This window comes from Xenopus tropicalis, chromosome 3, assembly GCF_000004195.4.
Source record: "Xenopus tropicalis strain Nigerian chromosome 3, UCB_Xtro_10.0, whole genome shotgun sequence".
Taxonomy (NCBI): Eukaryota; Metazoa; Chordata; class Amphibia; order Anura; family Pipidae; genus Xenopus; species Xenopus tropicalis.
Window position 1 is genome coordinate 74,787,452 of NC_030679.2, and position 288,358 is coordinate 75,075,809.

At 38.0% G+C, this 288,358-nt stretch overlaps 1 protein-coding gene across 1 annotated transcript; it reads right to left on the bottom strand.

Annotated features, from left to right (window-relative positions):
• Nucleotides 1-28,337: 28,337 nt before the first annotated feature.
• Nucleotides 28,338-217,840, bottom strand: cpne8 (copine VIII). Its single transcript, XM_002932194.5, has 20 exons — nt 217,389-217,840; nt 146,912-146,952; nt 107,584-107,630; nt 102,550-102,653; nt 87,785-87,824; nt 86,484-86,560; nt 75,384-75,447; nt 71,985-72,088; nt 69,512-69,616; nt 67,015-67,056; nt 66,252-66,327; nt 64,066-64,119; nt 58,260-58,321; nt 48,485-48,531; nt 47,446-47,627; nt 43,790-43,917; nt 40,154-40,256; nt 34,468-34,525; nt 32,558-32,631; nt 28,338-30,078 (listed from the first exon to the last, which is right to left on the bottom strand). Exons 1-20 carry the CDS (start codon nt 217,682-217,684, stop codon nt 29,890-29,892), a joined length of 1,893 nt encoding a protein of 630 aa, XP_002932240.2. The 5' UTR covers nt 217,685-217,840; the 3' UTR covers nt 28,338-29,889.
• Between the last annotated feature and the right edge of the window lie 70,518 nt (nt 217,841-288,358).

A 288,358-nucleotide genomic window follows, 5' to 3' on the forward strand; every position in this document is an offset into this window, starting at 1 on the left:
ACATAGCAGTATTAAGGGACTTCATTGCATGCTACAGTCAGCGATGTCTTGCAGTGATGCAATCAAAGATATCAAACAGCGCAAACAAAAGAATGCACAGCCTGCCTAAGGCTACTGAATAATAACCTTTAATTTATTAAATCTTTTTAAATGGTTTTTCATTTTCTTAAAGTTACATATTTTAATGTTACATGAACAGTCCTACTTAATGTTACCAAACAACTATAAGAAGGAAAACCAAAGACAAACAGTCTTGAACAGTGAGGAGAGCAAAAAGGGGAACGTAAAGAAAATCTGTACCCCCTTAATGAATACTTAACCAACAGATAGATTACATCATATTAGTGGCCTATTAAAGAAGCTTACCAAACTGGAATATATATCTGTAAATATTTCCCTTTTACCTCGAGCCACCATTTTGTGACGGACTGTGTGCTCCCTCAGAGATCACCTCTGCAGCTCTAACTGTAACAGGAAGAAGTGTGGAAGCAAAAGGCAGACCTATGCCTATTAATTGGCTTATTTGATTGAACATGTATGTGTTCCCTTGGAGTGTTTGTGTGCACCATGAATTGCATGATCCCAGTGGGTGACTTTTAACCCTTTGCCTGCCAATCACGTAGCTCCTACGTGCTGGCATAAAAAGGTGTTGAACGCCCAGCACGTAGGAGCTACGTTTTCTTTACCTTGCGCTCGTTCTCTGCGCTCGCTGCTTAATCCGAGTGCAGAGAATGAGCGCAAGGTAAAGAACCCCCTAGACAACGAGCAGAGGGGGGGTTACTAGTGGCCCCTGGGGCGCAATCACCCAGGGGCCCCATAGAAAAAGTCGGGCACGTAGATTCTACATGCCAGACTTTTTCTCCTCTCTGCCTTCCTTCCTCCGCCCCCCCGCTTCCTGTAATGCTACTCACCGTTCCAGCTGCTGTGCCTGCATCTTGTGTCTCCCTCCTACGATCTTCAGCTCCATGGACCCCAGGTATGTGCTACTTACACACACAAACACACATACACACACATATTACACCAATCCACACTTATACTCGCACTTACACACACATACATTTTGGGGGGGGTTGGGGGGTTTCACACATTCACAGCACTCACACTTACTTGCACACACACACATGCACACAAAACACATTTTGCCATGTGTACACACTCACTCACACACTTATGTAATTTTGTAAAAAAAAAATTTTTTATCGCATCGTTTTTATTCTTGCCTGAAAAAATGTTTTATTGCCATTGCGGATAGCGTATTCGCTAACCGCACTGCGCAATACCTTTTGTGTATTATTTTGGTGTTTTTATTACATTTTCTGTGATTTTGGTGCATTTTTAGTCATTTTATTCATTTTTACCCATTTTATTGCATTTTCAGTTATGCATAGTTGTTGCTTGCTTGACTTTGTCTGTAAAACTAATTTGCCCAAGCCAGAATACTCAAACTGTGATTCTAACTGCAGATATCACTAGGAAAAAAAAAAACATTGATTTTAGTTTTTGGGGGGGGGGGGAATTTAGCGATTTTACTGCATTTCATATTGTTCTTTGTTACTTGTCTAGCACATGGACATTTTGTCTGCTGTATTTCAATTTGGCTTCCTCTGTGCCCCACTTAGTTTGGTAAATCTATGCATATTAGGCATCAAACTGTTCAGTAGACCCCTGGCGTTCATATTTAGGGTGCTTTAGGTTGGTACGTTATGAAATGTGAGGTACATAATGGGGCAAAATGCAAGCTTTGTGACGATTTTCAGAAATGTCATAAAAACCGTTCTGATTAGCATAGCTTTGTAGTTTGGTAGCTTGCAGTAGAAAGATGTATTTACCCATTTTTGTTTTGTCAGAATGTGTACTTGCAGAAAATGTATGGTTTTCTAGGGTCTCCATACTGTTAGGGGGTCTTATGGCACATAATACACATACCGGGTGCAAAAACTGCACGAGCCAGAGCGTCATTCGTGAAAACTCATATGCACTATTTTCATTTGGGTTCCCCTATACTCCGCATAGTTTGTTAAATCTATGCATATAGGGCATCAAACTGTTCAGTAGACCCCTAGCATTCATATTTAGAGTGTTTTATGTTTATATGTTACAAATTGAGGGGGTACATAATGAGGTAAAATGCAAGCTTTGTAACGATTTTCAGAAATGTCATAAAAACTGTTCTGTTTAGCATAGCTTTGTAGTTTGGTAGTTTGCAGTAGAAAGATGTATTTATCCAGTTTTGTTTTGTCAGAATGTGTACTTTTGGAAAATATATGGTTTTCTAGGGTCTCCGTACTGTTAGGGGGTCTTATGGCACATAATACACATACCGGGTGCAAAAACTGCACGAGCCGGAGCATCATTCGTGAAAATTAATATGCACTATTTTTATTTGGGTGCCCCTGTACTCCGCATAGTTTGGTAAATCTATGCATTTAGGGCATCAAACTGTTCAGTAGACCTTAGGTGTTCCTATTTGGGGTGATTTTCCTTTGTATGCAAGAAATTGTGTGAGATAAATGCGGCAAATTGCAACATTTTTAGGCGATTTTCTAAAATGTCATAGAAACCACTAGCTTTACGAAAGCTTTGCAGATTGGTACTTTGGTGTAGAAAGGACTCTTTACCCATGTTGGATTTGTCTGAACGTGTACTTTCCAAAAATATATGGTTTTTAGGGGTTACCCTACATTTCTGCAGTTTCTATCCCACATAAAACTGCCATGTGTTTATGAATAAAGGTAAGCCATAAAGGTATAAAGGTAAGCCATGAAATTAGTGTGCACAAGGTATATTTTGGGGTCTCTAAGTGCCATGTGCTTTGATAAACCTATGTACAGTGGGCATCAAACTGTTCAGTAGACCTCTGGGGTTCATATTTAGGGTGTTTTATCTTGGTACCTAATCACCTATAGAAAATAAGATGCTGCATATTGGAAGTTTTGAGGTGATTTTTGGAAATGTCATAAAATCGGCAAACTTAGGAAACCTTTGCGGCTTGGTACTTTGGAGTAGAAAGACATGGGTACCCATTTTAGAGTTCAGGGAATGTGTACTTTCCAAAACTATAACTTTCTGGGGTGAGTGTACTTTTTACTAACTTTATCCCAAATAAAATGATATAAATGTGTTGATTTTGCAGAAGCTGAAATGACAGAAATGACGGATCATATGGGGTATGTTCACATTGGGGCCCCCCTATATGCCACATACTTAGGTAAACCTATACATATTGGGCATCAAACTGTTCAGTGGATCCCTGGCGTTCAAATTTATGGTGTTTTACTTTGGTACCTAATGCTATGTGGGAGATAAGATGCTGCAAAGTGAAAGCTTTGAGGGGATTTTTGGAATTGTCATCAAAACTTTAGAAATGCTTTGCAGCTTGGTACTTTGAAGTAGAAAGACACAGGTACCGATTTTAGATTCGGAGGAATGAGCGTACTTTTTTGTAGCGTTATCCCACACAAAATGATGTAAATGTGTTGATTTTGCAGAAGCTGAAATTACAGATCATATGGGGGTATGTTCATATTGGGGCCCCTACATGCCACATACTTAGGTAAACCTAAACATATTGGGCATCATACTGTTCAGTGGACCCCTGGTGTTCAAGTTCAGGGTGTTTTATCTTTACCTAATGACACATGGGAGATAAGATGCTGCAAACTGGAAGCGTTGAGAGGATTTTTGGAAATATTATCAAAATTGCCAACTTTAGGAAAGCTTTGCGACTTGGTACTTTGAAGTAGAAAGACATGGGTACCCATTTTAGATTCGAGGGAATGTGTACTTTCCAAAAATATATGGCTTTCTGGGGTGAGTGTACTTTTTGTAGCTTTATCCTACATAAAAGATGTAAATGTGTTGATTTTGCAGAAGCTGGAATGACAGAAATGACAGATCATATGGGTGTATGTTCCCATTGGGGCCCCTACATGCCACATACTTAGGTAAACCTATACATATTGGGTATCAAACTGTTCAGGGGACCCCTGGCGTTCATATTTAGGGTGTTTTATCCGGTTACTTTATGACCTGTAGGAGATAAGATACTATAGACTGGAAGCTTTGAAGCGATTTTTAAGAAATTTCACAAATTTTGATAAAAACCAATAACTTTAGGAAAGCATTGCAACTTAGTAATTTTGAGTAGATAGTAAATAAGGTTTCAGAAAGGGAATCTACTAGTTATATCCCACTGATAGGTCCTGAATCATTATAAGAATAAACAGCAAAAATTTCAGTGGAATAATAACAACAACATTTATTGGCTCAAATTAACAAAACAAAACTAACATATAAAGCATACTATACCAAACAATGGCTAGGTGCATCCCAGTCTCCTAACGCGTTTCGCACCATGTGGTGCTTCATCAGAGGAAGCAGAGGAGTAGACAGGCAGTTCTACCTATTCTGGATTCCACAGAATCTGTTCTTTCTAAAAATGTATAATTTTCTGGGATAAACTTTCTGTTAGTGGAATTTTTTACCTTGAAATCTAAAGTATGCAGCTTTCTGGAGCAGTGCTTTGGAAATTTGGTAGTGTACTGCTGGGAGTTTTTGACCTATACAAGTGAGAAATCTCCATAAAACTATATATATTTGGTATTGGCACATTCAGGAGACATGGGACTTTCCAAATCAGGTGTATTTTCGTGCATAAAATAATTTTTGTTTCTGGTGTATGTGTTTATATTATGGAAATTTTTTTATTTTTTAGACATTTAGAAGCCTATATCTTGTTACAGAATTGGAATTACACAAAAAATACACCATATTTTGAAAGCTTAGGATGTCCTGAAAAAAACGATATATAGTTTTCCTGGGTAAACTAAAAGTCCCCCAGAGGAAAAGCCCCTAAAGTCAAACAGTGCAAAATGTTCAAAAACTGTCTGGCAGTAGAAGTTCCACTTTGTTCAAAATGGCTGGCAGTGAAAGGGTTAAAATGCCAATTTTCTATTTAGGATTACTCACTATCTGAAACATCTACTTCAGTACCAAAATAAAATGACTATAACAGAACCTGTTTAAGGGATGCATTGATTAAGTAATTGGTTATGCACATACTAAAAACAGAAAACTCTGTGACAGTTAACTATTATATAAGTTCCACATAGAACTATAGCCAATAAGGTATGATTCCCTAAAATGTTTGAATGTTAGATTTTTTTTCCCACACACAAAGCCTCTGTTTTGAAAAAGTTTATTTTCAGCAGCTTGGCTCCTATAAATGAATATGACTTCATACCACGCTTCCTAATCAATTGCTACTATAAAACACAACATTTTTATTTTGATGGAACATTTATTAAAGACAACTTAGGTCTGGCATGTTGTTGTCTTAGAAACCAGAGAAGAAGTTTGAGGAATTTCTATATTTGTTTGCATAATCAGCCTGAGAGGTAGGCATTAAGCTCTTCTGTGCTCCCTGTTGTTCTGTTGTCGTGGAAACCAAACTCTCCGACAAGCTTTGGATGCAGTAGTGAGAAGAGACCTAAAGGAAATATACACATTTATACCTGCTAAAACACTGAACAGGCGCATTAATTATAATGACAATGAAAATATTTATTATGCCCCTGAAAGTTATATTCTCATATATTTTGGGTAGAACACTACATTTACATTTTAGGGTATAAAATACCAAATAAATCCAAAGGAAATTAACTGGCAAATGGTGCTGCAAGAATTGCCCTGAGTGGCCCTGAACAATCTGCTTTCCACCCTCTAAAAAATACATTTTACAGAATTCCAGAAAAGCCATGAATATCCTGTAAATGATATACTTGTAAATGATGCTTAGTGATGTTATCAGTTACAGTCCTTGTTTAGTGATGTTGTCAGTTATATCTGTGCTTAGTGTAATGTCTATCACATGACTGGAAATTAGAAGACACGCTCAGGAACCATCACATCCACAAGGACGTCAACAGGTACCTTGCATACCTTGGTATTTTGTTGCATTTGGAACAGAATACAACAAACCTCCTCTCATTTATGAGAAAGTCAATGACTACTTTTTGGTCACAAAACCTCAGCCCCCCCCCATACTATTTGACAATTTAAGATTTTAGCATTAGGTACAACTTAACACAGCAAAACATGGGGGTTTCAATCCGCCATCCTTTTAGTCTAAAATGAGCTGCCTCCTATTTGACCAATCAGATTACACCATTTCATAATACAGCAGCACTGCTCAGTAGAGCATTGTGAGAAAGGACAAATTATGTACCCAGTGGTTTTAAAAGGTGCTGCGCTTCAATCTGTCATCTATTTACCCCCAAATCACATAGTTGTCCTTTAGACCAATCAGATTCTATCACTCCATAATATCAGAGAAATACTAAGCAGCACACTGAGGCAAAGTACAAATGATGCAAATAGGGAATCTAAAAGGTGCTGAGCTTCAATCTTTTTTTTTATCCCTCAATGACACGCCTGCTCATCTGACAATGCTATTCAGAAAAGTCAAAGGACAAACATCTCAAACAAGTTGAGCTTCCATCTACAATCTGTTTACAATCTATTTACTCACAAATCATGTCTCCTATCTGACTAATCATTCCATATTATACACTACTTATATATAATATTGAAGAACTACTGAGCAGCATAGTGTAACAAAGAAGAAACCATTCATCTAGGGGGTTTACTTTAAAATCACAGTTTTGAAGGAATATGCAGCAGCTTGGCAAAAGACAAAACATGTACCCCAAAATGACATGCCTCCTATTAGACCAATAAGGTCATAGTATTATAGGACTAATCAACAGTGCATTTTGGCAAAGGAAAAAACATTTACCTGAGGGTTTCAAAGGTGCTGCCCTTCACTCTACCACCCATTTACCCACAAAACACACGCCTCCCATATGTTCAACAGACTTCACCATTCCACAGTAACTCCAAAGCATTACTTTTGGGTTTTCAAAGGCCCTGTGCTTCAATCTGCTGTTCTTAGAGGTTTGATTTAGGGGTTTTTAAGGGTGATGACCTTGGTTATTTGCCTGTTTAATTGATCAGATTACCAGCCCTTAGTTCACAACATGTTGATCTGAGCTTTTCACATTAAGTAATGTATGGAGCAAACACATACCCCCCAACTGTCCCGCTTTTCGCGGGACAGTCCCGCTTTTTATGGCGCGTCCCGCTGTCCCGGATAGTTCCATGAATGTCCCGCATTGCGGGACATTCATGGAACTATCCAGCACAGCGGGATCCGCAGGCTGGAGATGTTCCTTCTTAGTCGGCTCCTTCATTATGCCTCTCCTTGCGCTGCGCGACAGGCCCTTTTATAAGGTTGCGCCTGTGGGTGTGACGTCATTACGCACGGGGCGCAACCTTATAAAAGGGCCTGTCCCGCAGCGCTAGGAGAGCCATAACGAAGCAGCAGAGGAAGCGCCTATGGGAGGTGGGAGGTACAGGGTGCAGTGGGTAGGGGGCACTATGTATTGGGGGCACTGTATTGTGGGCTACTGTGTATTGGGGGCACTGTGTATTGGGGGCACTGTATTGGGGGCTACTGTGTATTGGGGGCAATGTGTATTGGGGACTCCTGTGTATTGGGGCTACTGTGTATTGGGGGCTACTGTGTATTGGGGGCTACTGTGTATTGGGGGGTTACTGTGTATTGGGGGCTACTGTGTATGGGAGGCTACTGTGTATGGGAGGCTACTGTGTATGGGAGGCTACTGTGTATGGGAGGCTACTGTGTATTGGGGGCTACTGTGTATTGGGGGCTACTGTGTATGGGGGGGCTACTGTGTATGGGGGGGCTACTGTGTATTGGGGGCTAATGTGTATTGGGGGCTAATGTGTATTGGGGGCTACTGTGTATGGGAGGCTACTGTGTATTGGGGCACTGTGTATGGGGGGGCAAAACTGGTACTTAGTTAAAACTCACTTATAACTGACTGCCTTCTCTCTATATTTGTATTTTAATGTAGGAGTTGCTATATTGTTTTCCTTAGGTCGTTCAGTATGAGGGTATAGCACATTTTCGTCTGCACCCGCCATTTGATCTATATAAAAGGTGTAATTTTTAAAAAAATGGGGTGTGGTAATTGGGGCGTGGCCACAAAAGGGGGCGTGGTCAAAAAATTTTGCCGCGCTGCGCGCGCCAAATCTTTTTGTCCCTCTTTTCATTTTTCAAATGTTGGGAGGTATGGCAAACACATGGTTTAACTACCAAAAAAACACTTTAATATTGATGATTGGCTTTTTCTGACACTGGTTATATAATTAACATTCATTTGCCTATAAAAAGTGTATAAAATCTCTATAACCATTCAAACATCCATATATTTAACAAAATGACAAAACCAAAAATAAGCATTTTCTTACACCTTTATGTGTTATATTTTTCATTCAAGAGAAATCAAAAAGCCTAGCCTATATTATATACTATTATTATTTCCCATTTTATATTACTTTATTTAGTTTGCAATATGTCTGCCTAATAACTTTCCAATATTGTTTACTGCATATGCACTGTATATGAAAGACTACTTTTTGGGCCTTCATAATGCTATCAGTAATAAAACTAATAGAGAAGAGCATTTTTTTGTCTAAATTAATTAACCACATTTGATGGAATAATTTCATGCAAAAGATGTGAATAGAAATGTTCAGTCTATAACAAAAGCTTGTGCCCTTCTAGCCCTCTCCGTATAATTCATTAAGAAAACCATGACTTTTTTTCTTCAGTTCTTCCAGAATGATTCATTCCAGAAATGCTGGTAATGTAGAAAATCTTTAACTCACAAATGTTTAACTCACTCGGTATAACACAGGTAACTCACTCGGTATAACCATGAGCTGTTAAGGCTGTAAAGCATGGGGGGCACCAGATCTAAAAACGTAGTAATTTTGTAAAATGTCTGCTTATTAAGTATTTATGGACGGGATTGTTTGTTAATCCAAGAATGCCTCAAGTTTATTACCATTTTAGCATTGCCTTGGAAACCATTCTCAGTTCTATTTTTCTTCTCACACTGTCAGTTTGTGACACATATTTATATTCACAGAAGGGACTTACCGAGATAAGAGCTTTTATAGAAATTACCCCAGCAGCATTTTGACAGTGATAGCTACAGTCAAAGCAGAGGCCATGTAAGAGAGCTAAGCTTAACAATAAAAGGCCTGCCTGTCAGATTTGACCAAAGATGACAAAAACTTTTCTTCCTTTTATGAGAAACAAATTATCAGAGGGGGCTGTTATGTTGATGAAATGCTTAGAGAAAGCAAATCCCATTACACTGATTTAAAATAAAAACATGATATATTGCCCTTTTTAGAGTTTGTTTTCCAGAATAAGAAGGGTCATATTCAAACATCGCCAATTTATACTGAACATGAAAGAATAGAAAGCAATACAGACACATTTATTGTACTAACAGGCTAACGTCTAAAATGGAAATACTCTGCCAGCTGAGCTAATTACCACAGATTTCGGAATCAACCACAAACATTTATACATTAATGGGCATATTTATTATGCTGTGTAAAACTAATTCACCGAAAAAACAGAGTAAAAAGCTGTGTAAATCAGGGTCAGCCTCTCAGGGAATGGTGTGGGACGCCTCCAAGGCAGCTGCCCGGGGCTCCCTGATGACCTCAGTGGCCCAGGCCAGAACTGCAGCAAAAGAAGCAGTTGCCACAGCCGAAAACACACTAACACAAGCACAACAACAGCACTATAACAACCCATCAGTAAACACCTATGAAGAGGTGAGACGAGCAGAAACAGCCCTAGCCAGAGAATCCACTGCTATAGCTAAAAAAGCCCTGTTATACACCTCCCAACGAATCTTTGATAAAGGGGACAAAAACAGCAAAACATTAGCCTTCCTAGCCAAGCAGCAGCAACCCTGTACAGCTGTGCCACGTATTCAATCTCAGGAGGGCCGAATGATACATGAACCTCACCTAATAGCTGAAACCTTTGCCAAGTACTATGAAAACCTCTATAAATCTACCACCTCACATACAATACACCAGCTGAACAGATACCTTGACTCCTCAGCAATACCCACAATATCCCCGACAGAGAGAGCCTGGCTTGACCTACCTATAACTGTTCAAGAGATTGTAAGCGCCATACAATCCCTTCCATCCAACAAAACACCTGGATTGGATGGGCTACCCCCAGACTGGTACAAGTCACTAAATAAAACAATAGCCCCCCGACTTCTAGAGACCTTCCAGGCAGCCTGGGACTCTCAGTCTCTACCACCATCATTCTATGAAGCTCTCATAGTGGTCATCCCAAAACCAGGCCGCGACCCAACCCTTTGTAGTTCATATCGCCCAATATCACTCATAAACACTGACGCCAAAATACTGGCAAAAATCCTAGCTACCAGACTTACCCGGGTCATACAAGATCTAATACATCCAGATCAATCAGGCTTCATGCCAGGTAGGGCGACGGACTACAACCTCCGTCGACTCTTTACTAACCTTCAACTCTCACATACCAACAAAGGATCCAGAGTGGTGGCCTCACTCGACTCCGAGAAAGCTTTCGACTCGGTGGAGTGGAACTACCTCTGGGAAGTGCTCCACAGATTTGGCCTGGGCACCAAATTTATCCAATGGGTTAAACTGCTCTACAAATCCCCAGTTGCTAAGGTTAGGGTTAATAATTTCATCTCCCCCCCTTTCCAACTCCGCAGGGGAACCAGACAAGGGTGCCCCCTATCACCAATCCTCTTTGCACTAGCGATAGAACCCTTAGCTATTACAATAAGGGAGTGTGCTTCCATTAAAGGGCTCCAGTTTGCCAACATAACGGAGAAAGTGTCCCTCTTTGCGGACGATATTTTAATATACTTAGCAGACCCCTTAGAATCCCTCTCCACCATGCTAACTGTTGTCCAAGAATTTGGCAAATACTCGGGACTTCGTGTTAACTGGGATAAATCACAACTATTTAGCATTGACCCTACCCCCCATATCCCTCCTCCCCAGCAGACACAATTGAAATGGGTCACATCCTTTAAATACCTGGGGATATGGATAAACCCAGACCCCCAACTCTTTCTACAACTCAATCTAGACCCTATAATGGACTCCCTGTCACAAGTTCTTAAGACCTGGGCCAAACTACCACTTACACTTTGGGGAAGAGTGAATATCATCAAGATGATATATTTGCCTAAATTCCTGTATATATTCCACAACACCCCATTTACAATCCCTCGATCCTTTTTCAAAAAACTAAACAGAACTATAACTTCATTTATTTGGGCCAATGGTACCCCCCGTATTTCCTGGGAGAGGCTAACAGCAACTGTCGAAAATGGAGGCCTAGCCTTGCCACACTTCTACTTCTACTACTTAGCCTCCCAAATCTACTACATACACTGGTGCCTTGCTCCCAATCCATATAATCCCAATACACAACTTCAAGCGTCCATCCTCCACTCAATAGAAGGCCTAAGCACCTATCCTTATAGACACCACACAGACATGACCAACCTACCACATACGCTACTGACTCCACATAAAGCATGGACCACAGCCTTGAAAAATATGCACCATCCTTGGCCACTCCTCTCACCCCAACTTCCACTCTGGGCCAACTCGCTCCTACCCGACCTACAGGAACTACAGGACTACACCTATTGGCCACGACTGGGTTTTAAGAAACTTGGAGACCTAACACTTGGTCCTCAGTTTCCCACATACCAAGACCTACAAGACAGAGCTCTGGGAAAGCAGATACAATTTTATAGATACCTCCAACTTAGGCACGCCTTTCACGCACAATTCCACACCCTTCCTCCCACAATAACCACAGTAACCCTAGAGGACATCCTGCTCTCTCCATCTCCAGCCAAACTACTATCTAGGCTATACAAAGAGATTATGACAACAATTAAGCCACCCTTTGATCGAGCCTACCGTCTTTGGACGCAAGACATCCCAGAACTAGCACAAGACCAATGGGAGGAAGCCACAGAAAATGCCTATGATTTCCTAATCCCAATAAAGGATAGGCTCATACAGTACAAATTTCTGCACCAAACCTACATAACACCCCTCAAACTGATGAGATTTGGGAGAAGACAGGATGACCTCTGCCCAAGATGTAAATCCCCCGGGGCCAATTTCTTCCACATGATTTGGTCCTGTCCCCCCATACACGAATTCTGGTCCAAAATAATGGAAACACTAGCAAGTGAACTGGGTACACCGCAGATAGTAGACCCAATAACTTGCCTATTAGGAGTCATAGATGGAATAATATGCACTAACGTGGCCAGAGTCAGACTGCGTACGCTCATGTTCTACGCCAAAAAAAACAATAATTATGCACTGGATGGGAGACACCCTCCCCTCCCAAACATTCTGGAGAAGGCTGGTGGATGGAGCTCTCCCCCTTATCAAATTAACCTATGAAACAAGGGGTGCTTATGACAAGTTTGACAAGATCTGGGAAAATTGGTATAATCAAGACAATCTGGACACATAACCTACCCCTTCACACTAAATGTGACTGATCTGACAGAACTAAACACACTCACCTACACTGTGATAACTACAACGCCTAGTAATAGCACCCTTGACTGTATTGGCCTAAACCTGACTCGACACCATTTCAATCTTAATGTCAATATATTATACACTGTTTTGTATTTTTGTTTTGTGATGTTGTAAAACCAATAAAAAATTTACCTATAAAAAAAAAAGCTGTGTAAAATAAATGGAAAAGATCGCCGTCTGAACACCGGATATTACGCCGTTATTTTCCATAAGTCCCGGTGGAAGAAAAAATACGTAAAAAATTACGCCGTTTTTACGCCATTTTTACACAGCAAAACCTGGCGATGTGTGCCGAATTTTCTCGCCGTTTTTTACACAGCATAATAAATATGCCCCTAAGTCACTTTGAACCCTTGCTACAATATTACTCATTTTTATTACTCATTTATATAAATGAAGGCACTAAACCTAGTGGATGCAAGGAGTTGTGAGGTCAACAAGGATTTCTCTGACCTTAAGACATGTCAACCCCAAAAATATATTTTTACCTAATAAAAGAAAACATAATTCCAAGCAACTTTCCAGTGTGAGTTTATTTAAACTTTTTAGCACTTCAAAAGTAATGTGTAAATGTAATTGCTATTGAAAGCAGCATTTGCTAACTTCCTGATTAATACTTTTTAAACAATGTTTCAAAAGCCAGTCAAAAACCGTTGCAAATTTGTAATGAATGTATATTGCAGAGTTGCTGAGAATTATGTTTTCTTTTATTAGGCAAAAAAAACAAATATAAATTGGGTTGACTTGTCCTTTAAAAATGCAAGAGGCCTAAATCAAAGTACCAGACTGATGCAATATCAATACCAATAAACAATATCACTGTAGTATATTTAAGAAACCTAGGTATATTGTGGGGATGTGATCAGAATGGTATTGGTAGAGGCAGGAGGCAGGGTTGCCAATTTGCAGTTTAGACAGGTTTTTTTCTGCTCTTTATTATCCACAAAGCAACATTCAAACCAACAGTGTAACCAACAAAAGAATCTTCTTCAAAGTCACTAATGTAACAGAGAAATGACCCTATACAGGTATGGGATCTGTTATCCGGAAACCCGATATCCAGAAATCTCCAAATTACAGAAAGCCCCTCTCACATAGACTTAATTTTAATCAAATAATTCAGATTTTTAAAATGGATTTCCTTTTTCTCTGTAAAAATAAAACAGTGCTTTGTAGTTGATCCCAACTAAGTTATAATGAATCCTTACTAGATTAAAAACAATCCTATTGGGTTTAATTAATGTTTTATTGATTTTTTAGTAGACTTAAGGTATGAAAAACCAAATTACAGAAAGACCTCATATCCGGAATTCCCTTGGTCCCGAGCATTCTGGATAACGGGTCTTATACCTGTATAACATTTTCCTCCACTCCAAACAAGGAAAGTAACTGTACCTTATAGCTTTGGCTCCTTTCACTCTGCAGCAGCTCTTCAGGAAGACAACTACTCCCTATCCATCTATACACAGACTGAGAAACCAAACTTACCCCACCATTAACCAGCTGAGGAGAATTATAATTAGTATGGCAGCCCCTCACCATGTATAAGTGAGAAACGTATGAGCCTTATTTGCCTCATATACCTCATTCACAACTTTTCCAGGCTATGCTGGGGGAAGGGGCACTTTTGCCCATCATACAGTATCACCAGGTTTAAAGTTTTAGGCTGATGCCACATGTGGTGTTTTTACGCTGCGTATTTTCTAATTCTCTCAGCGGCTGAAAAACGCCTGATATCATCATCCATAGAAATAACTTGAAAAGACTCGAAGCAAACCACACAATGCGGAAATACGCTAGAAAACGCCTTAGCACGGATTTTTCAAGCGTTGGCTGAAATACGCCAGTATTTGCAAAGCAAGCTATTCCTATGTATACACAAAGGCAGCTGCCAGACCTAGCGGAAATACGCTGTGTTTTTTACTATTTCGCACTATTAGCACCATGGAAACGGGATTTGCTACGTCACCAGTTCTAGGCTGAAAAACGCCATAGTCAGGGGCTGTGTGGCTTGTGCGGCGTTTTTAGGCTGAGAAAAAACGCAGCGTAAAAACGCCATGTGTGGCATCAGCCTTGGAAGACCTATTATAAACTCTGGCTTGCACTTTTTGTGGTACCCTACATATTATGTTGAGTTGAAAAACCCAACATACTGTTCTTCGACTTTTTATTTTTCTGCTTCTTCTTCTTAGCGCCCCCCATTTTCTAAACGCTACTCCTCCTCCTACAGTTTTAGGGGTACAACACCCAAACTCTTCTTCGCCCTATAGCGGAGCAGGTTGCTTGTGCTTTTCTAAGCGATCCTGCCCCCCCGTCTTTTTGTGGCGCCGCTCCGAACACCCCAATTTTCCCATTGACTTTGACAGGGAAGATTTTAAAACTGCAGCCACACTTACAGCTTTGAAGCTACACTCCCCCAACTTGAATAACGTAATCATGGGGTCATCCTGAATGAAACGGCAACATTTGTTGGATGACCCAAAGTGGGAGGGGCCAATCAAATTGCACCCATTGACTTTTATGGGGAAATTGAAACTGCTGCTAATCTTACAACTTACAGCCGCATTCCCCAAACTTGAATCACACAGTCATGGGGTCAGCCTGAATGAAAATATGATGATTGTTGGATGCCCAAAAGTGGGCGGAGCTGTGAACAGCCAATCAGATTTTACCTACTGACTTCTCACAGTAATAACGCCGGGGTCCCCAAACTTTGCAGAGTTAGGCACCAGATAACTGCGGTTCAAGGTTAGAAAAAGTGGGCTGAGCCACCAACAGCCAATCAGATTTTACCTCTTGACTTTCAATGGGGAAATCCAACCTGCTACCATTGTCACAGAATTAACCCCAGGGTCCCCAAACTTTTCAAAGTTGGTCACTAGGGGACTGCAGTTCTAGGTTTTAAAAAGTGGGTGGAGCCACCAACAGGCAATCAGACTTCATTGGATTTTTTTGGTTTAAATTTAAAATGCTGCCTTTTTCCCACTATTTATATTGGGGTTCCCAAACTTTGCAGAGTTAGTCACTGGCTGACTATGTATTCAGGGTTAGAAAAAGTGGGCAGAGCCACCAACAGCCAATCCATTTCAATGGTTTATATTTAAACTGATGATCATTTAAGTATTAATTTCAGGGTTGTTAAACTTTCCAAATTTAGTCACTGGATGACTTCAACTCAAGGTTAGAAAAAGTCAGAACAATCACCAATCACAATTTACCTATTGACTTTTCTTGGTTTAAATTTAAACTGCTGGCGTTCTTTAACTATTAATCCTAGGGTCCCTAAACTTTACAGAGTTAGTCACTGGGTAACTGCAGTTTCAGGTTTGAAAAAGTGGGCGGAGTCACAAACCACCAATCAGATGTCACTTGTTGACTTTCAGTAGGGAAATTTAAATTGCTGCCATTCAGACACTATTAAAACCAGGGTCCCCAAACTTTGCACAGTGGTTTTTATTATATAACTGTGGTCCAAGGTTAGAAAAAGTGGGCAGAGCCAACAACAGATCAGATTTCATTCAGTGTCTTCAAATTTTTCAAACCAACATGAAGTTTGTTCTCAAACTTCCCTTTCTAGTTACCTTTACTATTTTCCAAACCTTACTTAAATTGCGACTGCTTGACTTGGTACTCCCAATGTTTTCATTGGAAACTGGCCACTTGATATTAGGGCTACTGCACTGGTTATCTTCAGGAACCAGCCCAATACAGATATTAAATAGATCAGATTTATATTTGCAGTTAAATACCTGCTTTTCACCTCAAATTTTGGAAAACAAAGGGAAATCATGCCCTATAATGACAATATGTATCAGATTTTTAACCAAATCCACTTCATGCTTCATAGTCCCATAAGGAGTCTCAACAGAAAAATATGCAGTGGGATATTCTTTGGTGTCCCTATGTATATGAATGACACCCATCTGCTTGGACTGAAGCTCCCCTAGTGGATACCTTCTTGACATAGAATTCTTGGAGGGACTCCCCTGTGGCTGTATATATCGCTCTGTAACCGACAACAGTTTATCCAGCTCTTCAGGGTCAGACTGACAAATGCAGTGTTGCAATTTAACCAGCAGGGTTCTGAAAAAATGATCCAACCATTAAACAATCTGAGCTGATAGGAAAACCTTTGGCTGTAACCATTAGCCAGTAAGATGGAAGAGATAATACAACTGTGACCATGCTGGCTTTTGAGAATCGTACACCCGGGTGTAGATACGTTGTGCTTGCACTGCCATATTTACTCCCATCCTGGCTAGGATTTGCCCTTTAAGTTTGGCATACACCTTTGAATCCTGCACCTTTAAGTCATGGTAAGTATTTTAGGGCTTACATATTAGGAATGAAGCTAACACAACTGCCCATTGGTCTTTCAGCAGTCTTTCCTGCTCCACAACTTTTTTCAAATATACCTAAATAGGTTTTAACATCTACAGTCAGCTTTTGCAATGCAGACCTCACCTGCTGCCAAAAAGTGGAAAGTGGCCGCTGTCATGGTTTTAATATGCGGGTGCAGAGGCTTAACTGCTGTTGTTCCCTTAACATGGCCATGTGTGCCTCAGACACCTGCTGTTACTGTTCAGCTGTTTGGCAATTGGTCTCTGACTGCAATAGTTTAGCCATCTATAATGGTGCCAGTCACTTCACTGACATTCTACACCACTTTACTCCATTAATTGTACAAAAGAGGTAATGGAATAAAAGACATTCAGTAGAATAAATACTAGTAAAATAAACTACATAAAATAGGAAGGAGATACAAACACACATGCATTATATTGAACACAATAATTGACCATTGACAATTCTGCTACTTGCACCTGCCTTTTTGATTTTCCTATTTAAAAGGTTTTCTACCTACACAAATATATAACCAACATTTTAGTTTACACAAGACACCAGCTAAAAAAATATAAAGTAAAAAATATTTTTGAGGAGCAATGGTTTAAAACATGCATGGCTAGAGAAAACACTTCACATTGTGCTACACACATGGAGACTACAAACACACACTGTATGCCTGGCACTATGTTCCAACTAGACCAAATAAAATGTTTACAAACTTTGCTAGAGAAAATATGGCAGCAGAGCAAATATGAGGCAGAAATGGCGCTTGTATCCATTGATAAGTACTTTTTGGTATTCATTATTTTGAGTGATCTCTAAAATCACTAAACTAACATACAAACAATTCCGCACTTGCCTTATTTAACACGGATATTGAAGATACTGTATTATATGACAAAATACAGAAATATCTTGAATTTTTCTAGTTTACGAGAATATGAATTGAGTTTGTCTACGACAACTCCCATTGACTTCTATAGACAACTTATTTAAATTTTTACATGGCTTTTACATTCAAGTTTTGCACTTAATAGGGTTGATACACTAAGGTGCGATAACGCTTATCGCATGCTTTTTTGCGTTAAAATTGATGAGAGAAAAAAACCGTGAGATTCGCTAAAGTATTATCACATGCGTTAAGTCGCATATTGCGTGCGTTAAATAGTGCGCAACCGCATGCATTAATTTTACCACATTGCGTTAATTAGCGCGCAGAAATAATACTAACGCATGATTCACAAACACTCAGACGAGCTAAATATCGCATTAGTCTATGTGAAAATTAACACCTACTTGGGCCAGGCGGTAATTATAGAAAAGTACAGTTCATGAGCTTTTGGCAACACAATATGTACTTTGCAGTGTTATTTATTCAAGTATGTGTTGGCCCTAGAGTGATGCAGCCTCCAGTTTGCAGGGAAATGGTCATTTTCATAAAAGTAGTTTTATAAACGTAATGGTGCGTATGGTTAATATGGCGTGTGCGCGATAAGTAGCACATGTGCGACAAGAAGCGTGCTGCTTTAATTAGCGCACGTTGTGTTAAATACCGCATGAAAATAGTCTCCGTGACTTAAATAATGCAAACAGCATCGCGTCTAAATTAACGCAAATATACTTTTAGTGAATCATGCGTTAAGATGCAAAAAATAAGACGCAATAAAATTTTTAACGCATGCTATAAATAGCGCTCGTTTTATCGCACTTTAGTGAATCAACCCTAATCCTAACCCTAAAAAAAGACATTCAAGTTTTTCAACCATAACTAGATTTCAAGTTTTTTAAGCACAAAAACACTTGAATCGAGAAAAAAAAATCAAACTCGGCTGTTGATAAATTATCTTTCACTGTGCAATACACAAGTTTGTTTGGGAGATTTCCTTTAAAAATTAGTGCTGCTACCCAAAGAGAATATAATTATACAAATATAAACACACACCATTTTAAAGAGTAGCTATCAGGGAGAGGTGGGGAGGTGGTACAGCTGTCTGGGGCTCCATGATTGCTGGCGGTGGCCTTAAAACCATCTTTTGTATGGTTCAGTATAGCACAAGAGGCCTCACATGTTACTGTAATTGTACCTTAGTGGATACTTTGGAGCCCAGTTATTGAAATCTCATTATGTTTTTACCCTTTAACTGTATTTCTCCTTATGTCACTGTGAAAATTCAGTTATTTACACATTATTAGGCCTTGAAAAAATTTGCCCCAAATCAGATAGGGCTCACTTTTCAAGAGACACCAACATATATATACATATATGTATTTATTATATTTATTTATTATATCACTTGTCCTCCCTGTGTGTAATTTTGTATTCTGTAAGACTGTACAGCGCTGCGTACCCTTGTGGCGCTTTATAAATAAAGTTATACATACATACATTGCCATGGAAATAAACCTCATTACATGCTTAATGAACACTCCCTAGGATATACTTATTAGACACATTTAATTTGCACAAAAGGGTTGAACTTGATGGACGTATGTGTATTTTGTAACCTAAATTGTTACTATGTGGGAAGCCAACAAACATGTATCCAAGCTCACTGTGGGAGAGTTGTAACATTTCCTTAAGCCATGATTGACAAAGCTGACAGGTATGGGTTGACAGCCCCAAATTTCATGCTGAGATGCTTAAAGAATAAGATTCCTTTTAGTTATACACTATAACAAAGTGCAGTCTGCTCCGGTGCAAGAGAGCCCCATACTTTCCTCTTTGGACCTCCTACATTGGTTAACAAGACTTGCAGTGGACATTGATGAGAGCAATTGCACTGACTAGAATATTGCATTGTGGTTAAAATAAACCACAGTTTTTGCTATTTTTTTCAGTTTCCAAATCCATTGTAAGTAAGCGTTATAATGTTTAATAAGTAAAAAATTGTTTTTTTTTTATTAGTAAAAAAAAAATAGTCACATTTTCTCACTGTACCTTTTGACTCTTGTACATTTAGCAAATGGCCAGTCAAAACTGTACAGATACAGTATGTTACTATACATGCTTATGTGAGTATATCTACAGTATTTTGCCTAAACCTTATTAAATCATTATAGTTTTGCTTATACTGCTTTCTTATAAATGTCTCCAGCATTTCCATAACATGGCCATGGCTATAACGATGCTATGTGAACAAAATGAGTCCCAACAAAAATCTAATTTCTGGGTCAACCTCCACCAGACATGAACCTAGTCCAACCGGTTTATTTATCATGCTGTGTAAAAAGTGGAATGAAGCATTATCGGTGATGTTGCCCAGGGCAACCAATCAGCTATTAGTTTTGAACAGTTGGAAAACCAAAGCAAAGCATCTGATTGGCTTCTATGAGCAACATCACTGGTAATGCTTCACTCCACTTTTTACACAGCATGATAAATATATCCCTAGTCTTCCCCATAACTCCCTTTTCTCTTGGAGAAGTCTGCTCAATCTACTTGCCAGTGTGCCAGTACTCTCCAGCATGTTGGGAGTTGGGATATTTTCTAGTAAAGCAAGGCCAATGGTGCTCAGATGTGTTACAAACAATGCTTTTGTCCATCAAGCAAGTTAGCCAAACACATATAAGAAAGCATCAAACCATTTTATATATAACTTAATTTCCTAAAATGGCAGTAATATTGTCTCAGGAATCTATTATCTCTTTCATTGTCTATTCACAACTCTAAATTAATTTATCAATTTAAGCACAGCATGACCTTACTGACAGGTCTTTCTATTCAAGAGGGTGATGGCTATGGCACAGAAGTTCCAACTGTCTTGGACATCTGTTGTGATCCATTGTAGAGAGAATCTGACATTTAGAACTTATGTCAATGATTTGTTGTGATTAAACCTTTTTTTAGGAAACAACTCACAAAAAGGTTGTATAATTATATATTCAGTACAGAATGAGGAAGGCAAAGATGTGTCTAACTAGGGGGAATTGTCATGTAATCACATGCAGATTATGCACAAACAGTGATACACAGACTATTATCATGTCGCAGGGTGACATGATATAAAAAGGCCTTTTGAAGAACTTACTGTGGATACAAACCTACTTCTTGTAAAAAGCAAAACCCCCATTATTCTGTAGGTTTACACAGGGCACATGCCATGTACACTATGGGGCACATTTACTAATCCACGAACGTCCGAAAAGCGTCCGAATGTGTTTTTTTTGTAATGATCGGTATTTTGAGACTTTTTCGCGAATTGTCGCAAATTTTTCGAGCGCTCAATACGAAAAAGTCGCAACAATTCGCGAAAGTTGTAATGGCTATGCAAAAGTCGCGACAATTCACAAAAGTCATAATGGCTATGCAAAAGTCGCAACTATTCACGAAAGTCATAATGGCTATGAAAAAGTCGCAACGGTGACGAAAAAAATCACAAAAAAATACGAAAAAGTCGCAAAATGTTCGTTTCCAATCCGATTTTTTCCCATTCGGGATTCAGATTTGTGGATTAGTACATCAGCCCCTATGTATGTGCATGTCTAAATGTTATTCAATTAAGTGTTCTGGGGGTTTCCAATTTACATTTCAAGAGAAATATAATACCAGGGGCATTTAACAGACGCCTGCACAAAGTGGGGCAAGAAATAAAAGAAAAAGTTACAGATACAGAAAAAATACAAATTATGTCTATATAATCACTTGAGCTCATTTACAACTGCAACAGCAGTTGTGATTATTCCAAAATAGACAAGTCATTGGGTACTTTAACACCATTTATTAGAGGTATTTGCACCCAAAGATACTCTTTGCACTTCCCATTGGGGTTCCCAATGGTGCTGCCTCACTAGGTGCAGCAGACTTGTAATTAATGAATCACATGCAAATGGAATTTCAACATTAATAACTGAAAATTTAGACTCCAAAATATTTCTGCAGATTTTGACTAAATGGCAAATTGCAACCAAAATTGCACTTGTGGTTGTAAATGAACACGTTTGTCTAACAGTAAAAGATTCATTAAATGTTCATCTTTACTTCCATAAGCACTTAAGGTTAAATTCCATCCTGGACAGACATTTCTGTGCTTCTTTGTGCATTAATAATGATGATTTTCAATCACACATCCTGGAACTAAAGCCTTTAATATCATGAAAAATACAATCCACACAAATGGACACATTTCATTTCAGAAAGGATTTAAAGCTGTGGAGAAAGTCAGAAACACACTGATAGTAAACCCTTTATGGTCACATATTTTATAAACAAGACACAATTCCCTAAAAGAAGTAACCTGTGTGATAATCAATCAGACTTTCAGTTCCTTCATTTTGCCAGCCACAAATAAGCAAATAAATTCCCATTGTGAAATTTAAAAGACTGATCTTTCAAATAGTATTAATGAAAATAAACCAGACTTAAGAATTTACTGCTCATAACTTATGAAGTGCTAAAATGCACAATATTCCCAATTTTGTTTATCCCTTCACTTCAGGGGAAGTTTCCCAAGTGCCGTATCCAAACAATTTTCTACCCTTTTAATTGCGTGAAGCCTGTGGATTACAGTAAATATTCTTTTGCGATGGTACAGAATACTAATGGTGAATTTATTGTTGTGTACAAACTGTCGAATGTGACTATTGTTGTACAACCTATGTTTAAATAATTTGTCATTATTCATCTTACATGTTTATTGCAAAACTTCAATAAAATGTTTTAAAAGTGAAAAAAAAATTAAAAAAAATGATTGTTGTGTTTGAAGAAGTCCTTGATTGGTTTAAAGAGCCAGAATTATCCCCTAATTCTGTCTCTTTAAACCCTAATAAAACCCCCAATACACATGAAACCTGGGCCCTTGGTGTTTACCAAAAACAGGTGCAGAGACTGAAAGACATGAAATGGAAAGCAAATCTAGAAGTTGTTATGGTAGAGTAGGCGAATAACACAAGTTATCAGGGCTCCCACATACAACATTCATATGCAGTATAAACCTTTTCGTCCTCAGGCCATAGCAACTGTAACCAAACCAATGATTTACAAGTAAGAGGGATCATCCATGAGGGCAAGTGAATTATGCAATTTCAGTGCAACAGACAATTTTTTGTATATGCAGAATGTCCTTCCAGAATTCCAGCATCATTGCAGTCACCAGAGGGTGCCTTACATAATTGTGGCCAATGAGTTAAAATTGATGCAGTTGCACTTGCCCTTCTATCTCAAACTTTGAGAAAGGCTGGTGCTACAATAGTTAATGTAATTTAACTCATTTTGTGACTAATTTATGGTAAAAAAAAATCCCCATTTGTATAAAAATTAAAATAAACTCAAGTACACAATCTAGCTAGCTGTGCCAAGTGGCACAAAATAAAAGGAGTTACACATCTATTCTATTTGTTGCTATGATGAGAGATTATTTTGGTTTCCTTTTGTATTTAAAATATTGCTGTGTATGCAATATATAATGTGTTGTGCAAATGAATTTGCCAGGTGTAATAGATCGAATTAAGTGATAAGAATGGAAAATAATAAGCCAACTGTAAGCCAAACAAAAAGAGCTGTAACAGCTCCACAGGATGAGACAATATGCGAGGCAACTGTGTGAAAAAGGAGAGGAAATGATGAGAGTTCCAGGCAATTCAAGTGTTCTTAGATTTTCATGCTCTATAAACTGAGTTCTCTTACCGAGTGCAGAAATATGTACTGGGCGAACCAATACAGTGGCTATGCTTGTGCTAAGGAATGGAAGGGAGATTATTCAGTGTAAGCATTTTAAACTTCTCACTGTGGAGCATTATGAATATGTTTAAATATAATATCTTAATTAACAGTACAGTAGATTGTAGCAACATAGGAGACAGAGTCTGGCCCTCTATATTCAGCTGAAGTAACACCTGTCTGAGAGCACCGGTATATGCCAGGAGGTGGCAGTTCCAAGGCCAGTGGCCACTGATTGTGGCTTTTCTCGAGTTAGACACATATGCCATTATTAATGCCAGTTTGCAAAAGTAACAAATGCAGTGTTAAATAATATTTACCACTGCATTTGTTACTTTTGCCAACTGGCATTAATAATGTATCCTGGAATTTGCATGTGATTTATCAGAATGTAAAATTATTTGCATGCAAACTGTAATAGACACAAGTTATCATCCACATGCTGCCTTGTTGGTAGAAAACAGGATCATTTGCATCCAACTTTGCACTTTGCATAGTGCACTGCATTCAGTGTAGTAATACTCAGTCCAAATGAATAAGCCTATTATCATATGAAGCTGGCACCAAATGTATCTAAACAAAACTACCTGTATTACTATAATAGCAAAATCAGTGTGCTGGCCAAGAAATACAAAAGCAGCATCCCTACACTGGGACATTGGACACTTGTCTGACACCACAATGTCAAAACCCTTTAAACAAATGACATTAGCAGAATTACATTTTATACAGGATTGAATCTAGTATGATGTATTTGATATGGTTAATCTAAATGCACTCTCTAATTCCACAGATGACACACCTATTCTCTTCATGGCTCTAAATGCTATTATGTTGTAACCATGTAGATCCTCTTCACCCAAAGTGGTAACCTGAACTGATGCATAGTACAGTACACCTGGGATTTGGGATAAGCTTCATTGTTTATTAGGCCTCGCTGTTTACATATATATTCAATAATTTATCTTTCTTTGTAAAATGTATTTTTTGGAATGTTATTTCCCTGCAGATTAGATTGTAACACAGACCCAGGATAGGGTTACCAATGCTGTAGTCTGACACCTTCAGAAAAAAACAGAAAGCTCCAGAAGTGCCGGGTTCAGTGATGCAGCAGGATTTCTGAGGTGAATTCTTTAGTGACACCTTTAGAGATTCAACCCAATTCAGCCAATCATACAGGGACATAGAACAAAGAGACCAGATGCAAAAACAGGGCAGACACAATGGGGCTGATTTACTAACCCACGAATCCGAATGGGAAAAATTCCGATTGGAAAATGAACATTTTGCAACTTTTTCGTTTTTTTTGCAATTTTTTCGTCACCGTTACGACTTTTCGTAAATTGTCGTAACCATTACAACTTGCACGAATTGTCGTGACTTTTTCGTAGCCGTTACGATTTGCTCGTATCTTGTCACGACTTTTTCGTATTGAGCGCTCGTAAACTGCGGGCAAAACTTTCAGGCATGATTTTGGAAGCCTCCCATAGGACTCAATGGCACTCTGCAGCTCCAACCTGGCCCAAGAAAAGTCACAATACTGAAGCTTGAATGAATCCGAAACTTTCGTACTCGGCGCGAAAGCTACGAAAAAGTTGCGACAATTCGTGCAAGTCGTAACGCTACAAAAAAGTCACGACATTTTGCGAACCAGTCGTAATGGCTACAAAAAAGTTGCGACAATTTACAAAAAAAATCGCAAAATACCGATCATTACAAAAAAAACGCATTCGGACGCCTTCGGACCGTTCGTGGATTAGTAAATCAGCCCCAAAGAGTCATAATTGCATAAAACAAGGACAGTATATTAAATGGAATTGACAAAAAGGGGCTTAGGCACTTGCTTTCCCCAACAGAGCAGAAAGCAAGTTCAAATAATAAATTTGGCAACAAACCTCCTCAGGTATACCACGCCCAAAGCAAGGAACTAAGTAGTCCCGAAAGCTTGCATTTTTTAATATACTTAGCCAATAAAAGGTATTACCTATACTTTCAGATTCTCCTCAGTGTGCACAGGCCATAGAGACACTGTTGTGCTCCAACAAAGAAAAATCTAAAAGAGAACTTGAAGTCTGAGCTTTCCCAGGGGCACAGAACTTGGAATCTCAGACAGATTTACTTTTAAAGGAGACCAAACACAGAATTTACAGCATCGTTACAGTCTCAAATACAAACATATAGACTCAGCTGCTTCCTGTTACTCGACCACTGCCTTATATTAATGGGACACTGTACTAACTGGAAATAATATGTTTTTGTTTGGTTGTTTGAATAAAAAGCAAAGGCAATTCTATATCCAAGAGGTTTTCAGTAAACACAATATCCTAGACACTTTGACACAGAAAGAGAACTGTTTTATTAAAAACCGTGATGTTACCCTCTACTTATATAAATGTATGTACGTATGCAGAGTAATATGGCTCTTTATGCAGAAAAAATCATCTGCATTCCTACACATCCTATTAAAAAATTTGAGTGTTCTCTTTAAAGCACTCAAGTAAAGGTATGGGACTCCAAATTACAGGAAGGCCATCTCCCATAGACTCCATTACAATCAAATAATTAACAATTTTTAAAATAATTACCATTTTCTCTATAATAATAAAATAGTACTTTCTGCTTAATTCCAGCTAAGATAAAATAAATCCATATTTAAGGCAAAACAATCCTACTGGGTTTAAAGGAGAAAGAAAGGTAAAAACTCAGTAAACTTTATGAGAAAGGTATATGTAAATACAGCCATAAGCACAGAAATGCTGCACTGACTTCTCTGTGAAAAGATTTCTTGTGTCTGTAATTCCTGTGCAGAGACAGGAATTACAGCTTTCTCCCCTCTCCTGCTCCCCCCTCCTTCAAGAATGCTAAGAACTCACCCCCCCCCCCCCCTTAGGAATGTGGATCTGAGCCAATCAGCAGGAAGATGACTCTTAGGGGGGAATTCACAAAAGTGGAGATAGATCTTTTTTGGAGTAAAAGTGGTGGAAAAACTGGTGGAAAACACTTTCTCCAGATTCACAAACAGAAATCCGCCTAAATTCCGACTCAACCGCCACTTTTCTGTTTTTGGTGAAAGAAAGACAGTTTACAGACACTTTTGTGAATTTGTCATTTAAACGACATTTATACGACGTTTTAGCGACATTTTTTCCCGACATTTTCAAAATGGAGTAAAGCTCAGTGTAACTCAAATTCTAAGCTCTTCTGTTTTGTTTTGTTTCCCCCAGTCTCCATTTCACACCTAAGGTAGGGGCCCCATTAGGGGATCGTTAACATATTAATGGGGATTAGCAGACTATTGTTAGGGGACAAGTTTCTGTCTAACCCTAGGTGCAAAAAGCCTCATTAACATTTTATAAACAAGTAAAACACTGATTAAAAAAAGTTCAATTTATATCTTATATTTAAAAAGTTTTTACCTCACATTTGCATGATTATGCTAGTTTTAGCTTAATCAATGAGGCAATAATAACATTTTGTGTGAATATATTGTAAACATTTTTATTAAAAGGAAAAGTAAAGCCTCCCAGGCAAATTTTTAGTTTTAGCAGCAGTGCCCCCTCTTTAACCACTTCACTGACATTTGCCCCAACTTATCTGTGCCCCCATAGCATGTCCTGAACTACAGAGCTGCTTGACAGCATTGGCCCACACCTGTTCCCAGCAGCCATCTTGGTGGCACATACACACTGGCACCCAAACTGGGATATTGGGGTACAGGGTTGGACTGACCCCAACAGGGCACTAAATACAAACCCGCTGGGCCCTAGTCCTGTTGGACCTCTATTCACCGGGCATGTTGGTGTGGGGGCCGGATTGCTGCTGCCCAGTAATGAGTAGGGGCTAGAGAAGAAGGTATTTAGACACTTTAATCTTGTTACAGGAGTGGAATTACACAGAAATATAGAAAACATTAGAAAGCCCAGATTGTCCTGAAAAAATGATGTATAGTTTCCCTGGGCAAACTAAAATTACCCCTCAGGAAATGCCTCAAAGTGAAATGACAAATGGCATATGAAATGCAAAATCCTGCTGGTAAAATCCGTATCCCAAGGCTCCTGTAGCTGTGGGACTGGGTTTGATGGCACCGAAAGATTTACTAACAGCTAAAGGCAAATTCACAAAAAAAAATGTCGGGAAAATGACAAAATCTGAAAACTGTCTGTTAAAAAGACAAATTCACAAAAGTGGAGATAGATGTTTGTGAATTAGGTGAAAAATCCGACAAATCTATCTCCACTTTTATTGTGTCGGAATATCACCACTTTTGTGAATTCCCCCCATAGTCTTACAAACTCAGCATGTTCACTTGGTCTAGGTGCAGGAGCGAGGCATTATGGGAACTTTCTTTACACAGCTCAGCGTTTTTTCTTCCTGTTTGGCTTCTGATCATCTGAACAGGAGAAATATGGGAGACTTAAGGGCACTATTGAGAGAACTGAAGGTATGCCTGCATCTTGAGATGAACTCTTTATTAGCCTTTCCTTCTCCTTTAAAGGCTTAAAAATGTTTAGTAGACAAAGTATGGTGATCCAAATTAAATAAAGACCCCTTATCTGGAAAGCCCCAGGTCCTAAGCATTCTGGATAACAGGTCCCATACCTGTATAAGCAGCTAAAATAGAAATAAATTCATTTGGTAATGGTAGTGCAGCTTACTAAGAAATGTTGCTCTGCTGCAGCCTGCCTTTTACTCTTTAGAGACTTGAGACTTGTAATGTAATGAAAGAAGCATTTAGGAGGGTCAGGATTAATCACTCACACTCTCCCCAAGCTATAAGCAGCAAGTTCTACCAAACATGTTTTTAATTGTTTTAATATGATTAAAAAAGTAAGATATTGCATTACATAAGTAAATATTATCTAAAACTGCAGATATCATTTATAGTTACTCAGTAAAATATCTAATAAACCATGCTAACTAAAAGAACTCGTTGGCTAAATTTCATAATAACAGTACTTCATAGAAATAGACAAAATATTTATGCATATATTATGCAAATAAAAATTACATTACAAAGCTGTTACAAGGTTGACACAAAAGATAGAATAGATTCCATCATTGAAAGGCAATTCACAATCATTTTGAGGAACTGGGTGTGTGTTTAAGGCCATTAGTTCTAGATTAATGTATTGTATCAGACAAAAAGTTACACAATACTGTGTACTATGTTGTAAAAACCTGTACATGCAAAACATTGTTTTATTATATATGAACAAGCATATATACTTATTTGGGACGTTTAGTAAACATTGTTTTTGTGTACAGAGATACATGGACGTGCATTATCATAATATTTCTTTACAAACCCCTGTTTTGACAACTTTGATTTGCTCACACTGAGCAATAACGTACAGGTTTTAATTCACTCCCTACATAACTGTGTTTTCCCTGCTCAATCTGTATGGCAGTAATATGTTAAGGTCCAACAATAAACCCCAATACTGAGCGATAATCCCTTTGACAGCCCTATCTAGACATGCATCACTTTCTAAACTGTACAAAAATTAAGACAATTACTATAATACAGTAAAAAAAAAAAAAACAAAGAAAAATTGGTGGCATGAAATCTATGCAGCCATTTGTTTTTTTACTTAACAAAATACATGTTTTTCCTTTACAATTACTGCTCATTTGTAATGCAGTGTTCAGCCCAAATGCGTGTTAATAAGCAGGGATAAATTATTCAGGGTAAAAAGTGTCCCTTTATTCTCACTTGATGGTTTGCTTGTGCAAGCATGTAAACTGTTTTGCATTTGTTATATTACAAAGTGAACACACCACTGTTTTATTTGACTTTTTTCAAAAAAGTATGTGAATCTATCCTAATCCAACACTTTCTCACAGTCTAGGACATTCTATAAAGGGATATTGCTCTTATTGTGGCTACAACAATTGTTAGATAGAAGACACTGGATTTTATAGAATTTTTCAGTCTTTTTAAGAATAGTTACAAAAGTATTGAACTTGAAAAATTAGTAACATGTAAACATTGACACAAAGGAATTGCATTCCTATAGAAAGAAGTAGATCTCAGTTGGGAGAACGATACAGTTTGGATTAAAAGTAAAATTTGTGCTTTCCCCCAACAATTCCAATAAAAAGTAACTCACAAAAATAAGACTCAGAGAGGATATTTTCCTGCCGAGTATTTAAAATCTCTCGCATATATATCCATATTTACAGTTTTGGTCTGTAAACAGAATCATTTCGATCCCAAGAAACCCATAAGTGTTCCGTACAGAGGAGCAGTCCTTTTCAGTTCAATTTAGTGCACCTTAAATAAAAGCTGAACTGGCAGCTTGTAAGATTTCGCATGAGGATGGAAGTACTGTATATTAGATGTGTCAGATCTGAGTCTGTAACAGGTGGCCTGTTGGTGTATATGGTGGTGGCGCAGGAAATGGCTTGAATCCTCTGGATCTCATGTACAACAGAAACTGGTCAGGGATCTCAGCTAAGACATCTTTTGCAAGCCGTGCCATGCTAAGAACATGGTTTCCACTTCTGTCGATGTAGTCCCGGAACGGAACAAACTATAATAAGAAAAACAATGCATATACGGTAAAGTCTGAGTGGCCCCAAAGATAACACAGAGAATAAAAATGACATTTGTTCATTTGACTTCCTAGTGATTATCCCCAAACACCAAGAAGATTTAGTCAGGTTAACAGGGTTTGGTTCTCCAGCCAGAATATCAGTCTAATTTCTACACTTCTCACCAAAGTATATGTCTATTGAGTCATCAGCTGGGTTAAAATAAATTGCTGTATGTGACCTGTTCTTACCATGGCTACATTAGTTTAGGATCCTAACTTCAGCTATATTGTGGTTGCCTGCTGCAGTGAATCAGTGAACTAATGGTTTCAATGGCATAGTTATGTATGCTGTTTCCAAGTAGCCTGTCCTGTCTCCGAACATCATCTTACTAATGAACCCCCAGCCTCCTTTCCCTACTATTCACTAATGTGCATGCACTAAGAAATCCCTCCCCTTGACCATAGCTGCACATCATTGTATTTTAAGTTTTCAAGTTTCAAGAAGATTTTTTTGAGCATGTGCAATTTAGGAAAGTCAGGGAATGTGCATCAAGACTGCCTGGGGCAGTGGGGTGAAAACTAATAGAGATATTGGTGATGTCAGCCAATTCCTGGACTCACTGGTATTCATTTATAAACACATTACACCTGGGTAGTAACCCATAGCAACCAATTAACTATAAGTTTCTTCTAGTCAGCTGCAGGTAGAACATTGAAAGCGAAGACTGAATTGGTTGCCGTGGGTTACTGCCCATGTGCAAATTTGCCCATTGTTTATAAGTGACCCCCGCTTTCTGTTACCAGCAAATTTCCTACTGAATGCCACAATGAACACTGGAATCAGTCAGCGGTGTAAGTCATACCAATGGATGCCTTTATATTAAAAGATATTTTTATAAGGTTTTGTTGTCTTTGTAGGGTTCCATCCACTACTCCGATAAGATACCAACAGCTGTTATACAATTAAAGATGTTTTTCTCCTGTTGGATAAGTGTCTGTAATTCCTTACAGGATGGAATTCAATACATAGAAAAAGAATTCTGTTGCAAAACGCAAAAGCTTTATGTAATTAACAAAGATTTTTAATGAATATGGTTTTCATTATATTCGTTTGTTACCATTTACTCCGAACACAAAATAAAGCAGAATAACAGCAGTCAAAAGCTGTGAAATATTTAAGCCTACATTGTTTAAAAAATTTGTATTTATTATGGTTATTAAAGTATAACTTTATTGGACTTTCAGTGGCCTCTGTATTTTTTAATATTTGATTAATATTGATCTTTTGCATTACAAAAAATGAATACACTCTAAACTGTAAAACAGCTACAGTTATCTTATGCCTTTTTCTGTGAATATGCCTAGATGTTTAAATCTGCAAATTTATTAGAAACCACTAAAACAGATGTACCCTGAGTAACTTTACATCAGTTCATTTATTGGAATTCAGATCCCCTTTAATATGCTGAATAATTTAAATTCCAACAGACATTATTTTAAAAGCATGCCTTTGCTAGTATGCTACACATATATGGCATGTATATATGGCATGTACTTGCTTGGCCCCTAATAAATAAGCCTGGGGCTCTTGTCAGACCATGTTTCTTCTTTTTGGTTTGATGCTTTTACTAGAGCTTCTCTGCGGACTTGGGTCTGCAGAGAACAGTGAACAGTCTCTAACCAGGTCAATTACCATTCCAGCTTTTATTATCCCACAGGGAGACCTGTGTAATTTCAAATACCTCTGAATTTTAAATGATTAAAGGGGTTATTCGCCTTCAAATTAAATTTTAGTATGATATAGATAGCTTTTTGTTGAGCAGCTATCAGTTTGAAATTTCAGCAGCTGGTTGTTAGGGTATTGTTTACCTTAGCAACCAGGCATTGGTTTGAATGAGAGACTGGAATATAAATAGGATGGGGCCTGAATAGAAAGATACAGCATAAAAAGTAACAATAATAATAACATTGTAATCTTACAGAACAATAGTTGTTTTGCTGCCAGGGTCAGTGACCCCCATTTGGAAGCTGGAAAGATGTATATTTCAAAAACTATAAAAATAATGAAGACCAATTGCAAAGTTGTTAGGAATAGCACATTCTATAAAATATTTAAAGTTAAGACCAAATTAACCTCACTGATAGAATGCAATGAAAGATGAAAAAACAAAACAGGCAAATTAGCGTTTATCTAAGGCTAATGCCACACCATGCGCATGGCATATATTTTCGGCAAGCCGAAAACTGCTTGCCGAATATATGTGCCATACGCTCCTACCTGTGCCTGCACCCGAATGAATGGAGTACGCTCAGGTGCAGGCACTTGTAGCCGATATCACATAAAAATGCGAGAGAATGCAAACTTGCCGAAAATATACGCCATACACATGGTGTGGCATTAGACTAGACATATCCTATGCACCAGATGAAGCTGTAATTCTAAATGAATCAAATAGGTGTGACAAATATCTCTTACCTGTACAATGTCACGTTCTGCATACCGTCCTCTTGAAGAAAGTCTGACTTCATCCCCATCTAGTTCTATCATGGCTTAAGAAAGTAAAAAAAAAAGCCTTAACCTTCATGGTTCAGCAATCTAGGTTAGCAATTCCTTTCCCAAGATATACAGAGTAAATAATGATAAAACATTTTGCTTTTCCATAAAAAAGCAAGTAGATTTCTCAGATATGTACATATACATATATATATATATATATATATATTTTTTTTTTTTTTTCATATTAATGTCTACAAAAGATCTGTTTTATAAGCACAAATCAAGGTGCTAATAGGATAAAATCAATTTCATGATGTGCATATGATCCACCTATATCTGGACTGATGGCTTTATAATTTGTGTGCAAATTGCAGTAAATATACTGGTACCTCTCAAATGTTATACTATAGCAGTGTAAAAAAAAAATCCAATCAACTTCACAGGAATTATTTAGCATGTATAAATGTGTATCTGATCATCTAGCACCTACAAATAAAATATTCCTCAGTAACACATATTCTGTTTCATACAAGAGTTTTCATTCTGTAGTCCTGTACAGAGCCATGGATGGCATCTGATCACTCTTTATCTTTCTGTATAAGAACTAAACTGTTGTATTCTACAGAGATCATATGCTTTCTCCTGTGTATACCTGTGCCTCTTTGCCCTATTCAGCTGGAATGGCTGCCCCCATCGCTAAACAACAACTCATTTATATGAACTATAGTAGTGTTTCTCAAGCAAACACATTTGTTACCACTACAGGATTACAGCACATTATAATTAAATGCATATACAACATTTTCATTTTTAGTTGTTACTGTTCCTTTAAAGGGTATTTATGTTGCTAGTTATTCTCTTTCATCAGTTTGTGTGGTTCTGTTCAAATACATGCTATAGCATCTACGCCAATAAATGTAAGCTGTGTTGACGTTAACAGAATTATTTCATTATAAATTTCTTATTATTGCAGACTTTTAAAAAATAAAGCTGCATTAGTAAGAATGCATTTCAGGCTACAGATGACACAGCTGAAAAAACCCATTGAACATATGCTTTATATACAGGTCTCATTGTGTGACTAACATGCCTGTTGTGCCTAGAATCTGAAAAGTACATTTACATTGATTGGACAGGTTGTAGGACAGATTGTAACAATAGCTGAACAAGACAGTCTGACTATAGAAAACTTGATTTATGATCCTCTCTAGTCAAGCACATCACAATGTACAAGAAATTACATCTCTAACAATATGTAATGAATAGCAGTGACCTTTTAACGTCTTGCTGCAAATTCATTTTTATAGTGCAAAATGCATAATTTCTCTGTAGAGTCGTCACACTTTACCCAAATGTAAATTACTCACAGAAGGGGTCATTTACCAATACAAGTGCAGTAGGCTAAATGCAATTTCAAGCACAATCGCCATATTTTTTTATCCACAATGAAGAGTTTTTTTCCCATTATACCAGTGCAACTGTGGTCGTCAGTTGTAGATGTGCTTGATGCAATTTCAGCCAATGCATCAAAACTTATGCAGTTTGCATTTGCCCTTCAACATGAACCAGACACAATCGTGCTGAAGTCTGGCTGGTGCCATTTCTGGGGTTTAGCACGAAAGTGACATCTTGTGCCCTAGTTTTTGGTGTCAACTGCACTGTGGTGATTGGCGCAGGCCACTGTGAAAATCCTGGAGTAGCTTCAGGGAACCCCTGTGTCAATAAGCATAGAGTATGAAGAACTCTACAAATCCAAATGTTTAAAACTCATCTACTTTCATAATTTCATTTATAATTTTACAGATTATGTAAAATGAAATTCATAGTCCAAACATTTATTAGAATGCAGAATGTTTCTTCCATATTTTTTAGGAAAATATAATACTTACCATCAAATTCTGCTGGTCCCACACCTACGATAATAATTGACATTGGCAGTTTTGAAGCCTTAAACACAAAATAATATCTGTTAAACACAGCAAGTATAAAGGATAGGAATATAAAAAATCAACTTTGTTTGTATTAATACAGCAGGTGAAGTTGTTTTCCCATTAATCCCTCTAGAGCAAGACATCGGCAAAAATACAATGTAACCATATACTGAAACAGATTATTCAGAGCATTACTCACAAGGAAAAAAACATTCCCAACATTACCAGCTCATTTTCACATAAAGCTGCTAAAATTGGGCCCCTAGGTACTGTGGGTTGGGGGCAACTGTCTGGATAGCCCTTATGGTCATTTACCACTGCAACATTCACACTAAATCATTTTTATACTAAATACAAATTATCCCGGGTTGTTTGCTCAGCTTGTTCTTTCACTAAAATTCAAAGCTTTAGGCCAAGATGTACAGAGTGTGCATATATATATATATATATATTTAAAAATGTCTAATAGTATTGTTTCACCTGCTACATGGCTTGGCAGTCATGAGAGTGAACTTGAGTGAGAGAGTGAGAGAACTAAAATGGCAATTTTAAGCATCTTATCATGTACATTTGAGTGACGTATTTAAAGAACACTATGCTTGTCTAATCTGGCACTAAAGGTTGGCATACAGCATAGCAGAATAACAAGCACAGTTGTTCTGATTAAGCTTTTACACTTTTGCTAAAAAGAGGGAGAGTGAAAATGAATATTTCAGAAATGGTACAACATTTTAAATTGAATTTATTTAAAAAGTTTCCATGAGGTGTACTTTATAATAAATGTTATCTTCTGTGATAGTTTTCCTTTAATCTTATCTTACAGTATTCTTAAAATACATTGCATTGTGTACACACATACAAACTGCAAAAGATACCAACCAAGTAAGTCTGCCCAACTGCTAGTTGATCCAGAGAAAGGCAAAATACCCCATCTGAAGCCTCTCTAATTTGCCTAAGAAGGTAAAACAATTCCTTCCAAGATGACAACTCAAACTAGTCCCCTGCATCCACTTTGTACTATTTGTACTAATATATTGAAATAACCGTGTACTTTTTTACTTTCTAAAAGGCATTTAACCCTTTCTTTCTTGAATCTAATGTATCTACCAGTACGAGAGATACAACTTCCGCAACTTCAAAGCTCACTATAAAAAACCCAATTAAATCTTAAAATGGAACCTCCTTTTTCTAAACTCAATGGATGCCATTATGTCTGCTGGAAAGATCTACTGTTAAGTAAAGTTATCAGCAAATGTATTATATGGTCCACTTGAATATATACACAGTTGTCATATCTCCCCTTAAAGGAGAAGTAAAGACATTTAGCATTGTATTGCAAATATATTAGAATGCTATATGTATTGTTTAGAATGCTTTAGCATACCAGAGTAAACAGCCCTAGAAGCTCCCTTCATTTGTTTAAGTTAGCAGCTGCCATTTTAGCTTGGTCTTAACAGATTCCATGCTGCAGATCTGGCTGCTGGTAGCTCAGATTACACAGCACATTTGGGAGGGGGAGACAGTGGAGATGGGAAGGTAAGGAGAAGATGGGAGGGGGAGAGAGAAGCAAACTGAGCAGACTTGTGCCATGCCCTGAATGAAATCCAGTGCTTCTTTTGATAGATGACTCAGTGCAGCTTTTCTGTGAGTGTGTATGGCTTTATTTAACTTTTCTTCTCCTTTAAGTGCCACTTCTCCAGCCAGTGTAAACAATCCCAGTCTGGCTAGTCATACTTTATTATTGAAACTTGCCATACCCTTTATTAATTAGTTGCTCTTCTGTTTACTTTCTCTGTTTAATTAAGATCCTTTATAAGCACTGAAGACAAAAACTTATAAGGCCCAATCAGTAATTTGCAAAGAAGAAGAACTACCCTCTCCTCCTGTAACTTCCTGCTACTAACTGCATAGCAAATGTAATATCCACAGGCAACCCTAAATCTTTCTTGCATCAAAGATCCTTTAGCCAGTTTCCTATTTATTTACAAACATATTCCCAAGACCAAAAGATCTTAGCTAAATAGCAAACATTTATGTGGCACTGTAACAAAATCTTGACCCCCCCCCCACTGTCCAGCTGCTACTTATTTCATCATAAAAAAACAATGCAATATGTTTGACAACAATTCAATATGTTTGACATCTGTCCCTAATAAAACCATACTGATTATTTCTCCAGCACCAAAGGAGCAACACTTTAAACACAATATTTTTGGAATTAGACTTTGCACATAAAGCGATCAGTTCCTCATTAAAGTGGACCTGTCACCCAGACATGAAAATCTGTATAATAAAAGTCCTGTTCAAATTAAACATGAAACCCAAATTCATTTTTATATTAACACATCCAAACCCATTATAAAGGCATTTCAAAATCACAGCTGTCAATCATATATTGCTTGCCCCACCTCTATGCCTTAGGCATAGAGGCGGGGCAGACAATAACTTTAGCTTTCCGTTCAGCACTTCCTAGATGTCACTGCACATCTCACTTCTCCCCTCCCTCCTCCTCATCTAACTGTGTAGCCAGTGCATGGGCCTGGGGATCAGGTCCCCCAGTAAGTCACATAAACAAGATTTTGGCATAATACAAAGCTTGCCTTAATAACAGTGTTCACAAAATGGTGCCTGCCTGCTTGCTTTGATTGAGTAATTCCAAGACGGAAGGAAACAAGATTTATATTATTTATATAGAGTAAGTAAAGTTTATTTTGCTGAAGTAACAATATAGAAAATAATTTGGACTTATTTCTTAGGGTGACAGGTCCGCTTTAACTATTTTTGCCTTTTTTATTGCTGCTTTGCAACACTAGTAGTGTTTATAGTTCATGAAAGAAGCATCTGTCCCCTCAGACCTGTAATTTTGAAATGCTTTCCTTTTATAATATATGCAAAACCCTAATATTTCATTACAATAAATTAAAAGCATAATAGCATTTAAAATAACAGTGTTCAAATATGGGCATACATCAATGCAGTTGCCATGTGGTGCTGTTATCCAATTATACCTTCCACACAAAGGCTTAATAAAAGTTTAAATCACCAGTATATCCATATTTTAAAATACTGGCTAAAGAATTAAGGAACTATGTTATAAGAAAAGTTCACCATTTAAAATTTAGGGCCCGATTCATTAAAACACGAGTTTGAATGCCGAATGGGAAAAATTCGGATTGGATACGATAATTTCTGAAGAACGCAAATATCATGAAAATGCTTACGAAAAAATTGTATTAGTCACGATAATATCGTATTGGTGATCTGAAAGTCACAAAATTTTCGTAGCGAACAATTGTAAACAGCTGCAGAACCTTCCCGAATTTTTCACACAAGCGTACGAAAAAGTCACACAAGAGTACAAAAAATTTGCGCGGGCGTACGAAAAAGTTGCACAAGCAAGAAAAAAAACAGCGAAAATATGCTCGGAGCGTTCCAATGAACGCTACGAGCATTTGTGTCTTAATAAATCTCCCCCTTAGTATGTTAGAAATAAATGCATTTATAGCAATTTCATATGGTTCACTAATTATTTGCCTTCAAATCTGCCACTGTCAGTACTGCAATTGAAAATACTATCTGGATATTTATCGCTGACCCTGCCAATAAAGAATGGATCATACTTAAGGTTAATTTTAAGGTGAACTATCCCCTTTAGGCAAAGACCTAATTTTTAAAGTTTTATGCACGTCTTTGATCTTAAAGGCTACTCTTGTACAACAAGAATACTTCGGAATCATTTAGAACGCCTGATCAGTTCAGCACTAAATGCGAAAATGACCCAAAATCATACTGGGGGTAAACTGTGCACTGCATTTTGGGACTTTGCACTTCTTCACTTTGCTACTAAGGTTAACCAGCAAACCAAAATCATAAAATAATCTAAAAATGTAAATTCATCTTTGCCCATAAACAAATAGCAAAAACAACAAATGTAGGGCTAAATAATAGTAAATATATCCTTAAGGGAAGATAGTGACCTCAGAAAAATAATTCTGAGTTTCCTGGAATTCCACAATGGCAGACTCCAGCCTCTGTTTGAGAGTCAGTTAGTTACACAAATTACAGGCTTGAGCTCTGTACAATTTCCTAGTTACAATTGATTTTATTTAAAAGCGTATATCTTCTAGCTTACTAATTTGATTACATTCATTGGCTGTAGTCCATAAAATAATGACCACAGTAATTGTTAAGGCAAATGTCTATCAGAGCAGTGCAATGTTACAATAAGTATAGTATTGCATCCCTGTGTGCACGTATTTCCCATAGCTAGCTGTAAGGCCTCTGGCCATCACAAGTACAGCAAGCATTTTACATAAAAGATCCAGTGCTATGAGAATATTTATAACCACACAAAGCCCAAAATACTGAAGTATCATTTTGCTAGCAGCAAGTGCATAACATCTGCTAGTTCAGAAAATAATTTAGATAGCTGCCTGAAGCAAAGCAATGACCGAGAAATACACATATCAAGAAAATGTCAAGACAGACAGTTGTTACATTGGGAGATAAATATATGCCCTTATGCCTCTTCATAACCAGCAGGGGCTACAGGGAAAAATGCTTAAGGTAAATAAAAGTACAGGTATGGGATTCGTTATCCGGAAACCCATTATCCAGAATGTTTCGATTTACGGGAATGCCATCTCCCATAGACTCAATTATAAGCAAATAATTCTAACTTTTAAAAAATGATTTCCTTTTTCTCTGTAATATTAAAATAGTAACTCATACTTGATCCCAAGTAAGATATAATGAATCCTTAATGGCAAAAACAATTCTATTGGGTTTATTTAATGTTTAAATTATATTTCAGTCGACCTAAGGCATGGAGTTCCAAATTACTGAAAGATATCTTATGCGGAAAAGTCCACAGCATTCTGGATAACAGGTTCCATACCTACAGTATATATTGTTTGCAGTGTTACAGAAATATACATTGTCTGTGTGGGTACAAAGAACAATTTTACAAGGCAGATAAATAGCTAAATAAATAGGGGCCAGCGAATAATAAATGAATAAAAAACATCATAGCTTTTAAATAGAATAACCACATTGTTTTAGTTTTAATGCATGCAAATCACTTTACAATGATGTAATAAAATGCACAGTGAAACACAGAAGATCTTTTTTTTTTATATTATCAACATAGGTAAATTGATAATATTTGTAAAAAAATTGAGAAAAAGCAGTAAAAGACCCATGACAGGTTGTTATCACATGGGAATGCTAACAACATAAACGCATGTAAAAACTTTCCAACTGGAGAATATACGTGAATACATAGCGGCTGATATCTTTCTAGAAAGGATAGGTAGGCCTCCCTAATTTTTCTTTAAATGAAAGTGCACCAGCCAACTACTTTTTAAAATTAAATGGGGGTGGTTTTGTGTGTTTCATCCTCCTTTGAGGGAGCCACAAAACACTAGAAATATCCCTGTGTGTTATTATCGTAAGATGTATAGCCTTCATCTTTTATTCTGTGAACCTGTAACCATCCTGAGCTATACGAAAATGTCACCAGAAATGCAAGGTATTGTGTACTTTATATATAAAATTACTTTGAGTACTTTCTCTTGCGGAGAATGTGACAATAGTTATAATTTAGACAAGTGCGAAGACACCAGGAACAAAGCAGCTTACTTACATTGACTATAGCTTCCTTTGTCTGAGCCATGTCAGAGATAACGCCATCTGTAATAATCAGCAGAACAAAGTACTGGGAACTATCCTTTACTGATGCAGCATAGCTACAGGAAAGAAAAAGAAGCATTTATTCCAAATAAAAAGAGAAAATAATTATTATTAATTGTAAGATGTCAGAATTTATATATCTGCTGCATTTTATTGTGTCGAATATCACATATTTAGGGGCTGATTTATTTATTTTCAGGATTGTCTTTTGTTGTGAAATGTGTTAATCACAATTTTTTCTCGATCGTGTTTTTATCACCTGCAATTTCTAAAAGCTTCATCTTGGCGGGTTTTAGGAGGCGAGATTTTTCCATGATTTCCTTTTGAGAAAGAGAACGTCATAGAAAAATAAGCAAATATTTTTGCTACAATTTATGCCAATAGTGGCAAAACGCATCCCATAAACAAAAATTAGTGTGAGAGTCATGCCTTTTTCACTCTGATACTGGGAGGGGCAGGAAATCACACAGTTTCAATGCCTTTGCTTGCCCTATAACCTGTAGAAGGACCTGGAAACTTATTCAGCTGCATTTACCAATACTGGGCACAGTTGCAACTCAGCAGAAACTCATAGCCACCAATGACTGTATATATTTACATACCTCCCAACATTTGATGATGATGATGCACATAGCGCAGCGAAAATGTATTGGTCATACCCATTTTTGTGACCACACCCCCTAAATACCACTACCATTTTACAAAATTTGGCAGGTTATGTAAAGTTTGAACGGAAGTTTGAACTGGGGGTTTTGGGGTCTTTTTACTTCTGGGCTCTACTTATCTAATTAAGTTTGAGAAACTTTGTTTCTTGGCGTCCAGTGCAGGAGATCAAAGGGAAATGAGGGACTTTTCAATAAGAATCCAGGACTGTGAGCTGAGCTGTTAAAATCAGGACTTACTGAAAAGTCCCTCATTTCCCTTTGATCTCCTGCACTGAATGCTAAAAAAGATGCAGACTTAATTAAAAAGTAGCTTTTGGCAGAGAGCCCAGAAATCTTAACAAGCTACACCTGCACTTAGATACATTGTTTCTCAGAATTAATTAAATAAGTGGACTTTTGGCAGAGAGCCCAGAATATTAAACAAACAGTAACACCAAAAAATGAAAGAGCTTTAAAGTAATAAAAATATAATGCACTGTTGCCCTGCACTGGTAAAACTGGTGTGTTTGCTACAGTAACACTACTATAATTTATATAATAAGCTGCTGTGTAGCCACGGGGGCAGCCATTCAAGCTGGAAAAAAGGAGAAAAGGCACAGGTTACATAGCAGATAACAGATAAGTTCTGTAGAATACAATAGTGTTTTATCTGTTATCTGCTATGTGCCTGTGCCTTTTCTCCTTTGAATGGCTGCCTCCATGGCTACATAGCAGCTTATTTATATAAATTATAGTAGACTTTCTGAAGTAAACACGCAACTTTTACCAGTGCAGGGCAGCAGCACATTATATTTTAGTTACTTTTATACACTTTCATTTTTTGGTGTTACTTTCACCTGCACTTAGATACAATTGTAATTAATAAGCTAAACAGGTCTCTTGGGGAAACTGAGACTTGTAGCTTAAAGGGCAAATTCACCTTTATTAGCAAACCTGTAATAATACATAATGACCCAAGAAATGTGTTCAAACTTTAAATAACCTGCCAAATTTAGTAAAATGGGAGTGGTATTTGGGGGATGTGGTCGTAAAAAAGGGACATGGTCAAAATGTTCTTTTTTCATTTCTTTTTGTCCCTTTTTCCATTTTTCAAATGTTGGACGGTGTGCCAATATAGGCTAGAAACACTGCTACTGTTGCCCACAATGTGTCAATAAATGCAGATTATCTTTAATGGAGTGCTGCCCTACCTATGCCCGAACAGATCACAAAATTGGGAAGAATTTTAAGGGATGTGCACGTAAAGGAGAACTATACCCTTGGGCTATAAAAGCCCCCTTAACTAGCACTGCCTTGACCCCCCTCACCTCTCCCTTATTGCATAGTTTTTAAGCTTAACAACTGTCCCTATCACTAACCCCCTAGCTAAATCATCAGAGTAGCACAGCAGCGTACATGGCTGACATCTTCTTACCAACTGAAGACACTGCGGGTCTCCTTGCCAACACGGACCCTGCTTGCACGTGCGCAATTGGAGGTAGCAGGAAATCTGCTTAAACTGCGCATGCACAAGCAGGGTCCATGTTGGCTGTGAGACCCGAAGTGTCTTCAGTTGGTAAGAAGATGTCAGCCAGGTACGCTGCTGCGCTACTCTTCTATTTTAGCTAGGGGTTGGCGATAGGGACAGTTAAGGGGCCTTTTAGCACCTGGGGGTATAGTTCTCCTTTAAGAATGAACTGTGCAAAATAAATATCTATTTTCTCAAACCACTGGTGCTTCCCATACACACTCTGTCTTTTGATGGTCTCATCCATTAATTTGACCTTAAATATTGTCTGTATGCTACAGGCATCCAAATGTATCAACCTCTTCACTAACCTGTGAAATTCACACTTTAGCCCCTATTATTATTTCAGCATAAAGGACTATTTTTAACAGCTAAAAATAATAATTCAAAAACACAATTAAACTGTTGAATAGCAGGAAATCATATGTGCCTTCTTTTCAAGAACATGCAAATAATACCTTTTCTCTTTTTATGCAACTGCCGTGACTTTAATGCTTGTCAGCAATAATTACCATATAAAAATACTCTTTCTCTCTAAGCACTTTGAGCCCTGAACAGTATATCATTTCTTACTATACTGAATTAGTCAAGCATTCATCCAGCAGCTAAGTCCGATACTCAATGAATCTTAATAAAGTGATAGTTATCTTCCGGAATCTTTCCTACTGGCACACACCCCCTAGTTACTAAAATCAGACACCATACATTTGCTAATTGTTAGTAAGGATGTTAGGTGTTGTAATAGCCATACAAAGCCAAAAATATCTATATTACACTACCCTTAGTGAGATACTGACACCTACACTCAAACTGGTTTTAAATATATTATAACATTAAGGCTCAAAAGATCTTTTTGCACTGTCACACAAATGACAGCATCCAAAAACCCTGAAAGTCTTTAAAACCACAAAGCAAAGAAAGATCTTCCAGTTGAAAAAAGACATTTGCCATTACTTCTACATGACCTCAATAGGTTGTAGATGGCATATTTTTGCTTTTGGATTTTTCCACAACAAAATTGTATTTTGGCACAAAAAAGTGTTATAATTTTGCCATGAAAGTACTTCCTGATGCTTCTACATTCACTATCTGATCCCCCATGTTTCTCTATGAGGGGGCGGCCATATTTGTGCAGCAGGAGTCGGTTAGCATTAGAAGTTATAACTGACAGGCTGAGATGGGACAGTCAGGTTGGCAAAACAGTCAGAATTATGAACTTTAAGTAACAATTACTTACAAAAGTGGTCAAATTATAAACATAATCTATAGGTAACTTTTTACATACATTAATATTTTGTTATTTGTATTTTTTCAGTCAGTATCACTTTAAACTAATACAGCAAAGAAGACATGGATATGAAGCAAATGCCACAGTCTGAACACTGATTCATATTTAAAAAAGTAAAATGTCAAATACCGTGCTACATGATTTATCACTGGAGCAAAATTTGTTGGTCCATAGAGCTGTACACTTTTTAAGCTTCTGTAATACGCTTCCATCACACCATCTATTCCATTACAGTAGGGGTTTTGAGGATTTCCATTCTGCATAAAAGTAAAATACAAGGCAGACTCAGGTAAGGAAAATATAACAAGATGTTAGCTCTTTCTACAGATCAATAAGATATTATTACTTAGAACTTGTGGTATACACCTAACTACCAACTAAAACTTTTCTCATCAACCAATTAGAGATGTACTAGCTTATGAAAATCACAGAAAAACTATGAGTTCCATAAGAGGTTAACCTTGATGTGCCTATGTATTGGCTTGCATCTACCTGACTGGTAAACATTGGACCTGTGCTTCCCAAAGTAGACGTGAGAACCATGTCACTACCCAGGTCTGACATCCATGAGAGTGAATACACCATATTAACAAAATTGGGACACCACAAGAAAAGAAAAAAACATTTCCACTAAATATATCAAATCTTTATTAGAAAGATCTCCTTTAAATATTTATTCAAATAGAAAGGGTTACATTAAAAAAGAGCAAAAGACAAGAAATTAGAAATATTCAGTTGATTAAAATGAGAGGGTATTTGAGTCAGTCAAAGTTACAGCGGATGAAAGATTTGATGATGGGATCTGCCTAGGTGAGCTTACAACCCCCGTTAGTAGATTTGTGCTTAGGACTGGGTATTGGTAAAGTTGCAGGTATATATGAATTGCATAACCCCCCCCCCCCCCCCCAAAAAAAATAAAAATAGCTGTTTCCCTCATTTTCTGGTGGTTCCAAAATTAATATGTTTCACTGCTGGTGATTCATACTGGCACCAATTCTAATTTGTTGCTGCAGGTAGCACAGATTTCTCATAGGTGACAAGACTCCTTGTCTGCCATATCCAGCCAGAAAGCATGCTTTGTATCAATAAAACCTTCAAAGATGTTAAGAGAAAAAATCAAAGGGAAAGTAATTAAGCCTATTTATCTCACAGATGGTAGTAAACAAAGTTAAAAGTTAAAGAACTTGATTTACTGAGCTGAAGGTTATTCTTTGCCAGAACAAGGGGTAAGCAGCAAAGGCAAAGTCTGGTGGCACAGGTGGAGAGAGTGCACAATAAAGTGGGGGCAGTCAGCGGAGGGAAGGTCAAGCAGAGAGTGGCAGGGGCCACAGAAGGAGTGCGCAGTTGTTTCTATGTGGGGGTTTTGCCTGTGCAAAGTCTTTCTATCCTATTACAGATGATGGCATGAAACGTCATAAAAAATATAGATTTTACTTGCTTGAATGTTGAAGATACACTTCACATTGAATTCTGTGGCATCTCAACATATTTTAGGCAATAAGTTTTTATTTATTTAACATATTTAATTGTGCAAAATAACAAAAAAAATCGCAACTACTTATAAATCTCCCTTTACCCAAGTTATAATCAATGTTTACATTAACCTCTTAACAACGTTTTCTTGTTAATACCATTTTTTATTTAGCTACACTACACTGTAATGTGTGTATATCAATGACAATTTCTTTACCCTCCTTTACAAATATGTCCCTTAGATATAATTAACATTGTACCATCTTATTTTCAATGCAAAAAAACACCACATGCATTCTATATTTAATTATAAACACAAGATTGATGTAATAGCTATACTCTGGAATTTGACAGTAACACAATGACAAATCAGTGTGTTCACCCGCATTTCCTCCTTATCAGCTTGTACTCCTGTCTTGTAAACAAAATCATTTGTATGTGTTGGTTGCCGAATAATATATGTAGAAAAGCACCCAATGACTTTGAAACACATTCAGAATTATAAATGTGTTGACTAATAAACTAGAATTTTACTCCATGCTATTAAAGAGCAATAGGGCCACATATCAACAGATGTTTTAGGTCTTACATTTACCAAATAATGCTGTATAAAATATTTGCTTTTCCCAAACTATCATTTTGTTTCAAAATCTTATTTGCTCTGCAATTAAATCCTGAAAAAAGAAAAATTAAGTTCCCTCTGTACTCAGTGGTTTATTATACAATGGTATTCAAATTAATTTTAAAATGTAGGATGGACTATGTGTCCATACATAATAAGTGTATTCTTTTGAAAAGAATATCAAATATAAAAGTAATTAAACTATATAAAATGTAAAATTATAATATGAAAGTAATTAAAACATAGCTCCCAAAGAGAAGCACTTTAACATCCACAAATTGAAAGGTTTTATGCATGTTACCCCTTATGTAACAAAATTTTGCCCATGCTTTCTAACAGGTGCCCAATAAATGATGTCTGTGCATTGGCTGCTTAGGTGACTGAACCAGTAGCAAATCTTTCACCTTTTATTATATTTCCTCTTAAAGGTCTTGCTTCTATTTTATGCTTTTGTCTTTGGGACTACAAACCTTTGGTGGTCATTGAGACATGTGTACTAGTAAGACTCATGTTTTAGGTAGTTCTGTTTCTTTGCAGAAATGACTTATATGAAAAAATATTATCAATACAAATATAGCATGTGGTGGCATTTTATCCCCAACAAATACAAGGGGACATTTATGACCACAAGTGTAGATGTAGTCATGCAAATTTCCCTGCTGTTGTTGCGTGAAAAAATACCATTCATTAAAGTTGCTTGAATCAAAAGACGATTCTTGAACTTCTGTAGAGCTGCACTCAGAGTTTCTCAGTGCACCTATTGACACAGGGAACCATGGAGCTATTGCCACCTCCAGGGTTCCCACAGCAGTCTGTGTTAATCTCCGCAGTGCACTTGCGCCTAAGGCATTGGAAACAAATTCCATATAAAAGCTGAATGTCAGAAATGCCACCAACTGAACATTTTCAGTACAACTGTGTCCAATTCACACTGAAATATAAGGGCTGTTGAATGTGTTTAAACACATTAGCCACATCACCCCATCATGACCACAATTACACTGGAATTATGGGGGAAAACCCTGCATTGGGGTAAAACACACACACAATGCAGACAACTGAATATCTATTGTTTTGCTACAGATATAAAAGTGGTTTGTTCTTCAAGTTAGAGTCTTAGTTATTTCATCATTAAAACTGTCAGATTGCAAAATATCACACTCATACAGCTCAGTCCTGAGTTCAGAATATTCTGCTTAAAGACCATACATGGGAAAAAATCTAAAAGAATGGTAACTAGAAACGGTTAACTTCTCATCTGCATCTTTTTAACAAAGTGTGACATAGAGTGTAGGTTGGGTGCTAGCACACTTGTTACTTATTATTTATATATACATATACAGTATTACTCATTACTAATCCCTATAAAATTAAGAAGTGCTTGTTTAAATATGATTCAATTAATATTATTTTCGAATTCCAGCAGCCGGCCATAAACTGAATCACTTTAGCATTCATTATTTATCATTCTTGTGCTTAAGATATTAGAAGAGGGCATCAGGGGCACTGTATTCTATAACAGCTATATGCTAGGAGTAGTAGCATTCTAAATATATGTTCATTTAGATAATTACAAATTACTAAAGCAGTACTATGCCCCCACCAGACAGACAGACAGACGATCTCTGGAAAATAATATAAAACAGGCAGATCATTTTCTATTAAAAATAATAAGAGACAGACGTCTTACCAAAGCAAATTCATGACATACTCTTCCATCTGGTGGCAACTTTGCTCCAAATCCCAGTGCTGGAAACATTTTATCACTGTCATAATCCTGAATGATTTCTCCTACTGCTTTCAGTGCCATGCCATATGCATTTAGTTGATAAGGATTCATGTAATGTAATGAGGTGGGCTGTGCTGGGTTACCTGGAAAATTTATAGAAGCATTTTGACTACATTAGTATTAATACATAATTTATGGGTTAATAAATCTTTTTTTAGTTATCAACCTCAAGAGGCAGATTTGTTAAATGTCAGAAGGGAAATATTTTTCTATTGCTTTTTTTTCATTATATAGTGAAAATATGAAAAACAATAGTGGATGTAGGGAAATGATATGAATCCAGCTAGAACAATAAAATGTATTTGGCTGTAGTCAAATGTTGTTAAAAGTTTTCTTAAATACAAACCACATTGAACTTGTGGGTTCTCTTGGAGTATGCTGAAACCAGCTTTTTCAGTTCTGACCATGGTAACAATGCCATGGCTTTTTATAATAAATAATAATCAACTCTAAGGTACCAACAAGATGTCCCTTTATGAGCTTGCACACCATTCCATGGTGGATTTGTGTGCCTTCAGACAGTGCTGCATAGACTCAATCTCAAATTTTAACTTCTGCGCATGTGCCCAGGCAAATCATTACAGAAAATAAATCTGCCTACTGGTTGGCCTCCACCACTATATAGTAAAGCTTTCACTTTTCAACAGGTTTCTTAGCTTATGTATTGAGTGATGAAGGCATCCAGTTGGCAAAGTTGTTATAGATGATATAACATGTGTATTGTATACATTCCATGGTTTTAACTGGTCCTGTTCCTGGAGACATCCATTACCCAACGTTTTCAAACACAGTTATCTGCTCCTATACTTGGAAAGGGATCAATGCAACACTACAGAAGAGCTTTGGAAGGAATTGATGAGACTGGTTAAATTACAAAAGAGCTACGAAAGGTGCATCTATGAAGTAGCAAGTCAACAGCAGTTAAAATGTTTGTACTCACCATTTGATGCCGTGAAATCTATAGCAACTGTGAAGTTGATTTGGGTTCTGGAGAAAAATGAATACATTAGAGTATTGTAAATTTAACCTGATCTTTTCCATGTGACAAATATATCTTGAGGTAAGGTAACATAACACTGTATCATAAGCACCTGATTTACAGTTTAGAAATATGTCTACTTTGTCTGTAAAACATTTGCCAGAAATCATACATGGTGACACTAAAAGTCTTTTAAAAATCTCTAAACAACAATTTAAATTACATCTGCAACAGAAATATTAAGGAATCAACACAAAGTAACATGCATTAGATGTTCTGTTATTAGCAACCATATACAGATATTGGCAGAAACTTTTATTCATCTATGGTGATGAGACAAAACTACAATGTAGGATGTCACCCCATCCCTACAATGCAAATGCCATAAGAAAAAAGTGCTAGGGAAATATTTTGTGAAGTTTAGATTATTACTGCAATTAAAATATACAAATATATATAATTACAAAATTTCCATTGCCGTTTTGTGGTAGAAGAACATGGGTTCTTACAAAGAAAGATGGGGATATAGGAAAAAATTTGCAATTCATTCCATTTACAACTAAATAAGAAATGTGTAGTGATGTAGTGATGTGAGCGAATCTGTCCCGTTTCACTTTCCCGAAAAATTTGTGAAACAACAGGACAATTTGTGAAACCGCAAAAAATCTACGAAACGCATTTATCGCCCAACTTTTTTGTCACCCGCATCTTTTTTTGATGTGAAAACGCATTTATCGCCCAACTTTTTTGTCACCCGCATCTTTTCTTGATGTGAAACAAATTTTTGCAATTTGATGCGAACGCAACTTTTTTTGATGCACAACAAATTTGTGAATTTTCACTGAAGTTTCACAAAACAATTCGCCACTCATACTTCTGCTGCTCAGGAATTGCCAGTGTTAAGTGTGCTCTTACCCAACTGGCATAGATCTAGACTTAAGACTCTCTGAAATTTTCTCGTTATAGATTTCTTATTACAGATTATTATGTGTTTCTAGGCATCTTTTGACATTGAAATTCTAAAAAAACTGCTGCATCCGAACCAGTCTGCATAAACATAATGAAAAGTTAGAACTTTGGAAAAGTATGATTTGAAGTACTGGTGTCTCAATATAAGTGATAGCAAATGGAGTAACAGCTGAGGTAGCTCTCATTTTAAAATTTTACCAAACAGAGATTGTGACATAGATAGTCGCTCAATTTTCTCAATAGTTATGCTCAAATTAATTGTTTGATCTCTCACGTTTAAGACAAGAAGCATCTCTTCTGAAGCTTTTTTGAACTATAAAAACTATCACTATATTTTAATTGCTTTGGTTACTGGATTTATTCCAACATGCTGCGTTTGTACTGTCCTGGGGGGGGGGAGATGTGTAATTATCTTTGTTTGGTTTTGGAGTAAGTTCTATACCCCAAACAGCAATCACAAGATATGTGGTGGTCTCACCAATCAAAGCATGCGAGAAATTGAAGTTTATTAATGATTGGTGAAATAATTAACTTGCGAGCTTTGATTGGTGAAGCCACCTTTAAATATCTTGTGATTGCTGTTACATCTTTGCCTATGATTGTCTGTGAACATGAAACGCGTAAGGCAGTACTCTAAAAGAGCTACTTTTTAATCAAGAATTCTGCCTGAAGATTTGCTCTTCAACAAAATTATGACACAGGAAGGGTTAAACAGACCCATTCCTAACTATGAGCTATTACGTGCATTTAAATTGCTTTAAGGTCACCCATTCAGCTACAGCACTGAAACAAATGAGGGCATGCATTTGAATGCATGTCAGTTTAAACTGGCTTTTTGCACAGTAAAATTCTTGATAAATAAAAACATTATCGTTGCTATTCATCTTGCAATAACATTTCAGGCCTAACACAATACAGCATGCGAGTGATGATGATGATTATTTTTTTGGTTGAATATATTATATATATTCGGGAAAATCCTATTGCTGCTATGAACCCATGTGCTATCTCTGAAGGTCACAGCACATTTTTAAAATCTGATCACGAACAAATCCTGCTAAATAACAAAGTGCTTTTTTTTAAACAAGTTGTAAGGCTGGAATGTTGATGGAAGACAATTACGCATTATTAATATACAGAAATCAGGTATTTTTTTTATAGACAGCTAAAAGAGCCATGCCAGTATTACACACATGCATGCAGGAGGCCTCATGTTCAACAATACTATGCAACCATACTGCACTTTTAATGAAAAGAAAAAAATATATACTGATTAAAAAATGTCACCACACCCATTCTATTATTTAAGATAAATTTCAAAAGCTACTTTACAATATATGTAAAAAGCAATATCTGTATCCTCTTTAAAGTGTCAGCATCAGTTTAAGCAAAAACCTTATCTTACAATATAAAGGGCACTCCAACACATCAGTTATGACAAACACACATACTCTTTTGTAAATGACAAGACAGCCCCTTCAGACCCTTCACTCCTAATATTATTACAATAATATTGACTCACACTCATGATAAATTTGCAAGGGGGTATTTGATCCCCTTGTTGTTCTTTGGTTACATTTTATGGCTGTATCAGCACTAAAAAGTCTGTCAAGAAATGTCAAGCTTTCATGTAATACAGAATGCAACCTAAAACAGCACATGGCACATTTGGATACTCATATACAAACGGTTCTTGCTTAGGTGACAAGTGGTTAAAAAGATTTAAAAAAAAAAAAAAAAGATTATAGGAATGATTGTATCCTTTTAATCAGAATTTAGTTATTAAGTGAAAATGCCATTATTCTTAAGGGCAAATTTGCTAAAATAGGTACCCAGAAGAGCACCCAGACATATTGTAGCCTGGATTGCTACTGGACACTGCAAGGTTGCAACCTTTTCTATGAAAAATTACCAGTGGTTCTCTAAGAGTCTTCAAGGGCTAATTAGTTGTAGGGGGGATTCTGGCCATGACCTGGCAGAACGGAGAAAGGTCGCTGTGACGGGGATGGCAATAAGTAATCAGCCTGTAAGTGAATGTTTTCGAGCAGATGAAACACTGTATGTGTGGCAACCCTGTTCAGCATGATTAAGCATGGTACCACATTTAAAACTTACTGACACTATATAGACCAGGGGGCTCAAACTCAATTTACCTGGGGGCCGCAGGAGGCAAAGTCAGGATGAGGCTGGGCCGCATAAGGGATTTCACAAAAAATTGGCATTCAAGGGATAATGCAAGGCACGGCGGGCGGGAGCTGCTGATTGTGGAAATGACGTTATGCCATCATAACAGTTATTATGGGAAGACGTTCTGTGTGCACAATTAGCTCCTAAGCAGCTAATTGTGCACACAGAACGTCTTCCCATAATAACTGTTATGATGGCATAACGTCATTTCCGCAATCAGCAGCTCCCGCCCGCCGTGCCTTGCATTATCCCTTGAATCGCAATAAAAATCGCGATCCATTCATTGCTTTTGAGAAGGCGTTGGTGCGGGCCACAAAATATTGTACCGAGGGCCGCAAATGGCCCGCGGGCCGCGAGTTTGAGACCCCTGATATAGACTATATAGTAGGGTGTAATAATTGCTAAAGAATAAATTCTGTGTGTGCAGATTCACCCACAGGCCCTTCTAACTGATGGATTCTGTTCTCAAGCTAGCCTTAGTTATGTCAGCTATGGCCTTGAAGACAGAACCACCTATTTGGCAAAGACCTTGTTTTTTGTACTGTGAACAGATATTTCTATCTACGCACACTGGTAAATTGTAAACGCCTATGCTCATACATTTCTTATGACATATGCTACTATGTCACAAAGTCTATATAAACCCTGTGCTGTCTTTGTTCTGTAATTTAGACTCTTGGCTTTTTTCAGAACCCACATACGTGGCACATAAATCTTACCTATTTACCGCAATTGACTTTCAGTATCTGAATTTTCCATAACATCATTCTTTGTGTTAAAGGAACAGTAACATCAAAAAATTAAAGTGTTTTAAAGTATTTAAAATATAATGTGCTGTTGCTCTGCAAAAAACTGGTGTTTTTGCTACAGAAAAGCTACTATATAAATAAGCTGCTGAGTAGCCATGGGGGCAGCCATTCAAGCTGGAAAAAAGGAGAAAAGGCACAGGTTACATAGCAGATAACTAGTAGATAAGCCCCATATAATGGGGGTTTATCAGTTATCTGCTAAGTAACCTGTGCCTTTTCTCCTTTGAATGGCTGCCCCCATGGCTACTCAGCAGCTTACTTATATAAACTATAGTAGTCTTTCTGAGGCAAACAAACAAGTTGTAGCAATGCAGGGCAACAGTACATTATATTGTAATTACTTTTATACACTTTCATTTTTTGGTGTTACTGTTCCTTTAAAGGTTAAAAAGTTTTCTTTGTGTTAAAAGTATTTGTTTCAAAGGTTTACCTAAAGTAAATACCACATTGAATTTCTTTTAGATTGCCCCATATAACACAAATATGAAACTCACAAAAATGCTAGTGGGGAAAAACTAAAATATTTTGATCTTCAGATGTTAATAACTAGCATAATATATTTCAGGATATTATACTTTAAATATATGCTGTTTGCAAACAAACATTTAATGAATCCCTATTATAAAAACTGTGTTTTATCTGGGTATCAGAAAGCTTTAAACTTCAATTTAAGAGCTGCAGTTAATATTACCTTGGGTCAGTCCTCTATTTTGTTCATCAAATATGTTCTTATGCACTTTATACAGAAAACTGCAGCCAAGGGACTTTAGCAGCTGGCAGTTTAATTGCAATTCACTCTTACATACTATTTGTCCTCCTCTCACAGTTAGATCTCTGCTGGGTATGTTAGCTTGGCATGTAGGTCATAACAGAGATGGTGATGTTCATTATAGCTGAATGATAAAGGCATCTGTAATTAATATTTTATGAAAATACCTACTTTATTTTTGGGATGGGAATTAAAGCAGACGAGAGAGAAAACTGATGATCACATAAACACTAATAGCTATGAAGTGTTAGTAGTTGTAGTTTGAAGCTATTTTGATGGGAACATTTGTATTTCTTTCTAGAGGCAATCAAAAAAAGACAAATTCCAACAAAATTGCATTATATTTATTACAGTCCAGATTATTATTCCCAATGTGATTTAGTCTTGGTTTCCCTTCATGTCAAATGATAATGAGCAAATAAATGTCTTTTTATGTGGAAGGTTATATGAATCTTACTCTACAGTGACACAGAAGAAGGAAAGACTATTGATGCTTTCCATTGGCAAATACCTAACTTTTACTCATTCTGATGAAACAACTTAAGTTAATATAAACACCACCTAGGTATGAATCTCTTGTGATGTCACTACAACAGTTCTTATGGCAACATGACCTTACAATATATTTATTTCACAAACAGTTTATTCTCAATGAGATAGTTACATAGTTACATAGTTGCATAGTTACATAGGGTTGAAAAAAGACCAGTGTCCATCAAGTTCAACCCATCCAAGTAAACCCAGCACACTTAACCCACACCTACCAATCTATACACTCACATACATACACTATATATAGAACCACTAGTACTAACTGTAGATATTAGTATCACAATAGCCTTGGATATTCTGATTGATCAAGAACTCATCCAGGCCCCTCTTAAAGGCATTAACAGAATCTGCCATTACCACATCACTAGGAAGGGCATTCCATAACCTCACTGCCCTCACCGTGAAAAACCACCTACGCTGCTTCAAATGGAAGCTCCTTTCCTCTAATCTAAATGGGTGACCTCTGGTGCGCTGATTGTTTTTATGGGAAAAAAGAACATCCCCCAACTGCCTATAATCCCCTCTAATGTACTTGTACAGAGTAATCATGTCCCCTCGCAAGCGCCTCTTTTCCAGAGAGAACAACCCCAACCTCGACAGTCTCATCTCATAGTTTAAATCTTCCATCCCCTTAACCAATTTAGTTGCACGTCTCTGCACTTTCTCCAGCTCATTAATATCCTTCTTAAGGACTGGAGCCCAGAACTGCACTGCATACTCAAGGTGAGGCCTTACCAGGGACCTATAAAGGGGTAAAATTATGTTCTCATCCCTTGAGTCAATGCCCTTTTTTATACAAGACAGCACTTTATTTGCTTTAGTAGCCACAGAATGACACTGCCTGGCATTAGACAACTTGTTATCAACAAAAACCCCTAGATCCTTCTCCATTAAGGAAACCCCCAACACACTCCCATTCAGTAGATAGTTTGCGTTTATATTATTCCTACCAAAGTGCATAACTTTGCACTTATCAACATTGAACCTCATTTTCCAGTTTGCTGCCCAGTTATCTAATTTTGTCAAATCGCTTTGCAAAGCGGCAGCATCCTGCATGGAACTTATAGTTTTGCACAATTTAGTGTCATCAGCAAAAATAGAAACAGTACTGTCTATGCCCACCTCCAGGTCATTAATAAACAAGTTAAAAAGCAAAGGCCCCAGGACTGACCCCTGCGGTACTCCACTAACCACATTGGTCCAATTAGAAAATGTTCCATTTACAACCACTCTTTGTACTCTATCCTTCAGCCAGTTCTCTATCCAATTACAAATATTATGTTCTAGGCCAATATTCCTTAATTTGATCATTAACCTTCTGTGAGGTACTGTATCAAACGCTTTAGCAAAGTCCAAGTAGATGACATCAACTGCCATTCCAGCATCAAGGTTCCTGCTCACCTCCTCATAAAAGGCGACTAAATTAGTCTGGCAAGATCTGTTACGCATAAAACCATGCTGGCACAAACTAATAGTATTGTGAACTGCAATGTATTCAAGTACCCTATCCCTTATTACCCCTTCCAAAAGTTTTCCTACTACTGATGTCAGACTAACAGGCCTATAGTTTTCAGGCTGAGAACGGGATCCCTTTTTAAATAACGGCACCACATTAGCAATCCGCCAGTCTCTTGGCACCATGCCAGACCTCAATGAATCCTGAAAAATTAAGTGAAGAGGTTTGGCAATCACAGCGCTCAGCTCATTTAATACCCTGGGATGAATCCCATCCGGCCCTGGACCTTTGTTTACCTTTACATGTTCAAGTCTCTTTTGAATTTCCTCCCGAGTGACCCATGTGCCAGTAGCTAAATTACTAGAACTGGGCATATTACAAGGGAAGCCTTCATTATCTGGCTCCTCAGATGTATAGACAGATGAAAAATAAGAGTTCAAAATTTCAGCTTTTTCCCCGTTCTCATCAACCAACTTACCCCCCCATGATAATAAAGTTCCCACCCCTTCTTGCTTCATTTTTTTACTATTCACATAATTAAAAAATAATTTAGGATTCTTTTTACTCCTAGCTGCAATATCCCTTTCCATTTCTATTTTAGCTTGCTTGATAGCTTTTTTGCATGCTTTATTTGCTTCCTTGTACCTGATGAAAGTTTCTGCTGTCCCAGCTAACTTGAATGCCCTAAAAGCACGTTTTTTCTTACCAACCTCGACCCTAACACTTTTATTCAGCCATAAAGGTTTTGCTTTGCGCTGCCTCTCCTTGCTTACAAGGGGGATATACTGTTGTGTATACCTACAAAGCAATGTTTTAAAGATGTTCCATTTTCCTTCTGTGTCTAACCCCATGAAAAGGCTTTCCCAGTTGACACATTGCAGAGATGCCCTTATACTGGCAAAGTCTGCACGTCTAAAATTGAGCGTATTAGTTACTCCCTTATAGAGCTGTCTCTGCAGCATTATCTCAAAGGAGACCATGTTGTGATCACTGTTCCCCAAATGCTCACCCACACAAATGTTAGAGATGAGTTCATTATTATTAGATATTACCAGGTCCAAAATAGCGTCATTCCTAGTGGGTTCTTGAACTGCCTGAAATAAAAAGTTGTCATTTAGCATATTTACAAACCTACTAGCTTTTTCTGACTTAGCCACCCCATTACTCCAGTCAATGTCCGGATAATTAAAGTCCCCCATAACAACAACTTGACCTAGTTTTGAAGCCTCCTCCATTTGCAACAATAGTTGGGCCTCATCCCCTTCATCTATACGGGGTGGTTTATAGCATACACCAATGATCATTTTCTTTGTGACCTTCAGCCCTACAGAAATTTCTACCCAAAGAGATTCGACGTTTTCATTGGTAATGTCTTTATTACATGGCTTTAAGTCTGACTTTACGTAAAGACAAACCCCTCCACCCTTTTTAATCTCTCTGTCCCTCCTAAAAAGTGTATAACCATTTAAATTCGCAGCCCAGTCGCATTTATCATCCCACCAGGTCTCAGTGATACCTATTAAATCATAATTTTCAATACATGCAATAGCTTGCAGCTCCCCTAATTTACCCGACAAGCTACGCGCATTAGCCAGCATGCAGCGGAGATTTTTACTTCTCCCTCTGATGTTTACATTAGCTAAGGGAGAATTAGAGCTAAGGCAATTATGAGACTGCTTTCCTTGTAACGGAAGCTCCTTATTTGATAAACTATATGCCCCCCTCACTCCTCCCCCACAACCCTTTGCTAGTCCCCCTACCCCGTCTACACTAATTTTCCCATGGAATTCTAGCTCACCCCCCCCCCCCTTGTCTAGTTTAAACACTCCTCCAACCTCTTAACCATTCTCTCCCCTAGCACAGCAGACCCCCTTCCATTGAGGTGCAATCCGTCAGGGCTGTATAGATTGTACCCCAAGGAAAAGTCAGCCCAGTGCTCTAGGATAAGTGTGTATCAATAATAATAATGTGTTAATACAGAGGTGCCCTATATTGTCCCACTGTGCTACACACAGCACAGCTATAGTGCATGGGCATCAAGGCCAACTATGTCCTAAACAACATATATGGTGTCTGCCATATTTATAAAGATTGTGCCAGCAATAAAGTTAATAAAAAATATATTTCAACCAAGTACCCAATTGCACTCTCCCATTCCCTAGCTATCTCAAATGCTGTGGTGAGGGTGATAAATTGCTGCCAATCTCTGCCAAAAGTTGTTCTTCATAGACACATCTGCAGTCACAGCATATGCACAACCATCATATAAAACAAGATTATGTAACCATTGGTTATAGGAATGTCAAAATTTGCCCAGTACAGTGGCAAATAAAAAAAAATCACATCAGACAGAGTCCTGCCTGACTCATGTTTTGCTTTTTTTTTTAAAAAAAAAAAAGCTCTCTCAAAGGTGCGTCAGGTGCTTCTGTGGCTAAGCTCTGAAAATTAAAAACAGTGTACTACACATGATATTTTAAATGTCTTAATTTGTTCTTTGATCTCAGATGTAACTGTTCCAAAATGTCTATTTTTTTCAAATAATTCTGACAAGCAGTATGCTTGCTGTGAGATTAGTATGGGCTTAAAATTGCATTTCTACTGGAAAACAAAAGGGTGTATGATGCACAGTAGTGGTGTACATTGAAAGTATGCTATCCAATTAACAACCTTAAATCTTACTGTTATGTTCCTCCTACAGGATTCTATAGCTGAATATACTATAATCCATTCTCTCTGGTTGCAAAAACTTGTAAATTATTATTTTTACTTTTTAATACAGGCATAAGATTCCTAATCCAGAAAACCATAATTTAAAAAGCTCCAGATTATGAAATTCCCCCTCCCATAGAGTCCATGTTAAGTAAATAATTAAAATCTTTTCAAATTATTTCTCTGTAAAGAAAAAACATTGGAAATAATAGTATCCAATAAATAGCTAGCTTTTGCTTTGTCTGAGCACAGAAAGTAATCTAGCAAATCAGGACTATTACTTACCCTCCTTTGATATAGTCTAGGAATGATACTTCTGTCTCAACTAAAAAGGAAAGTAAGGTAACCTAAAAGCAAAGAAAAACACTGTAAGGCTTCTGCAGTAAAAAGCATTATTCTCTATATTACTGCACTCTGAATGCATAGAATTTCTATTCCAAGGATGCTTGGGTCACTCTTGTAGATAAAGTGACAAACAAGGAAGAGATTATTTGCCAAAGCATGGAACACAATTCTTATCCAGCGAAAAAAGACACACTAAACTGTTGCTCCGTCTATAGATGTAGTGCCATTATTTAATGCCGAGTACAGATTATATTCTGTTTAGTATGGCATAGATGAACTAAATCAAGCCATCAATTTATCCATTACTGCTTTGCAGAAAATGCAGCTGCTATAAACCTTATTATTATTAATGCTTAAAATGAGTTGTTAGAAAGTACAAGACCAAAGAATTACAGTCTAACTATATAAATAAATGCTGATTAAACTGTAGAATTCATTCCTTACACAAAGTATGTAGGACCAATACATTGGACCAATATATTGGCACAGTAACTGTGCTTTAAATATCCCCCTCTCTTATTAGCTGTCAGCACACAAGTGGAACAGAGGTAAATGACATCTTGCAATCTGTCATTTACTACATAACCTTGATTACTGGCATCCAATATCTTGAGACTTGTGGAATTAATTCTTGTTGTTAGTAGTCCTAGAAGAACATTTTGAAATGATATACAAAACAAATGGGAAATAGGAGTTTTCTCTGCACAATTTAAAGCTAGAATTGTATAAGTTTCTGATACTGTGTTAAATGATGATCCTCCCTAGTAAATCCTTTTACATTTCTTAATAAAACGTTAACATTAAAAAAAGAGCAATCTGATTTTCTTCTTTGTAAGAAAAACTGATTCATCTGAGACAATAATATGCAAACCACAAGAACATTTGAATTGGCTTATGGTATATACAGTACAGTATACAGTATATAAGTGACCAAAGCATGGGTTAAATTGGGTATTCCACTTGCTCAAAAGCAAATCTATATTGGTCTACAGATCCTTTGCAAACCCAGATTCAATTCTGGAGAGAGATTCATCTCATAGATACTAAAATGGCTAAAGAGGTAGGCAGGGCAGAATGCTGTTTTTTTTTTTTAAGCAAATTGATTTGTGCAAATTGCATTGCTATTTTGCTACAATGCCTTGTCACGTGCCAGTGATTTTGCTGATTAGACTGAATGTTGATGTAGCGCTCAACAGGTTTCTATATAAATAAAGGGTATTTAGAGTAAGCGCTACAAAAGTAATTTATTATTGATTTGTGGACTAGGTACTTAAACATATATGTGTTATTTTTCATTATGCTGCATTTGAATCTTCACAAATATGCAAGCGGTAAATTGGTGCATTTAACTAGTTAGTTAATTCATAAGCAAATACAATACTGTTAAACAAGGAAATTATAATTTAGTTAAACCACAAGAATTTTAATGTGTGTCTCAACATTGCTGTCATCCACTATACTGTATGTGCTCTGTACATTTGATCTTCAGTATAAATGTTTTTTACATGGTTTACAATGAAAATATAATTGGTTAAACTGCAGGAGACTTGCTAGCAACACTAATAAACGGATGTAAAAATGTTAAATTAAGGTCATGAAACAAAAAACTCCACTTTGTACATATCATTTTACACCAGACTTTCACACCAGAAATGACAAGTAAAACATCATCACCTGAATTTGTTCACTGACTTCAATAGACTATGCAGTGTCAAGGGTGGTGTAAAATAATGGCATAGTCTGGCAGCAAATACATTACTGATCTTTATAAATATGCCTGTTTGTTCTTTGGAATCAATAATTGCAGTAGTGCCATTAAATCACTTCTAAGAAGCACTACTTTATGATACACCAATTAATACTAGTATTTACAGTGCTTTTCTTACCATAAAATATTGTACGTGCCATTATAACATTGCTCTTCAATCAGCTCATTGCTTTTATTGCAGATGTAGGTTTTGAGCTGTGCATGGCAATTTACTAAAGCCTACCAATGCAATATTAAGGTTGTGTAGTCAGTAGTGTATTTCAGGGCACTAGTAATGGTGAGTGAAATAAAAATACAGCAGAAGAGAATTATAGAAATACAATTTCTCCAATGTAGTAGGACTATTTTTTATTTTTTGATCATTTGGAATATTCCACGCAGCTATAATTTAAGCTTTGGTCCCCTTGGCTTAGTACAAGGTTAAGTTCTCTTTTTAAAATGCCAAAAGGCATTGATTAATGTCTCATATCATTAGAACACTTACCTGACTGTCAGTAAAGTGTTACTAAATGTGACAAAATCCAAACTGCCCCTCATACAAATTCAATTACATATGCCCCTAATTTTTATATTTGTGCTATGTAATAAAAACAGACCCTTCAGATCTACAATAGATGGATGTCTTGCAGCCAGCCTCACTTGAAGAACTATTGTTTTCAATATATAGCTGATGTGTTCTCTCTCCGGTTTTACATTTATTAAAGGGAATGAAAAAGTCCACACAAGCACTGTATACTGCTAATCCCTTGACATGGCTAAACATGCTCCATAATTCCCTGTTGTCAAGGAAGCTGGATTTGCATTTCTTAGAGCGCTTACAGTTTTTCTTTCTTCTCTCAAAATGACTCTTTTGCTTAAAAACATTACCCTAAAACTGCAGCCAGAGGGAAATACTTTTAGATGGTTTAGCTTGTGGACTCTTTTCCACTAAAATACATAAAATTATCCAATTAGAAAGCCGAAAGTTACAGCCTGAGCAAGCATTAGCAAAGTAGTCCCTGCTGGAAAATACTGCTTGTGTTGTAAAACTGAGAGTTCCACTTCAGCAATATAACCATGCAATAGTTCTTACTGTGATGGCTCGGTATGTTCAGCTCATTGCAAGTAATTAGCTTGCTGTATGGTTTGCCATGCTTTCATACCTTATTCAGCAATTGGTGTCTAGTGTCCTAGCATTTTTCAAAAAACATTTTGTCAGATTTACCAAATCAAGTGTGGTTTGAAATATTATAAAAATGTGTTTATTCTTTCTGCCTCTAGACTTTTTTAACTGCTGGCACCAGTTACAAAAAAACAATAGGGTTCAAAGTGCAAAACATTGTTGCAAACCACTACATTATGCATGTTGTTTCAATTACTATTGCATCTTGCACTCCCATAAAGGAGCAAATGTGTTTAGCACCTTTGTGTATGTGTGGGCAGTTTTGAATATATCAGGCATGGAAGATGGCTTGCACACAGGCGGCCCCCCACTCTCCTAGTTCATGCAGAAAATCCAAAACTTTTAATGGGGCACACCTTAGGAACTCCCCCAGGTATGAATTGCAATATGTACAAAAAAAAGAACAGTTAAAGAAATGGGAAAACCATTCACTACTCAACCAAACTACATATAATAGCAATAAATGTGTAATACCACAAACTCATATTATTCCAATCACCTGCCATATTTCTATTGTAAAAGATGGATGAACAAATTAACCTATGCATTCTCTTGGAATGCATTCCCAAATTATAATTTCACTATAGGTAAACAGCCATAAAAACTTAATATGCATTCAGTATAGTTGAACCATATACACTATAACTTACAATAATAATCACCTTTTCATTTATATCCCCCTTTAAAATGTAGCATGTCACAATCATGGCATTGTGGCAAATTTTGTTCAGAACAAAGGTCTGCAGGTTCCAGCACAAGCTTAAACTCAGCCTAAAGAGCCAGGGCAGCACATGTAAAGGTATGGGACCCATTATCCAGAATGCTTGGGACCTGGGGTTTTCCAGATAAGGGGTCTTTCTGTAATTTGGATATCCTACCTAAAGTATGCTAAAAACATAATTTAAACAGTAATTAAACCCAATAGGATTGTTTTGTCTCCAATAAGGATTTATTAAATATTAGTTGGGATCAAGTACAAGGTACTGTTCTATTATTACAGAGAAAAAGGAAATCATTTTGAATGTGAATTATTTGATTAAAATGAAGTCTATGGCTGATGGCCTTTCCGTAATTCGGAACTTTCTGGAAATGGGTTTCCAGATAAGGGGTCCAATACCTGTATCTCAAAATGTTTTGGTGCTACACAACACAACTAGCAAGTTCTCTTTCAAGATTCATCAAAATATTCATCTGTTGCAATAACATAAGTAAAGGCTAGATTTGACAGTCTACAACATATATCAAGACACTAACAAACATTTCAGCTCACCCAGAATTTTTGGTAATCACCCTGATTTAGCCATCTCTCTGATCACCCACAGCAGCAGCCCTGTCACCCAATATTTGTACCTGAATCAATTGCTTGCCTCACCACAGAAATGCCTCACCCGGATCCCTGAACTGAGTTGGCGTGCCTAAGATTTCTTCAGAGCAGATTGCAATTGTGCTGTACGATTAGAAGATCAAAGTTTATATATATCTACATATGATCATTGTATGACCCAAAGAAAAAAGGCTTTCCCTTTTGTGTTAAATAAAATCACATCTCTGATTTCCATCTGCACATTTCCATCTGTGTTAATTATAGGTGTGGATTCATCAGCAATCTTTCTTTACAATTATTTCTTTTCACTTGAAAAATTCTTTTATCCTAGTCTACATCCAAGTTAATCTCTACATAATAAAGTCCTCAGAAGGATTTACTATAATACATATTCCTCATTATCTATTGTTTTTATGTGACTTGTTTTTTCCTGTAATTAGGATTTTATAACATTTTAGCATGTTTTGTATGTCCTGCATCAAAATGTTTACCAACATATAAAGCAAATTGAACATTTGGGGAAAGATAGTGTAACCCTTTCTTGGCACACTCACTTAATTTGGGCTGTATATAGGCTTTAGTACAGGAGATTTTGGTTCTCTTTGAATTATAAGATACTGGGAACTGGAATTTAATGGGCACAGTGCCTCCATTACTCTTGATAAAGGGAGCCCGCCTCTTGATTTTTGGCTCCAAACGTAAGCACACCTCTTCCCAGACGTGCACTGGGACATCCAGCCAATCAGGTTCCTCCACAGTCTGTAGCTAGGCGGGATGATGTCACAGACTGAGAAACAGGGGACAGAGTTCTCTGATCCCCTACAATAGCTTAAATCAGGGGTCCCTATCCTTTTTACCACGAGCCCCATTCAAATGTAAAAAGAGTTTGGGAGCAACAGAAGCATTAAAAAAGTTCCTGGGGTGCCAAATAAAGGCTGTGATTGGCTATTTGGTAGCCCCTATTTAGATATGCAGTAATTACTTAAAAAGAATGCCTTTAGACTTACTTTTAATTTATATTAACCTTTCATTGTCCTTTAAGACCGCTTTAGCAGCTTATCTGCCTGTGTATGGGGCCCTTCGACAGTTCTCCCTGACCGATATCTAGCCAAGAATTGGCCAGATGTCGATCAGACAAGCTTAATTTTTTGTCGAATCAGGGACCACATTGGCTCATGATGTGTTCCTCTCTTCAACTTTTTCTACCCCCAAGTTGGGCATATGGGGGGAAAGAATTGCTTGTTTAGCATCCTCGCCAAATGAGCAAATCTTACCGTGTAGGGCCACCTTAACTTCTGAGATGCCAATAATAAGTTGCCTTTTGCTTGCAGGGATGGGTTTTAAGAGTAAAAAAAAGAAGATGCTGAGTGGCATCAACTTCCCTTTTCACGTCCAGCACTGGGATATCATTGTCAATGGAGAATGATATTGGACATCCTACAAACTGCAAACTCAGAATAAAAAAAAGCATTATACACTTTTTATTACTTACAGTTCCAGAGTTTAAATATTTTTTCTTTTTTCCTTTCTTCTTTGGATTTATTACCTTTAAAGGAGAAGGAAAGGTAAAAACTAAGTAAGCTTTATCGAAAGGTCTATGTAAATACAACCATAAGCACTCACAGAAAAGCTGCACTAAGTCCTCTATCAAAAGAAATTGTCTTCTTTCCATATCAGGCTTCCTCTCTTAGAAAGATCCTTCATTCCTGGGGCCAGAGTCTGCGCTGCTCTCTCCTCTCTCCCTTCTCCTGCTCCCCCCTCCCATAAGAATAAGAATAAGATATCACTCCCCCTCCCATCAGAATGTGTGATCTAAGCTACCAGCAGCAAGAGCTGCAACAAAAAAGCTATGGAGACCAAGCTAAAATGGCAGCTTCTATCTTAAACAAATGGAGGGAGCTACTAGGGCTGTTTACTCAGGTATGGTAAAGCTTTCTGCAGAATAAATATAGTGTTCTGGCTTGCACTATTGTAGCAAATCTATTGGAAGTAAAATGCCAAAATGACTTTCCTTCTCCTTTAAGAAAAATGCATTAAATATCTTAGTCCACACAGAGCAACACTACAGTGATAGATGATGTGGGCTCATTTTATCAACACTGGGCAAATTTGCTCCTGGGCAGTAACCCATAGCAACCAATAAGTAATTAGCTTGTTTTAGCTATCTGCAAGTAGAACAATTAAAGTAAATTTTGATTGGTTGCTATGGGTTACTGCCCAGATGCAAATTTGCCCAGTTTTTATAAATGACCCCCAGTTATACCCAGCTCTCCCTAATCTAGGCATATGTCTGCTCTGTTTGTTGCTTAGAAATACTGTCAGTTGAACAGGTATATATACATATATCTATATTTACAAACAAGCACATGTGGGTGTATAGATATATAGCCATGTATACAGTATGTATATAAAGAAATTAGTAACTATTTTCAACTTAATGTGGTGCAGTAATTGCCTTGAGTATTGAATGCATTTACAGTATGCGTTGGTGTGCTTTATTGAAAGCATTTTAGTCCTTCTTCTAAATGTTGTGAGGGCAGTTCAGGATAGGAATTTGCATTCTAACACTTCCTACAAATCACCATTAGACACATAAAGCTAAATGCATAAACCCATTGTGTTAAAATACAGTATCAAAAGTGTCAGATGTTAATAAGATCATTCAGTAAAGAGCCTGCAATCCATATATATATATATATATATAAAGTACTGAAAAGAAACTCTACTGTAAGGAGTCAGCTACCTGAGTGCAAATAAAAGTAATATAAATAAAAAGTATTGCACTTACCAGGACTCGTGCAAAAATATAAAAAAAATATTTTATTTGAATTTCCAATGTTTCCCTTGAGAGAAGGAAATTTAAATAAAATTATTCTTGATCTTTTTGCACAAGTCCTGTTGAGTGCAATACTATATATATATATGTAGATAGATAGATAGGTAAATTAGCACATAACAGACACACTCCAGGACTTCATATTGCAATGAAAAATCAAACATTTTCACTGCAATATGAAGTCCTAAAGTGCATCTGTTATGTGCTAATTTACCAATAAAATGAACAAGGCTGCATCTGGGCATTTGCTACTTTTTCTATGAGAGCACTACAACACAGACTATTTAAATATACATATATATATATATATATATACATATATATATTTGGTTCACCATAAATAAAATAGTGCAGCTACTTTATGATTATATATATATATATATATATATATATATATATACATATAAAGAGAAAAAGATGGAGAGGCAGAGAGAGAAAGAGATTGCAAGTAGACTTATGTTATTAATTGAACATACAGGTATCAGACCCCTTATCCAGAAACCCATTATCCAGAAAGTTCTGAATTACGGAAAGGCCATCTCCCATACACTCCATTACGGTATAAGCAAATAATTCTAATTTTTCAACATGATTTCCTTTTTCTCTGTAATAATAAAACTGTACCTTGTACTTGATCCCAACTAAGATATAATTAATCTTTATTGGAGCCAAAAAAATCCTATTGGGTTTAATTGCTGTTTAAATATTTTTTTTAGTAGATTTAAGGTAGGGGATCCGAATTACGGAAGGACCCCTTATTCGGAAAACCCCAGGTCCCGAGCATCCTGGATAATGGGTCCCATACCTGTACAAGTACTGAGAGTTAGGAAAGCAGTACCTACCTCATACACATTGAATTGAGATTGTCCCCTTGACAACTCCCTGTAGCTTGTCGTGAATTCCCCAATAAAATCATGGCTAAGGAAAAATATACAAAGTTGTATAAAAATGCAACATGAACCTCTGATTAATTTAAACTGCTATTAGATTAACATTACATATCCCCCTTCATACCTCCTCTTCCTACATATATGCACAGAGAGTAATGGTCATGCCCTTGGCACTTTGTAATTGGCAGATATTAAATCAGAGACCAGAAATCTCTTACTCCTTAAAGCTCCTTAATTGCTACTTAGGTCAAACATGAGTATTATATCAGTGGTAAACACATGTGGCTATAGAAAAAAATTGTTGTACTTTTGTGACTTTAAACTTGCTTTATATCACTGGACTGGTCTGCCAGGGTTGCAAGGAAACTTCTGTTGGGCCTAAACTAATGGGCCCTTCTATAGCATAATTCTCACTAACTTTTTAAATGTTGGAAATGCCACCTGATCATATTTGCAAGTGACAGCTTTTTCTAGTTGTTATAATTCAAATATATTGCACCAAATATTATCTGGAAGGAAGCCTTCTGTTGTAGCATTGCAGATAACACAAACAGTCTGGTGTTTTCTGACATTTAAATAGAATGAGTAGGTTTTTGTGTTTGGGTTTCTTTTCTTTTTTTTCACTTTTAGAAAAGCTATGGCAACAAAACACCAAATAATTAATTTAGTATCATCGCTTTAATCTAGACAGCAATTACATTTATTGTTACTGTACCTTCCATCTCTATCCCAGTCATAGACTTCTACTTTAATTGTCCTGCCAAAACAAAATAAGGTTTATAGTATGAGCTAGATATCAGATATAAAAGACTATATTGTGTAAATACTGATAAGTGATTTTGCTTGTGATTTTTGCTGGCTATACATAAAAATATCCATTCATTTGTTGAAGTCTCCAAATGAGTGGATCGTTGCCAAATCTGGCAACCCTCAGTGTATTTAAACAAAACAAAAGTTTTCTGTACTGCCATCTTGCCTCTCTTACCTCTCTCTCTCTCTTTTAAGAATCCCTCTGTGCTTATTTCTATGCTTATTGAGATTGCTAAATGAGAGGATCTTTGCTCAATTAATCATAATTAGCATTTTTACAGGCCTATTAGGGAAGGACTGCATCAAAACCGAGATGCCATTTCTGCCAGATGGTATTTCCAGCCAGAGACCTGTTTAGCTTATTAGTTACAATTGTGTCTAAGTGCAGGTGTTGAGAATTTTGGACTTTCTGCCAAAAGCCTACTTATCTAATTAAGTTTGAGAAACTTTGTATCTTTTTGGTGTTCAGTACTGGAGATCAAAGGGACATGAGGGACTTTTCAATAAGAATAAGGGACTGTGGGCTGAGCTGTTAAAATTATGACTTTCCCACAAAAATCGGGACTATTGGGAGGTATGGCCATAGGCTTAATGCTTATTTCTCTAGTAAGAAGTCAGCTGTTTGGCTGTCAGAAAGAAAAATCAATAGGAGAAACACTTAAAGGAAGTTTTGGACAACACTTGATTTTTCTGATATTGTTTCTCAAAAAATTTGGAAATTTTCCCCTGAAAAATTCGAGTTGAAAAATAACTTCCCTAATTTGTGATTTGTTTTGTCTGATTTGTGAACTTTTTTTTGTAAAAAAAAAAAATTTGGCAGGTTTGATCTGTCGAGTACCATTGAGTCCTATAGAGGCTTAGAACAGTAGGGGAATAGTATAGTCAGTGACAGCCTGTCCTTGACACATTTTCAAAGAAAGTTATTCCCCTCATTGTTTTCTATTTCACCCAGTTTTAAGGAGAAATGAACCCCCTCCTTGGTTTCTGTTTCACCCAGTTTCAAGAGGAAGTTAATCCCCTCATTGTTTTCTGTTTCACCCAGTTTTAAGGAGAAATGAACCCCCTCCTTGGTTTCTGTTTCACCCAGTTTCAAGAGGAAGTTAATCTCCTCATTCTTTTCTATTTCATACATTTTCAAGGGAAAGTTAATCCCCCCCCATTGTTTTCTTTGTCACACATTTTCAAGTGAAACTTAAACAAATTATTGTTTTCCAAAAATGCGTGCCAATGCTCCTTAAATGGCTGCTGGAGCAATTCCTGTTTGGGAAAAATAATGAGGATTCATGGAAAATAACATCTGTTTTAATAAATTTTTTTTTTAATTTTAACAATAATTTCGGCTCAAAAAATTCTGGATTTTCAAATGTACAAACAATTAATTATTGTGGCATTTTATAAATACAACAACGATCGAGTTTAATTTGAATTTATACCATGTCAAGTTTATACGACTCTCAAGGCCAGAAAAATGAATTTTAGTAAATCAGCCCCCTAATCTCTCTATAAAGACAATTAATACAGCTATGGCACTACCATGGATCCCCATAAAAACAACATTGCCTTGTCTATTTATAATTTGCAATCACTTAACCCCACTTAAAAGAATCCTGTGCAACAAAACCTCTATCCTGTATAAAATGTTCACAATTTATTTGTGAGAAAGTCTCCACGTAAAGGACTGGCAAAACATCTGGCATTCTAACTAATAAATGTTCAACAAATCTATCCCTAGTGAAGTTAAGGTTTTGAGTAATGGTACCCTTTTCCTCTGTAAGTGAATAAAACAATTCCAACTAAATATCTGTGTTTCAGTGTGTGAAGTGGAGGGTCACACATTTTAGCTTTTATACTGTCAGTCACCCAGGTTCACCTGAGAAAGGGCCCTTAGTTATCCTTACAGAACAAATATTTGTAAATGTCCCTAATATTAATACAATCATTAATAAATTACTAACACATGTACTATAAAAATAACAAAAAGTGTGTCATATTAATATTTACAGAGGTAGACAATAAGTAAATAATTCAGATCTCAGGTAGACAATACATAAATATTATTATTGACTTTTAGTCAACGAGATCTAAATTATTTAATTATTGTCAAGTTTCAGTAATAAAAAATGAGGGTCAGCCAGATAAAGTTTTGTAACTTATGTTCTAGAATCACAACAAAAACATGCAATACTTTGACCTCAGTTACATGCTAGTAGAAGCTTTTTCACTGAATTCTTGTTCATCAGAATTTGTATTACAAATGCATTTTTGCATTACTCTTTATAAAGTTGCTTTTTCAAAAGAAGGCACTTTTTCTATTATCCACTTCCACTATAAACCTTTAACATCTGTGACTGCCAGTTAAAATGTACAAACTATGACAAACAGAAAAAGCTTTTTTTTTTTACCTGTCAAAGTCCCCATTGCACAGTGCTCTGACTGGGATCTTGAATGCCTGCCAAACAGGATTCAATGTGTTTTTAACAACTTCTGTCTTGTGGCAGATTATGAAGCTGAAAAACCGAGATATTTTTTAGGCCTTTAATAAATACTGGTGCAAATAACAAACTATTGTTATCCCAAAATATAAAAATAATGACAATAAATTATAATAACAAATATATATTTGGGTATTAGAAGGGTTTTATTTACATATCAACAATACTTTTAAACTTCCTTTTTTTGCTTAGCATGTCATTCTTAATAGCCCTCAATATTTGGATGTCATTAGTGCTTTTGTATGTACTTGATTATAGTTTCTACTAGAACTAACCTAAAAAATATATTATACAAAAACTGAGGAGATATTCAAGGTTTCCCGTACACTTTACTGTACAATACCGGACACAAAAAGGTATAATATTTTAGGGAAATTTACTTTCTGATGAGCTTTACAGCTTGCTATATTAAGTAGTTTAATAGCACTAAGGTGCCCTGCAGTGTCATCATGCCTGAGACTCATTGAATGACCATTCCATCTAATTAGTAGAATGGGCTATTTCAGTCACACTGATTACTGATTTAGGTATATAATTAAGCACTCAGCCATGTAATCTTTAGCAACAAACAATGATTACAGAATGGATCAATCTAAAAAGCTCATTGATTTAAAGTATGTCACTATCACAAAATGACACTTTTCCAACAAGTTAGTTCATTAAATGTCTTGCCTAGTATAGCTCCTTGGTTATCTGTACATAAAGTGCAAAATGGGGGCAAGAAGGGCACAAAAACAAGTTTGTAAAAATCTCAGGTTGTCAGTTGGAAAACAGCAAGTTCCAAATTATCTCTGGAACAACACCAGCACAAGACTTAAGTGTTACCATGCTTAATGCCATAATGCTGCAGACTTGTTGAGGTGGTCACTATCATTGGGCTTTGGAGCAGTGGAATGGCATTCTCTAGAATGATGAATTGTATTTCACTAGAGAGAATGTTACTCGCTTTAAATCATGCCAACTGTAATCAATGGGAAAGGGCAATAATGTCTGATGTTGTTTTTTAAGGTTTGTCTTAGGGCCCCTAATTCCAGTGAATGCAATTCCATGCTTTCTACTTAGTGGCAACATTTTGAGGGCAAAACTTTCCGATCTCAGCATGCTAATGACGCAGTACACAAAGTGAGTTCTATACAGGGCTGGTTTATTAAGATGGGAATGGAAGAATTTGACCGCCACAGAGCCCAGACCTCAACTAGAATGAGGTAGCAGACTGTGAGCCCAGCCTGGTTCCCAAAATGAGTTCCAACATCTCTAATACTAAACCCACCAACAAGGTTCTGGTAGAAAAACTTCCTAAATGAGTAAAAGATGTTATAGTAACAATGGGAGAACCAACTGCATACTAAAAGCCCAGAGTTCATAAAATGTTGAACAAACATGGTAAAAAGCATTACCTTTTTAATAACAGAGCTTTTTTGTATCTTACAGGGGGAAGATATAAAGGAGAGCGTTTTTCAAATACTTGTTACTAACTGCCTGCTGAGCAAAAGAATCTCTGAAAATAGCCTGATTGCTTTGGACTGTACCTTTTATAACAGAGCTCTTGTCTCTGCATTGATACAACTCAAAGGCACAAAAGAGATAAAAAATGCAGCATAGACTAGGCAGGTGAAGTGTGAGATTAATCTCTGTGTGACACCATGAGCAATGTCTACTCTACATTCTCTCAGGTCACAACAACTCCCTATTGAAACTGCAAACATAAAATCCTTATTGAACAAGAGGTTAAAACGTAAATGTAACCCAGGGTTATTTATGTTTAATCACTATCATGGTTACACAAATGATCAAGTAAACATGGACCTGTAATTCTTAAACAACTGAACTTAATTGCATCTCCAAATACACAGTTGATTGGCAGAAGCAAGATCAATTAGGTGTCATTCTTAATGTCCCCGGAACACCCTTTGGAGACTGGTCATATCAATGATAATTGCACTGCCTGAATGTCTATTGTGAACCTTTGCCTTGAATGTTAATAGTCTATAAAGATGCAACAGGATGCAGCTTCTATCCACATATTGACAGTTGTGGAAAATTTGCAGACAGTGTGGCTGTAAGTACAAATAGTGTAATATACCAACAGTTTCTATTAATCTGGTGTTTTTTTTTAGCCACAGTTTGGACCCACTAATAAAAAGGCATCAAAAGGCCCAAGAAAATATAAAATCTCCTATTGTTTGCATATATGTATAGCACTCTACCTGTACTGTACGCAGCAATGTACTTTACACAGGACTTAATATAGAACATTTGTAAAAAATACAGTGCACAATCCAAATTTTGACTTTTAACGAGAAGAGTGCACATGATCAGAGTCTAACAGATCTGCAATACAAAAGAAATGGCCAGAAAAAAATGGACTGGGCTTTATTCTTACCTGCCATCCTCATTGCTTCTATAAAAAACTAGAAAGGGGTCAGATTTTCCAAAAAAGTCTTTCTTATCAAGTTTGTTTGCACAAAACTGCATTAATACAGCATCCTGCAAAACAAAGAAGAAAACATTTGATATGGAAAATATATTTTATCCACTAAGCCACCCGGCTTTACACAGTGTTACACAAATACTATAAAGGTATGGGATCAGTTATTTGGAATGCTTGGGAGCTGGGGTTTTCCTCATAAAGGTTTTTTCCCAAACTTTGGATCTCTACACCATGTCTAAAAAAAACATTTAAACTTTACATAAACCCAATAGGATTGTTTTGCTAATGCAGCTTATTTACCATCAATTACATGTTACTGTTATATTATTATAGAGAAAAGGGAAATAAGTTTAAAAAAATCTAAATTATTTTTTAAAATGAAGTCTATGGGAGATGGCCTTCCAGTAATTCAGAGAATAGGTTTCCTAAAAAACCTACAAAGCGGGACTCAGTAATGTTTAGTTCCTTTACTCATACAAATTGTATTACTTGCCGACTCCAAGACTAAGAAAGTAATTTAATTAGACCTACGAGTTACACATGACAAATAGCAATAAATTATTAAATAATTTCATCAATATCAAACGTCAATTGCCAGATTTCTTTTCTGCATGCCTAAACCACAGCCTCAAAAGTTATGTCCTGTATAAAAGAAAATGAATATTGCATGATTGCTAACTGCTCAACTGCAAAGTTACGTTTTTTTGCTCCCATGTAAAGCTAATGTGCAATATGGATAATGGCAAGAGTGCATGTTGGCTGAGTGAGGATACTACAAAGCTCCTCTAATCCTGCGTGGGCTATTGCCAATAGATGAACTGATCCATTCTGTGGATGCAGGAAATGATTCTTATCATTTGGAAGGTTCTAATTCAAAGTAACAACTACCAAGTAGCTACACAACTACACAGCAGCTTCAGTGAATGAACTGATTGTTTTATATGGATGAACTATATGGGATTTATTTATAATTTATTTATAATTTAATAATTGCTATTTGATATCTGTAATTTATAAGTCTTAATGATGTTTTTCTTAACTTGCAGATAGCATTAAAATTTGTATGGATTAAAGAGCATACATTACTGAGTGCAATTTTGTAGATACAGCCCTGAACTTTTTTTCAAATGCCTTTTTACCTAACGCACCAACCTAAAATTGGTCTTGGGTAAAGTAATCACTGTCATATTGAATGGGAGCATTGGCCAATGTGTAAAAATCAAGTACACTAATGGTATTTTAACGAAAATTATTCTTTTATACACCAGCCTTTATATTTAGGCTACCCACTACTATAGAGTTACTGAAGATTGGCTTAATTTTATATATAAGCTATGACTTTAGGTACAGGAGGTATATAAAAAAAATAACGATTCACAGAACCAGAGAAGCTAGAAATTAAGCTGCAACTAGGTTTATGGCACACTTGGCTGGTCTTTGCCATGAGAACTCAATGGCAAAACAAGACTTCCAGCTACAGTAGTGATAATTGTAGAAGTAGCTTTAAACTGTTTAGTATTAATATAACTTAAAAATCAACTTTAATTATACAGGAATAATATTTAAATGATGATGATAATAACTTATTAAGGCAGAAGTTCATGTTATGTACTTTATTTTTATTTCATTTATTATGTTTTTTGCATTAATTTTGTTTTTTACATTAAGGTTTAAAGGAAGATCAGTGTCTACAGCAGTTATTTATAAACACCTGGTGTGACAATAACAGCCTAAGCTACTGGCAGTAATAGATGAGACAAACAACAAAATGTTTAGCACATGTGAAAAAAGCAACTGGCTCAGAGCACCCTATGCTTCTGGAAAACCTTTACCCAAAATCATTAACCAGTAATATAGTATCAATGTAATACAAACATTTGCATTTGGGATTACATTTAAAAATGAGGTTTGCTATTCAGTGCAAAAAAGTTTCTAGCCTATCCAATATTAAGCACAAGAATATGTTTTATTAGTAAGTTATATTCTTGTGCCAATACTATCTGGAAGTATAGACAAAATGTTATATGCCACATATATGTAAAACATTGATATTGCTTGCTCCTTGTGCTGCAGTTCCAGAAAAACACATAAATGTTAACACATAAATAATTGCTATGAACAATTTAGATTATACCAGGTTTCTTATTAGTATATTAAATTATTAGAAAATAGAACGTAAAAATGTCCTTTTTTTGCTGGCGGATACACAATCAGTGTTGACCATCTTGAACATTTATGAGAGTTATTAATTTCTACTGTATATCATAACTAGCTTTAGTAAATCTGTTAGAATGCCACACCTTACAATACATATAGTTTTGAACACATGCCACACAAGGGTAATATTAAAATATTTGGTCTGGCTGCAGAATCATTCAGATAAAAGCATGATCCTCTGAATAACTTCAAAGTAACCTCTTCTCAATATGTGAAATTTCATAGATATTCACTAAATAAATAATTCAATGTTAAAAAGTCCATGTCCATGTCACAAATAAACAGAATGACAAAATCCAGCACAGTGTACATCTGCAAAGCTGCGTATAAATAACCCAAGAGACTTTTGGGACAAACTCAATTTTGGCAATAGAAAATGATCACGTTTGATGGCCAAATAAAATTCCAGACCTTAATCCACTCTGATGAATGCAATAAAAAAACCTCTAAAGAAGAGATTACTAATCCTAAAACAACCTACATCAGTTAAAAGTAAAAATGGAATAACTGTCTTTGCTTTGCCCTTTTATACTAATATCCTACTGTTTCTACACTAGATTCCTCCTCCTCCTCCTCCATGTACTAATTTGATTTTCTATACAAAGCTTGCAAAGGAAAACCTCCTTTCTATGTTCATCTTGATTTTACAGTATATTGCAAACTGTTTCTTCCATTTATATAGTACTCTGTACACTACTTTCTAGTTATGTCTCAGTGCTCAAGTGCTTTGAATTGTTTTTCTTTTCATTTGAAACCTACACAGGAGTTAATCATATCATTAATTTTTCTGTCAGTAATCTTTTTAATAAAGGTAAGTAACATACAATCAATTATATTTTGCAGTATTCTTTATGGAATTATGCTTTCCCAGATATAGCACTTTTGAATAGACTGATAAAGTTCTGACATTTTTCACACAGTAACAAACTTGGGCATACAAAGAATATACAATCAGTGATCCACAGGTATGCTATACTGAACATTAGCTGTCACCCTAAATCTTAAATAATAAATATATTAGCAAAGCTTGTTCAATTGTATATATTAACAAAACAAAAACAGATCCAGCAATGTATTTATTATTCTTATTTTTTTGGAAATGCCACCACTCTACCCACAATATATGTGACTTACTCTGCAATTGCTCAGCTCTTCTGCTGTAACTATGATTATACCACAGTTCTTTCCTGGTATTCCCCTATAAAACAAAAAGAACATATTTTACCCTCAAATTGATACTAACATCCAGAGCAATTAAGAAGCAGTTGGCCATTTTGATCATCAAGAGGTGCTAATTTATATGTGTGATAATAACGTAGACTAGCCTGAAGTGATTTACTTGGTTATATGTTATAACTATTTTAAATAACCCAATTTATAAATGATAAAACAAAAAAGGCTTATTACAGTTACTTGTTTGTATAATGTCTTGTAATTTAAGCTATTTATGCTTTTTGGATTTATACTGTTAATGACAGAATTTACATTCTAAAGCAAAGGACACTAGAGAACTTAGGTAGAAGGTACACCTATAAGAGAATTATCAGAGAGAACCAGAAAATGAGCACCAGGTCCATGGATTTCATTGCATACAGAAGACTTGGCATAATGAGAAGCTGCCATAGACTGATTATATTTTAAGTGGTAAGCTCTACAGCTAGTGCACTGCTAGAGGCTAAGTATTAGCTACAGCATTTTAAAAAGATAAACAGCCTATTAAGATTAAGTAAGGGAAGTGCGAGATAGAGCTGAATGCTAAAATTTGTGTATGTGTAATAAATATATATATATATATATTTATGTATTTTTCAGACCGGCGCACCCTTTTAAAATAACTATATCTTTATTGTGAGCACATGGCACAAAAATCTCCTTTCTCCAAAGGTCCTAATAAGGACCAAAACGTTGGATTTTTGTGAGATGTGCTCACAATAAAGATTTTGTTATTTTAAAAGGGTGTGCCAGTCTGAAAAATACATTTTATATACAATTCATTTGACTGAGCACCCTGTTACGTGAGTTTTTTTGGCATTTGAGTGCAGACATCAGAGAGACTATATACAGGTCCTTTTCAAAAAATTAGCATATTGTGATAAAGTTCATTATTTTCTGTAATGTACTGATAAACATTAGACTTTCATATATTTTAGATTCATTACACACAACTGAAGTAGTTCAAGCCTTTTCTTGTTTTAATATTGATGATTGTGGCATACAGCTCATGAAAACCCAAAATTCCTATCTCAAAAAATTAGCATATTTCATCCGCCCAATAAAAAAAAAGTGTTTTTAATACAAAAAAAGTCAACCTTCAAATAATTATGTTCAGTTATGCACTCAATACTTGGTCGGGAATCCTTTTGCAGAAATGACTGCTTCAATGTGGCGTGGCATGGAGGCAATCAGCCTGTGGCACTGCTCAGGTGTTATGGAGGCCCAGGATGCTTCAATAGCGGCCTTAAGCTCATCCAGAGTGTTGGGTCTTGTGTCTCTCAACTTTCTCTTCACAATATCCCACAGATTCTCTATGGGGTTCAGGTCAGGAGAGTTGGCAGGCCAATTGAGCACAGTAATACCATGGTCAGTAAACCATTTACCAGTGGTTTTGGCACTGTGAGCAGGTGCCAGGTCGTGCTGAAAAATGAAATCTTCATCTCCATAAAGCTTTTCAGCAGATGGAAGCATGAAGTGCTCCAAAATCTCCTGATAGCTAGCTGCATTGACCCTGCCCTTGATAAAACACAGTGGACCAACACCAGCAGCTGACATGGCACCCCAGACCATCACTGACTGTGGGTACTTGACACTGGACTTCAGGCATTTTGGCATTTCCCTCTCCCCAGTCTTCCTCCAGACTCTGGCACCTTGATTTCCGAATGACATACTTTGGACCACTGAGCAACAGTCCAGTGCTGCTTCTCTGTAGCCCAGGTCAGGCGCTTCTGCCGCTGTTTCTGGTTCAAAAGTGGCTTGACCTGGGGAATGCAGCACCTGTAGCCCATTTCCTGCACGCGCCTGTACACGGTGGCTCTGGATGTTTCTACTCCAGACTCAGTCCACTGCTTCCGCAGGTCCCCCAAGGTCAGGAATCGGTCCTTCTCCACAATCTTCCTCAGGGCCCAGTCACCTCTTCTCGTTGTGCAGCGTTTTCTGCCACACTTTTTCCTTCCCACAGACTTCCCACTGAGGTGCCTTGATACAGCACTCTGGGAACAGCCTATTTGTTCAGAAATTTCTTTTTGTGTCTTACCCTCTTGCTTGAGGGTGTCAATGATGGCCTTCTGGACAGCAGTCAGGTCGGCAGTCTTACCCATGATTGCGGTTTTGAGTAATGAACCAGGCTGGGAGTTTTTAAAAGCCTCAGGAATCTTTTGCAGGTTTTTAGAGTTAATTTGTTGATTCAGATGATTAGGTTAATAGCTCATTTAGAGAACCTTTTCATGATATGCTAATTTTTTGAGATAGGAATTTTGGGTTTTCATGAGCTGTATGCCACAATCATCAATATTAAAACAAGAAAAGGCTTGAACTACTTCAGTTGTGTGTAATGAATCTAAAATATATGAAAGTCTAATGTTTATCAGTACATTACAGAAAATAATGAACTTTATCACAATATGCTAATTTTTTGAAAAGGACCTGTATATATACATATATCTATCTATCTATCTATCTATCTATCTATCTATCTATCTATCCAGTATGTATATAAACCCATGCAAACATAAACACAACAAAATCACAACGCAAATATATATATGCATCCATGCAAACACTAGCTCTGCTAACAAGAAACATTCAAAGCAGAAAACAAACAGCTTAAAAAGAGCTTACTGCTTTTCTCATTCTGTCAATAACCCCTTTATAGAGCAGCTAAGGTACACAGACAGATGTCTCTACAAAGCAATCAGTAAATACAAAAGCAAAAACCAAGAATGGGAGCACGTGCGTGCATTCATGGCAGCCTAATAGTACAAAAGAATATATATATATATCTGTTCAATGAGCTTTGTCTCAAACAAAAAGTATGATGAAGCTATTTCTACATTAGTTATCTTTCAGAAAACATACAGCCAGAAGCTAAAGGCACTGAAAATCAATAACTAATTTAGAAAATTGCTCTTTAACAAACTGTGTAAGAGCGTGTTTATCTGTTATGCTAAATTTTACAGGAGGGGTAGGAGGAGAGACATGATGTCCTTGCAAAATGTGTGACACGGGAGGTGTGGAATCTGGCAAAATGATGATGGAGGGAGAAATAATGTGTATGTGCGAGCAAGTGAGTTCCTGTATTCAGGGGAGTGCTTTATCAAATGGATAATGTTATGAGGGGAATTAGGTTACAGCAGTAAAACAGATTTCACATAACCCCTGCTAAACCTATTTCCTAATGCTATTACATGAATCTTTCCCTGCTGAAAAAAGGCACATAGCACTGATACAGTAAAAATCCTTTTAAGGATTGGCAACCTAAATCAAACTGCTGAGATGCCTTTGCATACTTGCTTTAATACACAGGCACCGATATGTTGGGACCTATTTACAATCTACATGTGTAAATGTACTGTAGCACAGCAGCTTAAGCAGCTTACTTACTATGTGCATATATAGAGCTGCTATTTTACTATGTATATATGTACTGTTGCAGGTAACCTTGGATTAAAACACAACTTTCTATTTAATTATAGATTTTTGGATACAGCTGACTGAAACTGACATGGGTGTTATATGCCCCCCTTAAAGGACATGTAAACCCCCACAACAAATGTAATCAGCTAATAGCCTCTTTGAAGTATTTAAATACCTGTCACGCCTGTTGTTCAAAAGTTAATAGTAAGGCTGCATCACCCCCTTAATAACTTAGCACTCCTCATCTAACTGCCTTCCTTAGCAATTTGCTTTGGTTCTTGGCTAACTAACCATGCTCTCTCATTATTATCTCAGGTTACTAAACATGTCCTCCAGTCTAGTAAACAATGAAGAGACAGCACTGCTAGTTTCCTCAGAAACTCTGGGTTAGCTGTGCACTCTATTGGAGAAACATGTTTTTTTTAGCCTCTATTAGCCTCCTGTCCTCTGCTCAACTTAAGCATTACAGGGCACAATTCAAGCAGGACTTTTTATCAAAGTAAGTTCTGCCTGTGTAAGCTTGCATTCTTCATTACAGGACACATATGCTGTTTGCAAATGTAAATGTCACTGATGATGTGTGAGATGGAAAATGGCCACTGGATGAAAGCTACCATTTGTTTTAGGAAAATGTGATGTTCTGGGGAGTGGAGGGGCTATATGCAATGTTTGGGTGGGGGAGATGTGCCCAACTTATATACATGGTAGGAAAATTAAGGGTTTACATTTCCTTTAATATGTTAAATTATATCTGAGATGCCTGAAAAGTATTGACATCTTCTATGTGATATCTGCTCCAAGTGCGTGTAAGACTGATACGTTTTCAGCATGTGACCAGTGTAGGCCTTTACTGTGAAACGCAAACATGATGACAATTAATGCGTCAAACCACAACAGACTTTATTGTAGGCTTCTTAAGTCAATTGACCAGGAACTTGCAGTTACACAAGCTAAATTTCACAGAGGATACTCTCTCGTTCCTCTCTTGTCTACCCTGAAGCCTCTAGGACCTGTCATGTATAAATGCAAAGGCAGAGTACCGTTAGCCATTAAAGGGGTGACCTCTTCTCCCAACAATCTGTCAGCATGTCTCTCTGCGGTGTCCAACATACCACAACACTCGAACTTTGCCTGAGCTCTCTTACTACAGTTCTGCTAGGCTGTTGCTACCATAACCCTACATGCTCACAATCCCTATCTGGCGCACAACTGTCCAGAGGCCCTACCCCAAACACTAACTCCTCATGGGAACTTAACCAATCCTTGCTAGCTATTCTACCTACCTCTCACTCCAAGAGCGAGCTGGTAACAATCCCCTACCCATTCCTCTAAAAGTGAGGATCGGGTACACACCTAGTGGGTCCAAAAAAGGAAGTGCTCAGCTAGTGTTCCTTAAATAGGCTCCTGAAGGGAAATCTCCCTCCAGGCCAACCTTAGTGGTTGGTGCTTCCTAGTGGCCAAACTAAATATACTCTAGATATATTGAAATAAATCTTATTTTCCTTCCTTCCATATGGGGCATTATATGGACCACAAGTTCACAAATTATGATTTGACAATTATCACATTATATATTTTTTATGTTATTTTTTTTTATTCTTTGGTACTAAGACTGAAGTGTCTGGGAAAGCTGCAGGTAATTATGAGAAAAATCCTCTCCTTACTTCATGCTACAATTCACCAACCTTTGTTAATTAGCTCATGCCTTTTAGACAGTTCCTGCAGAAGAGCAGGCAATTTAAAATTGATTTTGAATGCCACTAGTACAGCTGATTACACTCTCAGAGCTAAACTCCAAAGCTTTCTAAAAGCCATAGGGCACATAGAAGATGTTGAGAAAGGCATTCTACATTTAACATGCCTATATTAAGGTACCTAAGTCTAGAATTAGAGGTGGACATTAGAAAATGCATCTGCTACCAAGGTGTCAATACCTCAAAAACCATGAGCAAGCAGTGAAAAAGATTATTTTTCTTTGATTGCATACAACACTAGGCATTTCATTGATTTATGACTAAGAGTAGTTGTGTGGAAATACACTTTAGCAAAAAAATGTATGTATTGGGATTAGCGTAATTACCAAGATGCCAATGCGGCTTTAGCCACACATGTTCAGGATCTCTTTGAGCATCAATGGCCACTGTTTCACAAGTAATATATATCTATATAATGGTGCTTCATACTAACAACCATTTTGAATTTTCAGTATTTCTGGATAAGTGTGACCTAAAATGTGATCTGTTTTTCATAGCCCTCACAAGTTTTAAAGGACAAGGAAAGTTAAAAAATAAAAATAATACGTCTATTAAAAGGCATACCTGAACACTATCTAATAGTGCTCCTATTTCACTCCACTTCTAAGCCCTTTACTAGATCCAAAGCTATAGTTTTCACAAAAGTGCTTTGTATAGAAAAAAAATCCCACAATGCAACAAGACTGATCACATGCGCAGTAGATATAGTCTTCTGAAGAGGAGCATGCACAGATAATCCTAAATGTGTGCATGCTTTCTCCTATGCGAGCAGGATTGCTCACATATATTAACCTAGCTATTCCCATGTCTTTAAAAAGGGAACCAATCGGAACCACTTATAGCAGTTGCTATGGTTACCCATATGCCAAGCATGGACACCAAGTGGCAACAGAATAGTATTCATTCATGTTCTGTGCCAGCCTGTCTGTTCCATCATTTTGTCTGCCTTGCCGCAGATTACTAACCTGCAGCACCTATCAGCCATTCCCAGGTTAGAAACATACACAAAAAATCTACAAAACTGTTACGGGCAAGAGTTAGCAGGTGGGGAAATGTTGCACATATGCAGTTCATCAAAATCATCTAACTTGATGACCTTGGCTCTGTAAAGACTGTGGCTGCGATTGAAATAAGCGTAGGAAGATTCTTGAGTGAAGCAGCTAGTTTGATATGCGTTATTTCTTAATTTAAACCAAGTGATCTAGGAGAGGAAGTGGTGGCAAATCACACAAGTCTTTGAAAACATGGGTTTCCTTGTCCTTTAAAGCTAGATAATGAGATCCCAATTAAACAAATGTATTTATTGAGGAAAATGATCCAAAGTTACATATTTATGTGTGGAAAAAGTATAAAAACCTTTTTATTGATTGGGCAGTAATTTCAGTTTTGAAAGAATTTTATTCTATTTCTCTATACAGAACAGCTTCAGTTTAGGGATGAAGGTGGGCTTCTAGGTATGAACTGACCACTTCATGTCCATTCCCAAGATTCCTAAAGGACAAGGCAGTTCCAATATATTCATTTCTTCACATAATTAAACCATTCAACCACTCAAGTTGTGTGTTTAGGGATGATGTCTTGCTGCATGACTTACTTTCTCTTGAGCTTCAGTTCATAGATGAATACATTGACATTTGAATAGCTTGCTGGTACAATTTAAAATTAATCATGAGACAAACTGGGCCATTTCACTATCCCTAAAAATTCACAAAATCATGAAAAAAATCAGTGAAATGTCATAATGTTGCCAATATGCATTCGAATCAGTATGAGAAATTACATTACATTTTAGTTTTGCAATAGCATTCACCTTATTAGAGAAGCTAATTTCTACTATGTTACAATTGTCCTTCATAGATTAAAAAAAAAGGCTCCTCTGTTGCCAAATCCAAACTCAGCCCAGACAGCTCCTTAGATAAATTGAAGGAGTGCCAGGGAGCACACTAATCCCTTTGGTTTATGTGGAAGGCAAGGGGCACATAATGATAACACTGGAGTTTTTTTCTGCTTTTTTCCCCAGTAAAACAAAACACATGAAATTCTAGCATGGATTAGCATAAATTTTTGCAAATGATTAAACTACAAATTTCACCGCAAAACTGTACTGGAAAATTAAGTTGAGGAAGATGATGCAGAGTTACATATTTTTATGTAGAAAAAGTATGTGAACCTCAGGGATTTTTAGTTTATTTGATGGGGAAATTAAAAATTAAGTGTTTCAATCAAAAGCTGGTACTAGGGGTAGGCAGAAGAGGCACGTGCCTAGGGTGCCTATGGGGGGGTGCCAGGCACGTACCTCTTTGTCTACCCCTAGTTTGGAAACTTGTCCTCCTACTGCCCCCGTGTTGCCCTCACCACCTGCATTCCTCCCTTTCTCCTGTCTTCAGCGTGACTGTGCATACTCGTGTGCAGGGCGGCAGACAGTGGGCAGGATGGCTGGCTGGGTTGACTTGGCTGAGGACCGGCTAGGCCCTGTGCTGCATTATTGAGATTATAATAAGGTGTAAGTGTCAAAGGCCTTGTCTTGTTTAAAGTTTGTGGAATTGTGTCAATCATAAAACAAAGATGTCTGAGGACAGTTAATGAGGCTTATCAGGCTGGAAAAGGTTACAAGTTTTGACTCACCTGGATGAACTAACACAAAAGGAAAAACTATATATATTTTTTTTTTCTCACTTTTTAAGGTGTGGTAGGTAAAATTGAGTAATTTGATGTACATGTATAATTGTTAAAAGCGCGGACAAGGATATTTCACAAGTTTTGACTCTAAAAGTACACAGTCAGTCAGACTGTGTACAAATATAGGTAATTCAACCCCAATGTTACCTTTCCCAGAAGTGGTCAATCAACAAAAATCACATCAAGAGCAAGGTGTGTAATACATATCTTTTTTTGTACATTGTGTAATCAAGCAAAAATGTCTTTGAACACATTTTTAGTGTACAAAGTGTTTTAGCATAGGCAATTTTCAGTATCCCCTACAGCAGGGATCCCCAACCTTTCTTGCTTGTGAGCCACAGTCAAATGTAAAAAGACTTGGAGAGCAACACAAGAACCACAAAAGTTAATGGAGATGCCAAATAAGGGCTAAGATTGGCTATTAGGTAGCCTCTATGCACACTATCAGCTTACAGGAGGCTTTATTTGGTAGTAAATCTTGTTTTTATTCAACCAAAACTTGCCCCCAAGTCAGGAATTCAAAAATAACTACCTGGTTTGGGGGCACTGAGAGCAACATCCAAGGGGTTGGGGAGCAACATGTTGCCCCCGAGCCACTGGTTGGGGATCACTGCCCTACAGCAAGGTAATTTTTAGCATGTGTAGCCACAAGAGACAAAACACACTGCATTACTGCCCATGATGAACTGAAGAATTCTGAAAGCTTGCTGTTATGATCTTAGTTAGCCAATACAGTTTTTTACCACATTTGCTATGTTCCATATCAAGGTTTAATCTGTAATTTTGAGGACAGTAAGCAATCAGGTGAATAATGTGCAATGAAATAGCTGCATATCCTTCTAAGCCAGGAATCCCCAACCTTTTATACCCGTGAGCCACATTTAAATGGAAAAAGTGTTAGGGAGAAACACAAGCATGAAAATGGTTTCTGGGGGTGCCAATAAGAGTTATAATTTGGTAGACCCTATGTGGACTGGCAGCCTACAGAAGACTTTTTTTGGCATTAAACTTGGTTTTTAGACAACTAAAACTTGCCTCCTTACCAGAAATTTAAAAATAAGCACCTACTTTGAGGCCACAGGGAGCAACATCCAAGGGGGATGGTAAGCAACATGTTGCTCATGAGCCACTGGCATACTGCAGGATTCACAGCTGAAGGCTTGGGGGCAGGGGATCTGGTACAAATTTTGCACTGGGGCCCATAAGCTACTGTATCAAAGCACTGCTGCAAATAGCTCAAGTACATTACAAATGAACATCAAACAGTAGGAAAAAAAGAAATTCCTGGGGATTTTTTAAACTTTTTCCATTGTACGGGCTCCCGTTTATTAAGTGCCTTTTATTGGGCTTTGGGTGAATTAAACCTTACATTATAGTCTCAGCTTTTAAATATCAACAGATTTTGTAGGATCAGTTAGAAAGCATTTGAAAAGAATAGTTACTTTTGGGCTTAAGAGTATTTCCAGTAACACTTGCAGCTGTTTTACCTTCCTTTCCCAAAGCAGCCTACTTGTCATACACAGTGACTAAGATTTATTTTTAACATTGTCATTCTGTCACAGTGCTCACGGATCCTCCCTGAAGTCTGCTGTTTACATTACTACAGTATGTGGGGCCTTAACTGTTGTTTATTGAGACAAGCCAGGCAAATAAAAAACTGCAAAAATTGCCTTTTTTTAAAAAAAAAACATCATAATATTGCATGGAGTGTTGAAACATTGCTGGGAAACAGGGTTATTTACATTGCAGAATGCAGTAAGCAAAGTGCACAAAACCCGTGGCACTAGCGCTAGTACCGCTACCCGTGGCACTACCGCTTAAGCTGGTGGTAATTCCAGGGTCTGTGCAAACAGACATAATTTCAATGAAGAGCACCAGGAATGATGCAGCTCCCACTCCAAAAATTTTCAGTACAATTTCTGGCAGAGCCAATTGCAGCTGCATTACACTAGTGGGGAAAATGCTAAATCCAAGGAAAAAAACACAAAGAAATGCCATATAAACTATTTGCCATAAAAACACAAACAGAAACCAAAAAGTAACAAATTGTCTAAAAGGTTCCTGCAGCAGTTGAACACATGAAGAGATTTTGTATATATCTGTAACTTGTCTGAAGGGATTTGGGTGTGGTCTTAAAGAAATACTTGTAGATTGTAAGCTCTTTTGGGCAGGGCCCTCTTCACCTCTTGTATCGGTTACTGATTGCTTTATATGTTACTCTGTATGTCCAATGTATGTAACCCACATATTGTACAGCGCTGCGGAATATGTTGGCGCTTTATAAATAAATGTTAATGTAATGTAATGTAAAATAATAATGCTCCAAGTATGCTACTGCCTCAGTAATATGATAACTTGAACTGTACATTAGATCAGAGCAAGCCAGTTTATGAATTGATACCTTAAAGGGGACAAAAAAAGTAAATTCTACGTAATTTAAATTGTCCGCCAAGCAGAGGGCACTCAGGATACGTTTCTTGGCATTAGGGGGGAGATTTACAAATCCATGAAGGGACCGAAAGTGTCCGAATGCGTTTTTTCGTAATGATCGGTATTTTTGCGACTTTTTTGTCGCCGTCTTTTGTTTACATTGTCAAAATTAAATGTATTACTAATAATAAAGATAGGAAAAATGTCCCCTTCTCATCTACTACAACAAGCATAATACTGAACTAGGATTATCTAAAATAACAATGTAATACCAGATAATTTAAGATGCTTGTAATTTCAAGCAACATAAAGAAGGCTTATACCTGGCTATATTGAAGGAGTCACTGTATTCATTATTCTAACTGCAATATTGTGCTTGGTAACAGCATAAAAACACATGTGCACCTGCTGTTTTTAGGAGTTATTTACTTTAATTACCACTGACAAGTCATGAGAGGCAAGGCAAGGGACATTGTCTCACTGTTCATTTTTTAAACCAGATACTTTTTTGGCCAATAGTACTGAAGACTATGCTATCCAGATTTAATTAGCACAATTTGCTTAGCCAACACAAAGCCATCAATAAAAGCACATTGTGTGCTGGACAGAAATTTAGGGTTATAAACAAAGCAATGACTACAGTTGTCAGGGAAACACTATTAGGCTATGCAGCTTGGAATCATATTATTATTGCATTTTTATAGAATTTCATAAGTGGAAACTTTGGTCCAAGGATGCTTACGTTACAATCTTTTCAAGCCGACTTCCTTGGCTTCCAACAATTTCACCCAATGTGCAAAACATCTGACCCAAAAAATCCTGTGGAAAAATAAGTAAAGAAAAAAGTTTATAAATCATTAAAAAAAAACACAGATGGGGGAATATTTCAATATTCTTTCTCATGGTTGCCATGGGTTACTAAGAATGACATGGTATTTTTTGTAGTTTGGAATGTTTAGGATCTATTACCAGGAGCAATATAAGCACAACAATATTCATAATTCAAATGTCAACTTCCAAATCCAATATAGACAGAAACAAATAGCATTATGCACTTTTTTTTAATAAACTAAGGACATTTTTCAAAGGGAGTTCCCATTTTCCTTTACTACTAAACAATAGAAATGTATATTTACAGGTATGGGACCTGTTATCCGGAATGCTCAGGACTTGGGGTTTTCTGGAAAAGGGATCTTTATCTAGTTTGGATCTCCATACCTTAAGTCTACTAAACAAATAACGTAAACGTTACTTAAATCCAATAGGATTGTTTTGTCTGCAACAAGGATTAATAATATCTTAGTTAGGGGCAATTACAGGGTACTATTTTATTATTACAGGGAAAAATTAAGAAAATGTTAATAATTTGATTAAAATGGAGTCTATGGGAGATGGACTTCCCCTAATTCTGGATAATGGGCTAGCAGATAACGGATTCCATATCTGTACTGATTTGCAAAATTAAAAGCTATTTAATACTTAACCCATATTTGGCTTTTTGTTCTTCCTTTGTTCATACTACTGATTGATACTTACCTCTTGTATGTATGTTTATTTTAATGTTTAATCTTCACTAGGTGCAGCAGTTTTACTAAGGTAATACAAGATTTAGATGCACTTACTGACTGCATTTGTTTTTAGAAGAAAGCAGGCCTGGATTTGTGGCATTTGTAGCTCTGCCCATGATGATCTGTCCCTTAATAAAAATTAAATGCGAGATTTCCTCACAGGGAGAATAACACTGAAAAGTTATATCCTGTAATAATTGATGCACCCCTTTCTTTCAACAGGGAAACACATTTTACACAGTTGTACACTGCGAAAAACAGCTTGATGATTGATGTTAAAGCAACATTTGCTGTGACTGTTCCTAAGCAGTCACTTCAGCATGCATTAATATTATGTAAAAATTGCCTGATCTGAAAAGATTTTACTGGGCATAACCCAAGAAAATCAGTGTATCCCTGAATGCTTTTGTAAGTGTGGCAATTGGCCTACACCTGAAAGAAATTAAATGAAATGGACAGTTTCTTGGCAACTTACATGCTTTGCTAGGTTAGGACTCTTTGAATCAACATCATACCTAAAAAGAAAAAAGAAAACAAGTTTTACAAAAACTAATTCTAACATTTTAGTTAATCTTACAACTAAAATATACTAAGAACACTAAACCGAGAATATTTGAATTATTAATTTGCTACCCTCTATGTATTTATGTAAAAGGTGATTTTTCCGTTTTCTATTTGCATGGTGTTGTGGAACATAGTATACATAGACCTAGCCATATTGTGGCAGGTTTAGAAAAATTTCCAATTTTAAAAGATGCATCTCCAGTGAGAGATCCACTAGCTATAAGATCTATTATCCGGAATGCTTGAGAACTAGGGTTTTTCAGATATGGGGTCTTTCATTAATTTGGATCTACATACCTTAAGTCTGTTAAAAAACATATAGCCAATGAACCCAATAGGACTGTTTTGCCACCAGTATGGATAAATGGATGGATACATGAAGCTTAGTTAATTCAAGGTACTGTTGTACCCTTTTTTTTTTTTTACAAAAAAAGGACATTTTTAAAAATTAAAATAATTTGCTTAAAATAAAGTATGGGAGATGACCTTCCCATAATTCAAATCTTCCTGGATAATGGGTTTCTGGATAATTGATGCCATAATTATCCCTTTCCTTACCACAGTTGTTTTTTTTCCAAATGTAAGTAGAAATACAAAAAAATACTGTTCCATGTGCATTCATTCCAGTAATTACACATTACCAAAAAAAAATTCCTTAAAATTCCATGCTGTGCAACTTTGGGTCTAAACTGGACAAAGCTGTGTATATTCCCACATTCAGACTTATAACAGCAAGAGGAACCAGCGGAACCATGTAATGACTGCTTTAATATTCTTACACGACTTCCTTGGTATTCTAAAGGTGATAAAAGAATTAAAGGATATTTTTCCACATTAAATTAAAATGTATAAAGAACTGAATGTGTGAGCAGTCCAATTTAAAGTAACATTATTCTATTTTAATGGTTTATTAAACGACACTTGAATCACCAATAAGATCATTCTTGTGAAATGTCATGAATCCAAAAAACCTTAATGGCAACCCCCAGTTTTTGGAGGAAGACTAAGCTAAGATTTCTAACTCCATCATCCCCCAATGGAGCCTTTTCTTGAAGCGCACACACACAGATCAGGACTGTTAATACATACAGGTATATATGCTGATTATTGACTGTTGTTGGCAATAAAATTTTTGAAGCAGTTATTCTGCCTGTTGGTGCTCTTCTCTTTCTCTAAATTGTATCAAAAGGCAAGCGGTAAGCCTTGGAGGATTGATGCATTGGGTCTGACAGGCTGAGCGACGGAACACCGCTTGATTGATTTAAGAATTATTTATACTCTTATACAAGGAAACATTTAGTTTCTGTATAGATGGTACAAACAAAAACTAAAATGCATGTCATTTAAGGGAGAGAAATCCCTGAGGACTGGAGCAAACTGGTCACTTTTGATTGTAAGCAGCCCTACTTGTATTCTGTAACCCTTTCTTGTGAAATTGTTTAAGGACCCCTGCTAGTGCAGGGGTAAATAGGTGATGCTGATGATCTGTACATAAAACAATAACATTTCACTCAAGTCACAATATCATTTATAAACTCAGAAATATGGCAAAGACTTCTGTCCTATCCTGCTGCGGAACAACATTGTTTCCTGGATATTCATGGCACTAGAAAGAAAGCTGCTATCATGGGGAAACTGAACTTAGTTATATTGTTCAAGGATCACTTTCATTCTGAAGCAAAAGTTGTTGGAATTTCTTTTGAAGTTGCAGTCACAGCTCATTTCCCCGCTGTGCGAGCTGACAGAGATGCTCTATTTTAAGGCTTAATGCTAACACCTCTTTTATTTTATTTCTGCTGTCTGGAACTAAGAGCTAACAATGCATTCTTTTGGTATCCTCAAAGGATGTTTTGGGAAGAATTTCAAGACACTGGGCAATTTTAAGTTAGACATAATTTTTATTAGAATTTTCATCTAAAAAAAAAAAAAAGGAATAAGATTGTTTCTCCTGTGCCCTGGACAGATTCCAAGAGAAGTCCTTTAGAGAAGGAGCGACTTCAACTGAGCCATGTAACAGTATTTGTTCCTCATATGTATGTTAATAATGGCCCAGTTGTATGTATGTAGTATGTGCCTGCATTCCTGATTGAACACAAAATGTAATAACATGTACAGTTGTACCTATACAGTAGTTTACATACCCCTGGCAAAATGACAGCTTGCAGTCTTTTGTGATAGTTATGAATGAGGCCCTGCGATTTTGCAAGTTCTCCTACTTAGAAATCATGGAGGGGTCTGAAATTCACATTGTAGGTGCATTCCCACTGTGAGAGGCAGCATTTTAAAAAAAATTCAGGAAATCACATTGTATGATTTTTAAAGAATGTATTTGTATTGCACTGCTGCACATAAGTATTTGAACACCTGAGAAAATTAGTGTTAATATTTGGTACAGAAGCCTTTGTTTGCAATTACAGAGGTCAAACGTTTCCTGTAGTTCTTGACCAGGTTTGCACACTGCAACAGGGATTTTGGCCCACTCCTCCACACAGATCTCCTCTAGATCTCTCAGGTTTAGGGGCTGTCGCTGAGCAACACAGAGTGTCAGCTCCCTCCAAAGATTTTCTATTGGATTTAGGTCTGGAGACTGGCTAGGCCACTCCAGAACCTTTATATGCCTCTTACGGAGCCACTCCTTGGTTATTCTGGCTATGTGCTTCGGGTCATTGTCATGTTGGAATACCCAGCCACGACCCATCTTCAATGCTCTGACTGAGGGAAGGAGGTTGTTGCTCAAAATCTCAAAATACATGGCCCCATTCATCCTCTCCTTAATACAGTGCAGTCGTCCTGTCCCCTTCGCAGAAAAGCACACCCAAAGCATGATGTTTCCACCCCCATGCTTCACAGTAGGGATGGTGTTCTTGGGATGCAACTCATCCTTATTTTTCCTCCAAACATGGCGAGTGAAGTTTAGACCAAAAAGTTCTACTTTGGTCTCATCTGACCACATGACTTTCTCCCATGCCTCCTCTGGATCATCCAGATGGTCATTGGCAAACTTCAGACAGGCCTGGACATGTGATGACTTTTTGCAGGGGAACCTTCCGTGCAATGCATGATTTGAAACCATCACGGCGTAGTTTTTTACCGACAGTGACCTTTAAAACTGTGGTCCCAGCTCCTCCCTTGTTGTTCTGGGCTGGTTCCTCACCTTTCTCATTATCAGTGATACCCCACGAGGTGAGATCTTGCATGGAGCCCCAATCCTAGGGAGACTGACAGTCATCTTTAGCCTCTTCCATTGTCTAACGATTGCTCCAACAGTTGATCTATTTTCACCAAGCTGCTTGGCAATTGCCCTGTAGTCCTTTCTGGCCTTGTGGAGGTCCACAATTTTGTCTCTGGTGTCTTCTGACAGCTCTTTGGTCTTGCCCATGGTAGTAGTTGGAGTCTGACTGACTGTGGGGTGGTGTCTTTAAAGAGCTCAGACAGGTGCTACTAATTTAGATAAATGAGTCGAGTAGAGGTGGACTTTTTAAAGGCAGAGTAACAGGTCTTTGAGAGCCAGAATTCTTGCTGATTGCCAGGTGTTCAAATACTTATGTGCAGCAGTGCAATACAAATACATTTTTTAAAAATCATTCAATGTGATTTCCTGAATTTTTTTTTAAATGCTGCCTCTCACAGTGGTAATGCACCTACAATGTGAATTTCAGACCCCTCCATGATTTCTAAGTGGGAGAACTTGCAAAATCGCAGGGTGTTCAAATACTTATGTTTCTCACTGTATATATACAGGGTCGGACTGGGCCACCGGGAAAAAACCTAGTGGGCCCCGGCGACCCAGACCCAACCATTGCCAGTGATTGTAAATTTTAAAAACATGTTTTTCCCTACAGTCCCTATATAACCAGAATTTCTTGGTTGTCATATTTGATGTTATCCAATGTACCAATGAATAAAAAAGAGCACTTTGCAGGAAATTGTGCACAGATGCTCATTTTGTTGCAGCAACTCAGAACCCCATGATTACTTTTACTGAGCCATTTACAGTTTTACATAGGCTTGTACTTAGTCAATTTTGCTTTTAATTGGCACACAGACAGATAATATTGACAACTTCCAGCTTTAAAAGACACACTTAATGTATTCTACCAGAGATATCAACAATCAATTTTAGTTCAAATTCAAACACAGAACAGACTATTGATTTGCTGTTGATAAACTAATAATAAGAACAGTGGGTATTCTGTGTTGCTCCTTTCTGTGTTTTATAGTTCACTAGAACATTTGGAGCATTCAGTGGAATCACTGTACCAATAGTATTTGTATTTGATGGCTTTAAGCATGCCTTCTGCAATTTGAAATGTGGAATGTTAATTCTTATTTCTTCTACCTCGCTATCCTTTGAAGAGTAAGAGCATAACAAATTCAAAATCACACAGGACCAGAACTACCAGGGCCATGGTGTTTAAACTATTTAAAGGAAAGGTAAAAACTAAGTAAGCTTTATCAGAAAGGTCTATGGTCTAAATAGAGCAAAAAACACTCCAGGGCAGGGAGCGAGTGTGCTTGGTTTGCTCCTCTCTCCTGCTCCCTTCTCCTCCCCCCCCCACCTTATCTCTCTCCCTCTCCTAATTGTGCTGTTATCTGAGCTACCTGCAGCTAGAGCTGCAGCACGGAAGCTAGTGAGACCAAGTAAATGTAAATATTATAGGGCTTTTGAAGATTTTCATCTTAGGCTATGACATGAAAGAGCTAAAAAAGAAAAGGTAGATAAGACAAAAATGCTAGAGCCTTAGCAAATTAGGAATTGTTATAAAAGAAGCCAGGGTGTATAAAACACAAAACAGTGGATCTTCTCCTGATATGCTCACCTTAGGGTCAAACAATCGAATGACAATGACGGGTATAGGAGCCGTTGTTCCTCAAGAATGAGCTGATGCGGTCTCTGATCAGATGGGAAAATCAAACCTGCCGATTGAAAACTGGCTGATTTTCGGCCATATATCATATAGGGAGGCTTGTCTGGGGGCCCATACACAGGTAGAGAATCGGTCTAAAGGACTCAAATTGGCATCTTAAATCTGCAAATGTATGGCCACCTTTACACTGGAAACTGTTGTGCAGTCACTAACTACAAGGCTATGGGTGTTTCCTGCACCTGCAGATATTCTTATTTAGTTATAATAAATGACATGCAAATAAAGGACAAAGTGTATGTGGATGTCCATAAGTGTCCGCTTAAATGTGAGGCTTAGGGGCTGATTTACTAACCCACGAATCCGACCCGAATTGGAAAAGTTCCGACTTGAAAACGAATTTTTCGTTACCAATATGATTTTTGCATAAAAACGCGAGTTTTTCGTAGCCATTACGAAAGTTGCGTAAAATCGCCCGATTTTTTCGTAGCGTTAAAACTTACGCGAAAAGTTGCGCCTTTTTCGTAGCGTTAAAACTTAAAAGGTGCGAAGTTTCGCGTAAGTTTTAACGCTACGAAAAAAGCGCAACTTTTTGCGCAAGTTTTAACGCTACGAAAAATCGCCAGATTTTACGCAACTTTCGTAATGGCTACGAAAAACTCGCGTTTTTACGCAAAAATCGTATTGGTAACGAAAAATTCGTAAAGACGCCGAAAAAAAATCGCAAAAAATACGAAAAAATCGCAAAATACCGATCATTACGAAAAAATCGCAAAATACCGATCATTACGAAAAAAACGCAATCGGACTCATTTCGACCCGTTCGTGGGTTAGTAAATGTGCCCCTTAGTGAACACAATTTGCTTTCAGGTGAAATTATTTTGTCTTCCACCAAAGAGGCATAAAAACTTTGTATGAGAGAACAGTTTTTTTGTATGACAGTACATTAGCCCTGTTTTTTCCTTAAGAAGTTAGAAGTCAGTTAACAAATTCAAGAGCTTGAATTTTAAATCAATACAAATCATAGGGGCACATTTACTAACCCACGAACGGGCCGAATGCGTCCGATTGCGTTTTTTTCGTAATGATCGTTATTTTGCGATTTTTTCAGAAAATTATCGCAACTTTTTCGTTACCAATACGATTTGCGCGAAAAAACGCGAGTTTTTCGTAGCCATTCCGAAAGTTGCGCAAAATCTTGCGATTTTTCGTAGCGTTAAAACTTGCGCGAAAAGTCACGATTTTTTCGTAGTGTTAAAACATTGCGCCTTTTAAGTTTTAACGCTACGGAAAAGGCGCGACTTTTCGCGCAAGTTTTACCGCTACGAAAAATCGCAAGATTTTGCGCAACTTTCGGAATGGCTACGAAAAACTCGCGTTTTTTCGCGCAAATCGTATTGGTAACGAAAAAGTTGCGATAATTTCCGAAAAGTCGCCGAAAAAATCGCAAAAAATACGAAAAAGTCGCAAAATGTTCGTTTTCCAATCAGAATTTTTCCAATTCGGTTGGAATTCGTGTCTTAGTAAATCAGCCCCATAGTGTAATAATTGTTTTTCACTTACTTTGAGAATTTTAAAATTGGTTTTATAACTAAAATCTCTGGTAACCTTCTGAAATTTTCAAAAAATGTTCTTTGGCATTTCATTCTCAAAAATAAATAAAGTGACAAATGAAAAAAGCTGGGAAACATCTGGAAAAAATTAAGAAATACTTCCCATCTTTGATGTAAACACCATTTCTAGAAAACATGTTTTAATATGAAAATAGCTGTTTTTTTCGACGGCATCCTGGGGAGGTTCACGAAAATGTATTATCTAAGACTCCAGTAAACACAATAGAACTAGTAGGGCTTTGTATGGGCAACAAGAAGACAAAGGTTGAAAATGATTTAACATGTTTAGGATAGACATGAATTGTATATCAGGTGAAATTTTGAATTTTAGAGATATAGGTATGGTATGGCAGCACTCATTCATCTTAAGACACTGGTATACAAATCACACAATGCCCTTAACTTCCAGGTACTTCTTGCCATATTTGTTTGAAAACCATGCTGCCTCAGGCACACCGTAGCAAGTAAAAGTATGTAAGAGAACCATGAATTCTGTGTGTTTCAAAGATACTGTTAGTACTATATTAAAAGAGTGCTACACTCATTTTTGTATAGTGAAAAAAGATATAATTCTAAGGAACTTATTCGTAAAATTGCCCTGAGAAGTAGCTGCTACTAAGTAGCTATGTGTGTCTTTACCCTAAAAGCTGTATCAGTCGGTTTACAATCTCTGTATTCTCGACTGTAATGTTACAAGCCAGCTGAATAAAATACCTGAAGGAGATCTGACTTATATTTTTAAAATATTTTAAAAATAGGGCCAATAGAGACAAAAACAGATAAACAAATACTGTTTTCAATACTAATTACATTTGTAAATAACTAAAATAATTTTAAATAATTTAAAGAACATGAATTAAAAGGTTCCTTAGCATTACATTATAATTTGCCACTTTTATTTCTCATGCATTGCCAAATTGCATTTTTAGAAAACTGCATAAAATATTTTTTGGTGGTGGACCCCAAAAGGCTTTTTTTAGTTAAAAAAGTGTGTTACTCTAAAACCCAAGTGAAGCAAGAGTTCACAAACTCTCACATGGTTTCTTCATCCGAATAGCCTGATTTGTGCGAATCTGGTTTTTCTTTTTTCCGACTGAAAAATAAAAACCTTGGCACCTAAAACCTATCAAGCTTTTTATTTATTTATTTATTATAATTTATTAATTGCAAAATTAATTTTGGGGGCATATTTAAAATTCTAATAAACTCATTTACATGAATGTCTTACATTTACTAAGAAGTCTGAACTGAAAAAGTCAGCACAGGAAAAAGTTACGAAACGCCAAATGTATCAAATTTTCACACTTACAAGAGTGTAAACTAGAAAGGGAAGTTTGAGAACAAACTTCATGTTGGTTTGAAAAACGTGAAGTCACTGAATGAAATCTGATCAGTTGTTGGCTCGACTCACTTTTCTAACCTTGGAGCACAGTCATATAGTAAAACCACTATGTAAAGTTTGGGGACCCTGGTTTTAATAGTGTCTGAATGGCAGCAATTTAAATTTCCCTACTGAAAGTCGACAACATCTGATTGGCAGTTGGTGACTCCGCCCACTTTTTCTAACCTGGAACTGCAGTTACCCAGTGACTAAATCTGCAATATTTAGGGACCTTAGGATTAATAGTTAAAGAATCGCAGCAGTTTAAAGAGTCTAAGTCACCCAGTGACAAACAGTGGGCACCCTGGCATAAATAGTGTGAGGATGACAGCATTTTAAATTTAAACCAATGAAATTTAATGGATCAAATCTGATTGGCTATTTTTGAACTGCAGTCCCCTAATGACCAACTTTGCAAAGTTTGGGGCATAAAAATTGTGAGACTGGCACCATTTTTACATTTCACCAATTTTCCTAACTTTAAATCACAATTACCCAGTGAGTAACTTTGGGAAGTTTAACAACCCTGGAATTAATACTTAAATAATGGCATCAGTTTAAATATAAACCAATAAAATTTAATGGGTGGAAACGGATTGACTGTTGGTGGCTTCACCCAATTTTCCTAACCATTAACCTTAGTCCCCCAGTGGCAAACTGTGATGGCAACAGTTAAAATTTCCCCATTAAAATCAATGAAATAAATTTGATTGGCTGTCTGTAGCTCCACCCACTTTTTTCAAACCTTGAATTATTGTCACCCAGTGACTAACTTTGGGGACACTGGCATAAATAATATAAGAATGGCAGCATTTAAAATTTCAAGCAAAAAAAATTAATAGATGAAATCTGATGTTGGCTCCACCCACTTTTTCAAACCTCCTGTCCCCTGTGAAGAATTTGGGTACCCTGGTAATAATACTGTGAGAATGACAGCAGGTTGAATTCCCCCATTTAAAGTCAACAGGTAAAATCTGATTGGCTGTTGGTGGCACCGCCAACTTTTTCTAACCTTGAACCGCAGTTACCTGGTACCTAACTCTACAAAGGTGACTAACTCTGCAAAGTCTGGGACCTTAGTATTAATATTTAAAGAATGGCAGCAGTTTAAATTTAAATTTGGGAAAACTTGCATTAAACCAGTAAAATTCAATAGGTGAAATCTGATTGGCTGTTTGCTGCTCCCCCCACTTTTTAAAACCTAAAACTGCAGTCCCCTAGTGACCAACTGTGAAGAATTTGGGGCCCTGGTATTAATGCTGTGAGAATGGCAGCAGGTTGGATTTCCCCATTGAACGTCAACAGATAAAATCTGATTGGCTGTTGGTGGCTCCACCCAATTTTTCTAACCTTGAACCACAGTTACCTGGTGCCTAACTCTACAAGGTTTGGGGACCCTGGTGTTATTACTGTGAGAATGGCAGCAGGTTGAATTTCCTCCACTGAAAGTCAAAAGGTCAAAAATCGGAATTGTATATATATATACAAGTAGATAATAATGGAATAAATAGTTTTAAAGTTCTATAAACATGTCTGGTCAGCCTCTCTGGTAAATAACACACATTCATAAATAATATGGTAAAAAGTCCAAGGTCAATAAAGATAGCTATATATAAAAATTGTATTAGAGAGTCTATTAAGAAGCATGTCCTTATTTATAAAGGTAGCTAAATATACCACTGGATCTCTAAAGACAGCAAAGGTGAACTGTCCATTTTAATACGACATGGTAGCTAAATATATCCATAAGTCTCCTGAGCAGCAGAATAAGTGTTAGTATCTGAATATATCAGAAGTCTAGTGGGGTACAGACTGTTAAAATTATATTTCACAATGCCCCTGTTTATCTATTGCTCAGCATTTAAACAACCTTTACAGAGCTAGAGCAAAACATACACGTTGTCTAATTTTACACTCTGTATCTTATTCTGAATTAAACAAATATCTCAAATACTACAAATGTCATCAGCTATTAAGCAGAAGTGAGGAAGTGACCTTTAGTAAGCTGTTTTTTGCTTTGACAAAAACAGCCATTGCAAATTAATTTGGGATTAAACTGACAACTCAAAAAAATGAGGAAATAAAACTAAAATTCCCACATATTCAAATTTTAAGACCTTGACAGGTACAGTGGTGTGAAAAACTATTTGCCCCCTTCCTGATTTCTTATTCTTTTGCATGTTTGTCACACTTAAATGTTTCTGCTCATCAAAAACCGTTAACTATTAGTCAAAGATAACATAATTGAACACAAAATGCAGTTTTTAAATGAAGGTTCACGTTATTAAGGGAGAAAAGAAACTCCAAATCTACATGGCCCTATGTGAAAAAGTAATTGTTAAAAAATAACTTAACTGTGGTTTATCAATTTCAATTTTCAATTTCAATATCAATTTCTGTAGTCACCCCCAGGCCTGATTACTGCCACACCTGTTTCAATCAAGAAATCACTTAAATAGGAGCTACCTGACACAGAGAAGTAGCCCAAAAGCACCTCAAAAGCTAGACATCATGCCAAGATCCAAAGAAATTCAGGAACAAATGAGAACAAAAGTAATTGAGATCTATCAGTCTGGTAAAGGTTATAAAGCCATTTCTAAAGCTTTGGGACTCCAGCGAACCACAGTGAGAGCCATTATCCACAAATGGCAAAAACATGGAACAGTGGTGAACCTTCCCAGGAGTGGCCGGCCGACCAAAATTACCCCAAGAGCGCAGAGACAACTCATCCGAGAGGCCACAAAAGACCCCAGGACAACATCTAAAGAACTGCTGGCCTCACTTGCCTCAATTAAGGTCAGTGTTCACGACTCCACCATAAGAAAGAGACTGGGCAAAAACGGCCTGCATGGCAGATTTCCAAGGCGCAAACCACTTTTAAGCAAAAAGAACATTATGGCTCGTCTCAATTTTGCTAAAAAACATCTCAATGATTGCCAAGACTTTTGGGAAAATACCTTGTGGACCGACGAGACAAAAGTTGAACTTTTTGGAAGGTGCGTGTCCCGTTACATCTGGCGTAAAAGTAACACAGCATTTCAGAAAAAGAACATCATACCAACAGTAAAATATGGTGGTGGTAGTGTGATGGTCTGGGGTTGTTTTGCTGCTTCAGGACCTGGAAGGCTTGCTGTGATAGATGGAACCATGAATTCTACTGTCTACCAAAAAATCCTGAAGGAGAATGTCCGGCCATCTGTTCGTCAACTCAAGCTGAAGCGATCTTGGGTGCTGCAGCAGGACAATGACCCAAAACACACCAGCAAATCCACCTCTGAATGGCTGAAGAAAAACAAAATGAAGACTTTGGAGTGGCCTAGTCAAAGTCCTGACCTGAATCCTATTGAGATGTTGTGGCATGACCTTAAAAAGGCTAGAAAACCCTCGAATAAAGCTGAATTACAACAATTCTGCAAAGATGAGTGGGCCAAAATTCCTCCAGAGCGCTGTAAAAGACTCGTTGCAAGTTATCGCAAACGCTTGATTGCAGTTATTGCTGCTAAGGGTGGCCCAACCAGTTATTAGGTTCAGGGGGCAATTACTTTTTCACACAGGGCCATGTAGGTTTGGATTTTTTTTCTCCCTAAATAATAAAAACCCTCATTTAAAAACTGCATTTTGTGTTTACTTGTGTTATCTTTGACTAATAGTTAAATGTGTTTGATGATCAGAAACATTTAAGTGTGACAAACATGCAAAAGAATTAGAAATCAGGAAGGGGGCAAATAGTTTTTCACACCACTGTACATTCCAATGGCTGCTGTCCACACTGGAACTGAACTCATGACCTCAGGCTGCAAGGCAAAGAAATAACAAAGGAGTCACCCTCTGTTTTACAAGAAATCCCAGTTATGCTCTAAGAAAACCAACACCTTTGTGATATTGGGGATTAGAGACCCCTTGAATGAGTATGACAGGCTAGCGTTATATAGACAGGGCTAGGCTAGGAAGTGAAGTTCTTGCTTTGGCTAGGAGAAGTAGGGAAAATGACTAATTACTGTTTATTACAGAGAGGCCGCCACTGGACGGAATACATTTTGTATGTTAACCCTGTGGTGAGATTACTGCTTCACATTTCTATCAACTATGACTATTTGTGTATTAGCACAAGTGAAAATGCCTGTAATATGTGTACAGTTTGATCTAATTGCGTCATCATTATTGTACAAATGAAGTACTTTCTATTGTCTGAGGAAGTCTAGTCAATCAACCATTCCTGTTAAGGGGAGATTAGTCGCCGCGCAACAAATCTCCCTTGTCACGGGTGACTAATCTCCCAAAATGCCATCCCACCCGCTAAAATGTAAATCACCGGTGGTATGGAATATGAAGGGCGGCAATTTGCCGAAATCGCCAAAGTTGCCTCGGGAGTATGCCATAATACCGGCGATTTACATTTTAGCAGGTGGGATGGCATTTCGGGAGATTAGTTGCCCACGACAAGGGAGATTTGTCGCGTGCCGACCAATCTCCCCGTGTGCCACAGCCTTTAGGAAACACCGGCATCCAAGCTTCTTTGTGAAAGTTCTTCTTAAGCATCCCTTCCTATATTTTTTTTTGTGTGAGACCCAGCTGAGGGAGAGTCGCGTGCAGCAGTGCTCTATTCTAGCTATGCCTATAGAGCTCTAAGGACAAAAATACAGGTTTGAACAGAAGATAACACATACACTGTGTTGAATTTATAGGATTTTACACAGGTAGACCCATTCATGGCTCTATATGGATAATAGCACATAGTACTTTATTTTGCCTGTGCTTAATCTCGTACAGTACTGGCAACAAAACATCTGGAAAAAACCTCTTTGTTAGTGTCAGTGTGAAAAGCTACCAGTAAAATATTAACATCATGTAACCAGAAAATGCAAGAGAAGGCAATTTCTAATCTAATTTGTTTGTTACAGGAAAACACTTTCATACACTTAGTTTTTGGGGGATTACCCAAAGCCGCCTTAACCCCTTTAGGTAGCAAAAAGCTACACTGAAGTAGTACTGCAATGGCCCAGCCAGAGACCTGATCTCATTCAACCTGCAAATCTGTGGCACAATTGACAGTGCCGGATTTCTAAAATGGGCGCCCTTAGGCCGCCCTCAAGCAAGCCGCCCACATACCAGTCTAGCAACCCGTCCACCTTGTAACCCTACAAACCTATACTCCCTGCCCCTCCACACGCATGCACTCCCACTGTATACTGCGTTAGTTCTTGCAGCTGATGTGTCCAGTGCTTCTGACTGGTAAATGCGGCTGGCGGCATGCCGCCCCTAATTTTGTGCCACCCTAGGCCCAGGTCTTTGTGGCCTTACCATAAATCCAGGAATGACTATTGAAAAATCGAGGTGCAGAAAACTATGTGACTATCCTGAATCCTGTGAATCATATCTGCCTGGAAAAATGATGCTTAAACCCTTAAGCAGATAACAAAACTTGTACATACATACCCCAAAATAAACTATTATTGCTGCATGAAGAGTTAATGCATACAATGTTTCCTGACATTATGGCTCATTAAAACTGCATATCTGTCAAATCTCACTAATTTCCAGTATTACAAAGAAAACATTTTTAATGGCAGAGAAGTCTTTAAACACTTTTATTACCAAATGAATTAGACATAATCTCAGCAGTTTGGATAAATGTACATCCAAATGGAGACTGGGAAATTCAAGTCAACACAATCTGTCATCTTTTATTAGTATTTATGGAAATCTAAAGATATGTGTTAAAGGGGACCTGTCACCCTAAGAAATAATTCAAAATTCTTTTCTATTGTGTTTGTTTAGCAAAATAAACTTCACTTAAGTAATAAGTAATATAAATCTTGTTTCCTTCAGTCCTGGAATAACACAATCACATCAAATAGGCAGGTGCCATTTTGTGGACACTGTTATTACGGCAAGCTTTGTATCACCCCAAAATCTTGTGTATGTGCCAGAATGGGGGACCAGATGCCCAGGCCCATGCACCGGCTACACAATTAGATGGTTAGGAGAGAGCGGGAAAGTGAGAGCTGAATTGAAATTTAAAGTACTTGTCTACCCCGCCTCTATGCCTAAGGGGCAGATTTACTAATCCACGAACGGACCGAAAGTGTCCGAATGCGTTTTTTTCGTAATGATCGGTATTTCGCGATTTTTTTGTCGCCGTCGCGACTTTTTCACGAATTGTCACGACTGTTTCGTAGCTGTTACAACTTTTTCGCAAATTGTCGCGAATTTTTCGCCGCTGTCGCAAAAAATTCGTACTGCCGCGCCGAGTGCGAAAGCGCTCAATACAAAAAAGTCGCGACAATTCGCGAAAGTCGCAACGGCTACAAAAAAGTCGTGACAATTCGCGAAAGTCATAACGGCTAAGAAAAAGTCACGACAATTCGCGATGGCGACGAAAAAAATTGCAAAAAATACGAAAAAGTCGCAAAATGTTCGTTTCCAATCCGATTTTTTCCCATTCAGGATTCAGATTTGTGGATTAGTAAATCTGCTCCTAAGGCATAGAGGCGGGGCAGGCAATATATGATTGACAGCTGCGATATTTAAATGCCTTTATAATGGGTTTGGATGTGTTAATATAACAATGAATTTGGGTTTCTTGTTTCATTTGAAAAGGACTTTTATTATACAGCTCTTTATGTCTGGGTGACAGGTCCACTTTAAGTAAATCCCCTTATACCAGATCTGACAACCTATTCCTTAAACAGATTTCAGATTATCTGCACCCCTTTGTTAGAAACTTAACTTGAATCTTGCTTTTCTTTTCTGTACTACAAATAATGCTTACAACAAAAGGGGAAACTGAAAAAATAGCAACAGTTTCATTACTTACAAATCAAATCGCAGGTTCTGTCTTTCCTCAAAAAAGTAGTCCATTATAAATTTTTTAACAAAATCTGGGTTCAAGGTGTTGTCAATGACTTCTGTCCTCCCATACTGCCAAGAGGAAATAAATATATGAAAGATAGTAAACAAAACACTTCTTTTTTCCTTTAGCATAAATTCAGAGTTTATGCCTTCTGGAAAGCAAGGTAATCCCATTATGCATTTTACTGCACAACCTCCCGCCCCACATCAGACAGTTAATTAAAGTTACCATCCTCCATTACTGTATCATATTAAAGCAATTTTGAATTTTAGCATAATGATACTCCAGAGAAAATTATACATATAGAAAAAAGAGTGTGCAACATATCATGCATCATCATTTCATATATTCCCCAGGGAGCCTTAATTATTAGGGAGAATCAGCTCTGAATAAACACAGTCATCAAGAGATGCAAATTTCTGTTGCTTAAGTAACATTTATTTAGCTTGTAAAAAAGGTTAACAAAATGTGTAAAATGCAGAACAGCAGTTACCCAAATCTAAAAAATGTATAAAAGTACAAGATGGGGATGTGTTTCTTTTGTTGCCTCAACATATATCGTGATTATTTTACTTTTAGTCACAGCCAACACCGGGCCCTATACTTACTGCCTGCTAAGGACAAGGTTGGACTGCTCTGTGCAAGGTATGGTGAATTTTCAATCTGACCTTCCATGCAGAAAGCAACTACCCCAGGGGTGGGCAAAAGTTCTGTTAAAGGCACACTTTTGCTGGGGGTGCCTATTATTAGGTACCCCAACAATTGTAATTTCTAATCTGCAATGACCTAGTGTACTTCCTCCTCTGCGTCACACAGCCATATTTTCCCAGGGCCATCACGGGGTGAGCAGGCTCAGTACAGTCCTACACATGTGCCCGGCTACAAGTAAATAGACAGAGATAAAATATGTTTTGTTTGATACAGAAACCTGAATCCTTGAATCCTACTATTAAATAACAAATCCTTGAATCCTGTCTCAACCTGGCATGACTGGTACAGAGTGTATTTCTGTTGTGCTAATATATGCTGCTTTTTCATTTTGCTTTCTGCTTGAATTAGTCAAGTTATGGATACCATTACTGATGGAATAGTTTGTTTTCTTAAGGCTGAAACCTACATTTAAAAGCATTTTCGTGTTTGCCAGGAGCTGTCTATTATATATGGCTATTTTCTTACAACAAAAGTGACTTTAGCTGTAGACCTAAAGGATACTTAGTATACACAAATATAATTGCTAATGCCTCAAGAAGCTTGATGAAGACTAATGTTTGGAGAGATTTTGATCATTTTTTCCTTTGCTTTAAAGTACGTGTTCTAGAACAAGGCTAATTTTAAACGGGAACATAAACCATTCATCTTTTTCCAACAGTATCATTTCAACATCTAAGGGAAATCTGCTTCAAGGTATATAATTGCCACATCTATTATGTTAAATTACCAGAATTGCCAGTCTTGCATCCATTTTAGTAAAATGAGTGCTGCTCCTAAAGAACTCTATTATATGTCTGTGCTGTTATTTTGTTTCTTGGTAAGGAATATACAGAGCCACTATTGCTGATTGTTTAACTGATTATTTATATTCATGCTATATACTTACTTTTATTCTTTTTATATGTTTTAACCAAACCCACAACTGGGTTATGCATTTCTTTCATGGATAAATGTTATCCATTGTCCACATCTTTAGGATTTATGTAAAAATGTTATTTTTAGAGACCCTTAACAAAGGCGCAAGTGGCTGGCTAAGCCCACAAATCTATGTATGCAACACAGTAAACAGCTGAAAAAGCCCATAATTATTCAGATTTTAAAGCATTTATCTGTAATAATTTGCAGGGTGTTATTCATCATAAAACTTCAATATATTAACATCAATATCAAGAAAGGGTTTATTTCCATATCAAACTGGGATACACTACAGCAGCTGGGTATTAGGTAGGATTGCACAGGCCTAGGATGCATTTTATATATAGTTGGAAAGGAACTAAAATGAAGAAAACTGATGATTATTACACGCTGATGGCCTGTAAGCAGCCAGCGCAATTAAAATTCAGCAAAGTGCTTTGTACAGGTAAATGTAATTATTAGGAATATATGACCTCTATTTTAACCTTACTTCCTACTGCTTCTGCTGCTTTAAATTCTGTGCAAGGCGAACACATGGGAAAGCTTGCCACTTCCAGTTTCCAATCTGTGGTTAACTTTTTTTTGATTTTGTGTAGTCGGAGTAATAAAATAAAGCATATATATGATTTTTATGAATCAATGTAAAATGTAATTGAACTGTAATATAAGCAAAGTTTTATCTCGTCCAACAGCCTACAGCAAAATATCAGATGTCTTTTTAATACAACTTCCTTGGACATGTTTAGCTAATTATTGCACGTAGCTAAAGCAAACACTGCTGATATAACCGTACGGCCTCCAAGTTTAAATAAAAAAACTTGTATATCTATATTTTCATGTTATAGCACACTCTTTACTTTAAAAAAAAGTATTTTTTTAAGGGATAGCCCACTCATTTTAGCTGTGTCCAAGAAATTTTGAGTTTTCTACCTTTAAAGGAATAGTAACATTAAAAAAAGTACAACATTTTAAAGTAATTAAAATATAATGTACTGTTGCCTTGCTCTGGTAAAACAGGTATGTTTGCTTCAGGAACCCTACTATAGTGTATATAAATAAGGTGCCGTGTAGCCATGGGGGCAGCCATTCAAGCTGGAAAAAAGGCAGAGGTTACATAGCAGATAACAGATAAAACAGCACTATATTCTACAGAGTTTCTCTGTTATCTGCTATGTAACCTTTTCTGCTATGTGCCTTTTCTCCTTTTGAATGGATACCCCTGTGGTTATACAGCAGCTTATTTACATAAATTATAGGAGTCTTTTTGAAGCAAACACACAACTTTTACCAGCAAAGGGCAATAGTACATTATAGTTAAATTACTTTGATACATTAGGGTTGATTCACTAAAGTGCGATAAAACGAGCACTATTTCTAGCATTATTGAAGTTGCGATGAGCGTTTTTCTTGCATTATTTTCCGCGCGTGCTTTAATTCCCGCTGCGTGCAATGTATTTCGCCGCTTGCTATATTAGCGCACGATTTTACGCACGTAACCATTACGTTCGTAAAACTACTTTTCTGCAAATTATCATTTCCCTGAAAACTGGAGGATGCATCACTCTAGGGCCAAATCCCACTGCAAAGTCCATGTTGTGTTGCCAAAAGCTCACAAACCACAATTTTCTTTAAGTACCACCTGCCCCAAGTAGGTGTTAATTTTTGCACAGACTAATGTGATATTTAGCGCATCTAACGCTTCATAAGTGTTTGTGAATCATGTGTTAGTATTTTTTCTACACGAGAATTAACGCATGCGTTAAAATTAACACATTGCGGTAGCTATTTAACACATGCGACAATACTTTAGTGAATCGCGTGTTTTTTTCACGTCAATTTTAACGCAAAAAAGCATGCGATAAGCGTTATCGCACTTTAGTGAATCAACCCTATTTTCATTTTTTGGTGTTACTGTTCCTTTAATCTGGCCTTACTGACTTTCAGGCTGGACTCCTATAATCGTTGGTTTAGACACAACTGGTAGGCGACAGCCAAAAAATCTGGGAATCCCTTAAACCCATGCCTATACTATTGCTTGTAGTATAATGTTACTTTTATGCTTTAAAAAAAGAAAAATGTAGCTAAATTACATGATATGAGCATTTATAAACATTCATTAATATAAACTGAAATGTGTTTTGGCCTCTGTAGCTATTTTAAAATAAATATTTCACTGGAAACCTTATACTTTTAACTAGATGAGCTAATAGTGACATTTCGTACTTAGTTTATTGTTTAATCTGGAATAAAAGGATAAGCTTCCAATTATTCTTTTATGGAACATTCGTTTATCTTTCATTTGATAATATTATCCAAGCAAAATCCTCAACAATTTTTACATGGTACCCGGTGGCATAAGGGTGTGAAAAATACCCCTGAATCTGTTGTGGTGTGCATTAAAAAAAACACCAAACATCTTCAAAAAAAAATAAGGCCTATGCCACATGTCTGTTGGGTTTTCAGGGTGCTAAATTGAATGATAAATGCCTGAAAGCACCAGCACTGGAATTTTCCACTGATGCATTTTCAGGCTTCAGGCACCTACACAAATATGCTTTCAGGCATATCCCATTCAACCCAATGGGAGGCAGCAGTGGGTGATACCAGACTGAAAACCACCCTATGTGCCATAACCCAAAGTTACTAACTATTTAACATCCTTTACTGAATAAGGACCACATTTATTTAATTTCCCACCTAATGTATTTAATTTTCCACCCCCTGTTCAGCTTGGTCCTATTAGACTAACCTTGGCTTAAAGCCAGAAATGGGGATGTATGTGTACTCCCTTACGTTTACAGGGTAACCCTTTTGAAATAAAAAATAACAAAAGTGGTATAAAGGTGATACCTTTATTGGCTAACTAAGATAACCATAGCAAGCTTTCAGAACATTTTAGTTCCTTTTTCAAGCTGATGTACTCCCTTACTAAACAGTACACAAATTTGGCTGCCTAAGATTGTAAAATGCAAGTCAATAAGTTCAAGGCCCAAAACCCAAGCACTGGTACTAGTGATGGGCGTCAATTTTTTGACGCGTGCAACAATTTATTTTTTTTTTGCATTTTGCGAATCTTTTCGCAAATTTTTCGGCCAAGCTAAACGGGCCAGAATCACTCATTTCTAACTGATACCATTATCTCATAACTCAAAATCCCCTCTAAGAAAAGATTTCAAAAAATCACAGTAAAACTTTTGCTATGCTTCAATCAAATATTTCTAATGTTTTAGAAAATACTGTAATATTTATAAAATCTCCCATTGGCTCCTTTAGAACAGTTTCTCCCTGACCCTCAAGCTGTACACATTTTTAGCATCAGTGAGCAGATATCTAAGTCAAGATGATATCATACATCATCTACAGTAAGCTTACCTCTCTCCATTCCTTGTTTCCAATTCCTTGAGTATACAATACACAAACTGTAGAAAGATTAAATAGAAAATGTTTATTGTACAAAATTAACTTTTCCACATGCAGAAAAACATAGTAAAACAGACTGGGCTTATATTAGTACTTATATTGCAGTGTCACCAACTGTAACCTGTAGCACTTAATATCCTCCTATTTGTGCCTGTAAGTTACCTTCCCATTTAGATTGTAAGCTGTATGGGACAGGTACCTACATCCTCTTGTCTCTTTAACTGTTAACTTATAGCAACTGTACCTTGTATTTATTTGTATTTATTATCATACTTTCTATTTATCTATTATTTTATTAACCCTCTGTTGAATTCATTTATTGTTCTACTGGAAGCACTTTGGACAAAAGTAGCGCTTTATAAAAAAAAGATATGCATACATACTGGGTTGATCTACAAACTTAGGTGCTAAGTTGCTTTTACTAAGTTAGAAAATAGAAGTGAAGATCTGATTGGTTGCTATGGGCAACAGCACAGGTCTAGGTATTTAATCATCACCACTTTGTTTCCTTTGGCACTTTGTTCACGTGTTATTTTTGTCATTTTGCTTTTTGTATACAGCAATATAACAATAATCAGTTTTGCACAGAAAAATAACATTTCCTACTGAATCTGAAGAGTTAAAACAAAATATCTGTATAATTTACACACACAGCTAACATCAGGCAGTTTAATTACTCTGTAATATCTAGGAAATATATCTAGGATAGTTTCTACTTTATCTTATTCCATTTTGCCATCGTATCTGCCTTAATAAGTCCCTTTTTGCACCTCACGGTCTAGCGTTATGGGGCATGGCGGTCTATTTCTCATTTAACACCCAGTCATCAATAAAGGTGTAAAAATTGCTTGTGGCTAGCAACTGACACTGGAACTAATGGAGTCAGACTCCAAAGCAGATTTATCTATACAGAAAAATTGTATAGTTTTGTCTCATTTGTCCCATATTTATAATTTTTCACTTAAATTTTCTCTATTGTAAAAATACCTGAGAACATTTTTGACTTTAATGATTAAGAAAATCTAGAATTGATGACAACTGTATAGAATTGTTGCGTGCAGAAATGTACTCAGAAAGTAATGTAACAGAAAGATTTACATTACAGATAAGCAAACCTTTTCTTCTTGTATAGTGGTGACAGTGCCAGTGGACAATATTTTCAGAAATCTAGAATTTTACCATGGGTTTTGTTTCACCAAATAAACTATTTTTATTTCCAAAGAAAATAACACCAAATAACAGCCCAAAAATCTTCTATTGCTGAAAAAAAAATGTAAAAAAATGATTTGTCCATGCATTATGTTGGGAAAATCTCATACAAATTGAACACTCTGTGAAATTTTTGGCAAAGTGAAATGGGCCAGTTTTGCTTATCACCAATTTAAATTGGAAAATATGTAGATGCACCCATTGGTTTGAACACAATGCAGCAAATTTTTGTAGAGAAAAAGCTATCAGGAAAATGTGAGAAATATTTACAAGTATCTAAAACCTTGATCTGAAAGAAATGAGTCTTTTTTTTAAATTTTGAGCAATTTAAGCATTTCATCTCAACTTTTGATAAATTTGTCCCTTATTTTGTAAGCTCTACATGTAAGGCACCACTATCTTCCTGCAATGCTAGTTCCCCTTCTGTAATATATTAAAATTATTATTATTATTTTTATTTAACTATTTCTGCACCCCCCAACCCCCCCATAAGAAGTCACTTTTGCTAAATATGGGGTAACTACTAATTGCTAAAACACACCAACGAGACATTTTTTTACCAGCAATGCAGCATATTCACAGAAATTCAACATAATTGTGGTTTCACACTAAATAGTGTGCAACCATGGTGTGTGTGCATGATGTACCAATACACCAATTACCACTTAAATTAGACATAAGTTGCAATGCCTTTTTTCCAGTGAATCAAGTGCACACAGCACCAACAGAATAATGATCATTACCAACTAGACAATTTTTTAATAAATATGCAAAAATATATTGATATGACATTAGTTATCTACATATTTCTATTTTCATCACTAGCTAATGCTTTGTTGAGCTACAATTAAATATATGCCATAGAGTCCAAGGAAACTGTGTCTCCCATAACCATATTGTCATAAAAAATAGAAGACTGTTCATGTCCTTATAGAAAATGGTTAATATTTGAACAAAGAGTGTTTCAGAAATGGGAGCACCCATGAAAAGACATACACTGCTTTCATTGATTTAAAAATCTATAATCGGTCAATATAATGCCCCTTTAAAAAGCACTTGTATAAATGGTGAATAGACTGAACCATTTTTGTTAGAAAATAACAACAATGCTTCACCATTTTCCAGAATGATGAACACCAGGGAATGAGCAGTAACTACAAAACGCATTGATTTTTAGTGCTGAAAGGCTGAATATGCTGCAATACTGTAACACTGCACCACTCCAGAAACTGAACTTTGAAAGAGCAGATGAGCTTTATCTATGACCTAACATTCAGCTAATTGTTGTATATACAAAAATACTACTCAAGATTATAACTGTGCAAGCCACTGAAACCCTGTAATAGGTCTTAAGCATCTGAAGCATCACAAGAGGCCATGTACCCCAAACTTATAATAAGGGCTGAGACTGGAGCTGGAACTTCCACCACTTGATGATGCCTCCGTCTGGAGTTTAATGGCCCCTTTGATGCCCCTTAAAAGCAAGGAAAATAATTTTGGTTACTTTATCCCTAACATGTCCATGTCTGCTGAAGTACTGTAAGTACAGATTATTGAGCAAATTTAGATCGACTCCTGCTTTGCATTGTTGTACAACACACAAACATCCAGTGCACCCTAAATGCATAAAATGCTTTTGTGTAAGTACAGGTAGGCTTCCATCTTAACTTTTCAAACCAAATCTGACATGTTTTCTGTACAGGAACATTGATTTAAACACATCCCTGCATGAATTCTGTTTAATTGAATACTTCTTAATAGGCAATAATGGATGTGGCTTAACAGAAAGTGGGTATCTGATTTACTGAAAGGTAGATTAGGTTGAGCATAACTGGACTCATTTTGGCAGATTGGGGGCTTAGCCTAAACAATTCCTTGTTTTAAATCTATAATATAGGGAGGGATATAGTTTATGCCCCCATTTATAGGGATAAACTAGTCTGCTTTTTAATACTAATGGACATTCCCTTTTGAAAAAATACACTTGTAAAAAGCAGCAGTGCGCGTTACATTGAGCTTTCTGCAGTCCAAGAAGAGATGTTTTTGGTTATTTACAATCTTTGCAAAACATCTGATGATGGAATTAATGGATTTCAGCACAGCGCATTAATATTATTATTATTCTTACCAACACATATGTACAGTATAAACATATTTTACAACACTGTATAATAAATGGGTTGAATACATTGAGCATACAGATTACATACAAAAATACTCAGGTGTTTGAAATGCAGATCTGAGCATATTTATGTATATGACCTAAGTCAGTGCTGTCCAACTGATGACCCACCTTGTGTGCCCCCCCCCCCCCCATCTGTTTGGCTGCTGTGAGTGTTTACTTTTAAATGGTATCAGTACTAAGATTAACTAGCCCCTGCATGGTTTACACCTCAAATTCAGGCTGTAAGTAGCTGTATTATTCACACCTATAAGACCCTATATTGTTCACACCTTTAAGGCCCTGCATTGTTCACACCTGTAACACCTGCCCTGCTCTACACTGTGTGCCATACTCTGCCTGCCCTATGCTGCCTGTGTGTGCCAAGCTCTGTCTGTCCTATGTTGCCTCTGTGTGCCATACTCCACCTGCCCTATGCTGCCTGTGTGTGCCATGCTCTGCCAACCCTATGCTGCCCGTGTGTGCCATAATCTGCCTAACCTATGCTACCTGTGTGCCATACTTTGTCTGCCCTATGCTGCATGTGTGTGCCATACTCTGCCTGCTCTATGCTACCTGTGTGTGCCATACTTTGTCTACCCTATGCTGCCTGTGTGTACCATACTCTGTCTGCCCTACCCTGCCTGTGTGTGCCATACTTTGCCTGCCCTATGCTGCCTGTGGTAGTTGAACCTGGTGGGAAATTGTTGTGGGAGTTTGTTAGCATTTTGAAACAGATCTTACAGGGTCCCTAAGGTGTTTAATTATGTGCTTGGGGTTGCTGCACTACACACAGGGGAGGAGGAGCCATATGGATTTATGGGTATGTCTTAATATTACATAATAAACTTCTTTCACATATACAGATATCCCTGCAGTGAGCACCATTTTTTTGTGTGTACCACCATTAATGTGGGTATGGTTGTAAAAGTTCTTGTGATAACAAGGGTGTGGCTTGAAGTTGGTTTGGTCTTAAAAAGAGGGTGGTCAAAACTGGCTTCCATTATTGTCCCTCCAACACATGGGCCAGAAAAATTCCGCCTCAGTACCATAAAAGTTGTACAGCACTGACCTAAATGGTTCTACACTATTTAGCCTGTTTGGAGTGACAAGCTTTGCAATCTTTGTTTTAACAGCGTTGCACTCCTTTATTTAAAATGTAACATGATGGATTTTTATGGGTTTGATGCATGTTCAAAAAAACAGAGAAATTCATGTAGCATATATTTCTCTAAAAATAGCATAAAAACACAATATATGCATTCTGGCATGATTAGCATGCACTTTAATAGATAGCCTTAAGGGAAATTCCAACAAAATTAACATGCATCATTGATTATTAGTAATTAGTGAATAGTTAAGAAAGGAAACAGAGGAGCCATCTATATATACTATATTTATGTACTTAGGTATGAAAATAAGTATCACGTCTGGAAGACAGACTAAAATAGGTGTTTGGTTCTAAATAGATGGGTTGCAGGAAGACGGCACAACATGTTGTCCTTCCTTACAATTCAGATTAGTAATGGTTAAAAAATGCTCTATGTTTAGTGGAAATGCGCAGCTGATAATTGCACTATATATCCTTTTAGCGTAAGGCTGCTGTCAAAAAATGTTTCATTTACAAGGCAGTGCATGGATTCCTGTGGCATAGGCATCTTATACATATTGGCTAAAGGCAATTTCTTCTGTTGCTTCCCTTTACACAAAATCCTTAAATCCAGTGACTCACTGTCTAGCGTCACAATGTCCTAGAAAACAGAAATATGCTGTCCTTTGTAATTTTGCCTGATGTATGATTTAAAATAGTCAAAAAGGATTCTAAATTTAGGACATTAGGCAAATCGAAAAGGACACAGCAAAATATTTTTCTATTACTGAATTAATAGTTATACACAGGACTAGTAATGCAGTGTAAATACATGATAAAGTGTTTGTTTATACATTATACTGTATATTTAACACACATAATCTGACTAAAATGAAGCAGAAAAGCAAAGTGAAAATAAGGTAAATATAGTGCCTCCAAACCACCCACGATTTAATTCACTAAAGGGTTGATTCATTAAAGGTCGGTATGCGTTATCGCATGCTTTTTTCCGTTAAAATTGACGCAAAAAAAACGCGATTCTCTAAAGTATTATCGCATTCGTTAAGTCGCATATCGCGTGCGTTAAATAGCACACAACCGAATGCAGAAATAATACTAACGCATGATTCACAAACACTTAGGGGCACATTTACTAATCCACGAATTCGAATCAGGAATGGGAAAAAATTGTATTGGAAACGAAAATGTCGATAATATCGTATTGGCGATCCGAAAGTCACGAAATTTTCGTACCGAACAATTGTAAACAGCGGTAAAACCTTTCCGATTTTTTTCTGCAAACGTCCGAAAAAGTCGTGCGGCGGACAAAAAAGTTGTGCGCCGTACGAAAAAGTCGTGCGGACGCCCGAAAAAATCGTCGTAAATATGCTCGGAGCGTTCATGCTTTTGTAAATGTGCCCCTTAGACATGCTAAATATCACATTAGTCTGTGCAAAAATTAACACCTACTTGGGGCAGGCGGTAATTATAGAAAAGTACAGTTAATGAGCTTTTGGCACCACAATAAGGACTTTGCAGTGTGATTTTTTCAAGTCTGTGTTTGCCCTAGAGTAATGTAGCCTCCAGTTTGCAGGGAAATGGTAATTTTCAGAACAGTAGTTTTCCGAAAGTAATGGCGTGAATGGCTAATATGGCGTGCGTTTTTTCGCACGCGGTGACAATTTGTGCATGTTGCATCAAATACCGCACGAAAATAGTCTTCGCAACTTAAATAACACAAACAGCATTGTGTCTAAATTAACGCAAGTATCCTTTTAGTGAATCGTGTGTTAAGTCGTGAAAAATAAGACGCGATAAAATTTTTAGCGCATGCTATAAATAGCGCTTGTTTTAACGCACTTTAGTAAATCAACCCTTAAATGTTATAATACCAGTGTGTATAACTACAGTATATAACCAGTATATAGCATACCTCCCAACATTTTGAAAATGAAAAGAGGGACAAAAAAAATGGTGTGCAAAGCGTGGCATAAATGTTTTGACCACACCCCCTAAATACCACTTCCATTTGACTAAATTTGGCAGGTGATTTAAAGTTTGAACACATTTCTGGTGGTTTTGGGGTCTTGTTTTATGTGTTATTACAGTTTTGTTAAAAAAGCTGAAATCTAAGTGCAGGTGTGGCTTTTTAACTTTCTGGGCTCTCTGCCAAAAGCCCACTTATTTAATTAAATGTAAGAAACAATGTATCTAAGTGCAGGTGAAGCTCGTTAAGATTTCTGGGCTCTTTGCCAAAAGCTATTTTTAATTAAGTTTGAAAAACATTTGCATCTAAGGCTGATGCCACATGCGGCGTAGGGCTGATTTTTTCGGCAAGCGGAAAAACGCTTGCCGAAAATTCAGCCCTACGCCTGCTACTTGTGCCTGCACCCGAATGAATGGGATACGCTCGGGTGCAGGCACATGTAGCCGATATACGCACGAAAACGCGAGAGAATGCAAAGTCTCGCATTTTCATGCGTATATCGGCTACATGTGCCTGCACCCGAGCATATCCCATTCATTCCGGTGCAGGCACAAGTAGCAGGCCGAAAAAATCAGCCCTACGCCGCATGTGGCATCAGCCTAAATGCAGGTGAAGCTTGTTTAAATTTCTGGCCTCTCTGACAAAAGCTACTTTTTAATTAAGTTTAAAAAACATTTGTATCTAAATGCAGGTAAAGCTTGTTTAACTTTCTGGGTTCTCTACCAAAATCTTTTTTAGTGTTGAGTGCAAGATATCAACAGGAAATGAGGGACCTTTCAGTAAGAATCCGGGACTGCGGGTTGAGCTGTCCCGTGAAAATTGAGACAGTTGGGAGCTATGATATAATACTTAACCTATCACCACAAATGCTATTATTTTTAACTTCAACTCTAGAAAGTGTAAACAATAATCATGTAATCCACAAAGTTTAGCTGCCTTGTGACTGCTGCTTATATATTTAGGGTAAGGGACAGAAAAAATCACCTAAATAATCTATTAAATATGCAGGAAAGTCATGCATATGTAAACAAAACCTCAAATGTTGTTTAACAGAACTATTCCAGTCTTCTTGTTGTTATTTAAAATACAAAGATTATTGTACAAAGCTAGCCATACACATGAAGATACTCTAGGAAGTCAGTTTTTAACGGTGCGCATAAGGCCATCTAAACTTTGGTAATATTTTATTACACTCAAACATGGTGATGGAGGTCATACGTGCTTGGTGCTATGAAAACTGTGCTTCCCGCTTAAATTGCAGGAAGAACATGGAGCCAGGATTATACTGTGTCTCTTACCACATGGCACTTATTCCCTGTGTATTTATACGTATTTATTGTATTTATTATAACACTTGTCCTCCCTGTGTGTAATTCTACATATTGTAAGATTGTACAGCACTGCGTTCCCTTGTAGCGCTTTATAAATAAAGTTATACATACATACATACATTTGGCATTTTTAGGTATCTGCTGGCTCTGGAGAGCTGGGAAACAAACATATATATTCTTACATATATTCTATTAGTCTTCTCCATATATTCCACAAAGCACAGGTATAGAATCCATTACCCGGAAACCCATTACCTGTACAACATTAACATTTTGCTTTCTTCTTTTTCAAGCTTGTATGACTTAAGGCAAAGCAAGCAATATATGGGGCCTGTGATGTGACACAGCCTTGCACTCTCAATAACCTTTCTACACTCCAGGCATTAAGCGCCACACAACTGCTATTTCCACAGGGTTTCTGGATCCCTGTTAACCACACTCTACATGCATGGGATAGCGTTGTCTCCTGTCAAGTCTTTAGTTGGAATAGGCATTTTTAATAGCTCTTGTCACATTTCCGGACAGTATCTTTTTCTTCTAGTCAAAATATCACTTATAAAAGACTATGGAAGAAGCATGGGCTACTGCTTTGTAAAGGCTGAATATTTACCTGTTTGTTGAACCAGTTAAACATTGCAATTCTGATTCTGCAATTCACAATATCCTAGAATCTATATGTGCTCTGTGATTATCATGATTTGTTATCAAATTTTTTTGACAGAATCATGACAACACAACAATTACAGTATCTGTAGTACAAGGGTTCTTGTAGCTTGGATGGTTTGAAGAATCCTGTATGCTGGTGACCAAATAAAAAAGCATGAAAGGGGTAAAGAATCCCAAAGGAGACTATAGGAATTCTTTAGCTGAATAAAAACAAGTCCTGTTATTTTCTTTTCTTTTTCTTTTTTTCTTTTTTTAATATTACAGTTTATTTATAAAGCACAAACATATTTCCTGTTGGGTTTTTGGGGTAACACTAACAGTATATTTTACTCTATGGAAATTAGTGATTGTTTCAATATATAGTAGAACCTCCATTTTCCATTTCCCAGGGGGTGGCATCAAAGCAGCATAAATTCCAGTAAAAAGTAAAATCTGGGAGAAAAAAAATGCTTGCCTGTATGGGATCACAGAAAATTGGAGCCAGTTCTGGGAAAATGTAAAAAAGAGGGATGTAAAATGGAGGGGTTCTATGGTTTTTCAACATAGAGATTTTTGATCATGATTTTAATAATACTGATAGATAAAGCTGCTGTAATATAACAAATATCATGCATCATTTACATTTTGTTGTCGTGTGTGTAATTTAAATAAACAAAAAGTACACCCCTAAATTTATCACTAACTAGGTGCATCAGACCAGGCGCAACATCTTTGGAGAGGATCCTAAAGGAATCTGTATCATTTTAACATCAGTTAATTATTGGGAATGCATACTGAAATGAGGCTTTAGTTATATGATACTGGTATGGTATCACCATGCCTAAAATAAAAGAGAGCTCTCTGAGGCCTTCAGAAAGAAAATTATAGATGCCTATGAATGTGAGAAAGGATTTTAAAAGATCGGCAAATGTAGAGAAGGTTTTAAATAATTGCCAAGTTTCCAAGGCCAGGCTATTTCAGTAAATTCAGCCTGAAATCAGAACACAAGATGCTGCAAGTCTCAAAAGGAAATTTTATAACAAGCCTAAAGATAGTACCCAACACAATCAAGGTCAGAGTGCATGAGTATACCACAAGTAAAAGGTTGCACAAATTAGGCAGCTGTCCAGAAATAATATTTAATATAAGATTTAAGTTTGCTTATGAATACCTTGGCAAAGACAGGACTTTAGAAAAGTGCTCTGGAAGATGAGGGAAATTATAGAATTATTTGTCAACAGTATGGGAAGACATGTTTGGCAACAACCAAAAACAGCATTTCACCAAAGGAACCTTAACAGTGGTGAAAATGTTATGGTTTGGAGCTGCTTTGCTGAATCAAAGCCTGGGCAGCTCACTACCATAGAATTTACAACAAATTCTTAATTGTACCAGAAGGTGCTTGATGCTAATATGAGAGTATATGTTAAAAGATTGAAGCTCAACCAAAAGTGGACCTTGCAAAATTAACACAGCCCTAAACATTACAGTAAATCCTTTAATGAAAATGCTGAAAACAAAGAAATTGAAAGGTCTGGCATGGCCAAGTTAAAACATAAAGAAAAATCTTCAGCACACCACTTACATACATGTTCTCAGAGGGTACTTAACTTCCACGGCCGCTCCCAAGCCTTTTCTCCATGTAGCTTTGCAAAGGGAAAGAAGCACACCAGTTGTGTCGGCAATGCCTTTAAATCATTTATTTGCAGAAATGAGCAAAACAGCACAAGCTTTCGGGGGTGACCCCTTCTTCAGGTTTAAAATTTAGTGGTTGAGCACACCAAACTAATATGTCAGCTGCTATCTTAAAGATATAAGTTCTCTATAAAATAAGTTCAATGGCTGTTTGATCAGGTATGGTAAGAGCTATGGCCCATGAGGAGATTAGTGACCTGCTGTAAATCTCGGTTACCACAGGCAACTAATCTCCCCAAATGGCTTCCCACTGGCAATAACGTAAATTGCCAGTGAGAAGGCATATGTGTGGCATAATTTTTCCAAAGCTGCCCAAAGTTTTCTAGCAATCTAGATGCCCATAGATTACTACTAAGGACACCATATGTACTGTATCTCTTTTGAGAAGTAAGGTTGCACTATGCTGATATGGTCATACGTTAAATTAAATGCTTTGCTGGGGATATTTCACCTTTGTTATCATGTACACATTATACAAACCTACCTGTAATTTAGCTTACTGGTAAGGTAGAAATCAAAGGTCACTCTCATTGATATCATACGACAGCTTAAGTTAGGTTGCCATTTGATATAGAGGGTATTTTCATCATTCTACTTAAAGCATATAAGGCCCCAATCTAAAGTAAATCAAAGCCATAATTATTAAGGCAAAGTCACTACTGAATAGTCAAATAATTTTCCCTGCGAGTGATGACTTGTTAAAGGCCTGCAGTAAATAAAACCTTCCATAAGCTGCCTCCAATCAATATATTTTTACAGCTAGACACATCGAAATCCACAGTTTGCTTCACATGTGATGATAAACAAATCATAGGCCCAGATTCAACTCAATAAAAAAAAGTTTACCTCAACATACTGATTGAGATGGTGAGCCTACCTTGAGTAGCTATTTAAAGGAGTTTACAGAAGGAGATTAGCAAGTATGCAGAATGCATTTAGGACAATCAGAGGGGATTCCTGTAAATAAGAAAGCAAAGCAGAAGAGACAGAAGAGGCTATAGCATTTGTTAAAAATATAGATATATGATATGAATTAAGAGACAAATTATTTTATAGGCTATTAGAAACCAGCAGAGGGATTTAAGAAAGAGAGAAGAGGGAATTAATTCATTTGCTAAATCTTTGTTGTAAATTATTACAGTAAAAACAGAATACAGAGGAGAAAGAGTGAGTCACATATTACACTACTTGCCTTAGTACATTTATAATAATGGGATCAGTCTTTCTGGTTTCACTGGCATAACACTTTAAATTAAATTACCATCTTAAACTACAGTAAATGCCCTATTTATGTATTTAGGCATGGGTAAGCTGAAATGTTTAGCCTAGACATCTTATAATAATGAATCCAGAAATGAAACACAGTTTATATATCATTTATGGTCAGATAATCTGGATGTATGAAAATATCAGCATCTCGGCATGTATGATCAGTAAGTTATTTTAGGCTACTGACACATTGCCTGTTTAAATGGAAACAGACCCTCCACTCGCATCCACGCTCACCTGTGTCTGCACCCAGAGGTGCTATGTCGGCCTGAGTGCAGACACACAGTGGATTTCAGTGCTGAAGCTTGCGAGTATACATTTTCACCCCAAAAATCATTCTGTGTGTCTGCACCCAGGCCAACGCAGCGCCTCAGGGTGCAGATACTGGAGGGCACAGATGCAAGCAGAGGGAGCACTTTTACACAGGTTGAGAAACAGCCCAGTGGATGCCAAATGTACAATGGACTTTCAGATGGCTAGTGTAAGTTGTGTACACCAGCTTGGTATGCTATTCATCTCTACTTCAACAAGGTTTAGCATATATTGTGCATTTTTAAAATAGTGCTAGACTGTTTCCGTGAGGAAACAAATGAGGCTTGTTAGAAAGGACCTGGGCTCTGCTGGGAGAGTCCATGTGTATCAAAGCATGCATAAGGAAAGTTAAACTATGCCCCAAGGAAACGTGCATGCAAGCATTTTTGTACATGTAAAACACATGCTGAGCATGTGAATATATATGTGTATATATATATATATTGCATTTATATGCATTTTTCAAAAAGCAAAAATAAGTGGGTTTTGTGACTTCCAAATGCAACCCTCTATTTTATTGTCTTAAGAACGGGCATCAAATAAATGCACCATGTTGCATTTAAAAAACAAAGCCTTAATGAAACTTGGCTGCATTAAGACACAGTTCTGAATGCACAGAACAAACAGTCAAAAGATAATGGAATCAATTAGCTGACCTATTTAAGTGTGTACAAAAAGACTCCCATTAGTCCTAATACTATTTTGTCAAACCGATTAAAAAAAAACATTTTTGCGAAAAATAAAAAGCTTGCCAGGCGAGTAAAAACTTTCTTGTGTACAAAAAAAGATTTTCTTAAAAAAACAGGTTTAGAGAGAAAAAAAAAAAAGCCAACTGATTGTAGAAAGTGCAAATGAGTACAAGACATTACACGCATTCTCTGCAATTGTTTTGCCCAACCAGAAGCACCAAGAGATTTAACCCTTTAAGTGCCAGCCGAATTCGTCATTTCGGTTCCCCCCAGTGCCAGACGTTTTTTAAGCATTTTGTACTCATTCACTTTAACAATGTTTTTTGGTAGGAAAACCTCCACGAAACTAGGGAAATTATATATCGTTTTTTTCGTCACTAATTGGGCTTCGACATACATACCAAATTTTATAACTTTTCTGGAGATATGATGTGTATTTTGGGTGAAATATGTAAAAAAAAAATAAAATTATGAAAAATTTCTGTATATTTTGAGGTTTTTTTCCATAGAAAAGTTAATTTTACTCACTTTTTTTTATTGTTTGTAAAAGCCCTGATACTCCCAATTCCAACGATACCAAATATGTGGTGGTACCCCACAGTTCCTGTCCAGAAGTAACCCCCAAACTAAGGCAATACTTAGTACAATATCACACCAGAACAAAGCAGAAAAGCGCTTGTAACAGTTAATGCAGCATAACTTATATGTAAATCTAAAATATCCCCTCATGTTTGGTATCTTTAGAAACTACAGACCTTCAGGTTTCTAGGTGCAATGTAGTTTTCACTCAAAAGCCAAATACCTTTTGTCAGTGCATTGTGAAATTTGGAACTTTTTATGACATTTTTTTTTTTTTTCTAAAACGTAAACTTGGACGCATGATCAAATGTGGATTTGACAAAAAAAAATCTCATAAAAATTTTCTAGCAAAGGCATATTTGAAAGACAAACTTCTCCTGAATAAAATGATGCCCCATATGTATGGGTGCACATAAAGACATGGGCACCAAACACTCCAAAGCAGGGGCAATGCACAAGGGCAATTACAGCTAAAAATGTGGGGGCTGCGCTCTATGTGCACTTCCTGCAGTTTTTCAGTGTTAACCCCCCCTACCTGTGAAATAACCCCCACAAACTATATATTTCTGAAAAGTGCACACCTTCAGCTATTCAGAGACGCCACTCTCCTCTTTCTACATGGAAAATTGTGGCCGCAGTCCCTTGCAGAAGTTAGCGCTTTGGTCAGAAATCAAGGAAAAACCAGATACAAACCTAGATTTCTCCCCAAAATCTCCATGGCAACTACCAAAAACTTACTAACCATCAATCTGCAAGTTCCCCTGAATAAAACGATACCCCATATGTATGGGTGCACATAAAGACGTGGCCACCAAATGCCCCCAAACAGGGGCAATGCATAAGGGCAATTTCAGTTGAAATTTTGGGGGCTGCGCTCTATGTGCACTACCTGCAGTTTTTCAGTGTTAACCCCCCCTACCTGTGAAATAACCCCCACAAACTATATATTTCTGAAAAGTGCACACCTTCAGCTATTCAGAGACACCACTCTTCTCTTTCTACATGGAAAATTGTGGCCGCAGTCCCTTGCAGAAGTCAGCGCTTTGGTCAGAAATCAAGGAAAAACCAGATAAAAAACCTAGATTTCTCCCCAAAATCTCCATGGCAACTACCAAAAACTTACTAACCATCAATCTGCAAGTTCCCCTGAATAAAACGATACCCCATATGTATGGGTGCACATAAAGACGTGGCCACCAAATGCCCCAAAACAGGGGCAATGCATAAGGGCAATTTCAGTTGAAATTTTGGGGGCTGCGCTCTATGTGCACTACCTGCAGTTTTTCAGTGTTAACCCCCCCTACCTGTGAGATAACCCCCACAATCTATATATTTACGAAATGTGCACACCTTCAGCTATTCAGAGACACCACTCTTCTCTTTCTACATGGAAAATTGTGGCCGCAGTCCCTTGCAGAAGTTAGCGCTTTGGTCAGAAATCAAGGAAAAACTAGATACAAACCTAGATTTCTCCCCAAAATCTCCATGGCAACTACCAAAAACTTACTAACCATCAATCTGCAAGTTCCCCTGAATAAAACGATACCCCATATGTATGGGTGCACATAAAGACGTGGCCACCAAATGCCCCAAAACAGGGGCAATGCATAAGGGGAATTTCAGTTGAAATTTTGGGGGCTGCGCTCTATGTGCACTACCTGCAGTTTTTCAGTGATAACCCCCCCTACCTGTGAGATACCCCCACAATCTATATATTTACGAAAAGTGCACACCTTCAGCTATTCAGAGACACCACTCTTCTCTTTCTACATGGAAAATTGTGGCCGCAGTCCCTTGCAGAAGTCAGCGCTTTGGTCAGAAATCAAGGAAAAACCAGATACAACCCTAGATTTTGGTCAGAAATCAAGGAAAAACCAGATAAAAACCTAGATTTCTCCCCAAAATCTCCATGGCAACTACCAAAAACTTACTAAACCTCAATTTGCAAGTTCCCCTGAATAAAACGATACCCCATATGTATGGGTGCACATAAAGACGTGGCCACCAAATGCCCCAAAACAGGGGCAATGCATAAAAGCAATTTCAGTTGAAATTTTGGGGGCTGCGCTCTATGTGCACTACCTGCAGTTTTTCAGTGTTAACCCCCCCTACCTGTGAGATAACCCCCACAATCTATATATTTACGAAAAGTGCACACCTTCAGCTATTCAGAGACGCCACTCTTCTCTTTCTACATGGAAAATTGTGGCCGCAGTCCCTTGCAGAAGTTAGCGCTTTGGTCAGAAATCAAGGAAAAACTAGATACAAACCTAGATTTCTCCCCAAAATCTCCATGGCAACTACCAAAAACTTACTAACCATCAATCTGCAAGTTCCCCTGAATAAAACGATACCTCATATGTATGGGTGCACATAAAGACGTGGCCACCAAATGCCCCAAAACAGGGGCAATGCATAAGGGGAATTTCAGTTGAAATTTTGGGGGCTGCGCTCTATGTGCACTACCTGCAGTTTTTCAGTGATAACCCCCCCTACCTGTGAGATACCCCCACAATCTATATATTTACGAAAAGTGCACACCTTCAGCTATTCAGAGACACCACTCTTCTCTTTCTACATGGAAAATTGTGGCCGCAGTCCCTTGCAGAAGTCAGCGCTTTGGTCAGAAATCAAGGAAAAACCAGATACAACCCTAGATTTTGGTCAGAAATCAAGGAAAAACCAGATAAAAACCTAGATTTCTCCCCAAAATCTCCATGGCAACTACCAAAAACTTACTAAACCTCAATTTGCAAGTTCCCCTGAATAAAACGATACCCCATATGTATGGGTGCACATAAAGACGTGGCCACCAAATGCCCCCAAACAGGGGCAATGCATAAGGGGGGGCTGTGCTCTATCTGCAGTTATTTAGTCTAAACACCCCCATACCTGTGAAATAACCCCCGCAAACTATATATTTCTGAAAAGTGCACACCTTCAGCTATTCAGAGACGCCACTCTCCTCTTTCTACATGGAAAATTGTGGCCGCAGTCCCTTGCAGAAGTTAGCGCTTTGGTCAGAAATCAAGGAAAAACCAGATACAAACCTAGATTTCTCCCCAAAATCTCCATGGCAACTACCAAAAACTTACTAACCATCAATCTGCAAGTTCCCCTGAATAAAACGATACCCCATATGTATGGGTGCACATAAAGACGTGGCCACCAAATGCCCCCAAACAGGGGCAATGCATAAGGGCAATTTCAGTTGAAATTTTGGGGGCTGCGCTCTATGTGCACTACCTGCAGTTTTTCAGTGTTAACCCCCCCTACCTGTGAGATAACCCCCACAATCTATATATTTACGAAAAGTGCACACCTTCAGCTATTCAGAGACGCCACTCTTCTCTTTCTACATGGAAAATTGTGGCCGTAGTCCCTTGCAGAAGTCAGCGCTTTGGTCAGAAATCAAGGAAAAACCAGATACAAACCTAGATTTTGGTCAGAAATCAAGGAAAAACCAGATAAAAAACCTAGATTTCTCCCCAAAATCTCCATGGCAACTACCAAAAACTTACTAAACCTCAATTTGCAAGTTCCCCTGAATAAAACGATACCCCATATGTATGGGTGCACATAAAGACGTGGCCACCAAATGCCCCCAAACAGGGGCAATGCATAAGGGCAATTTCAGTTGAAATTTTGGGGGCTGCGCTCTATGTGCACTACCTGCAGTTTTTCAGTGTTAACCCCCCCTACCTGTGAGATAACCCCCACAATCTATATATTTACGAAAAGTGCACACCTTCAGCTATTCAGAGACGCCACTCTTCTCTTTCTACATGGAAAATTGTGGCCGCAGTCCCTTGCAGAAGTCAGCGCTTTGGTCAGAAATCAAGGAAAAACCAGATACAAACCTAGATTTCTCCCCAAAATCTCCATGGCAACTACCAAAAACTTACTAACCATCAATCTGCAAGTTCCCCTGAATAAAACGATACCCCATATGTATGGGTGCACATAAAGACGTGGCCACCAAATGCCCCCAAACAGGGGCAATGCATAAGGGCAATTTCAGTTGAAATTTTGGGGGCTGCGCTCTATGTGCACTACCTGCAGTTTTTCAGTGTTAACCCCCCCTACCTGTGAGATAACCCCCACAATCTATATATTTACGAAAAGTGCACACCTTCAGCTATTCAGAGACGCCACTCTTCTCTTTCTACATGGAAAATTGTGGCCGTAGTCCCTTGCAGAAGTCAGCGCTTTGGTCAGAAATCAAGGAAAAACCAGATACAAACCTAGATTTTGGTCAGAAATCAAGGAAAAACCAGATAAAAAACCTAGATTTCTCCCCAAAATCTCCATGGCAACTACCAAAAACTTACTAAACCTCAATTTGCAAGTTCCCCTGAATAAAACGATACCCCATATGTATGGGTGCACATAAAGACGTGGCCACCAAATGCCCCCAAACAGGGGCAATGCATAAGGGCAATTTCAGTTGAAATTTTGGGGGCTGCGCTCTATGTGCACTACCTGCAGTTTTTCAGTGTTAACCCCCCCTACCTGTGAGATAACCCCCACAATCTATATATTTACGAAAAGTGCACACCTTCAGCTATTCAGAGACGCCACTCTTCTCTTTCTACATGGAAAATTGTGGCCGCAGTCCCTTGCAGAAGTCAGCGCTTTGGTCAGAAATCAAGGAAAAACCAGATAAAAAAACCTAGATTTCTCCCCAAAATCTCCATGGCAACTACCAAAAACTTACTAACCATCAATCTGCAAGTTCCCCTGAATAAAACGATACCTATGTCTGGTTGCACATAAGTACATGGCCGCCAAACCTGAAAATGCATAATATTGGGGCTGCACTCTATGCACCCCTTTTTTTTTGCCTGCACCCGAATGAATGGGATACGCTCGGGTGCAGGCACATGTAGCCGATATACGCATGAAAACGCGTGAGAATGCAAAGTCTCGCGTTTTCATGCGTATATCGGCTACACGTGCCTGCACCCGAGCGTATCCCATTCATTCGGGTGCAGGAACAAGTAGCAGGCGTAGGGCTGAATTTTCGGCAAGCGTTTTTCCACTTGCTGAAAAAATCAGCCCTACGCCTCGTGTGGCATCAGCCTAACCCTTGGCAATAGAAACTACCAGAACAATCTTAGCACCTCTGGACCTTTCTAGAACAACTGAAATCAAATGGAATAAAACCACTAAAAGCAATCAAAGAACAATAGTTGCAATGAAATCGGTAAGAGCCCTGGATCCACCAATGTCACTGCAAAAGCAACCTTTTTGGGGGCACTAAACACACAATAAAGAACAATGCAAAGATAAAACACCGTAAAATCCAATAAAACCACCTAAACCAACAGAAGAACAATAATTGCAATGAAATCGGTGGTCAGAGCCCTGGATCCACCAACGTCACTGCAAATTCAGCACCAAATAGCAATAAAAAAAGTTACAGTGCAATAGAATAATTCAAAAACAGAAATCAATTATGAAAATGCCAAAAAAACACTAAAATGCAACCAAATAAATCAGATAATTATAGAGCAAGATCAGAAATAAAGTTTTAGTAAAAAAAAAGACTGCCAAAGAAAGCAAAGACAGAAAGAAAAGAAAAGAAAGAAAAAAAAAAAAAAAAAAAAAAAAAAGTGTAAGTGTAAGTGTGTGTGTAAGTGTCTGTGTGTGCTTGGGAAAGTTGTAAATAAGTGTGTATGTGTACAAAAGTGTAATAATGACAAAGATAGAAGAAAAAATGCAAAAAAAAAAAAAAAAAATTTTTTTAGACAGTTGAGATAGAAATAAGCAAAATAAACAGTGGTAGAGAGTTGTAGTTCAGCTTACCCAAGGCAGGCAGACGATCAGGGGCGATCAGGGGCGATCAATCCAGCAGGAAGGCAGCAGGGGAGCTCCATCTTGTCCCAAGTGCGCAGCAGGAGTGAGGGAGCCGACAGTAGGCGGCGCTATTTAAAGGGACAGCAGTGGACACGTCATCAACGCGTGTCCACTGCTGTCATTGGCTGGCGACGCGATCGGTGCGGCTGGGGGACCCGGATCGGTAAGTATGTCTTCATTGCTCGTTGCCTAGGGGGATCTGAGGGGTTTACAAGCGCTGCGCTGCTTTAAAAGCGAGCGCAGCGCTTGTAAACCCGACAGTGCCATTGGACGTAGATTCTACGTCCCATGGCACTTTGGTCCCTTGGTACCTGGGACGTAGAATCTACGTCCCTTGGCACTTAAAGGGTTAATACATACAGTCATTTATAGCAAGCAATTAGGTAGGTAGCATTTGCTGGTCTTCTTTGTGAAAGCAAATATCTGGTTTATTTCTGAAGGTCACTATACCTTGTAGGGTTGACATAAGTTACTGCTTAGTGATGCTCATTGCATAACGTTTTCATCAAGACACAATAAAAGAGGTGCTGAATAAATTCTGAGATCATTTTGATTCAGTATTTTTTGCAGTGTTTAGCAACTACCCTCCTAAGTGTCAGTCTGTCACTGTCAGGCAGGCTAGATGTACAATCACTGTTTTATTTGCTGATGCAGTTTGTCTGTTTGGCATATTTCAGAATAGTTTCCCTTGACACATTGAATTTCTATTTTTTTGTGCTGACTGTTAAATCTTTTTAGCTGACACATTCTGCTAATTGGCGATCAGCCTAATCTGGCTCACTAGTCTTGATAACAGTAATTATGATTGACAACATTGTATGTACTTCAAACTTATCTTTCTTTTTACTCTACATAAGGATGCTAAAAACAGCAATAGTTCTGAAAATCCCTTGTTCCTTAACTTGCAAATTTTTTTTTTGCATCATTCAAGATAAATTATATTATTATACAATTAGTGATGTCACATAGAATGCTGGGCCATTTATTGATTAGTTAAGAAATTCATGTTTCAGGTAATATCTAAGAATGCAATGTCACTGGATTTTATGAATGCCATTATTAAACAATTAATCAGCCAGCTAACGTTACCTCTGTTATAAAAGTGTCTCCAAGAAAACAAACCTTCTTTGAAAATATATAATAATGTATATCCACAACTTTTTGCATTGTATGAATACCAGAGGGTACTGGTAAAAGGACAAAAATTAGAACAACAGATTGCATTATTAATAATGGGAAATTGCAGATTATCTGTAACAGTGCATATCAGTGGCATCACTATGAAAAAGAGGAATAGATGGTTCATTAGTGTGCTTCCACATTTTATGTGGTATCATAATTGCTCCTGCACATATGTATTCATTTCTATAAAAAGAATCCGTTGTTTTGCTGAAACCATTAGAACTCCATTAGCTCCATTCTGAAAAACATCCTTGCAAGTTTTGCTATTCAGTTATATGTCTTCAAAAGTAATTCAATTAAATGTCTACAAAGTCACTGACCTTACTATTTTTGGTAGGTATTCTAAGTTATGGGACATTTCTTAAAAAGTTAAGGTTACTTAATGTTTACAATGCATACTTGTATATTAACTATTTGGGGCATTTAAAAAATATTCTCAAATATATTTGTGTTTGTTTTTCCTCGAAATACAAAAATACCATCTCAAATTCTTATAATTCTGCACCTATATATACTATAAACAGTAATAATCGAAGATAATTCTCAATTGGTCTTTATTGATCTTGACATCTTGTAGTTTTTAAGGGCAATTTGCCATTCTTCTGCCTTAAGGCTAATGACACACAAAGTGTATGGCGCATATTTTCGGCTAGCCGAAAAACGCTTGCCGAAAATACGCTCCTACCTGTGCCTGCACCCGAATGAGCTGAATACGCTTGGGTGCAGGCACATGTAGCCCATATCAGCATAAACATGTGAGAAAATGCAACGGCTCGTGTTTTTAGGCGGATATCGGCTACATGTGCCTGCACCCGAGCGTATTCAATTCATTCGGGTACAGGCACAGGTAGGAGAGTATTTTCGGCAAGCTTTTTTCGGCAAGCTTTTTTCGGCTTGCTGAAAATATGCACCACACGCTTTGTGTGGCATTAGCCTTATTTAGCCTCAAATATAATGTGCTCAGCACTTTTTCAAATCTGTCATTGCTCATGATAAGTGGTGCTTGATTCCCTGTATATTGTTTTAAGAAGATCTTTTATTAAACAAGTTTGACTGCCCCCATGTGATAATATGCAATTCTCTTATTTATAGCTAACGTCTAAACAGAAATCTAGTGAACCTGCAAAGCCCACAAATAACATTTACTGCAGAATACAAAAACAGGACAGCTGGAAACATTCTTCTTCCTATAATATGGAGTAAGGTAATAACCAAAACATTACTATAGATTGTAGAAGAATATTTTTTTCCATAATTCATCTATTCACACCTGAATCAGACAATTAGGGGCAGATTTACTAATCCACGAATCCGAATCCTGAAAGGGAAAAAATCGTATTGGAAATGAAAATTTTGCGACTTTTTCGTCTTCGTCGCGACTTTATCGTATTTTGCGTGATTTTTTCGTATTGAGCGATAGTAAACGGCGGAAAAACCAATCCGATTTTTTGCGAAGGCGACGAAAAAGTCGCGGAAAATATACAAAAAAGTCGCAAAAATACCAATCATTACGAAAAAAACGCGTTCGGACGCTTTCGGTCCATTTGTGGATTAGTAAATCTGCCCCTAAGTCTGGGTTAATATAGTAGACAGAAATTATTTCTTCCCCTCTAAATAAGCAACCAAGTCTCAGTCTATTCTGTTATTTTATTTCTAGGTGGATGCATACACACTGACAATATATTTGTTGGCCATATATCTGACTCCTCAGTCCCGTCCAAATCAGTTCATAAAAGTATATGGGAAGAAACCCCCATTCTGCCTATTTTTAATTTAATAAAAGAAAGGTATTTAAAATTTGTTGTTTTGTTTTTACGCTTGCTACCTCCCTTAAATCAGGTGTGTTATTTAAATAGAGACAATGAGCTATGTACACACAAACCCTCTTTTCCCCATTTTCTTGTGGCTTATAGAAAAGCAAAATTGCATTCCACGTGTTTTTACATGTACTCACATAATCTAATCACCTACCTAGCAATAAATAAGAAGTTGGAAACTGAAATTAGTTTAAATTTCTCCATTTCAACATTTACATCTTAATTTTACCCAGTTGTGAATAATTAAAGGGATTGTTGCTGCCTTAGGTTTACAGTTTATATTAATGCATTGTGCTTACCCGGATGTAAGCTCTGGTCTGATGTCTGCTCTGGTCTCAAGACCTTTAAAGGAACAGTAACACAAAAAAATGAAAGTGTATACCAATGAAAACGTCGAATCTCTTTGGGTAGAAATTTCAGTAGGGCTGAAGGTCACAAAGAAAATGGTCATTGGTGTATGCTATAAACCACCCCGTATAGATGAGGGGGATGAGGCCCAGCTATTGTTGCAAATGGAGGAGGCTTCAAAACTGGGTCAAGTTGTTATTATGGGGGACTTTAATTATCCGGACATTGACTGGTGTAATGGGGTGGCTAAGTCAGAAAAAGTTAGTAGGTTTGTAAATATGCTAAATGACAACTTTTTATTTCAGGCGGTTCAAGAACCGACTAGGAATGACTCTATTTTGGACCTGGTGATTTCTAATAATAATGAACTCATCTCTAACATTTGTGTGGGTGAGCATCTGGGGAACAGTGATCACAACATGGTCTCCTTTGAGATAATGCTGCAGAGACAGCTCTATAAGGGAGTAACTAAAACGCTCAATTTTAGATGTGCAGACTTTGCCAGTATAAGGGGATCTCTGCAATGTGTCAACTGGGAAAGGCTTTTCATGGGGTTAGACACAGAAGGAAAATGGAACATCTTTAAAACATTGCTTTGCAGGTATACACAACAGTATATCCCCCTTGTAAGCAAGGAGAGGCATCGCAAAGCAAAACCTTTATGGCTGAATAAAAGTGTTACTGTCGAGGTTGGTAAGAAAAAACGTGCTTTTAAAGCATTCAAGTTAGCTGGGACAGCAGAAACTTTCATCAGGTACAAGGAAGCAAATAAAGCATGCAAAAAAAGCTATCAAGGAAGCTAAAATAGAAATGGAAAGGGATATTGCAGCTAAGAGTAAAAAGAATCCAAAATTATTTTTTAATTATGTGAATAGTAAAAAAATGAAGCAAGAAGGGGTGGGAACCTTATTATCACGGGGGGGTAAGTTGGTTAATGAGAACGGGGAAAAAGCTGAAATTTTGAACTCTTATTTTTCATCTGTCTATACATCTGAGGAGCCAGATAATGAAGGCTTCCCTTTTAATATGCCCAGTTCTAGTAATTTAGCTACTGACGCATGGGTCACTCGGGAGGAAATTCAAAAGAGACTTGAACATGTAAAGGTAAACAAAGGTCCAGGGCCGGATGGGATTCATCCCAGGGTATTAAATGAGCTGAGCGCTGTGATTGCCAAACCTCTTCACTTAATTTTTCAGGATTCATTGAGGTCTGGCATGGTGCCGAGAGACTGGCGGATTGCTAATGTGGTGCCGTTATTTAAAAAGGGATCCCGTTCTCAGCCTGAAAACTATAGGCCTGTTAGTCTGACATCAGTAGTAGGAAAAATTTTGGAAGGGGTAATAAGGGATAGGGTACTTGAATACATTGCAGTTCACAATACTATTAGTTTGTGCCAGGATGGTTTTATGCGTAACAGATCTTGGCAGACTAATTTAGTCGCCTTTTATGAGGAGGTGAGTAGGAACCTCGATGCTGGAATGGCAGTTGATGTCATCTACTTGGACTTTGCTAAAGAGTTTGATACAGTACCTCACAGAAGGTTAATGATCAAATTAAGGAATATTAGCCTAGAACATAATATTTGTAATTGGATAGAGAACTGGCTGAAGGGTAGAGTACAAAGAGTGGTGGTTAATGGAACATTTTCTAATTGGACCAGTGTGGTTAGTGGAGTACCGCAGGGGTCAGTCCTTGGTCCTTTGCTTTTTAACTTGTTTATTAATGACCTGGAGGAGGGCATAGAGAGTACTGTTTCTATTTTTGCTGATGACACTAAATTTTGCAAAACTATAAGTTCCATGCAGGATGCTGCCACTTTGCAGAGCGATTTGACAAAATTAGAAAACTGGGCAGAAAACTGGAAAATGAGGTTCAATGTTGATAAGTGCAAATTTATGCATTTTGGTAGGAATAATATAAACGCGAACTATCTACTGAATGGTAGTGTGTTGGGGGTATCCTTAATGGAGAAGGATCTAGGGGTTTTTGTTGATAACAAGTTGTCTAATTCCAGTCAGTGTCATTCTGTGGCTACTAAAGCAAATAAAGTGCTGTCTTGTATAAAAAAGGGCATTGACTCAAGGGATGAGAACATAATCTTGCCCCTTTATAGGTCCCTGGTAAGGCCTCACCTTGAGTATGCAGTGCAGTTTTGGGCTCCAGTCCTTAAGAGGAATATTAATGAGCTGGAGAGAGTGCAGAGACGTGCAACTAAACTGGTTAAGGGGATGGAAGATTTAAACTATGAGGTGAGGTTGTTTTCTCTGGAAAAGAGGCGCTTGCGAGGGGACATGATTACTCTGTACAAGTACATTAGAGAGGATTATAGGCAGATGGGGGATGTTCTTTTTTCCCATAAAAACAATCAACGCACCAGAGGTCACCCCTTTAGATTAGAGGAACGGAGCTTCCATTTGAAACAGCGTAGGTGGTTTTTCACGGTGAGGGCAGTGAGGTTGTGGAATGCCCTTCCTAGAGATGTGGTAATGGCAGATTCTGTTAATGCCTTTAAGAGGGGCCTAGATGAGTTCTTGAACAATCAGAATATCCAAGGCTATTGTGATACTAATATCTACAGTTAGTACTAGTGGTTGTATTTATAGTTTATGTATGTGAGTGTATAGATTGGTAGGTGTGGGTTAGGTGTGCTGGGTTTACTTGGATGGGTTGAACTTGATGGACACTGGTCTTTTTTCAACCCTATGTAACTATAAAAGTAACTAAAATATAATGTCCTGCTGCCCTGCACTGGTAAAAGTTGTGTGTTTACTTCAGAAAGTCTACTATAATTTATATAAATAGGCTGCTGTGTAGCCATGGGGGCAGCCATTCAAAGGAGAAAAGGCACAGGAACATAGCAGATAGCAGATAAAACACTATTGTATTCTACAGAACTTGTCTGTTATCTGTTAAGCAAACCTGTGCCTTTTCTCCTTTTTTCCAGCTTGAATGGCTGCCCCCGTGGCTACACAGCAGCTTATTATATAAAATATAGTAGTGTTACTGTAGCAAACACACCAGTTTTACCAGTGCAGGGCAACAGTACATTATATTTTTATTACTTTAAAGCTCTTTCATTTTTTGGTGTTACTGTTCCTTTTATATAATGGGGTTGTATCTAATACATAATTATGTCTTGGGGCAAAGAGTTCTCTAAAATGAAACGTTTTAAAAAGAAAAAAATATGATGCTTTCTAGAAAGCACACACAACATTCAGCAAACAAAATTATGTATAAATGCACAGAGGGCAGGAGGTGGGATGATCTGCCAGTGATATTTGTTTAATAAGTTAATGTGTTTTCCTTTATATAATCATTTCCACTTTCTTGCTAAAGTAATGCAGTGCAAAAGTTGTTTAGATGTTTCTAATTCTATTCTGTGGGCCATTCAGCTACCTGGTTTCTTCTACTGCATGCATCTAGATATGTATTTCTTTGTAGACACAAGGATGTGAATTTCTTCAGCTCCTAGTTTTAAAAAGATAAAATTTTAATAGGCTGGCCATTCCTAACCTTTAGACATCAGAAACACACATAGACAGATGTATAGAAAGATGGTTTGCTCTGTGCATGGTGGTAGGACTAGTTCTTCGGACCTCTCCCTATGCTCTTGGCCTAACCTATATTGCTGCCGTTTGATTTTGGGCTTTAATTGTCTGACACCTGAGCTTGATCCAAAAGTATGTCCCCTGTCCTGTCCTCTGCCTGTCTTTGGACTATTCTGATACTCTTGCTTCTCCCCTACATGGTGTGCCTATAAATTAGACAGCTGGAAGAGGAAGCCACCAGTGTTAGGTCGTTTGCATGGAGAATGAGCGGAAGAGCTTAACCCAAACCCACCCGTGACCTGCAGTTGATGTGCCAAGGTTAGTCCAACCCCGACCGACACTTGGGCCGGCCCGCACATGACTACAGCACCTAGCCTGATCTAATTTGAAGGTCAACATATCTGAAGATTTAGTAGGAGCCACCTTGTCTCAAATGTGAACCTGAGCATTGTTTCTACCTGTAACTTTATCTTCTAAGAAACTGAATAAAACTTAGAAAACTATGATGGAAGGATCACAAATCCTTTTCTATTAAGTGCTCCGGGGAAGAATGACAACACCTTTTGAAAATAAATCTTCACTTTACACACTATTAGACCCATAAATATCTTGAGGCTGGAGTTGTTTTCTCACATGTAAGGGAACATTATTAGTCTTTACAAGTAGTGATGAGCGAATCTGTCCTGTTTCGCTCCGCCAAAAAATTTTGTTGTGCGGCTATTCTTTTGTCGCCCACGGCTATTCTTTTGTCTCCATATTTTCCATAATATAAACACACATACTAGAAACAAAAATTATTTTATGCACAAATATACAACTGATTTGGAAAGTCCCATGTCTCCTGAACGTGCCAATACCAAATATATATAGTTTTATGGAGATTTCTTACTTGTATAGGTCAAAAACTCCCAGCAGTACACTACCAAATTTCCAAAGCACTGCTTCAGAAAGCTGCATACTTTGGATTTCAAGGACAAAAATTCGCTAACAGAAGGTTTATCCCAAAAAATTGTACATTTTTGGAAAGAACAGATTCTGGGGAATAAAGAATAGGCACAGCTGTCTGTCTACTCCAAACTATTAAGTCGCAATGCTTTCCTAAAGTTATTGGTTTTTATGAAAATTTGTAAACAAAAGGAATTCTGGGAATGAATTCCAAACTCTTAAAAAAATCCTATTTACATGGGTTTATCCTATAGGCTACAGCTCACCCACTGGGTTTGAAGCTAAAGCCAGGATAATAGCTGATCAGATTCCCAACTACAGACCGATTTCGCCTTTCTTGAGGCTCAGTCTCCACAACCTTATTTATTTGTTTATGAAAATTTGTGAAATTTTTAAAAAATCGCTTCAAAGCTTCCAGTCTATAGTATCTTATCTCCTACAGGTCATAAAGTAAACAAATAAAACACCCTAAATATGAACGCCAGGGGTCCACTGAACAGTTTGATGCCCAACATGTATAGGTTTACTTAAGTATGTGGCAAGTAGGGGCCCCAATGTGAACATACCCCCATATGATCAATCATTTCTGTTATTTCAGCTCCAGCAAAATCAACACATTTACATCATTATATATGGGATAAAGCTAGTAAAAAGTACGCTCACCCCAGAAAGTCATATATTTTTCGAAAGTACACATTCCCCCGAATCTAAAATTGGTACCCGTGTCTTTCTACTCCAAAGTACCAAGCCGCACAGCTTTTCCAAAGTTATTGGTTTTTATGACATTTCAAAAAATCGCCTAAAAATGTTGCAATTTGCCGCATTTATCTCACACAATTTCTTGCATACAATGGCAAATCACCCCAAATAGGAACATCTAAGGTCTACTGAACAGTTTGATGCCCAATATGCATAGATATACCAAAGTCTGCAGTATGTACTGACCCCAAAATAAAAATAGCGCATATGGATTTCTCGCCTGCCAACTCAGCTTTTGCACAGAGCCCCCTGTCAGTGAATTACCCCCTAACTATACAGAGACCCCCAGAAAACCATATATTTTTGGAAAGTACACATTCTGATGAATTCAAAATAGGTAAAGTTATTTTTGTACACCAAAGTTACACCTGGCAAAGCTATGCTAAAAACAGATTAGGAACACTTCTACAGGGATAAAATGCGATAAAACCACAAAAATTGTGCAAATCAGTGTAATTAGTGGTCAGAATATATGATCCAATAGTCACGCTGTCAAAATAAACAGTTTTTAGGTAAAAGAAACTTAAAACAAAGTGGTAAAATGAAAATAAAAAAAAAAAAAAAAAAAAAACAAAGTGTTTGTGTATACATGTGTGTACATGTGTAAGTTGTGTGACAGTGTGTAATTGTGTATATGAGTGTATATAAGTGTATATAAGTTTGAAAAATGAAAAAAAAACCTGCTAAATTGTGTGCTGTAAGTGTGTGTAAATATATGTAAGTGTGTATAAATGTATGTGTGTGTGTAAGTGCAAAAAAAAAACCCAACACCTTACCTGTCCTGAAGCACCCAATCGCCTCTGTCCTCCAGGCTGCAGTGGGCAGCGGCATTGGGGGGAAGCAGGAGGCAGCAGACGCGATTGCATCGTGTCTGCTGCTCCTAGGATGGTCCTGCGACTATTGCGTCGCAGGACCCCCATGACAGCCCCCCTGGCTCGTTGCGCAGGGGAATGTCATCGCTAGAAAAACTCTCACATGCCGCCGCTGCAGAGAGAAACCTTCAAATGCCAATGATGTATGGGACACGTTGTTGGCAGTTAAGCCCTTTTTCTGCCACGACGTATCCCATACGTCGTTGGAAGTAAAAAGGTTAAGTGAGCAACTTCTGTGACTGCTTTGTTTACCCTAAAAGACTGTGGGAAGCGACTCTAAGGGGCAGATTTACTAAGACACGAAGGCTTGAAGCGTTCATTCGAACGCTCCGAGCGTATTTTCTCTGAATTTTTCGTCACTTGCGCGACTTTCGTACGCTTGCGTGAAAAAAAATGAACTTTTGTCTTTTTTTTACCCAATGTAATTATGTAACAATCTAAGCAATATCTTAGTCCTTACATACCTTGAAGTAAAATTGCTAAAGCCACTACACTCTCCTGTCTTCAATATGCTGATTCCTTCTATCCTCCTAGTGCTAAGTGTTTTATGTTGTTCTTCACATTTCTTGGTTGCATAAATCCTTTCTCCAAGCTATTTTTTTTCAGGCCGAAGATGAAGTTGAATTAATTCTCTATACTTGATTATGTAATATTGAAGTACGTAACTACAATTTTTCACTGAGGTTTTCCCTCCATAAAAGAATTATCGAAAACAGAAAGAAAATGTTCATTAACCCAGCTTACAGCAAGCAGAAAATGTAAGGTTACCAGGTTACCAATATAATGTTACTAGCTGGGGCTAGTTAACAAACATTACTGCTAAAATGCCCAAGTTAATTTGTCAATTGCATTTTACCACCTATGTTTCAGCTGGTTTGTGCCACCATGTTGGTGTGCAGTCACTGTACCATATCCTGCCGAGTTCACGTGTGTATTAATACTGTATTTAATGTGCACAGCAAGACCTGGCCTGTCTTGCTGCTTTTTTCCAGTCCAACTTTGAACGTCCTGTCTGCTGACACCGGAATTATGTGCCTGACTACTGACATTGTAAGACCCCATTCTGGTTGCTCTGATTTTTGTCTGTTTTTACACTAACCTGTCACTCTGTCACTGCTTTTCCCTTACAGTGGTCTGACCTGTATCATCTTTGGGTGTAGTTGTATTTGCACTGAGGTGAATGAGATGCAACTCCTCTTCATGGTACCAGTCAAACACAATTTGCATAGGTGTCAAATTATGGGTACTAGAAATTGTACCCAAAAAGTGTGACATGGCAACACAAAAAGATGGTTCAGGATGAAAATGAATAGTGGTTCATATTTTAGATAATAAGCTCTTCTGGGCCCTCCTTACCCCAGGTACTGGTTCCTGGTTGTTTCTGCATGTTTTTTTGTATGTTCAATATATACACCCATTTATTGAACAACACTGCAGAATATGTTGGCGTTTTCTAAATATATGTTAATAATAATAATAATAATAACAATATGAATAATATGGCAAATGCAGAGCCCTTTGCATTGGTACAGTGCTTTAATAAGCTTAACTAAGAAACACTAGGGTTGATTCACTAAAGTGCGTTAAAACGTGCGCTATTTATAGCATGCATGAAAATTTTATAGCGTCTTATTTTTTCACGTTTTAACGCACGATTCACTAAAAGTATATTTGCGTTAATTTAGACGCGATGCTGTGTGCGTTATTTAAGTCGCGAAGACTATTTTCGTGCGATATTTGATGGAACGTGCGCTAATCAACGCATCGTGCACAAATAGTCACCGCGTGTGAAAAAACGCACGCCATATTAGCCATACACGGCATTACTTTTGTAAAACTACTTTTATGAAAATGACCATTTCCCTGCAAACTGGAGTATGCATCACTCTAGGGCCAACACATACTTGAATAAATAACACTACAAAGTCCATATTGTGTTGCCAAAAGCTCATTAACTGTACTTTTCTATAATTACTGCCTGCCTCATGTAGGTGTTAATTTTCGCACAGACAAATGCGATATTTAGCACGTCTAAGTGTTTGAGAATCATGCATTAGTATTATTTTGGCACAAAAATTAACGCATGCGTTAAAATGAACACATGCGGAAGCACGAAATTTAACGCATGCGTTTTTTCCGCGTCAATTTTAACGCAAAAAAGCGTGCAATAAAACTTATCGACCTTTAGTGAATCAACCCTATTATGTTAATCTATCACACAAGATGTGAAACGCACACCTTGCAGGCATAGCGGAAAGTTTTACAATGAGAGGATAGTTTCTGAACATGAAAAGCTTAACATGTGTAAAAGACAATCATGCATTAAAGTCAAATAGTAAGTGTCTTATGTTGATCATTTGGAAAAACTCTAAAATATGCATCATAAAAAGTTGATGAGCCCCCTTTAAGACCAAAGTTTTATCAATGCCATTGTTGCTGCTAATGTCTTCACATGGATCATCTGATTTCTCATGGTTGCTAAGCAGCATGTATCTTAAACTGCTAATTTGCATTTCAGGAATCGATCTATTCTGTTTTAAATGGGCAGGTATTTTAAATAAGCTTAAAATGAAAAAAGGATACACAACATTGTCAGAATTGTACACTTATGAATTACCACAGAGCAGATGTTAATTATATCTGCTGCAATGCCAAAGAGCAAGTAAAACTGGGCAATCAGTGGATATGAATGACCAGTATCCTTTTCTAGAAAGCCAAAGCACATAAATGTGAGAACAGAAAGTTAGTACCATGCCATTTACTCTGCAAAAAATAATTATTACAAAGATATAAATGTAAGAATATAAAAATAAGGTATAAGAAAAAATATTTTTAAGCGATTTTCCAGCATACACATTTAAAGGGGAAATTCACCTTTATGTTAACTTTAATATGTTATAGATTCTCTTATTCTTAGCAACTTTTTAATTGGATTTATTTTGTAAATATTAGGAATATATGTTAATATATTAAGTAATATATGTATTTAATATGAAATACAGATAGGCCATTTTGTCACCCGTGGGCCACAAAACTCCTGAAAACTATTTTCTCCTTATGTGAATCACTTCTGGTAAAACTGTCCTCTTGTGTAATTTAACGTAAATGCAGAAGGGAGCATTTTGTGAGATAATTTTCCTATTTTGCCCGACTTTAACTGAAAATGCTGGTTTTAACGGCCACTGATCCTGTCTATCAAAAAACTAAGTGAGTGTCCATTTTTATTTATTAATTGCTATTCTTTGTTTTCAGGCCTAAACTATAGATATTTTATTTCTGACTTCCAAACAGCCACCCAGTTGCTAGTAAATATACCAGTTGGCTTAATTTGGCCATGCCAGTAAAAGAAGAAGGAAAGTCATTTTGGCATTTTACTGCCAATAGATTGGCCACATTAGTGCCACCTAGAACCCTATATTTAATCAGCAGAAAGCTTTACTATACCTGAGTGAAGCACCCTAGAAGCTCCCTCTGATAGCAGCTGCCATTTTAGCTTGGTCTTGGTTGCTTCCTGCTGCAGTTATAGCCGTTGGAAGCTCAAATCACACATTCCTAAGGGGTGTGAGTTTGTATGCATTCTTATGGGAGGGGGGAGCAGCAGGAGGGAGAGAGGAGAAAACTGAGCAGACTCGTGCCCCAAACCTGAAGGAGTCCTAAAAGAGAGGAAGTCTGATACTGAAGAACATGTTCTCAATAAAGGAGACAAGAAATTCTGTGTTTCTTTTGACTGAGGCTGTATTTACATAGACCTTTCTGATAAAGCTTACTTAAGTTTTTACCTTTCCATCTCCTTTAAAAGCCCTAGCTTGAGAGCAGCACAACAGAGAAATTAAATATTCAAAAAACACAAATACAAAACATGAAGACTAAGTGCAAATTGTCATAAAATACTATTGACTACATAATACTAACTAATATAAAGGTGAACTATTCCTCTTATGTCGGCAAGAGAGCATAATGTTAAGTTAAAAATGTTAAGTGGGTTTTTGCATCAAAGCATTCAGATTTCATTGTCATAAATATATCTGAACTGGAGAAAATAATGTAAAATCCATTATACTTACCCCCTATTTTTTTAAGATGTACATTGGCTTGCTTCCTGGAATATGGTAACCTTGGCATTACCACAAAGGCTTTAAAATGAAAGTGCATGATAGGTTTCATGGTCCAGAGATTATAGGTGGAGAAAACGTCGGGAAACACCATTGCTAACAAGCTAATGAATGAGGGGAACATTGCGCATCAAAACAACGTTGCTCAAATTCATTGGCTCGGTGGCAATGCCATCAACCAAGATTTTCTGGACCAAAAACATTTTTAAAAAAGGGTCCCATAATCAGAGCACAGTGATGACATTCAAACAGTGGTATTTACCTCTTCTTTTTGGGCAAAAACATTCAAAGAATATTACAAACATTGTAGATCACTAAATGGAACAGATTTTATAAGTATGTAATATGAATAAACATAGAGAGATGAGTAAACAGTTGAGTCTGACCTGCTATATGTTTGGTTTAGCAAGCTGAAATTTTCAGATGTCTTAGAAAGCTTTATTAGGGTCTGTCTAAAAACTGACAGCATCAAAATATCAGTTTTCTGATAAAGTGATTGTTTAAAAGCTATGTTAACTGTTGATCCAGGAGAAGGTTTCAGAGGGACAGAATGCCTTCTAATTGTATGTGCAAAGTAGAGTGTTTAGGGGCCAACACCACTGATTTACCTAATTCTAGTAACAATGGAAAGCAAATATTGTGATATTGCATTCCCATATATATATTTTACTATCTCTGATATTATTACCAATAAAGTGACAACATATTCCTTAGTTAATTTTGTTTAATTGATATGGCTTGAAAAGTATTTTTGAAAACACAATAAGAGTAATGCTTTTATATTATAAATGTTAAAATGATCCTGCATAACCATAACCAACAACCACATCTGCTGATAACGTGCCATCAGTACTGATCAAAGTATACAGCACATATCTTACCTACTTCCACAGATCTAACACATCAGCCTCCTATAAAGTAAACTGCCCATAACAGGTATTCTACAGGTCTGACTACCTGCACTCTACCAAATCAAACTATAAAATAAAGATGTCTCTTTTTTAAATCTTTACATTTTACCTAGGCTGACCACAATTACCCTTATTTAAATAAAAGGCATCAGAAAAATTGCTAATAATAATAATATAAAAGGTAATATATTACAAAAAAATTTTAAATAAAAGAAAACAAAAACAAAACAAAGTGCTGCTGTAGGAAATTAATTAGAAATTCCAACTTTTAAATATGTCATGATAAAATAGTAAATTATGGTTACAGTGCAAAATTTGTTATAGCATAAGGACAATGTGAAAATGCAAAGGGGAGTAAAGCAAGGGGAACAGATTGTAAGGGTACTCTGTCTGCTTTCAATCACTTTACTAATTTTGCTACTAGACATTTCAATTCAATTCAATTTCACTAAGTAAGTGTGGAACAGTATATAACCATGTGCAGGGCTTACAAGTAAAATTTGAAAGATACCTAAACTTATTAAGCATGATGCCATTTACTACAGCTAAATTATTTTAATAGAACATTCTTTCCATTTGTGCAGTTGTGAAGTAAATATTTATGAACAATATGTTAGGTCAGCATAGTAGATTAAAAATTCCATACTAAGATTCCCAGCCTAAATGAGTAGTTTGAAAATGAGAAGATGCCTTCTTTTTGACCATTTGCTTCTGATACTGACTGTCAGATCATAGCAGCCCCAATTTAAACATCTAACAACATAACTAAACAAACAAAGAAAATTACAAATGCAGATTTAAAATTTTTGTACAGTTTAATACAGTGCAAGTTTTATATGGTGATGTCAGATAGAACTTTGTTACCCATGGGCAAAACTCTTCCATCCAGATAAATGAAAATTGCCGCATGCAAAACACATGTGGTGAACCTGCATAATCATATGGCACCATTAAACCAGCCTACCATAAGTGTTTTACATATGATGATTTCAGTTCACTGCTATATGGAAGAGTCATTTTCCCATGGGCGACAAAATGCCATTTGCCAGCACCCTAATCATAATTACAAATAATGATTTAAATAATATACATACACACGCCTGCACTGCTACATTGCCCAGCAGCAGCACAGTGATGTCATTTATGTCACATGACTTACTAATGCTTAGGGATTATAAGAATATTATAGCCCATATTGTAAAATATAAATATATTAGAAGTCACGTTGAAGTTTCATGACCTGTACAAGCGCTTACAGCTTCATGCTTTCATATGTTTATGTAACTCTTTGGTAAGTTTAAATCTCTTTTACAATAAGGGGTACCTTTTTTTCCTGTACAGGTATGGGATCCCTTATCTGGGAATCCATTACTTAGAAAGCTCAAAATTACAGCAAGATCATCTGACACAGATTCCCTTTTAAGCAAATAATTCTAATTTCTAAAAAGTATATCCTTTTTCTGTGTAACAATAAAACAGTGCCTTGTACCTGATCTCAGCTAAGCTGCCTGAATCCATAATGGTGGCAAATCAATCATACTGGGAATTAAGGTATGGTGATTTAAAATACAGAACATTCCCTTATCCAGAAAATACCAGTACCCAAGAATTCTATAAATAAAATCACTTGTAAAATAAGAAACTCCACTCAAGTTAATTTATTAGTGAAAAGACAATGTATGATCATCATTACTAGAGTAATCAATTTAAATTTAATATTTCTACATTTCTTTAAAAAATAATCCTCATGGCAAGAACAGCTCATCAGTCATGTTCATGGACTTAATTGCTCTGTTGACTTTAATTTGTATCAATGATGTTTTAATGTGGAAGGATGAACAGTGTATTATATAAACCAATAATATGGGTCTGGAATTTTCATGTTCATCACCTGATTTACATTTTCAAGAGAATATCTGGTATTTTTCAATAAAACATGAATTTCATTCAAAAGTGCAAGATGCCCATAATAACTTAACCCCATTATAGATTAATTTTTATTTTATATTAACATTTGTATTTTAACAGTATGATTATGCTTCGTTCTGCTACCTTAGGCTAATGATCACACAATAATAAGCCTTAACTCATCTATTCAATCTCTCGCTCTCTACTGGAATCTTTTCCTCCCAACTGAAACATGCACTTGTAACCCCTATTCTGAAAAAAACCCTCCCTTGATCCCTCCAATCCTAATAAACACCGACCTATCTCTCTGCTCCCATTCATCTCCAAACTACTCGAGCACCTAATTTACAAACAACTGATGCTATTCCTCTCTGACAATAACCTCCTGGGTCCCCTACAATCTGGTTTTAGACAATAACACTCCACCGAAACTTCTCTAACCCCACTAACAAATGACCTCCTATCGGCTAAAGCCAAAAAACACTACTCGCTACTAATACTTCTCGATCTCTCTGCTGCTTTTGACACTGTGGATCACCCTCTTCTCCTCCAGTCTCTCCACTCTCTTGGCCTTCGTGACACTGCCTTATCCTGGTTTTCATCTTATCTCTCAGATCGATCCTTCAGTGTCACTTACAATGGAGCATCATTTTCTCTCTATACCTCCTCACTTGGCAAATTAATAAATTCTTTTGGCTTTTAGTAACACCTCTATGCTGATACTCAAATCTATCTTTCCTCTCCTAATCTCAACTCTAACTCGTGTCTCTTCCTGCCTGTCCGCTATCTCCACTTGGATGTCCAAACGTTACCTTAAATTAAACCTCTCTAAGACTGAATTGGTTCTCTTTCCCCCATCCAACACCCACATTGTTCCCGAGGTATCTATAAAGGTTAACAATTCTACCATCACTCCATCTTCCCAGGCCCGGTGCCTTGGGGTTATTCTTGATTCTGCCCTGTCCTTCACTCCTCATATCCAGTCACTTATCGAATCATGTCACTTTCACCTAAGAAATATTTCCAAAATACGATCATTTATCACCCAAGATGCTGCCAAAATTCTTATTCACTCTCTTATAATATCTCGCCTGAACTACTGTAACTCCCTATTAATTGGCCTTCCCCTCCAAAAACTTTCCCCACTCCAGTCCACAATGAATACTGCTGCCAGGCTCATACACCTCTCCAACCGCTCCACCTCTGCCATGCCACTCTGCCAATCTCTGCACTGGCTTCCCCTACCATCCAGGATAAAATAACCTGTAATCCAAAAACAATAGGGGATGATCACACGTAGTAAGAAGTATAAATATCTTTTACCCACAGTTACGGTGGGTCCAGGTGCTCATGCCCCAGACCTTTCAGCATAGGGAGCCATCATAGGAAAAATCGAAAAATAGAGACAGGCAGGCACTCCGGATTTTTTTCAAAGCGTAAAAACAGGCAGTCAAAAAAGAAAAAAAACTTCTTTTTTTGGCTGCCTGTTTTTACGCTTTAAAAAAAATCCGGAGTGCCTGCCTGTCTCTATTTTTTGATTTTCATAAAATAACCTGTGCCACACCTCTCACAACTCTGGTCTTGCCCATTCCCACACCTTGTGTCTCAACCCTTTCTCCTTGTAGATTGTAAGCTCTTTTGGCCAGGGCTCTCTTCACCTCTTGTATCGATTATTGATTGCTTTATATGTTACTCTGTATGTCCAATGTATGTAACCCACTTATTGTACAGCGCTGGGGAATATGTTGGCGCTTTATAAATAAATGTTATTAATAATAATAATAATAATAACTGAATGACTGAAAAAGGGACTTCATCAATATATTAAAGCAAGCACCATGCAACAGTCACCCACTATGGCCTTTTCCCTTTGTGATTAGTTTTGGGGAGGCTTTTTCATCAAAATCTTGTGAATCTTTGTGAATGTTAACTCAAAATGTTACCAAACTGGAATGTTTGTTTATTTATTAAAACATCTTAGAAACTTGGATCAAAAATTTGAAGTTGTTGATAAAGCAGCCCAATAGTATTCAGCCCCATAGTATTTATTTTGTACTGTGTGCACAATTCTTCCCCATTTGTTCTGCACCACTACTAGTGGATGGTGCTGTTGTCATTGTGATTTACTTTACTAGACTTTTGGGATTTCAACTTTGTTTTCCTTATGATTTTATTGCCTTAAATCTAAGTTTTGAGTCACTCCAGTGTTACTTTGACCTCAACTTTGTGACAGTTTGAAACAGATTTTTCTGTAGTAATTCTGTCAACATCCACGCATATTTCTATTTACAAGTTGACCAGTTCCCTTGATGGAAAACAGCACCGTTGGATCTCATACTTCTCTGCAGGTAAGTGGTTTTCATGAGAGTTCTGTTAGATCTGCAGACAATCCATAAATAGATGGCCTGAGGCATGAGTATAACATGGTTTATCCTGTGCCCTGGGAACATAGTATATAGTATGCAAGTATTTCCCTGTATTAATCAGAATTTGCAGAAAAATTTATATTAATTATATCAATTATTATCAAAGTCCTTTAAAAGCTCTTTAAAAGTCTGAGGAGAGAACGCTGACCTTATTCATGGGAGACAAAAACATTAAAGGAGACATTTTATATAAAGTTCATATTCAGTTATAATATTCATCCTCCCTCAAAATGGGAAATGATGCAGAAAGAAAGATGTCTTGAAAAATTATACATATATATATATATATATATATATATATATCATTATATATGAGCTGCATAGACAACCTCACAAGTCAGAAGCAAAATGAAAGATGGGAGTGTTGCTTCAGTCTCCCACAGGAAGTGGTCACAGCACTGACTGACAGGCTTTACTTTAGCAGTAGCAGGGAAAACCCCTCCCTCCTTCTGTGTCTCTCTGCTTGTGCTGCTGCCGGGGGTGGGGGGAGAGGAGCAAGTAGAGCAGGAATGGACTGCCTGTGACACCGCTAAGCCCCACCCACCCTATGCATATTCACTGCACTTTAAGTAGCTCTGCTGAAGTCTATCTGGGCTGGCCACCGCAGCCACATACTGAAGAGTCTAAACTAGAAGCTTGCAAAAGGCCTGGGTAGAACACAGTTTTCAAGCAGTTATGGACATATTTGAACCCAAAGGTATTAAAATAAAAGCACTTCCTTCTATTTTATATTATTTTACATGGTTTAGTGCATTGTAAAAATTTATGGTATATATCCCTTTTAAGATTTAACACATTTAACACACTAACACATTCAGCTGCTATAGCTTAAAGCTAGAGGTTTGATGGGTTAATTATGCATGCATATTATACAGATTTTTCTGATGGATGATTGAGATTTCTGATGAAATAATTTTATATGTATATGACCTTTCCTGGCAGGTGGATGAAGCATAGGCGGAGGAGAGAGCAAAAGTAGCCTCAGCTCCTCTTCTCATCCTCTCAAATCTGCAACACAATGTTATTTGGTTGTTTTAAATTTCTTTTCTAAATGCAGCAATTTTCACAATTTGGATGGGTATGCTCTATAAGCAACACAACATCAGACCGTAATATTTCAAATTATACAGATACCTTAAAAGGATGCAACTGATGCAGAGTGTAACCAGGCACAATCCAAACGGAATGGATTTCCCTGATTAGTATGGTATTGAGGAGGCAGGCAAACATCCAGCTTGTCTTCCTTTAAATCACAGACGTTTTACAGCTCAAGAAATACAGATTTGGAATCTAATCTCTTAATAACCTGTGCATGCACAGTACAGTTTACATGTTGGGTAATAGAATACATTGTACAATTTGTCCATATAGATGTTGCTGCTTCAACAGAAAGCACCTTCTATAATGTACAGAATTACGTGATATGAAATTGATTGATTTATCATTATTAATCACAAGGAATTGCTGATCTAATAACTATGTACAATTGCCTTATCAATAACAAAAACCGTAATCCTATATTTGATAAAAACTGATTTAAAAACTGTGCTAAAATTACATCTATTTGATTCCTTCAGCTTTTTAATTAACAACATTGCTTTAAACAAAACAAAAACCATACTTACTTGGATCTGATTTGGAAAATGTGTCTCGATCCAAAAGATTCCTGTTTGAAGAAAATTAACATTTCTATTAATAATAATTCTTTTTTAAGTAAGCCTTTATTCAAGTATAGGGCAACAGTAACATCTGCATCACAATATGTGGTCTCAAACTATCTACATTAAAGTATCACAGAAACAGCACATACAGACTTAAACCACCTGCTATGCTGTCAAATCCATAAAATATGGTTCTAAATGTTCATAGAAATGGACCTGATAGTTGCCATTTAAAAGGTTATGTATTCATTATTTTTTCCTACACCCATTATACAGCACATTGCTCTCTCTCTCTATGTCTTTTGCATAAATACATAAAACATAAAAAAAATAGCTTTCCATTATAGCATGCATGTACAGTATGTATACTGAGCTAACTGTATGTAGAGAGTATAAAGAGCTACTTTTATGCACTGTGCATTTTTAGAATGTATTTAAGGGGTTGTTCACCTTCAAATTAACTTTAGTTTTTTATAGAATAAGCAATTCTTAGAAACTTTTCAATAGTTCTTAATTTTTAATTTTTCATAGTTTTTTTTAATAATTTGCCTTCTTCTTCTGACAATTTCCAGCTTTTAAATGGGGATGCCATTGAAACCAAAAACCTATTGCTCTTTGAGGCTACAGTTGTATTGATAATGTTATATTTTATATATATTTCACTCAGACCACTGCCTGGTTGCTAGGGCATTTTTAATTATGTACCACATGTTAAAACACACAGGAAGAAGAAGGTCTCTGTCCTGTAGAGCTTACAGTACATCAATAAATATATATATTGCAACCATTTGCAATGGTTAGGGCATTAGGCAATACGAGCCAATACTGATTCATATAACTTGCTGCACAGAGAGGTAAGATTTCAGTTTAGTTTTAAAGTAGCTCATAATGGAGGGATACAAGGATGAACTTTTATGGGGGTTATGTAATGATGTAATGAATGCCATTAAGTTTGCCCAGGAGCAATAACCCATAGCACCCAGCAGGTAGCATTTACAGGTAACCTGTTTAAAAGCAAAAATATTATTGGTTGCTATGGGTTACTGCTCCTGGGCAAACTTAGTGCCTTTTATTACATGTGAGGGCTAGAGGTAAGACAGCGAGAGAGATAATATTAAGGTGGAAGATTGCAGTGTGGACAGTGTGAAAAGGTAGTGGCACTGAGAGGAATGAAAGCAATGACAATGAGTATATGGATAGTTACAACAGAGGCCTTACCGCACACCCTAGTTCTCCAAATTTGACCGCCCGGTGCACATTGCCAGAGGGATCGGCACCCTCACACAAACCGACAGGAGAACAAAAAGCAAATTGGCACTCAGGGCTAACGGGAAATAATTCCTTGTTAGAAAGTCTTTATTTGCGAAAAAGATGCAACGTTTCGAGGCCAATCAGCCCCTTTATCAAGCATGATAAAGGGGCTGATTGGCCTCGAAACGTTGCATCTTTTTCGCAAATAAAGACTTTCTAACAAGGAATTATTTCCTGTTAGCCCTGAGTGCCAAGGAGTATATGGAGACATAGTGACATGCAGACATTCAATAAAAAGATTATGTAAGTTATCCTTAGTTTCATATGAAGTCATAATAACATTTTTTTTTTACAGTGCACCTATCTTAGGGTGAAGACACACAGAGCTACTAGTAGCAGAAACTTGTCATGGCTACTAAAATACCGTCATAGGCAATAATAAGGATTGCCTCTGCTAAAACAAACACAGAGACAATTATCAGTGAATGATCAGCATTGTCTTTTCTGTAGCTGCTACTAGAAGCTCTGTGTGTCTTCACCCTTAGGGCAGTGGCAGAGATGGAATTCACTTTGGTTTTCCGAAGTCGCCCAAAGTTGCCTACCAAGGAAACTTTGGGTGGCTTCAGAAAACCAAAGCAACTCATATGCCATCCTGCCGGCGTTTTACATTCTTGCTGGTGGGGTGGCATGTCGGGTGGGTGGCATGATTAGTCGCCCACAATAGTGAAGATTTATTTTGCTGACTAATCTCCCTGTCTGCCACTGTCCTAAGATGCAACATGATTCTAATATTAAGATATATTGGACTGAAGATCTCTGGGTAAGGTAAAGTAAGGTTTCAATTAGTTGTTTAAGACACAAAGCACAGATTGTTGCAATATTGCAAAGAAAAAAGTAAAAGGTTTGGACAGTGGCATCAAAACTTATTGGTCCTCTCAGGAAGTTAGAAAAGGGGTGCCTAAACCAATCTGCATATTATTTGCATACAAATAATATTTAACGCCAAATGAAAATTCATGCACAAGGTTTTCCGAGTAGAATGTGCAGGGGCAGAGCACCAGGATGAAACTTGATTATAGATACCAAGTAATTTAAGAGCTTGCTTTAGGCAATCAACAGTTCTGAATTGGATGAAAAGTGCTCAAAACCAACCCTGCCACATTCCATTGACTTAAATAGGAAAAACCAATACATTTTCAGGCATTTTCCATTCAAGGAATGGGAGCTGGCTGGGGGCCATTTAAGGCACTTTTGATTTGGCTGCCTTCAAGATAGAATATTAGTGACTTCTGTGACGTGAAACTTCAGTGAAAAGATAGCGAGTATGTCAGTAATAAAGCATGACATGACTGATTTTTGCCCAGAGGAAGCTAGTAGACAGCCACATGAGGACCTGGAATAATGTTCTTCTGTGCAAGTTTAAACAGTGACTGCAGCAAATACAATGTTAGCAAATCAGTTATTTCTGACAAAAATAAATGCATTTTATGCTGATGTCTGAGATTGCAGCACTTTAACACATTTATAGTGGATCTCAATTCACATTCAGCATAGAGACATATTGATTTACTGCGCTACATGAATTAAAAGGACAAAGACAGATGTCTAATTTTGGTGAAATATATCAGATCACAGTTGGGGCAGTGAGTGTTTCTTGCTGTGGTAGAAAGCTTGTTACAGTTACATTAACACACATTAAACTCACAGCATCAACCAGTTGTTTGAAATTCCATTTTCCTGAACTTTAAACACACACATGCATTTACTTATTAAAGGCTGACATCTTTAGATCTCACAAATGCCATCAAACAATATATTTTTTAGGCAGTATACACAATTATCCTTTCATGTTATCACAGAACAAGATTACTTTACAGTTGTGGTGACCTCAGATAAGTTTCAGTGCAGAAATAAGATAAACCCCCCCCCCCTATGTATTTCTCGTTTCTCATTATTATTTATAGTGCACAAATATTTTAAGTTTTATGTACAGAAGTGGAGTGAAAGCAGAGCTAGTAAAAAAAAAGAAACAAGCAATATTTTTAGCACACAAACATTTTAGGGCAACAATATTCCAAAAAATAATTCATAAACAGCTTAGTCTCTGTAATGCCAGATACATAAAATTATAATCAGTGTGGTTTTGCTCTCCTAATTTTTATCCATGCCAGATAAAAATGTTGACAGGACCCCTGGCCAACAGGGAGATTAGTCGGCTGCCAAGAGCGACTAATCTCCCCGAAATGCCCACTGGTAAAAAAGTGAGCCGCCAGTGGGAAAGGCATGCCTGTCAGTTTCCGTAGTGGCGGAAAGTTTGCTGAAGGCAACTTAGGGTGACTTATGTAACATAAACAAATTAGGAAAAGGAAGGGTTAAATAGAGAACCGCACTCTTTGAGTGTGATGCAAAATGTTCAACTTCCGTGTTTATGTGAGGATTCGGTGCATCCCTATTTTAAACAACAGATCTTCTCCCCACACGCACACAAAACCGAGGAAAACATACATTTTACTTAATCTTCCACAAATTAACCAATAGACTAACAAACCTAAGAGACACTGCCTGATTCATACATATAAAGGGAGTTGGGAAGTGCAAAACAGGGTGCAAAAACAAAAAAAAAAATAAAAAAGAGAAAACAAAATGGAAAATAGCAAAAAAAAAAGTAAAACAAACAAAAAGGAATACAGTATACATACAGTGGAGGAAATAATTATTTGACCCCTCACTGATTTTGTAAGTTTGTCCAATGACAAAGAAATGAAAAGTCTCAGAACAGTATCATTTCAATGGTAGGTTTATTTTAACAGTGGCAGATAGCACATCAAAAGGAAAATCGAAAAAATAACTTTAAATAAAAGATAGCAACTGATTTGCATTTCATTGAGTGAAATAAGTTTTTGAACCCTCTAACAAAAAAAGACTTAATACTTAGTGGAAAAACCCTTGTTTGCAAGCACAGAGGTCAAACGTTTCTTGTAATTGATGACCAAGTTTGCGCACATTTTAGGAGGAATGTTGGTCCACTCCTCTTTGCAGATCATCTCTAAATCCCTAAGGTTTCGAGGCTGTCTCTGTGCAACTCTGAGCTTGAGCTCCCTCCATAGGTTTTCTATTGGATTAAGGTCCGGAGACTGACTAGGCCACTCCATGACCTTAATGTGCTTCTTCTTGAGCCACTCCTTTGTTGCCTTTGCTGTATGTTTTGGGTCATTGTCGTGCTGGAACACCCATCCACGACCCATTTTCAGTTTCCTGGCAGAGGGAAGGAGGTTGTCGTTCAGGATTTCACGATACATGGCTCCGTCCATTTTCCCGTTAATGCGAATAAGTTGTCCTGTGCCCTTAGCAGAAAAACACCCCCAAAGCAAAATGTTTCCACCCCCATGCTTGACGGTGGGGACGGTGTTTTGGGGGTCATAGGCAGCATTTTTCTTCCTCCAAACACAGCGAGTTGAGTTAATGCCAAAGAGCTCTATTTTGGTCTCATCAGACCACAGCACCTTCTCCCAGTCACTCACAGAATCATTCAGGTGTTCATTGGCAAACTTCAGACGGGCCTGCACATGTGCCTTCTTGAGCAGGGGGACCTTGCGAGCCCTGCAGGATTTTAATCCATTGCGGTGTAATGTGTTTCCAATGGTTTTCTTGGTGACTGTGGTCCCTGCTAATTTGAGGTCATTAACTAACTCCTCCCGTGTAGTTCTAGGATGCTTTTTCACCTTTCTCAGAATCATTGACACCCCACGAGGTGAGATCTTGCGTGGAGCCCCAGAGCGAGGTCGATTGATGGTCATTTTGTGCTCCTTCCATTTTCCAACAATCGCACCAACAGTTGTCACCTTCTCTCCCAGCTTCTTGCTAATGGTTTTGTAGCCCATTCCAGCCTTGTGCAGGTCTACAATTTTGTCTCTGACATCCTTGGACAGCTCTTTGGTCTTTCCCATGTTGGAGAGTTTGGAGTCTGCTTGATTGATTGATTCTGTGGACAGGTGTCTTTTATACAGGTGACTAGTTAAGACAGGTGTCCTTAATGAGGTTGACTAATTGAGTAGAAGTGTCTAACCACTCTGTGGGAGCCAGAACTCTTAATGGTTGGTAGGGGTTCAAAAACTTATTTCACTCAATGAAATGCAAATCAGTTGCTATCTTTTATTTAAAGTTATTTTTTCGATTTTCCTTTTGATGTGCTATCTGCCACTGTTAAAATAAACCTACCATTGAAATGATACTGTTCTGAGACTTTTCATTTCTTTGTCATTGGACAAACTTACAAAATCAGTGAGGGGTCAAATAATTATTTCCTCCACTGTATTTGCCTTTTACTGATTAAGTAAATAAGTATATATTTATAATTTAGCTTAAAATATTCTAAAATACTTTGATTTTCATTAAAATTCACTAAAGTTTTCAACAAATTAATTATTTACTCTGAGACTTTATCATTAGGGTTAAATATTTTTTTAGAAATCTTACCAGTGTCTGACTAGGCTGCCCGGTGGGCCCTGCACCCCCCAGTCTGACCCGGAATCTTACTATATGTTATTAACAACCTAATATTGAGAGATTAATGTTATTTACATCCAAAGAAATATCTCAGATAGAGTGTAATTGTATCTTCTGTCCTTTTAAAACTTGTACTTTTGTGTGCATTGTGAAGATGTTGTTTGTTTGCCACCATCAGCATTTTCTGATCATAATGATGTGAAGCCAGTAAATTGCTAGTCTATGAAAGCTCTAAGAACTTTCCTTTGTGCTTTCATAAAGCTTTTACTTTTATCCAGAACATCTATTTATGTCCACAATTTGTTCTATTGTTTCTTAAAATGAAAGCACAGATGTTCGAAATAAACACTACTGTCTAAGAAGAATTGTTTTCATTAGTCACAGACTAAAAACTCCCAAAAACAACACCCTTCAAAAGCCAGCAATTTTGCTTCCACACAATATTGTAGCATTCTAACAGTTTGCTCAGATTTTTCTTGTTACATTGTGAAAAAGAAAAAGGAACGTTCTATGTTTTGTAGCAATTCAGGAACTGTTCCAAACTACACAACTAGGGAATTATGTGTCTCCTTCTAGACATCATAGTGATATTTTAACATAACACAAGTGCATGACTTCACTTACAGTACATGAGGCAGAACACACCTTCAACTGTCCTTACCACTTTCCATAGGGCAGGCTGTTATGATAGGGCCCTGTTAAAGTCTGCATCCTCTGCTGCTCCCTAAGTTAGGGGCTGGTATAGGGAATAGGACAGGGGACACATATGTTCAATTCAGATCAGAGTCCTCACCAGCCTTTACCCACTCTTAGGAGCTAGCACCACATTAGGCAACATGGACGGCTCTCTTTTTTTGTAACTTATATTTTTCATATTTTTGTTGTACAATTAACAAGAACAATATAGTGATCAATTTAGAATCAGTCAAGTTGATAAAGCTTACAGGGATTCAAGCTCATATAGTGACTTAGTTGGAGTAGGTAATGAGAAGGTATCTGGGGTTTCCCTGCATCAATATAAGGCCCTACTACTGATCCAGACCCTTCTTTACCAGCAAATTTGAAACATGCTTGAGAGAAGATGTCTTCAACATACATTTTTCTATAAAAAAAAGATGGAAAAGAGAGGAGGATGAGGGGGAGGACAGAAATTAGAGGAAAAAAGGGGAAAAGTTAATGGGAGGGTAGAGTGGTGAAGGGGAAGGAAAGAAAGAGACAAGGGAAGAGAATAGAACAAGACCTGCACCAGATATTGAATAAGTGGTGAATACAGTATCTAAGGACTACTGAGTTTTTTTAAATGGTTGAAGTATGAGGCTATACGCTCAATAGTCTGGTGGAATTAAGTATTTGGTTTGCTAATTTTTGGAGATGTTTGGGTAAGTTGGGAGAAGGCTAACCTAACAGTTGCTATGTCCTTCCAGAGTGAGGTTGGAACAAGTAAATTTTTTATAGAAGCAATATTGTCCCTAAACGGTTGAATTACAGGGCAGCCCCAGAATATGTGTTTTAAGGTTTCTCGATGTCCTTAAAGTCTTAAACAGGTTGGAGATTGTTTGGGAAAAAGTTTACTTAGCTTGTTAGGTGTATGGTACCAGAACATCATGATTTTATATATGTGTTCCTTTTCTCAAGTCACTGTTTTTGGCTTTATTTCATGTCTGGGACCAATCAACAGTGGTTAATGGTTATTGTATTATATCATGCCATCTTGCTATATTAGAGCGTTGAGGGAGAGAGTCTGCTGAAGGTTCAGTGAGAAGTTTATATAGCTGCGATATCAGACCTTTTTGAGGTAAGCCACATAGAGCTATTTGTTTAAATAATGTGGGAGGTGTGCTTTACCTTTGTTTGATATAGGGCAGTAAGAAATGCCAAAGTCGAAGGCATTCAAAAACATTTTAATACATGTTCCAGGTGATTTGTCCACAATGTCTGTAAAAGCAAACATTGAGTGTGTTGTATTGCGTAACAGATCCTTGATAGTGTGCAGATTCGTTATTATAGAACAGTGCTGTCCAACTGGCGGCCCGCGGCCCACATGTGTGGGCCCCCCCACCTGTCTGGCTGCTTTGATGGCTTACCTTTCTGTAAGCTTTAAATGGTATCAGTACAGAGATTAACTGGCCCCCTGCATTGCTCACACCTCAGATTCAGGCTGTAAACCCCCTGTATTGTTTAAAAATGTAATCCTCTGTGTTGTTTACACCTTTTAATCCCTACATTGTTCACCCTCTGCATTGTTCACGCCTCAGGCTCAGACTGTAATCACCCACATTGTTTATCTGTTCACACCTCAGACAGCACCAGAAACCCACAAATAAACCCTTAACACTATAAAAAGAACATATACTGAGGTGGTACTGCAATTAAAAAGATTTTCAATATATAGTTATTGTGCAGACTGGAGGAGCAGTGCCACCATTGTGTCACTGTATGTTGTCTGTGTGCCATACTCTGCCTGTGATATGCTGCCTGTGTGTGCCATACACACAGGCAGCAAAGTATGGCACACACAGGCAGCATACAGTGACACAATGGTGGCACTGCTCCTACAGTCTGCACAATAACTATATATTACACTGTAACCTCTTGTGAGCATGACCCTTTAATCCTACAATTTAATTCTGTAACATCTTTTGTTAATTTATCTTGAGAACGATGAATATTGCTGTAAAGCTCTGCAAAATTCCTGGTGCTATATAAAAAATGATTAGGATAATAACCTGGAAATTCACTGAACTTTGGCTGTGTTATATTTCACTCTGACTGAGCAACAGTGAGAGGGATTAAATTGAGCTGTCTGTAGACAATGCTCTGTCGGAAATCTACTCTTCACAAGTTGAAAATCTATCTTTGTGCACCCCTGAAGTAGAATGAATGTTTAATCATTATAGAACTTATAAATCTGTATTCTGAACTCCCAAAAATGAATCTTTTTCTGGTTATGTCCACTGTAAAATGTAATAAATATACTGTATAATGTTTATCAACTAAAACTGTTGTATGTTAAACATTTAAAATATTTATCAAGTTAGTATCATGACCGGCTTAACCAAGGTTGCAGACTGAATTTTCAATAGAATAAAACATATAAAAATAAATTAAACTATCCCTTGAGATATGTGGATGCTTCACTTTCTGATGCTTTATAATGCTTCACTACAAGAAGTAACCATTTATTTTTATCCTTCTACACCGACCACATAAGCAAATGCTACCCATAAAGTTTAAAATATATCTGAATATTGTCTGGAGTTATGGTAGCACTATACGGTAAGATTTGCCAAACAAGCAAATCTTTCCCCCCGATATGGCCACCTTGGGTGAGCTATAAGTACTAATGCGATTGTTTGGCCCTAGAGCCAAAAGATCGCATTGTAATGAAGGGGATAGAAAAAGTTGGAGGGAGGACCACATCAATGAGACATTATGTGTCCCGATACAATGAAAAATCAAGCTTGTCCAATTGACATTTGGCCAGATATCGGTCAGGGAGGCCTGTCGGAGGGCCCCGGACATGGGCAGATAAGCTGTTGAGACGGTCTTAATGACCCAAATTGGCAACCAAAATCTCCCCATGTATGGCCAACTTTAGGTGCGAGTATGGCAAAAATGAAAACAAAAGCAGAGAACAAACCTTCAATTTCGCTAGAGATGTACAAATAGCAAACTCACAGCTGCTGTTGAATTAAAACTATGAAGCAGCTTGGACAGAGGCATAAGGAATTACAAGAGAAAAAATAGGGCCTAGGAAGTGGGGTGTCGTGACCCTGCCATTGTTCTAAGATAGAAAATAGCAGCAGTCATAATGACCAAACCTGCCGGCCACCACTTGCCATAGCAGATATGGCAAATATTCTGCTTGTGGCACACACTGGCGGTAATAGGTACCTTCCATCCTTTCCTATTTTACAGATAGACTGTGGACATATGTGCTCTGTGTAAAATTAAAAAGCGAGTAAGAAAAAAAAAGAAAAAAAAAATAGCAGACATCTGAAATATAAATTTAGCATACATGCATAAAAATGCTTTAATTTCTTATGTGCTGATATGAGCAGATGTGTTATGTGCCATCCATAAGGGGTTGTACTCCCATAGGACTCATATTTGTGTAAAACTACTCATGTGTATTGAAGACAGCAGCCGGCATATGGTCACGCACAAAAAGTGAATCCAGGAGGATTACAAAAGGATACTCTTCACACTGTATTCTAAAAAGCAGCCCTTATTAAACAGATTTACTGGTAATCCGAGAATTAACGTAAGTCAAATGAATTCCCTGAAAACTAAGCAATTTTAGGGAATGTCAAGTCACAAATCACATGTAGGGGCCGATTCATCAAAGTACTAGTTCGAATTCCGAAATGGGTAAAAATCGGATTAGATATGCAAATTTCTGACGATCGGAAATTACACGAAAATGCTTATGAAAAAATCGTATTAGTCACGATAATATCGTATTAGCGATCCGAAAGTCACAAAATTTTCGTATCCGATCGTAAACAGTGGGAAAACTTTACTGACTGGAAGCCTCCCATAGGACTCAATGGCACTCAAGGAATGTCACAATACCGAAGCTTGAATGAATCCAAAACTTTCATACTTGGCGCGACAATACAATTTTGTCGCACTAATTGTCGCAAAGTACAAAAAGTCACAAAAAATACGCACAGTAAGAAAACTTGTATTCGGAAGCGATCGTACTTTGATAAATGGGCCCCTTAGTGTTTTGACACACAGGCTATACAAAGGGATGTGCAGAGTAGAGACTTTAATGTACAGAACGCATATGTTGACTGTAAAATGTCACTGATTGGGCTGTGTGCCCCAAAGGCCAAATCATTGCTCATTATTTTGATGTGCAGATTATTTCATCATCATCATATTTATACAGTGTCAGCAAATCACGCAGTGCTTTACATTGATTTATAATGAACAGGGATCTTACAATAATTTAACAGTTTACAGAGTAAGAAGAGGATATGAGGGCCCTACTCGCAAGAGCTTACAATCTGAAGGGTTAGAGTACATTTGAAACATAAAGAATTTAGAAACAGCCTACGTCTGGGTTCTTCGGTTAAAGGTCACACGGCCAAGGTGATTCTTCAGAAAGCCCAGAAACAACTGTTAAATGAACGGGTGACACAGACTAACTTCTCATTTGAGGTCCTGGTTCATAAATTTGATAATGAGAAACAGAGACTGACAGCACAACTACCAGTGCTGATGTTGCAAATAATGGTTGAATTCACAGAGCGGGCACAATTTGCACAACATGTCAAGGGCAAGGAGAGGCATATAAACAAATTCACCAGTTTATTATCACGTACCAACAACACCCAGGGAACAGACAGATCAACGGGGAGGAAGGAAGATGAGATCAAGACATGCCAGAACATCAAGGATCTGTGGGTAAAGAATTTATCAGACAGAGAACTCACAGAACCAGAGAAGGATGTCTTAGCCAAGGGACTGAACTTTGAGATGGCCCCACGGTATGTCCCAGTAGTGGACTTCATCACAGCCACAGAATCATTGATCCACAACAATAAGTTACCAGTGGATGAGGCTGAAAACATCCGGCTGAAAGTATCAGCAGCCTTAGCTAATGCTAAAGCTCCCCCTTCCAACCTATGTTTGCAAGAGAGAAGGGCTCTGACATCACTTGCCAAGGACTCAAGTGTCACTATCCTGTCAGCAGATAAAGGAAGATGTACAGTGGTACTGAATACATCAGACTACCATGCCAAAGTGTCCACACTGCTCAACGACTCAGACACATATGAACAACTTAAGAGAGATCCAACAAGCAACTACAAGAAGAAGGTTATAGACTGCTTGCAGCATCTTGAGAAGGAAAATGTCATCAGTCCAGCTTTGTACTGTCGCCCTTACCCAGGTGAAGCCACTCCATGCCTACATGGACTCCCAAATATACACAAAGAAGGAGCCCCTTTGAGGCCAATTGTCAGCAGCATTAACTCTGTGACTTATAACATTGCTAAATACGTGGCCAACATCTTAGCCCCCTTAGTTGGAAACACAGTACACCACATTCAAAACTCCATGGACTTTGTCAAAAAAGTTAAAGCTGGAGATCGATGATACTATGGTGTCCTATGACGTAACATCTCTGTTCACATGCATACCCAATACCGAGGCAATTGAAACAGTGAAGAAACAGCTGAAACAAGACACCACCCTCAGCAGCAGAACAAAGCTGACCCCAGAACCAAAAAGATACCTCTACTACTTTATCCTGTATACTCACATATAGCCCACAATTCAACATGATTAAAAGAATTATAGATAACAATTTAGTTATTTTAAAAACAGACCCGATACTTAGGTCTATACTCAATAAAGGACTGAAGTTTGTATCCAGGAAGACCGAAACATTAGGGAATAAGTTATCCTCTAGCATGATTCAAGCAAACAAATTAGAACGAACCTGGCTGTCAACTAAAGGAAGTTTTGGTTGTGGTTCTAAGAAATATATTACTTGTAATTTTGTTACTAAAACAGATAAATTTTCTTCAACAGTCACAAATAAAAGTTATTCCATCAAACATTATATAAATTGCAACACTAGGTTTGTTATTTATCTCCTCACATGTAAGAAGTGCGGAAAACAATATGTTGGTCAGACTAGTAGAAGGTTGAAGAAACGGATTCGTGAACATGTCTTGAATATCACTGATGTCAAATCCCTTACATCAGTGGCTAGACATTTTCACGAATGTTCAAATAGGTCATTATCTCACCTCTCTGTCATAGGCATAGACAAAATCTTCCCTAGCCCTAGAGGGGGCAATATTGTCAATGCCCTCATAAAGAAAGAGACTAAATGGATCTTTTATCTCAACACTAGACAGCCAGATGGCTTAAACTTCGATTATGACGTATCATGTTATGTATGATTATACTTTCTACTTCCCTTATTACATATGGATACATATTACAATTATGGAAGTCTGAGAAATAAACATGAGATTTCTGAATGAAGTCTAAACTAAATAATACCATTGAATTTATCTATCTGATCTTTATATACATTCTTGCAACATTTTAATTATACATTCATTTGAGAATTTCCCCAAGTAAACATTTAGGATATACATCATTCTAACACATGTGCTTTTCCTGGATATTGAAGTATACAGGAAACCCACCCACACAGACCAGTACTTGCTGTTTGATTCCCACCACCCTTTGGAACATAAACTGGGTGTCATTAGGACTCTACATCATCGGGCTCAAACTGTAGCATCCAATGCAGAGGCTAAGGAGAAGGAATATAAACATCTAAAAGGAGCTCTGAAAACTTGTGGGTACCCAGACTGGGCCTTTATAAAAACCAATCAAAGACCAGCAGAAAGACCAGGCCAACAAACAGAAGGGAGGAATACAGCAGGTGAAGCAACATAGTCATCCCATATGTTGCTGGAACATCAGAAAAACTTAGGAGAATTTTCAACAAACATTGCATTCATGTGTTTTTCAAACCCAGCATAGCATAATATGGTCTATGCTATCCAGTGCTCTGACTTATACATTGGGAAGACAAAACAACCTCTCTGTAAGAGAATGGCCCAACATAGGCGGGCGAACTCCTCAGGTCAAGACTCAGCAGTCTATCTACACCTCAAAGAAAAAGGTCACTCCTTTGAGGACAGTAACATGCATATTTTGGACAGAGAGGACAGATGGTTTGAAAGAGGTGTGAAAGAGGCCATTTATGCCAGCCTGGAAAAACCATCCCTGAACAGAGGAGGGGGCCTGCGACACCGCTTGTCATCAACATGCAATGGCGCTTTGACATCCTTACCCCGGTGGGTTCACAACAGTTCACACTTCCAGTCATGTACTTTGAAGGATTAACACCTTCATCAATGAGAATCATGGTACCATTGTGATTGGATCATACCTTCTTACACCTGCCAGTTTCAGCTAACACCTAACTGAACAAGTTCAATGGGACCATTGTGATTGGATGTCTGTGACTGTACTTCCATCAAGAGTTTAAATACCAGTGAATTCCCTACCAGTCATTTGAACTGAAGAAGCCATTCGGATGAGTGGTAAAACGTTTTCAAGAAAAACTCAGAGAAGTCCAGTTGTTTTAAACTTAATTCTACTAGATACTGTAGTTGTGATTTATATTACATTAATGTCTGATCAATCAAGTTACATTGAATAAGCTTCCCTAAACAGGTGGGTCTTTAGGAAGCATTTGAAAGTACCTGTGGGTCAGGTATTAGTAACTGACTCTAGTCCCTTATGTGACAAATGGGGTGACATATCTCCCAACTTTTCTGATTTGGAAAAATTGAGTCAAGCTCATCCCCAGCTTTAGCTCTAAACAGTTATACCCAGATATACCCACTAGTGACTAGCAACATTTTTCAACAGGTTTCACCATGAAAATGCTATCAGTCTCAGCTTCTGCCCTGTATTTATAGACCCACACCTATAAATTTAGAAGCCAGAAGATGAAGGCCGGCAGTGTTAGGTCACGGGCAGGGAGAGTAACCCGCCCATCACCCGCAAGTGATGTGGTCGACCCAAACCCGCCTGAACCGCGGGTAATCCCATGGGTCCCATGGGTATTGGGCCAGCCCGCATATCACAACCAAGAAGTACATAGAAAGAGCATAGACATTTAGGTTCCCTGATACTTTTGGCTTTCAAAAAGAACAGCTGAGATGCCTAATAAGTCTAGAATACAGCTTATATCCATAAAACTGTTAAAACAGAATGAATGTAAATTGCAAAAGTTCTCAGAGAAGCACTCTAAAGCCGGCCATACACGCACCGATATTATTGTACGAAACCTTGTTTCGTACAATATTCGTTGCATGTACAGTATGGCAGCTTGAAGAGACGACCAATATCCCAAAGGCTGCGGATATTGGTCGTCTTGTTGATCGCCTAGGTTAAAAGATTTTTATTGGGCGCCATTGGAGGCGTCTGAGCAAAATCTACCTTCAGGGCTGAATCGGCAGGTGAAGGTAGAATTTCTATCTGACGAATCAGCCCTGAACGTCAGTGGAGGGTGGGAACGATCTTTCCTGGGACCAATGGTCACATGAAAGATCAATATTGCTATGTGTATGGTCACATATATATTTTTTCCCTGTTTTTAATGTGCAACTATGCATTTGAACTTTACCCTTGGTAAAAAGTGTTTAATGCATTCCTTGATATCAAAAAATGTGGCTCCACATTAAAACATAATAATTTATAATCAGGCACAAATAAACATAAGAACATTTTCTTTGTAGAAACCCCAGACCAGTAGACCTAAGCACAAGCAAATCAATATCAATATGCTGTCCAGTGTAGTGAAGAGTGCCCTGATCTATATATTTGGAGAGTAAACAAACTCTCAGCAAGCAAATGGCTCAATGCACGAATCAGAACTCCTCATGGCAAGACTCAGCAGTTTATCGACACCTAAAGGAAAAAGGGACACTCCTTTAAAGAGATACTGACACCTGAAATAAAACTGCTTTTAAAATATACCATAACATATCTTTGCATCAGCTTTATCATTTGGCCATAAAAGTATTTCCTGATGTTTTTACATTACCCATCTGATCCCCTATGTTCCTCTTTGAGGGGGCTGCCATATTTGTGCAGCAGGAGTCTGTTAGCATTAGAAGCTATAACTGACAGGTTGACAAAACAATCAGGTTTAGGAACTTCAAGTACCAATTACAAAAGCAAACCTATTGGTGATAAACAATCAACATGACCTATAGGTAACTTTTTATGAACATTAATATTTTAAAAAGTAGTTGTTTTTTTTCAGTCAGTATTACTTTAAGGCTAGACAAATGGTTTAAGACAGGCATGAAAGAAGGAATGTCCAAGTGGACACCATCAGTCCACAACAAGTGTGTGTGGCCACGGCACTTTCACAACAATTTAGTCCTCATATAACTTGAAATGCCTTATGACTTAATAACTTTCATTATACCATTGTGACTTGATTATACAGTACTCTGACATCTTAATGACTTTCAGAAAACATCTGGCTAAATAAGATCAATGAAACCACTGTGACTGCGCTATCCTAAAGGGTAATGGCACATGGTAAATGATACCCACTAGGGTGGGCAACAAAAAATCTGAAATACCTTTACACTGGTGTCAGTGTGATTCATGACATTTTTCAATGGTTACCTAACTTTTAATGGTGGTGATTCACACTGACATTTTTGGTCCCCATGCCAGAGGAGATAAGGACAGAGCTCAAAAATACTGTGTGCCCTTAATTGAAGGGATTAAATGCTGGGAAATATCCAACTGCTCTTTAAAAAGCCACCTGGATGTGTGGTGAAACGTTTAACTTACTCAGTAGCCCAGTGCTGGACTACACTACTAGATTCTGCTTTGTAATTTATTAATACAGGTATGGGACCTGTTATACGGAAAATCAATATCCGGAAAGCTCTGAATTACAGGAAGGTCATCTCCCATAGACTTCATTTTAATCAAATAGTTCAAATATTATAAAATGACTTCCATTTTTAAAACTTGCGCAAAAAGTTGCGATTTTTTCGTAGCGTTAAAACTTGCGCGAAACGTCGCACCTTTTAAGTTTTAACGCTACGAAAAAGGTGCAACTTTTCGCGCAAGTTTTAACGCTACGAAAAAATCGGCAGATTTTGCGCAACTTTCGGAATGGCTACGGAAAACTCGCGTTTTTTCACGCAAATCGTATTGGTAACGAAAAAGTCGCAACAATTTCCGAAAAGTCGTAAAGACGCCAAAAAAATCGCAAAAAATACGAAAAAGTCGCAAAATGTTCGTTTTCAAATCGGAATTTTTCCAATTCGGTTCAGATTTGTGTCTTAGTAAATGTGCCCCTAGGTTTAATTAAAGGAGAAGGAAAGGCAAACAAAGAGTTAATCTCAAGATGCAGGCATACCTTCAGTTCTCTCAATAGTACCCTTAAGTCTCCCCATATTTCTCCTGTTTAGATGATCAGAAGCCTCAGAAGAAAAAATGCTGAGCTCTGTAAACAAAATTCCCATAATGCCATGCTCTTGCACCAAGACCAAGACCGCTGTACATGCTCAGTTTGTAAGACTAGGAGGAAGCTTCCTGCAGATTGGCTCAGATCCACATTCCTAAGGGGAGGAGGGAGTTCTTAGCATTCTTGAGGGAGGGGGGGAGCAGGAGAGGGGAGAGAGCTACACAGACGGTGGCACAGGAAAACTAAGAGACAAGAAATCCTGTTTCTTTTGAAAGAGAACTCAGTGCAGTGTTTCTGTAAGTGCTTATGGCTGTATTTACATAGACCTTTCTGATAAAGCTTACTTAGTTTTTAACTTTCCTTCTCCTTTAAGAAAACAATCATTTCTGTTCTGTATCAGCATTTATGATATCATGTATCAGCAACATAAAAGATAAGCAGAAGGGGCTTATTTTCTAAGCAAACAATTACTGCTTTAAATCCAAAGCATGTTCTAATCTGGAATTATAGATGAGTATGACATACTGTATGCCTCATAAAATTTGCCAGAACAGCTGACCAATTCCCTTACACTTCAAAGATATGAGCAATTAGTAGTAATGGATCTGCCGTGGTGCTGCATGAAAGAGCAGCTGACAGATCTTGGGGCTCAGCATGTTTCATTATTCAAACAAATAGGCACAACGGAAGAGTCTATAGGGGATCTATGTAAAGCAAAGTGAGGGGAAAATCTGCAACTCTCAACAACTTTATGAATTATCCACTAGTTGTGTTTGTAAAGCCTATCAAAAATTTAGTTCATCTAAATTTTTGCTTGATTGTTTAAACATGTTAAACATGTATTAGAGTGTAAAATAATAGTAACAAAAATCATTTAAAAGAAAACAAATCCTTATCCAGAGATAGAGTATAATTTTAATAACTAAAGTAAACATTACACACTAACAAATAGCAAAAGCTCACAAAAGTAAAACTATTATTTCTATTTAAATGGTGCAGAGTGCAGCCCAACGCCACACAGAAGTACTAAGGCTCCCTTTGTGCTTGTGTACCTTTGTCTGGGGTCTGAGAAAATTACCCCTATATATGACTATTGAGAGTGCTTATCACTCTGCATATTTATTATATTTTGATGACAACATTGCATTTTTAGCAATTCTTTTGAGAAATGTTTTGTTCAATGTTGCTGTTAGTTGCATGTTTCTGTTATTAAACCTTCCACTGCAGTGACCATCTGGGCCCAGCTAAAATTTAGGGGCATTTCTGGCAATCTATAGTAAGCTTATTTCTACTGTGAGAATTTGAAAATGTGGCATTTTACTGTGGACCCTTTGATCTATACTGACAACTTGAGAGGACTCTAGGCTCTACTTTATCTTTACTAAGATAGCGGACATGTGTGTGCATTGGTTTATGATCTACACAAACAAAAATCTTGATAAAACTACATATTTGGCACAGGCTCACCCAGGAGATATGGAGCTTTCCAACTCATTTGTATTTTCTCAAATATTGCTGCAAATTAGATGCAATTGCGATGAAGCCCGACTGCTGTCATTTCTGGGGCTTGGCATTTGAGTATCACAAATTTGGCATGTAAATGTGCAATTGATTCTTTAGATGCAACTACGCTGAGCCTATTGACTTAGCTACAGGGTTCACCTGTGTTAATAGGCGCAGCAGCACTTGGTTAAGTTAACAAGTGTGACACTTGAACCTACAGGGGGATCTGGTTCAGTGTCTTAGGGCCGCTTCCCACAGTCTTTTAGGGTAAACATAGCAGTCACAGAGGTTGCTCTCTTAAAGGCAAGTGCCAGCAGTTTATTTTGTTACAAAACTTCAGTAACAAACACAAAATAAGAAACAGGAAAATAAACCCTTGCACCAGAGCGCTGGCTAAACACAATTGGCAGCCTAACTACAGTTGGGTGGCTTTTCCAACTCCAACTTAATAGAAGCAAACAAAATCAGAAATCATAAGTACCTTTCCCATGCAGCGCAGCTCCTGCTACCTGTGTAGTGGGGAAGAGACTCTCCCTCCCCCCACTGGAGTCTTTTTAAAAGGCTCTCAGCTGCAGCAATCACCTTGCTGCTAAGGTCTGTATTAAAGGGCTGGGTTTGTGATTAATTATTCCATGTTCCAGGGTACCAACTATGCAAAACCCTGGGAGAAACATATCGTCCATCTACAACTAACCCAGCCATTTTATTACACATCCCCCCACCCAGCTCTGCCCTAGAGGGGTGAGCGACCATGGACATTAAGGAATATAACCTTGAGAGCCCATCAGCATTGCCTTGTTTAATTCCAGCCCTGTGTTCCACAGTGAAACTGAAGGGTTGCAAACTCAGGAACCACCTAGTAACCCTTGCATTTTTCTCTTTGTTTTGGCTCATCCAAGTAAGCGGGGCATGGTCTGTAATGAGCCTGAACTGTCTACCCAAGAGATAATATCTTAGGGATTCTAGAGCCCATTTTATGGCTAAACATTCTTTTTCTACAATTGAATAATTCCTCTCCTGGGAATTAAGTTTCCTACTCAAGTAGTAAACTGGGTGCTCCTCACCATTAATCTCCTGTGACAGAACAGCTCCTAAGCCGACATCTGAGGCATCTGTTTGCACAATAAATCCCTTCCTAAAATCAGGTGCCACCAAAACTGGATGGGCACAGAGGGCTTCTTTTAATTTGACAAAAGCTTCTTCAGCTTCTGTTGACCACCGTACCACTACAGGGGCTTTTGCTTTAGTAAGGTCAGTTAAAGGGCTGGCAATAGTAGCAAAGTCAGGTATGAACCTTCTGTAGTAGCTAGTTAAGCCCAGAAATGTCCTGACTTGTTTCTTGGTGGAAGGCCTTGGCCAATTTTGAATAGATTCCACCTTTGTGACTTGTGGTTTAACTAGTCCCCTTCCTATTGAGAACCCCAAGTATTTGGCCTCTTCAAGCCCAATAGTACATTTTGCGGGATTGGCAGTTAAACCAGCATTTCTAATTGAGTCCACCACAGCCTGAACTTTTGCTAGGTGGGATTCCCAATCTGTGCTATGAATGACTATATCGTCAAGGTAGGCAGCAGCATAACGACCATGGGGCTTTAGAATTCGGTCCATCATTCTTTGAAAAGTTGCTGGGGCCCCATGTAGCCCAAAAGGTAGGACCTTATATTGGAACAGCCCATCTGGGGTGGAAAATGCAGTTTTTTCCCTTGCTTGTTTTGTAAGAGGCACCTGCCAATAACCTTTTGTCAGGTCAATAGTTGTGAGGTATCTTGCTTTGCCTAACCGCTCTATCAGTTCGTCAACCCTGGGCATGGGATAAGCATCAAATTTAGATATAGCATTTACCTTGCGGTAATCATTGCAGAACCTAATTTCCCCATTGGGTTTTGGGACAAGGACAATGGGACTACTCCATTCACTTTGGGATTCTTCAATCACATCAAGCTCCAGCATTTTCTTTATCTCTCTACTAACAACCTCTCTACGAGCTTCTGGTATTCTGTATGGTTTAAGATGTACCCTGTTACCCGATTCTGTAATAACGTCATGTTCAATTATTTTAGTTCGCCCTGGCATAGCGGAGAAAACATCCTTGTTACGGTTAACAAATTCTCTGACCTCGCGCTTTTGGGGAGTTGACAGGGTGTCTGCTATATTAACCTCTGGTGCTTCTTTCATATCAATCGGAGAGTCTGGAGACTGTGTTGCCATTAAGACTTCCCTGTCTTTCCATGGCTTTAGCAGGTTAACATGATATATCTGTTCAGGCTTCCTTCTACCTGGTTGCCGTATTTTATAGTTAACCACGCCAACTCTTTCAATTACCTCATAAGGGCCCTGCCAGGTTGCTAGAAATTTATTCTCTACAGTAGGGACTAAAACAAGTACTCTGTCCCCTGGCTGAAATACACGCAGCCTAGCGTTTCTATTGTATGAGTTTCTTTGAGCTTCCTGTGCTTTTAGCATGTGCTCACGTACAATAGGTATAATGGCCTCAATCCTATCTTGCATCTGAGCCACATGTTCTATCACACTACGGTGAGGGGTAGTTTCATGCTCCCAGGTTTCTTTAACTGTGTCCAGCAACCCTCTGGGGTGCCGACCATACAACAATTCAAACGGGGAAAAACCTGTTGAGGATTGGGGAACTTCCCTGATTGCAAACATTAGGTAAGGCAGCAAGAAGTCCCAATTTTTCCCATCCTTATCAATCACTCTACGGAGCATGGTTTTTAAGGTTTTATTAAACCTTTCGACAAGACCATCTGACTGCGGGTGGTATACAGATGTCCTGAGATGCTTTATTTGCAACAATTTGCACAACTCTTTTGTAACCCTGGACATAAATGGTGTCCCTTGGTCTGTCAGAATTTCCCTGGGGATACCCACCCTACTAAACATGAACATTAGTTCTTTCGCTATACTCTTTGCTGTAGTATTGCGTAGGGGAATAGCCTCAGGGTAACGTGTGGCATAGTCCACAACAACTAGAATGTATTGGTGACCCCTAGCAGACTTTATAAGTGGACCGACCAGGTCCATTGCTATCCTATCAAACGGTACATCAATTATTGGCAAAGGCACAAGTGGGCTCCTATATGCTTTCTGGGGAGCAGTACGCTGGCAGTCAGGGCATGAGGAACAATAGTTGCTAATGGCAGCAAACACCCCGGGCCAGTAAAATCGCCTTAAAACGCGTTCTTTTGTTTTCTCCACCCCTAAATGCCCTCCTAATACGTGACTGTGTGCTAGCCTTAGCACAGTATTACGGAAGGCCTGGGGAACCAACAACTGTTTATGTATGTCATCACCTCTCTTTTCTACACGATATAGAAGGTCATTAGACACTTCAAAATAAGGATAAGAAAGGGAGCCATCTGGGTTATTTCTAACACCATTTGTCACCTGAACATTACGCCTAGGTTCCAGCAAAGTGGGATCTTCCCACTGTGCACTCTTAAAATTAACGGGGCTGACTTCTAAGTCAGCTAATTCCCTCTCAGGCTCATCAGAGGTGCGGGGCTCTGTATCACTGCTTGTATTGTCCCCTACCAAAACCTGAAGCGGGGTTGGGGCCTTGCAGCCTACCTCACTACGTAATACCTCATCAGACTGCACATCAGCAAAGGGAAATGCATATTCAAGGTCATTCGTACCCCTTAAGGACTCTTGTGACTTATAGGTGACAAAAGCCCATAAATTCAGAAAATAAGGAAAATCTCTCCCCAAAACCACTTCGTATGCCAGCTGGGGAACCACTCCGACTTGGTAATCCATAGACCCAGATGGGGTAGACAGGGTGACTTGGGCGGTAGGATAATCCTGTCTATCTCCATGTACACAGACAACACCCACTTGTTTTGCATGATTAATTTTACTTTGAGGCACAAGGGACCTGGTTACTAGGGTTACCATACTCCCTGAGTCAAGTAATGCTTGTACCTCTTTCCCATTTACTTTTATGGTACACCATTGTGGTTTCCCCGCATAACAACTTACAACCTCTGAACCAGCCTTTCTTGTAAGCAACGAGTGGGGTTTACCCCTGTAACTCATATCGCATTGCATAGGTTCAACATTTAAAGGGCAGTCTTTAGACATATGTCCATATTCAAAACATTTGAAACATTTTACTGTATTATCAAACTGCCGTCTAGTGCCAAGCTGATCCCCATCGTCCTTTAACTTTGAACCAGTCTTACCAGACCTAGTGTGACTTAGGATCTTGGTACCATAGAACCACTCTGCTCTCGGTGGGTTACTAAGTTCTCCAGCAGCAATGTATCTTTCGACCAAGGCGACCAACTGGTCAACATTCTGGGGGTCACTTTGACTTACCCACCGTCGTAGTGAAGCTGGTAAAGCCCTCAGGAAGCGATCCATTACAAGCAACTCTACAATATGGATGGCAGAGTTGATGTCAGGCTGTAACCACTTCCTAGCCAAATATATCAGGTCAAACATCTGCGATCGGGCAGCCTTGTCTGGAACAAAAGACCAAGAGTGGAACCTTTGGGCCCGGACTGCAGCTGTCACTCCCAGACGTGCAAGAATTTCTGCCTTCAATTTACTGTAGTTGCTGGCCTCTGCAGGTTCCAGATCATAATATGCCTTCTGGGGTTCCCCACTTAGGAAAGGCGCTAGTAAACTTGCCCATTCTCCAGCTGGCCATCCTTCCCTCTCAGCGGTGCGTTCAAAGGCTAGTAGGTATGCCTCAACATCATCAGTGGCTGCCATCTTTTGCAGGTAATGACTTGCCCGCATCCTCCACCACGTGTGACACTTGAACCTACAGGGGGATCTGGTTCAGTGTCTTAGGGCCGCTTCCCACAGTCTTTTAGGGTAAACATAGCAGTCACAGAGGTTGCTCTCTTAAAGGCAAGTGCCAGCAGTTTATTTTGTTACAAAACTTCAGTAACAAACACAAAATAAGAAACAGGAAAATAAACCCTTGCACCAGAGCGCTGGCTAAACACAATTGGCAGCCTAACTACAGTTGGGTGGCTTTTCCAACTCCAACTTAATAGAAGCAAACAAAATCAGAAATCATAAGTACCTTTCCCATGCAGCGCAGCTCCTGCTACCTGTGTAGTGGGGAAGAGACTCTCCCTCCCCCCACTGGAGTCTTTTTAAAAGGCTCTCAGCTGCAGCAATCACCTTGCTGCTAAGGTCTGTATTAAAGGGCTGGGTTTGTGATTAATTATTCCATGTTCCAGGGTACCAACTATGCAAAACCCTGGGAGAAACATATCGTCCATCTACAACTAACCCAGCCATTTTATTACACAAGCTTAACTTGTGGTCATACATGTTTCCTAAACTTTAGGATTATAATATCCCTTTAAGCAGGCCAAGTAGTTGAATGTACATCCAAACCTTCTATTAACCAAAGTGAGGCTAAAGGTCTTGATATGCCTGATTTAAAGAAAAATTGGCTACTTAAAAATGGATGCTAAAATAAATACCAGAAAAACACTGGAAACCTTTTGCCAGTATATAAAAACTAAAAGCTACTCTTATTTAAACATTGAAGCGTGGGTTTTATTTTCATAAAGTGTCAAATGGCTATTGCTAAATCAATCCATACTGCTGATAGAAATAAACTGAGCAATCAATGATATAGCAGGTGCAGGTCTTCTAATAAAAAGCATAGGCTGACTTGATAAGGTCTCTTCCCATGTATGAATGACATATTAACCTCATGGGACAGTCTATAAAGGCTTCCTTACTAATGGCACTAGCACAAGGATCTGAAAATGTATTACTTCAGAGTTTAGTAAACTAAACCTGCAAGCCTCTGGCCTACAGCCACAAAGTGTATATATGGATATTTTTAATGTTTTTATTTTATTGTAATCTTTCCATAGAACTTTTCACATTTATAACACTAAATTATTTGATTTTGTTTCACACTTGACTAAACTTATTTCTTTAAATGTCTAACATTTACTAAAACAATCCAATAGTAAAAGTGCGTGCGAGAAAAAGTTGTAAAAAACACAATTTTTTTGAGCTGTCATTCCCAAACCATGACTTTTTCAAATTGTCACACAAAAACCAGCATCAAAAATCCCAAAACTCTAGTTTTGAGACAAACAAAGGATCTTCCAGGAAAGCTAGGGGACATCTGCCATTGACTTCCACACAATCTGAAAGTTTTAGATGGCAAATTGTCGGATTCGGATTTTTAGTGTTTAGACCCATTGCGACTTTAAGCACTAAAAGCCAAATCAAGAAAATAAAAAAAAATACAATGGTTAGTAAACAAGCCCCTAAAAGTGTGCAAGAAAGGAGAAAATAAAAATGTACATATTAAATGCTACACCAGTGAAAACTAAAAAGTTCAGTGTCCGTGGTGAAATATAAATGGGTAAGTGACACATATAGCAACATGTTATAGGAACATAAATCTTTAATTGTGATGATGGTACCAGATCTACAGTCCAGTTAATGTCTAATAACAAAGCCATGAATTCCAAGTTACTATTATTTGTATGGACACAGATAATAAGTTAGTTACAATCATTTGTAAGCCATCTAATTTTTACATGTATCTTAATGTAGTGAGGTATTAAGGCATTGCAAAAAGACATCAGCAAAAATTACAATGGTATTTGAACATATAGTCAAACCAAGATTTTATGTTTCTACTGTCCTTTAATGTTCTAATGCATCTAAATGTGAGTATTTACAAGATATTAAGTATGATTTACCTCATATTTTTTCCCAATTTTTTTTTTCCTTAAAAAAAACTCTGTTTTCCCCCCTGAATGTGACTTTTCCCACAGATTCCCCAACTTTTTTTTTCATAGTTTACACTCTTCTTACAGTAAAACCTTGATTTTATGTACCCCCATTTTACATTTTTACCAGTTTTAACTTCTTTTTTTGGGGGCCCTGGAAAACATAAAATTGAGGTTTGGCTGTACTTTTCTAATTAGTAAAAAGGCACTATAATCCAGGAGGTGTTCTCTGAGCAAACATCTGCTCTGTAATGCAGGAGATGTCACTCTGCACTTTCAGTTATGTACCAATTAGTATAACTGTTATCTAGAGCAATGTCTATAACATTGCATGAAATGGCACATAGTACAGTGTATAGGAAGTGTTAACCCACAACCCAGCAAGCAAACAGTAGAAGAAATGGCATTCTAAGCTTTTAATAGAGTAACTTAGATCCCCTGCCCACACCAGAATATATGTAGTTTAATATCTACAGCCACCAGCCAGCATTATATAAGGCAGCACAAATAAATTGAGCATTAACTTCAAACCATACTTTAACTCCTACCTGGCAATATAAGTCTTTTTTCAGTTTTAATGCTTACATTCTTTAAGTCTATTACAGACAAGTAACTTCTTCAGCACTGTTAAGTGTTTGATTGGTATGGATTACATATTTTCCCATGGCTTCTAAATAATCCCTCTTTTCTCTAGGTGGAACATACTTATCATAAAGTTTATCTTTCAAAGTTTACTTATAAGTTGCAATTCCAACATATAACTTGTCACTGTAGCGGTCTACAGTAACTATTTAGTAGCTGCAGCACCATTCCATATGTGATTTTTAAATTGGATTGTATTTATAAATATCTATGTGCAAAAATATCAATTACTATTTTGAAAACTGTTTTTAAGCCTGCTGAATGCACAACTGCTAGTTAAACAAATCCTATTATGTATTTTAACACAAGTTTATATGTATCATTTTATTGGTAGCAATTTAGGGCAGTGGTAAAAATTGTCTTTGCATCAAATAGGATTATAAATACTGTATGATGTTTGAAACAAAGAGACAGCTATATAGATAGCCTGGAGCACTAAGCATGTATCTCCAATGAATCTTGACAGATGCATTGTTTCTAAAAGCCTGGCCACATGGAAGGAACTTATGCAACTACCAATATTAGTCAAAGGGTTTAATGACCAGAAAGCTCTACTGTTCCAGTCCTGATACATGATACAAAATAATATGAGAGCATGTGGTGTTCAATCTATTTTGCTCAATAAAATTAATACTAGATTTAAAGCAAAAAATATGTATTTATGTATGAGGAAGAGAAAACACCATTTACTGTAACTCAACGATAAGCATTTTGTCTTAATGCAGTATGGTGACAAATATTCTTGTATTCAAACAACAATGACTTGGAGAAAACCATCAGGTTTCCTGTGAAGTAAGCAGAAAAGGTTCTGTCAAATAGAAAATGACTTACATATGACAGGCAATCTATTTTAAAGCTTAAGGCAACTTGTATAATACTTCAATACCCAACTCATTAAAATAAATATTGTTAACAGAATTTTCTGCTTAGTGCAAAGAAGGATGAATCATGACATACTGATGGATAAAGCCTGATCCAAGGAATGCAACTTATTTTTCTGGCATCTGAAATACAGGAGCCAGTTTCAAAATTCAACTTGTTGGTCTTCCAAACACTTAAACCGATCAATGCTGGCAAAGGGCACTTACTGTACTGTGCGAGCAGCATGATAAAAAGCATAATCACGTAGCATACAGTTTGTTTTCCAAGAGCTGACACAATCTGTGTGCAGTGACAGTGCTTGATTAGTAAATGAGGCAGGACTTTGCTGGAAATCTTTCTTCATAACATAACAATGTGCAAATCATTTGGTAGAGAGGCGGTTTCCTTTATGTTAATTGTTGAATGTTTAATCTACATTTTTAAGTAATAAATATAAAACAGTGTGTCCAGTTCTAGGCTACAAGGACCTGCATAGGTCAAACCAAATAGCTTACTTGGAGGCAGACAAATATTGGCATGTTACTGTGCAAAGGTTGGAGGGCCAGATAAACTCTACATAAATTTCAGGATTTATGGAGGAGATACAAATCTGAGAAGCCTGTTACCAACTGAACACAAAGGTGTTTTAATAAAAGTGTTAAAATATAACAAACATCTCCATTTCAACACCATGGTCAGATGTGCAAAATAAACTATTCCTATAACCTAAAAAAGCATTATCACATCTGCAAGAACTGCTGTTCATCTATACTTAGTAACAATATTTCTCAAAATGTAACTCAGATTTACCATTCAATTCATTTGCAAAAATATTACATTTTTAAGCACTGTAAGGGGCTGATTTACTAATCCACGAATCTGAATCCGAATGAGAAAAATTTGGATTGGAAAACGAACATTTCACGACTTTTTCGTATTTTTTGCGTTTTTTTCGTAGCCGTTACGACTTTCCCGTAAATTGACGCGACTTTTTCGTAACCGGTACGACTTGCGCGAATTGTCGCGACTTTTTCATAGCCATTACAAATTTCGTGAATTGTCGCGACTTTTTCATTGCCATTATAACTTTCGTGAATTGTCGCGACTTTTTCATAGCCATTTCGACTTTCGCGAATTGTCGCAACTTTCGTATTGAGAGCTCGAAAAAGTCGCGACAATTCGCAATAAAGTCGCAAAGTACCGATCATTACGAAAAAAACGCATTCGGGCGCTTTTCGGACGTTCGTGGATTAGTAAATGTGCCCCTAAGACTCACATACCTGAATGAGTGACAGTTACTTTACGATACATTTAAGCATGATGGCAATCTGAAGATATACTATTGAGACGAGACTACTGTAAAATTTGCAAGGATGTGCAGGATACACTACATACTATTGATCCCTAATTCATATTTAGAGACCACAAAAGGTATATTTTTCATCTGACAGATCCTGCTGTCAATAAAATGACAAATGAGGAAAATAAGTTTTATTTATAAAAGTCTATAGAGATGGTCTCAACCTAGATGAAATTAGATAAAAAACACTGCCGAGAGGAATAATATGACACTTATGTCAGCAGTGCCCATAGCATTACTATGTCCAGAGCAAGATTACAGAGAGACCAAAAGTCTCTAAATAGATCAGTTCTCAAAATTAGATGTACTGGATCTACAGACCTGCTTTCAGGCATAATATGAGGGAAATTATCTATCTATCTATCTATCTATCTATCTATCTATCTATATATAGATATATAGATATAGATAAATGATTATCTATATATATGTATTGTCCATTTAGGTTACAAGCATAGGATACAAACATTAGTTGAAAATACATTTGTATGCCATCCTTGCAACTAGCTTCTAGCATTGATAAATTAAGCCTGGATGTTTTGATGGCTACACAACCAAAGATTTTAAGGACATTTTAATGGAAAATATTGACATTGCCTTTAAATTAGGTCCTATTTTCAAAAAGTGTCAGTATTATAGTAAGATTGCCAATTTTAGTTTAGTTTAATCATTCAAAATGCTTACTATCACCAAAAAAGAATGTACGTAAAGCAAATTTAAGAAAACCTTTAACACTAATGGCTACAGGTGGAGCCCACTTTATTTAGCTACATAATGCAACACGTCTACTAAAATTTCATAACCTCCAAAGCCATATGAAAAAAATATGCTCCATCTATTTCTTGCTATGGAGAGAAACAAGCAGCAATGTAATCACAATGCAACAGCAAGAGACAGCTGCCCAAAGAACTACAAGTACTCTTTCAAATATAGGAACAGGTTAGCGAGATAGGCAGGCACTCCGGAATTCCATATAAGTAAGTTTTAAAGCTCAAATCATGAGTAAAATAATTGTATTGTGAGTATTTTATTGAAATATACACATATATTAGTATTTCTAACCTTACGTGTTTCGTTACCATTCTGGGTACTTAAAGGAGAAGGAAAGGCAAAGTCAAAATGTTAGGCACCCCCAAGTGACTTTAATCGCTTACCTTGTACCCCGGGCTGGTGCCCCTGTTCGAAGAAAACAGCAACAGCCTGGGGTACCTGGAGCGATGCGCTTCCTCCTTCCTGCTTGCCTTTCCGAAAATGCCAGCGGTTGGCGCATGCGCAGTAGAGTGAAAAGCCGACTTCTCTGTTAAAGTTCGGCTTTTCACTCTACTGCACATGCGCATGCAGGGAACCAGGAAGGAGGAAGCGATCACTTCCAACCCCGGCTGGTGCTGTTCTCTCCGAGCAAGAGCACCAGCCCAGGGTAAAAGGTAGGCGATTAAAGTCACTTGCGGGTGCCTAACATTTTGGCACCCCCAAGTGACTTTGCCTTTCTTTCTTCTTTAATCATAGGCTAGGGTCTTACTAGCTTACTCTACCACATAGCCAGGCACAGCTGCCAGCATGTTTTTTGATGGGTTAAAAAGCATAAAAAGCAAGATAAAAACTGAGTGTTCTAGCTGTAGAACAAGAGAGGAGACTCCAAAACACAAAATACAAGGAATATTTTAGGAATAAAAAAAGTGCTTGCTGTCAGCTCTGCTGTCATGAAATGCATATTAGCATTCCATAAGGACAAAAATGCCTAAAATTGCCCTAAAAGGACAAGGAAAGCGTCACTTGGGGTAAATAAATTGTTACCTTTCCTCAGCCCAAGACTTTTGTTCAAAGAAAACAGTCTAATCACTGTTCTAGCATTTTACTTACATTTTTTACTGGCACCCCTAGCACAGATTCCTAATTGGAAATTTTACTTTACTGCACGAGTGATAGCCAAGGCCTTAAGGTGGCCATACACGCACCGATATTATCGTACGAAACCTCGTTTCGTACGATAATCGGTGCGTGTATGGTATGTCAGCGAGCCGACCGATGTCGCAGGAAGCTGCTGAAATCGGTCGGCTCGTCGATCGCCCAGGTTAGAAAATTTGGATCTGGCGCCATAGAAGGCGCCTGACCAAAATTCTCCCTTCAGAGCTGAATCGGCAGAAGGAGGTAGAAATCCTATTGTTTCTACCTCCTTACCTGCCGATTCAGCCCTGAATGGTGTGTGGTGGATCTGACGATGTTTCGTGCGACCGATGGTCGTACGAAACATCGTCGGATCGCCACGTGTATGGCCAGCTTTAGTGTCAATGACTACAAGGTAAGTAAATGCTGGCACAGCACTTTTAATTTCATTAGGGGTGCCTAACATTTGCCACACCATCCTTGCCCTTTAATGAGAACCACATACCAGAGTACATTTCAAGAGGAAAGTAATTCTCATAGAAAGCAATGGAGGGTGGTGTCAGGTGTTTTGGCCCCACCTCCTAAGCTACTAAAAACTATGACAAATAAAAAACCTAATATTGTTCAGTATGCCATAGTCCTTAAGGCATGATGCTCTAGAATAAAGACAGACCAGTTATTTATTTACTCTAAATTTCCTGCAACCTATACATTTGGAGTTAAATGTAAGAAAAAGATGGACTTCTGTAAATATAAAAAACACAAAGTTAACATTGTAGTTAATTCATAGTTCAAACATTTCCTTTACAGCTGAGGTATAAATAAGTACACACTGACATTTTGTCAAAAGCAGTACATTCAAATCAACCTGATAATCTACCCAAACAATGACAGACTAACAAACAATGGTGGAATTAACATATCACCTCTTCACTCAGGAGACAGTTCTGAAAACAAAAGAATGACTAATATGTTTTGAGACTTTGGGTTCTCCAAGTGTTTCATCTGTTTCATTTTAAACCCTGTCCCCATTTGCATGAACACCTTTTTAAAACTTAAGCTTTATTTTAGATTTTTATACAAAAAATATAAAGGGAGCAGCACACAAAGCATATATGAATATGAACAAAGGAATGCAATTTAAAGGCACAGCATAATGAAGACCAGGAATGACAAACTGGAGGATTAAAGGTTAAATGTGGCCTACTGAAAGATTTGTATTGCCCCCAGACTGCTAAAGAGCTCACATCATGATTTTATTATCATTTGGTCCTCGAACATTTAGTATAGTAAATAAATTGACCACTAAATAACTTAACAGCAAATATGTATACGATCATCTGGTTGCTAAGTTCCAACATAACTTAAAAACCAGACAGCTTTGAAGATAAATTTAAAAAAAAATAACAAGTTATACTTACTTTCAACATCCTAAGTGCTGACAAATATAGAACCTATGGTGCTAACATAAATTTACCCTTATGGAAAAAATATTGATCCTATAATGCTTGGTTTCTATTCATGATTAAACTCTCCAGACTGAAGTGGGTAAAGTTTCATCATTACTAAGAATAGAAGCGAAGAAAACCCACAAACCTTTCTTCCCAATTTGAAAAGCTACAATATACATTTGGTTACGTTACTTTCAGTCTGACAGCTAATATATATCTGGCAAACAAATAACCATTATATTCTACTCCACTATCATAGTGGTCATGAGATCAAATAATTTAACTGCCTATGCTTAGCTTGCCTTATGGGTATTTTCTGCCTGTCTGTGCAGTGTTTCTAGACCATACAGTCTCTTAAAATAAGCGAGCCACTCCTTTAAACTCATAAATATCAATTACAGAAAGCACTTTGGAGTAAGCCACCTGATACACATTTAAATACTGTCCTAGATCTTAAATAAACAATACAGGTATAATACAAGTAGTAGTCTCACAATGAAACATTTATTTATTTATTGCACAAATCAATCATATTTTTATTCAAGAAAAAACATGGTAACCATACTATAAGGACAGAGGTATCTCTCAATTGTGCTCAATTGTCCCTGAGGTCCTCTCTCCTAATGTGTTTCACATCATTGGACGCTTCATCAGAGCTCCCAAAAACTGTCAGTATTTTTTGTTTATTTCTGCAAACTTTCCTATAGAAATAACATTTTGCTTAAGGGGCATAGAGGCCTAAAGGTGCCAAAACAGGCAGGGCTGTGGAGTCGGAGGCAATTTTGGGTACCTGGAGTTGGAGTCGGCAAAAAATGAACCGACTCCGACTCCTGCTAAATTTAAACGGCTGTGTAGCCCCGGGGGCAGCCGTTCCTGCACTGGTACAGCTGGGGTGTTTGCTACAGAAACCCTACTATAGTTTATATAAATACCCTGCTGTGTAGCCCCAGGGCAGCCATTCAAAGGAGAAAAGGTACAGGCACATAGCAGATAACCGATAAAACACTATTGTATTCTACAGAACTTGTCAGTTATCTGCTATGTAACCTGTGCCTTTTCTCCTTTTTTCCAGCTTGAATGCCTGCCCCCGGGGCTACACAGCGGGGTATTTATATAAACTATAGTAGTGTTACTGTAGCAAACACCCCAGCTGTACCAGTGCAGGAATGGCTGCCCCCGGGGCTACACAGCGGAGTATTTATATAAACTATAGTAGGGTTTCTGTAGCAAACACCCCAGCTGTACCAGTGCAGGAACGGCTGCCCCCGGGGCTACACAGCGGGGTATTTATATAAACTATAGTAGGGTTTCTGTAGCAAACACCCCAGCTGTACCAGTGCAGGAACGGCTGCCCCCGGGGCTACACAGCGGGGTATTTATATAAACTATAGTAGGGTTTCTGTAGCAAACACCCCAGCTGTACCAGTGCAGGAACGGCTGCCCCCGGGGCTACACAGCGGGGTATTTATATAAACTATAGTAGGGTTTCTGTAGCAAACACCCCAGCTGTACCAGTGCAGGAATGGCTGCCCCCGGGGCTAAACAGTGGGGTAATTATATAAACTATAGTAGGGTTTCTGTAGCAAACACCCCAGCTGTACCAGTGCAGGAATGGCTGCCCCCGGGGCTACACAGCGGGGTATTTATATAAACTATAGTAGGGTTTCTGTAGCAAACACCCCAGCTGTACCAGTGCAGGAATGGCTGCCCCCGGGGCTACACTGCGGGGTATTTATATAAACTATAGTAGGGTTTCTGTAGCAAACACCCCAGCTGTACCAGTGCAGGAATGGCTGCCCCCGGGGCTACACAGCAGGGTATTTATATAAATTATAGTAGGGTTTCTGTAGCAAACACCCCAGCTGTACCAGTGCAGGAATGGCTGCCCCCGGGGCTACACAGCGGGGTATTTATATAAACTATAGTAAGGTTTCTGTAGCAAACACCCCAGCTGTACCAGTGCAGGAATGGCTGTCCCCGGGGCTACACAGCGGGGTATTTATATAAACTATAGTAAGGTTTCTGTAGCAAACACCCCAGCTGTACCAGTGCAGGAATGGCTGCCCCCAGGGCTGCACAGCAACTTATTATATAAATTATAGTAGTGTTACTGTAGCAAACACACCAGTTTTACCAGTGCAGGGCAACAGTGCATTATATTTTTATTACTTTAAAGCTCTTTTATTTTTTGGTGTTACTGTTCCTTTAAGACTGAAGCTTTAAAACATTTGAAAAAACTGCTGTAATTCAGCTGTAATGTTAGCTTAAACTTTAAACATGACTATGGGATTCTAGGGAAATCATTAGAAGTAGGAGTATAGATAAAATTGTCTATCAGTTTATTATCAGTTCAGTTGTGTTTTAAGTGCCCCTTCCCCTTCCTGGATGTATAAAATACATTAGCATATTAAAAACAGAGGAGTCGGAGTCGGAGTCGGAAGTATCAGAAACTGAGGAGTCGGAGAATTTATCTACCGACTCCACAGCCCTGAAAACAGGTACAGGTATGGGATCTCTTATCCGGAAACCCATTATCCAGAAAGTTTTGAATTACAGAAAGGCCATCTGACATAGACTCCATTATAAGCAAATAATTCTAATTTTTAAAAATGATTTCCTTTTTCTTTGTAATTAGAAACCAGTACCTTCTACTTGATTCCAACTAAGATATAATTAATCCTTATTTCAGGCAAAACCATCCTATTGGGTTTATTCAATACTTAAATGAATTTAAGCAGACTTAAGTAAAGGAGATCCAAAATACAGAAAGATCTCTTATCTGGAAAACCCCAGGTCCCGAGCATTCCGGATAAGAGGTTCCATACCTGTACCTTATTTTACATATTGCCAAGACATAAGTTTGTACTACTTGGGGAAATAAAGAAGTAAGTAACAGTGAACCACCAAGAGTACTGGTACTCGATCCAAAATTAGACTGCTAAGCAACATCCATATTTCTGTAAGCAGCATGTTTTGGCTTGCACTCTACATTTCTGAATTATTCAGTGAATTGTTCAGAGCAATTGAAGAGAGAGAACACATAGCCACATGATGCTCATAAGATGTGCTTGAAGAGCATATCTGCAAAGTGCCTATGACTGTCAGCCAGAGTTTTCAGTCAAAGAACCAGAACAATGAAAATAATTTATTTAGATTTTTATAGTAGCATGTTTAATGAGGATACAGTACACATATTGTTATTTATGTTTATGTAATACTTATGTATACACGTATGTGCTCTAATGTCTGCAGACAACCTAAATATGTTTCTTTAAGCACATTTGCGTACGCTGGACAGAGGTCAATGCTGCATTTTGAGCATAGAAAAATAGTAGCTTAAACTTTAAAGCTCATATATATATGTAGTGTTTTACCAAAAAGGTAAAGTTTTTATCAGATATGCTTATATTTATGTATATATTTATAATTATGTCAGTTTATAGTGCTGGCTTGGAACTCTACTGGCCCGATTATTTATTGAGAGATGTTTAGTTAAGCACCCAGAGATATACAGGCAGAGAATCATTTCTTATTCAATAACATGCAACTGCTGCCATTGTCACGGCTTGAGAAAGCCATGATATTTACTGACCAACTCTAAAAGCCCAAATGTATGTTAGATTCTTTCTACCTTTTCTAGGTTTTTTTGTATTTTACTGGGGGGATGGCTTGGAGTTGTGAACACTAACCACATCGCTTATCTGGGTTCTTCTCTTCTGAAAGTGGTTGTGATGCAGAAATCACTGTCAACCTTTTTACAATGAGAAGACAGAAAAACTCTTGCTGAAATGTCCCACAATAGTGCTTTTTATTTTGGTTCTTGGAAAAGAACTCCAGACTAAGTATAGTTTGCCGCAGGTCTCACACTGTTCAACTCTTTTCCTCCAGCTGTCAAGCTTAGTTTTCACACCTTATCTAACATTTCATGTTTCCAAGGATACACACTGATACATTCCTCTAAGTACATAACATGTATGCTTTTTGCAACAAAGCATTTCAAAGTGCAATTTTCTGTTTTAGAATTGCTTTTTGACTGCACTTGCACAGTACTATTTAAAGGCCACTAAACAAATTACCTCTAGAGACTCTAAAAAGGGCACTACCATATCAACCCAATGAAGCAACAAGGAGAATGTATACCTAATAATAACGGAGCTAAGTTCTATATCTTTTTTATTCACCTGGTCTAGATGATTCACTTTAATTCCTTTATTAAGTTTGGATGTTAAGAGTTGGAAAGAAAATGGGAAAAAAAAATATAGTAAAATTAATTCTTTATTTAGACATAAAGGATCATTTAAAAATACAGCTACACGTGCCACTGCACTGATAATAATTCACAGTAGGACCATAGACTTTTGTTTTTATTCTTGCCACCTTTTTGATGAACATATCTTTATCCATATTTATTGCAGGTAATTATTCATTCTTTTTAATGATTTATGAATTGTATTACCTACATGTATGTGACATACTTTTAGTATATAGTAGTATATAGTTCAATAAATGTATTTAGACTTGATTGTAACCGCTATATTGCATATTGATCAATATTGGTTGTATAGTAGTATAATTTATGCCTATTTACAGTTATTACATTTCCACAAGTTTTTTATAACATTAATTAATAAATAACTTTAATTAGTCTATATAAAATTTCTAGATATATATTGCTTTTGTATGTTTAAGATTTTGGTTTGTTTCAAGGGTTTGTAAGATTCCTTCTTCTATTTTAATTTTATAAGATTATGTAGCAAAGTAGTTACCAAGGCAATCAAACCACAAAAAGTCTTACTAATATTACAAATTAAGCTAAGAAATATTGCTATGTTAAAAATATAAACATCTCAGTTAAAGATGAATGTTTGTTTTAAATCTCAAAAGATGCCTTCCCAGATGTATGCCCAGAAGCATGGTCGACTTTGAAAGATTTCAACACATCTATATTTAAAAGCATAGTAAAGTCAGCGAATTTAATATTTTTAGATCCACCTATTCAAATACAGAATGCAAATTTACATCAAGTATTTTCTAAATCCATTTCTTACACCATCTATAATATTGTGCTTGAGCCACATAAAATAAGACATAAAATCTCCCGAAGACTTTAACCAAATGCCTTGAAAGTGCTACTTTGCCACATGCCATTATTTTTGTAATTATTACCAAGTTAGTATTTTTGAAGCCGTAACAAATATTGGCACTACAAAGATCAATGAATAAACTTAAGAGCACACCAGTGGCCAGTTGGGATGTCTGCCGATGGTGGATAAACATTGTGAATTGTGTTATAAAGAGAGGTTGCAATGGACAAGGGTCTAACTGTAATAAAATTCCTGCATTCCTGGGCAAACACAATAAAATCCACTATATTTTTGCAGGGCTGTGGAGTCAGTACATAAATCCAGACTCCAACTCCTCACTTTATGGTATCCCCAACTCTCATTTCTCTAATGTATTTTCCATGTTGGCTGAAAGAACACAACATTCAAGGCATTTCATCACTGCCAAAGCTCAGCAATTTTAAAGTTATATGAAGACGGTGTCTGCTTTTGGGAACAAACCAAAAGAACTTCTGGCTAGGAAACGAACATATTACCCCATTGGCCACCCAAGCCTGTCACTGCCAACATGAATGAGGATACTGTTCAAGTATGTCATTTTGGCTTTTTATTTTATTTATTAAACAAACATTCCTTAAACCTAAAGTATAAACAAAAAGTGAAACCAATAAGATTATAATAGCTCAGCTGGACTTCACACTAGTGAAACAACTATGCACTGGACTTTATTATGACTATGTGACTATTATGACTATTTCTGACTCCAGGTACCCAAAATAACTTTTATGCGCTACCAATAATGGAAATCATACAAAAAAATCACAAAAAAATCACACAAAAAAATCTCAATTTCTAAACTTTGTGCAAATGTTGGAATTTCAAGCCAATATTCAAGGCATTTTTTCTTAAACAATGCAACGCTACCGTAATTAGTTATGAGAACATATTCTTACATGTCATTATGAAGTACAATTAGAACACAAAACTAAAAATTATGCATGCCCTCTAAATAAAATTTGAGAAAAATAATTTTATTAAGAGCTATACATATGTTTTCATACTGCATACATTCAGGAGTGGATACACCATGTCAGTCAATACTTGGTATTGGACATGGCAATTATAGGGTTGTTTGCATATGATCAACAATAAAACCTGGTCTCAAATGAGCAGACCCACAAGGGAAGACAGACCCACATCCCCTCATTGTGGATGAAAGTATAGATAATATAAATAGGCAAAAAGCAGGGTACAGTGCAAGAGTCGTTGGGCCACCAAAAACTATATTTGGTATGTCAGCGACAAAAACATTTTTAAAGTTCTTATTTTGCAGTTTATCAATTAAAATTCATACAGTGTTTTGTGCCCTGTAAACGAAACTTCCTCAGAGTATAAATATAGTGTATTACATTTGGAATGTTTTAGAAAACCCAACCACCAAAGAATTACCAAAACACAACTCTGAGGGCCTTTATTTAAAGACATTTCTATAAACAATACAAGCTTTATTCATATTATGCATTCCTGTGCAAATTTTCTAAAAATACCTTAAAACATCAAGTTATACAATATAAGAATGTCTGCAACAGATGGTGCAGATCCATGGAGTCATAAACAGCATATTAAAGTTTGTGGCTACAATGTAAACAGAGGTTTCTATTCCCTGAGTGTGCCTTATCCCACTGAAGTTATGAGTGTCTCAATTAAGTCCTTTTTCCCCATATCTAATCAAACTTCTCTGGACATCCACTTGCTATGTATGTCTATGGAAGTATGTATGTATGTATGTCTATGGAAGTATGTATGTCTATTGAAGCAGAAGTGTATCATTAATTAACTTTATCGATAGCTGTATTGGTGTTCTACAGATTTCCAAGTTAATTATATGGTGATTTTACCATAAAACAGGACTTAGGACACAATCAATCAACGTTAACCCCCATGGCCAGAAGGCAAAACTCAGGGGTTTTAATCCCTGGCGGCAAAAGTTTTATTAGTATTACAGAAAATATGACTTCAAATATTTTTATACCGCTTGACAAGACCAGAATACATGCATGAAGATGCCTACCACTATACAAGTTTCAAGGAATTGTTCCAGGATATTTTTCCATCCACTGTGGGTGTATCCTGGGCCCACTGGGCATACATCTGTTAACGCTCCTGGATTTTTGTCTATTAGGTAAAGTGTAGAAAAGGGACTGGGGCTTCTTAAGATTTCCCATGCAGAGATATCTTTCTAAAATGGATTGCTCCATTAGTAAGGATGTTGCTGGGAATTTATTGTAGAAGACACACTTCATCTAGAGTAAGCAGGAAATAATGTGGGAGGGGAGCCTGCATTCACCTTGTACCCTGGGCTGGTGCCCCCGTTAGGAGAAAAAAGCACCAGCCCAGGGTACTTGTAGTGAGCGCTTCCTTCTTCCTTTTTCTTCTGCCGGCGAAATCCGTGGGCCGGCGCATGCGAATAGGAAGCGCTCGCTGCTACCCGGGGCTGGTGCTGTTCTCTTCGTACAGGGGCACCAGCCAGGATAAAAGGTAAGCGATCTAAGTCACTGGGGGTGCCTAACATTTTGGCACCCCCAAGTGACTTAGCCTTTCCTTCTCCTTTAATGTGTGAAGTGGCTTAAGGTCCCTGTGAGTGACAATGTAAGAGAGTCTTTAAACCCCATAGTGGCCCAGATGCTAATGGAAGAAATCATGAGAAACTGGGGGACATGTTTATTCCATCATAGTGGTGTAAAATGAGACCCTCTTGTGTGTTTCCAGGACCTGTTTGAAAATAATATGACAATGGTAGGCATGAGGGTTGTAAGATGATATGGGGATGGTAAACCTCTGTACAGCTTGTTCACCAATGCTTGATAAGAGGAGATGGTTGCTGGTTCTGTGCTGAGGGCTGCATTATTAAAATCTATAGTAGGCCACAAGTACATGTATTCCAGCTGGCTAACCTCAAAGTATGACAGAAAATTTGGTAATATCATCGCGCTCTCTGTAGGGGAGGTCTGAAGGACCTGCGTGGATAATTAAAGGTGCTCCCCAACCCATATAAACCCCATTAATTAATAAGCCAAGGTTTATTAATCAGCATGAGTGAGTTGTAAAATATATAGAGTAGTTTGGGTAACAGACTTTAAGTGGGAGATTCCCCATGACAGTTACCTTCTAATTTCCAAGACCACCGGGTTGTTTAGGGTCTATAAATGTTTTTAGGTGCATAATGATAGCTTAATATCTTGCTGAGTCAAACAACTAGAATTAATACCTGGAGGAAGGGTCAATGGAAAAAATAGCTAATTTGGCCCACTTTACCTGTAGGTCTGAGAAACTGTGTATAGAGATATATAGAGATATTTTTTCCACCAGATCTCCCAATTGCAGTCCCTTTATATCTGGATCATGTGTGATCTAAATGGTTCAATGGCAAGGGTAAATAACGGGGGTGAAAATGGGCATCCCTATCTCTTTTCTCGTCCCAAAGTAAATTATTCTGATAATGTGGAATTTACCTGAATCCTGGCAAAGGGTTTGCAATATAGGGCTTTAAACCAAAGAAGAAATTGGGCTGATAGGACATACGCCCAAGTAACTCTGTAGGGTAGCCCCAATTTATGGTATCTCAAGTTTTAGCAGAGTCTATAAACATCACTACCTTTCTGCCTGCATATTTGTATAAAGTCTCCTCAAGTTGGCATCTGTAGACCTCCCAGGCATAGATCCAGTGTGATCTGATCTAACCAGATTTTCTACCATCCCTTGTTATCTAGAAACCAGAACATTTGCTAAAATCTTGAGATCTATGTTTAACAGGGACATTTGTGTGTAAGAGTCACAATATTGAGGGGTTTTTCCAAGTTTGAGGATTAGGGAAATAACAGCCTGGCTATTGGAACTGGGTAGGTATTTTCAATTTAGGATACAATTATTTAGTTGAAAAAGAATAGGTGTAATTTTATCTGTTTATTTTTTTATACTATTTTGCTGGTATGTCATCCGTCCCAGGATTTTTCCATTGGTAAAGCTAGAGAGTGCATCTCATCCTGTATGAGACGTATGGCACGAGTGCTTGCTTCTTGCATGGTCAGTTTTGGTAAGCGGATAAGGTCCAAATAAGGTCTAAGTGTAGGTGGCTACAGAACTATAAAGCTTTTTATAATAATCTACAAAGGCGGCCTCTATATCTAGTTGGTGGCATATTATGTTACTCTCTAGCGTGACCAGTCTCAGTATGACTGTATAAGGATTGTGCTCTCTGGCAATAGTTGCCAGAAGGTCTCCATTTTTTTGCCTCATGAGTATCAGGCAGCCTTTCTATATATATCTCTTTGGAAGTACCTTTCCATATATAAGAAAATGTTTTTGAAGGTTATATTAACAAATAATAATGACTACACAAATACAGATGCCAGAATTTAAATGTACAAGTAAAGTTATGATGTCCCATTTTACAGAAAGTTAATAAGATTGTGTCAGGGATTGCCATTAATTAAGTAAGTGCTACATTAAAACAGCACTGCAAAATGAGGCATTATACAAAACAGAGAAGTTAAACCAGAGCAGATCAATTAGGGTTTCATTTCACTTGCCTGGTGATTTAGATTTGAGACAGGAACCAAGCCAAATGAAATGGGCTTGCAAAGTAATTTCTGGCTATTTTCCAGTTAATTTTCAGCAGGTAATCATTGTGATTTTGCCTAGATGAGCAGTGCCAATGGTTTCTATGTAACACTGGCCTACAGCAAAGAGCAGGTTTTTATTAACAATATATATAATGTAATATAATATAAAGCTGTACAATTAATATTTTTTCAGTTAAAGCCTAAATAATTTGGGGTTATATTTTTTTTTAATTGAAACATCCATACCTGTTATAAACATATAAAAATGTCAGCTGTCAGTCATGCATTTCTTTCCCTGCCTCTATGCCTCAGGAACATCAATCAGTTTCACATTTGTATCTCCCCTTCATAGACGTCACTGTACTCACATTTCCGCTCTCTACTGTCTATCATTGTGTATCATAGGCATCAGTTTCCCTTATTCTGATGAATACACAAGATTTTTGGATGATGCAAAGACTAAATAACAGTGCCCACAAAATGGCATTTGTCTGCTTGCTGTGATAGTGAAATCCAAGACTGAAGAAAATAAGATTTAAATCATTATAATGTTAGTAAAATGTATTTTGCATAACTTAAAGGGATCCTGTCACAGAAAAAAATTAGTACATGCATCAGTTAATCTCCTTCAGTAGAATCCCGACAGATTTTGAAATGAATTTTGAAATTTGTCGTTGGGCTAGACATATTCCTAGTGCAAGAGTAAACTTTACTCTTGCACTGCAAGTTGGAGTGATATTGCCCTTCTTCTACTGTGAGGAGTGTTTGTGAGAGCTTAGGCTGCTATGACTTTATGACTTTCCCAGGCCCTTTTTGTGTCTGAGGGAGTTGTTTTTCCATCTGTTTTGCTTTAAGCCTGTTCTTTAATTATTTTTTTTTTTTTTTTGGGGGGGGTGGCAATGGCTACTAAGCCACAGCTGGGATCCAGCAAGCGTGTGGCCAGTAAGGAAGTTGTGGTCAGTGCAGAGGTTAAAACAGCTGCTGCAAAGAAAATTATTAAGAAAGTAAAGGATTTGCCAAAGAAGGCAAACATCTATGGAGTTTGAGGAGGAGGAAGGAAAGCTGGGTAAGGTGCCTGAGACCAATCTGTATGGAATTTTATCTGTGTAGGATAACGTGCAACTGTAGGTCTCTTCTTCTGAAACTTCAGCAGTGGTTAGTGAATTACAAGTAACCTGTCTCCCTGAGAGCACCGCCCTTGGAATTAGCAGGTCCCCCTTAACTTTAGAGGGGGTAAGTCCTGTAGCCAGCACAGACTGGAGCCCCTCGTCTGGTAGGTGCATCAGTCAGGGAGCAGAAGGGAGTGGTGCTATGCTGGGGAAGATGAAATCAGATATACAAGCTTCTGTTGCTGCTATAGAGAGTGACTCACAACTGAGGGAGAAAGAGGTTTCAAGCTGCAATGCTGTAATGGAGGCCAGCCATGTGATTGAGAAGGAGGGCACCATCATGGAACAGAAATAATTAAGCACAGTGAAGAAGGAGCCCTATCCACCCAGTGAGGCCTGCAGAGCAGACAGTAGAGGCAGCGATGGAAAGGAAAAGCTTCCTAGAAAGAGAGTTGAGTAGCCAAGAAAAGTGAAAAATTTCTGCACAACTGGCACATATTTCCGCTACAGGGAAACTGTTTGCTGGCCCAAATGCCATGGAGGATGAATGCAGTGCCCTAGCAGAGACAGTGTCTCTAAAAGTACAGGAGCAGGACTCTGGAAAAACTGTGACTTTTTAGGGTGAAGGTTGGGGGAAGGGTGCTTCTGATGGAGAAAAGACTACTGCATCCTCTTCTAATGACTGTATTAATCAAATGGACATTGTTAAATAAAATAATGTGATGGACCTTTTACAGCAAGGTATAAGGAAAGCTGCACTAAATAGTAAGGAATGCGAGGACTTGGAGGAGAAGATAAATAAGACTATGCAACTGATTAAATCTTAGGAGGAGCTTTATAAGGACCGGGAGAGAACTGAATTGATGGGAAAGGAAACTGTCACTCATGTTTGTGCTGCTAAGGGCAATGCCAATGTTCTTGTCAATGTCAGAGTTCCTCTGCCTATTAAATATGTTTACTCAGTTCAGCAACTTTACTGGTGAGTGATGTCAAAGACAGGAGTGATGTCAAAGACAGGAGTGAATAGAAACAGGAGGCATAGGTAGCTGGCTCAAGAAGCATGCTTTAGCTGGATGGATGGGGGTAAGAAGTATCAAAGCACCTTTTCTGTTTTTTAAATTTGAACCTTTGCTCTAGACCAGAGCTGTCCAACTTCTGTGGTGCAGAGGGCCATAATTTCTCTAGCATACATAGTGGAGGGCCGCTAATGGAAGCCAGTTTTGACCACTCCCCTTTTTTAAACTGCACCCACTTTAAACCACACCCATGTTATCACAAGACTATACCCACATTAATGGTGGTAGCGCAGCAAAAACCCAAATGCTTGGTGCGTCACTGCAAGGACAACAACCAACATTCATACAGTATGTGATAGAATTATATTATGTCATATTAAGACACACCTTTAAATCCATATGCCTCCTCCTCCCCTGTGGATAGTACAGCCACTCCCAGCACATAATTACATAGCTTAGGGATAATTTAATGGCTATTTCCAACTGCTAACAAACTCCCAGAACAAACCCCTGCCAGGTTCACCTCCCACAAGCAGCATAGGGCAGGCAGAGTATGGCACATACAGGCAGCACAGGGCAGACAGAGTATGGCACACACAGGCAGTACTCTGCCTGCCCTATGATGCCTGTGTGTGCCATACTCTGCCTGACCTATGCTGCCTGTGTGCCATAATCTGCTTGCCTTAGCTGCCTCTGTGTGCCATACTCTGTCTACCCTATGCTGTCTATGTGTGCCATAACACAGTGAAGGTGTGAAGAGGTGTGAACAAGGTGTTAGATACAGAACAAGTAACTTAAGACTTTAGTACACAAGAAATTGTTCCCATGACTTTCGGTTTTTAATGAAAATGACTGTGATTTAACCCAGAGAGCTTAATGAATCTGTGTTTAGGCAAGGCAAAAAGGTTACTTTAAAGGAACAATAATAGCAAAAAATTAAAGTGTTATTTATGTCTTTAAATATAATATGCCCTCCACTGGGTAACCTTGCATGTTTGTTTCAGAAAACTTCTATAATTTATATAAATAAACTGCTGTGTAGCCATAGACAATAACAGATAAGCTGTGTCGAAAGCAATGTATTTAGTTCTAACACAGGAAGATAAACAGGGAACAAATGCCATTCATTGCTCTCTACAGGGCTACAGACTGAAAACATTTCTCATACAAAACAAGATATTTGTTGCCAAGAAATAGTTTATTTGTAAGTGTTATATCAACATATATAAACTTTAAATGTAATATTTTCATTGTTTAATGTTAGTGGTCCTCTAAATGTATATTGTTTAGAGCTAAATTGCTGCCCCTAAACATTTTTATAAAATGTAATAAAAAATAATGATGAGAAAAATAAAGATTAGATGAGGATATGGAAAGCAAAAGGTCAAAATACATGGCTGCAGTGCTGGAGACTGAAGAGGATTATGGTAAGCACTACTGTTAGAAGATTAATTTTCAAGTGACAAAAGAACATACAGGTTGATGAGGAAAACAGAAAAAGATAAAAAAAAATAGCCTGCTGAAAAATTAGTGTGAATTTGAAAAAATATTAAGTACTTCAAGAATGTACAATTGTTATATTTTAGGACTACAGCCAATCTATATAAATCAAAAACTGGTTATGTCAAAAAGAGCAAAACATGAGCTGCATGCTCTCAAAATGCATTCCCTAAATTACTCTATAAAACCTGAATTATTATCCCTGTCAAGCTAAGCCATGGCCTTTCAGCTTTAAGAGGTTTGCTTATTTCTTGTACATAAAGCATAATGTATAATGCAAATATATTGGGTTTCTTCTAGATGCTAGTCAAAACAAACCCTAATCGTCCTTACATGCCTTCACCAGCTCCCATTTAAATACAGCTTCTGTGTGACTTTGTGTTCAAGGAAACAGATTCAACTGTTCCCAAAGCCCTACCAGAATAGCTACAGGTATTTTCAAGTAAATAAATGAACATTTTTAAGCAGACTCCCTAAACATTTTGTGAAAATGTTTTTAGGGCAAATTTACTGAACCTTTACTGTACCCAAAAGGGTAATCTACTGGAACAGTTTGTGGACAATAATGGTTTGCTGTTTTCTAGTCACGGTGCTAAGTTCTACGGGTAGATGGCTCCGATTCCTCAGTGTTGCAAGTAAGCTGGTTAAAAGACCTTGAGAACTGACTACAATTATATTGGTTTAAGAGTCTGACCCAGAGAACAGAAAAAGACACACACTGCTTTCAACAGTAATTACATTTATAAATAATTTTAAAAACATTGAAAATATTTAATTAATGTATAGTACTAAAAAGTTGTTTAGAATTAAATTTTAATTCATTATGCAAAAAAAATGGCTGTCAAATTATTATCCCCTTTTAAACTGTGATATGTGATGTTGATTAGAAGCATCAGAAGGGAATAGTAATTTTTCACCAGGCATGGATTAGGTGCAAAATTCTGCACTGCATTTTTTGTGTGAAACTACCACAATAATTCAGCGGAACAAAAATTTGCCACGTGAGTAAAAATTTGCAGTTGCGTCAAAAAAAAGTCATGGTTGCATCAAAAAAAGTTGCAGTTGCAACAAAGAAAGATGTGCAAATCAAAAAATGTCCTACCATTGTCGCATTTTGTGTATTTTCCACAAGTTCGCCAGAAGGTAGCACTTTATCAAGATAGCTAGAATCTTTGCCATTAGGGATGATAGGACTGCAGATTTTGTTTAAGCAAAAGAAAAAAAAACTATAATTCTTCCAGATTCAAAGTTTGTCACTTTTTCCAGCACTTCTCTACTATAATATAACATTGTATTTTACTCTATTTATAGTCTATTGCCTTAAAAAACCTTGAACAACAAGGTTAAATGGGTTGCAAAACCAAAAATAACATTTTGATAAATATATCATACTAAGCAACTTCCTAGGGACATAGCTATCCAAATGTAAGATGAGAGCTCTGCTCAGAAAAATTCACCACCTGCTTTATATTAATTCCAAAATAATTCTTATAAGTGTATTTACCAAATGGGGAACTGTAACGTTTACCCATTGATAGATATGCTTCTAAAAATCCCATAGGAAGGAATTGAAAGTGGTTATATTTTTCAGTGGTGAGCTCTAAACTTTTTAATAAATCTGCCCCCTAGTATACATTCATTACAAATATGTTTATCTCTTACTATTCTTTGCACTGGTGGTTGTGAATTTTAAAACAATGTAGCACTAGCCAGCTGATTACCAGACCTGTAAAGAAACATGCAGACACCATGTGAAATGGAAGGAGGAGAGCTTATAGTGAATTGGAAAGTTGCTTAAGAATACATATTCTGTCAGTATGCGAAATGTAATTTCCCCTTAAGTTCCCCTTAAAGTATGTCTAAGAACCTTTTATATAAATATGTTTTACAGGTTATATGTTTTTTGTGCGCAATAGGTTTCTAAACTGCACAATGCACAGCATTTATAAAATCAATTAGACATTCTATTTTAAGTAACAAAGTAAAATATCACTTCATTTCAGATTGTAAATCTTAGACTTTAGTTATACATACTGTATGAGTGAATTTGTGGGAATAGAAATGTGAAGCTAGGAGAGAAAAGGTTAACCAATTAAAGAACTTTTGTGATAAGATCTGTTACAAGAAGCCAGTAGCAATATATATAGAATCACTCGGTAAAGATCAGACTTAAGGTGGCCATACACGCACCGATATTATCGTACGAAACCTCGTTTCGTACGATAATCGGTGCGTGTATGGTATGTCACCGATGGTCGTACGAAACATCGTCGGATCGCCACGTGTATGGCCAGCTTTACAGTCAGGTTGCACTTTAGTCAGATTAATGAGCCAGACACTGGGATGAAAATTCTCACAACTGATCAAATCAAAAATACAAAAGCAAATCTGTAAGTTCAGGGAAAGCCCATAAGGTGTATGTTTCACACATCAGAACACGTCAGAACAAATCATATTGTGATTATTTTCGGAATGAAAAATCAGTATGCTAGATCATTCTTCCAAATTTAACTGCCCATCACCTGATGCACACACCCTGCATTTTTGTAGCCTTTCTGTCTAAATAAGGCCTATTGGGGGAAATGGCCTGCAGCAGTGAAGATACTTTTTCCATTTTCTTACTAAGAATAAATGGAAGATTGAAGAGATCTGCATGGACAAAAACGCAGAAATGAGAAATGAAAGTTGGCTGTGCGGTTGTATGAGTTCACATCAGAAATATCTGGATATGACTGGTCAAAACGACCTTGACAAGTGCAAAGAATTTAGCCAATAGCACATTTCAGAACAAAGCCCTTTTATCAGACTTTCCAGTCTGAGACTGGTAGGCAGTGATGCACCCCACTAGCACTGTATTGGTGAAGCAGGAAATAGAGTCTCATTGATATTTGTATTACAGATAGTTATCAAACTGCCAGTATAGCAACATCATTACCACCATGCGGAGAGCTAGCTAAATCATACCACAACAAAATATTTTTAATGGTCTATAAATGATAAAAAACACACTCTCAAACATAAAAACAGTGAAGGTTTTTTTTAGAACAACTCATTGACTATTATTTTTTACTGTCCCTGCAGGTTAGCAATTATTTGGAAAAAATCCTTCAAAATTTCAAAATACACTGTAGGTAGATGTAGTTGTGAAGGAATTATTTATCTTATTTTGTCTCTTAAAATTGCTTGCACACGTTTGAGCCCACAAAGCTTATTTTCTGGGAGATATTTATTTCCTTTAAGGCTTTAAAGTAATTTAACAATACAATTCTCAGGTTAATGAAATAAATTGGGTACCAATGGTTCTTTAAAACAAATGATAACTGTTTATTCACAGAAACATAAAACAAACTCTTTAAAGACAGTCACAGATAAATGCAGTAAAGTTATTTAGCATTTACTCAAGTAAAAAGCTTCCAGGGGTCAATAATCAATGTTGCAGACTGAGTCAACTCGGAAGTGTCCAATCCAAAGTACAGGCCCTCCAAGTAGAACCTAAGTGGGAACACATCTACCTCTAGGTCTGTATACATAAGTATACTTTAACTAGTTAACCAGAACCTTACTCTCACTCCTGGAGTGAGCTATTGTAAAACTATTCTGACACTAGCTTCACCTACTGAGCTTACGCCAAAGGTCTGAGTATCATCCATCACCTCCAACAGGCACAATCCAAAGAGGCCGTGCACATGTTGGCTTCCCCTTATAGGCTGGTGGCTCTCAGGGAGATTAGTTAAATTCACAAGGACACTTTGGGCGACTTTGGAAAACAGAAGCGTCACGTATGCCATTTTATAATTATGGCAAGAGTAAATAAGCAACACTACTTAACATTTGATATTCAAATTAAGCTGGCAAGATTTATCGCAGGCTATTAATCTACCCATGTACCACCAGCCTTATAGAACAGAACACTGACATCTCCTGGGCAGTTACTGAATTACTAGGAAAATGCTTTCCCTTCCAACTGTAACTAACCACATTAAAGGAACAGTAACACCAAAAAATGAATGTGTATAAAAGTAACTAAAATATAATGTGCTGCTGCCCTGCACTGGTAAAAGTTGTGTGTTTACTTCAGAAAGTCTACTATAATTTATATAAATAAGCTGCTGTGTAGTATGGGGGCAACCATTCAAAGGAGAAAAGGCACAGGCACATAGCAGATAACAGATAAAACACTATTGTATTATACAGAGCTTATCTGTTATCTGCTATGTAACCTGTGCCTTTTCTCCTTATTTCCAGCTTGAATGGCTGCCCCCGTGGCTACACAGCAGCTTATTATATAAATTATAGTAGTGTTACTGTAGCAAACACACCAGTTTTACCAGTGCAGGGCAACAGTGCATTATATTTTTATTACTTTAAAGTTCTTTCATTTTTTGGTGTTACTGTTCCATACTGTTCCTTACATTCCTAAGCTGTCTAAAACCTTAGAGGACTGCCTGAATAAAGAACCTTTAGTCCACTTTTAGTCCCTTTCACACACTTTCCATCCATCCATCTCACTGCTTATATTTGGATTTTGAGGGCTTCATTTTTATATTAAATATTAAGTAGTGTTACTTATTTACTATGCTGGATCCACATCCCTATAATTATAAAATTCAAATTTGTAAAGTATTACTTCAGGAAAGTACTACTAGGAAAACTCCTTAGCACTTATGAACTAAGTTTTTCAGTCAAAACCTATAAATTGGTAGATGTTAATGTGAAATTATTGGATTGAGTTATGAATAATTGGGATTTTTACAAGAAGTACAGATGCCTATAAGGATACAGATTTTTTTTTCCTATTTAACAATTTTACTAATTTCTGCAATGTAACAAATAAAATCCTTTCTTCCTGCATGTGTTTTGCCTTGGGGAGCAAGGATATAGACAGATGTTACTGCTCAATGATGAGTATTTTTTAAATCACTCCAGTTCTGATAATTTGATAAGTACATACTTTAATAAATGTGCAAACACTTGTGTCTGATAATTTTTTCAGTCCCGAAATATAGAATTTCTGCAACCACCTGTGACCATGATTTGTGCCTAAGGGTGCTGGCACAGGGGGAGATTAGTCACTCGCTATAAATCTTCGCTATTGCTGACTAATCTCCCTGAAATGCCTTCCCACTGGCAAGAATGTGAATTGACAGTGGGATGGAATACACAACACTTAATTTTTCTGAAGTCGCCCAAAGTTTTCTTGTGAGGCATTTTGTGGAGACTAAGTTGCCCACAGTAGCAAAGATTTATTGCAGGCAACTAATCTCCCAGTGTCCCACCAACCTTATAGAACAGATCACTGACATCTCCTGGCCAGTTACTGAATTACTAGGGAAATGTTTCTTGTTCCCTGGCAGTCACTGCCGAGCAGGAACACATGGAGTAGAAGGTAATCTGGTCCTGGCTTTCACTATGCATGCTTGTACTGTAAATTTTTAATAGATGCCTGGGACCCAGAAACAGCAGTAGTAAAGATAGTATTTGCCAAAGCCACTGTGAAGCTCTACAGTTGAAGAACTGTAGGAGGAACCTGGGACTTTAACATGCAGGCACTGAGCAGTTAGGGTGGTGGTAGGGGGGCCTCTGCAAAAGGGCTAAAGGTTGAAAGGGGATTTAGTTAGGTTTTAAACAAGAGAGGAAGGAGGTGAATGAACACCTTCTAAATGTTAATTATTTTTTACAATGACAGAAACATATATATATATCACAAATCAAATTCACATTGCACCTACTGTGTATGTGTGTGTGTGTGTATATATATATATATATATATATATATATATATATATAGAGAGAGAGAGAGAGAGAGAGAGAGAGAGAGAGAGAGAGAGAGAGAGAGAGAGAGAGAGAGATGTGATATTATCAGCAAAGCCTGATCACACATATAACACATTTGTAGATGTGTATCATGGCCCAAGCTAAGGAGGTGTCTGAGGACCTCAGAAAAATTGTTGTTGATACCCATAAAGCTGGAAAAGTTTACAAGACTATCTATAAAAAGTTTGGACTTCCCCACTCAACAGTTAAACAGATTGTGTACAAGTGGAGGAAATTCAAGTCCGTTGTTAACCCAACCAGAAGTGGGCGACCATCAAAGATAAATCCAACTGCAAGGCATCCAACAGTCCAAGATATTACAAGGGAACCCAGTGTAACTTCTAAGTAAATGAAGGCCTGTCTCACACTGGCAAATGTCCACCATCAGGAGAACACTGAACATCAATTGTGTGTATGGCGGGATAGCAAGGAGAAAGACACTGCTCTCACCCAAAAATAATGCTGACCATCTACAGTTTGCTAAAGATCATGAGGACAAACCAGAAGGAAAGTGGATGGATGAAGCCAAAATATAATTTTTTGGCTTAAATGAGGAATGTTACATTTGGAGAAAGAAAAGCACTGCATTCTAGCACTAGAACCTTCTGTGAAACATAGTGGTAGAAGTGTTCTGGTTTGGGCCTGTTTTGCTCCAACTGGGCCTGTAGAGAATTCTAAAGGAAAACGTCAAGACATCTGTCCATGAACTAAATCTCAAGAGACAGTGGGTCATGCAGCAAGACAACAATCCTAAACACACAAGTCGTTCTATCAAAGAATGGTTAAAGAAGAATATAGTGAATGTTCTGGAATAGCCAAAGTCAAAGTCCTAACTTTAATCCAATTGAAATGTTGTGGAAAGACTTAAAGAAAGCAGTTCATGTGAGGAAACCCATCAACATCCAAAAGCTGAAGCTGTTCTGTATGGAGGAATGGGCTAATTCCTCTGCATCAATGTGCAGGACTGTTACTGCACTAGGAGGTCACACCAAATACTGGAGCACAATTCACCTACTTTTGCCACACGCAGATACATTATTGTACCATTTTCTTCAATAAATACATGGGCAAATATAATAATTTCTGTTTCATTTGTTTCACTAGGTTTTCTTCATCTATTTTTCGGACTTATATAATATATATATATATATATATATATATATATATATATATATATATATATAATAATTATAGATAATGTTTTAGGTCAGGTCACATTCACATAAAAATATAAATTTTTTGAAAGGGTTCACAAACTTCAAGCCCCACTGTGTATGTATATACATATTTTATATATATATGAGTGGCAAATTTCCATGGCAACTGACAATTATAGAACAGCTTACATTTTATAGTCTTGAGAGCACTAGGGTTGTATCAGTGTCTGATGATATAGCATGAAAAGTGGCCTTGTTTTGTTACTAATAAGCACACAGGTTTGTTTGTTTTTTTACACACATATTTTGGCACTGTAGGGGGGAAAAAGCTCAAGTGCTGGTCATTTCTACATTCTCTTGAAAAAGAAAATCAGAGCCTACCTTTTGGAGCACCAGTACAACATTTGGTCCACTCCTGGCACTTAAGGGCCAATGACCAAAACTTTGTGAAATTTTGCCATCCTATCTGTGTCTCTATGTTATCTACCACTTAAATTGCAAGTTCTGTGGGGCAGGAACCTCGTGCTATGTGTCTTGCTACAATCTTGAAGGTGAGGTTAGCTTCAGGGTTGCCACAGCAGCCCGCTTCAGCTGATGCAGAAAGCATCACTGGTGATATCTTGATTCAATGCACTGAAACAGGCACATAGCAGAGGCCAGTTAGGTGCAACTGCCCTGCAATTTGAATTAGCAGTACATTCATCCATGTGGGTTGCCCTTTATTGTAATTTTGAACAATCAAAGTATGATGTTATTGTATTTATTGGTCATAACAGAAATTTTGTTGACACCCTCTGACACGTGTGGATAATGAATTGTTAGAAGTCTGAGAGCGACAGCTCAGAGAGCTCTGGCAAGTCACAGAAGATCATACCGTGAAGCATGTCCTTCCCATTTAAATGTGACTTTAAAAGAAAGTTAAAAATGTGCAGTATGATACCATTGGTGCTATTCCTTTAAGCACAGCCATGTCTCAATTTGGCAACAGTTCAGAATAAAACAAGCCAAAGTATTAACCTATTCCCTTAATTTGTGATTTATTCAGTCTGTTTTTGCCACAAAAAAACAATGTTTTTTGGGGAGGGGAAGGTCTATGCCTATTTTGATCGAGATACATAAATGAGTATAGAACACCCTTAAAGGCACAGTATACCACTTTGTTAAGCTGTGTTCAATGAATAGGGCTGGTGTTAAACATACTTTTCATAAACAACAGGCAAAAGGCTATGTTATTAGTATTTTTTTTTATCTAAACAGCACAAACAGGAAAAAACTAAGCTACCACATGCACTCCCTGTAGCTGCACACAGGCTGACACTGTGCCTGTTAGTGACAAGAAGGGGCAGATGGGAGTGGATTCACTACTCTCTGCCTGTGTACAAAATGCAGGTGGAGGGAAGCAGATGATCTGCACTGTCTGCCATTAGCCACAGAGAAAATATTTCTGGATAAAATAGCTCCCTGGAAGTGCCCTTGCTGAAACGTCTCAATCAACAATGGAATCTAAGTTTTTCTGATATGGAGATTTTTTTTAATCTGATCTCTATACATGACATGATTAAACTTACTTAAAATTTCTTAAAAGAAATTATTTGGAAGTGGAGGCCTAAATGTACATCGTAATCTTGTTTGCTTTTATTTTAAGCCATTATATATATATGATGTCACTTCCTATTTGCTGGTTCACTATGGATAAATAGAACATGGGGTTGGTTAGCATGGTTGCCTTGAGAAAGGTCCCGATGGGGACCGAAACGTAACGTTGGCTGTTCATGCGTTTTTAATACACAATTGATTGTTTTTGGAATATAACTCGGTGTTGCTGGTCTTTTTTGGATATTTAAATCATTTACCTTGCACCCGAGCAAAGAGCTGAAGCAGAGTGCCACCCTGGGTTCGCTATATATATATATATATATATATATATATATATATATATATATATATATATATATATATATATATATATATTTTCTACTCCACAAATAACCAGCTGGCAACTGAATAATCATATGAATAATGGGAACATAGCCAGCTTGAGAGAGTATACTTGTTTATATACATCATAAGCTTGGTATAGTTGAGCTATTTCTCTCTACAGTATATGCACATTGACATTTAAATGAAGTTAGCACTCTATTGAGTGATGGCACACCAATTATGTATTTGAGAAGGGACTTTGGGACTAATTTAAGCGTGTTCTAAACTGATGAGTGGAACCTGATGAAGGGTGGTATAGACCCCCAAAATGTGTTTTTTTGTGGCAATAACTGGCTGAATAAATCACGAATTGGAGCAATAGGTGACTGCTTTGGCTTCTTTTAGTCCACACTGCTACATAGTATTAGTTCACATACGAATCACAAAAACAGCCCTGGACTGTACAGGCAGATATTTTCAAAATATGTTTTTATTCTAAAAGTTTTTTAGAGATCTGATGTTTCTCTCTGCAGTGTGGATGCTTCTAGTGTACTGGGGTTGGAGACCTCTGTTGCACAAAAGTGTCATGATGTATTGGATATGCAAAACGTGACCCCAGTTATTACTTTCCCATAGGAGTATGTATTAGAAACCTTCCTTTCAGAGTAGACTTTTAATGCTACAGAGTAGTGGGAGTGCTAAGACGAAGAATTACATTCAGGCTGAATATAGTCCTGAACTTGAGGTGAGAGAACCAGAGAAGGGTTAACCCTGTAGTTGGTGGCCTCATAAACAGACTCATTTGAGCCAAAGGAATCAGAAAATAAGGCTTAGAACCTACAGTCGAGTAGAGATGCACTGAATTCAGAATTCTGTTCAGGATTTAGCCTTTTTCAGCAGGATTTAGAGTCGTTCAAATCCACGTGCCTGGCCAAACCAAATCTGAATCTTTAAAGGGATTCTGTCATGATTTTTATGGTGTATTTTTTATTTCTAAATTACACTGTTTACATAGCAAATAATTCACTCTACCATTTAAAATGTTCTTAACATGCTAATGCATGTATCTAAAAGATATGCCCAGGCTAATATAGATAGATTATATTTTTAGTGGAAATATACAGTTGTTAGCTACCATGTGGTTTGTCCCAACTCAAGCTGTTATTAACCACAGAGTAAAAAAAGCAACATCTAGATGTGATTTTTTTTTTTTAATGCTGCCAGCATAGAACTCCTTAGCCACACTACACAGCATGCTGCTTCCGATCATATGCATCAGTTTTGAGTAGCTATGCCAGGAAGCAACAAGCTTTATATTTGACTGAAAATAAACTGCACTAATTATGCAACACCCACAAATATGTCACAATGAAAGGACATATCAATTCCCAGCTATTAAAAGCAATAAGCATCACATCTTCCTCTGCCTCAATCTCTTTTGCTTGTGTGCTAATAAAGGAAGCATGTTATGACAGCAGTAACAATGTAATGACAAGCTTAAAGAGGAGAGATTTTCAGTGTCAGAAAAGAACAAAGAATTGGAGGTTCATGAACAAATGTGAGAAATAAAATGGGGCACACAGTTCATGCTTGTTGATTTACAGTAAACATTTTTCTGTACACTATTCTCATAAACTATGACTATGTTATAGAAATTAAAAGTCTGAATACTTTCCCAACCCCACCCCATCAGAGAAAAGCTAAGCCCAGTTTCTCAGAAAATGTATATTATATAGGAAACAACAATGTGGCCAAATAGGAATCTAAAGGTTTTAGAATTGTAAAAGATTTTGGAGGGCTCAAAATAAAAACCATCAATCTGGCAGCAGGACCAGTCTATATAATATTTTGTGAGAGTACCTAACCTAAATTGGAATATTCAACCTGCCTATGATCTTTCATGGGCCCAAAAGCGATCAACATGCTAAATGCGGATAATTTGTGATATTACAAATTTATTAATTTACAGGCAACATAATCTTTAGTTTGAGATAGGTGCAAAATAAGGCAATGAATAGGAGACCTTGAGGTTCCATTCCCTTTAAAACATCCAAACATTTTTTGCCATAATCCATTTTCAAAGTTTCTCTCTTAATTTATTCTGTTTCTTAGAAAGGGTGCTGCTTATGGTCTTAAAAAGGGAAACTGATCATCAGATGAAAGATGTTGTTAGATAGCAAGCCACATGGGCCTATATCAGCAGGATACAGATGTATTAATAATGACATTTCAAAGAAATATAACTACCCACGTTAATTATAATAATATTTTATAATAAATCTGGCTAGTTCTCTTTTGAAGGAACTCGTCTAACAAACAAACTTATGAAAACATGAAAGGGTAGTTAATATTTATTGACTACTATAGTATTTGCCTTATAACATATATTTGCAATGGGGGATGGGTTTTAAAAAAATTGTAAGCGCTTACCAAATCATCCAGTTCAGGGAATTCTAATGAATGATCACTACACAGTTGTAGGAAGAGTCCTGGCAGCTCTATATTCAAGTGCTAGACATTGGGGTGGCACTGGATGTGGTCTACTTGACTAAACATTTAATACAGTACCGCATACTAGACTGGAACATAATTGTACTAGGAAAGAGAACTGGCTGAAGGATAGATTACAAAGATTGGAGGTGGTGGTAAAAAAAAAAATCTTCTAATGGGACCAGTGTTAGTGGAGTACCACAGGGCTCTGTCCTTGGCCCTTTGTTTTTTAACTTGTTTATTTATTATCTTGAGGTTGGCATTGTCTCGTTTTTTGATAGTAATACTAAATGGATCCTAAATAGGATGCTTATGCCTTGCAGAGCAATTTTACTAAACTGAAGAACTGGACAGCAAATTGGGAAATTAAGTTTAATATTTATAAATGCAAGGTTATGCACTTGGGCAAAAAAACATAAATACTAGTTATAAACCAAAATCGTAGTGGGTGCCTCCTTAATTAAGAAGGATTTGGGGATTTTTTGTGCATAACAAACTGTGTAACTCTAAACAATACCAGCCAGTGCTACTAAAGCAAATAAAGTGCATTAAGAGTGCATTATATGGAGGGTTGAAAAGATAACTTTGCCCCAAACTGCACTGCATACTCAAGGTAAAGCCTTATCTATAAAATGGCAAAATCATGTTTTCATAGGTTTGCCTTTTTATAGATCTCTAGTAACGCCTTACCCTTAGTATGCAGTGCAGTTTCAGGCCCCAGTGCTTCAGAAGGATATTAATGAGCTGAAGAGAGTGCAGAGACGTGAAACTAATCTGGTAATCAGAATGGAAGAATTTAACTATGAGGACAGACAAGATTGGGGTTGTTTTCTTTTGATCTTTAGTCACATAGAGGAAAACAAAGAACGCAAAGACACCCCTTTACATATGAGGAACTTCATTTGAAGCAAAACAACTGGTTCTTCAAGGAGAGGGCAGTAAGGCTGTACAATCCAAGCTATTGTGACCTTAAGATCTACATTTAATTTAGAATAAATATGTTCTGAATTACAGAAAGGGACTCTAAATCAAATAATTCAGATTTTTAAAAATGATTTCCTTTTTCTCTATAATAAGAAAACAGTACCTTGCATTTGCTAAGATATAATTAATACTTATTGGAGCCAAAACAATTCTTTTTGGTTTATTTAATTTTTAAATTATTTTTTAGTAAATATAAGGTATGGAGATTGAAACTAGGGAAAGACCCCTTATCCAGAAAACCCCAGGCCCCAAGAATTATGAATAATTGGTCCCATACAGGTATATATTTTTTAAAATGAGTGTATTAATAGGTTTGTATAAATATATGTATATATATACAGTATAAGCTGAGGGTCACATGGAGAGGTAGGACTTGATGGTCTATTTACTTTTTTTCAATGACAATTAACTATTTACTACACATGCTCATTTCCTTCTCAATCACATCAACAGCATTAATGGTGGTGCCTGCCAGTATAACTAATGTTATGTAAATACATGAGAAAGAGACTTCCTTCAGTCTAATAATTCACAATCCCAGCAAGCAGACAGGTGCCATTTTGTGGACACTGTTATTAAGGCAAGCTTTGTATCACCCCAAAATCTTATGCATGTGTCAAAAGGGGGGAACTGATGCCCATGTTCATGCACAGGATACAGAATTATAGACCATGAGGTAGGGGAAGTGTGAGGAGAGCAGTAACATCTAGGAAGTGCTGAATGGAAAGTGAAATTAACTGCCTGTCCCACTGCAGGCAATAAACGACTGACAACTACTATTTTTGTTGGAGGACCATTGCATATGCTAACCCTAAGTTTTTTAAATCAGTGATATCTTGACTGAATGACTCCATTTTATTGCAGACAAGGTTTTAAGACTCTTAGCAGACCAATCTCTGTTTACTAGTAATAAATATACATTAATGAAACAGTGACCCAGTTGTTTTTCAGTCTGAGCACTGACACTGACAGTACCCAGTACCATTTCTAGCACAATATTGAACTGTGTCCCATCCATATAGTGTTTGTGTATTTCCCCAAAACTTCACATCACACAAAATCTAAACCTATATGTATACTGATGCATAATGGACTTTGCTACTGGCAGAACAATTTCTTACATTTATTTTAGTTTTGACTGCAATACATGTAAGATATTGTGAAGCAACTTTAATTTCTCTATATGAATTTGTGCCCTAGTGTATACCTTCACTGTTTATACTATATATAGTGCAAAAGAGCTTGTGGCTTAAGCAATTCTTTTATTTTTATTAATACATTTATTATATAGTATTACTACTTTTTATTATATTTTATTCTCTTTGCACCACCTTAGCAGTTTACCTTCAGTCAGAAAGAGACATTGAAGATTATTTTGGGTGAAAATCTTCCTCCAGCTTTTTGTGGAAAATAACCCACTGCAGTCCCAGGCCAGTACACTGTCAGCTTCCACTTTCACAGTGAAAAGTTTGTATATCAACAAATTGTTATAGGCATGATAAATAATGCATTTACAGTTTCTGCATTATCTGACTATGACATATTTATTAAAGTGTGAAAAACAACAATAATTAATTGCTCCAGGGAGAGTGCAGAAGAAAGCACCACAGCAGGTTTACTAAAGTGCAAACACTTCTGGCAGTGTGGATATTATGGTGCACATATATATTATTGCCATTTTCACATCCAAGCTATGTGTTTTGCAAGGTTTACTAAAGACTACCACACAAATTGTTACCAAAAAAAGGAAGAATTGGTTCTATTGCCTCCTCTGTTGCCACTTTTATGTGAAAAAATGCCAGAGATTGTATAATGGGAGAAATAAGATGTCAGTTTTTTAACATGAGAAGTGAAAAATAGATCAACTGGGGATGGCAGATACTTACAAATGAGTTATTAGTGAATTTACAAAAATTAATATAATGTGATAATAATTGATTACTGATATTACTTACTAGCAACAATTACTTTTAATGATGCATTAATAAATTGCCATCATTAATCTATTCATTAGTTTGGTCATTGGCAGTGGCTCCAAAACACAAAAGTTTTAGAGCACATTATAGCTGAGCCTAAATGATCGAATAAAAAGTTTTTACAAAGACAAATTTGTTGCATTGCACATAGGAGCATTGTTATTTTAATGCAAGAATATTTGTGGGTGAAGAGTTATTGACAGTTTTTTAGAATGTTAGTAAAGGGAAACCTATATTTATGAAGACAATAATTGGACAAAAATGGAGAGTAATATTTGGAGAAAACATTGAGCATGAACCACTGCATTTTAAAGGACAAGGAAAGGTAAAAACTAAGTAAGCTTTATCAAAAAAGGTCTATGTAAATACAGCCATAAGCACTTACAGAGACGCTGTCCTCTATCAAAAGCAACACAGGATTTCTTTTCCTCTATTGTATCAGACTCTCTACTCTCATAAAAATCCTTCAGGGCACGGGCACAAGTCTGATGAGTCTGCTCAGTTTGCTCCTCTCTCCCTCTTCCCTTCCCTGTTCCTCCTCCCCCTCCTATCGTAATTTGCTCCACCTTCCATTTCTGTGTAATCTTAGCTACCAGTAGCTACAGCTGAAGCGAGGAAGCTACTGAGACCAAGCTAAAATTGCAGCTGCTTTCTTAACACAGAGAGCTTCTAGGGCTGTTTTCTCAGGTATGGTAAAGCTTTTTGCCGAATAAATACAGCATTCTAGCTTGTACTATTGTCGCTAATCTATTGGCAATAACAAGCCAAAATGCCTTTTCTTCTCCTTAAAAGTTGTATTTGTAAATGTCTGGTTTGTATGTTTAAATTGGTTTGTGTCTTTAAACCTTATATCTTTTATAAGAAACATTGGGCCCGATTCACTAAAGTCCGAAATAAGGAGTGCTATTTATAGCATGCGTTAAAAATCTTATCACTTCTTATTTTTCACTCGATTCACTAAAAGGACACTTGCAGAGCGCAATATATTACGCACGTAACCATTACTTTCTGAAAACCACCATTTCCCTGAAAACTGGAGGATGCATCACTCTAGGGCCAACATATACTTGAAAAAATACGACTGCAAACTCGATGTTGTGTTGCCAATAGCTCACGAACCGCAATTTTCTTTAAGTACCGCCTGCCCCAAGTAGGGTTAATATTCACACAGATTAACACGATATTTTGTACGTTTAACGCTTCATATGTGTTTGTGAATCATGCGTTAGTACTATTTCTATTCGCTAATTAACGCAATGCGTTTTTTTTGTGCATGCGATATGCGGATTAACACATGCGAAATGACTTTGATGAATCGGTACTTAATTATCGCATGCTTTTTAATGAAAAAAACTATGCGATAAGCGTTATTGACCTTTAGTGAATCGGCCCCTATAACGCTTATCGCATCGTTTTTTTCATTAAAATATGTCATCGTAAGATAAATAACGCCAAGAACATCGCTTCTTAATTATGACAAGTGTCCTTTTAGTGAATCGAGCGAAAAATAAGAAGTGATAAGATTTTTAACGCATGCTATAAATAGCACTCCTTATTTCGGACTTTAGTGAATCGGGCCCATTATGTTAAAAATGCCCCAATTATGAAAAGCAGGAGCAATAATTGCATTTGAAACACTAGTTTAAAAAATACCCCCATGAAAAGCAGGAGTGATAATTACACTTCTTACTGAAGCTCTAACTTAGTAACATTAGTAACATTAATAAATTTGTATTTGAGATGAAAGTCCAAAATAAGCACATCCATGTAGAAAATATATTATTTGTAAACAAAATAATCCAGTAAAGTTGATCTTTGCCTCCTGTATCATTTAGTATTTGTATGTAATGTGTATCATTGATATAGGCACCCTTCTGTGGTACAGTGTTGCAGAATATGCCAGCTTTTTATACATTAACAATGATAATAATAACAACTAAGTTTCCCAAAAGAGCATGGACATTTCATAATGTCCACAATGTTTTATTCCATGGATAATTAAAATATAATGCAATGCTGTTGACATAGAGTCTGTGTGGCAAACCTTAACATCAGTAAAAAAATATAATAATAAATAATCCTGTAAGCTACCAAAACAGTACAAAAGTGACAGCTATCATCTAGTTTGCAAAATCAAAATGAAAATCATAGATTTCTTCTTTCATAAAACGTTCCCAGTGCCTTAGTTATTTGCAAACAAACAGTGCAGGAACAGGAGACAATTATGGAATGTGTGGGTGTTTGAACAATACTGGCACTAAAAAAGGCACAACAAGAGCATGATAAATGGAGACATCACAAATACAACAATAACAGCAAAAGGTTTTTATAGCTGAGAAACATGACCAGTAGGGTTAAAAAAAGGGTTATAAGTACTCAAAATACAGGTGCAGTGCAAACTCTGACAGAATTTGTGCAGAAAGAAAGTTCAAGAGACATCTTGTGTGAACAAATTCTAAAAGGTTTTCAGTGCAAGAATACAAGAATAAAATTGCTTGCCCACAACAATTTAATTACACCTCAGGGATAAAAAAGGGGCAAGTTGTAATTGTTTGCAAACTAGAAGAGGTTCTTCAAGATAAGAAAACTATGTAAAAATATACAAGGGAACATCAATTGTTACTAAATATATGCATAAGGCTAATGTCCCACGGGGAGTTTTAGTCGCTACGAGTTTCAGCTCGTCTTTTCCTAACAAGCAATTACTAGAGATTTCAACAACGGAGCGATTCTATTTCCCACAAATCCAGGTGTCACATTCCCTGCCCACAATTAGAAATTACATTCAGTGCAATCGGGAAATTGCAGCGACTTCCCGCTCAGTGGGTTTTACTTTCAGCGATTCCAATAGTTTTAAATGACAATGCTTTGTTTTTAAAATGACTCAAAAAAGGGTCTCATAGCAATCCAGAGCCATAAGTGATTTGAAGTGGTATCGTTGTTTTAAATACTGCTGATTTATATTCTTTTCTATGTAGAGACAAAACAAGCGACTTGTCGCTGGAACTCGCTTTTTAAAAACCGCATCGACTAATCTCTCCATGGGATATTAGCCTTAGTGCTTAGGTATTTCAATACACAGTTGGTTGAAGTCCCTGCCCCAAAGAGCTTACAATCTCTTAGGAAAAGGAAAGAAATAAAAAGGGGATGGGTTCAATTAATAGGATCTATGAACAGGGCTTGTGCTGAGCATAATGCCTTTAAGAGGGGCCTAGATGAGTTCTTGAACAATCAGAATATCCAAGGCTATTGTGATACTAATATCTACAGTTAGTACTAGTGGTTGTATTTATAGTTTATGTATGTGAGTGTATAGATTGGTAGGTGTGGGTTGTGTGTGCTGGGTTTACTTGGATGGGTTGAACTTGATGGACACTGGTCTTTTTTCAACCCTATGTAACTATGTAACTATATACATTTTGACTATATTTTAATTAAGAAATATAGGGTTTTTTTGGTCTTTCTTTTTTGCACTTAACAGATCAAATTCTCAAATGGAAAGTAAGGTTGCATTCTATTTCCTGATCATCCAGGCACAATAAAAGCAAATCAGCTGTCCACTCAGAAGACCTTTAAATAATGAACTGCTTATTATTTTAAAGCCTAACAGGCTGTATCTAGGGGTATGGATGGGCTTCCCAGTGTACAGCCAATTTGAAAGTATAATGTACCTGCACTTTCAAGTTGTGTTCTCTGCCTTCACATATATTAGTATAAAAAATAAAAGGCTACCAAATGGGTGAAAGTTAGAACTCACCATTAGATAAATACGCTTCTAAAAAACCCATAGGAATGAATAGGACGGGGTGAGTTTTTATGTATTATGCTCTAAACTCACATTTTAATAAATCTGCCCCTTAAATTTGAGTTTTTTTAGTTGCTTTGTTTTTAGTTGTTTCCCCTAAAATTAATTACAGTTCTGCTGACTCACCTTGCAGTGTAAGGCATGCCTAGGCTGTAACTTTTCTTGTCTGTCACTCCACTACATTTCTTCCCATGACATTTGGGAAGTATATGCTAAATATACTGCCCAAGGAGAGATACTATAACACTATGCTGGCATAAGTACTCTCCTGTACATAGCATAATACAGTGAGCGGTTTGTTCATGTTTGAAGGCAACATTAAATTAAAAGTATGTCATACAAAACAGTCTATAAAGAAGTATATCAGACTAGGAACCATAAAATCTTTTGGTGGGCCACATGCAGCCTGCTAGTCATTCTTGGTATAGCACCACCACTTTATTACTGAAAGTATCTAGGCACCTTACTGATTAAGATCTCATTTTGGAACCATTGACAATAACATAAAGTTAGTTCTCCCGTTGCTGCTATAATTCTTCACCTCCTGTATCGGTTATTGATTGCTTATATATGTTACTCTGTATGTCCAATGTATGAAACCCACTTATTATACTGTGCTGCGGAATATGTTGGTGCTTTATAAGTTAACGTTAATAATAATAATAATGATAACAGGGAAGGCTGACCAGTAAATGTTGGAATATTCTTAGTGGGATTTGCTTCCATTCAGCCACAAAAGCACAAATTAGATTTAAAGCTTATGGCAGCCAATTAATGTTGAGGTTTGATTTCACTTGAAAATGTTCTCTGGCCTAAACCTCAAAAAACATTTCCAAAACATAATCCTCCTAATCTGCCAATCTGCGAGTTGGCATTATGCAATGTGACAGGCAGCATTCTTCTGTGATCCACCAAACTCAGACTCATCCATCAGTCTGTCAGATGTAAAGCGCGATTCACCACTTCAGAGAATACATTTTCACTGCTACAAGGTCCAATGCAAGCAAACTTTACACCACTCCAGAAATTAAGCATTGTGCACGGTGATCTCAAGCTTCTGTGTGGACGCTCGCCTACAAAAAAAATCCCATGTTATAAATAGTTTTGTCTTGACGATCCTTCCAGAGGATTTTAACTCAGCTAGTGTTACAGTTGAGACATGCAATTTTAGGAGGGGTGTCTGGATATCTTAGGCCAGTTGGAATCCCATGTATTCTCGATAGCATAGAAGAACTTTCACAAGGAAAATTACAGATATTGTTGACCAGTGAGCACAAAAATAGAAATCAGAGAAAGAGCGAAGAGGTGTTGCCAATATGGGGAACCACAAATTAGATATTTGTATTATACAGAAAGGCAGGCAGTTTAAAAATAATTTACAATATTTTATTTTACATGCTTTAAATGTATTTGTTCTTAGTTTCTCATAAGTCTTGCATTAACTGTTATTATATTATCAGAAAATAAATAGAACGAACACCTGACAAGAAATAGTATGTTAAAGTAAAATGGCAATAATAATCAAGCCTCGAAGTTTGCTTAAAGGTTACAACCCTACTTAATGGAAAAAAGTTTCAATACAGGTGGTAGAATTGACATGCAAATATATAAAAGACATACAAACTAAAGGCCCTTTGCTGAGCAAAATCAGTGGTAAACAGTTACTACTATTACCAACCTAAGGAAAGAGGTGATGCTTGCTTTCCTTTATCCCGTTATACCCCGTATGCCAGAATGAGCATCTATAGGCATATCTGGCTTACTAGCCTTACACTCTCAAAAAAACAAACCAGATTTTTCAAGTTTAGAGGCAAAATATTTAGGGAACTTACACAATGCTGCAAAGGATAGACGCCACTTAATGGTAAAGAGAGCAACAATCACCTTAAAGTATCTTTGTTGGGTGGGAGCTCAAGCAGCTTAACTTTATCACTCCTGGAACCACTTACTTAAAGTTAGGGATTTGCTCATTGTTGTCAAATGGTGTATCTATTGAAATTGATGCTTACTGTTTTAAACAGAATATACTACATTAGTATATCTTAATACAATTGAGTTTGCTGTGATTTGACAGGCATTTCTATATCCTTCCGCTACCAAAAAAATGTCACACTGGTTATACACAGATGATTTTATAACATTTTGTGTTTCTTCGCTTCAGTAGCAAAGTCATATATTTTATAATATAAAGACATATACCAGAAACAGATTTTATTATATATAAGAATATGGGCCAATACCAAATACATATAGTTGTATGAATATTTCTGACTTATATATGTGTATAGGTCAAAAACTCCTATTAATACCCTACCAAATTTCCAAAGCACTGCTTCAAAAATCTGCATACTTTAGAATTCAAGAATAAAAATTTACACAAAGTAGGTTTACCCCTGGAGACCATACATATTTGAAAAGAATGCATTCTGACAAATTCAATGGGGCCGATTCACTAGTGTGAAATAACGTGCGCCATTTATAGCGTGCGGTAAAAATTTTATCGTGTCACTATAAGCATACTTGAGCTATTTTATGCGCAATATTGCATGTGTTATTTAACTCGCGAAGACTATTTCAATGCGGTATTTGCCGGTACATGCGCTAAATAACGCACGCGAATAGTCGCTGCATATGAATAGTAGCTTAGAAATAGTGTATATAAATTGTCACCGCATATAAATGGTAGCATATAAATAAAAGATGCTTATAAATAGTAGCCACTAGTGATGAGCAAATGTGTTCTGGTTATTTTTGGTGAAAAATTAGCAAATCTTTAGAAAGATCCGCGAAACGGCAAAAATGTTGTGCGGGCAAAAAAATTGTTGCCCGCGAATATTATTTTTTGATGCTTGTGTAAATTTTTGGACGTGCGGTGAATTTTTGCGTGGCAAATTTTTTCATGCGTTTTGCCATGGGCAGATTGTTTTGCGAAACGCATGAAAAAATTTGCAGCGGAAAAATTCACCGCACGTCCAAAAATGTGCTGCGAATTCATGCCTGGCGAAACATTTCATTACTTGTAGCCACATATAAATAGTTGTGCGAATGAACGCACACCATGTTAGCCATACACGCCAATACTTGCGGAAAATTACTGTATTAAAAATGACCATTTCCCTGCAAACTGGCGGCTGCGTCACTCTAGGGGAAACACATACTTGAATAAATAACACTGCTAAGTCCATATTTTATTGCCAAAAACTCATTTACTGTACTTTTCTATAATTTTTCGCCTGCCTGTAGTAGGTGTTAATTTTCGCATATTTAGCGCGCCTAAGTGTTTGTGAATCATGCGATCGTATTCTTTTCAGCGTGGAAATTAACGCATGCGTTAAAACTAGTGCATGCGGTCGCGCGAAAAGTAACGCATGCGATATGGCGACTTAACGCACGCGATAATACTATGGTGAATCGCACGCTAATTATCGCGTCTAATTTAATGCAAAAAAGCGTGCGATAAGATTTATCGCACTTTAGTGAATCAACCCCAATATGCGTAAATACATCTTTCTACACTAAACTGCAGTTGTTTCCTTCAGGTAGTGGATTTTATACAAAATCTCGAAAACAATTAAAAATCACCTCAAAGCCTGGAACTTGCAGTATATTATGTTGCACATGTAATTAGGTGTCAATATAAAACATTCTAAATACCAATGCCAGAGGGCTACTAAACAGTTTGATGCCCAATGTGAACAGGTATACCAAAAATGTGGCCCAAAAATGTAATAGTAGCCCCAAAATTAAAATATTGCATATAATCTATCATTTCTGTCATTTCAGCTACTGCAAAATCAACACATTTGATGCATTCTAGGTGAAGTTAAGACACAAAAAAGTAAGTTCCCACAGAAAGTCATTTATTTTTGGACAATACACATTTTCCTGACTCCAAAAACAAACTATTTAAAACCACAAAACATTTTTTGAGGAAATTTATGAAAATTGCCTCAAAGCTTGAACTTTGCAGCATCCAGTCATATATCATTAGGTACCAAGATAAAAAGATCCTACAAATGAATGACAGGGGTCTACTGAACAGCTTGTTGCCCAATGTACACAGGTATATCAAAGTATCTAGGCTAGCAAGGCTGTGTATGTGTTTGCATGTATGTACACTTTTAAAAGTTGTGTAACTGCATGTGCAAATTTATGCAAATTGTTAGTAAAATTTGTGTTGTGTGTGTTAAGTGCATGCCTTACTGCTATTTGGAGCTGGTGCAATAGAGAACCTTGTTGCGCAGCAGTTAGGGTGGTGGGCAGCGCAGGTGGCTGTAGTTAAATGCCCAATCGGTGTACCTTGTGGTGTGAATCTATTTGCTGTTTGGTGTTGACTGTGTTTGGTGTTGACTGCGACTGTGTCGCTGGTCTGACATAACATTCCCCTTAGCTTTAGGGGTCGTCAGTGTCCCTGATTCTGAGAGGAACCTCGAACTGTTAAAGAACATTTGCTTCTTGGCAGTTATAGCCTTTGCCTGTAAGAGATATGCATACATATGGGATATGCCTGTAATGAACATATGCTTGGCAGGCAAAGTGTTAAAACCTTTCAACAACCACCACATGCATGAAAGATCACCACATTGCATAGAATAGGTAGATTTTAGCCCTCGAATAAAAAAGATAATATAAGCTGAGGTAACCGAGTCCAATTATTGGTTCCTCAGTGTCACTGATAATTATTATTATTGTGCAGTAAATCAAGCACAATTCGCTCTGCACTCTTTATCCACATTGCTACAGTAGTTTTTCTACATGCATGGCTTTTTAAAGAAACATATACACTAGTGAAAAAAATATTTGCACTGTTCCAGAAATATTACAACCTATATAGAAAGCTACACTATTTTTTACTTGGTACCTATAAACCTATAAAATTTTCACATGATCTTTTCAATCCCATTTCATGACATGATGTCTCTATTGGTTAGTTCTTATTTGATATTTAGAAACTGCATGTATTTATTGTTAGGTCTTCTCTGTTCATCATCTTCAATTTATTTATATAGCGCCAGAAAATTACACATTGCTTTACATTAATTTATAACAAACGGGGATCTTACAATAATTTGACAAACAAGGGTTTACAGAGTAAGAATAGGATCAGATGGCCCTACCCGCAAGAGCTTACAATCTGCACACCTGCTAGCAGTGTCCCTTATGAACATACAGAAGAGTTCTGATGTGCAGTAGTCCGTCAACAAATTTAACAATTTCATGGATCCTGCTTAAGCCAAAAACAGAAGATCTGAATTTTTTCATCAAATCTTACTTGAAAATGTGCAGCTTCACAAAATCCTATATACATAGAAAAAAATGAAATATACACTGGCTCAGCAGCCCAACTGTGATGAATGTATTGGGTTTTTGATAACATATATTTTGACAAGATAATATGATGGAAGCTATTTAAAATGACAGAGATAATACTGTCTGTCACCTGTCATCTCACATTGACAAACTCTGTGCACAGTTGTAAAAAGATGGTATGCAGCATGTCTGTGAAAAATATATCATATGTTTTAGTTTATTCTCAGTATACTGTAGTATTCACCCACATAAACTGTCTCTATTTAAATAAAAAAGCAATATGGCAATGATACTGGGATAGTATTTCTTTTATTATAGGACTAGTTAGCATGCACATTACTCTAACAGTGATGGAATGCACAACCCCAGGCAAATCTGACCTCAATGCAAGAAGTAACCAGTGGTGAGGTCTGCATAATTGGATCAGATGCTTCCCATGGCATGTCAGAAGTACAGGATAAAGGTCACATATATACCTTCAAGGCCCTGGCATGGTTGACTAAAATATATTTTTAAAGGGTTAGATCCATAAATTGGTCTCACAGTGCATAATGAATAAATCAGTACTTGATGGTATTTGACTATGTTAGGGTATATTTGCCTCAAACAATTGAAAACACTGTGCTTTAAATTGTTCAGATCGGTTCCTGTCCTAGTCGAGCTTACACACTATGGTTCCTTTCGCATTCACACACACTGTTTCATTTTATCATAACCCAATGAACCTGCCTGTGTTTCTGGAGTGTGGATGCAAACTGGAGAGGCCCAGAGTAACCCCAAGCAAACACAGGATACATCCAGAACATATACAGATTGTGGTCAGGATAAAAAAGCTGCAAGAAACCTGTACTAACCACTGAGATACCATGACGGCTGTCTGTACTTAGTTTAATGTTAATGTGACACTTTAGCTGTCAAACTAATCTAACAGGCTAAACTCTGATCATCAGTATGTGCTTCTAGAGTGTTCTTGTTAGATTTGTAGAAAACATCCTACATCACATTTTATAGTTGTATTCCTAATTTTTTAAGCAATCTGGCAACCTTTGGTTAAAGACACACAGACATTTGATGGTTAACGCTATAGTAGAGTTCTTTACAAAGGCAAAGAATTGCCTGAACCACCTGTTCAACAGCAGAAATAAAATGGCCAATACTGATCATAGCTAGTCATAAATGATGTTGTACAGCTGATGGAAACATTGTACATTCCTTCATATATTTCAAATTTGTGACTGGAACACACATACAGTAATAGTTCAAAATAAAATGTGTTTATTATAATTTAACCTTGAATTGAAACTCTGAGAAAAAAAATCGCTATGCTAGCTTTTTTCCTAATGCAAACTACTGTATAGACAGACAATATAGTTCCAAAAAAACATATCTGTCAATAAATAATCACCATGGTGAAACTGAAGACCTCCATTTGATTCCCTTGCTCAGGTATAACATAACTATTTGTTTGTAGAAACTATTGGTAACAATAATCATCACCTGATGTATCTGTCTAGAATGAATATCCTTCCTTGGGAGAGAACTTGCCCCAATCTTTATAAAAAAAACAGGTATGTGCCACATGCTTAAAAGCTGCTGCCATCTACTGCACGGGTATTCAGTTTGGTGTGTTTACACTGGGGGACAGGGCTGTAGGAAATGAGCCACTAACATACAATCAGTCTGTTATTTCCTTGTGGATGACGGCACTGGGAATATTTATACAATATACGTGTATACGACTCAGCCTGTGTCTTCCTCAGATTGAGCAAAGTTGGATTTTTTGTACTGTTAATAAATACCATTTGGCACAGTGAATAGTGGAAATAGATTATCACCAGTTGTGCAAGAATAAGGTAAGGTGAAGCAATTCTAATTGGAATGCTCTTTACTATCAGCTGTTAAACAGAGGGAACATTTAGCAAATTCATGTTCTAAATCTGAAAAACAAACTCTAAATCAACCTTAGATGTGATCATGCAGCAACACTGACCAGGTATAAACTTTAGAGCTGCCATTAGGCATTATCCAAACAAAACCAAAAATCAGTAAAACACAGCTCCAGCCACTATCCTGATATAAATGACCCAGCAAATCACTGGCATTGCACTGGGCATAGCTGTCTGGGCTCCCTGTGAGCAGGGAGAGGGGCACAACATGGCACGGTGACTTACTGTTCCTTTAAGCAGACATATTAAATAACTCTAAGTGGAAAGCTGAGCCACTTGCACGGTATTTGGGGAACTCCTGAATAGGAAAGTTCCTAATTTGCCCTGTTTGTAACGGATTAAAGTGGGAAGCGCTTGCTACACAGAAGTAAAAGTAGATATGCTCACTGCCTGGGAAGCTGTACAACGGAACAGGGGACTGTCAGACACACACAAAATACACACATAGAACTTCCCAGTAGCACAAAGCCAGCACATCCCCTGCTTTGAGGAGACACACGGATTGCCGGAGAGTAGGGAGGATACGCACGGGCTGGACTCTCACCTGCACGACACTGTCAGCTCCACTTTGGTGGCCGGGATACTGGCACTGAAAGGGCAGAAATCTCCCATAGGCGCCATGCCTCTGTAGCCGAAGTCCATCTCGATGCCCAGTTTATCCGGTCCGAACATAGGGACTGTGGGGCTGGAAGAACCAACACAGAGCTGCGAGGGAAGAGCAGGCACAGCTAGCACTGCCAGGCACTGGGCTGAGAGAAGCTGCGGAGAGAGGCAGGAGGCACGGAGGGCGGGAGCAAGGCGGGCACTACCACTGGCTGGAACTGGGCGGGATTCGCACATACTCGCACAGACATTAAATCCTTCGCAACTTTCCTCAACAACATCCTGTACAGAGAGCCAGAAACAGCGTCAGCGTTGTGTCCTAAGCCAGTTTAACTCAGGCACCCCATTATGCCCTGCCCTGCAACGCTCTGCCAAGCCACTAGCGGCAAGGCCGGGCATATACTGGCACAGATACTCCACTCCTGACTCCACTCGGCTGCCACTGGCAGTCCCGGGGTTTCATGCAGGCGATTCGTCTCGCTGTGGCACCTCGACAGATACTGGTGGGATCCAAGCAAGCAGCATGGGGCTGGGTTTCTGAGCTACGGTGCTGCTAAGCCCTAAGGCGCCCTCACTCCGCAGCTTAGCCTGGCATTCATGGGCAATTCTCAGCAATGAGCAGGGGACTGTCTGCAGGACACATTGCTACGTTTAAATCAAATTCCTGTTAGTTCAGTATCTCTTCTTTTTACTTTAACACTAGCTCGCAGGCCTTTTTGAACACAGTGTGTCCTGATAGGAAGCTTGTATTCAGTATGGAGTCCTTGACAGGTAAAGATAGCGCCCCCATGTATTCTCCATGCTCAGTTATTTATCAGTTTCAGTTTATCCAGACACAACCCAAACAGGAATACCCAATATGTTTCAGAAATTGATACTACTACAAAAAAACACATACCAGTATAAGGGTGAAGACACAAGGAGCTAGTAGCAGTTACTGTACCTGCCATGGCTACTAAACTCCAGAAAATACCCTGCCATAGACAATACTGAGAATTGCCCTTTCTAAAACACACATAGAGGCAATTAACATGCCTCTAGCATGGTTACTTGTTAAGCAAAGGATAGCTTACGAAATCCTTCTGCTGACATTCAAAGCCCTTCGCTCCTCTGCTCCTCACTACATTTCTTCACTGGTCTCTGCATGTTCCTGATCATCTCCTCCGCTCCTCTCAGAGCCTCCGTCTTTTTACACCATCCACACCCACTGCGCTTTCTTGTCTTAAACCTTTCTATCTTGCTGCTCCTTACCTCTGGAACTCTATCCCTGAATCCCTCCGTAGGGAACACTCACTAACTCTCTTAGCTAAAAGCTCAGCTGTTACCTTCTGGAGCACTAAAACATTATTTTGCCCAGTCCTGCGCTTAAGAGCAAATGCCCATACCTGGTGCACTCTTACCTTCCAGTTTGTGCCTGTATGTTACCCAACCACTTAGATTGTAAGCTCTACGGGGCAGGGACCTCTTTCCTACTGTATCTCATACCACATGGCACTTATATATATATACATATATGTATTTATTGTATTTATTTGTTATATCACTTGTCCTCCATGTGTGTAATTTTGTATTCTGTAAGACTGTACAGCGCTGCGTACCCTTGTGGCGCTTTATAAATAAAGTTATACATACATACAACTGATCAGCATTGTCTATTTTAGTAGCCATGACAAGTAGCTGCTACTAGTAGCTCCGTGTGTCTTCACCCTAAGGACACACTGGCTTTCTGATCAGTCAGCAATTTTAGATAGAATAAGGGTTTGCACACAAGAAATACAAGCACAGTGGTAGTATTTAAAAAGTATAGTCCTTTATATAGTATACAAAAGAATTTTTAACAACAATCAATTTTATTTGCAAAGTTACAACAAGTACATAGATTAATAAGATAATACATACCCCTGAACCTACTCACCCGGAGGATAACCCCTGAACCTACTCACCCGGAGGACTCATCCACTAGAGGTTATCAACCTGAAGGAGTCCCTATTACCTGGACTACCTCCCAAGGGGTACTGGTTTAAAGGTGTGTATCCCGGCCCAGACTCTACCAAGAGGTGGGATAAAAATGTGCATACCCTCTCTTCTGCATAAGGGCATTTCCTCAATTGTACCATCTTACTGCTTGTCTTGTGAGTATATGATTACCCTGATTCCACAACTGCTTGTCTTGGACAATAAATCTGTATTATAGTTTCACCATAAGAACCTCTCTGGCGTACATTTATACCATTTGCACCACACAACCTCAGCAAGTTGTAGTTCAACTACACCCTCAGCTCCATCTTATTTCTCCCACATAGCGGAGGCCCATGCCTAAGAATTAAGGGTCGCATGTAACACATGCTCTACACTACGCTACTGGGTTGGCCTAATCTAAGCCAAAATAGTGTTACACCAGTATGTGATTTTTAATATCAGTTCTTATGGATTTATCCTAACCATTCAATTCTGATACATTTTCCTTAGTATTTACAACAAGGTTCATATTGGTTATTCTGAAACCAATCCTTATCTTTGTGTGATGCTAAAGGTGGCCATACCTGGGCCGATTGTAGCTGCCAATATCGGTCACTTGGACCGATTCGGCAGCTTATCGGCCCATATAGGGGAAACAAGGACTGGCCTGCCCGACTGATATCGGGCAGAATCAGATATCGATCGGCCAGGTTAAAAAATTCAGTTGGATTAGGGACCGTAACGGCTTGTTGATGCGGTCCCCGAATCGACTGCTCCTATTACAGTCGTTTTAATTCGATCTTTTGGCCACAGGGCCAAACCACTGAAATAGCCTAAATTCCCCTGATATCGCCCAAACGTAGGTGGGGATATCAGGAGAAGATCCGCTCGCTTGGTGACCTCGCATGTTTTTATATCACAATATAATAAGCATGTTTTTATATCACAATACACATTGTATGAGCCCTGTTGTGGGCTATTTCTCAGTTTCTTAAATGGGTTTCAATCAATGCTTGATCGGTAAATGACCCTTAAGGTGTGGGGTTTGGTTGACCAAGTCAGAAAAGTGATAGATGTGCCATTGGTTAGCAGGTAGAATGTAGATTATGATGGTTAATACCAACATAATGATGTGAACAAAAGTGATATTCTTACAAATTTGTGGATGACCCTTGCAGATGAGATTAGGGTATGTTAAGGTACATATTTATAACATTCTGCTATATTACATGGATTCTTGTACAAATTTGTATTTGTACAATACCTTTATTCGGCTAAACCCAGTGGTAAAGGTACTATGTATTTTGAAGAAGCTTTAGTTATAAAAGCAGGGCAGCACTTTTTATTATAAAGTTGCTCAGATACATTTTCACTGAAAGGTTTTTTCTACAATGTCAAAGCACTAATATGGATGATAATACGGCTTCCAACTATACCAATGCCTTTGTGTAGTTGAACAGACAAAATTAAAAACTATACTACTATGTATTAGATTAATTCTTTTTATACTTTTCATGGCAATTATAGGTCCATATTTGAAGGTCTGTTAAGAGATCCGAGACTATGTTTTGGAGAATGGCATTAGGTGTAATAATCAGCATTTAACTACTAGGCACCAGCTTAAAGACTTGAGCCACTAAGTTTGTAAGGGTTCAGACACATTGTTGCTCACTAAAGCTAGCCATACACACACCGATATCATCATATGAAACAAGGTTTCGTACGATATTAGGTACATGTATGGTTGATCGAGGAGACAACCAATATCTCAAAATCCTTGGATATCAGTCCTCTCGACAATCAGGTGGGACAAAAGATTTTGAACAGGTGCCGTTGAAGGTGCCTGAGCTAAACCTGCGTTTAGGGCTGAATCATCATATAGGGGTAGAATTCCTATTGTTTCTACCTGTATATATGACGATTCAACCCTGAACGTCAGTGGAGGGTACGAAGAATCTTTCCTGCATCCATTATTGTTACATGTATGGCCACCTTTATCAATGAATTTGCATCTAGCTTTTAGTAGATGGCTGAAAGCAAAAATGTTATTGGTTACCATGGATTACTGCCCATTGTTAATAAACAAGTCCCACTGTGTCTGGTAAGAGGCATATAAAAAAGGAAAGCATATGTTTGCTGTAAATCTTTTTAAAACACATCTGTAGAAAGCCAGTTTTGATAGGACTATCCTTTTTGATACAGCACAGAAAAATATACTGCAACCAGACTCAGTTTGACAGCTTGTGTTTGGGCTGCTTAAGAATGAAATTAAACAACCAAAATCTTCCCAAGAAGATGATCGTCCTTTGTGTGCATTCTGTCACACGGTCTGCAACTATGTACAAGCAGTAGTACATCATTTTCTAGTTCATGTGAGACTGAAAACTACCTAACAAATAAATGTTCATAGATATTTTGTTATTTTTTTATTTTATTTTCCTTAAACTGGTCCACTTTAGGCTGTATTCATTTGTAGTTGTATTTAATTATTTAAATCTCATTGTTAAAATGATACTGTTGCTATAATATTAGGCACATTCCAGGCACATTGTATTTTATTATTAAACTGCTGGAGACACTTGAGCAACCCATTGCAGTTTCTTCTATTTTTGTGGAGTTTTTCTTTAAAATGAACTGAATCTTTGGAAATGATATTTAAAGCCCACCCCCACACACACAATATACACAATTCAGAATGTTCTTGTTACCTTAAAGAAGTGACTCAGCTGTATCCAAATGCATCTAGTTCTAGTCAAACCCTCTTAATGCTGGATGAAAAAAACAGCATGTCAGTGTTAGTGAACAAATGAGTTAGCTATGCACGACTGGCTGCATCTTTAAAGATTAGCCCTGCATCTACAAAATGTCAGCAGAACACTCTTCAGAAGCACTCTGCTATATCACACACTATGTTAACAGTGAATGCCTCATACTCACCTTTCAAATCCTCTTGCAGCTAATATAATTATGCCTTAACACTTTAGCTGACAAACCTTACTAAGAGACAAAATGCAATTCATTATAGTATATATTGTATGAAATGTAATTTCATTAGATGTATGCTTGGTAAATTAAAACCATTCAAAATTTTTAAGCAAACTTTTTTTTCTAGTCTTAGCACAATAATAGAACATGCTTATCAAGCTTTTACCAAAAAAACTTCTTTTTTCTTGATACAATAATATTTTGTCCTAGAATAATTTTTTCATCAGTACAACCTGCACTGACTAGGAAAAAGTTGTGTGGTGTGCCATTTTGAAATACAAGTGTGATGTGTGCTGATAAGGCCTCTTCACTTTTTTATTTTTGTATTTATTACTCCGCCTCACTGTCCAATAGCTATCATGAGGAAGGAAATGCAAATACTGTAGCTCTGCAAGAAACATTTTCTTCTTCATATAATATCTGGATACAGGGCAGTGTCTATATAGTGGGGAGATTAGCTCAGGTTTAAGTTAATAATTTGGCTTGCTGAGGGATACATAATGGCATGCAGTGTTTAATTTCCCAGTATATTGTTGGCTTTTCCCATTTAGCACCATCTGTTCTAGATGTCACCCCTGTTGTGCAAAACAGGTATTCATTTAGCGGATGGAGTTGTATGATTTTGTGTGTGTCGGGAACTGAAAAAAGTTAAAGAATCCTAATAAATAATTTAAAAAATTATACCATTTCTAAAGTCAGTTTCAATACTTAAAATATAAAATACAAGGCTATTTATTAATCATATTAAAAAAAAAAGCAAATGTAAGTTCTTTGCCAAAATGTTGTGTGTAAATGTAAAATTGCCATCTATGAAAAAGTTTGTATTTTTCTAATGTTTTCAACAAGCAATAATAATGCTAAGAGTCAGTGAGATGGAAAAACAGCAAAGCTTCAAGCGAAATTGCCCATTAATACCAGGTTAAAATAGAAACCTCTTAAAGCCTGACAACAAGCATATGAATTCATTAGAAATCTAAAACAAATGATGAGGCATAAGAAAATATAGTTGACTTTTTTTGTTACCCTAATTATTAGCCTGTAATAAACTCACATAATAAAAATGCCAATACATCATTTGTATGGTTTTATATTTTATTAGCCAGCCTTATTTTCTGCATAGTCGCACAAGCAAAAGGAACCATTGATCAGTAGACTGAGGAAAGCTATGATCTAGATAACTTATCAGTATCCTTTATAAAGAACATTATAGATACAGCACACCATTGTGTCTATATATAACAACCAATTAATGGCTGCAAAATGCCTACAGCTTTGTGATGTTTCTGAATAAAGTGACATTACTTTTGAACTTATCATTCATTTACAAAGTTTTATCCTATAAGTGTTTCTAATTTTCACATCTAAAAAATGTGGGAAGATTCACTTCCAGGTTAATAGTCATTAAGTGGCTAAATAACTTTATAATGAAGGCTGGTTAGTTTAACTCTACTTGTATTACTTCTTTTTTATCTTTATAGTAAAAAGCACAAATGTCTACAATTGCTGCATACACTGATCAGTTCCTGGCAAATCTACTTCACAAAGCTGCAGTAGATAATATTTATAATTTATGAAAATATGAACTGCTATGTAAATAATCTGTAAAGATCTGTATTACAAGTGCATAATAAATTAGCAATGTAGTGGAAGCACTAAATTAGAACTTTAACGGAACTGGGATGCAGTAGCCAGTGCAGCTTCATATTCCAGTACTCATGAACCTACTGGCTTTATATTAACAGAGCAGATGGACATGTTCCTATGTATCTTATTAGGTTTCAGCTTCACCATTTTGTTGATGCACATAACATAACACATAGGGGCAGATTTACCAAAACACGAATTTGAATCCCGAATTGGAAAAATTCGGATTGGCAACGAAAATTTCTGAAGATCGCGACTTTTTCGTATTGAGCGATCGTAAACGGCGGGAAAACCTTTCCGACTTTGCATGATTTTGGAAGCCTCCCATAGGAATAAATGGCACTCTGCAGCTCCAATCTGGCCCAAGGAAAGTTACGATACTGAAGCTTGAATTAATCCGAAACTTTCGTACTCAGCGCAACAATAAGATTTTTTCACGACGGCGACGAAAAAGTTGCGTAAAATAAGTGCAAGATATGAAAAAGTCGCAACGGCGACGAAAAAGTTGCAAAAATACTGATCATTACAAAAAAAAAAACACATTCGGAGGCATTCGGAGCGTTCGTGGATTGATAAATCTCCCCCATAGGGTTAGAGCTGAAGCAGTGTACTGTAGGTGGTCCTGATTAAAATGGTGTCCCAGTCACAATATCAGCCGCTAAGAACCACTTCTGATTGTTAGTCGAACCAAATGGTATCTATAATACAAATCAGAAAGAAGGGTGTGCTCCCCTTGTGTAATATGTCATGTGTAAAATGATTTTATTCCATTAATACAATTACACTTACAAAACAAAAGTGGTTAATTTGCTCACCCCAGGGGCAGACTTCATACATACAATTAAAGAGGTGCTTGGCTAATCTCTTGAACAAGCATAATATCCAAGGATAATGTGATTATAAGATTTACAGTTAATATGGATATTGGTATAGATAGGTTATATATGTGCATGTATTAATAATTCTGTATATATGTGCCGTAGGGTTCATTAGGAGGAGTTGAAATCGATAGACTTTGGTCTTTTTTTCAACCCAAATTTACCCAATGTAACTAATTCCCAATTTGCACAAAGCTATAAACCTTCTGAAGGAATGTTTTAAGGGATATTTCCCCTAAATCAAGCATGTATGGATATTAGTTGTTTGATGTTCTTCTTTTTCAGACACTTATGTGAGATGTTATGCAGTAATAACTTAAGTAGTAAAGGTCCCCATACACGGGGCGATAGTAGCTGCCGATATCGGTTCCTTGGAGGAAGGGGATCTGCCTGTGTATGGGGACCTTAACTCCCTGGCAACAGACTTCTTGCAAAGGCAAATTCAGAGCAAGGAGTAAATCAAGAGTGCCCCCTCCAAGAAAGTTTTCTCAATTAGAGTGGTATCTTTTATAAAATACTCCATAGGTTTAACCCTTGCAGGTTTCCATTTGTTTGATCATTGGCTCTCCTGAGAAATCTAGCTACCACCTAAAACTAATTTTTTCCATAAAATTATAAATACCTGTATAAATACCAGCACCTGTACTCCCAGATAAAAAGCTGCCAACAGAAAGACAAGCAGCGCCAACTACCTCCCAGAGCACAGCGAAGGCACCCAATCAGAAATCTTTGCAGAAAAGCTGCTCAAGGAGCTATTGGGCCAAGATACATTCTCTCCACAATTTGTATGAGAACACCAGGTCCCACTAAGACCCCTGCCTCCCAGAATCCTGCAACAGGCTTTTCTTATCAAACTGCTCAATTACAGAGACAGAGATACAGCACTGAGAGAGACCAAAAAGAAAGGGGATTTGCAACATACAGGAACCCAGATCTCGTTTTACCCAGAAAAACTGAGCTCATACATGGGAGTAAAGCACAATCTCTGAGACCTCAGCCTGGACTACACTGTTGTATACCATGAAGCTAAAAGTTATGGATGGTGGCAAAACCCACTTCTTTAAGCGTCCCGAACAGGCTTTAGAATGGCTGGAACAGAGGCACTGAAATGCCCAGAGCCCGCCAAGTGCACAACACTAAAACGGAATGATTGGACTACTAGCCCTTCCAGATCCAAATGATCGTGACCTTGTACTTTAGCCTCACATGCCGTGACTGACTGATACTTTGCACACTTTATACACTGGACAACAAAATGCACCAATTGTTGATATAAATCATTGCCTTACATAAGCCCTCATCACCATATCACCCTGTTCTTAAAGGGGACCTGTCACCTTAAGGCCTAGAGGCGGGGCAGGCAATGTATGACTGACAACTGGGGTTTTAAATGCTTTTATAATGGTTATGGATGTGGTAATAAAAAAATGATTTTGGGTTTCATGTTTAATTTAAAAAGGGCTTTTATTATACAGCTTTTTATGCCTGGGTGACAGGTCCACTTTAAAGGATGGTAAATCCCCTTATTTATAAGTATGAATCCGATAGACACTAATCTGTGCTGTGATGTTAAAATCTTTGTAAAAATATTGGCACTGAGGCTACAGGGAGTAATAATGGACTTGATACACCCAGACAAGACTGGGTTCATGCCCACCAGAGCAGCCAATTTGAATATAAGGTGGCTTTTTAATCATCTCTGTGTATGCCATCATAATTCGGGTGCCTGAATAGCTATAATTTTAGACACAGAGAAAGCATCTGATAAGGTATTTTGGCCTTATTTGTGGGAAGTTTTAGCCATTTTGGCCTAGGTCCCAGACTCATTGGCTGGGTCAAAGTGCTTTACACATGACCTCAAGCTAAAGTTCTGGTAGCTGATATGCTCACATCAGTCAAAAATCTTACATCAGACAGGGCTGCCCACTGTCACCGTTGCTCTTCGCTCTAGTGATTTACCCTGTTGAGATTCAGATATGGGGAAAAAATGGGGCTCCAATAAGGGGACTTGGAAGAGAAAGTGTCATTATATGTGGATGACATGCTTTTATATCTGACTTGCCCACAGACTTCTTTCCTAGCATTGATTCGATTACTGATAATCTTTGGCAAATATTCAGGTCTTAAATTCGACTATGAAAAGTCCCTTATTTACCCTATCAACGATCTTCCACAAAATAGCCTGCACACTATTGCCCAGTTGAGGGTTGGATCTGAATTTAGGTACCTAGGGATATCAATCCATAAGGATCTGAAACTATATGATCAATTAAACTCCCCTGTCCTTACCTGGTTACAAGAAAGAATGTTGGTGTGGCAAAATTTCTCTTCTCAGTCACCGGGAAAGTTAATCTTTCAAAAATGGTGTTCCTACCAAAGTTTCTATATGTATTTCACAATGCACTTATGACACCTCCTAAAACCTTTAAGACACTAGACTAAGTTATAAGGGGTTTCATATGGTTAGTGGAACATCCAAGATTGGCCCTACAGACACTACAAGCCCCACTAACAGGTTGTGGACTGAACTGCCTAATTTTGAAAGGTATTTCTTGCCAGTCAGCTGGTATATACGCACTGGTGGACAGTCCCATGGTTAGACAACCGTAAGCTCCTTAGAGGCCCTTGCTAAATTACTTTACGGGAGCATTTCCGCACTCTATAGAACCTCCTATGAAAATAGTAGTGGAGTCTTTTTGGACAGCACTCACAATATGTCACGATCTCCCTGTGGAGACGCTGTGGAGTACCAGGAAGGTGGGAGCCTGAAGATTGGGTAACCCAGAGTGTAACCATAAGTCACAGAACTGGTGCCAGAGGCCATGTTGAAGGTGAAGAACTTTAATAAACTAGTGATGTAACCGAACATACAATGAACATACAAACTGAATGTAGAACGGCAGGCAGAGGCAGAATCCAAAAGCAGGCAAAAGGTCAGGGCAAGCGGCAGTCAAACGTAGTCAGGGCAGGCCAAGGTCAAAACCGGGAAATCAAGGTAGAACTAGGAAGGGCTCAGGAACAAGGCAGAAGGCAGGATCAGGACACGGAACTGGAGCTTGGAACCAGCGAGAACAAGGACACAGACACAGGAACAGGACGGCAGGGTCACAAAAGACAATTAATGACCAAGCAAGGGGCAATGGTCAGGGAAAGGCTTATAAAGGGTGAAGATTAGGAGATGGGAAACACATGAGGTTAATGAGGTGGGCGGAGGAAAGAGAGCAGACAGAAAGTAGGAGACAAGGGAAGAAACACACAGACCGAAATGCCTCCAGTGGCTACAGAGGCAAATGCATGCCGCCAGGAACACCCCAAGGGGTGTTCGAATCCCGCTGATCCTGACATTACCCCCCCCTTGAGGATCGACCACTGGGCGATCCCAGGATCGGGTGGACATATTTTAAACATTTTCCTACCAAAAATGTCCTTAAGGCTTGCAGTCCAAAAAATGTCCAAAAGTTTCAAGTCCAGAGAGACCAAAAACAAAAGAACTGTAAAAAATTGAAAATAACCAGGATCAGAAGCCAAAGCCAGAGGGTCGTTAGGAACAGAAGCCGGAATCAGAGGGTCATCAGAAGTCGAAGCCAAAGGGTTGCCAGGAACAGAAGCCGAAGCCAGAGGGTCGTCGGGAACAGAAGCCGAAGCCAGGGGGTCGTCGGGAACAGAAGCCGAAGCCAGGGGGTCGTCGGGAACAGAAGCCGAAGCCAGGGGGTCGTCTGGAACAGAAGCCGAAGCCAGGGGGTCGTCTGGAACAGAAGCCGAAGCCAGGGGGTCGTCTGGAACAGAAGCCGAAGCCAGGGGGTCGTCTGGAACAGAAGCCGAAGCCAGGGGGTCGTCTGGAACAGAAGCCGAAGCCAGGGGGTCGTCTGGAACAGAAGCCGAAGCCAGGGGGTCGTCTGGAACAGAAGCCGAAGCCAGGGGGTCGTCAGGAACGGAAGCCGGAATCAGAGGGTAGTCAGGAACAGAAGCCGAAGCCAGAGGGTCGCCAAAGCCAGGAGCCAGAACAGGAGTGTCGCCAGAGTCAGGAGCAGAAGCCAGAAGATCATTAACACAAGGTAGACCACCAAGGTCAGGATTTAGAACAGAGAAGTTGCCAGAATCGAGAGCCACAGCGGATGAGACGCCAGTGTCAGGAGCCACAGCGGATGAGACGCCACACAAAACACCCATTACAGGTGAAGCACCATCAAACACACCCATTACAGGTGGAAGAAAGATGCCCAGGGAAGCAACAAGACCACCACTCACTGCAACAGGACTGGCAGAGTCTGTGACAACAGAACCACCAGATCCACTAGCAGGGAAGGTAGACCCAGAAGCAATTTTGTCCTCAGAGGCAGGTGGCAGAAGCATTGGCACTGAAGAGAGAACAGGCACAACCGCTGACACGGGAGCCGTCACGGGCAGGACCGCTGGCACAGGAGCTGGAACTGATGACTGGATAACTGGCACAGACATGACGGCTGGTACGGGAGGAGGCACGGGCTGGATGGCAGACACCGGAGCAGGCACGGGCTGGATGGCAGACACCAGAGCAGGCACTGGCTGGATGGCAGACACCGGAGCAGGCACTGGCTGGAAGGCAGACACCGGAGCAGGCACTGGCTGGAAGGCAGGAACCGGAGACTGGACTGCGGATGCAGGAACCGGAGACTGGACTGCGGATGCAGGAACCGGAGACTGGACTGCGGATGCAGGAACCGGAGACTGGACTGCGGATGCAGGAACCGGAGACTGGACTGCGGATGCAGGAACCGGAGACTGGACTGCGGATGCAGGAACCGGAGACTGGACTGCGGATGCAGGAACCGGAGACTGGACTGCGGATGCAGGAACCGGAGACTGGACTGCGGATGCAGGAACCGGAGACTGGACTGCGGATGCAGGAACCGGAGACTGGACTGCGGATGCAGGAACCGGAGACTGGACTGCGGATGCAGGAACCGGAGACTGGACTGCGGATGCAGGAACCGGCAGGTTAACAGCAGGTGCTAGAGCAGACAGCAGCAGCTTTCGGGGAGCCGGCAGAGGAGCAGACAGCTTTCGGGGAGCCGGCACAGGAGCAGACAGCTTTCGGGGAGCCGGCACAGGAGCAGACAGCTTTCGGGGAGCCGGCACAGGAGCAGACAGCTTTCGGGGAGCCGGCACAGGAGCAGACAGCTTTCGGGGAGCCGGCACAGGAGCAGACAGCTTTCGGGGAGCCGGCACAGGAGCCGAGGGTTGCAGTTCAGGCACAGAAGCCGAGGGTTGCAGTTCAGGCACAGAAGCCGAGGGTTGCAGTTCAGGCACAGAAGCCGAGGGTTGCAGTTCAGGCACAGAAGCCGAGGGTTGCAGTTCAGGCACAGAAGCCGAGGGTTGCAGTTCAGGCACAGAAGCCGAGGGTTGCAGTTCAGGCACAGAAGCCGAGGGTTGCAGTTCAGGCACAGAAGCTGAAGCAGGACAAGGCCGCTGTTGCTGGGGCACTGGCACAGAGGCTGGAGCGGGAGACTGAAGCACTGGCACAGGAGCCGATGAATGTTCAGAGCTGGACTGCCCGAGGGATGGTAGAGGCCCAATCCGTGGGAAAGCTGGCAAGGGACCAAGCCGCCTGAGAGCAGGTACCAGAAAAATAGACAAATACGCAGGTACTGAAGGCTGGGCAGCCGGCCCTGGAGCAGGTAGCATGGAGATAGCCAGCATTGGAGCAGACACTGGAAGCTGGGCAGCCGGCACCGGAGCAGACAGGGGGATAGCTGGCACTGGAGCAGACAGGGAGATAGCCGGCACCGGAGCAGACAGGGAGATAGCTGGCACTGGAGCAGACACCGGAAGCTTGGCTGCAGGAACTTGAGCAAGAGACTGGTTTTTAATAGACAGACTCACGAACTGGGGTTCAGGTCTGAGAGACTTGAAAATGGTCACAGGTTTGATGTCAGACTGCGGAACAGCCAAAGCTGACAGGGGAGCAGTTACAGACTGAACTGAAGGTAAATGAACAGACATGGGTTTAATGGCAGTTTGAATCTCATCCTCATCAGTATCCACATCTTCCCAATCTTCATAATCAGAAAAATCAGTATAGTCATCTTCACAGTCTAGTTCCTCATCATAAAAATCATAATAGGAAGGAACAGTAGGCTGGTGGATATTCAATATATTTAACTCAACAAGCTGTGAGTATCTTGGGACTGAAGGGGTAAACGGGAAAGGTTTTACAGAACCGGCAGTCCCAGTGGCACTTGAAGAGAATGAGTCAGAGGTAACTGGGAATAAATCCCCAGTAAAAGTAGCTTTCAGATAGGACAAAAAAGCACAGGGATCCTCCAAAAAACTGGCCTTTTCAGCAATGCACCATTCCGCCCATACACGAGCATCTCCCTCTAGGAGATAACGAGCTATAAGTCTACTCCTTAAAGGATTAGTGGCTTGTACAAAAAATGTAGCAGAACTTAAGGCTTTACATGATAGCAGAAAGGCAGAAAAAGAATCTTCCTCACCTTTGTATTTCTTGAGGGTAGAGAGCCAAGGAGCAGTAGAGAGTTGTAGTTCAACATCACAGGACATGGAGGAGTTACCAGCAGGCTCCATTTTGTATGGCTTGGTCATTCTGTCACGATCTCCCTGTGGAGACGCTGTGGAGTACCAGGAAGGTGGGAGCCTGAAGATTGGGTAACCCAGAGTGTAACCATAAGTCACAGAACTGGTGCCAGAGGCCATGTTGAAGGTGAAGAACTTTAATAAACTAGTGATGTAACCGAACATACAATGAACATACAAACTGAATGTAGAACGGCAGGCAGAGGCAGAATCCAAAAGCAGGCAAAAGGTCAGGGCAAGCGGCAGTCAAACGTAGTCAGGGCAGGCCAAGGTCAAAACCGGGAAATCAAGGTAGAACTAGGAAGGGCTCAGGAACAAGGCAGAAGGCAGGATCAGGACACGGAACTGGAGCTTGGAACCAGCGAGAACAAGGACACAGACACAGGAACAGGACGGCAGGGTCACAAAAGACAATTAATGACCAAGCAAGGGGCAATGGTCAGGGAAAGGCTTATAAAGGGTGAAGATTAGGAGATGGGAAACACATGAGGTTAATGAGGTGGGCGGAGGAAAGAGAGCAGACAGAAAGTAGGAGACAAGGGAAGAAACACACAGACCGAAATGCCTCCAGTGGCTACAGAGGCAAATGCATGCCGCCAGGAACACCCCAAGTGGTGTTCGAATCCCGCTGATCCTGACACAATAGCACAAAATAAGCAGTCTTGTTGAAATGGACCCCCAATTTAATGTGCTTCAAGCTGAATTACAACTCCTAGCGAATATGTTACTCTGACATATACAACTAAAACATGCCTTTCAATCACAATTCTCCTTAAGACCATTAGTGATTACTAAAACTACACTGGAAGTATATCTCTGGTGAAAGTACTAACCTAATGTATATCATATCAATACAAGCAAATGCCACTCAAATGAACAAGGCTAAACAACAATGGTGTGAGGACATTCCAGACTTAGAGGAGGAGATATGGGAAGATGCCCTAGCTATAGTACCCCAAGAGTAAAAGAGGTATATTTAACCCTGCAAAGAATAGCTATTATTTACTTTTGGTCTCTGACCAATGCCCTAAGTGTCTCAATGCAGTGGGTTCCTTTTTCCATGTCTTTTGAGGATGCCCAGTAATTTTGGCGAGAGGTACAGTTATGATGAAATGGCCTTGCTGCTCCCTAACATTCCATCACCCAGCCTATGGGAATGTTACCGTTGAGTACCTGTGTTACTTGTGTAACCCTTAGGGTTGCACTTACCAAATACTGAGATTAAATGTTCTGCTGACCTAACTAAATTGGTAAACTATTTGACACCTTACCAGTAGGTGTCACTGTATCTTTAGTTCATCCTATCTGTAAATAGTTTGAGAGACCAACATCCCCTGTCTGGAAAGAATGGTTTCTTCCAGATTTCAAGAGGAAGAGGATTTTTACTTCCTGTTTTTTGGTCTTGGTACTAAAAGGACTGCTACAGACAGCCATTGGGAAAGAGCCAATTGTTTACCTGCAAAGAGGGTAAGACCCCCAAGGAATCCTCTCTTAGTTTTTAGTAAGAATTAGCCAGCTTGTGTTATAGGAGTGGGTCAGCACCCACTTAGTGCCAGTCAGGGTAGCTGAGCAGCCCAAAGCTCCAACAGGAGGTTAGTGGGTTAGTTCCCTGGTTGTACACTGGTTGATGCCTGGCAACCCAGAATAGGGGCCTTGGTGATGAGGAGGGTGTTTCTTATAGAGAGGAGTCCCATTCTACAGGCAGTGTCCGTCAGCAGATCTGGCTGGGTGAGACCATAGAGCATTGCTCATATTTCTTTGTTAAAGTTATATTGCATTGTTTCCTGCTATTATATAATTTTGCCTGATTGCTTATGTTATTACATTCACTGTCACCACTGTAATACTCAAACAGTGTAGTGAGATGTTATTCTTCAGTTGCTGCATAAATAAATATACCTTATAAAGAATTCCTGGCGCCATTAAACTGTCTGACTTTTCTTCCTAGCAAAGACTACCTGAGCATTTTTAAAAAGTGTTGTATATAGTTCTGACTAATCTTTCTGTTTTTGTTGACATTCTCAGATTTCCATAAGATCTGCTTGAGCTAGTGAATTTCTAGTATATTTTACTCTAATATGAAAAAGGGTTATGTTAAAAGGCACTCAGCCAATGTTCTGGTATTTTCGGAACTAATGATATTCCTAATCCTTATATATTATCGGGGATGAAGAAAATGCCTCCTTATCCTAGATAGGAGATTATTTAGAAGGCTGTCAAGTTTGCAGTGTGCCACGGACTTCTTTAAGGGATACTGTCATGGTACATCTGTAGTAATAAGTCAAATCAACTGGACTTGCAGTTTTTCTTGAAGACATTTCACCAGTCATCCAACCGGCCCATTTTCGTCCCCAAATGCAGTTATGGTCCATTTTCTTGCAGTCACTTGTGCATAAAACCACATTCACTAAATGTAGTTTCATCAAAATGCACTCCTTGCGCATCCCAATAGCTATACTCTTCACCACATAGCCCTTACACCTTTCTGTTTTAAATCAAGCGCTGCTGCACCTCCTGACCAGGCAGTAGGTCCAGGGTTCCCTTCACATCCAGCATCAATAGGTGCAGCACACTCTATAGAATTTGGCACAGACATCACTTGTACACCAAACATTTCTGCCCAATTGTGTCCAATTTGCAAAAAAACTTGCACAAAGTGGTGATTCTTTTTTCAAATTAGCCACAATTGCGCCAACTACACTTCCCTCTTGCAACTACAATGATGCTAGGATTGAAGGGAAAATGATGCATTGTGGGAAACATGGCGATTTTGTTTGAAATTGAACTTTGCTCACTGTGCTTGCAGACACACATGTGTCCTAGTGTTAGCCAGTCTGTGCTCTAGGAGTGGATCAGCGCCCACTTAGTGCCATCCAGAGTAATTAGCAGCCAAAGGATCCTTCAGGAGGGTAGTAGACTAGTACTCTGGTTGCACACACCTAGACACCTAGGAACCTAATTAGTAATTAGAGTGTCTAGAGATAGAATCGCTATTTTAATCTGTAGTTGGTGAAACCTGGCCAAAAAATGACCAAAAACCTATCTATACGTTATCATTAACAACATTACCAAGGGACTGGTTAAACCACCTTATTGTACTTTGTTCATTGTTTGTTCGGTCTGCTGCATTCTTTAGTTGCATGTTCCATTACACCTTATGTACTACTGTATATGTGTGATTAATAATGATACAACAAAAGTAATTCATAGTACCCATTAATTGTCAGCTATAATGCTCCACAATTCAACTCTGCTGGTGTGGCCTGTGCTGTACCTTAGCCAAGCATACTGAGGGTTAAATCTTCCCTTCTGGTGTTCCAAATAGCCCCCCCAAGCCAAGGCAAGCATCATTCATATTATTAATGCACAGTAATAACATTCTATCAAAAGAAATGTTTCTCTTAAACATTCATTTAAGAAAAATGCATCCGAAAAGTAGAAGTCTGTGTTGCTTTATGATTAGTTTGTAGAATTTTCTTTTAAGTAGCATATTTTTAAAGTAAGTCATTTGTTTCCTAACAAAAGCCCCAGTATCATAGTGAGCACAGCGCAGTATGAAAAATACATCATTGTTGGAGTCTACGGTAGGATGGGAAATCAGTGCCTACTAACTTCTTATGCTTGAATGTGTACCATGTGACCTGTTTATGATGTAGTTGGTGAAGTGCTATAATTAAATATGATTATGTGTTACTTTTATGTAAATATAACTGACAGTACTGATTACAGGGCTTTCGGAAATTAGCCAACATATTGTTTTTGACAAGTGAAATCATTCCGCTACTTTATCGTTACAGCCTAACAATGTTTTTTTGCCTTAAAGAATGAGAGTTTGGATTAAAGATTTATAGGATATTGTTTGTGCAATTTGTGCACCTCGGGTTTCAGGGAGCATTACTCATGTGAATGTTTTTCAAAAAAGAATTTACCGTTTTATGCCATTTAAAATGTATCTAATCATTTCATAAATACAAAGTTTCTTGCTAAAAATTGTGAAATGGGCATATTATTAAATGAACAAATGGTATGGAAATAAAAGTTTAGCTGGAATGTTATCCCTAACTTACTGGAGGACAGTACAGATGTAGCTTAATAAGTAACTTCTTCCTCATGATCAGGTTTTTAATACCAGTATTTTGGGGGTATTACAGTCCCTCACAATTTAAAGAAACAGTAAAAGTAATAGTTGTACAGTAGCCAATCACAAAATACATCACAGCCTAAGGTGTGGGGAAATTCTTATTACTTTGAAAAGAGTGTGTATGTTTGGGTTGAGGGTCCTTAGCAATCAATCTAGATAATGATAGTTGAAACTTATCAGCTATGGTGTCACTGCAAAGTTGCAGTCAACCAAGTATACAAATTAATGCCTCCACTGTTATTTACTTATATGCTTTGCCTATTATAGCCTTGGGGCATAACTCAAGGGTAATGGATGAAACACAGTGGAAACTTTGATGTAGGGCTCCTGGGACTGCCTGTATCCCCAATAAATACCAGTTTTTTAAATCCATATGCCTCAATGCCTATTGTGTTTCCATTAATGTCTATACTAAAGTGATAGCACTATGTGTACTGAAAGTGCCAACAAATGGATCCTTTGCATTTCACATCTTATTGCTTGACATGCATTATATTTTTGTCAACTATAGTCAATAAACTTTAATAAAGGAGACATTTTATATAAAGTTCATATTCAGTTATAATATTCATCCTCCCTCAAAATGTGAAATGATGCAGAAAGAAAGAGGTTTTAAAGTATTTGACCTCCTAAAACTGTCATTATATGAGAGCTGCAGAGACAACTACTCAAGTCTGAAGCTAGAGCAAAATGAGACATGGGAGTGTCGCTTCAGTCTCCCACAGGAACTGGTCACAGCACTGACTGACAGGCTTTACTCAGCAGTAGCAGGGAAAACCCCTCCCTCCTTCTGTGTCTCTCTGCTTGTGCTGCTGTGGGGGGGGGGGGGGTGGGAGAGGAGCGAGTAGAGCAGGAACAGACTGCCTGTGACATTGCTAAGCCCCACCCACCCTATGCATATTCACTTCACTTTAAGTAACTATGAGAGCCCTGGCCCCAGCCACATACTGAAGAGTCTAAACCGGAAGCTGGCATAAGGCCTGGGTAGAGCACAGTTTTCAAGGTGTTATGGACATATTTGAACCCAAAGGTATTAAAATAAAAGCACTTCCTTCTATTTTACAGTTTTTACATGGTTTAGTGCATTGTAAAAATGTATGCTATATATCCCCTTTAACAGCCAAGTGAGTGTTGACCACATAAATACAAGAAAAAAAGCAGAGGAAACAATACTATTTACCAGAATTATTCTGATACAGGTCTACTTTTGTAATAATTGTTGCTTTAAGTTCCAAAACCTGACTGTCCCTTCTCAACCTGTCAATTATAGCTTCTAATGCTAACGGACTACTGCTGCACAAATATGGCAGCCCCCTTTTAGAGGAACATGGGGAATCAGATTTCTGGTGTCAGTATATCTTTACTGCAGACATGGTCCACATGGGGCTGTGTTCATGACACAAATCTCCTGGCTTTTAGTTCTTAGATTATTCTGATGCCTAACCTTTTTCCATGGTTGTATATAAAATATTATTACAGAGAGCATCAGACTGGGGTGTGTGGGGCCCCCACACCTCCCAGGGGCCTCATCTGAACCACCATACAACACCCCTCACCGTCTGAGCGCATGTATTTAACGTCACGGTGATCAAGGGAGGGTGGGGGTGTGCCAGTGCTTCAGATCAGGTCTGGGTTGGCATGGCCCACAGGGTTTTTTTTCCTGGTGTCCCATCATCCCAATCCAACCCTGATTAGAGATAATTATTTAGTGTGTGCTATCATGCAGGGAACCTAGCATAACTTTAGGCTAAAAGGATTGGGCTAGAAATTATGCATCTCACTTTCTGCATGGGCAGTCTCACTGGCTGCTACTGAATGGGATAAAATCAGAAATCACCTAAATAATTATAGTTAATTTCTACTAGAAAATGGGTCATATTATCCTAGCCATCTATGGCCCAGAAAGAAAGCCCTTTGTCAACAAGTCAACCATGACACCAATAGTAACTCTGAATGAGTTATAAAGATCCATAGGTGCGACAAACTATCTATCATCTAGACCCTCTACAAAGCTAGAATGAGTGGCATGAAGAAAATATATAAAATCTTGTTTGGAGTTTGCCAAAAGGCACAGGGACACAAAACATATGTGAAAAAAGATAAGACCAAAAAGTTAAAACTGTATAATGACCTGTTACCCATACACTTTGCACTTGCGAATTCAGGGGGGGCATGGCTTTCAAGAATTTTTGGTTGTGGGTTTGATAACCACCAATATATAACCTTTGAGTCCCCCGATTTTATTTTTTTTTTTTAAGAATTTTTTATTACAAACAATAAAGAAAGGGACAGAAAAAGAGAAAGAAAAAAAAAGGAAAAAGTAGACATTGAGACTAAGGCACTAAAATACATTACTATGTATATTTTGGCAATTTTTTTTTGTCGCGATTTTGTAATCTCAGTAGTGATGAGTGAAAGACAGGATGTATCCGCAGAGAATTAGGTAATTTCAACTTAAAAGTTACAGGATTGATTTGTTAAATGATACAAAATGGACCAACAAATTTTTGACCCAACTTTCTTGAAGGGCAAGAGAGCTTAAGATGACACATGGATAGCCATAAACGATCTCCCACCTTGAATCCTGGATTCTCACCTCTCTTCCGATCTGCAAATCTTTTAAAGTCCCTTTGAGCTTGTTGAATCGTTTGGGCAAGAAGTTTAGCATTATTAGTAAGAAAAGTTAGTCTATCCTCAACAGCTGGTGATGAAATTTCTCTCGGCAGGCCTGGCAAAATAGTGGGGTGAAAACTGTAGTTGGCAAAATGTTGTAAATGAGTAGAAAAACACCTATGTATTGTTCAAGCACTTGATTGGTTCTTTCTGTCTGTCCATTGGTTTGCGGATGAAAAGCTGTGGATAAAGAGAGTTTAATGTTAAGTCCCTGACACAGGGCCCTCCAAAATCTTGAGGTGAACTGAGTTCCCCGATCAGAAATGATGTCTTTAGGTAACCCATGAAGTCGAAGAATCTCTTTAATAAAGACTTCTGCAGTAGTAGATGCCGAGGGCAACCCGGTAAGGGAAATAAAATGTGCCATTTTAGACAATCTATCAATGACCACGAATATCGTATTATGTCCAGATGACACAGGTAAGTCTACAATATAATCCATCGCGATATTCTCCCACAAATTTCTCGGTACCGGAAGAGGTTGTAGTAGACCCATTGGACGGGAATGAGAAGACTTAAACCGGGCACACGTTTCGCAGGATCTGATAAAAAGGTTACAGTCCTTGATTATACCTGGCCAAAAAAAATATCGTTGCAGTAAAGGTGGCCATACACGAGCAGATCCGCTCGCTTGGCGATGTCGCCAAGCGAGCGGATCTTCCCCCGATATCCCCACCTACGGGTGGGCGATATCGGGGACCATTTAGGTAAAAAAAATAATAATCCGATCGTTTGGCCCTGGGGCCAGACGATCGGATTATGTGGGCGGCAATGGGGCAGTCGGATCGGGGACCGCATCAACGAGCCGATGCGGTCCCCGATCCGACCAGATTTTCTAACCTGGCCGATCGAGATCTGGCCAATTTCAGGCCAGATATCGGTCGGCCAGGCCGCTCTGCTCTCCCCATACACGGGCCGATTAGCTGCCGAATCGGTCCAAGGGACCGATATCGGCAGCTATAGTCGGCCCGTGTATGGCCACCTTAAGTCTTGGGTTTTCCTGATACCGGAATGGCCTGTAAGAGAATGCTCATGCATGAATTTAAGGACTTGTAGTCGCATAGAGGAGGGGACCACGATCTTGCCAAGATGTAGTAAAAATCCTTCCCTGGAAATAAGTCCTTCAATTTGGGACGAAGAATTTGTAGTTTGTTTCTGGATCTCTGTTAAAAGTTCACTTTGTAAAAGGCAAAAGTTGGCAGGGTTCAGAATAGTCTCCTGGGAAGGTTCGGAATGACTGGTCTCAGGAATCCGGGAAAGAGCATCCGCTTTACCATTCTTGGTCCCAGGCCTGTAAGTGACATGAAATCGGGAAAAGAAAAGAGCCCACCTAGCTTGCCGAGGCCTCAACCGTTTGGCTGACTGGAGATATTCTAAATTTCTAGGATATGAATAGACCAGAATAGGGTGGGAAGCCCCCTCCAATAGGTGTCGCCATTCTTCGAAAGCAGCCTTGATGGCCAGTAGTTCCCGGTCCCCAACGTCGTAATTCTTCTCAGACGAAGAAAGTTTTTTGGAAAAAAAAGCAGTAGGATGCAGACAACTCTCTGCACCAACTCTTTGTGAAAGAATAGCTCCAATGGTGATTTCTGATGCATCTAAATGGTTTCGCTGGATCAGGATGTACCAATACTGGAGCGGAAGTAAAACAAGCTTTAAGCCTGTCAAATGCTGACTGAGCTTCTTGTGACCAATGAAATTGCCTACTTGAGCTTGTTAAATCTGTAATAGGTGAAATAATATGAGAAAAGTTCTTGATAAATTTTCTGTAGAAATTTGCGAACCCCACAAATCTTTGTACAGCCTTGCGAGTGGTTGGAGAAGGTGGCCATTGCCCAGAAAAAAGCTTGTAAGTCATTCAATAACGGACTCTGCTGTTCAAGGAGCAGATGTGCCCAAATTTGAGGATCTCCTGATAAGAGCGAAATTACCAATCCAACCTTAGTTTGATCGGAGGTAAAGGAACGTGGTTGCAGAGTAAAGTGCAGCCGGCAGGCACTCATGAAGGTCCTGAAGCTTTTTCTGTCCCCAGAGTAACGTTCCGGAAGGGGAACCTTGGGATCATGTATAGCTGGTCCAGACGGCCCGGGAGAGGTTGCCGAAAAGCCTGGTGTCTGGAGTTGGTTCTGCAGCTGTTGATATCCTCCCTGGAGATCTTTTTTGCTGTACCAGCATATTCATTGGAGAAGCCTCATCTCTAGACTCCATTCTGTGTCTGAGTAATACTGTCAGGCGGGATAACAGGAGTCGAGATGATGTAAGGTAGCCTCTCCTACACCTCCCACACAAGACACAGTACCTGGGAGTGAGACAGGACTGGCTCAGAGGAGGAGTGGCAGGAGTGCGAGAACTAACAGGATTCCTGCTGAGAGTGGTAGTTCAACGTCAAGCCAAAAATCAGGAAACAAAGCGTAGTCAGGTCCAGATGCAAAGTCAGGCAGCAAACGATCAATAGGTCAAATCACAGGAGCAAGGTCAGCAACAGGCAATCAGAAGAATAAATGCTTAGTATCAAGTGAAGAATCAGCTCAGATTACTCAGCAAGGTCAAAATGGTTCTGTGGCGTCTTTTAAGGGCTAAAGCACATGTACACCTGAGCGTGCGCATTTTGCGTACGTTTACGTGCATGCGCGCACGTTGACGCGCGCACTGTACTTATTTGTGCGCCCGCGCCAAGGCGCGCTGACTGCCCAGCCGTATCGCGACTGTACGCCGAACTCCTCAACCCGGAAGTGCAGGTAGGAGGGCGCCGTACAGGACGCGCTCGGCGTATCTGAGCCGAGCGTGCCTGATACACTCTGTGCTCTCCCAGGGCAAAATGTCGCCATTTTTATGCTAACACGCACGCTATTTATCGTGACAAGAATATCGCATGAAATACCGCGCGTAAAATAGCGCAAGTGTACTAATAGTGAATCGTACGAAAAGTGCCGAAAATTAAGATGCAATAAAATTTTTAACGCACGCTAAAAATAGCGCAGGTTAAATCGCACTTTAGTGAATCGGGCCCAATGTGTTTTCCTGGCTCCCTACATAGCTTATTATTTCTTAGGTGTTGTATCACACATTTTCATAAATTGCTTAAACTCTGCCAGAAAACATCAGATAAATAGTTTAGCAAACAAGAGCTTTCTAATTTCTCTGATGACTGCACACCTGGGAAAAAGGCCCCTTAGGCTGTAATGGTCATTAAAGCTTGGAGCTTGACAGTTCTGTCACCTGCAACCTGATACATCTCATCACTGTCTCATGCAATGTTACTCTATAAATGAGATGGTATTTGTTTATATCTGCAATATTCAGAAAATATTATGTCAGTTGAGCCGTAGATTTTCTCACCCTTTTTCCTGTGTGTTATGAGATATGACAAGTGTAGCATAAGCGCAAACTGTGTAGGGAGCACCACACACACTTAAATTGTGCAATAACTGATGGGTAGTGCTTACGTATGGCCATGTCACAATAGAACAATTAGTAAATCAGAAGTCATAGCGCTCACCACTGCTGTGCTGTGCAATTATCTTGTTTATTAGCCAGTATTACCTCAATGAACAACTGTACCTCCCTTCGCCAGGTTACTTAGATACTATTATATATGTAAATTATAAGTGAATTATACCTGTACAGTTGCTGCAATTTTGCCAGGGGAATTTTCCTTTCCTCTAACTAATTACTCTTTTCTCCACCTTTCTTATATCTGCCCTCATTACAATTTCTCCTATATTTTTCCTTTTCCCTTTTTCTATAGATAGATGGAAAAGTATAGGAGAAATACCTTAATTGCGGCCACTGTACAGGTATAATATCAGGGAATTTCGTGTACATCTACACCAAGGGACCAGGATTCAGCTTAAGGTTTTTGCCACTTGCAACTCGAAAGATGTTATCTATTGTCTCAAATGCCCTGGTGGACTAGAATATATGGGGCAGACATCATATAAAGTTAAAACTAGATTAATTGAACACAAAAGTACCATTAAAAATTATAAGGCAGACTCAAAACAAACTAGTGAAAAAAAACAGACAAGTTTTTAGGGCGATGTCCACTGGGAGATTAGTTGCCTGTGGTTAATCTCAGCTATCAGCCACCAGCTATCTCAGCTATCTCCCTTAAATGCCTTTCCATTGGCAATAAAGTGAATTACCAGAGGAAAGGCATATGTATTGCTTAGTTTTCTGAAGTTTCCTGTAGTATGAAACTTTGCACGACTTCGGAAAAACTCTGCTACCACAGGCAACTAATCTCCCATGGGCCATCAGCCTGAAAAAGAGACAATAATGACCAGACACTTTTTTGAATTTAGACATACCATAAGTCAGATAAGATGGTTTGTACTGGAAATGGTTGAGGCAGATAATATCAGCAAACAACAGAAATTACTACTACAGGTATGGAACCTGTTATCCAGAATGCTTGGGACCTAGGGTTTTCTGGATAAGGGATCTTTCCTTAATTTGCATCTCCATACCTTAACTCTGCTAAAAAATAATTAAAATATTATGTGACATGCTGGCTGCCTGCCTGTACACGTAATTTTTGGGGGAATTAGCAATGGTAGGCAGGCATGCAGAGGATCTGGAGCATAAGAGACAGGGACACAAATTCAGGCAAAACACAGGTTTATTTAGGGCCAGTTCTTCCCAACATCAACATAAGACAGTTCATAAACAGTTCAGGGTTATGATTTGTCCCCCCTTCAGGGGTCTTACCTTCCAGGGTTACTTCCACACTGTCCCCAGTGACTCACACTCGTGAACACTCAGGCTTCACCTTAAGCCTTGCTGAATCCTCTCAGCTCTCATCCGCCTGGACACGACTCCCTCTGCTTCTCGCAGTGGCAGGAGGCACCCCCAGCTCCTCTGGGTGTTCCTGACACAGGCAGCCTTCCTGCTCTGAGAGTGACCATCACTCAGTCAAGGATCAACCTCCTGCTCAATCACCACTGTGTGATCCCACAGCCCTTTTATTTGCTGCTCACCTGCAGCCTAATCAGGCAGCTCCCTACAGCTGGACAACTGAGAATGTTACCTGGAGTTTGGAATGGAGGGTCTTTCCCGCTCTCCCTTCATTCACTCCAGAGACCTATTAATTTTGGTGCTACTTGTATCCCACCTTCAGCACTGGTGAAATACACCAAATAATGATTTTTTCCCATTGCATCTCTCACAATTAATTAAACCCAGAAGTATTGTTTTGCCTCCAATAAGGATAAATTATATCTTAGTTAGGATCAACTACAAGGTACTGTTATTATTACAGAGGAAAAGGAATATCATTTCTAAAAATTAGATTTATTTGCTTATAATGCAGTCTATGGAAGATTGCCTTTCTGTAATTCGGAACCTTCTGGATAATTGGTTTCCGGATAACAGATTCCATACCTGTACAAAGAGAATGATACTGGATATGGAAGCTAGAAAATGTGTTCCCAAAAGGATTCAATGAGCAGTGAAATTGAAGCTGTTTTTTGTAAAAACATGTTTTTAATCAAACTATTTATTTGTTTTATTCACAGACAAACTGCTGGGGAATATATACAAGTATAAATAATGTTAACATACCCATCTGCTAACATATAGTTTTTCCTGTATACTTGTTAACACATCTAAGCTGGCCATACATGCACCAATATTATCATATGAAACAATTTTTCTTAGGATATTTGGTGCGTGTATGGTGGATCGACAAGACGATATTGTAAAAGCCTTGGATATCAGTCGTCTTGTTGGTCAGGTGGGCAGCATTCCTATTGTTTCTACCTCCATATCTGACGATTCAGCCCTGAACATCAGTGGGAGGTAAGAAGGACCAAAGCTTGCAGGAAAGATTGTAATTGTAATGTGTATGGCCACCTTGAGCATTAGGTTTTGTTGAACTATAACTATGAAATTAGATATGGACATTAAATGGACTTAACACACCCACTGGGTAGTTGAACAAACCTACACTGATGATGTCATAAAGCAGAGACTCTGGGTGGATTTAAGGATTTTGTGGGCTCACTTATGTGCGTTCATTGTTGTAAGTCTGGCTAATAAAAAAGACTTATGTTCTGCTTTATTGTTCTACATAGCATTATAGTATGAATGCTGATCTTATAACACAGCATTATTAGGTGATGGTTATGATGAAAAGAACAGAACACCTTCCAGAAGGTTGGTGGGGCCTAGTAGTCTCTGGTTAAATCTATGGTGGAAGCTTTTTCAGGTTACATTAAAGGAAAAGGAAAGCTACTCATGCAATGTATTGCCAATTGATTAGTCACAATTGTGCAAGTTAGAATGCTATAATACTATAATAATTCTGCAGAACGCCTTACCATACCTGAGTAAACAGCCATAGAAACTAGCTATGTTTGTTTAAGAAAGCAGCTGCCATTTTATCTTGGTCTCACTTTACTTCCAGCTATCAGTGTGCAGGCAGGAAGTAGAGGGATAAGGAGAAGGGAGGGGGAGAAAGGAAAAGCAGACTTGTGCTGTTCCCTGAAGGATTTTGTTCAGAGAAGGAATCTGACACAGAAGACCATGTATACAGAATAGAAGGAAATAAATGTGGTGTTTCTTTTCACTAAGGACTCAGAACAGCAGTTCTGTAAGTGTCTATGGTTGTTTTTACATAGATCTTTCTGATAAAGCTCACATAGTCACATACCTTTCCTTCTCCTTTAAAGAGGTAGTTTTACCCTTAAATTAACTTTTAGCAATATATAAATATACAGGTATAGGACCCATTATCCAGAATGCTCAGGACCTTCTGGATAAGGGGTCTTTCCATAATTTGGATCTCTATACCTTAAGTCTAATAAAAATCAGGAAAACATTAATTAAACCCAATAGAATGGGTTTGCCTCCAGTAAGCATTATTTATATCTTAGTTGGGATCAATGACAAGGTACTGTTTTATTATTACAGAGGAAAAGTAAATCAATTTTAAAATTCTGAGTTATTTGATTAAAATGGAGTCTATGGGAGATGGGCTTTCCATAATTCGGGGCTTTCTGATAACGGGTTTCCGGATAAGGGATCCCATACCTGTATAATATTTTATAATATAGACAATGATAATATAGACAATTTGCAATTAATGTTCATTTTTTGTTTTTTTCTAAATTATGTTCAATAAATGATTTCATTTTGTTCAGAAGCTCTCCAGTTTGGGATTTCAACAGTTGGTTGCTAGGGCACAATTTACTCTAGCAACCAATCAGTGGTTTTAAAGAGACACTGTAAGATGAATAGGAGAAGGCCTGGTAGGAAGATAAGTAATTAAAAGTAACAATAACAATAACATTGTAGCCTCACAGGGCAATCAGTTTTTGGCTGCAAGGGTCAGTAACCCCCAATTATAAAATTAAAAGAGGCAAACGAAGAAGGCAAATAATCAAAAAACTATAAAACTAATTGAAAGGTTGCAGAGAATAGGACATTCTATAACATACTAAAAGTTGTGTTGACAAAGAGTTACTGTTTTCTTATAAGGGGATGACATATTTATTAACTGTTTGTATAAAATGTCCTTTAGTATATTGATATGGGTGAGTGCACAGGTTCTAAATGTTTTCTGGCCCTGGAATGCCATCCAGTGGAGAACTGGCCAGCCCTACTGACCTTGTTTTCTTGGAGAAAAAGAAAACCTAGTGTAGGAAAGGTGGTACTCCTATAATGCCATTGTCTTGTGCAAAGTTATAATAATTTACCATTAGCATGTTGGATTGCGCAAAACTAATTATCTGTTTTCAGGTGGATGTAAAATATATGGTTAAGCAATCACCACTGTGTTGGACTGCATTTTACATTTAGATTTGGTTGCTGAGCAATGAAAGATTACTGTTGTTTTCCATTCTGTCTTTTTATGGTTTGTCCCATTAGAACTTTATTTGACTATGGGGTCTACTATTAATATTGGAGACAAACATCATGTTGCCCATAGGGACCTACAAGTTAAAAAACAAAGGCAAAAGTATGATTGGTTGCTATGGGCAATATAACAGGTGATATTTGTCTCCATGTTAAATACGTCCCCCATGTGTCAGTTTGTAACATTTATGGTTTGGTCCCCTGTAGCAACCCCTATCTGTGCTAATCTGTGCCTTGCAGAATCGCACATACTGCATATTGCAACCCAGTATCCCTTAAGGCTGAGGTGATGTGACTGAAGCTGACAGGCACGTGGTGTTATTTGCAATCCTCTAGGCTTCTGAGGAGAAGTTATTCAGTACTGCATTAACACAATTTACACTTCTTGTGGAGTGTATCACAGATATTCACTGTTAAATTATGTCAATGTTTTATCTGTTTGGAAAGGGCAGGTATCGCAATTTTTAAAAAGGCAGCCATCTTAGGGAGCATTAAAAATGAAGGGGGAGAAGTCAAAAAGTAGTCTTAATGAGTTGACAGTGAAGTTAGGGATTTGCATCTGGGGATCAGATTAAGGTGAATGGAAATGTAGAGGCAGAAATTAAGGGGCAGATTTACTATTCATTTAATATTATGAGCAGTGATTTCCAAACTATTACAAGTAATTGTTTACTGTTACTACCATTGAATTAGATTTCCCACTTTCCTGATAGTGTTAATAACTGTGAAAAACATTTGAACTGATGAGAATTCAATGGGAATCCTCAGTTCAGGTTTTAGTTACTCTGCCCCAAAGCCTAATCTGCTTTTATTTTGAGACATGAAACTATAATGGAAGTGAGTTAGAGAATGCTGATGTTTATGAATATTATTATGGTTCAGTTTATAATGCCATAATAAAAGCAGCAGCAAAAAAGAGTGTTCCATTACTAGGAATAAATTACATTGTATTGCCTATGCTGTAGTTTAACCCCTTTTGTGAGTAGTTTATGAAATTAAGGCACAGAATGGGAAAGGCAGGAAGGTTAAAAAGAAGTGCTAATACAATTCTGAAACAAAATTCTCCTTTACACTGTTCTTAAAGCTAATTATATTTAAATGTCACAATAATAGATTTCCTTGAAGGGTTTGCTCTTGCTGGCAAGTAAGTGTTTTCAGAAGAGAGCAAATTCGCATTTATAATGAAAAAAAAATTCTGTATTTTTAAGTATTTTTTCAGTTCTGTTCAAAGCTTTTTATTTTCTTTCTAGAACAGTTTTCTACATATGCACATAAAAATAAAAAGAAAATGAATATAAATGAATAAAAGTATTAGATTAAAATACTGATCATCCAAGTTTATGATACACAACTCATCTCCCCAACCAGTACTATTCCTCGGGCTTCACATCATCACCGATACACTGTGGCATGCCGTGGTCTGTGCTCAAGCTGTGCAGCATACTTGCATGATGTGATCATTTTTGACACCTTGGTATTATACCAAAGGACATCAGTGGACCTGTCCAGTAGCTCCAAACTTGCTTTCAGTGTCCCAGTTGTACAATCAGTGACTAAGCAGGTACTTGGTTTAAGCAGATGTATATCGATTTAACAAAGCGTTAACAGGCAATGTCCACATCTACTGTATATACTGATTCACCTGCTGAAGTAACTAAATAACACAAGTCTTAAAGCTCTCATTGAAAGAGCCATTAGCAACTTTTTATTCAATTTTTGACCCCTGAAGGTCTGCTTTATTTTGTGTTCCAGCACTTCATAATAGGCACAATTCTGTGTTATTAGCCTTGAGGAAACAACTGTTTCATTTTAGGTGACTTGTACTACATTAAAAGTCACTTGAAAAAAAGGGCATTTTCACTTGGAAAGACTAAACAAAAACTCATTTAACATACCAATATTGCGGTATATACAGAAATGCTGACATTTTTTGGCATTATAAAGCACTAATGGAATATAGCTTTTTTTTTATTGAACTCACTCCCTTTTCCCCCTATAAACAGGGTTATTTATTCTAAAGGAGAAAATTCGCTTTATATAAACCTCTTCTTATTCCTAAGGTATGATTTGAAATGAGGAACTGGTCATTATACTGAAGATTTAGCTTTGGATTGGTACTTTGTTTTACCAGCTTCTTCTCTGCTGGGCAGAACCAGGAAGAGGTTTACATTCTAACAAAATATTGCACAATTAAACAGGGGAATGTAACAACTTTAATGCCTATATATAACCTGCCTAACTGCTAGTTGATTCGGAGGAAGGCAATAAACCCCATCTGAAGCCTCTCTAATTTGCTGGAGAGGGGAAAAAATTCCTTCCTGACTCCAAGATGGCAATCGGACCAGTCCCTGGATCAACTTGTATTAAGAGCTATCTCCCATAAGCCTGTATTCCCTCACTTGCTAAAAAGCCATCCAACCCCTTCTTGAAGCTATATAATGTATCAGCCAGTAGGACTCAGGGAGAGAATTCCACAACTTCACAGCTCTTACAGTAAAAAAATCCAACTATTTAGACGTAACCTCCTTTCTTCTAATCGGAATGGGTGCCCTCGTGTAAGCTGGAAGGACCTACTGGTAAGTAAAGCATTAGAGAGATTATTATATGATCCCCTTATATATTTATACATAGTTATATCACCCCTTAAGCGCCTCTTCTCCAGTGTAAACAACCCTAACTTGGCCAGTCTTTCTTCATAACTGAGACTTTCCATACCCTTTACCAGCTTAGTTGCCCTTCTCTGGACCCTCTCTAACTCAATAATGTCCCGTTTGAGCACTGGAGACCAAAACTGAACGGCATAGACTAAATGGGGCTTTACCAATGATCTGTACAGTGGAAGAATAACCCCCTCCTCCCGTGAATCTATGCCCCTTTTAATACAGCTCAAAGCCTTGTTTGCCCTTGCAGATGCTGCCTGGCATTGCTTTCCACAGCCAAGTTTATTATCTACAAGAACTCCAAGGTCCTTCTCCATTATGGATTTGCCAAGTGCAGTCCCATTAAAGGAACAGTAACACAAAAAAATGAAAGTGTATAAAAGTAATTACAATATTATGTACTGTTGCCCTGCATTGCTACAACTGGTGTGTTTGCCTCAGAAGGACTATTATAGTTTATATAAGTAAGCTGCTGTGTAGCCATGGGGGCAGCCATTCAAAGGAGAAAAGGCACAGGTTACTTAGCAGATAACAGATAAATCCCCATTATATGGGGCTTATCTACTAGTTATCAGCTATGTATGTCTTTTTTTCCAGCTTGAATGGCTGTCCCCATGGTTACACAGCAGCTTATTTATATAGTAGTTTTTCTGTTGCAGAGCAACAACACATTATATTTTAATTACTTTAAAACACTTTAATTTTTTGATGTTACTGTTCCTTTAAGGGTATAAGTGGCTTGCATATTTTTACATCCCAGGTGCATGACCTTACATTTATCCACATTAAATCTCATCTGCCACTTAGCCAGGTTGCCAGTTTACCAAGATCCTGCTGCAAGGATGCCACATCCTGGATAGAATTGATTGGGCTGCAGAGTTTTGTGTCTGCTGCAAACACTTATATATCACTTGTAATACCCTCCCCTAAGTCATTTATGAGAATCTTATTCCAAGTAGAGAATGTACTATTAACAACCACCCTCTGTACCTGATCCTGTAGCCAGTTTCCTATGCATGTGCAAATGACTTCACTAAGACCAATAGACCTTAGTTTATAAAGCAGTCGTTTGTGGGGAACTGTATCAAATGCTTTCATAAAAAGCAATGAAATTAGTCTGATGTGACCTGTCCTTCATAAAGCCATGCTGATTACTGCTCATAATGGCATTCTCCAGAAAACAATTTTGTATGTGATCCTTGGCACGCCTTCAAATAACTTGCCCACCACGGATGTCAAACTTACAGGCCTATAATTGCCAGGCTGAGATCTTACTCCCTTTTAAATATAATTATAGGAATATATATAAATATAGAAATGTCTTAAAAGTTAGTGGAAAAATATTCTTTTACGCAAATTTAATATAGCTTTGGTTTTTTCCATTGACAACTTTTATTAAATTTTCTACAGTGTTTTAAGTTTCTTGTTTAGTGCAGGAAATATCAAAATTTACAGATACTTCTAAATTATAACAATAGACAAAAATATGTTTAGCACAAACCCTCTATGGCGAGCTCACTCTAAAAAAAGGATTTACACTGGCGATTTACTAAAGGTGAGTAAATTTGCGCCTTCACAACTTTGCATACATCTCTATTTGCCTCATTTTATTCAAAAGAAAGTGCTCTGCCATATAAGCCTTAAATGATCTTTTTGTATCTTCAGTTAAGGGTAATTTTCATATTCATTTTCAAGCTGTAGCTTTGCCACATTTGGCAGCAAGATCTTGATAACAGTTTCTTATTCACGATTATAGGTCTTTTTCCCAAATCATGTTTTTTACCTGTCATTGCATTTTTTTTTAAACAACAAAATTCACACAACCTAACCTGCCAAGATTAAAAAAAAACTAAGGAAGTTTTGTAATAAAACGCTGACAGTCTCATATAGTTCTACTTGCTATTTTTTGAGCTAAAGGGGATTTTATACTGTTTTACCTTCCTAGTAAAGAAGCCTTAAAATTAGCTATCTATTTTTTTCTCAAAAAAAGTTCTGCATAAGTGCAAACAATCTGCAGATATATGAAAATGGCACAGCCACAGTAGAGAGTGAACAACCAAAATACAGTATGGAACCTTGAGTTTGAAAGTCCATATGTTGTATAGAAGCAAAATGTGCATTCTTTATATAAGACAGCCTTGCAGATTTAGGACATTATAAGACTTACTAAAATAACACCAAAGCAACAAATATCTCAAGTTCCTTGACACAAAAACTAACATTAGTATGCACTTAGTGACATCTTAATACAACTGCATCAATAAAATGATCCCTGTTAAAAAATAACATTATAATTGTCATACCTGCCTTTCATTGTAACATAGTACAACCCCATTTCCAAACCAGGTGGGCACTCTGTAAATGATTTGAAATTCATTCTATTCTCTTTTTGTTAATATTTTACCCAGTGTCCCAACTTTTTCAGAAATGGGGTTGTAAGCTGGGGTGGATAAACACCAGCCAGATCAACAAGCTTTTGCACCTAGATGCAAAACAATTCAATAAAAAAATATTTTGCCAGAGTTGTGACTTGGTATTATACATTAAGAAAAAACATTCTGTATTCCCCCCAAAACAGAATGTGACCCAATCATATTCCAATTAATCAAGCAATACCAAAACATGAATGTAGCTTATACATGCAGTATAACTAATAACTGACTTCTTTTTGTACACTTATTCTTCGGTATCAGGAAAATCCTTCAGGGCATAGGCACGAGTCTACTCAGTTTGCTCCCCTTCTCCTGCTCCCCTTCCATCAGAATTTGCTTCCTCTCCCAACTGAGCTGTGTTATCTTAGCTACCAGCAGCTAGAGCTGCAGCACAGAAGCTACTGAGACCAAGCTAAAATGGCAGCTGCTATCTTAAACAAAGAGAGGGAACTTCTAGGGCTGTTTACTCAGGGATGGTAAAGATTTCAGCAGAATAAATATAGCGTCCTAGCTTGCACTATTGTGGCTAATCTATTGGCAGTAAAATGCTATCAGCGTGTTGAGAATTGCCTCTGCTAAAGCACATGTAGAGACAATTACCAGTAAATGATCAGCATTGTCTATTTTAGTAGCCATGACAAGTAGCTGCTACTAGTTGCTCTGTGTGTCTTCACTAGTATTGAGCAAATCGGTCCCGTTTCGTTTCACCGAAAAATTCTCAAATCTTTAAAAAGATTTGCAAAATGCCGAAACTGTTGCGCATTAAAAAAAGAATAGTCACTTAGGGTGTCATTTAGTTTTGCAATAAGGTATGCCATATCTATAAAAGGCTAAGGCTTTCAGGGTCTCACCTGAAGCTGTTTGTGACACATTGTTCTGTGTTGCTGAAAGCTTCCACAAAACTCTTTCTTTGTTTCATAAATAAAGCATCAGTTATGCTGAGAACCTTGTCTCAGAGTTCTATAATAATATTCTGGTAAATTAAAAATTACCAACACTTGCAATAGCATAGGTAACAGACTCAGCATATCACAAATGTAGCATACTGTTATTTTATATTTGCAGCACAGGCCCAGGAAGCAGTGTCAGACTGACAGGAGACAGAGCCAATAGGAGTTAAGTCTGCTTCCAGTACGATGCGATGCGTGACATCATTTAAGGAAGTAAAAAAGCAATTGTAGTGTTTATAGGGGTCACTGACCCCCACCCCAGCACAGGATCTGTGCAAAAGTGAAGGATCAGCAGAGGAATGGTTCTGAGGTGAATACCTCTTCAGCTGCACATTTTTGTTAATGTTGTACAAAGGTAAACAACCTAGTGCAGCCGAGTGAAATGTCAATGTCCATGAGGGAGTATGAACAGGAAAGTGTGTTTGGCTTAATTCTAAATAACGTGTACAGGAGGTTAGAAAAAAATTACTCTGATAATAAGATTCTTAACAAGGTTCCATCCTGGATGGCATAAAAGCAAAAAGGAAGATGACAGATACACCTAATTTATTTGCTAAATCAATGGCTTTTTAATGATTGCTTGGGTTTCCTTGTGGAATTTTTGCAATAAGCTCTAATTGTTGAAAGCAGTGTAATAGGAGACAGTTGGAATTTGCATCCTGTGGTTAGAAAGAGAATTATAAACCTCCTATTAGACCCACTGATTGAGTTCCTGCGAAGCAATAAATAAAATATTTAAAAATGCCCACAGAGAAAAAAGGAATAGAAATGAACGCCTTTTGCTATTTATGGATCAAAATGCATAAATACTAAGCTATGCTTCTTACTGGAGATATATTCAAGAAAAGAAAATGAGTACTGATTAGAAGAGAATAAAACCTGTGTGAATCAGGCAGACTGAATATGTTTTATATAAACATATTTACCAATGATAACTTCTATGTACAGGTATGCAACCAAATATCCAGAATGCTTGGGTCCTGGGGTAATTTGGATCTCTATACATTGTCTAGTACAAAAATAATTTAAATATTAAATATACCTGATATGATATTATTCTTATTGGAGGCAAAATAATCCTAATTTAGTTGGGATCAAGTACAAAGTACTTTATTTGTAAAGTACTGTATTATGTTTTTAAAAAATATAATTCAGAGCTTTCTGGATAACGCGTTTCCGGATAACTGATCCTATAAACAGCACTCACTTTTGACAAGAGCTCATTCAGTTGGGCTTATATAGAAAAGGTGCATAAACTCTATCCGAACTTCCAAAATATATACAAAATATAAATATAAAAAATATTTTTTTTTTACGCAGAAATACCATATTCCAAAGAATGAAAGGAAACTATGATAGTCTATCTCTGGGCAAGATGAGATAGACTATCATGATTGCCTTTCAATCTGTAGATCAGGTATGTACTGTATATGCAATAAAAAATGCATTTATATGCATCCACTGTGCAATTTACTTGTGTGCCATATTCTTCAGGTGCACAGCACCCATGAAACCCTGGAGCTACTGCCTGGTCAATAGGTGCAACTGCGCTCAAGTCAGAATGGAGGGTAAGAAGGTCTGAGCATTGCCAAGCACAACTATATGGAAGTACAAGGAGCACATTTTATTGCAAGTACCTTTAACAAATGGAGTACTTGCAGCTGACTGTGGGTAAATTTGTGGGACTGCAATTGTGCTGTTGTAACTGACCCCTGTGGGCTTCTATTAGTGCATGGTGTGTCTTGTAAGAGAAACAGTGGAGAGATGGTAGAGCTAATTTGCAAGTAAGTGTCCAAGTACAGTTACCAATTACAACTGCAGTTAGTTTTGAACAGTCCACTGCAAGTTGTAAAATGAAAAACTTGCTTGATTGCTATTGGCAACTGCACTTGTGTCACTTTGCACATATGATCATAAGTTGGCCCTAGTGTATGCAACTGCTGTGGCCCTTTAAGTTACACGATTAAAAATGCAATAAAACCCATTACCCCATGAAAACTTGTTTTCAATATATGTTCAAATAGTGCATAAGGACCTTACCTGGACTGTTGCACTATTAAATTAGCATTAAAATCCTTTACAATGCTGAAGAAGATAATGCCGTTTCTCCAATTTTGAGGAATAACTTCTTGTTCTTTGTTAAGAAAATACATTTCCAGAGTTTTCTCTGTATTGATCTTTGTGTGTATGTAAGGAATTCTCATTTGACCTTGTCTATAGAAAACAACTAAACCTTTATAAAAAAAAAAAAACTTCCTGTGGCTTTATTTAGTATATTGCTCGTACTGGATCTTATTTCTATCAAAGTAATTCCTATGAACCGTGTCCAGCTCTGGCTGTAAAATTATGGTCTGTTCTCAGCAATGATAAGGAAGCAGATGCTGAGTCTATGCCTCAGTGTTGTACAGCTTATTGTTGTACAGATTATTGGAGAGATATTGCTAGAGTCTGGATACATTTCTACTGAGTTACTGTCCTAAATAAGGAATTTTCATGAAATAAGTATCTATATCACAGGCATATTTATATCACAAAGGTGAAAAAAGGAAGACAAATTTGTTAAAATCCATACATTTAGCTTTTCACAGTTAACAGTTGTTGAATAGGGTTAAACAGAAAGCTAGTAAGGAACTCCAGATGACAATCACCAATAAAGTTAAACCTTGAATCTTGCATGCTAGCAGATAGGCAGATTTCCTAGAACTAGATAAACATGCCTGTATTTCCTACCTCATCTACTTGGTTACAATGTTAGTCTGTCACAGTAAAAGTAAGCTGGCAATACAATGATTTTGGCTCCAGTCTCCCACTCGACCAAATTTGTGACCTAGAGGCTTGTGAATAAATCCATAATGATGTCTCTCTCAAATTATATCTGACTGGGGCTTATTTACTGTAGATATTAAGCAGAATGGATGGAAAATCTTGTTGATTAACATTGGCCAGTGGCAGCTTTTACTTTGCCAAATATAAACTCTGTCAGTGTTTTACCTTACCTGCTTGTCTTTCTTGAGAGAACCCTTCTGTTTACATCATAGGGTACTCTGCTATAAGTGCTGGTTATAATTCTCTTGACAACTCCTTTGTGTCCTTTATAAGATATCTGTATTGACTCTGGATGAGCCCTTGCTGCCCAGATATTTCTGATTCCATACTGTTCCTCATGTCAGTCGGAGTAGTTCCTAGTACTCAAGATGGCAGGATGTGCTGACTAAGAAACAGGGATTATAAACAGCAGCCATCTTGAAATGAGACAAAGAGAATTGAATTTACTTATCAGAACCTAGAAACCTAGAAGACAACTATAGATTAGAGAATATGAAATGAGTAGAACATCTATAAATTAATAGTACATTCCAATTATGCTTCTTAGTGTGTATTCTGTCTTTCTTTCTATTTATCTATTTAGTTCAACAAAAGCAAATTTAGTGGTTTTAGAATGTCTGGGACCTGATCATTTAATAGCCTCACAAATAAGTCTCATGCAGCAGTTCCTGCAATATTCAGTTATAAAGCACTAGTGCATGTCTGATAGACTGTACTGTTTCATTTACTGTATCTGTGAGTTGTTGTTTAAATATTTTGCAAATAAACATATTAAGCAAATGTTGATGAAACATAGTTTTTAAAACAGTTACAAGTATCCAATATATAAATCCAACTATTTACTAGTCAGGACTTGGGTAGAATTACTCCCTCTAGTGGCAATTTGATACCTTTGGTTGCTGAAATAAAACTAAGAAAGCTTACAGGTGCCCTAAATTGCCCCATTTTTAACAATTAAAATGTTAGGAATAAAACAGTTCTACAGACTGGTGTTATCCCACATTTTCTAAAGTACAGTACTAATGTATACCACAGAAACTTGTGGGAGATTCTGAAGATCTACTACCATATACTTGAGTGAGATACCAATGCAGAATGGCTTAAAATCCATCTTTGAGTTAAAGATGTGTAATAGCTTATATTTAGAAATATATCACATTTCAATAGTCTGTGCAAGTGCAAACCAAATTCCTTCTGAAAACCTTTCAGATGGGAATGATGACAAAAAGCTAAAAATATTCCATTCACTAAGAAAACTACATTTAAGTATATATTTCTGCTGCATAAGTGGTTGAAAGATATATCACAAGGGATGTCAAAGAAAAAGAAAGAGGTTATTGTCATGTAATGTGCGGCTGGAATGCATCCAAATTGCATCGCAATAAAATGCGCACTCAGGTTTGTGCCAAAAGGAATCAGCAGAATACAAAAATGATTCTTGAAAAGCTGCCAGCATTCAAAATGATTATATTGATTTCTTTTCATCACTAAAGGACTGAAAGCTGCTGCATTTAAGGGTTGTGTGGTAAATATTAGAACACTGTACAAAGCCACAATTATAATGAAAAGACAAATTTTAGTACAGAACTATGTGGTAGGTGCTTGCTAAGAAAGGTCAGTTGCCTACATGGGCATGTCCACTCTGGAAGTATGCTGGCTGTTTTTAAAAGCTAGATGGCAGGACCCATTACCTCTAATGCAAGTGGACTGAAAGAAAATAATAGAATTGTTTTATTCAGGCCCCGATATTTCTCGGATTATGTTATCTGCATGATTAAAATTATAGGTCTCTTCACATAGGGATAAATGTAAAGATGGACAGATTTACTTTAACTTATTTTGTTTTTAAGCATAATCAGGCATGGCCAGGGAAGATGAGTTAGGCAGTTAGGGCCCCCTCCAGGGTAGGGCCCTGCTAACTATGTAGTGAGATATGTATGAATATCTTTATTTCTATAGCACAAATTATGTATGCACCACTGTACAGGAGAACAATAAATTGCTAGAAAAAATAGGGGGTCATTACAATAATACGCACAGGTAAAAACAAAGTATGATAATAATTATAAATAAATACAAAGTAGACTTGCTTTAAAAATTGCCCAGGGCTCAGTGTCCAAGACACAAGAGGATGGAATTCCCTGCTTGGAAGGGTTTACAAACTTAATGGAAGTGCAACTTACAGACACAAATATGAGCATAAGAGTTCTGCAGGTTATAGGGGGTAACACTGCAATATAGGTGCTAGAACCCAAATCAGGTGCTGTTCTAAATAGACTGAGGGAGGATTCTCTCCAGAGGGATTCAGGGATGGCATTCCAAATATAAAGAGCAGCAAGGCAGAAGGGTTTACATGGGAAGCAGTAGTAGTGGTGAGGGGTGCAACAAAGTAGTCTGTGACTAAATTCCACTGATCCCAATCAATCGCTGGTACTATAGCCCTTACCAGTTGCTTTTCAGTGAAGCATAGCCAATAAACCATCATCTCACTGAGTAGTATTTATTTTATTTTGTGTTTAAATCGCAACTTAATAGACACTCTGGGTGTTTTACCCATAGTAAGTAATAATGGCTTCCATTTCTTGTTCTGCCTTTCACCACTCTGAGCAAAACTACTACAGATTGGTTGCTATGAGTAACGGCACTTGTGTAATTTAGCACCTATTTAAATTACACCAATATTTTGTTACAGTATTTATTTTCCCTATGGAATACATATTAACACGTTTGCTAAGTAACACCTCCCTCAGACAATATCACAGAAAACTGCTATCTGTACTTATTAATTGTATTGTCACTTAGTTGCTGAAGAGGTGTCAGTGTGTTTCTTTGTTCTAAAACCAATATGGGATTCATTAGTTGCCTTGTTTTTTCATACTTACAGTGCATTAGTTAGTTCATCAGGCATTACATGAATAATGAAAAAATATATAATTGGTACTTTCTTAAAACTATGGTTTAACCTCTGTAGATATCATATAGTCACATGAACTGGGGTTTGCATTTAGGAAAACACATATAATATACTTTAAGGGGCAGATTTATCACAGTTAACCCATTCCAGTTTTTTATTAAATATGCTAGCAACTGTGGACAAATATGCAGTCATGAAAGAAATGTCACAAGTTGTGCACAGTTATGTCTATAATCAGAAGGTACACACTACTGTAAGAGTTTGGTATTCAACATACATGTGTTACAGCTGTTGTGTATGAGTTGGGCTCACTATTTTGGCTTATGTAGGAAGTAGCAGATACTAGAACTGGGAAGTAGTTTGATAGTATCCACTGAAGAAAGTAGTATTTTAAAATCACTATGGGAATAATTAAATAAACATACTGTATATAGCCAGTTACAAGTAAGTATTACCGTATTTTTCGCCATATAAGACGCTCCGGAATATAAGACGCACCCAATTTTAAAGGAGAAAAATCTAGAACTATATAATATACTAATTATCAAATACTTGCCATCCTGCTGTATGCTTTGCTTGACTAGTGATGAGTGCGCCAATGTCAGCAGTGTCAGTGCGCGCCGATCGGCACTGCAAGGGGAAGAGGACGCATGGTACGGACGTCCACGGGGGGTTAATATCCCCCCAAATATTATGAAAGTGCCCCCATACACAGTGCCCCAATTGCCCCATAGACAGTAGCCCCCACACACAGTGCCCCAATAGAAAGTGCCCCCATACACAGTGCCCCAGTTGCCCCCATAAACAGTGCCCCAGTTGCCCCCATAAACAGTGCCCCCAATTGACCCATAGACAGTAGCCCCCACACAGTGCCCCCAATAGAAAATGCCCCCATACACAGCGCCTCAATTGCCCCCATAAACAGTACCCCCCATAAACAGTAGCCCCCAACTGCCCCCATATAAAGTACCCCCAACAGACCAAGCCATCGCCGGAGGCTCCTCTCTTATGCCGCTGCAACAGGCTCTTCTATAAGGTTGCGCCTCGTCGCTGACGTGTGATGTCATACGCACGGGCGCAACCTTATAAAAAGGCCTGTCGCCGCCACATAAGAGAGGAGCCTCCGGCGATGACTTGGTGTGGGTGAGTATTCGTCGTATAAGACGCACAGACTTTTCCCCCCCAGTTTGGGGGAAGAAAAAGTGCGTCTTATACGGCGAAAAATACGGTAATAATTAAGTACAGGAATGGGACCTGTCATCCAGAATGCTTGGGACCTGGTGCTTTACAGATAAGGAATCTATGGAAGATGGCCTTTCCATAACTGGGAACTTTCTGGATAACTGGTTTTCCGGATAATGGATCCCATACCTGGTAATGGTTTTCTGAATAGACTTTCAAAATCAGGTTTATAGGCAAAGGCAAAGCAGAGGGTTCAAGGACATGCTTGTAAGGTATTCTTGTAAGAAAAACTACAATTATCTTATGCTGTCCTAAATTAGATAAATTGATACTGGAAAAATAGTGTGAGAACCAATAAAAAAATCTTTCTATGAGGATTAATGAACTTTGTTCTTTGGCAATAAAGCACCCAGGGATTCAGTTATCTGAAATTCAACATAGCCCATAAATACTTGGAAGCATAAAAGCTGTCACACTATCATGCTTACCGTATATACTCGAGTATAAGCCAACCCAAATATAAGTCGAGGTACCTAATTTTACCTAAAAAAACTGGAAAAACTTATTGACTCGAGTATAAGCCTAGGGTGGGAAATGCAGCAGCTACTGCTAAGTTTCAATAATCAAATAATTAAAAAATATGTGAACTATATATATATATATATATATATATATATATATATATATATATATATATATATATAATGTTGGCAGCTGCAGATTAAGAGCAATAATATGTATTATAGTCAATTAATATATCTCCAGAACACGGTTTTTGGCCAACAGCAGAAGTAGTCAAAACAATCATGTACCATTAGCCTTAAAACAGCACTTCGTTCACTCTTCTCAAGTAAAAAGAGTAAACTGTAAAAATGGAAAGCAGTAACTGTACATTAATCTCTATATGTTAGCTAGCAATGAGATTATTGACAGATTATAATTAAATGTGGAGTGCCTACTTTTGAGTGGTAACGGGTGCACAATGGTCAGTTTTTGTGAAGGCATATAATTAAAAAAAATAAAAAATGACCAACAGAAAAGTTTTAACAATAGGCCAGTGATGAATGGTGAATTATGACTCTTTATAATAATAAAAAATAATAAAAAAGAAGTTATATGCGTTTCCTGTGGTTGGAGTAGTGGGAGAGCTTTGAATAGTGACCTAGGGTATACAAAAGTGGTTATTTTGCCCCAGTTAAGGCAAATTCCTTTGCTGGGTTAAAAAAATGCAGCCAGGGTACCATAGTGTAATAGCTTTGCTCTATTCACACTTTATTCAAATTTCTAACAGTTTTTAAAATGAAAAACATCAGTCAGTGCCACCCCCCCTCGCGTGCGACACGTGAGCGTTCGGTCAGCTGAGGGTTCCTTTTTTTGAGTGCTGGAAAACTCGGCTTATACTAGAGTATATATGCTAATTAGAAGCATTTACTTGTTTAAATACTGTATATAAATAGTATTATTTTTTTTTACTTACAGATTATCTACAAACCTCTAGTGCAGTTGCAGTTATGCAAATTTTGCCACAAATATACACAATTCCTTTAAGGTACTTGCATATAAAGGGGATTCTTGCCCTTCTGCAGAGAAACCTCCATCCCATTATCTCTTTCAACCTTTGTGTAAGCTTTAAATGGTATCAGTACTGAGATTAACTGGCCCCCTGCATTGTTCACACCTAAGATTTAAGATGTAATCCCCCTGTATTGTTTAAACATGTAACACCTGTACTGTCCACACCCCACATTTTTGACCTGTTCACACCTCAGACTGTAGGCATGGTCTTAAAAGCTCTTGTGATAACACCATGTAGGCCAGAAAAATTCCAGCCCTCTGTACCACAGAAGTTGCACTTGGACATCTAGATCATTGTATATCTGTAAGTCAAATCAACTGGTTATGAGATTTTCTTGAAGACATTTCACCAGTCAGCTGGCTGGCTTTCTCAATTCCACTTAACACCACTCTTACTAGGTAAGAATGGGGCACAGCTTTGTTAAACACAATACAATGCTTTCCTTGCTAATTAGTAGCGATTACCCAAACAACAAATAACCCCAGACACCGCAAAGCCCGTGGGCATGTAATAGTTATTTCCCAGAATACCAGCAGGGACAAAAACACTGATATAGCTGGGACAATTACATTTAACCACTGGAATTCTACACAGCTGTTATTAGCCCTCTCTTTCTTTAGATTTCTTAGATACTGGACCAAAGCCACAGGGAACACGCTGAGCAGTTTGAGGCATTTGTGTGCAGAAAGGGTAACAGACCTATTAAAAAGGAGAGCGAGGTGAGAAAATTGGTAGCTTAAGGAATTGCAACCTTGGGTACAGAAAAAATGGGGGTGATGGAATATTGTTGTATAGTATAGTCAGTAATAATCCTTTTAAATGTGCTGCTGTCTTTGATTCTTAGATTTAATGCTACCAGTTTTTGACTATTGAATGTTATAACTGGTGTGACCCAGTAAGATGACTTCCTACGTCATCCCCTATTAACCGAAAAAGATCAGAAACTGTTCAGTGTATTATTCTGCTTTTCTGTTAAGAAGGAGATGGAGTAGTGATATAAATTGGCACAAAGATCATACAAAGCTTAAAAGTTTTAACATAGGTTTTTTTTTTTAACTTCTTTGCCATTCGTTATTTTAAATGAAATTTCTTTTTTAAATTAATCATAAGCTGTTCTAAATTGTTTCTCTGAATAAGTACTACGGAACCCTATTAATATTATAATGATGGGCACAGATTTCAGTAATCTATGAATTTTATATCATCCACTTCTCTTTCTGTGTGGCTAATAACATGGATGATTAACATATTCACTTGATATGGCACTTAGAGAGTCAAATCGATCTGGTTATATATATTAGATTGGGTAGAGTAATTCATCTGAGAATGGGCCTTTGATTAATTCCCTAATCTACAATTGCTAAGAATATTCTTCAGATTTAGACTAAAAATGTCAAGTTATTTTGTAAGAATATCAAACTTACATTTATTAGCTGAAAACATGGTCATTTTTATTTAAAAAAAAAAAAAAAAAAAAGCAGAAGGTGATTTTTATAACACTGCTGAACAAACAACAAAATCACTTCATACACCAGTAGATAAGAAGAATCAGAGAACTGAATGAGTAATTCACATCTGAAGTTTTGGTGGGTAAAACTGCGTATTGCATATGACATGCTGTGACCAAGAGAGCATTAAATGCATTAAAGGACGAGAACTAAAAGTCTAACCATGGCATGAATTCATCTCAGTTTTCTTCTTGATAAAAATAGGATTCATAAAAGTTGACCAATAGCAGAAAATTACTATGCTAGGGAATATGCCTACAGATTATTATTTACCATGAGAAAATAAAGTAAAGATTATAGTAAATCCTACATGTCAAAAGACAGCTAAATATTTATTGGGCTATGATTTAAAGAAAAACACAAACACCCTGCAGATAGTGTTGAAAACAAAATATTTTTTAGAATAAGGATACAAGATGGGGGTGGTCATGAACCAGAAGCTTAACTGGTATTGTGATCCCTTCCATTCCGGACACAAGAAACATCAGGCTCATTTAAGAAAGAAGTGAAAAGTGCAAAAATGTAACTAAATCAGCATGTTTTTACTAAGAATTCAATTTTTTTCCCTGGATTTACAGCATCACAGCAAGTGGATTACAAACAGAGCTTGTTGCAACTTGATTTCAGTTCACCAAAGCAAACACAGATAGCAATACAGCTCATTAAGGCATTACCAACAGTTCGGATTAATTCTTTATAACTATTTCAAACAGAAGGCCAAAGTAACATATGCTCAGGAACAAAAAGGTGAATGTTCTGTAATGGTTGGTATGTATGTATCCAAAGGGACTCGCTGCAGCCAAACATGGTTCTACCAAGTATTGATTTGAGGGTGGGGGTGTACATACTAAAAACAAAAAAAATCAGAAATTTGTTAGTTATATGAATCCCCAAAAAAAAATTATTTAGCAGCTTCAGGGTATTTCAATCAAATCAAATGTCACAGAGGGAAATTCAGAAAAGAATATAGCATATATCTATGGCTGCCATTAGCTTTACGTCCCCACAGGTTTAAACACATAGCTGTGTTGCAATGCAGATGGATCTACAAAATTAAAAGCTATATATTTTGTGCAGTACTATTTAAATTGCATTTGGCTTGAACAGTACCTAAAGTCTTTATTTTCATATACCAATAATGCGTTTCTCTTGTGGTTGCTGTGTCAGATCCCAAGATCTTACTGAAGTCAGTTTTGTTGCATATGTGATCCTATTTGCCCTGCATTACAGGTCAGAAGATTTTATTTTGCTGAAGATATTCCAAAATGAAACTACATAACTGTGTACAAAGTCAATTCTATAAGGTTTTACTGCTAAGCTGACCAAGGAAGCTACAATTAACCTTGTTAATATTATGACAAAATAATCAGGATAGCTACAAAACACAGTTATGTAATGATGTGGCTACTGTGTCTGTATTGCAAAAATGCCTTTTCTACATATCTAATTTGTATATAGAGACTGTGGATGTCTACTCTTGACAAAATGGTCTTCTTTTCCAGAAGAGGCAATTGTTCAAGTCTGAAGTCACAGTAAGTCACAAGTATGTTTTTAAGCAGGCAGCAATGTTTGATACTATGGGTTGTAGAAAGGCAAATTTAGCCAAAGGTTCTAATACTGGCTTATCCCTGATACAATTTGGTGCCCAGGAAGGTCACATAAAGACATATATGTTTGGAAACAGATAATAGACCTGGGTGCTATAATGTTGTTCTATCCATCCCTGCATGAATGTTAACTGTTCATTTTAAATGCATTAGCAGCTTAGCACTGGGTGGAGTAATGAGAAAGGTTGTGTATACAGGAAGTGGAAGTGAAGGGGAGGGACACACTGTGTGGAGAGAGCAGCCATGAATAAAGCTGAGTTCTACCCTGCTATCTAAGACCTCCATGTGGGTTTTTCTAGTTCTGCTACACCTGGGTACCTGGTTATCACAGGTGCATGGATATTATATGTACAGAAATTACAGGTATGGGATCCGTTATCCAGAAACCCATTATCCAGAGAGCTCCGAATTATGGAAAGGCTATCTTCCATAGACTTGATTTTAAACAAATAATTCCAATTTTTAAAAATGATCTCCTTTTTCTCTGTAATAATAAAACCTTGTAAAAGTACCTTGTACTTGATCCCAACTAAGATGTAATTAATCCTTATTGGAGGCCAAAAAACCCTATTGGGTTTATTTAATATTTAAATTATTTTTTTAGTACGCTTAAGCTATGAAGATCCATATTACGGAAAGATCCCTTATCTGGAAAACGCCAGGTCCCGAGCATTCTGGATTACAGGTCCCATACCGTATAGACATTTCTATGACATACACCATCGAACATTGTTGCGCACTCCGTTTCATCAACTTCTGGTTTGATCTTGTCACAAGGATCACGTGCCACTTTCTCATTGTGGCCTGGTGTGTTAAGTTTTCTTTGTGCTTTCATATATATTTATCATGATCCATAAAACTGTAGCCCCTCATTTGACTGCTTTTCTTAAATAATTATTGCTTTATAGGACACGAGAGACTCTAAGGGGCTGATTTACTAAGACACGAATTCGAATCCGAATTGGAAAAATTCCGATTGGAAAACGAACATTTTGCGACTTTTTCGTATTTTTTGCGATTTTTTTCGGCGCCTTTACGACTTTTCGGAAATTGTCGCGACTTTTTCGTTACCAATACGATTTGCGCGGAAATTGCGAGTTTTTCGTAGCCATTACAACTTGCGCGAAAAAACGCGAGTTTTTCGTAGCCATTACGATTCGCTCGTATCTTGTCGCAACTTTTTCGTATTGAGCGCTCGTAAGCAGCGGGCGAAACTTTCAGACTTAGCATGATTTTGGAAGCCTCCCATTGGACTCAATGGCACCCTGCAGCTCCAACCTGGCCCAAGAAAAGTCACCATACTGAAGCTTGAATGAATCCGAATGTTTCGTACTCGGCGCGAAAGCTGCGAAAAAGGTGCGACTTTTCGCGCAAGTTTTAACGCTACGAAAAAATCGCAACATTTTGCGCAACTTTCGGAATGGCTACGAAAAAGGCACGACTTTTCACGCAAGTTTTAACGCTACGAAAAAATTGGCAGATTTTGTGCAACATTCGGAATGGCAACGAAAAAGTTGCGATAATTTTCCGAAAAATCGCCAAATACCGATCATTACGAAAAAAACGCAATCGGACGCATTCGGCCCGTTCATGAGTAAGTAAATGTGCCCCTAAGACTTCCTTCTTTACTTATGTTAGTCACCCATTTATATTTCTCTTACAGCAAAAGCTTGCTTAGCTCCATTAATACCACCTCCTAGAAGGCACCTATCAAATCTATAAAAATATCAAACCAATCAAAAAAAATGATTTTGCGTCTTTTGTTCTTATTTAGCAAAATGGGGTTATCATAGGTGTTGAATATTGATTGGTTGGTTCTGTCCTATTGGCTGTGAGGGGTGGAGGCTACACAAGTGTGAGTGTTTTTAAAGGACAGAAAAGCAATTAGGTAAGTATATATGTATTTTGTTTAGTTAGTATAAGTAAGATTTTTTTTTTAATTTTTATTCAATAAAAATGTATAATACACAAGGTTGCAGAATGTTTATGATTTAAATAGACACTCTCAACACAAAGCTCATTACCCCATTACATAAGTACAAGTCATTAAAATACTAATACAAATGCATGCATACTTTATTTACTGTATACATTAACTCTCATATTTAACATACAGGGGGCAGGGTTACAGTGGAGGAAATAATTATTTGACCCCTCACTGATTTTGTAAGTTTGTCCAATGACAAAGAAATGAAAAGTCTCAGAACAGTATCATTTCAATGGTAGGTTTATTTTAACAGTGGCAGATAGCACATCAAAAGGAAAATCGAAAAAATAACTTTAAATAAAAGATAGCAACTGATTTGCATTTCATTGAGTGAAATAAGTTTTTGAACCCTCTAACAAAAAAAGACTTAATACTTAGTGGAAAAACCCTTGTTTGCAAGCACAGAGGTCAAACGTTTCTTATTGATGACCAAGTTTGTGCACATTTTAGGAGGAATGTTGGTCCCACTCCTCTTTGCAGATCATCTCTAAATCCCTAAGGTTTCGAGGCTGTCTCTGTGCAACTCTGAGCTTGAGCTCCCTCCATAGGTTTTCTATTGGATTAAGGTCCGGAGACTGACTAGGCCACTCCATGACCTTAATGTGCTTCTTCTTGAGCCACTCCTTTGTTGCCTTTGCTGTATGTTTTGGGTCATTGTCGTGCTGGAACACCCATCCACGACCCATTTTCAGTTTCCTGGCAGAGGGAAGGAGGTTGTCGTTCAGGATTTCACGATACATGGCTCCGTCCATTTTCCCGTTAATGCGAATAAGTTGTCCTGTGCCCTTAGCAGAAAAACACCCCCAAAGCAAAATGTTTCCACCCCCATGCTTGACGGTGGGGACGGTGTTTTGGGGGTCATAGGCAGCATTTTTCTTCCTCCAAACACAGCGAGTTGAGTTAATGCCAAAGAGCTCTATTTTGGTCTCATCAGACCACAGCACCTTCTCCCAGTCACTCACAGAATCATTCAGGTGTTCATTGGCAAACTTCAGACGGGCCTGCACATGTGCCTTCTTGAGCAGGGGTCCTTGCGAGCCCTGCAGGATTTTAATCCATTGCGGTGTAATGTGTTTCCAATGGTTTTCTTGGTGACTGTGGTCCCTGCTAATTTGAGGTCATTAACTAACTCCTCCCGTGTAGTTCTAGGATGCTTTTTCACCTTTCTCAGAATCATTGACACCCCACGAGGTGAGATCTTGCGTGGAGCCCCAGAGCGAGGTCGATTGATGGTCATTTTGTGCTCCTTCCATTTTCGAACAATCGCACCAACAGTTGTCACCTTCTCTCCCAGCTTCTTGCTAATAGTTTTGTAGCCCATTCCAGCCTTGTGCAGGTCTACAATTTTGTCTCTGACATCCTTGGACAGCTCTTTGGTCTTTCCCATGTTGGAGAGTTTGGAGTCTGCTTGATTGATTGATTCTGTGGACAGGTGTCTTTTATACAGGTGACTAGTTAAGACAGGTGTCCTTAATGAGGTTGACTAATTGAGTAGAAGTGTCTAACCACTCTGTGGGAGCCAGAACTCTTAATGGTTGGTAGGGGTTCAAAAACTTATTTCACTCAATGAAATGCAAATCAGTTGCTATCTTTTATTTAAAGTTATTTTTTCGATTTTCCTTTTGATGTGCTATCTGCCACTGTTAAAATAAACCTACCATTGAAATGATACTGTTCTGAGACTTTTCATTTCTTTGTCATTGGACAAACTTACAAAATCAGTGAGGGGTCAAATAATTATTTCCTCCACTGTATGTTTATGGCAATTCAGAGAGAAGCAAGAGTTTGTCAGTTGGTTATGGACATAAAGATGTCAGATGAAGGATTTTCTTCTTGCAGGGCATGTTGTACACAATAAAATAATAAGAAAATAGTGGCCTTGGCTAGCATATTTCAGCTTTACAAATGTAGGAACGATGGGTCAGAGCAAGCTGTGAAGTTTGATGGAACCGTGACTTTTCGGCTCTCTCCACTGGGAGGATTAAAACTGCACAAAATGACAGTGTTACTGATAAAATGTGAAGAGTATTTCTGGAAAATAAGTAAGGTTTCTTTATAAAATATTTCTTACCACTACAAGAGGAATGTCATAGCTTTTTTTCTGACCTGTGCAGTGAGGCTTACAAGAATTCAGAGCATTCTGCAGTTGACTCCTTAATTTGCAGCAAAGAAAAAGTGATGAAAAGCTGGAAACGACTGAATGCTTAAACATCCGCGTAAAATGCACAAAGCAATGAGAATGCTAAACCAATTCAAAATATATAAAAACACTTCATATCGTTTTGTTACAGTGTGGGCCACTACAATGTGGGCTGAATGACAAATTGAGGCTTTGATAGGAATGTTTTCAAAGGTATTTACCATATTTACACTGGGGTTCATTTGGAAGGGTTGAATTTGAAGGACTTTGGTCTTTTTTCAGCCCAACTGAACTATATAACTAGACTGGTAAAATAAATGTAACAATTAAACTGTGAGGAAAGACCATTAAGGTTAAATTTTTTTCTATGAAGAAAAGGCACTTGTAAGGGGAAATAATTACTCTTTACAAGTACAGATAAATAGAGGCACCTCTTTATATTTAAAGGGGACCTGTCACCCAGCTATAAAAAGCCGTATAACAAAAGTCCTTTTCAAATTAAACATGAAACACAAATTCTTTTTTTTATTAACACATCCATACCCATTATGACGGCATTTAAAAATCCCAGCTGTCAATCATATATTGACTGCCCCGCCTCTATGCCTTTGGTATAGAGGCAGGGCAGACAATCAGTTTTAATTTCCATTCAGCACTCACTCTCCCCCCCCACTTCCTCACCATCTAACTGTGTAGCCTGGGCATGGACATAGGTATTAGGTCCCCCATTCTGGCACATACACAAGATTTTGGGGCGACACAAAGCTTGCTTTAATACTAGTGTCAGGAGCCTGCCTGCTTGCTGTGAATGTGCAATTCCAAGACTGAAGGAAACAAGATTTATATTATTTATATAGTGTAACTGAAGATTTGATTGACAAAAAAGAATTTAGAATTATATATTGAGGGTTACTGGGTGTCATTTGGAAGGATTGAACTCTTGTCTTTTTCCAACCCAAATTAACTATGTAACTATATGTAATTATGTAGCATCAATACCTAGGGGCACATTTACTAATCCACGAACGTCTGAAAAGCGTCCAAATGCGTTTTTTTCATAATGATCGGTATTTTGAGACTTTTTCGCAAATTGTCGCAAATTTTTCGAGCGCTCAATACGAAAAAGTCGCGACAATTCGCGAAAGTTGTAATGGCTATGCAAAAGTCGCAACAATTCACGAAAGTCATAATGGCTATGCAAAAGTCGCGACAATTTGCGCAAGTCGTAACGGCTACGAAAAAGTTGTGACGGTGACGAAAAAATCGCAAAAACTATGAAAAAGTCGCAAAATGTTTGCTTCCAATCCGATTTTTTCCCATTCGGGATTCGGTTTCGTGGATTAGTAAATCAACCCCCTAGTCTTTACTGCTGAGCTACATACACTTGTCATTGCAAGGCAACCAGTGTTGTACATAAATATTGCAAAATGTATTGAATACCTTGGTAAACAGTTCTGCCATTTATAAGGATTGATCATTTCCTGACAGTATAGTACATGCCTGTCGTTTGTACTATTTGAGATGTAGCACGGAAATTACAAGCTAAAATAACAAAAATAACCAAAATCATTAGTTTTAAAAAAAAGTGTTAAAAAGCAGCAAAGGAGCCTTGGCATGTACCAATAAGGTGGCAGTAGAGCATGTAGCGAATGAGATCCCCTGATGGGTGCAATTTTTACTAAACAGCAGCACCAAGCCTGGGGAAAAAATAGTGATATAATACAATGGAGGTGCCCAATAGTATATTAACCATTCCTCCTTTAAGGAACTGGAATATTGTGAAGATTGTGTAGGACAACATAAGTCAGACACTAAAAATTAGTGCTGCATTGCTAGTGCAGAGAGTGCAATTGCCAGAAATTCACCTCTTAAAGTTACCAGGAGTGGAGTTTTGCCCCCCTGGTAACTGTGGGGGCTGCTGCCTGAAGCGAGTTTCTTAACTGGCCTCGTAGCAACGGCGCCCCTGCACTGGGGGTGTTTGTATGCATAGGCATTAACATTGACAAAGTAAATTCCCTCAAAATGTGTTCATATAGTATAGTATACTGTAGGCTCCAGTAAATATCTACTGATTGCAACTAATTTTTGAATCTGGTTTTCCTGGCGGTATGCTGTACCGCTGCTATTTTATGTTTATAAAGCTCTTAATATTTCTGATTCACAAAGAAAAATGCAAAATAATGGTATAGTGACCCTATGGCTAACGATATAAAGCTATTTATATTAATATTGGCATTAGCAAATACATTTTATAATGCCTCTAATGAAGTACAAAATGCATACATTTTTAATAAAAACAAATCATGATGGTTTGAGATATTTTCTAGAAAACGTGTATATACTTCTGGCCTCGATATATAGTTAAAAGATTTTCAGTCCAAAGTGTTTTCTAACACATCACTGATTTCCATAATTTTATGTCTCTTTAAAGAAACTTACTTAGCTGTGTTCTCAAAAACACCTTTCACACTTCTGTTCCAAAAATATCAACTTTGCATTTTCTAGCAGCATTTCTGTTAGTTATTTCTGTTAAGTGCCTGTAATTTACAGTAGCCCACAGTGAAATGTCTACATTAAATCTTATGTAATAAATGAATATAACTTTTATTTACTGAACTAGACTTATACAATCTTCGATTTCAGCCATTTCCAACTGGTAAGTTCCTCTTTGACCCCAAGGCAGAACTGGCAAAAACTTAAAAGCCTCTACAGTCCTTTACACAGCTGTCTTAGTACCAAGCTGCAAAATTCCTCTGGGTTTCAGTGGGAAGGTGGGAAACTGGCTGACATGAAAGATAATGTAATGATGCATCTCATCTCAACACCCAAGTCTGGCCATGACTCCTCCATTAAAGTGAAAAGGAAAAGGAGAAACAATAGGTCATCTGAAAATGTCCTCTTTCTGAAAGCTCAGACTCAGGCAACAATGCACTTATATGGCTGCCTACAAACCAATATTAAAAAAATATACCAAATATTAACCAAATACTAAAAAAATATATTTATTGACTATAGATTACAATTTTAAATGGTTGAAATTATTATTTGCAATGTCCAAAGTGTGTACAGTTGGCATATCTAAATATATTTGATCTTCATCATGTAGCAAATGAATACACTCTGCTATAGCAGAAAATAGCCATAAGACTTCAGTTGGAAAGAAAAATCAATTTCTTACCAGAAGCATTTAGGATAACACAGCACGAAAGTATAGTTTGCCACCAACACTCTTCAGGGAGCTGGGTTATTATTGCTGATGTTTGTGTATGTAAATATAAATACATCTATGTTAAACATATAAAAATGCAAACATACTGGGGCAGTAAAGTGGATCCATCTCAAGAAAAAAAATCTACAAACAAAAAATGACATGCCAAACACCTTCTCAACTGACTGGTTCAGTTGGAATACCAGCAGGGTAATACAGGATGGCCACCTTCTCAGTAAAGCATTATGTCCCTAGGGATCCACATATTGTACAGCAAGCACTGGCATCTATTCTCACATTTGGAATGCAATCCCTGAATTCCTCTGGAGTGATTCTTCCTTCAGTCTCAAAGACTACCTGCACGCATAACATCTGACTCAGTTCTGGCTCTGGCACTCCTAATGCAGTGACAAACACTGTTAATGGCCAGTATTTAATATTATCCTGTGTGTGTCTGTAATTTAGCCACCCACTTAGATTGTAAGCTTTATGGGGCAGGGACCTACATCCTTTTGCCTCTATGACACTTATGGTGTTATGTAATAAAAGACACTATGTTTGCCCAGGATCAGTAACCCATAGCAACAATCAGCAGGAAGCATTAACTGGTCACCTGTTTAAAAGCAAAGGTCTTATTGGTTGCTATGGGCTACTTCTCCTGGGCAAACTTGCTTTTTATTATATATAGGGAGTTAGCACTTAATCTTTAATGTAACCATACTTTGCCAGCACTGGGCTACCCGCAGCCATGTTGATGCTTGGTGATGCTCATGCACGTCAGGTGCTTGCGCATAGTAAGCAAGCAGGGGAGATCATTTATTATGCGCATGCGCACCAACATGGCCACCAGCACCGGTAGCTCCCTTGTTAGCCTGCACCTCTGATGGGGGAAACAATATAGGGGTGCCTTTTAAACCTGCCAACTCCACAGCTGTGTCAGTGATCATGCTCTACCTATGAAAGTACAACACTGAGAGCCCAGTTGAAAGAGTGGGTTGTAGTGTAACTATATTCTACCTGAGGAGTACCCAAAGCATTAGTAAAGCCAAAAGAGGTTACAGTTCATTTACTGCACGTAGCTAAAGGTAGAAGACAACTGTGTAAGCTAGTGGAGAGACTTTTACATTTTTGCTAGGGATATGTCTTCTGCATGGGGTCAAAGGGGAGGTGCTTACCTGTAGTAGTTGGACACATGAGAAAATGACCAGGGTGAAGATATTTAATTCAGCTTTGATCTGAGTGGGTAGATAAATACAGTAGATGTCTGAAGAACTAAACTTTCAAATCTGGTCCTACAAGAAAAAATAATGGTCTATTCAAATAAATAGTCTTGGTAGCTTGGCATTCTATGATCATAAAATATACCAAGACCCAAAACAAAATTGAAATAATGAATGTTAACTCAATAATCTTATTCCTCACTATTTGGTCCACTAGTCTCACCTGTTGAAGTGCTCACCATCAGGGGCAATTCTGCACCCTATGTTCCCCTGAGGCAATGCAGTTGCACTCTTTGGGGCACATTTACTAACCCACGAATGGGTCGAATGAGTCCGATTGCGTTTTTTTCGTAATGATCGGTATTTTGCGACTTTTTCGTATTTTTTTGCGATTTTTGCGGCGTCTTTACGACTTTTTCGTTACCAATACGATTTTTGCGTAAAAACGTGAGTTTTTCGTAGCCATTCCGAAAGTTGCGTAAAATCGCCCGATTTTTCGTAGCGTTAAAACTTGCGCAAGAAGTTGCGCTTTTTTCGTAGCGTTAAAACTTGCGCGAAACTTCGCACCTTTTAAGTTTTAACGCTACGAAAAAGGTGCAACTTTTTGCGTAAGTTTTAACGCTACGAAAAAATCGCGTTTTTACGCAAAAATCGTATTGGTAACGAAAAAGTCGTAAAGACGCCGAAAAAATCGCAAAAGATACGAAAAAGTCGCAAAATGTTCGTTTTCAAGTCGGAACTTTTCCAATTCGGTTCGGATTCGTGGGTTAGTAAATGTGCCCCTTTGTGTTAGAAGCTTAAGCCTGGAAAGGTAACTAAGAGGTATCCCTCTAAAATAGGTATGGAAAGTGCTCATGAATGCCACATTCTTGGCACTCATTACCTTGCTACTTATGCCTGTAAATTATCCATCCACTATGACTGTAAAAATGTACATGTCAGGGACCAAGTATTACTTAACCTATGTTAGTGCTTGTATCAATATATATTTCTTATAATGTTTTTTATTGTTGTTTATATTTCTGTATCCTTATTCACGCTAGCATACATGCCAAGGTATGCTTTAACAAAAATGTTAGAATAAAACATTCAGAATAAGAGAATGCAATAATTATGGACTCTTAAACAGAGCTGAAATTCCTGCCCTAGTGGTAGTTTCATCCAACGCAGCTTTTTAGTTGAGATAGTGTTTTGTTAATTATTTGTAAAATGCCTCTGTGCAAGTGAACCCTTACATAAAAAGGCGCAAGAGGACCTGCAGAGCCTAATAAGAATATTGACAGCCAGAGGATGTCTGTTCTGAAAGAAAGTATATTACACATGTTACTGCTTTTCTGTCCCCAAGGATGCTTCCAAAATATGCACTGTGACAGTAATCTATATCTGCATTGCCTGAGCACCTTTTTCTTAATATCAGGTTTTATTGAACTTTAACAAGCTTGGATTTTGTTTGATAAAATTTGTTAAAATGGAAAAAGTAATTTCCCATCCATTCATTTTTCATTTTATTTACTTTGAGGCTGATACACAAATGGCTAAATATAACAGCAAATATTATTCAAGGCTATTGAACAGCCTTGATTTCCATGGAAAGTAATATTATTGTATTTTATTATCCCAGTTAAGGCTTTGTAGAATGCATTATCAAGCAAGTAAATCTCAAGATTCCTATTTAACCCTTGATCGTTAGTTAATATTATTACTAAAGCAGCAGCTATTTTTAACACACAGATTTTTGAACATAACATAATTTAAGGTTGAATTCACTGTGTATTCACTGAGGCACCCCTCTAGCACCTAACACACGGCTTAATATTAAATATTTTTGGAACCCCCAGTGAATAGAAAGTTTGTGTCCCAGGCCTTTGCGGCCCTCTTGCCTTTTATTCCCAAGTGTCCCTTCACTAGACTTAGGTTTGTGTATGCCCAGTATACTAAAATTAGCCAATTTTAATATAATTATTAAATACAAAAGTTTGTGTGAAGGTCAGGGTAGGACTTGGCCCCCCGGGGGCACCGGGTAAAGTCCTTGTGGGCCCCGCCAGCCCTGACATGATTCCACCCGGGCACTCCCCTGATGCCCTGAAGATAAGTTGAAATTACGCGCACTCGGGGAAGGGGGTCGGATGGGTCATGGGCACCTGTGTGGGGGGTGTGAAGTCCACAGCGGGGCTCCTCAGACTGACCCTGGTAGATGCCTAAAAAATACAAAAAAAGTAAGAGCTGCTTCAGGAAATCCCAAGGCCAGTGCATTTGTTTCTGCAGAGGAGCACTGACTTGTGGAATACTGTATTAACAATTAATTTCATTTGAAGATGCCTTACACCATGTAAATTCACCTGCTCTTGTCCTTTTTCTTTAGTGCCTAATGACGTCTGCATAACACAATTAATATTTTCAGTATCAGAACATTTCTGCCAATTTTGTCATTGATGGCCAACTTAAAACGTATGATCACTGTGTAGTTGGTACAGACATAAAAATACATTCTCTTAACTCAACCATGGGAAGAAAATGATAAAATGCCATTCTCTTTAAAGAGAATAGGAACTGTATGCCCATATATTGCAATAAATTCAAGAAGAACATTTACATTTACTCATCAAAGTCACCTTTAGTCTGGACAATCCTACCCTGACAGGCCAAAGAGTAGCACATTCTTCATATTAATACAGGGTGCTCATCCACAGTGTCTTCCAACATTGGCACTTTAAAGCATAAAGCACTCCAAATAAGGTGTTTAGGGAAGTGTTGCTTACCCTTTCCCTTAATGCATTAACTAGTGGTTTTAAATTTGGGACAACTAAAAACATGGCTGCTGATGTAGTGCAGTGAGACAGTTATGGATCATAGCCTGGCACAATCAGCAGGAGGGACTTGATCCTGACTCTCTGGAAATTGGTTTTGGCACACAAATGTATGAAAGTAATGCAGAGAAGAAACTATACAGATGTGCATATACAAATATCATGATATCTCAGCTGCTTTCTGTTAACCGTCTCTTATTTACTTATTCAATACATGGTAAGGTATGCCTCCACAAAAATGTTATTAAAAGAGTTATATTCTTGAGTTGCAATGCATAATTTTACTGGTGAGTGGGCAAAATGCGGAAATTTGCTGCAAATCCATGCCTGGCTAAAAATTCGCTCATCACTAGTGAAGAGGGCCATGCCCAAAAGATCTTACAATTAACAAGGAGAAAGGGTTGAGACACAAGGTGTGGGAATGGGCATGACGAGAGTTGTGAGAGGTGTGGCACAGGGTATTGCTTTAGCATCACACTGAGGTTATGTTAAACTAGATTAGGGTAAGCTTCTCTAAATAAATGTGTTTTTAGAGATTTCTTGAAGGCAGAGAGATTGGGAGAAAGTCTGACAGTTTGTGGGAGCGAATTCCAGAGAAGGGGGGCAGCCCTTGCAAAGTCTTGAATGCGAGCGTGTGAGGAGGGAATAAGAGAGGAGTTGAGGAGCAGGTCAGTAGAGGAGCATAACAAGCGGGTTGGATGGTACCAAGAGATGAGTTCAGAGATGTAGGGTGGGGCAGAGTTAGGAACTGCTTTGTATGTAAGAGTCATTAGTTTGAATTTTATCCTGGATGGTAGGGGAAGCCAGTGCAGGGATTGGCAGAGTGGCATGGCAGAGGAGGAGCGGTTGGAGAGGTGTATGAGCCTGGCAGCAGTATTCATTATGGACTGGAGTGGGGACAGTCTTTGGAGGGGAAGGCCAATTAATAGGGAGTTACAGTAGTCCAGGCGAGATATTATAAGAGAATGAATAAGAATTTTGGCAGCATCTTGGGTGATAAATGATCGTATTTTGGAAATATTTCTTAGGTGAAAGTGACATGATTTGATAAGTGACTGGATATGAGGAGTGAAGGACAGGGCAGAATCAAGGATAACCCCAAGGCACCGGGCCTGGGGAGATGGGGTGATGGTTGAATTGTTAACCGTTATAGATACCTCGGGAACAATGTGGGCATTGGATGGGGGAAAGAGAACCGATTCAGTTTTAGAGAGGTTTAATTTAAGGTAACGTTTGGACATCCAAGTGGAGATGGCGGACAGGCAGGAAGAGATGCGAGTTAGAAGCTCTGGGATGAAATTAGGAGAGGAAAGGTAGATCTGAGTATCATCAGCATAGAGGTGGTACTGAAAGCCAAAAGAATTGATTAGTTTGCCAAGTGAGGAGGTATAGAGAGAAAATAGTAAGGGGCCCAGGACAGGGCAAAGGAGAAGACGATTCACCATTGTAAGTGACACTGAAGGATCAATCTGAGAGATAAGATGAAAACCACGATAAGGCAGTGTCACGAAGGCCAAGAGAGCGGAGAGACTGGAGGAGAAGAGGGTGATCCACAGTGTCAAAAGCAGCAGAGAGATCGAGAAGTATTAGTAGCGAGTAGTGTTTTTTGGCTTTAGCCGATAGGAAGTCATTTGTTAGTGGGGTTAGAGCAGTTTCGGTGGAGTGTTGTTGTTTAAAACCAGATTGTAGGGGATACAGGAGGTTATTGTCGGTTGTAAACTAGGCGCTCGAGTAGTTTGGAGATGAATGGGAGCAGAAAGATAGGTCGGTGTTTACTAGGATTGGAAGGATCTAGGGAGGGTTTTTTCAGAATACGGGTTACAAGTGCATGTTTCAGTTGGGAGGAAAAGATTCCAGTAGAGAGCGAGAGATTGAATAGATGAGTTAAGGCTTTGGTAAGACAGGGGTTGGCATTGCGTAGAAGTTTGGTAGGAATGGGATCAAGTGGGCAGGTAGTAAGGTGAGAGGAAGCCAACATTTTTGAGACTGCTGCAAATATTCTACTTAATGGCAGCTTGGAATCTGCTGCGGTAGTGACCCAGTTTGGCTCTGGAGATTAGTGCCAAGTTACAAGAAATGTCCATCGCTTATGTAATTTTTTTTTCTTTCTACCTGTTGGTTTTGTGTAAGCAACATTCTCAATGTCTACTTCAAAATTTAAAGGGAACAAAATATATTCATTAAAAATATTATAAATGGCACCTGAATTACTGTACTGTATTTTTTTGCAAAAAAATAGTTTGTAAAAAAATACATATATTTATATGTAGTCTATACTACAGTATATGTACCATTTTATAAAGGTTTTAGTGTTCCCATCTGTTTTGTCATGCTCAAATGATACATTTGCACCCTGATCTTTTAAGGAAGGCTGTATTACTACATAGAATGTTTTTTTATACTCAGAGAGTCGAACTGCTGAGCAGTGCCAGTGTTGGAAAAATACAGGAGTGCCAAGCACATAAAAATTAATGTGGCTTTTTCAAGTACAGTGTATTTTGGCAGGCCAAGTTATTTGCAATCATCTCCATTTATGAAAATTATAATTTATGCTTCAGAAATGCTAACCACAAAGCCCATACTTACATATTAATTGAAAGAAAATAGAAACGAGAATGGAACTGAAAACATTACTTATAAATAATTGCTCCAAAACAAAAATAAAGCTATGAAACAAAAAGAATGCAACCAACAGAAACCCCAAAATGCAAAATAAGTTGTTTTTATTTGCTATACAGTCATTTCTAATTGCTGTTAAATGCACTATATATGGAGAGAAGTTGGCCTAGATGTTAAGTGACCAGCCTTTGGGATCTCATGCAAGAGACTTTACATTGCTATTGCAACTACTTGTGAACCTAAACAAGTCACTCAATCTCCTGGTGTCCCAGCATACTTATAGAGCACCTATAATGACTGCCTTGATTGCTTTAAAGGGAATGTAAAGTCAAAAATCATAATCCTTCTGTGTGTTATGTAGAACTAATGAAATAAAACTGCAATATAAACTCATTAAAAATTCTCTACTGTTTTCTAATTAGAAGCCTTTGTATTTTGCATCTTATCCTGTTCCCCTGACACCAGCTCTGATCACAGCTCCTGCAAACCTACAGGGCTAGTGGCAGTGTCTTCTGTGTCCTGATGTGAAAACAAAACAGGGGACTGCTCTGTACCAGACTTGAAAAAAAAATAAAAATCAGTGACCGTCCTATACCAGCCTTAAAAAAGCACAGGACTTTGTTTACTGGATTGTCATTGGTCAGTTGCTGATAAGCGGATGTCAGGCAAAGATAAAGAAGTGCAGGCAACTTTGATGGACGTATGTCTTTTTTCAACCCAACTTACTATGTTACTATGTTACTATGTTACTTTGCATGATTTTGAAAAACTGAAGTGATGTTTAGGCCATCCACCAGCGATTCCCTTTGTTGCCGGTGGAAAGGCGTTTTGGAGAGATTAGTCGCCCATGATCTAACGTGGGCAACTAATCTCTCCGTGGGACATTACCCGAAAGCATTCTACAGAATATATATAGCATTCTTGCTTGCGTTGTTGTGGCTAATCTATTGGCAATAAAATTTCTTAGCAGCTTTCCTCCTCCTTTAAAGTGCTTTGAGTCCTAAAAAAGCAAAGCATTACATAAATAATTCCCTTTTGTACATGGGAGGCAAAGGTGACATTAATTACAGGACTGAGCAAATGGTCCTTTTTAAAAATATTCTCTATGAAATGCCAGATAATAAAAACAAAGTTCAACAGATTGCAGGTCTATTCAGAATCATTTTACTTTAATAAAGACAACAACTCTCCAATATTATATCACAATTGGAATACTGCAACACAGGTTTTCTGGGAATCACACTCAACAACCTTTCATCCTAACTGATACTGGAAACAATATATCTCGATTAATCTGTACATACTTTGTACTCCTTCACAAATGTATTCAGTGTCCATTTTCTTCCCCTCAAGAGTATTTTACCTTCTCCTGCAATATTGTACACTTCTCTGCAAACTTTCAAATGCTCCCTGGAGATGCACACCTTCAAGGATCAAAGTCTGCTTTCTCCAAAGGCATGACATGCACATTTGCCAAACAAACTCATCTATGGTTAAAGTCTTACAGACAGGGCTCAGTGCTTTTCATTTACATGTCAATTTTTTATGAATTCCTTGCAACAGTTTAGAATTGTGAATTATAAATGGTAATAATAAAAAAATGAGCTAAACTAAAGTTATGAAAATGTCCTGTATTAGATTTATTTACCTATATTAGATTCATTTACACACCTAGCTCTTTTGATTTTTATTCAGTATGGCTGCTATTTTAATCTTACAAATTTGGTCCCCTAAAGTTTTCTTTGATTTTGCTGTCTCATGAATACCCTTGTAAAACGGTGTTATTTCCATTAAAAAAAATGCATAGCCTGTACTGTATATTTTCCCCATTCTGCCCCAAAATCCATATTCAATAACAAATTTATATGCATCTAGATTTTTCTAAAAAAAAAAAAAAAAAAAATTCTGTAATTTATATCAGAATATTGACTCCTTCTTCTACTTAGTATCACTAAAACTTTTTTTTTTTTTGTCTGCCCTTATATGTTTGTATTTTTGTCAATTCATTCACACTGGTAAAATTTCTCAGTATTTACCAAACCTTTGAACGTGACCTTACACTACATCAGACAGTACTGAAGCATTAATTTCGTATACTGCCACCAAATGTAATGAAATCTAAAACCAAGCTTCAAGATTTATATTTTCTGAAGCCAAATTTGTTAACGGCCTCAGGAATAGGCAGAAGAGGCACGTGCCTAGGATGTAACAGGGGGGACACTAGGGGGCTGATTTACTAACCCACGAATCCGAAAAATTCCGATTGGAAAACGAACATTTTGCAACTTTTTCGTATTTTTTGCTTTTTTTTCGTCGCCGTTACGACTTTTCGTAAATTGTTGCGACTTTTTCATAACCATTACGACTTGCGCGATTGCTGCAACTTTTTCGTAGCCATTACGATTTGCTCGTATCTTGTTACGAATTTTTCGTATTGAGCGCTAGTAACCGGCGGGCAAAACTTTCAGACTTTGCATGATTTTGGAAGCCTCCCATAGGACTCAATGGCACTCTGCAGCTCCAACCTGGCCCAAGAAAAGTCACGATACTGAAGCTTGAATGAATCCTAAACTTTCGTACTCAGTGCGAAGGCTACGAAAAAGTCGCGACAATTCGTGCAAGTCGTAGCGCTATGAAAAAGTCGCAACATTTTGCGAAACAGTCATAATGGCTACGAAAAAGTTGCGACAATTTACAAAAAAATCGCAAAATACCAATCATTATGAAAAAAACGCATTCAGACGCCTTCGGACCGTTTGTGGATTAGTAAATCAGCCCCTAGGCATATATATATATAACTTCTCTTTCTGCTTACCCCTTGTCTGGGCCTTTAACTAAACTCTGGGCCCTAACCCCTAGTCTGAAAGACGAGTATCCACTTGTGTGCCTGGGGATGATCAGCAGTGGGGGGGGGGGTTGAGGTTGCCGTCCATGTTACTAAGGTGCCTGCCCGGCATTGCCCACCACTAAATGGTCTAAATCCTGTCTCTTCTTTAACAAAATCTGAAATGATACCTATTTTGTACTGAATGGTAGCCAGTCATGCTATCAGGCCCTGAGTTTTCTACATAGTTATTCTGTATAACTGAAAAATATGTTAAGGGTATAAAAATAAAATGTAATAGTAATAATAATAAAGGTTTTACAAATGGACCAAATCTTTTTTTATATTTTGTTCATATAGTTCACCATTTAATCAGGTCATTACCATATTCTTTTCTATAGAAATGTATGCTGTACTAGATTGTGTTGTCAGGTGCAATGATGCATTATGAGTTCCTTGTGATGTCACAAAGTTTGCCCCATCTGTTAGCCCAACAGTCACTCATTCTAGGAATACCACTTTTTAAATAAATAATCCTTAAGGAACCATAAATGTATGGGCAATTGGCAACTCCTACCCTCATTAGTACTTTCCACTTTGGCAATAAGCCTATTCTTATTTTAAAAATTGTAATAAAATGCAGAAAAAATAAAGACAAATTGAACATGCTGCCTTAGTCTCTAAAAGTTTCTGATGAACTCTTACCGTATTATATTTAATGTTGTTCTTCTTTGAACTTTTTTTACTGGCCTTCAGCAACATTTACAGACATGAGGTGTGGATGGTTTGTGTTCATTGCATAATCAGATTTCTATCACGTACAGTATTGTTCCCAGCATTTAGTAGTGCTAATGGAAATCACTGCAAGTTTCTTTCCTCACTTTCATTTCATTGCCACAGAAAATACTTTGTGAAAATATCTCCTTTAACTAATTTTAACAAAGTTTAAAATATTTATGTAATTACTTTTACTGCACTTCACAAGATAAAAAGTTTGCCTGGAGATTCGTAGCTTTTGAGCAAAAAAGTGAAAAGGTTAAGTTTTAAACCATGATGGGCAAAGTATAACAAGAATAAGTTTGCAACTCTATACTTTCCATCGGGAACTTGCTACAAATTGCTACAATGTGGTTGGTCATACCTTTCCAAGTAGTAATATAGAAATTTGCATGGACTATTTTAGACAGTGTAAGTGTAATTTATAATGAGGAACATACATGCTGCAGCAGAGGAACAGACCATAGGGGATGGAGGGACAGGGTTGTTTGTGACTTTGAGCTGACTTCTAATATCTTTCATAGGGCAGGGGTGCATTATTCATACATTTGTAGCCCACTTTATACGGTGCTGCTACTGGTGCCATCCAGTGGCTTACTTTTGGCGTTACAGGAGCCCTGAGTCCCCGCTTACTATGGGGGAACAGGTACACCGCCACCCAACTCCCGGTACCTTGCCCCTCCCTTGGGGGAGCTGCTTACCAGGCAGTTGAGGATCCTCTGTGTATGAAGAGCCAAGACACTGGTATGATGATGAACCAGATGAACCTGCTTTATTGAGAGCAGGCAGGACTTCCAGGGTATGTTACACAAACAGTTCAGGTTACACTTCTCCTTTACTTCTCTCTTAGAGAACCTCTCTCTCAGGGCTACCCACGGTACTCCAACCAGGTGATTCTATCTAGGAGCTCCCCCCGGTACTCTCGGCAGAAGACCCTCTCTTAGGGCTCTCCCCGGTACTCTGCCAGGCTGACCCTCCACAAGGACTCACCCCGGTACTCTCGCCTGAGTACCCTTCGATTAGGAATCTCCCTGGTGTCTAACTAGACACTACATGCCCTGAACTCCAGCGATGGATTGCCGGGGGGTCTTAACCCTCTTACTCCTGGTGGGGCGATCTCTGCCTGTCTAAATATCCTGCCTGTCACACCTATTACCACTAATACTGACTTAAGACACCAGCCTGTTGTACACCTCTTTACAGAGGGAGGTCCCAGGACTAAAACCTACTGAACATGGGAGCCATCCCCTTTTATATTCCAGCACACCACACAGTGGTTGTCTTCAGGGAGCTCTCTACCTAAAAGTTCTCATTTCCCATTTGGTATCTTCCACAAATCCCTCTTGCCTGTCCATTCCTCTCACCGTCCAAACCTCTGTTCCCTTCCCTTTCCCATTTGCACGCTGGTAATGGTTGCTCTTCTGTACAATGTAAAAAAATGGCAGAGGAAAGTGGGAAACAATGGGCCAGCCATGCCATCGTGTAATATTAGGCTAGCTGCAAGTAAAACATATTAATTGCAGTGATCTGGCTTAAACACAGGGAAGTATTTATATTGAATAAACAAGCTCATATATAAAACCCTGCTTCATCTGAATAAACCATGTTCATAAAAATACACTTTTTTAGTAGTATGTGCTAGAAGAGCAATATTTACTGATATATTTATTCCAGTTTGGTGAGATTCTTTGGTTAAGTATTCATTCTAGGGGTATAGTTTTCCTTTGAATGAACTTTTGAGTATTATGCAGACAGTGATTTTCTGAGACAATTTCCATTTGGCCTTCATGTTTTATTATTTGTGGTTTTTGAATTGTTTAGCTTTATGTTCAGCAGCTCTCCAGTTTGAGATTTCAGAAGTTATCTGGTTGCTAAGTTCTAATTTATACTAGCAACCAGGCAGTGGTTGGAACAAGAAACAGACATAAATAAGAGAGGACCTGAACAGAAAGATAAGCAGTAAAAAAAAAAAAACTAGCTTTAACATATTCAACAATAGTTTTTTTTGTTGAACATTAATCAACAATAGTTTTTTGGCTGCAGGGATTAGTGACCCCCATTGAAATCTGTAAAGAGACAAAATAATAAAGCAAATAATTTAAAGACTATAAAAAGAAAAAATAAAGACCAAATGAAAAGTTGCTAAAGGAACAGTAACACCAAAAAATGAAAGTTTTTTAAAGTAATTAAAATATAATGTGCTGTTGCCCTGACTGGTCCCATGACCTCTCTAGAATACAATAATGTTTATCTGTTATCTCCTATGTGCCTGTGCTTTTTCTCCTTTGAATGGCTGCCTGCGTGGCTAAACAGCAGCTTTGTTTATATAAATTTCTGAGGCAAACACACCAGTTGTACCAGTGCAGGGCAGCAGTATATTTTATTCTTATTACTTTTATACACTTTCATTTTTTGGTGTTACTGTTCCTTTAAAGGTGAACTATCCCTTTAAGGATAGCCACAACCTTGACAGTCTTTCCTTGTATTTTAATATTTCTATTTCTCTTCCTATCACTGCACTCTCTTCAGCCCATTAATATTCATCTTAGGGACTGGATCACAAAACTGCACTGCATACTCAAGGTGAGGCCTTACCAGGGACCTATATATGTGGAAAAATTATGTTTTATTATGTTTTTATCCCTTGTGTTACACGGTTTGTTATCCATAGCGATGAGTGAAATATTTTGCCAGACATGGATTTGCGGTGAACTTCCACATTTCGGCATTGGCGGATTCACTAAATGGGCGCAAAATTTTGTAGCAGGAAAATTCTATTGTGCGTGTAAAAAAAAATTACGCGTGACAATGGGACAGGTTTGTTCATCACAGATTTGTTATCCGCAATCCTCAAAACCTTTCTCAATTAAGAAGGCCCCCAACACAGATTATAATTTGCATTTATTTTATAAGTGCCTACTTTGCACTTATCAACATTGAGCCTCATTTGCCAGAACAAATAGTATTTAACTAGGATAGTGGGTCAGGCATGGGTCTGCCGACTAGACCCATGAAGGACTCTACCTCTAGGTCTCTAGGGCTAGGACATACCCCTGGGTAACAACACCAACACCTAATTAGAATAGGTTCTGTTTAACACCACATTTTGTAATCTCTCTCTATCCAAATACATATATTGTGCTTAAATTAATCCTCTGTGTAGTGCCATTTCCAAAAACTTTAGCAAAATATAAGTATATCATATCTACTGCCACCCTATAGTCTAGGCTTCTGCTCACCTCCTCATAGAAGGCTATTACATTAGGCTATTACATTTACCTACCAAAGTCAATGTAGATTTAGCACTTAATGTTGTCTTTCAAAATATTGACAACAAATGTCTGCAACTTCCTTCTCTCTTTCCCCTCTGTTGGGGCTCCAAAAATGAATGTATTAATAGACAAGCTATAAGGAAGTGCACAAAAATGAATTATAGCACTGCCGTAACTATAGAGGAAGCAGACCTGCCTCATCTACAGTTATATAGTAATCCCAACTCCCCAGCTGCCCTCCTACCTGAAAGCGAGTTGTGCACGGTGCCAGGTAGTTACGTCACTGAATTATAGTGCAGTATATTAGTGTGCAACTTGAATCACCCCATACTGAGAGTTTCAGTTAAAAAAAAAAAAATTGAGATTTAAAGTGACAGTGCTCGTAAAACTGCCTCATACATTTTGTATGGGTCTCACCAGGCTTCCTCAGGAACAGATGCATATTAGATGAAAACACTGTGCCCCCTTTTAAGGAGTCCCCTCCATTGTGTAAAAAAAAACTTGTGCTGTCCTGGATCATGTAATTGAAAAAACTACACATGCTCAAATGACACAACACCCTCACCACATGTGTATGTGATATCAAATGTTGCTGTGCGGCTGCAATGAAGCAGGGAGATGTCATTGGGCCTGTACACAAGCGGTCAAGTTGCGCATGTCAAAACAAAGCCCCCTTAATCCCTCCCCAGCTCATTAACACTAATCTAATGAGCTATGACATTATTAAGAGCTGGGGATATATACACACACACACACATATATATACCTATTTCTACAACTTAGCCCTATTTTTACCCTCAGCACAACATTTGCGTGTTGGGGGCTGGATCGGGTTGATCTCTTCTGCTTGGTTTCCCCCACCTGTGACCTTACACTGCCGGTTTCTGGGTTTGGGCTCTCTGATTTATAGGCACGCACCCATCCCTGCCCCTTTTGTGACATCATCAATGGGTGGGTGGGGCATGGGTCTAAAAATAGAGGGGGACCAGCCAGGTCGGGTAGGGTTTGGGCTGGGAGCAGGCGGGTTAGGGTGGTATGTGGGTCGAAGTTTAGGGTCACACATCACTACTTGCCAGGGCACTTTCTGAGAGCTGTAGTTCAATAGCTGAACTGTCTCAATATATACATATGCTTTCAGTTATTCCGCAATAAAATGCTCCTTTTACCCTAATGCCAATACTATACATAGGAGAATACTGAAAAATGTAATAAAAATGCTAATTTGTAAATTGCAATGCAGTTTCTCTTGCCAAAACTTTATAGCACAATAACATCAAATATTTAATTGATACAATTATCCACATGGGGGTATATATGTCCTTCAGTTTAGTAAGGCTGGCTGTGAGGAGAGGATTAATCAGGTGAAATGTCAGGTAAATATACGTTAGAAATGTGGCTGGTAGCCATGGAAACACAGCTGCAGTTCCTCTCAGTACATTTTACCGCTGGTGGTTACATCACTGACATGGCTCATGGAATCAAAGGAAAGTAGCTCTGAGCAATGACTTTCTCCCACTTTCTCCCATGTTTATGCCCTTATGTAGGCCTTTTTACTTGGAAAAAAAAGATTTTCCAGTTTATTGTACTAAATGTTGCTATAAGAGAAAGCTTATTTGCCAGTTCTGATGTTACACCTAATGCAGAGCCAGCGTTAGGGGCATGATCTCAAGGCCCTGGGTGCTTCTGCTACTGAGCATAAGTTTAAATATAATCATGTGATATGATTTCCTTTTCCTGGTGCCTCAGTAAAATGCTTCACCTATTGCTGCAGCTCAGTATCGTCTACATATCTGTTAGTTCCTTGGGCAGGACAAGTACCCACTGCTCTAAGATCGCTGAGGCAATTTATTCTAAATTAGAAGAGGATTTAAACCCGAACAATTAATTTCAGTTTATTTAGAATGCTTCTCTGAACACTTTTGCAGATTGCGTTCATTCATTGTTTTAGTTTGTTCATTTGTATAAAGAAGATACTAGAGATATTGACTCCCAGGTAATTTGAAATCAAAACATTACATGGGAGGATCTCTTGCTTATGTCTGTATGTATTGTAGTAACCACATCCTTATTTCACCTCTGGCTCATAATGTTAAATAGTTTAGGGGGGGGGGTGCAATTTATCATTTTACTTTCAAAAAAAGCCACTGGGCTAAAAGCCTAGTTTAACTGAATTAAAATTAAAATTGAAGCCTATACATCCCACAAACCCTTTGTTTCATAGCAATTATGCACGGACTCTGCTGTGATGCTCAACTGAGGGGGCAGTGCAAAGACCTATCAGATCTATGTGAAGCCCATAAGCCCAGCATGTTCAGTGCTTTAGTAGCACATGAAAGGCTCCTAGAATCCATTTTCATATGTACAGGCTACAGAGAGGCTTAGATTTAAGCCTCATTCCAATAAAAAACTAGATCAGTTTACAACCGCAGATATTATATATATATATATATATATATAGAATTTAGAAGGACAGTAAACATTCCAATTATATATTCCTTATTCATAATGATTTTTCTGTTCCTAATGAGTACCCAAGGGCTCTCACTAGGATGACATAATAGTGTAGTGTTTCTGGGCAGTCACACTTGACCCACAGTTCAAGAGATATTATACATAGTTTTCTTTTCTCTTGTCACCAACAAAATTAAATGAAATTGGCATAATGCATTTTATTATTGCACGTTTTCAGAAGACTTTTACAGATTTGCATTGCTCCCATTCAGTTTCTTCTCAGATATTTGGCACAGCCAGGCCTGGATTTGTGGCAAGGCCTGGGCCTAGGGCAGCAGAAATTTAGGGGTGGCATGCCGCCCAGCCACCCAGCCACACTGGAATTTTGCCTGCATATGGAGCAATGGGGACCGGACACACAGAAACTTTAGCACGTCCTTTCCCCACTGCTACCCATGGGTTAAGTGGCGTGCACGTGGCAAGTGGCACATACCTCCACCTGCCGATTCAGCCCTAAACGTAGATTTTGCTTGGGAGCCTTCAATGGTGCCCGATCAAAATGTTTTAATGTGCCCGATCGATGAGACGACCGATATCCGCAGCCTTTGCAATATTGATCGTCTTGTCGAGCTGCCATACACGCACCGAATATCGTATGAAACGAGGTTTCGTACAATATCATTGGTGCATGTATGGCCAGCTTTAGGCTAGTGCCACACAGGGCTAAAAACCATAGGCCAAGGATCAGCCATTACGCTGGCATCAGCCTGCTAGCTTGCCTACACATGGAAGAATTGTCTCTGCCTGGGTGCAGGCAGATGTGGCAGATTGGCTGTGAAATGCAAATTCTCATGGTTTTTCTTTTGCTGACATATGCTGTGCCTGCTTGTACCTGGGCAGAGACAATGCTTCCGGGTGCAGCCAAGATAGGACGCTGGTGCCAGTGTAGGAGCTGATTCTTGGCCTGTGGAAAAACACAGCCTGTGTGGCACAATTGTCTCTATGTGTACTTTAGCAGAGGCAATTCTCAGTATTGTCTATGGCAGGGTATTTTCTGGCGTTTAGTAGCTGAGACAAGTAGCTGCTAGTAAGTAGCCCAGTGTCTTTACCCTTTATATGCACCAAACTCCAAGTCCCAAATGTGGCAGTTGGCCTTCACAACAAAAGGGTCAAGGAAACATTCTGTCTGGCATTCCAGTAAGGGTTTCAATTCAATTTTCTGACTCTTTTTATGCAGT

What these genes read in the sequence shown, in the direction of transcription:
- cpne8 (XM_002932194.5), bottom strand. Translation starts at nt 217,684, where the DNA reads ATGTGCGAATCCCGCCCAGTTCCAGCCAGTGGTAGTGCCCGCCTTGCT. An exon ending in GAAACAAGGAATGGAGAGAG is followed by an intron (nt 102,654 to 107,583) that starts GTAAGCTTACTG and finishes TCCTCTTGGCAG; the next exon opens with TATGGGAGGACAGAAGTCAT. An exon ending in AGATTTCACGGCATCAAATG is followed by an intron (nt 47,628 to 48,484) that starts GTGAGTACAAAC and finishes TAAATTTTCCAG; the next exon opens with GTAACCCAGCACAGCCCACC.